The sequence below is a fragment of the Pelecanus crispus genome, chromosome 20, assembly GCF_030463565.1.
Source record: "Pelecanus crispus isolate bPelCri1 chromosome 20, bPelCri1.pri, whole genome shotgun sequence".
Lineage (NCBI taxonomy): Eukaryota > Metazoa > Chordata > Aves > Pelecaniformes > Pelecanidae > Pelecanus > Pelecanus crispus.
Genome location: NC_134662.1, coordinates 5,870,328 through 6,119,826, shown reverse-complemented (window position 1 = coordinate 6,119,826; position 249,499 = coordinate 5,870,328). Strand labels below are relative to the sequence as shown.

Genomic DNA, 249,499 nt, shown 5'->3' with positions numbered 1-249,499 from the left:
AGTCTATAAAGTTGAAAAGGAGTATGTTTAAAATTGACAAAAGAAAATATTGCCGTGTAAAATTCCACCTTTTCACTGTATTTGTTTAGAAAAGGACTTATCAGTCAAGCATTGCCCAGCGCCAGAGGTAGGAACCCTTTGCTAACGGAGCTGAGCTCTCTTCTAGGTTCCAGCCACCTCTAATTGCTCCCTGACCAATAGCGAGCACATGGCTGCAGAACGAGTGTTTATTTTCTTTCTTGCTTATTTATTAAAACAAAAGCACAAGACAGAACGCTTCTACGTGTTGTGAACTCTGCAATTGTTCAAGTTTCCGAGAGGTCACAAGGGTCCCAGATAACATTAGCAGCTAAGTGCTATGTTGTCCTTTTGCGTTATCAACAGGAAACATCTTTACCAGCACAGGAACTACAGCTTTGTAATTGGCCTGGTGCAAGAACATGACAGTATTTTCTCATCCTATCAGGACTCGGATATTTTGGGAGCTGGTATATAAAGCTTGCAGCACACAGTGTCTTTTGGACATTAGGAACAGGTTCATGTCAGAAATCAGTGTGCTTTGCTATTTTAGTAGTTGCTATAGTTGCAGCATGAATGATTTTTCTTGCCCTGCACGGTTCAGGGTGGTATTTCATTACAGTTCATACATATATTTTTATTATTTGAGTGCAGACGGACATATTTAAAGTAATTAACATGGTGATATAAGTCTTGTAAAGAAGCCTTTAGCAAATAAACAACGAATCCATAAATCATATCAATGCAGGCCTTGTTTAGCTTTCGATAAATACTCACAGACTTCTATGGTGCAGGATTGAGCTTCATCCAAGCAAATTTCAGATTCACTAGATGATAAAATGTTATATTTGGGCTCTGAAATAAGAAGTGTTCTGTGTGCTGAATGATCTATGTGTTGAAAGGAACAGCCCTTCTGCCTCATGCAGTTAATGGCAAAAAAGTGCAGTAACATCTATAACTACTATTAGATCAGAGCAAACAGCATTTAAATGGAGCTGTAAAGAGCTGAGCTGGAAGGGGGCCAATATTGCAATTAATATTCTGTACAGAATTACACCACTCGCTGATTATAGCAAACCTCCTTCAGACCATTTGATAAAGCTGGAGTGTTTTTTTCCATAGCTGCTGTCACTGTTTTGATCCAAAGTAACTGTAACTACCGAGAAGGAGAAACGACAACAGCAAAACCCCAGCATGATGATGGCCCAAAATTTGTCCTAAAAAGTGCATCATGAGAAATTCTAATAACTGGGGATTCGTTTTAATCCTTCAGAATAAACAGTGCTACACAACCTTTACTGCACTAATCCATGGCTGCTTTTGTAGAGTTCCCGAAGTCAGATTTTCCAACTTCCACTCTTAGTATAATTTTTCTTAAACATCCCTTGACTTCAGAAATCGGTGTTATTTCTATATAGCAAATTCTTTGGTAGATATAGCAAAGGGATCATTTTGTCATCGATCAGACTGACTTCTACCATAAGGAAAGTCAGGATTTTGTTTTTCTTTGCATTCTGTAACACAAAAGAAAACCCTCCGCAGCTGGCAGGCTCGTTTCAGCACTCGGTTGGTCACGCAGCCTTCACTTGGCACAAAGCAGCATCCCTTGCCGATGCCGGTCCGTGCCGCGCCTGCCCGGGCAGTGCTGTCCCAAAACGTCCTGACATCTCTGGGCAAATCCAGCGCCGTGCTGCGAGAGCCAGGGAGCTGCAGCGCTCAGATGGCTCTGGACTGCCGTGCAAAATTGTGTCCCTAAACTTATCTCTGTGTATTGTGTCAAATACCAAAAATGTCAGGGGCTGATGACCACAGGAGTTATTTCTGCGGGACTGACACAGTGCATAGATGGGGCACTGTAAGAGCCTTTTTTCTCCCTCTTGCTCACTCTTGCAACATGCTGGTGGAGGTGGTGGGAAAGGAGGGAACATTTTGGTCTTCCTGACTTAAGTGTTTGAGTAACCGAGCTCTCCGAGGCAGTAGTGGCAAAGCAGCTTTCTTCTTTCCAAGCAGTATTTTGTGACAGTATAGCCAGAGGGGTTTAGATTAATGAAGTGAAATTTTTTTGTAGCAAACACAAGGTTTTTTTTTTTTTTTTTTTAATTGGGGTAGGAACATGAATTCAGCAGAGAAAAGAAACAGCAGCTGCAATGGCTGGAAGTTAAAGCTAAGCAAAGTCAAGTTAGAAAAGAAGCGTTTGCTTCCAGCGGAGAGCATGTGTGTGTGCGCGTGTGTATTTGCTGCTGGAAGAAATGAGGCGGGGGAGAGCTCAGAGGCTTTTGCACAAAGACAGGGGTATCTCCTCCAAAAGCTGCACCTTCTCCAAAAGCTGCGGCCCCAGAGCTGCTGCTGCAGCAGCTCAGGTCCACGGGCTTGGCGTGGGCTCTGTGCAGCGCATTATGTTAAAGGTGACGCTATAAAGGACCACAGCGGTCCCTCGCCTCCAAAACTTCAGCGTAATCCTTCCTAGAGGTTTTTTCCCCTGCTGAGTTCATCAAAGCTCCTGCCCTCGCAGCAAGCCGCACACCTCCACACTCAGTTTAAATTTCCTGCAGGTGCCATGGGACGTCCCCGACCGAGAGCGGGGCACCACGCGCTGAGTCAACACGCCGCGCGGAGGGAGGCTGGTGCCCGGGTGCCTCCGTGGGCAGCCCGCGGCAGGATTACATCTGCTCTCGGAGAACTTCTCACCCACGTTTCCTGCACGAATCCCGGGTGAGAGTGGCAGTCGTGCAAGGGCACGGGGGAAGCCAGCAGCGTGGGAAGGCATGACGGCGCATGGTAGGTCCCGTCCTGCCTTGCTGGGCAGCTGGTACCAAAAATGTTCTGTTCCCTGCCCTCCAGCCACATACACAGCCCGTTGCTGGAAATGCTGCCTCTTTTTTGGACTGAGTACCAGGTATTTTCCCCTTTCCCTCCTCCAGGACATTGGTTACCCTAGCCTTTGCCATATGGGTTAGAAGCTGTTGGCTTCGTGCTTGCGTGGGGGATGCTGGCCTCACGTCTCCTGGCTTCTGACCATCTCCTCTCCCCATACCCATGGAGTGAGAGAGAATATAAATGTTACAGCTGCTTTTCCCTGCCTCCATAGTGCATTTCTGAAGGGAGGCTCTCAGCGTGCCTTTTTATTGTCCAACGTTTAATTGTGCCCTGCACTGGAGCCCATCAGCCACAGCCTTCAGTTCAGAGCCATTAAAAAGCTCCCTAAGCAGAGGAAAGGTTTCAAGACCGTATCGCGGATACGGGGCCATCTCAGGGCACAGGAGGCATGAGCAGGTGTCGGTCACAACAAATTTCCTCCAAGATCTTATTCCTGGCAGTGTGAGCACTGCTCTCCAAGGCTCCCCAGGTGCTGCCGAAGAGGGTATTTGCACAGCAGGGCACTGCACTGAGCCCGTGTCCTACAAAGCCGAGCTTAAGGGGCTTGGGAGAAACGTGCTGCAGCTTGGGGAACGGGGCTCGACTGAGCTGTGCCGAGTGAGGGCTCATGTTTTGGTGGAGCCTGGCAAAAGCGGTTGCTGTTAGCTGGAGTTACCAGTGCGGTGTCAGTGCTTTCTACGAAGGAAGCGCGAGCACGGCTGCACTTTGCTCACAAGAAGGGTGAGGCATCCTACTTAGATTTAGCAAACCAAACCTTCTGCAGGGCTTTGAGAGGCTGCAAAGCACAAAGTCTGTAGCACCCTCAGGGCAGCGAGGTGTCTGGGGCTATGATTCTTCACCTCTTTTTTTTTTTTGGGTGAGTCCGTCACTGCTTTTATTTTGGTCTACGACAGGGGAAGAACAGTTGTAGCTAATTCCCACGGGTTCACAGAGCATCAGTGAAATAAATTGGCCAAGCTCCTTAGAGAAAGGCAGAGAATTATTGCTATCGGGGTGACTGAAAGTGAAAAGGCTGAAGAAGCCTTTGGCCCACATGGGGAGGAGACCCTCTTCTTGTTTTTCTGATACTCTTGAAAAGAAACAAGCAGCTGCTTTTCATTTTCTGTGTTAAGCAGCACCGTGGCTTCGGCAGGGGTCAGCAATGGGGCTGCTGTCACAGCCCTACGCTGCTGCACGAGGCTGAGCCCGTGTCTGGGGCTATCGGTGGCACCGCTCAGCAAGAGCAGCGAGCCAGGAGCACCCAGGAGCAGGCAGAGGGGCTGGGGCACAGTGGTGGGAAAATGCCCTGAATATTAATTTTTATTTTTAGAAAAAGCCATAAATCCAGCTTGTTTTACAGCTGGATTGCCTCTTTAGCCATTGTTCGAATGAAAGCAATTGGGCACCTATTAATTCCCATGCCCATACTGGGGCGTTGGACCTCTACTTGCATTAACAAAGAGCTAATGCCGAGCACGGTGCAAAGGATAAATGAAGCCTTGCTATTATTCTGTAGAAAAATACACTCTTAGAGTCTTCTGTAAAAATACCTTTGGGCAAAACAGATTATTTTGACTTTGGACAACATCATTCACGAAACGCTACGCCACAAGTTTGGTCTGAAGGAAACCACACACGATTTGACTCTTTTTATCTCGTATCAGCGGCGGAGAGCTCAGTGCGGTTACAGTTCTCCTCATTTCTGAGAAGAGAGGATCATATTTAATCATTGTGTCAGTTGGCACAAACACCGTGTTTGTAGTGAAATGCTAAAAAACAGCACATTTATCTTTCCCTTCATCAAGATTTGTATGATAGAAGCTCTTAACGTTAAAACTCATCAGTAATGAAATATCTGAAGGGCTCAGCTACCCAGCTTGTTTACTGTAACTTATTTTAAAGAATGGTCTGACCTCTCCTGCCTAATATAACAAGTAGAATATCAGTAATCTCCACCCAGGGGCATTCGTTCCTTGGCAGACTTCGCTTTGGCTCTAAGATACTATTCCTGGAGGTTTTGGGTTTTTTTTTTTTGGGGGGGGTGACGACGACTAACTTGCTTCACTGAGCAGCACATTTCAAAATCCAGAGTGCCTATAGGGGTTGCCTCATAGCACGTCCTTACCAGCTGCACAAGTGGGGAAGCCAAGAGTAATTTGGAGGGAGAGAGGGATTTTGAAGCCCGGGGAGAACACTGTGATTCCCCATCTGACCCACACCAGAAGGGCCAGAGAATTTCACCCGCCATTTCCTGCAGCGAGCCCATCACGTCTGCTTGAGCGCTGCAAATCTTGGAGATACGCTATTGCATACAGCGATATTACATCACCCGCTACTTAAACAGCCCTAGTATTGACCTGCCCTGATTCGTATTATTTTATTGGCATTGACTTTTGCTGTGTTACTGAGAAGCCCTAAGCACAGGAGAGCCTCCCCTGCACCACAAAATGAACAAGCGCCAAAAAGTCAGTCCTTGCCCTAGAGAGTTCACTAACTCACTTTTAAATCTAGCTGGGTTTGACTCTCTTTCGCAGGGCCAGCGTCTGCACTGTACCCACCTTGCACAGAAGTGTCAGTGACAGCAAGGGCTGAGAGCTCAGGCAGACAGACAATGCCACTGGAGAGGTGCAATGAGTTCTGTGTGTGCTCAGACTGCAGTTTCAAAGCAGACAGTGAGTGTAAAGAATTGCTTTTCTGCAGGAGAGGCTATTTGAACTCTCAGCTCTCAGAAAACCAACAGGAGGCACCAACGCCAGGGTCTCGCTGCCTGGCGCTCAGGCACTGCAGGGACAGGGGCTGTCACGTCCTTCTCCAGCAGCGTCTCTCCCGGCCACAGCAGCACCCTCCAAATCGGCTCCAAAGGAAAGACGGAGCGTTGCTCGGAGTGACTCTGCTTGACACTCAGCCTCTGCATCAGGTGCTGTACAGCAGTTCACGGTTTGTGGGACCATTGCTTTCGTAGAGGTTTGAGTTTCAGTGGTTTCTAACGACTTGTTCAGTTGATACGAAATTGTGGAGGAGTTGAAAACTCAGCTGTGCTCTTGGCAAAACCCAAGCCAAACAGCCAAGTGAAAAGCCAATATGCAAGGCAGCTCTTAGCCTGCACCGTGTCCCTGAAATGACTCGTTACGCCCCGGAGCTGCCTGTTTTCCTCCTGCCACCTCTATCCCACTGTTGCTCCGGCGCCCGTGACTCCTTGAAGGCGTGTGGCCACATTCTGCAGGATCATACCTCTACAGAAGCATCTGGGATGCAAAATCGAGCTGCTGCCCTGCTGCCACAAGCCCCTTACTTGGGAAGCGCTGCCACGGGCAGCAGCACAGGCAGTGGCAAGGTGGAGAAGGCACGGCGTCAGCAATCGCACCTCGTAGCAACCCTCCCCGCACCACAGCTGATCTAACAGCAGCAGAGAGCTGGGGCTGGCTTACACGCAAAACACGCAGCCGAGCTCGCAATAGCACAGCTCGGGAGAGGTACAGCAGCGGGGCAGCCCTGCGAGCGGCCGCCTCGTGCTGTGTTCTCCACCTTCTGAGGCTGGAGCCTTGGATGGGCTTTTTGGGGCGGTTTAATTGGGGCATGCTTGTTTTGTGCCATTTGCTGCTGAGCTAGTGATGGTTTCTGTTCTATTTATACATGCATGATTTGTATTTATACATACAAAAAAGTTTTTTGTGTTTTCCCCGTCCCGTCCCCCCCCCCCCCCCAATATATATTGAAACATTTAATTCCAAAAACCTGCACTATGGCAAAATGGCTTCTTTTTGCACAGACATCTCTGTCTACAGAGTCAAGAGCCCTTCTGCTATTGTAGTCTTCCTCCAGTGCACCTCTCAGATAAAAGCCTTGGGTTTATATATATGTGTGTGTGTGTGCATGTAAATATAGGTTATATAGAGATATTTTATATATGTTATATATACATAAATAGATATAATTTAATCAGAATGCAATGACTTAACTATGCTTGCTCTAAAAATGAAGTCCCAATAAAAGATGAGCTATTATATTATAAAGCTCTATCAGTCAGGAAACTGGACCTTTGCTAATATTAAAAATTGCAGCACCTCACACTTACTGTCCGTGACAGTATTTTATAGAAAAGCAGAAAGCACAGAGTGGAAAAAAAAAATAATCCCAACCTGAGGCCAGCACAGGCAGCTTCTTCACTCGCTGCTCACAAGGAGGGAAACAACTTTCATTTATTTGGCGGCTGCGAGGGAGCAGGTGTGCAGCGAGCGGCCGACCGAGCTGGAGCTGAGTTTCATGGCTTGACTTTCAGGGAAATGGGACCAGAGACGTGCACATATCTCAGTTTCACTGGCTGGATGGCATTTTATTGTAACCTGGAAGCTTTTCTCTCTCTGGAGGCTTTCCTCTCTCCTGTCTCGGAGCCTCTCAGAAGAAGGGAATTGAATGTCCCGTTAGAGTAAGTGGAGAGCTGATCCTCATATGGTTGATTTAATACTTTGATACTATGTTGATTGAACCCAGATACAGATCCTAAAGACAAAGCCATACATCCTGAAGCATTAAAAATGCCTTATTTCATCTGTCATCCTGTACCGAAGTATTCTGAGCGTCTCAGGAAGGCTTAAGCTTCTTTGGACGTGGCCATTTGGGCTGGATTGCCGAAGAAGCATCTACAAAGATCCAGGATAAATCTACCCCACGGAAAATCATTGCTGTGCTATGGCCCCCAGGCTGGGAACCCAGGAAACGGGCAGCTGAAGCAAATGTTTGTTGAAAGAAAAAAAGAAAAGAAAAACAAAACTTAGGGGGAGGGAGGGGGCTGGCCAAACTCATCTCTTGAAGTTTTTCTGCAGGTGGCTTCAGTTTCAAAGCCACTTGTGTCCTTTACTGCAGAGTATGTGGCTGTCCACAGCCCCTTGAGGTTTACTGATCAACTGTTAAGCTGCTGGCGCTAATAGCAGGGCTTTATACGGATGATTGTGGAGAGAACTGACAGTTCAGAGGCCTGCAAAACAGCCTGGGTGGATTCAATTACAGCTTCAAGATGAGCAAGTAAAGCAACAACAAAGGACAGTAGCTTCAGCCTTTGAACTGCCAGCTTACAGCATGAAGGCAGTGAAAAATAATACTTCGTTAACTTCTTGTTTAGGAAAAAAAAGCAGAACACTTCCTTTAATGACACACTAGCTGACAGTGGTGCTTTTATGACTCCTCCGTAGTCACCGATGAATCACTGGATGGAAGCGCGGGGACAGACTGTTCCTATCTAAAGTTGCCATCCCGGTGGTTCACTGTCACCCGAAACAAGGTGCTTCTCTGCTCTTGCTCTCTCTCACGTCCTCCTCATCGGCAATTCAGCTGCTCCAAGCTCTGGCAGGGCTGGCCAGCCCAAGATCACCTCTGAGAAGCCCAGGGGTTTGAGTGTCACCAGCAGAGCCGTGGACGAAGGCAGCTCCGTCCCCAGACCATGCCCTGGGCTCTCGACACCCTCACCGCCAGCGCTACGGCCGTGTCACTGCCCCCACAGCTCCTGCGTCCCACCACGGCAAGCCAAGGTGTCTCTGGAGCTTATCAGCCTTTTCTTCCGTTGGATTCCCTCCTAACGCAGTTCATATGGTTAGACATTTCCCTTCGCAGGCATCCGTTCTTTCCAGATTCCTTACATTTTAGCTTATATATCCTTGGTTTTGATCTTTTGCATTAAAGAAATGCTTTCATTTGAAGCTTAATAGTGAGGGCTCAGTGCATCTGCCAGAGTTCCTGGCACAGCTAGTGTCCTGTAGGAGCAATTACTTTCCAGTGAGTCTCTAAAATTGCTTATTTACTTTCACTTGTATGCCAAAAATACTTTAAAATCAGGACAGTTTTTTCCAGTTACACAATCACCAGAAATATCTTGAATCCATACACTTCCACTGTGGTTCAATAGTCAATCTGAAAAGAGTCAAAGCAGCTTATAAAGTATGTAAAAAGTGTTCTCTCCCAGAATTAAGGCTTCAGTAGCACAGCTCCATGTGTCCAAGTCAACGAACGCTACAAAGCAAAATCAGTTCCCCCTCTTTTACAACAACACGGGGAAAAGAGACGGCAAACGCGAGGGCAGCCAGTCCCTGCCGCTCTTGAGCAGCTTCCTGAGTGGAATTATTGCAGCCAACCACTTCTAGAAAGTCTTTTCGTGTCTGTTCATGTAGGGTTTATTTACTGCTCTTGGCAAAACAAAACAGTCGATTTCTGACAAGCCGTGAGAGTTAGGATATTTTTCCATTAGAGCTTTTTAATTAATTATAGTGAATTTAGAGCATTAGTGTGGGACAGTAGCTGCTCCTACCCTTTTTTGATTTATCAAAAGCACTGATAAAACCTAGTTTCTGACAATCCTAATTAAGTATCAGATCCTCTCCCCTCCCTGTCTTGAGGGCACAGGTAACAAAATGTGCAACGATCTTCTAAAGATCTCAAAGCACTTTGCAAATTGAGGGCTCCATTTGTTTCCCTTACTCATGCATATTTTAAATTCCCTTTTAAGTTTCAACGGTTTGCATGGGTGTAATTCAGAGCAGACTGGGGCCTTACATATTTTGCATACCAATGAGTTATGTGAGTCCAATTTCTGAAAAAAAGATTATATGAGCATTATGATGCAGTTGAGGAGTAACTGTCTGGGGAAAAAAAAATTACAACAAAACCAGAAGGATTTAGTTTGTAATTTTAAGCGCATGTTCGCAAATGAAAGCAAGCATTGTGTCCATCAACAATGACCAGAACGGAATCAGCCTTTCTCCAAACCTACTGAAGAACCATGGTCTTAATTTGTAGGTTTAAGTTACTGGCACTCTTTTTTTTTAATTTTTTTTATACATATATAAGGCATCTAGACTTTAAATGATATTGCAAAAGTAGAAATAGCATGATAAACCTTCAAAGCTGAAATAAAAAAGAACCTGTGTTTTAACTTAGTGTTGAGTATTTATACAGCCGGCACCATTTAGTCCGGCATGTTTGAATGAGTGCAAGTCTGTGGTTGCAGTTGTGTATAAAAATATTGTAGCCTGCTCCTGCTTTAGGAACTAAACTTCAGTTCCCAATAGCTCCCTCTGTAATTCTCTTTCCAAATAAAAGGAAGAACTATTCCTGGCTCGTAACGGTGTATTTCTGTGGCTTCTTGAACTATAATGAAGGCAGTCTGGAATGTTAAAAATTACATACTCAATGCCAGTTCTTAACCCACGGTAATTTAGGCTTTAAATGTTTTGAAGTTTACATTTTGAGCCTGTTATTGTACAACTTTTTAATTAAAATGTTGCTGTAGTCCAGATCACTAATGCTTCTTGCTCAAAGATCCATTAACATCTATCTTAAAACCACTACTTAGGGAGTTTGATAATTTTGGTATTGAGGGCTAAGGCCATCTGCTTGGAAAATTATTTGGTTTTTATTTGGCTCCTTCTAATTGTAGAAATTCAAAGACATCTTTGATATCCACTGGATTCCAACAACGGAAACATCGGTTCTCTTGCTGTAAATGCTTCAGTGCTTGTCTCTACTGTAGACTAAATCTTGATGCAGATCAAGAAATAACCTGCCAGGCTTGTCACTGATGAATCAGGTCTGGATTTTCCCTGTGCACTGTAGAGACAATATGTACCATTGATGCTCATTATCATCTGTATGTTTTCCCATTGAAATGCTACTAAATAAATCAGAAAAATGTAACAAGCTCACTTGGGGCTTCTAGATGTCATCATAACCCAATAACAGCTATTCTTAGGATTAATAGCACCATGGACTCTTCTTGTTATGATCTGTAGCAGAGCGTCTGTAGACATTTATGCCCTGAAATATGCCTTCACATTTACATCCTATGTACAAAGTGAGACTTGAACCTGACTTTCACGCTCAGCTTAAGTTAAAAATCCTCTCGTGCCATGTGTAGATAGTGGGATTTTAGTCCAGTGTCAGTGAGAAATACAAAACCTGAAAGTTAACATCACAAGGCTGGGGTTCTGGTGGGGTTTGAGGTTTTTTTTTGGGGGTGGGGGAGGTCATCCCTCCTAAAGCCAATGTCGGAGCTGGCCTAGTTTTTGAAGGAGATTCCCTCAAGGATTCCTTAGCAAGGCCCCCAGAACCATATCAACTGGCTATAGGAATAACTCAGCAGGATAGCAATGGCTTTGTGATAATTCTGCATACTGAGGGGGGAGTCAGAGCTTTCCAGCTGAAAAGACCTGTGTGCTTCCTTGTGCCAAATAACTCAGCAATTTAATTACATTCAGCCCAGGTTTAGATTCCTCTTTGGCCTGAGGCACTTGAATACATACCGTGCGCGTGCGTAAACATACACATACGTCCCTACAGGACACTATTTTAGTCCGGAGACATTGGCCAGCCCACAGTGGCCATCTCTTAAGTCCTCCACCTGAAGCAGGTCTGCTTTGTCTGACAACTCATTAAGACCCCCAGGACCTCATAGCAGAAGGACCCCAAAATGTGAGACAAGACACAGACACTGCAGTCCAGGAAAGCAGCTTTCTAACAGCAGGAAGCACCTTGTCCACCCTGAGCCTGTATAATGTACAATTATACAGCTATTATTCTATTTACATTTACTAATTATTGTACAATAATAACAATTTCCAGCGCGGCATCCATGGGATCCTTACGCCACTCCCTCCATGCACTGCCAATGGTCCCTAAGAGCTTCGAGAAACCTCTGGGCGGCTCTAAGCAAGCAAGGAAACAAAGTCCTTTCCCATCGCAAACCCCAAGCCCGCAGCCGCTCAGCCAGAAGGTGCACTGAAAAATGCAGTGGACCTCAGCCTCTGACTGTGCTGCCTGTGGAGGCTTCAGACCTTGAGTTTTATCACCCTACACCTTGATATTATGTACCAGGAGAAGCAAACCCCTCTGACATGGCGATTCGAATGAGGTCTCTTCATCCCAGCCACATGCTTTTAGCCACGGTGCATCTCCTGACGTGACATGGTATTCTGCACCATACCTTATTTTTAGTTATGAATTTTGTTTTTCAGGTGTAAGTAAGATGAGGTGTTATTTCCACATAATCAAGGCAAAAACAGTTTCACTTTCTTTGAAGCTTTTTATCTCCCTACAACTGGATTTGAATCTCTGACTTCATCACCACAACCCCAGAGCCATAACCACAAGGCCACATGGTCCCAGAGCTGTTTTTGGAGGTGGTAGTGATGTGAGTTATTTTAGAAGCTGCTAGCTATAAATTTCAGTTATATTTGAAGGAGGGTAAGTTAGCTTTGAAAGTCCTTGGTGAGTCTGTCCTTCAGCGACTGGTGGGCAATTACTGAGGCCACTGGCGAGAGCTCGAATGGAAGGCTGTCCTGCCGTTTCTACCATAAACCGCCGAGTACAAACAAACAGCAATTGTGAACGACAGTTAAACTAATTGTCCTTGTTGGTATTACTATCCCAAGACGGGTTGTGACGCAGAAAGTCAATCTGCACAAAGTCAGTTTTTCATTACAGTGAGCCCCAAATAGCATCAAAACAAGTCAATTTTAGACCGCTTGACTGCGCATGATAAACGCAACCCAACCACCTTGATTCTTTTTTAAAAAGGCTTCACCCTGACCCTTCAGTTCATGATGCATTTTTTGCACTCTTGGTTTCCTGCCTGAAAATAAACGTGAATCTGCTACTGCACACCACTTTTTCCATAAACTATGTGGGCAAATGCTATGAGCTATGATTGTAACTACAAAACTTACATTTGCAAAATAAGGATCACTTGCCAAAATGATACGCTGAATTTAAAAGAGTTGCTTGCCAAGATTTGTTCAAAGCAGAGTGCCCCTGGCACAGCCAAAGCCCAATTGTTGGGTATGATACGAGATAAAAGCCCCAAGCAAGCAAAGAATGAACAGCAGAATGAGTTGCTAAAAGCTACGAAACGTGGAATTCAACATCTAGAAACTGTTTACATTTTTCTTTTCTCATAAGAGTAATTTTCAACTGCAAAAGTTAACCACATCTGTGTGAAATGTAGATAACTTTGGGAGTAAAATGATTTCAATCAGAATAAGGATCATCTGAGAGATGGTGGTAGTTACTCATTCAAGATCATGCTTGATACACCCAGCTCCCAGTTCAGTATTTCATTGTAACTAACTGGTATAGTAAACCACAGCCGCTTAAGCAGTGCTATTGATACCAATAAAACAGACATAATTTTACTCTCCTCCTCATGATATAGATGACCTTTCCCACTGGAGATGTTCCCACACAATAGCCAAGCTCCAAGGGAAAGGCAGGGGGCAAAAAAGTTGCTATCATACAAAAACAACAGAGATGGTCAACCTAAAAACCAGAATAATTTATTTTTTTTCTTTCTATAAAGCATAACCTATGGCTAACCCCTTCAGAGCGCAACTGAAGAGACTGAAGAGAGTCCTTTAAGAAGGAAAAAGAAAATAGGAGGGAATTCCACGAATGTGTAGAGCTAGAATAGTATTAACTGCAATCGCTTTTAGCTGTCTGAGAACTGGCCATATCATCCCAGGGTGGGATGAATTCTCCATCACGCTCTAAGTACAAACAGAGCCTTACAATTCCTTAGCCTTACCAACCCTCAAGCTGTGGATGACTAGAATTGGGGGCGGGAGAATAAACACGCCTTACTGCCCAGCTAGCAAGAAAACAGGTAGGTCGGGGAAATCCTCCTGCTCCAGTGAACCTGCTCCTGATGACCGTGCGCGTCCCTCCAGTGTCCGAGGTAAATACCAGGACTAGAGAGGCCGGGTAGATGTCATGGATGAGTCTTGTTCATGCGCAGGGCAATAAATAACCCTTAAGGCGACGCTGACCCAGATGAAGATAAGACTACTGGAAATACTCCTAGCAAATCAGAAAAATCACGTAAGTCTAACATTCTGGAGTTATCATCTAGGATTCCAAGTCATTATTACTGACAGACATGAGAAGTCATTTCATGGCCAGATGTCTTAGAATATTGTAAAATGTCAACTCAGAAGAAAATAGGATTCTCAGCATTGAAGGCCACATCTATTCCGATACTTGGAAGCATTTTTGGAAGCAGGAGTCCCTTTGGAATTGCAGTGAAAAGTGCTGCAAGAATAAATAAAATACGAAGGACTAACGTGACGCATAAAACGCATGGGTAAAGGCACCGATAAAGTGCAACTGACCTCTTCTGTTGTCTCTCAGGAAATCAGAAGTCGGTTGTGCCTGTTACAACTATTATTTAATGGTTGAAGAATGGCAGCGTTTAGAGACTTGTGCTCAGCCCTGGACACAGGCCTTTTACTGAAGAACTCACAACAGCCATTTTGTCCTGGTTTCCAGGAAGGAAAGGTTGCTCCTGGAGCCTAAGAAAACTGTCACAAAAAATCTCGAAGGAAAAAGAAAAAAAAAAAAAAAAACCCAACCCAAACAAACAAGGAAAACATTTCACTAGAACCCATCTTTGGAAAAATATAAAAATATTTTTCCATCCACAGAAATAACTATAAATAATGTTTGAACTATTAAAAGGGTGAACGCAGAAAAAGGCTATTTACATAGGAGCATTTTGTGCTGTTTCAGTCTAATTTGTCACCGATGTAGGAGCCTCATACGTTAGCTGGAGGAAATCCAGAGCTTTCAAAGGTTTTCTGTCAGGGCTTGAAAAGTTGCCAGTTTTTTTAATGGAGCCGAGCAGTCTCAGGCCTGTTGTTCTCAGAGATTTTGTGAGCCAGGGCCGCATGTTAGCAGGAAACAGAGCCAAGTGGGCTTCCTGAGCGTCTGAGAGAGGAAACACTGTAATAAGCATGGAGGCTGTGGTTAAAAATAACTCTGGTATATAAAGGCTGCAAAGGATCCCCTTTCGCTCATACACGCCGCTGCCTCTTGGCTGGCTGCTTCGTGCTGATTTCATGTGAATGAGTCGCTTTGCCATCTCATCGGAGCAGGTGGTTTTTAAGCAGAAGACGACAGAAAACGGTCCGCAAAGGAGTCGAGCACAAGCTAGCTCTTATTTTGCATGTTTTCAAGCAAGCAGGACCCCAGGCTTTGTTTCAAGAGCGTCATCAGGCTGTGGCTGTAGCTACGGACACGGTGTTTCGGTATCTAACTTTAGGCTGAAGTAAAAGTTATGTTGAAAAATAACTCGGTTTTCTGTGATATGAAACTTAAAAAAAGGGAACAGGGTGAATCATGCAAGCTCTTGAGCAATAGGAGAAAGGGCCCCCTAAATTGCTGCCACTGGGCCCAGTGTGGCTTGTACCACTTCTGCTACAGAAGCTTTAATCCCACCCTGTGCCCCCCCTCGCCCGGCGTTGGCCAACTGGAGGAGCTAAATGTGGCAACCACCAGCTGAAGGGATTGGCCACCATCAATCAGTGTTTTGCAGTCCCCATGCGCTGGTTTCTCACCAAGCAGACTGCCTGCTTCTCCTCGCTGAATTCATTTTGCGTAGAATTAGACCCATCTCTTTTCTTTCAAAGGCAGTGATTCAAAGGCAGTGATTTTCCTTGCAAATGCGGGATAAAAAACACACTAGTTATTTGGCAAATTAAGGCACCCTTTTCCCTGCTGTAACCTGACGCTAACATCCATACTGAACTCCGTTCTGAGCACTTCTTTGTAGCCCACATTATGCTGTAATTGGCAAAACACATTCTTCCCAGGCTTGTATTTTTATTGCAAACATTTATTTGGCACTTTATGTGGCAAATGAAAAGAAAATTTCACAACTCATTCTACAAAGTTGCATTGTATTAGTCTGCCCCTTGAAAAGCATTTTATTGCTCAAGAATAGCTGTAACCGTTCAGGGGATTTCAACAGCATTATTCTCTTAAACTATAATTGCTGTATATACTATAGCACCAAATATTAATAATTTTGATCGGTATCAACCCTGACAACTGGCACTTAATTCCACCCTAGAGCTTATTGTCAGCAATAAGGCATATCAGCTGAACAATCTGGAGTAAATTTTCAGATGCATGAAAAAAAAAAGCCGAAGTTTTGTTTCTGAATAGAAAGCATTTTCTACAAGACACAAAACACTGTTCCTAAGCTCAGATGTATCCAGGAATTTAAATATATAAATATCCTAAACGGTAGGCATTAATAGCTCAAGAGAAAAAACGGTCACAACAATGGGCATAAGCGGCTGGAAAAAAGTCTGTCCCAAAATATCCCACTGAAGTTTCAAAGCTTAACCATAATGATATAACTAATTGTGATCATGGAAAAAAATATATACCATTCTGAATACCTCAGTGATCTAAGTCTGAAAAGGACTTCACAGTCCAGGAAGACAAATGAGATCAGCTGCTCTATACATACAGCCTGTCATGCAAAGATGCCTGTCTTCCTCTCACTGGCTAATTCACTAAGCTCTGATTCACACTTCCATGTATTCAAGCAGGGAAAGTAATTCCAGGCAGCGAGCAATACCAATTAATAGTGTCACGGTTAATGAAATGCTTGCTCCAGTATTTCCCATTACTCAGCTGCAGGACATATGACTAATAAATAATACAGGTGCAGTACAAAGAAGGTATTTTATAAATGAGAACTAAGCCCCACATGTTCATCGCATCAAACAAGGCTTTCCACCCTACACCCTATATGAACACCTACTTTGTATATTCGGTGAATAAACCTCCACTTATCAGATAAAACCATACCCTATAAAGATGTTCGGCATGTCAGTGGGGGAAGAAACCCCAAAGCCTTCTCACTTCTAAGTAATCCCTGCTTGTGGCTGGTTTTAAGCTTTGTCCAGTCTTCTCTCCCCCTCCCCCAGCTAAGCCGTGAACTTCAAAGTGACAAAAAAATCTGCTAAGGCGGCCATCTGCATCTGCCGTGCTGACTCAGACTGCAACAGATCTCACAAATTAAAAAGAGAGAAAAGTGCATCTGATTAGTTCTTTGAAGTTCCCTCAAACAGAATTTTTTCCTGCATTAATTAAACCCCACATACAGTTCTCACTTCTAAAACCAGTTACCTTCGCATGTCTTACAATATTAGTCATTGTCCCAAGTGGACAGAAGAGATAAGGCATCATTTTACTTTTTCTCCTGTCATCTCCAACCGTTTATGCAAGTTCTCTCCTAAAATGCAGACCAGGAAAGCCATGACTAGTATGAAACCTCACAGTGTAACACCCACTGTATTCCAGAATTAAATTAGTTTCATCTTATTGGGCTTCCGACTTCGTGGAGGCTACTGCATGTTTGTTAATAGTAACAGTCATTTTTCTGAATGAAGCCACACTGGTACTTTCTGACCTATGCTCCTGTTATTCCACACCCCTATTGCCCATTTCTTCACTAGATATTTGATTCTGTAATAAAAAGTATTTGGCAACAACTGAAAACTGCTAGTCATAGTGACTGATACTTTAAGCAGTTTCATGGATACAATTAAACACGCTTGCAGAGTTTTTGAAACTGTGGTATCATTTCACAGTTCTGTAAAAAAAAAAAAAAGATCTCTCAAATGTGTTTTTAATTGACAGCTGAAAGGGACATCTGCAATACAACATCTGTGCATTCAGCACACACATGAATAAAAGCTGGCAGAAACACAACTACATACCTAATCAAAGCTGATAATTAAAAAGCTGGCATAAATTGTTTAGGTTTGAAGAGTCCCCAAATCAAAAATGACAAAAAATCATTTACAGCTGAATGCTATCATTCTTCACACAGCAAATTCAAGCAACAATACATAATTACCTCAATTAAATTCATTAAACAGCTGATTTTTTGCACGATTTCCTGAACCATGAACGTACTTCAATGTTGGGAACGGTATTTTCTTGCCTATTTCTGTTAGAAGTTCTCTTTACAGAATTTGACTTATTTATTGAAATGGAATTGAAGCTTATTTTTCCTTTGTGTCGATGGAAATCTGCCTAGCTAAAGCATGCAGTGGTTGAAAGTATCAACACTTGACTTTTGCTAATCTTCGTGAACTAAGTTAATAAGGCTTTCACCAAAACAAGTTAAGATTGCCACCACAATGAATGGAACTGATAGAACTGTCAATAATTATGCTGAAAAAGCGGAAGTGCTAAAAAATATTTCTGTTCTCTCTTTGGGAAAAAGCCAGATGCTGTATTCAGATCAGACAATAATGATGTTGAAATACTTTCCATTCCAGTAACTAAGGAGGATGTTAAAACAACTGCTGCTCATCTCAACAATATCAAGTTGCCAGGTCTGGGTGACTTACAAGCGAGTGTTTCAAAAGACCCAACTAAGGACATATCCAGATGGTTCATGTTTATCGTCAATCAATTTGAGAACAGTGGGGAAGCCCCAGGTGACTTGAAGAATGTTAATATTATGTCAATATTTTGACAGGGTAAACAGAATGACCCAGATATGCCTGTCGCGTTACATAAACCTGGGCAGAAGACTGGCAAGACATAAAAAAGGATCACAAATAAAGATGGTTTACTTAATGACAATGGTGCTTTAAACAAGGCAGCGGTGCTGATGTAACAGGCAACCCTCTGCAAGGATTTGCCTCGGTGCAGTATGAGTTTCACAATAAGAAACAAGAACATGACAAATCAATATGGTGTGCACACGCAAACTGGTCCAAACACAAGCTGATACATCTTGAAATCTAATTTAAATTTTAATCAAGCAGGTTTATTAGTTCTCGGTCTTGTTTTATCATCACCTACCATTCTATGTTGTTAACAATGACCTGGAAGAAACCAGAAATTGTTACTGATAAAGTCCTAGAGGGCAAAGATCAAGGAAGTGCAACATAATTTGAAGGACATGCCATTGTTAAAGAATTATTATAACTGCCTCGCTGTCCAGGCAGAAACAAACACCACGCGTGGCCACACAGACAAGCGTAAGGCCATACTTCTAGGAACGAAAACCGCAAGCAGCTCTGCTTTGCGGCATAGGCAAGAACGGATTCTTACCTAGGCCAATTGGGTAAAAAAATTGGGGCAGCAGAATTGCTCTGCTGGAGATGGCAAACGTCAGCTGCCTCTTCTCGCGGTACCTTTGCGCGGTCCCTACCCTCCGCCTGTGCAGCCCTGAATAAACTGGCTGCCTCCCAGTTGTTCCGAGCATCTCACGGTGCTTCCCAGCCCCGCACCGTGGCCCACCAGCACTCCTGGCAGCTCCCAGGGCTCTGCTCCACCTTCCAGCCTCTCCTCATGCCCCACGTGTTCTGCTTTCACCGTTGCCATAAATTAAATCCAGTGGAAAAGCCTCGAGTCAGCGCTGAGTGCAGACCGTACGTACACGGCGGCGGTGCCCTCGACTGGGAAGCCGAGGTGCGATGAAAGAGCTGGGGGAGAGGAAGGCTTTGTGAAACTGCTGCTCGTGGGCGAGCTTCGGTGCAATGCCATGACTGAAGAAGCGCACAAGTGCAGTCCTTGGCTGGAGAGGGGTGACTCATATTTGTCTGCTGCTCCAGACTTCCAGTGCTCAAACCTCAAGAAAGATTTTGAAAATATGCACATAGTTCAGAGGAGAATCACAACAAATACTAAAGGAAAATATGTCATACTGGAAAGCTAGTGAGCCCCTTCAACTTCAGCTTATCTAAGAGATGGTTCACCTTTGTCTTCAAGTCCCTGAATGGGAAGCGACTCCAGTTGTGAAAGGTCTGGTCAGAAAAGCTCCTTTATCAAATTCATGATGTTACTTGAATCAAATAAAAGGCCTACAGAATTAAATCACTCTCCCCAAGTTAAGAAATGCCTCTCCAAAAAACCCCGATGTATTTCATTTTATGTGGTTGTTTACATCATTTTATCAACTTCCTTGAGAGCAGCCTCTAAAAAGTACTGCCTCAGAATCTGCAGTTTAAATTAGCAAAACCCCCTGTATAGTCAACAGAACTATGGCAATTTGAGATGCAGGCAGGGAAATCCTATGATAATGCCTGTCTCGTTTAAATACGAAGGGGCTGGTCACAGCGTTACTAGCACGGTGACTTTGAACAGCGGTGCTAAGAGGTTTCATTCTCAGCAAGTTTACCCTGCTATTATTACGTTTGCTCTAGGTGCAGCCCGGACTTTCTGAGAACAAACCCATGAGAAAGAGGCTTTTTGTTTGTTTGTTTGAGTTCTGCAGTGACTCGGAGTGCTCTAGCAGCCAGGTGACGAGGGCATTCTCACCAAGCCATCCAGCTGCCGCGTTTCACCAAGGGCACAGTTCATCTCACTGCCCCGGCTTTGATTCTTCTGTAACATGTGGAATCTCGGCTGCAACCCCTTGAAAAGTTTCCCTTGATGTAAAAGCAACAACAGAGATCAGCAGCAACACCTAGAAAAATCAACTTTGCCGTACAAAAATGGCTGAGCCTGTGTTTGCTTTGGCTGGAAGACAAATCACACATCATTTAGCTCTCCTCTACCCACAGCAGATCAACAAATACTTTCTAATCTCACATTCTTCACATTTATACACCAGTGGCATCACTCCTGATCTATGCTGCCATAAGTGAGATCAGTGCCAGGGTCTTGGGTTTAGATATTTCAAATAAGCGTTGCATGCAGCAAAAAGCCAGAAAATGTCAGCACAACTATCACGGACCAAGTGGAAGGTCACGGCAAAGTTGTACTCAATTTGTGCAGAACTAGTGACTCACAATGTAAATAAATTCTCACATTCGTCTCACCAGGTTTAGTAGAGCTGTAGCTTTTAACTTCGCCACTTTACTTGAAAACAAAAAGAAACTAAAGGCAGCGAATTTATCAATTTGTGCACTTGGCTTTCATTCTCACTACCCACTAAACGCTTCCTTTATGCAAAGAAAAAGCACAGGTGACAGAATCAGTGCAGTGCTATAAACAAACCTTCCAGTGCCTACTGGAAGACGGCATCCGACTGGAGCTCCTCAGTGAAACGTACAGTACAGTTGTATATCCTAGAAACAAAATATTTTGTTATAGCTGTTGCTGAAATCACAAGCACATAAACTGACACAGACATTCGGGGTGTGTTATCAAGGGAACATTCACATTCATTCTGAATTCATCAGAGTACATTTTCTTGGCTGACTCACAGCACCATATATACGTATTGTACGCTTACTAACATTTTATTAGAGGAAAAGAGTTTACATTGAAAGATTACACAAGTGTGACATTACATAGCTATGAGTCATACATCTTTGTGTACTTCGTTACCATGCATTCAGTGTATTGATTCTGCTCCAGTCACAGAAGTTTGGCTGCTCCTCCTGGCCATCCTGTGAACTTTTAGAATAAAAAGTATAGAAAGTTAAACAAGAGACATTCATTATTTTAAAACATATGTAGCTATTGAAAAGCTCATTTACTCACCCTAGCAACCGTGCTTGCCCGAGATGGCTGCGTACAGCCACGAGCCTGGGATGGGCTCTAGCGAACACGCTCAGAATGCTTCCGAGAACCAGAGCCCATCAAGGGCCATCGCTCTTCCCCCTCCTGGGGCACATAGCGCATAAAAGTGAGAGTTGTTCTCCTACACTCTTCTGATCTCCAGCTCACTTAGAAATCCTTTTAGAAGTTACTGCAAAGGAAATACGGAGGAGGTAAGGGGAAAGCATAGCTCTTTCTCTGAACAGGCTCTCAAAGAATCAGTTTGTCCTGTGATAGATCATCCATCATTTTTCCTCCTCTAGGAATTGCCACTTTTGCTCTTTCGCTCTTGGATGCCTGCCAGGCAGCCGTGATCCTCAAAAACAGGAGTGTGGGGCACGTTATCAAAAATCGTTGGAGAATAGCTCCTTCAGCCTGGGCATCTGAGCTAGAGGCCAAGGTAAGGGAAGAAAACAGTCTTCCCTTCTGAAAAATTCAGCCCAGGACCATAAATTGGCTACAACTAGAGGAGATCACAGAAGCTACTTGCATTATTTCTCTCATAATGTCATAGGGAAACGTTGATTTTGGCAATCCTTGTGCCGCAAATGGAAACTCTGCTACAGAGACCTGGACTTCCATTAAATGCACGTCTCCAGCATTTGCCTCGCAGGGCGTCCGTACCAGAGCGGCGTCAAACACCCTTCCGCCAGTACTGAGCTGGGTCCGAGAGCCCCGAGGTGCCCAGGGCCGGCAGCCCCCGTCACCTGCTCACCGGCGCGTTCGCCCACGCGGAGCAGGGCTTCTGCCCGCCTTGCTGCGCCCCTTGCGCCTCCCGCTCCCACCCTCCATTTCTGGGTCCGGTGCCGCCACCCGCCCCAGGGACGAATCTGGGCTGTGAGGGGTCAAACCGCTCATTCGTGGCATCTTCCTCAGTGTCGCCGGGGCAGGGACCCCGCCGTGTCCCCCTCCCACAGCAGGTCCCTGGGGGTCTCTCGGCACACGGTGCCCTCACGTCAGGGAGGGTCCCTCAGCGTCCCCGGGGCAGGGACCCCCCCCATCCCACAGGTCCCTCGGGGTGTCTCTCGGCACACGGTCCCCTCGTGTCAGGGAGGGTCCCTCAGTGTCCCCAGGGCCGGGACCCCTCCGTGTCCCCCTCCCACGGGTCCCTGGGGGTCTCTCGGCACATGGTCCCCTCACGTCAGGGAGGGTCCCTCAGCGTCCCCGGGGCAGGGACCCCCCCCATCCCACGGGTCCCTGGGGGTCTCTGGGCGCACGCTCCCCTCGTGTCAGTGCCCCCGCGGCCCCTCATCCCCCGGCGGCCCCGGGGGAGGCGGAGACCCCTGGGTGTCCCCTCGGCTCACGGGGGTCCCCCGGCGGCCCGGGGGCGGGGCCCCTTCGCTCTGCCCTGGGCGGCCGCCCCCGGGCCCGGCGGCGAGCCCCGCGCTGCGGGAAGGCGGCGAGGGGGCCCGGCGGCCGTGCCGGGCCCGGCCCCGCTCCGCTCCGCCCCGCTCGGGCTGGGGCCGCCGCCGCCGCCGCGTCCTTTTATACCGGGGCTAAATTTAGGCTGCGCCCGAGCCGCTCCCGCCCGCCCCGTCCGGGACGCGTTTCCTCCGCTCCCTGCAATTGGCTTGAGGGCGCCCGCGCCCGCGTTATAAGGTGGGGAGGGCGGCTCGCCGCGCCGCGCCGTCCGCCGTCCCGCCCGGCCGCAGCATGGCGCTGAGCGACACCATCCTGCCCTCCTTCGCCACCTTCGCCAGCCCCTGCCGCGAGAAAGCCCTGCACGAAGTGAGTGGCGGCCCCTCCCGCCGCCGCGCTGAGGCCGGCGCGGCTCGTCGCACGGGTGGGCGGCGGCGGCCGCGTCCCCCCCCCCCCCAGCACCACCTCTAACCTTCTCCCTTTTCTCTCTCCCCCAGAGGTGGAAGTGCGACCAGGAGGCCAAGGCCCCCGCCGGCTCCTGGGGCGGCCTCTCCCCGCGCAAAGAGGATGAAGATCTCAACAACGTGCTGGATTTTATCCTTTCCATGGGCAGCGACGGCTACGGCCAGAGCGCAGCCGGCGGGGACTATCCCCCTGCCCAAGGGGAGAGCGGCGGCTTCTACCAGACAAACCCGTCCCCGGGATGCTACAGTGCCCTGGAGCAGGGCAGCCCCCCGCCCTACAACGCCGGCATGGTGCCGGAGATGATCCGCTCCGAGATGGACTCCAACTACTGCCCTCCTGGCAACGTCCATGGGCGGTTCTTCGTGACGCCCGGCTTCGGGGGCCCGCAGTTCGTTGAGAACATTAAGCCCGAGCCCGACATGGACAATTACGGACCGGTCCTGGGTCTGGTACCCCAGGCTTGCCCGAAGATCAAGCAGGAGGGCAACGCGACCTGCATGATGGCCTACGAGCAGCCCCGGGTGGCCAGCTCCCCCCAGATCCCCGGGGCGGAGACGCCCCCGCTGAGCCCCGACGATCTCATGGTGAACGACTGCCACACGCAGATGATGTGCCCCTCGTCCGTGTCCTTCCAGCAAAGCTACCACCCGGCCTCCGGCTTCCACCACCCGCAGACCCATCTCCAGTACCAGAGCACCTCCCAGTTCGGCCTTTTCGAGGACAGCCTGCCCCTGCAACCCTCCGCTCCCAGAGGCATGCTCACCCCGCCGTCCTCCCCTCTGGAGCTGCTGGACTCCAAACCAAAAAGAGGACGTCGGTCTTGGCCGCGCAAGAGGACGGCCACTCACACGTGCACCTACGCAGGCTGCGGGAAGACCTACACCAAGAGTTCGCACCTGAAGGCCCACCTCCGGACGCACACAGGTAAATACGGCCGGTTGCCTTCATCTGGAGATAACGCTGCTTGCCGGTCGCGATGGCTGCCTCTGTGAAGCGGTTTGTGGCCTGAGCTTTAACCCTGCAGACCCTTAAACTCCAGGAGTGTCCAGGGTTGAGCTATGAGGGGGATCAGGTCTATAATGTCCGAGTGTTTTCCTACGCGTACGGAGGCCAACGCTTTTCCAAGGGCTTCCAACGCCCTCTCTCAAAAGATTTTCAGTGCGGGTGTAGGTTAGTAAAGGAATCGCTAGAGCAGTCTCGTTTGGCTTAAAAAGCGCTTGGATCTTACTCTAGAAGGGCTTGGTAGCAAATAAAAGGATACGCCGAGATAAACTCGGAAGGTTGCCTAGCATGTGATGCTGCCTGTACGTGGGAGTGCCGCGCTGAGTCACGCTCTCTGATTTCTCCAACAGGTGAAAAGCCCTACCACTGCAACTGGGAAGGCTGCGGCTGGAAGTTTGCGCGCTCCGACGAACTCACCCGTCACTATCGCAAGCACACCGGCCACCGGCCCTTCCAGTGCCACCTCTGCGACAGGGCGTTCTCCAGGTCGGACCACCTGGCTTTGCACATGAAACGGCACATGTAGCCCCGCGGACTCTGACCTGCCGACAGCGGACGATATTTAACTGCTCAGGTGCAGAAGCGTTAAAAACTTGTAGCTGGTACTACGTAGGGAGGCACCGCCGCGCTGGCGATGGAAGCTGAGGAGGATTCGACACAAGGAGACTTAGCCAGTCATCTCCTGCAGAGACTTTGACGTGACTGTGTCAGTGAACCTGCCCCACCAGGTCAGGAGACTTGGGGTATTTATGCAGCTTCTGTGAAGGGTAAACTCCGTAAGACTCCATGCAGATTGTATAAAGAAGCTGTAAATATGTTCTTTTCTGATTCTAACTGCCCAGTCCTAAGCTTTACGAGACAATGTTTGTGTGGAAACTGCCTGAAGTTGACCCTAGAAGAGATTAAATGAATGTTACCGTAGCTAACGATGTTATTTTAGATCTCAGTTGAAGGCATGGCTAAGAGAACACTCCTATTGTTAGACTGTTTGTTTCACAGGTGCAATAATATTCGTTTGCCATGATCTACACTAGAAGTACAGGGCTTGATGTCTTGTAAGAAGATAACCTATTTTACTGTAATTTTTTTATATATTGTAAATAATTTTATACAATGAGAAATATTGTATGTGTAAATAGAAGACAAATGGGTATTTTGCCTATTTCTGTTTTTATAAAAACGTAATTTTTCAATGTTTGAAAACATTTCATCTTTTTAATAAAATAAGTTTTTAACTGCTGTGATTTTTATTCTCCTTTGAGATCTCCCTGTTACTTTTTCCCCTGATGGGTGGACCAGCAACCACCTGGTTATGTTTTAAATTATCAATGACTGTAAGAAGACACTTAAAAAAAAAAATCTGAGCTATGGATTTTTTTTAAAATAGATAACAGAGTACGTAATTCATTCTCAGTGGTAAACAAGATACAACATGGTGTTTTATCAAAAAAATCAAATAGGAAAGTAGATCACATTCAAAATATACTTCCTAAAAATGGTTAAGTAAGCAACACTGTAATTTCAGTCTCATTTCTAGTTTATGCTAGACTATTTTAATAGCATCCTTAATGTTTTCCAGATGCAGTTACAGTTTTGCCAGCAGTGTGTGGGTTTTTACTATAAATTTAAACACTGCATTTTTGTAATTACGGAGGCTTATTTTAAGGCATTCTTGTACATAAATTATCCTTGCTCTCAAGAGCTCAGTGCAGAATTCCAATAGAACAGTAGTGGAATTTAAACATAAATTCACAACACAGGTTAAAATACCTTCATAACTCTTTCCCCAAAACTTAAATTCACTTAATAATTTTGAATCCCACCTAGATCTCAGGGAGTTAAGAGAGATACTGACTATTTTGAAGGCAAATAAGTTAGCCAGGAATCTAGATGCTGAAAACTAATTTGAAATAAACTGGATAGTGCAGTAGCTGTAGCGGTGCGTAGCTGCACCCAGTCAGAGGGAGCCCCCAGAAAGCTCCTCCACAGCTGCAAGGGAGAGCCCAGGTCCAAGCAGCGTATGTCTGCAATTACTCGGAAACACTAATGAGGGTCCTCTGTGTTACAGCTACGGTTTAGTGGTGAACCTTGATACTTGTAGAACAAAATCGCTGTTAATTCAGTATGCAGCTTCAGCTTAATATTGAAGCGTTTTTCCTTAACATCTGGATACTTGGACCTTGATTTTAGTCAAGATTGGGACATTTTTCTGACTCTACAAGTTGGAATACACAAGAATGAAATCAACAGGAATACATTTTCAGTAACTACAAATATAGCTATTCTTCTGTGAAAGCAAAGTCTGCAGTTGTTCATGTGGAACAGATGTATTTTGGCCTTCTAATCATTGACATGGAAGAATGAGTTCCACATTTCACTTTTATAGCTCTTTCAAAGTGAAATATTAAGGGAGATTTAACATTTCTTCATTAAAAACAAAACTCATTTATTTGCTAGAAAAAAATTGCACAATCTAATTCCAGAAAGTGAGGATGACTTAAAGATGTTCTAAAATTAGCACATTCATTGTTGCAACAGTTCTAGGTATTTCCTTCTCTTTCCCCACAGCCGAAGATTTTCATATTTCAGCATGTTCTTTCGTGTTTATAACCTTAAGAACACAATTTCTGAAATTCAGTCTTACCCTTACCTTCCCATAGTCACCTGGCTTTCCCTCGCTCTTTCTGAAGAGCTGGAAATGTGGTTTAGGCATTCCCAGGCTTCAGTGATAGAGTGCAATCTTAGACTATGCCCTCTTTGCTAACACAATTAGAAAGCGGCGGAGGTTTGACGCCTCGCCGGAGCGGGTACGGCCGCCCCTCAGCGCTGAGCCCCGCGTCTGGCTCCGGGGGGTCCCCAGGCAGAGCTCTCCAGCAGCGGGGCAGAGCTCGGCAGCATCGCGCCGTGCTTCTCTGGCCCCGCTGGGCCCCAGCCACCTGCGGCGGCCTCCGTCAGAGGCAGGATACAGGGCTGGGTGCCCCTTTGGGTGGGCCACTTGCGCGTCCCCCCGGCCCACGAGGGTGAAAGGTGGCTGCAGGCAGTGAAGCGGCGCAAAGCGTGAGCGCTGCGCAGCGCCTGCATGCAGGGAGAAGCGTCACTGCGTTCACCAGCCCTTAAAATAACCGCTCGTGTGGCTCCTGCAGCACCCGCCGCAGTGGCATGGGTGCTCCTCCTCCCTCCTCCGGCACCTCTGCCTGGGAGCGCCCGAGCTGCGCTGTGCGCCGCTGGACGGGCTGGGGGCGAGGGCGCAGCCTCTGCTACCTCTGCTCCTGCCCGGGTAAGACCCTTGCTATCTGCCGGTCCCGAGCAGCACGCAAATCACCGTCATCTGCCATGTGCGGTTCACGATGCAAAAATGAGCAGGTTGTGTCCTCCGAGCTTTTAGATCTGTTGCACCTCAACTGAAAACAGGGGAAAGCCACCCTCTTGCATATAAATATAAAAAAAAAAACCATATAGAAATATATAAATACAGGCCTCTGAAAACGGAGAGGGACAGGGGGCACAAAACAGTAATTAAAGCTCATGACCAACTTGATTTTAATTGTTTAAGGGAGGGTATATGATAATTTCGGTGTGGTCTTTACAGGAAACTGCAGGTTCTTGAATCTCGAGATAATCTGGTAGCAGAAAGAAAGAGATGCTGATCTCATTCTTCTCACATTCTGAGTAATTGTCATCTCTCTTTTTCTTTTTTTTTTTTTTTTTTTAATTGCCTTAAATTAGTACATCCAAAGATGTGATTCCACCGATCTATCAAGCCTCCCCTGGCCAGCAGGAAATCACTAACGCTCTGCAACGTCTTCTAATAACAGACCATCAGGTCGTCATCTTTTAAGTAATTTTGTTCTAATTAACGCGAAAGACCCAGAATCCCAGCTGCCTCCCGGGAGCATGCAGCGAAGACCTGCTCTTTCGCTCTGCAGCTATCCTGGATTTGATTTTGACACACTAGGGAAAGAAAAAAAAAAAAAAAAAAAAAGAAGTTGTAGTTAAACCTGATAGGAGGAAATGTAGAGTCTGTTGTAAACAAGATTTTCACACGTATTCTTATAAGATACCACAGTGATGGGGTCACTATACTTGCAAGATAGATTGCCAGATTAGATAGAGCACGTTAAGTACAGAAACTAGCAAATCCTGCACAATGCTCCTAGTGAAAGTTTTAGCAAATATTTCTGAAGTCGAGACCATCCAGAGGAGTTACTGTTCAGAGTCAGTTAATTCCACTCTGGGTTTCAGAGCGTTGTGTTTCGCTACTCTGAAAACGGTTTTTCTCTCACCTGCTGACTTCAGAAGAGTCAGTTAAATCGGTACTACATGGGAACTCATCTTCAGAAAACACCGTAACACAGAGGCTGTTGCTGCTGAAACAGCATCAAGACCAGAACGGCGTCCTGCCGCCCCGAGGGGCCCCTGCAGCCGCTCCGTCGCCTTCCAGCTCCCGAGGGACACGCGGCGCCCTGCAAAGCAGCCCGGCGCCCCGCCAGCACCCCGCGAGCAGGCGGGCAGGGCGCTTTCAAATCCATTTTTTTCAACCCTAAAGTACAAGGCTGGACTAGAAACCCTCCGGCTTTTCTGGAAGTTCATTTTAGCCTCGCAGTTTTGCAGATGAGCACAGCTGGGGGAGTTTAAGCTTTAGTTTTGGTCGTAGCTCACCTTGTGCAGGGATGGGGGATTTCAGCCTGAGCGAGTCCCTGGTTACTCGCAGTCATTTACAAACTGCCTGAAAACATTGACTCGCTCTAAACTTTGGTCCTCCGTCCACAAGAAGTGCCAAAAAAAGTTTGTCCATTCTTCAAATTATAGGATTGTGCGGTTCTGTGGTTTTCTGTGGTAGAAGCTCTGTGGTTTCTAAAGCTATTTTGTGCATCTATAACACAGAGTAGCTGTTAGGCTTTTCTTAAATTGAATTTTCAAAGCCAGAATCCCAAGCTCTAGCAATTTCTTTTGCTATATTTAAATAAAACAGCTACAACAAAGTCATGTAGCCATCGCTATGGTAACTAGCAGTGTTGGGGGGGAAACATGAGGAGGAACGTTCAATCCAAACCCCACGTAATTTAACGGGGAGAAAGCTATCCCCCTTGCTAACATCCGAAACGTACTTGGTGGCACCCACAAACCTTAAAATTCCTGCGTGCCCTTGCAGCAGCCGCCCTCGGCGGGTCTGTAACAGGTGGCACCTGCCCAGGGCGCACCCTGCGTGCCCAGAGCTGGGCGGCCAGAGCTGAACTGGCTGGGACCGCAGCAAGCCCCCAGCAAGGCCCCAGCAAGCCCCCAGCAAGCCCCCAGCAAGGCCCCAGCAAGCCCCCAGCAAGGCCCCAGCAAGCCTCCAGCAAGCCCCCAGCAAGCCCCCAGCAAGGCCCCAGCAAGCCCCCAGCAAGGCCCCAGCAAGCCCCCAGCAAGCCCCCAGCAAGGCCCCAGCAAGCCCCCAGCAAGCCCCCAGCAAGCCCCCAGCAAGGCCCCAGCAAGCCCCCAGCAAGGCCCCAGCAAGCCCCCAAAGGCCCCAGCAAGGCCCCAGCAAGCCCCCAGCAAGGCCCCAGCAAGCCCCCAGCAAGCCCCCAGCAAGGCCCCAGCAAGCCCCCAGCAAGCCCCCAGCAAGGCCCCAGCAAGCCCCCAGCAAGGCCCCAGCAAGCCCCCAGCAAGCCCCCAGCAAGGCCCCAGCAAGGCCCCAGCAAGCCCCCAGCAAGGCCCCAGCAAGCCCCCAGCAAGCCCCCAGCAAGGCCCCAGCAAGCCCCCAGCAAGCCCCCAGCAAGGCCCCAGCAAGCCCCCAGCAAGGCCCCAGCAAGCCCCCAGCAAGCCCCCAGCAAGGCCCCAGCAAGCCCCCAGCAAGCCCCCAGCAAGGCCCCAGCAAGGCCCCAGCAAGCCCCCAGCAAGGCCCCAGCAAGCCCCCAGCAAGGCCCCAGCAAGGCCCCAGCAAGCCCCCAGCAAGGCCCCAGCAAGCCCCCAGCAAGGCCCCAGCAAGCCCCCAGCAAGGCCCCAGCAAGGCCCCAGCAAGCCCCCAGCAAGGCCCCAGCAAGGCCCCAGCAAGCCCCCAGCAAGCCCCCAGCAAGGCCCCAGCAAGCCCCCAGCAAGCCCCCAGCAAGGCCCCAGCAAGGCCCCAGCAAGGCCCCAGCAAGCCCCCAGCAAGGCCCCAGCAAGCCCCCAGCAAGGCCCCAGCAAGGCCCCAGCAAGCCCCCAGCAAGGCCCCAGCAAGGCCCCAGCAAGCCCCCAGCAAGGCCCCAGCAAGGCCCCAGCAAGGCCCCAGCAAGCCCCCAGCAAGGCCCCAGCAAGGCCCCAGCAAGGCCCCAGCAAGCCCCCTCTGCCGCGGCTGAAGACCCGGGCGCCGGCACTCCTCCTGCGCCCAGAAGCGCGCTTCCCGCAGACTCGGAGGAGGAACAGATTTACAAGGCAAACACCAGTAACCTAAAGCACGTAGCCAGACACCGTTCACGGGCCCTGGAGGTAACTGGCTCAACGCATGGATTCCCGGAGACTCCTCGGAGCTCCGTAGCGTTTGATCCCAGACAGGCAATTCCCCATCACCCAGGCTGAGATCGGGGACAGCCTCTGCCACGGAACAGCACTCCAAACCTGAAGTGCACAGAGCAGGCAGGGATTTATCCTAAACTTGTTAAGCAGAGAATGTGTTTGATTTAATCTTTTGAGGTCTGACTTTTCAGCCACAGTTATTTGATCTTATAATATTTTATGTAGACACAAAAAATGAGTCACACGCGCTGCTTTATGTAATGAAGATGTATTAACTTTACCAAAACCACCTTTCCAAGCATAAGGAGAGCAGGAACAACAAAGTTTTCATTTACTCTGTAACGCAGTTCGCAGTTACCTGCTTATTCACCTGCTTCAATTAGAATTCCTTTCAGCAAATCAAAAGTATTCCGTCCTTTGTAGTCAGCATAAATTCAGCAACACAGAAATTGCAGATGAACTTACAGGTTTATGATTAGATACGGTATCCCTTTAAATCACTTTTACTTTGGTTTCTTGCACTTCTTGCAGCTCAGAGCATTCCTGGAGTTCTGACCTATCATTATGTCATCAGGAAACATCTGGAATATCACATTGGACATCCCCTGTGACATTTAATATGTTAGGCGAGAAGCTACCGAGCCTCAGGCTTAAACACAAAACACACACACCAAAAAATCTTCAAATCCCAACAACCACTTTTTTTACAGCCCGTGCACGATGACGGGTTTTGATATATTAATGATTTTGTCTCACAAGCACTTGCAAAATAAGGGATACAGGGTGCCTGGGTGCCCTTCCTGCGGGTGCAAGGGAGGGACAGAGCGAGCACAGGGCTTTGCTCTTCTGTACTGTTTCCTTCTGAAAAGCTGTGACTGAGGACAGCATTTATGGGAAGTTAAACAGCAGAAATACGATTGCAGCTGACAAAGAGCGTTATGAGAATTCATCAATAGGGAAGGCTATAGCATTTGTAAGAGATGCTGTATCAGCACTGATAAAAAGTTTTAATTGCAGTCATTACAATAAAAAAATGCTAACCAGACAGGAGGTAAAAGATGGTCAGAATGACTAAATTGATAGTCACGCACAGCAGACGGGAGATTCAGCAATTTTCTGCTGGTAGCACCTCCCTAAGAAAAACATGACTGCAATTTCAGCGGTAGGGATGGCAGCAAGGGCTCCGGGCGCTCCGCCTTCCACAGTGCAAGCTGCTCTTGGCCACGTTTAAGTACAGCCTACGAACGCTACCTTTGCTTTGGAGGTTTAACAGCTGGGCTCGTAGCTTAGAGTGCCTTTACGTTCCGGTTCCAACTTGCAAGCGTTTCTTCCAGCACAGGATGCCTACGCTTTGCTTTTCCTCCCTTCCCAGTGAAGAGCCTCTTGGCCTCTACGCCTCGCCCGGCACAGGGAGTCCTTTGGGATCGGGCACGGGCGGCGGAGATCAGGCGGGTGTTTGGGGAAGCGTTCAGACGAGCATGTTGTCAGGCTCCAGAAACTTGAGTGGGAGCAAAACACAGAGCTGTGGCCCACGTTTCTGTAAGCGAAGAGGAGCATTGCACGGCGGGAGAACGTGGGGAGGAAGTTGTGCCCGTCTGTGACACACTACCGCCAAATCCTGGCTTCAAAATGTCAGCGGACTAAAAATATTGCTGGAGAGCAATTTCAAGAGAAACCTGCCTTGGCAATCTGTTGTTAACCATGCTAATGTGTGCAGAAGCAGAGTAAATAAAACAAACACACGGGAGAATAATGAGTCAAAGTGAATAATGTCAAATAGTACGATAGTGAGGTGTATTTTTCCAGCAAGCAGAAAGGGTTTGTCCCTGGTGATCTCTCTAACCCCTCCCAGTATAAATTGCCTGGATGTTTAGCCTTGCGGCACACAAATTGTTTTGGAAAGGGTGCGGCGTTGGATTTTCTGACTGGTCTGTACAGACCAAACGTGGCCGGGACAAGGAAGAAGGGGAAGGACAGAAGGGAAAACAGTGCGCAGAGGGCACCAGCCAAAAGAAAAAAGATCTCAACGCAGAGAATCAAGCAGTTGTTCAAAGCAGGATTCACAAAGTTGACACGAAAGCTTGTGAAATTGTGGACAAAAAAAAAGTAAAGAAAGATTGCCGAAGTCTCAGTGCTCCAAAAAGTAACTTTTCATTTATTATATTAAACAATAACATTTCTCTTATTAAACAATAAACACAAGATGGGTTAAAATTAAAATACCTTTCAATTTGTTATGATATTTGAAATATAACTACAATGATGTACATATTTGGAGATATTAGTCAAATTTAGGTCAACATTGCAGTTTCCACTTTGTGTTTCCACCTTTTTTAGGTCAGCCTGAAGAACGTCATATTAAAAGGGACACTGGAAGAGCACTCTCTAATTGCCAAAGCAGAAGGAACCGCTGTCACTAGGAGTTTTCCTTTTAAAGTTAAACTTAAAAGGGAAGGCAGAAGCTGGAAAAATGAAAATTCCGTTTTATAACAAATTAGCCTTTATTTATAAAACTTTCAAGTAAAAAGAGCAGTATATCAACTGATAAAACAGGTGTGTCAATGAATAATAGTTAACATATTTACTCTAAAAATAAATCTTCTATGATTCCACCATACTCCAAGCAAAATTCCTTTCTAAGAAAAGATGTCGTGAAGTCTACAGAGAGATGCAATGGTTGACACGCAACAAAAACTTAGCTGTTCCACTGGTGTGGGAAGATGTTGGAACTAGATCGTTATTAGCACAGATCCATTCATTTTAACAGAGCTCCAACTCTAAATGAGGATTAAAGAAAAATTAAATTCCTGAGAGGGAGGAATAAAATGCAGAAGAAGGGAGAAATCAAACTCTTACACGAGGGAAAGCAAATATTCTACTTGGACCAAAATTCCTTGGGCCTCGGTTCTACAGAATAAATACTCTTCTCAATGGAGAAACACTAAAGAAGAAATAGTAACCCCAAAAGGATTATAAGAAGAATCCAAGAAAAGTGCATTATCTTTGAGTGTAAGATGACAAAATAATTTCTACAAAAATTTCTGACAACAGATTTCACAGACAGGAATTTAAAAAAAAAAAAAAAAAAAAAAAAGTTACACAGTCAGACACAGCCTGGAATTTCCTACACTTTGAGAGCACATTACATGAAACAAAATACAGTAAGGGCTGATGATCCTCATAGGGCAGAGATTTCATAAGGAAAAATTTGCCAATATAAAAATATTGTAGAAGTACTACTTTTATGAGCATCTGTTTTTATTGCAGAATGACTGGTATGTTTTACAACAAGACTATTTGAATGTAACTTTAGGGAAACCACTCGAGGCAAATGTGAACATACTGGTCTATAAAGGATAATGTGGGTAATTCAATACCTGTGTCCTACATGCAAAGCCTGCATGCGTAGGTTCAACGTGAATAATTGTCCGTCTTTCCTGTTTTAACTGTTGTGCCTCGGTGCTGTGTGCAATTCACGGTTTTCCATGAGTCATTCCAGCAGTGACGATACTCTGTATAAAACACACATGTGCCACTACAAAAGCCTACTAAACTCTTTGTGATTGCTCAGTGTACCACAGAGTCTAATAATTTATCCGAGTAGAAAGTAGAATCACCTCCATGCTTTCCTCAAAGCCAAGAATGCAATGGATAGTCATTCCTCCTGAAGTAAAAGCTTAGGTGGAAATGGAGGAAAACCAGAGCCGAAACCCAGATGACAATTACGTGCAACCTATAGAGCTGGAATGAAGCAAGAAAAACATGTTTTCCACCTTAGCGTGCGACTCTTTGGGGTGTACGCATGTATGGGAAGAGCTCCTTAAAAATAAATTTTTAAAAAAGGGAAAAAGAGAAAGAGAAGTGAAACTACAAGCAAATGTAGGAGAAAAAGCATTGCCTCAGCCTAGAGAAAAAAGAAAAGATGACATGACCATCACATGCAAGAAGATCAGAAATTGAGCTTACATTTCAAAAAGACACTTTAAAAACTCAAAAGAATGTGAAATCACATCCAGTGCAGATGATACCTAATTTCTGCCAGGTTTCTCTCTCACACTTGGCACAGCTAGCGAACACCATTTTTCATGCCAATGAAAGTAATCTTGAAACATATTTATCAGAAGTAGTCATTTCTCCTTTTTTTTTCTTTCACCAGAACTTTGAAATTCTGAGCCATGTTGTAATCTGCATTTCTGTAAAAATTCCATTTCTGTATCCATCTCTGTTTAGAGAATACATACATACACACAAGCTTTAATATATAGAATATATATGCATATTCTACATATTCATTGTATATACACATTTTATGTACAGCACAAGTAACTATATACTAGACGTAGTATGTGGACATGTATAGTATATACACACACTATTATTATACAATACACTATATATATATATATACACGCACATAGACACAAATAATATGGATCTCATAATGTACATTATATATGCATTGTGTATACTCACATTTTATATATCTTGCATTGTACATATTTTCTCTGCCCAAATAGCGATAGGCCTATTTGTGCTTTAAATTTCACTGTTCTGGAGGAAGAAGATCAATGTCTTGCGATGAAAGTTTTGTCTTAGAAGAACAAGTGCAAGCGTTACACACCGAGTTACAAGCACAAGGGAAGAATGTGGGTAATCTTCCTTTTTATACGGGAAACTGTATTAAATACAGTGGGGAGAAATCACAGCTAAGTTTTCTTCTACTGCAGTGTCTAAAATTTTGACTCAAGAGTGTTTCAGTAAACCTAAGGTTACTAAATCTAATACACTGTGCATAGAGGACATGTTCTGTCCTTGTTCATTTGCTCGATCTTCTGGTATTGTCCAAGCAAATATGAAGAATGAGTCAATAAGGAAACAGGAAAATGAGCAATTAGTTCTAACACTATATGGAATGCTAGATTCATTCACATTTCTGGCTTCTTGCCAAACATCTTGAAAACACCGACTCATTGCCTTAGAAGCATTATAAACGACAGTATTTGAGAGCACTGACAAAGCAGCAGAAACTCTTGTTATGGTACATAACTAGAAAATGAATCAAGCTATTTAGCTCATCCACCCCATCCCACTGGAGTGACATCACCCAAGCAGCAGTCCAGCAGTGGTTTTCCTTTCTGAAATGCCACTATGTATGAATGGGGTTTTGTTGTAGCAGAAGAGACACCACAGACTCGGGCCCAAATGAAAATGAAAAGGAGAATCTTACACATGGATACAATTTGTTTAACTTCACTGAGAATCCTACAGCCATTCAATTCTGAAAATTGCTCTTTCACAGCAAAAGTTTTATCTCATCTTAGCTATAGACAGACCCAAGCTTGCTCTCAGAGACTTGAAGTCCTGTACACCAACAGAAAAGAGAATTTGTTGACATTTTAGTATGTCTGATCATTTAATCTAACATATTTTAGAGGAAAATTACCACAATGGGAAGGGATTTCAAATCAGGTTCTGTAAAATTAGAAACATCTACTGCATTCCAAAGGGGTCATTAAAAGACAGCATTAAAGATCATAATATGGTTGTTTTTCATAATAGAATGCATCTTCTCCCCTTCTGAGGGGAATTAAAGACTCACACTATTTGTAGTACCATTAGCACGGGAGACACACAGCAAACAGGGAATTGTGACTCCTAAAACTGCAGTTTGAGGTACGGGCTTTCAGTTTTGCCATACGTATTGCTGCGTACGTGAACGGACGGATGCGCGTGTGCACGTACGTACACGGACACGCGCTCGCCCACAGACCTACTCACAACAGCCTCAGACAACACATGCCACATCTCAGCTGCATTTCAGAGCTGAAAACTACTAAGAAGATTAAAATGATCCAATCTGATTCTTATCTCTGTGTAAGAAAAGCATCCAGAATAAGGCAATTACAACAGAATGGGGAAAGATTGCTTTCATTCAGTGAACAGGCACTATCTCTGTATTGTGAAAAACAAAGTAAGGAAGCAAGAACATAAAACACATAAATGCACTAATGATGATGAAGGAATACCACATTTTCAAAAAAAAAATGGAGAAAATGTTACAAGATAAGGGCTGCATCAGTAAAAACACAGACCGTTGAGCTTTGTATTCCTACAGAACCAAGGATAGGAAAGCAGATATACATTAAGGGCATTTTAAAAAAATTGTGCTAGATGCCTACTCTGTTTAGACATAGAAGTCCAAGGCAAAGACAGCTGAAGTTTTAGAATTCCTGTAATCAGAAAAGGCATTTTTAGTAAGTAAATAATTCACAGACTTATCATCGGGACTTATTTTATGTATGACACGTAAAACAACATTCTGCGTTATCCTTGCCAGGTGGAAGTATTCAGTTCTACAGGTGGATATGCAATCTGCTCCTACTTGGGCGTACTACTGCAGCCGTATTTTAACCAATCCAGTCTACCAGTACTTCTGTAACTTATGCGTGAACATGTACTTGGCAAATAAGATCTGTTTCAGCTTGGCCTTATTTCAGCTAAATTACGTTTGATCTGCAACCCCATAATATAAGATAGGTGGAATCCAGGAAAGAGAGGCAAAGCCTGTCTCACAGTCAGCTGGGTAACACAAGTAACACAGTCTGCATTCTGCCGGCCGGAGCAAAAGAGGGTAAAATGAGTTGTAGGGATGAACACTGCTCAAGCTTAGTAAGTTTTCCATTGCTTGATTTTACACAAAAGCAGCACTCAAACTTCTATCACAATCCTGCAATCATATTTGCTTATGAAATAAAGCAAGATTTCACCTAATGATTTAATTGCCAAATTATTTGTCCAATTTACTACAACTGAATTAACTCCCTCTTTTACAGCTTCACATACAATTATTAAAACTCCATGCAAACAAATGTTTGAATTAGAAGAACTACTCATTCATAGAGGCTTCAAATTCATAGTATTTTACACAGCTCACTATGTAGTCATCATATATAAATTGCCAGATTCTTTCGTAACAGCCACATCTCCTGGATAAAAAGGGACCACCTAACGATGAATTTATGCTGGAGACTTTGACATAGATGACGCAGATGACAGCCTACCATGAACTATTAAATAAATGTAACAAGTGAAAGCTAATTCTATAAATATTATCTTTTTATGACATTTTCTTTGAAATTCATACTGCAGCCTCAAAAAACCAATGGAATTCAGGTAATAAAAAGCCAGATTCTCAAGCTGCAGTTTACTATATGCAACATTGTCTTCCAGATAAAGAAAATTTGCTTTCAGTATCTTAGGATCATACATTAAGTTTCTTAGAAGCAGTAAATTTTATCTAGAACATATAATACAGCTTATACAGTGTTTCCTGCGTATTATGCACTTGAAAAGCCACACAGAGCCCAGTTTGACGTAACCAGCCAGTCCTGTTTAGACTTGAAGGTGACTAAAATTATTTTCACAACATAAGCCAGGAATTTAGTATTTTTATAAAAGCCATGTTTAAAGGTTTCACTTGGACAGGGTGGAGCCAAAGAGCCTCTATTTAAGAGTTTGGCATATCAGCCTTACTGAGTGCAATAGCCAACTCAAGGTCTTCTTGTTCTTGTCTCCGCAAACGAGCTAGTCTTTCTTGCTCTGCTTTTTCACTCTCACGCTTTGCCCATGCCAGCTGCTGTTCTTCATTTCCAAACTAAAAAATGAAAATGGAAAATAAATTAATAAATTCACCAAAAAAGCTGTTAGAAATTATGTGAAAAATACAATGAATCAGACTTATGAAATATATGAATCAAGTATACCAAGCTGTCTCAGGGTAGTTCTTCTGGATTAAGATAAAAATTCACTCACTGATTTCCTCACTTCATCCTTTAATTTATTTCCTTAATTTCTTCCTCCTCCCACCAGGAAACTAACCCATCTGGGCTGCACGTCCCCGCATCCATGTCTCAGTTGTGCATGAAAAAGGCCAGGGGACTGGAGCCAAACAAGAACTCCACAAACACAAAAAAAGCAAGTTAGTGGTTTGGGAGCATAGCAACCTACATCCATTTTTAAGAATAGTAAATAGCTGGTAAAAACAAGGGTTATTTACTCTTGTGCAACTCCACTGCAAGAGAGTTTTATTGTTGTATTTCCTGCTAAGGGCGAGGGGTTTTAATAATGACTCTGGAGACTGCTGATTTGTGGGAAGCTTCATCACCAAATCAAAAGTTACAAAAAGCACTTCTGTTACTGTTCATAAAATACATGCAGAGTTTTTCCAGTAAGAAATACTGTAAGAGAATCCAATTTACTTCAGCAGAAAACACTAAGAAAATATAACACATTACAACAGTCAGCTTCTAAGCCTGTCTGAGCTTCCCAAAACACGTTTAAGTACACTACAGCAAAACTATCCAAAATTATATTCCAGTATTTACCACTGAAGTATGCAAAAGTTTGCTCGTTTGAACTTTTTGCAGAAAATATTAAAATATTTTATTGAAATCATAACAATTTAAAACTAAAACATAATCCGTTACTGTTTAATTTTAGCATTTGCTGAAGAGGACGATGTTAACAGAAGCGTTCGCACAGCTGCATGCAAATGTTTGCATTATATCCCACTTCTAAAATTTGCTTTGTACTATCTTTTTTTGAACGGTCAGGAAAACATATTATTTGGGGTTTTTTTGGAAAAGAAAACTACATGGAATTTCTAGTTTCAATTTCAGCTGAACGTATACTGCACAAACTGCCCTGTGGTGCACAACACAGTAACTGGGAACGCGGCAGCGCGTGCCACTGCACTGGCCGAGCCGGCTCCACCTTCCCGGCCAGCCTTGCCGTACGGAGCCGAGCATTACCTGCGACCTACGCCTCTGCCTGCAGACTACATGACGGCCCCCACCCCTGCCTTTTCCACTCCGTGTTCTAGCTAGAATTCATTTTTTTTAAAATAAATGCATCTATCTGAATTTCTTTCAAGCCAAGTCCAATTCTCATTTACTCATAATTTAGTTCAATTATGCTGTATCTATGTGCTTCTGGATGCTCACAGTTCCTCATTTTATTTCTCTCAGTGTGATTTTTCAGTTGATTTGATGCAAAAAAGAGGACTACTTTAAAATTGCTTTTCTTCAAACACTACCTCTGCTTTCACTGCTATCAAAATTTAGATGAGGACCTTTGCATTCAGCGTTACTGAAATACAATAAAAGTGCCACACATTTTATGACATTTTACTTTTAAAGTAAAGAAAACCTACTATCATTACTCATTTAAATAATGACAGCTGACAGGTAAGATTTAAAAGCTCACTAAGATTTTAAATAGATGATTTTTTTCAAGATGCGGTAAAGACGGAGTCAAATGGAAGTAGGACTTCTCCACTTATTCCAAGAATTCAAAAAGATCATATAGCTGGGATGCAGAACAGTTACTATTTTCAGAAATACAATAAGCTTTGGTCAAACCCTCTGGGGTGTCTTTTTTTTTTTTTTTTTTTTTAAATGTTGAGAAAACAGTTTTACTTATATAGCTTACATCTTAGGATAAGTCTTCCAAAGCTTATGAGAGTCCCAATTAGGACTTGTTTATTGTACACAAGTTATATTTTTGTGGTTAAAAGTGCTGAGTGGAAAAAAAAAAAAAAAAAAAGGAAAAATAGACAAGTGATTCATTGGAAACAAATCTGGATGTGCCTTATTACAACTGGTTAGCATAAAGTAAAATTTTCAGGAGCATAACTGACCATTAGATAGTGAAATGCACAACAGTTCATTAATGCCACTGATTCTTGCACAGACTGCCTATAAGAAGATATTGTAACTGAACTGCAAGTCATTTAATACAATAACAATTCCTTTGCGTATGTCCAGGTTTCAAGAAGTCTATAAATATGTATCACATATCTGTCACTTCATTAAAAACCTCTCTTTTTTTTTCCCCCCCTTTTTCAGAAGTACAGCTAGACCCAAGGCATAAATGAGGAAAACAGCAGACTGCAGCCAAACTAATCAAACACACAAAAAACTACACTGACTTGTGTTTACTAAATTACCAGCTTATATTAAGAGAAAAATTTTAGTTTAGTTCTAAGTGCTCTGTTTCTTGGAAATTTAAACGCTTTCTGTTGGCAGAAAGATTGCTTTTCTTGTTGTTCTGTAAACTGAAGCTGGAACCTAGAAATACGAGCTACCAGAAGACTTTGTTTTGTTCCAGAGAGTCATATTTAATGCCAGCGGAAAAGTTAAGAATGCAATGAGAATATACTTAAACTCTGGGTGCGTGAATTTGACAGTGTCTCAAAAAAAAAAAGCAAGCCAAATGTTCTAGAGTGCTACTAAAATCTAGTGAAGGTCCTCATACTACTTCTTTGCAATAAATCCAATTAAAAATCACGTTATTCAATTATTCAAACCTACTCGATTCTATGATTCTGTTCTCAGATTCCATGGACTCAAACTGTGTGTCAAAAAACCTTCTGTAAAGTAAAATTGCTTTTAATTTCCATTATGAACAAAGTTTTCCAAACATTAGGCAAAGACAAGCACAATATTCTCGCCGATTACAAGGTAACTAGTACATTTAAGACTTCATACAGAAGGATTGCGAATTATTAAGTGTAGCAACATAATTGTGTTATAGGCAAGCAAAAAAAACCCCAACAAACTGAAAAGAACAGGGATCGAGTCTATTTTCAGTCAAATTCGGTTAACACTTCTTTTTCTTACAGCAGTAGAAAGCAATGCACAAAACTGATTAAAAAATTAATTTCATTTGATCAAGTGCCACTTAACAGTAATTGTAAGTGGCTACTGCTCAAGATCTCATTTTTTCTACTTTTTCCTTATCTTCTAAAGTTAATCTCATCTCCTGAAAACCTGACGGCACAGCAAATTTAACACTGGAGCACCCACTGGGATGGGGGATCAGATTTTGGTTAATCATTTGATACACTCACTCAGTGTAAGCCACACTTTTAACTTAAGAAATGCAGTCTGCAAGGAAGACGACAATAGCTGGGTAACAGTCATTCCATTCCATTATTTGTCTTTCACTGAAGGAAGAAACTGGATGTTGTTCAAGAAATTTCAGATAAAGCAAGTTTTGCGTCTTATTTTTATTAAGAATGTCACCATTTTGTATACAATCACAGAATTTAACTGTGCAAATTCAACAGGCTAGTACTAACTGCAGTAAAGCATACACAGCATCTTGAACTTTGACGTCTTCGGTATCATAGATAAATTAAAGCACTGAGGCCAGCTAAAAGTATGCACAGATGACCTCAACTAACAATATCAAATAGGGAAGTGATACACATTTACTATTAACTAGGGGAAAAAACCATTAAAAACAGGCAACCTGAAAGATTCAGCTTAAAGATCTCCACTTGTTGCACACTGAACTGTGTCCATCAGAGCTCAGTAACAGATTAAGTTGGCAATTTTACTGCATGGCAACGTGACAGAACAAAAACACATGAAAGGAAGAAAAAGCCTGAGGCTGTGGATGGAACAGATTTCTATCTACTCATGGAAACAATAAGAACCACGCTACTACTACATTTACAATGATTTCCAAATCAATAACGTACCTGCCAGCACTAAAAACAAAGCCAGGCTTTGAGAAACCCTGCTATTTTTTAATGAATGGGTACTTGGCTTTGCTTTCAAGCCTTCTGATACTGTCCTTTGGAGTGCAGTTTGGACGTTTCCATATTGGTTCTAGAAAACAATTTTGGTTTCTTTGTCTAACACGGGCTTTTCTACAATATCAGTAATTGGAACAAAATTCAACAGCTAAATTTTCAATCTCTGTCTCGTATATGTATCTTTATGACCACATTCCATCATATACAGCAAACATTGTGACAGGATTGTCAGAACTTTTTTTCACAAACAATTACAAATACTTCATGGAATCTTTCCCTTTAAGGATTTGCTTCTCAGGATATGGTGAAATTGCTATATAAATGTTTTCAACAATTGTTTTTGAATCTTTACATCATTGGCTCCCAAAAATCAGTTTACAAAATAGCCTCCATGCAACAAAAACAATACACAGATTCTGCTACAAAGAATTTGTGAGTAAAGGCACACTGTACTAAAATAATTTAAATGCAAGTAAACCCTTTAAAATTTAGTATGAAACTTCTTTTTTATTGAAATAATGCCTTTTTATTACAGAAATATTAATACAAAAACAATGAGGACAGCATGAAGGTACTAAGAGACAGAAGCCAGTGAACAGTAGGTTTGCAGTTAAAACAAAAACCCAAGAGATTGCTGCAAGCAGAGCAGAAAGTGGTTTGCTCAGAGACAATGAACTTAACTTACAGAGCTGAAGTCTGCAAACCCCAAGGAAGAGTCTTTAGAAGTTTTACTTGAAGAGGAGGGAGCAAATGGATCTTTTCCACTAAATGGGTCCCCAAACCCCTTTTTACTTTGAAACGGGTCACTGCTGTCAGCCCCAAATGGCTGGAATGGATCATGGGGCTTGGGAAAATCTGAAGACCCAAGGTGGCTTACAGGAGTACTTTTACCTGGAAGGTTTAGGAAAAAAACAAAAGGAGAAAAAGAGAAGTTACTTACCATGGACAATGCAAACCCCTTAAATAGGAAACTGTGCTGATACACTTTAGCATCATCCATTCTTGCTGGGGTGGTTTAAAATTTAACCAAATATAATGGCACTCATTTCTCAATGCATATCACCTCAAACAGCTGTTTTATTTAAATTGATTTATTTTCCTACTTATACATACTACAATATTAATACCATCAAGATTTTAAATGATAAAACCCAATATAAAGACACTTGATCAGAAGAATTTGACAAGTATGACTTTAGTGCATTTTCCAGGATTAGAGACAATTTCAAGTTTAAATTTGGGATTATATCAAAGACAAAATGCTTAAAAATATGTATTACTAAAGATAAATAATTAATCATGTTAAATAGAATTAAATAGTAACTTATCTGTGGCTTTACAGAATGCATGCATTCTGGGTTTTTTCCTGGAACTGGTTTATCCTTCTACCACCACACGTACAAGGGAAAAGAGACCGATTAAGAAATCACCTTGTTCTGGGGTGCTTGCTGTGCAACCCACCTTTTTAGGTGACTGCTTGTTCTCATACTGAACCCCAATAACAAATGAAATCACAGGAACTACTGTGTATGCTCATGAATAACGGCTGTATATTTTATTTGCTGCAATTAGAACCTCAATGGTTAATTTTTAATTCCCCTTGCAAAAAGTACTATTTTGTTAGGTCAAATAACTAAACAGATAAATGTAATTTTTTTTTCCTCTTAAAAAGATTGCTCCTGACAGGTACACAATCCAGCCTCCAGGGAAAATACTCCTTGGATGAACAATCCTGATTAAAATGTGTACTTGACAAGTCATAAAGGAAAATCTTGAAACATTTTTGAAAGAAAAAACAACTTCCTGCATAATAACCTGAATTACAGACATTATTTGCATTAATAAAGCTATCTTTTTTGGAAACATCCAATTCTTTGAACTATAATTTAAGAGGAATCTTGTTAATTTATTGACATCAGGATACACATACTAGGGAAGCACAGAGAAACGGAGTCAAACCTCCAAATTTCAGAGTATGTACTTGGCACGTCTAAGACACAGCCTGGGAGCTTTTAAGAAGGTACTTTGGTAGGAGCCGATGATATGAACTGCATATATGAAAAACAGTATTGGCCCAAATCTGTCAAAATCCTCATCTGTCAAAGCAGAGAAATAAAGATCAGCGAACTAGTACTAAATAACTAACCTACCCAGCAGCCTGTCTTCACCTGCCATTAAGTCACAGCTCAGCCCTTCCTATCCCCGGGGCCAGCCAGAAGTCCACCTCCCCTGCGCTGAGCTCGCCGGACGCGCAGCCCTCTGCCCTCAGCGGGCTCCTCGCCGTGCTGCTGGCATCTCCGTACTCCAGGGGCCTGCAGTCCTGGAACTCAGCCAGGCACAGATCTACAGGCGAGCTGGAGGAATCCTGCAGACTCGCGTTTCAGCAGTGCTAACATCGGACTTCGGCCTCAGCTGCAATCCAGTGGCCACTTACAGGCACTGTGCTGCAGGGAAAATGTGAAGCAAGGAAGTCCACAGCTGGACAAGCGGACAGAAGGAGGCACAGCAAACAAGACACATGCAGCAGGAGATACAACTGGGTTTGTTTAGTCTCAAGAGTATCCAAGGGGATCACAGTCCTGCAGGCAAACCTTCCACCAAGAAAAAGGCTAATGGCTTGAGATTTTACCAAGAGAGATCTACATTAGACAAGCTGCAACATTTTTAAAACTTAAGAATACCCAAGACCGCCTAGGGAACTCGTGGCATTCCATCATCATATCCATGAGGTCTGAGAAACGGTTTCTAGAAATCACACTGGTCTAGCTGCCTTGAAGCTGGAAGATAAACAAGATCTCTTGAAGTTTCACTCCAGTACCATTTTTCATGGTTCAGTACGTGCTCCATCCTGGTTAACAGATGTGGCAAGGATACACGGATGCCCATGTGAGCAACCACATGTGGGACTTCAAGCCAGGCAGATCAGACCAGTGATTTGTCCTTCATGGAAGGAAGTGACAAAATATACAGGAAATACCAGCAGCATTTGCTCTCCCCACAAGCATGGACCCTTCTTCACCACAGTTTCAAACTGCCTTTCCTATCAAGAGGCCACATTTTGTTCTCTGAAACGGACTGCTGCATTTACATCCTGCTCATCACCACGGCCTTTAGGAGAGCTCACCTTCAGTCACAGCTACGCGGTGTTAGGGAACTGAGCAAACCTGCTAAGAGATGAGTAACTCGGCATTTGGTATGTAGCTCTCCCGATGAAAGAGCAAATTATTTTAAATTATTTAACTTACTTTCATTTATTTAAAATCACAAAGAGTATTAAAGTGTCTACATTTCTAATTTAAGGTCCAGGCAAAACAAGAGCCCTCTACATTTTTTTCCCCCTCCTCCTTCTATTGCCAGCTAGTAGCAAGCAAATCCCCCTTAGCATCCTTTCCCCTCCATTGCCCCAAACCCATTTTCATTGACAGAGGCAAAAATGACCCATTTTAAGCTGCCCTTTTCTTAGGTTAAATCTGCTGCTGCCAAAACCATTTTGTGGAACTGCCGACTGTTAACACAAATGCGGGTTTGCAGTGTATTTGCTCAGCAAGCCTGTTTGTTCTAGGTGGCCTGTTTAATGTTTTTGCACAAAGCCCCTAGTGGTTTCGGAACATACACAAAGAGCAGCGGGGTTTCTCGTGCTTCATCTTCACAACAGATCATAAAGAATAACTCTGCTGTAGAGGAAATGTCACCGTCAATACTAAGAGTTACTGCTAATAATATAAAAAATTTTCTTTTTACGCCCCAAGTGCCATTTTCTTCAGTTTTTTATATGTTAAAGAATAGAAGAGGGCTGTAATTTTGCTGTTTTGAAGAAAAGGTGGAAGAGGGAAACCCTTATAAGATCCGATTTATTTTTTGCAGAGCAATTTTAAGGGCAGTGCCCATGCTGAATACACCGACCCTGGCACTCACGGCAGAGTCCTCCCCGAGCCCTCTTTCACTACACTTTGTACACTGCTTATAGTTTGTTTTATCCTGCCACACTCAGCAAACATGGTTTTGAGGCCTGGCAGAAGTTTGTTTGGTTCAGTTAGATTTTCAAATTTACTCATTTATTAGCCACAAATTAGTAATAACGACACCAGCATTATCTTTCCGACATCCTTGCTGGCTTACACCAAGTCTGAATCCCCAGTGCAGTAAGTGTATACTTAAGTACACAAAGAGTTTTGTATTCCCGTGTTTAATATGTCAAGAATGTGGGTACAGTACTTCTATAACGTAAAGCAAAAATACCCAAACCATGTTAAAAAGTCACCAACTGAACTGAAGGACCCTGGTAAAATTGTAATATTGCAAAATACACTCTTAGTAGTAACTGAGATTGCATTCATCTTATAGTCACTGGAAAATGTTACATTTTTACAGAACACTGCTCATCGTTTTTGAGGTAGGGCAGTACGAAAGTGCAGGCAAACAGTTGTAACCCTTACTTATTTCATTTTTCTGCTAATAGTTTCAGGGGAAAAAAGTTCAGAAAAAAGCAAAACAGGTCCTATTCTGAAACCACAGCAGTTTCAGCAGTTACCCAAGTGGTGCACCCAAACCACACCGAGGACTCACTTCAGCAAAAAGAGATGATGAACAAAATGGTTTACCACAGCAAATGCTGTTAACTTGTAGTGAACTCCACCCATATGAAGGGTTTATCTAATTTCATACCCCACAGCAAACTTCAGGGTTGAGATCTATAGTTCAAGGCAAATATAATCTCACTGGTAGGATGCAATTACAGAATTTGCCTTACTGAATTACAAGATACTGACAAGGAAACAATGAAGTGAAACATTTACAGTTTTGGCTGTGTTCTATGTTTCAACGATGGTCCTAACTTTCTGCTTAGAAGGGTACCTCACTGAATTATGAGAAGCAGCACGTTTTCATGTGTTTGAAGACTGGATTATGCACGCTCACAGGCAAACAAGGCAGAGCTGAGATGGCACGACTTTAAACTTTCACTAAACAAAGCAGTCGTTTCCAGGAAACTTTCTAAAGTGAAAAATACGCTTTAAGAAGTCAGAGTCGTGCTTCATAGGACAAGTAGTGACAGCGTGAGTTAAGTCCATTCCTGCAATTATATTTGAACATATAATACCAAAACCCAGGGCTCCTACCTCTCACATCTTCCATATGCCAGAGGAAGTGTTACTCTAGAAAACCTCGGAGACTGTGCAGTATGTAAGGTGCCTCCCAGCACATCTTTCTCTTGGCACTTGACCAAATTGATGTATCATTCCTAACTTACTCAGCACGTTTTTCACCACACTGTTAAATTATCCAGCTCTTCCACCGATGCAGAATAAAACTTTCATAAACTGGGAACTTTAGGAACTCGGAGAAAAATTGTTACTAGCTTTCAAAATGTGCTCAAAAGTTAGTCAAATTAAAACCAATTTTCTACAGAATACTCAAAGTTATTTGTCCCCAACAGGGGCTATTTCTGCACCGTATTTCAAACTCAACTGTTTGGTGATAAGAGCTTGTTGCACAAAATCACAGTATATATTCTTAGAAACAGAAGGAAGAATTTTTCCTATGCAAAAAGCTCTCGAAACTGTTTTTGCTTAATATTTGCAAAATTCACACCTTGAAGTAGCCTGTAAATATGAAAACCTTAGCTTCAGAGAAATATTGTGTAAACTAGGAACTTCTTGAAAGGTGAGGTTAGAGAAATCGTTATACATTCAGCCTAACAATCTGTTCTGAAACAGGTTCTGAACAACCTCTTTCAACAATTGGTACTGAAATATCTTTACTGTGAGAGATCAGCATAAACAACAGAATCAAAGCGTGAATGGAATTTTTAGTTTGCGGCTGGGCAGGTGCTCCACCCATGAGTCATTTATCCTACACAACAAGGGATGCCTGTGTTCTAATGCAACTGTCAGGTCTTCTAGAAGGCATGAAAAATAAAAAAAGTTTTCCTGTCAGTCACAAACTTTGAGGCTGAATTTTTCACTCTCGGTTGCAGATGAGGAAAAAAAATAAAGGTAAACAGGCACTGCGCTACTTGTGAATAACCTTGGGTACTCAAGAAGCTCTAAGGAAACAGGTGTGTGGTACCCTCAGAAATAAACATAACACTCCTGCACTCCTGTGATCATGCTATGAACAAAGAACAGAACTCTATACTCTCCTCTAGACCAAATGATTGATCCCCACAACTTGAATATGCCCACGCAAATAAATGCAAGGGAATTATTTTATTTTTTTTCTGATTGCTTAATAGAATTCTTTCTTTTTTTCATAACTCCTGATTACATCTAACGGCTTCTTTCTTCTTAAAACTATCTCACTAAATACACAGAGCAAATTTCTATGCAAATTCATATTTGTACATGGTGCAGGTAAAAAAGAACGGCCACAGAAAAGTGATGTGTTTAAAATACTAAGTATTCATAAGACACAATTTTCTTTCAAGAAATGAAATCAGTTAAGTGCACACAACAAAGCATTCAGGCTTCGGTTTGCATGCTTTTTTAAGCAAGATACTGAACAAACTGCCAAGTCTTAATTTTCCTCTAATTGAGACCCTGAAAACACAGCACAGGCAAACAAACACTGCTCGAACAACATCTATGTGTCCAATTCAAAGAGCAGCAAAGACCTATGCTCTCTCTTCCTGACAACTGTCAATGAGGTCAGTATCAACGGACAGTGCTCCTGTACTGCTTTATAGCTGAAAAATAAGTCTAAAATGGTAAAAAGCAGTCAAACCATAAAATGCCTTAAATTTAGAGAAGTGACACATACGAAAAAGAACTATATTTATCGTTGACATAAAGGAGGAGGAAGCATCAAATACAAAGGAAGACAGCAGCAGAACAGGGCTGTACAAACATCGCCTTTCCGTGAGCTGCTTGCACTGCCCTTCTGATTCATGCAAGCATAGTGGTGGCTCTCAGCATTAAGGATCTGATGATGCACAGTAGTAGTAAGAGGCATCTGAAATGGTTCAAGGGGTGCAGAAGACATCCCGCAGTGTGGAGCTAGCTCAAAAGCTTCTAGTGAGACAATCCTGGTGCAGGTAAGCCTGGAATATGTGTGCATACCCCATCTGGGTACCCACTCACTAAAGGCTCTGAAGCCAAATTGCCTTCAGAATATTTTCTGTCAGTGTACATTCTTAATCATGAGCGCTGAGTAGGCAAATCTATCTTAAATTTACCTTCCAAGGTCCATGCACCACATGAACAGAATGGAAAGCTCTCTATGAGTTGGCTGTTAGTTTTTCTTGCATTTCTAGCTTCTTTGGGGCTGACAACAACCTTCTCCAGCAACCACACTTGTGAGGAAAGGGCAAAGCATCCTCACCCAAAACTAGGGAATTATTTCTGTAGATGATGGATTACAACATGCATCACAGCTATGAGTTTTCAGATTAGTTCAATAAAATATTGAGATCCTGAAGATCTTAATAGATCTTTAATAGATCTTAAAGCCCTGACCCCTTTTCATTTTTTTAAGCCATCAACAGGTTCAGATATCATTTCTCTTTATCTGCCAACTAGCAAGATGAAAGAAGTGGGACTTGATCAGTCAGATTTTGCTTAAGTCAGTAGGGGCCATTTCTTGGTGGGACAGCAAAAAACATCTAGCAGTTTTGCAATTTGTGTTTGGTAAAAATACTGAACCCTAATTCCTTGGCTGGTTAAATTTATTATCAATAACATCACTACTATTATTTGGTAATTTCTAGTCACTTATATTAAATACTCTGCAAACCTCTGTGCTTGCACTGAGGTCTTCTGGGGCTCCACACAAGCCAGGCATCTCTGAGGGATTAGAATCGTACTGCCTAATTCAAGGCAGGCTGGTCAGTCCCCTATTCTGTGTTCTCAAGAATTTTGCCAATATATTGACATTTCAAACCCACTGCCAGTCATAAAAACAATGTGAGAATAGAATCGAAGTCCTCAACTCAAAGACAGAAGTGTTAACCACTAACCTCTAAAATGCCAATTTACAAATTCAGTTGCCATCGTACATCAGAGCTACAAAGAATAAATGGATCAGAAAACAAAGCCAAAGTTCTTTGACAAACTCACTGTGTGCAGGGAATAATAATTTCCCAATATAATTTACTTTAATACCTGTATTTCAAATAGCAGCTACAGAAATCCACTAATTTCTTTCTTAGAAGGGGTGAATTCAATATGCAGTCCTTTGAATTCCAAGTCACATGATATTTTTCTGCTATTTATCTATTGGCATCCCAAATTAAAAACGAATTTTTCAAAATACATTAGCTTTGAAGAAGTTCACTATTAATACAATACCCACTACCTCAGTCACTAGTACACGGTATCTTTAGTATAAATTATGTTTACACAGGCTAAAAAAAGCTATAGTAATAAAAATAATAGGTTTTATTAAATAATCACTGCAAGAAGAAAGCACACTGAAATTGGAAAGTACGTTTTCTTCCTGCATTTTTAGGACTTTTAGATTCTTTCAAGGTTAAAAAGGTCAAAACCACTATAAGCAAGCAATAAAAATTTAGAAGAGGTTGAAGGTTACACACTGGTTAGTGGTGAAGTTTCTTCCACTAATATCACTGGTTAACAGTACTGTTATAACCGCAATGTGGAATGCATGGTGCTGCATTTAAAGGAAGTGGTAAGGGTGGGGCAAAAGCAGTAGGTCCCACGATCAAAGCACTAGAGCATTGAATTTTACTTATAACCCAATCACTGACACCCACACAGCAACTTCCTGTACTTTAAAAAAAAGAAAAAAAAAGAAAAGAAAAAGACAGAAAAAAATCTGTTTCTCTCTTTTTGTAATCAACAACTTTTACCTAGAAACTAGTTAGCGGTGAACTTTGACTGATTTCAATCTGCAGCTCACGGCAGAAAACATAATTGTTAATCTGTGAGAACCTACAAAACCCATTTTAACTGACAGGTTTCAGTGTATCAGCTCTTTCAGACTTTATTTTTAATTACACAAAAGTCCTACAAAACCCAAGAACTAGTGTAAGAAATACAAAGCGACCAGAAGTTCAGTAGTGCTAAACACTACAGGTAACCCTCTGTGACAGAAAATAAAATGTACTTGTAAATTTACAAAACTTAGCTATGTTTTAGGACAGCTTGAGAAAATAATTTGCACTGGAATTTAGATCTCTGTCACAGGGCACCTTTGCTTAAGTATGTCAATATACACTACTATTATTTTTGTTAATATAAGCAACTAATATTGTCTTGTTTTCCATTTATCATAGCCCATTATGCAAAACACAGGCCTGTTTATATCTGGGTAATGTTTTGGTGCTTTTTAACCATTATTCAAGATACAGCAGCAATAAATATAGAAAACCTTCCACTTCCCTCCAAAGAAACCTTCAAGTTCTCCAGTACCACCTGGTGAACATCAAATTTCTTCAGCCAAGTCCCAGGGGAGCTGTACGAAACGTAATGTCCATTAGGAACTTCATGGACTATGAACGCATTCCTGAAGAGAGAGAACATGCACATACTCCCTTGGGGATTTTTATTAGAACAGTCTAGTCAGAAGAGCTAAAGAGCTTTTTCTTAGCTGATCTTCCTTAACCTAAAAAGAGAATCTTGAACCAGGTAGGGGACAGAGATACTGATCTTTCAAATCTTTGCATGTAACAAATACGCTGGAGCTCTGACACACACTGGTAACCAGGCTTGCTGCTTCTGCAACACCTTCTCCTTGTCACTCTCTGGTTTTATTCACTGATGTAGCAGCTTTCCTCCAATTCTCTTCAAAGATTCTGCACTTTAAATAGTTATATTGAAAAAACACAATAGAGCATTTAATCAGAAAAACAGACATATGAAATTTCTCTTGGACCAAGCAAGGATCAGTTTAAGACTCTGTAACATCTAACAGATCTTGAAAGACACTGGTTCAAAAAGGAGTGAGAAGAAAGGAAAATGATTTATGAAGAACAGAACAAGCATAACCCTGAGATTCAGCCTAAGATGCAACTTTCAGGAAATAATCTCATGATTGTCATCCCCCCCTCTTAACCTTAGTTTTCAAGAAGGGAAAGATACGGATCTCAAGGGTGTCTAATCCATGCCACACAGTAAGTGTTTGCCTATCCTTGCCAGATAGCAACAACCACAGACAGCTGTGAACTGAAGTATCTGCTAACACAAGTCAGCAGATCATAGCTCTTCTCAATGCCCAAGCTTCGGAAAAAACAAACCCCAACTAAAACCAAACCAACCAACCAATCTTCATTTTACAAGCAGCCAGCAAACAGGTCAGGATTTGTAAGGCCAGACAGCGATTCCCAACTGCAATCCTGCTACTGCCAAAGCTGGCAGTAGCAGAGAAGTTCCCTTAACCGTGACACGAAGAGCTGTCTCCAGAGCCTTTATGAGAGCAGCTAATCTGAACTACACCTTCCTTTTACAGGTTTTCCAGGTGCACCTGCAGGCCTTTTGATCTGACCTTCACTAAATGGCAAACAGAGGCTATGTCCGAAGTGTTTCCCTGCCCCATGTTCAGTTCCAAGGGTTTGCGCCGCCTTTGCCTTCGTGAAGAAACGAGACTGATGCACAACTCCTCGCTCATCCGGCAACCACAGGCACCGGGCAAGAAGGGAACGGTGGCCCACTTTGGCCACACCCTGATCATCCAGGACCCCCCGCAACACCTTGACGGATTCATCAGATAATGCTTGCATGTCACATAACTCCTAAAAAGCTTTGCATATAAAAAAAGCACTGAATCGGTAACAATCCCTGGTGGATTTTGCTAATTTCTCCTATCAACAACTACTTGGGCAATCGGACAGATTTCAATGCTCTGCAAAAATATTTATTGTGTTTTCTACTTGACTGTAGAGTGTTGAAGACAAGTCAAGCTTTCTGTTAGATCTTCATTGCACCTGTCTAACAAAATGCAAGCCAACCACACAAGTGCTTTTCAATATTAAAAATCCCCCCCAATAGAAAGAACAGTTTTACTAAAACCAGTACAAACTGGGAACAGAAAGGCAAACTACAGATTTGTCTGGTAATAACTAGCATTTATTCATCCTTCAGCAAGATCTTTATCACCTACTTGTTTTTTAATTAAACAGACCAATGAGAAAGGTAAGAAACAACGGAAGTTTCTTGTCTGCTGTTTGTTTTCTGAGCAGCGTTCCCATTTCTAACACATACTTGTATGCCTGTATCTCTTGCTAGAATCGCAGTGTATTACTATATAATTTCTCATGCTTTAAGTAACCACTGAAGATTGCCTTAGTTGTGGAAGGAAGGGAGGAGTATAACTGCATAAAGCACATGAGGCTCATTTGCTTTAAAAAAAACCTGCTTTGTTTCCTCCTTAGTCTATTTTATCATAACAACATTTGCTTTTGGTAGAGCAGTGGAACCTTACAAATATTGTGTCTCCCAAGAAGAGGGGAAGGTACACATTTAAACAAATTTTTTAAAAAACTGATTAAAGGCTCAGTGCACACCTGTAAATTCAAAACAAATCATTAAAGCTAAATGTTCTCCAAAACTCCTCAATATGTATAAAAGAGGGAATGAAGAGACACAAATCCAAAAAACCCCATGTAGGTGAGCCAATCCTGCAGCATGTATTTCTCATCTTTGCTACTACTATTACACCGAATTTGCTAGAAATAATCATGTTTCGAACAAGAAATAGAAAGAAACCACATGAAAGAGATAATATAGGTATATTTAGTATGCGTTTGACTCATTCAACTTTATATAGGCCCTTTAAACACTAAATTATTTTATGCAGACATTTCTTAAAAAGAGAAAGATGGCCATTTACATGCTTTCCTTGAAAACCAAATAAAGAAAGAAAAATAACATCATCCACAATGGCAAATAAGATTATTTATTCATTTGTGTCCTATTAACTGATATTTGTCAACATTACACATTATGGGTTTTTTTTAATCACTATAGGCTCTCTAGTACCTCAACAGTAGAAAATATTTACACAAAGCAAGCATGGAACAGACTGCTTCAAGAACTTTTCCACAATCCTAGAGCATTTCCTGACAAATTCTCATCAATACTCACCTACACAGAACTTCATCATTTGATTTCAGGGTTTTAGTAGCGTACATCATCTCTTGAGCAATAAAATCATAATAATAGAAACAAACTAATGCTGCTGCAATGGCCTGCTTATAAGTCTACTGTATTAAATAATATGTTCCAAACCTTGGATCTATGGGATAGTTAATGACATCTGCAGGATACCCTGGTAATAGAAAGCACTTTTCACATTATCCAAGGAGCTAGTTCTAGCATAACTGGTTTGCAAAACCAGCCAGATCAACAATACCTGTTATAAACAGGATGGGTGCATGGTTCATGCTTCACTTCTAAATGCAACAACAGAAAGGTAGACAATCCACATACTTACACAGGGAGACATTAATAATGGATCTGTTTTCTTTTTATTGTGCTTCCTAACGCTGTCAGTGGATACCTGAGAATACTAGATGTTGACCCACACATTTGGTGCAAAATTATGTTCCTATTCATAAACAGAATCCATCTTTTTTCTTCTTGTTGTTGAGCCAACTGCTAGTATTAACCGAATTATACCACTGTTGTTAAAAGGAGACTTGAAACTAACAGCTCTAAGGGCCTTCAGTTCTTAAAACAGTTTCACTGGTATCTGAATATTTTGAAAACCAACTCTAGGGAAGGCAAACAAGTAGAAGTTGAGTCTCCATTGAAAGAGATCTTATTTTCAATTCAGGAGATTCACACATCTCTAAGAATTTCCATACGTAATGGACTTGAAGCAGGAACAAGCCATATATTCAGAAAGTGTTTCAGATTTAATTAATGCAGCAATGCATGAATACAAGAATGATCACACCTGGACAGATCAGGACAGGTCTATCCATCCCTCTACCCTGTTCCTGTTAGTATCTAGTGGCAGATGCCTCAGGAGGAACATCAAAACAAGGTAAAGATACAGCCATACTTCAGACTACCTTGCACACATTCAGCAACACAGGAGCCAAAGTACTTTGGCTTTTGGTAGACCCTGTTGCCCCTGTTGGATTTCTCTTCTAAGAATTATCCAGTTCTTTTCTAAGCCCATTTAAACTTTTTTGCATCCACCATATTCTCTTGAAAAAAAAAAAAAAAATTCCTAAATTTAGAGTATTGTATAAAAACAAACCTCTTTGTTTATTTTGAAGGTGCTATTTACTAAGCTAATTTGTTGCCTAGTTGGAAAAGACAGAAGTTTTTTTCCCCATTTTCCCCTGCCACAAGTGATTTTACAGATCTGTCATACCACTCCCTAATCATCTGTTTTCCAGTCTGACAAATTCCAGTCTGGTTTACTGACAATTTCTGCCAATTTACTGATAATCTCATACCTTCCTCTTATCTTGAAATATAAGATAATGAGATAGAAGACTGTCAACTTGTCTTTATGTCCAATAATATACAGAAAAGTGGGGGGAACTGACTATTGAAAAAGAAAACCTCCTTACCACTGGGTGGCTTGGGTCGTGGAGGGACATTTTTCTTCGGTGGTAACGCCGGTGTGTCTGATTTGCTTTTGAAAGGGTCATCTGAGAATCCCATCCCTCCAAAAGAGGAGGCGAAAGGGTCTGAAGCTACTGACTACATGAGACAAAAAGAAAAAGAATGTAAGCACATTGTTGAATATCTGTTGTTTCATGAAAGCTACAAGGTAACTCAAGTAAAAGCATTAACTTCAAAAAATGAGGACAGATTTACAGAATTATGTCAGTGGTGTAAGAGGCTAACATCCACTGACAGAGGTGCTAGGACTTCATTAACATTCAAAGGTAGTTATGCTCTTAATCACTTAAGTAGTTCTAGAACTTTTAGTCCTAGCAAAAAGCTGTTGAGAAAAATAGAAGGAAGTAAAACTCTACTTTTTACTATTTGGCAATGAAAGGTCATACTGCAGTCTGGCCTTCACTCTGATAAACAGAGCCATGACAGAAAACTGGAAAAACATGGTAGATTGCAGAATGGATAGCTTTTTTCCCCAAGTTTTTCTTAAGTTATACACAGCTATTTGTCATTTTTGTAAAAGTGCAGGGAAAATTCCATAACCATATCTTCTAATGTTTCCTATATTCAGCTGGCCTTTGTGAAGGACTCTCCTTTTGATTAAAAAAGGCACAAAAAATTATGCCATGCAGGGAAATCTATCATCCTGAAATGAAGAAAGAGGAATTCTGTAGGCAAAGCCAAAGTTCGCAGTCAGACCTTTGCTAAAACTTCTAACTCAAGCCAAACACAGCAAGATTTGTGAAGACTGTTGCCACCTAGTGGAGAGCTAAAACCCCCACTAAAACAGTAAGAAAAGTTAGAAGAAAAATAATACAAGAAGTTTAATTATTCAAAGTGATATGATTATCTATTTTCTTGTTAACATTTACTCTACAGTGTTCAAGTGCTATTGTGAAACTAAGTGTAAGAAGTTGAGCAACTGATGTCAACTGCAAATTCCAAACTCCATCTCAGAAAACTAACAGCAGACTGTGACTGATCCAGATGAGGAGGTAAGGACCTAGTTCTATTTGAAATACCCTATATACTCAACTTATACCAAGAAACCAAGGAAAGAGCAATTCTGTTAAGAGCTATGAAATGTCAGCACACCATGTTTTCCACCTTCCTCTGGTTCCCTGTACTCATGGAGAAGTTTAAGAACAAGCCAGGATGCTACGAGAGATGAAGTATCCAAGCAGCAGACTTCAGGACTTAAAGGCTGGACACTGAGATATATTACTATCTGGAACAACTACCTCTTCTTACAAGTAAAAACTAGAAGTTATTTCTTTTGCTCCTCTGGTATTTGAGAATGTTTGTGAAAAGTTGATTTATCCCTGCTGAATCTACCAGTCTTGGTAAGACTCTGCTGTATCTGAGATGAATGGAAAATGCTTTGCTAAGTAACTGGTGAGGTTGACCGGAAAAAAATTAACGAAAGTGGGTTGTCAGCTGCAAAGTTACAAGCATGTTCTCACGCCCTTAAAAAAAGAAAAAAAAAAAAAGTATCTGTACATAAATTTTTAAAAGGACAGTTGCTTCCCTTGTAACCTTTACCTTTGACATCTGACTGAAGTCTGCAAATCCCTCACTGCTACTGAAAGTGCCACTTCCAAACGGATCCAGTGTTCCAAATGGATCTGAAACAGATACAGGAAAAAAAAGTCAGGTCATTAAAAAACCACTTGCATTTTGACCTGGCATGAGATGTTAAAAGAGAATTCCATAAGAATTAAAAACGGTTTTCTATCAGTTGTTTGCGGGGGGGGGGGGGAAGAAAAAAAGTGAAGTATATAGTGTACACAAAGACTTAATCTTCATAATCCATAATAGGACCACAATGATGTTTGGCAACAGTTCACAAGGCTCTTTATTCTCAACTTTCACATTTGATTCTTCTTTCATAAAGAGATACCTCCTTATTCATCTTCATGAGAAAATTTTTTTCTTCTTACCTGGACCTTTTGAAGAGATACTGGAAGACGTAAAAGGATCACTGCTTTCAAAAGGGTCAGGCTAAATAAGAACAGATATATGTGATTATTGTTCTGCTGTACTGTGTGCTTGTCTTTTTATGCGTATCAAAAGTCTCTCACTTTAAGACAAATTATTTTGTATTTCAGACCACTCTGTTCAGTGGACATATAGTAGGATAAAACTGACTCATTATATGAAATTTGCATTATTAGTGCATTTGGCTATTGATAGCATTGAACAAAACACCAAGTACCTAAAAGCAAAACACATTCAAGTGAAAAGCGTATCGCACTGAAATACAAGCAATATTAGTTACCAGGGCAAAATAAGAAATTATACCCAGAAGCGCCCAGTCTTTAAGCAACAGAGACTGAATATTCCGATCAGGCATTTACATTATTATTAATTCAGAGAGTCTGTGTATCGCTTCTTTTTAAAGAGACGGTGTCTACAGTTGCTCTTCAGTTTGAATTCTGCTGTTATCTAAGTACAAACCTATATTGCAAGACTTGGACGAACCTCCCACTGGCTGATACTGGAATACTGTTCTAACACTTGGCTAGCAATAGTCAATGAATGCCACAAGGGTCAGGGCTTTTAATTAGAAAACAAAACAAAAAATCCATAACCGCCCCCCAAACCAACCACACACATACACGTAAGGACAGCTTAAGAACTGTGACTATATATTTGACAAACGTGTTCTGTGCAGTCCTTCCACCGTGCTGGCTCTATTGTCTGTTGGTGGCTCAGTAATCCTTTAGCCAGATCAGTTCCGTGACTGCACAAATAGAAACATCGATGGAATGGAGGCAATGGTGTGAATGAGTGGGTGCTGGTGGGCTGAAATTCCCAACAGGGGGAGGGGAAAAAAAAAAAAAAAAATCCACCTAACTGCATCCATTATCATGGAACTGGAAAGAACAAACTGCCAATTGCCTTAACAATCCATACTTAATTTTAAGAATAAAATTAATCATGTTTCATCAGTTAGGAGAAAAGTATTTAGTGATACTTCGTTCCTTTTGGCTTTCAGACAATAAGCTTGTCAATAGTAAAGAGATCGATTATGTGTAGATTTAAAAATTACTGACCTTTGAGGGTAAAGTGGGGGGTTTTGTGAATGGATCTGAGGTAAATGGGTCACTCTTCACCTGTTTCTTGAAGAAATCCTCAGGGGCAGAACTACGAAATGGGTCACTTTCCTTAAATGGATCACCTCCAAATGGATCTAGAAGGAGTATTAAAAGGTAAATAGAATGTAGCACCTAGTATGTCCATAATGAACCATTCTATATTTGTCCTCATAGTCACTAATGTAATTTTTCTTATAAAAACACACAATGATTTGGTAAATCTGAAGAACTTCCAAATACCTCTCTAAACAGGGTATTTACTAAGTTTGAACATGTTTATATTAAGGTTATGGACTTCATAAAGAGTTACACGCATGTTATTAACATTGATCCTGAACGCACACCCTGTCAGGTTTTTTAAGTTCCAACTTGCAAACCAAAAATCTGAAGCCAGGGAAACCTTGGAGATCTTTGTATTTGGCTACATACTGTTTATATCACATCTGTCCTGTCATCAAAAGGGCTATTACCTGCTGGTGCAGGTGGTTGTTCTGCAAAAGGATCATGCTGGAATGGGTCACCTATGCAGAACAGAAAAATCATTTGTTTTATCCACTATTTAGCAAGATGATAGAAGTTTGCAAAAATATCATTTACTCAACAATTGGTCTTCAAGGTCTTGGGTAAGCCATTGGTCACTTACTGCCTTTGAAAGGGTCTGCTCCCTTAAATGGATCAGATTTGAAAGGATCTTCTGACTGGAATGGGTCTGTATGCAATTCTTGTGTATTATTGGTAAACACCAAGGCTTTATTCTTAAATGGATCATCCTAAAAATTGAGAGGAGAAACATTACAGCAGCTTACCATGATTAAAATGCTCAGTTACCCACTTAGCAAAAATTCTATGGTATCTTGGTTCCCGTTTAGATCTTAAAAATTAGTTTCTAAAGCACTTTCTGAGTAAGTGGCTTCTAAGTGCAAGTAATTACACAGTAGAAAGAAATGTGTAGCCCGAGGCTACACAGAACATAACAATAAAAGGTTTAACTGTTTATCATATTAATGTATTCAATTCTCAAATATTTAAATAACAAACACAAACCAAACCCCCCAACCATCACGCTATCAAAAAATTCTTCTCCCAGTTATTTTACAGCTCAGCTTCCGGTGAAACAGTTATTTAAAAGGAAAGGATACACAAATCATTTGTGGACTACAAATACAAGAAACTACTACTGAGCAGTCATACTCAAGATGGCTTCTTGTTAACTCATTCGTGAGCTTAAAGCTCAAAGTACTGCTTTCACACTACAAAGCACCACGTGGCAGAAGAGTGTCACCCCAACGTGTTGACGATAGAGAGGTTTGTCAGCAGAGGCCAACCTCTAGCTTTGTCAAGTTAATCCTGCATGAACAAGTAGCAAACTAGAGTTATGAAACCTCTTCAAGGCATTCGTTTGCATTTCATACCCTTGTCTTTTGTCTGGTTTGGGTCTCTCTGGTGAAAGCAGTCCTTGCCACAGCAGCCGTATGTGCTTATGGCACTTGTACAACAGAACTCCGTCGACAATCAAAGCCATTCGACTCCAACGTAAGAAATACCTAGTAACAACTACCCACTTACGCTGCCTCCAACACTAGGAAGATATGGGATTTCTGTCATCCCTTTACAAGATGCAAATGAAGAAGTTTTAATTAATACTTCTCAGAACAGCAGGGAGGGAGGTGGGGAGATGAGGAAGAGGAAGGAAGAATTAAGAAACAGGAAATGGGCACAATGGTTTAAAAAATTTACTACAAACGTATGCTGGAGTTTTCTTCCAGTAAGTGATTCTTAGGTTTTGTAGGTAAGAGAAACATCGGGAAGTTTCCCCTGGAAAGTAGACATAATGTTTATGCAAGCCATGCAAGCACAGAAACTAAGCACTAAAAGTGTTGTAAGACCATGTCTCTCAATGTATTGTTGGTTTTAATCTACACTTTTCTTCTTTTGAGCATTTGTTTTTACAGAGCAAGTGTAAAGCAAGGCATAATGGTAGGATGCCTGCTGAATATTTATTAATACACTATACACGATAAATATTAAACTTCATACTAAACCCATAGTAAATACTGTGCTTACAAGGATTCTGGAAAATAAGCTTCCCTAATGAGGAAGCACCAAGTAGATGTGCAAGTAGAATCAAGCAAGTATGCAACTTCTATATTTAAAGCGAAGAAACAGGCTTAAAAAATGAAAAAAATCTTATGATTTAGAGCATTATTAAATATCCAAATCAACAATAGATACCCAAAAGAAATTGACCAGAAAAATCTTTAAGAACCTGAAGGATCTTATGAATTGGAAAAAATACTGATTAAAAGAAAACATAATAAATGAGATAAGTGATGCTGGAACTGTTTAAGCAGAAGAGAATTATCTATGTATTTTGGGAAGGGAACATGTTTTTTACTGAAATATGTAATAAACACAGCTCACTGCAAAGGAGAAATTTGTATAGCTTCTTTTGGAAATAAGAAATAAATACATGATTAAAGGGAAGTTTACAGCAAAAGAAGATGTCACCTTGGTAAAACGGAGAAGTTGCAAGAAAAAACCAAAACACTTGAATTGGAAATAAAGTCCTACCTACTTCCTGAGACTAAACATGTGACAGGTTACGAATCAAGGGTTAACATGACCTTTTCTTATTGTTTCCATAATTACAGTTTGCTTACGTATCCATACTGTCACTTACACAGGCAAAGAATCCTAGCACAAGATCTAACCTAAAGCTTAAAACTCAGGTTTTCCACCAGCAATTAAAATCTCTGCCCTGCCTTGCACTGGAGAGATCGCTACCTTGCAGGGATCATGGTATCTGCTAACATACCAAAAGCCAACAAAACAAACATCCTAACTATTTCAGATTAGGTGCAAGTCCAAACCTAATTATTGTAAAATACACTAAACAACAGTAATTTTTTTTTACCATAGCTCCATAATTGCTTCTTTCCGTCTGCCCAAGGCCTTCACTTATGTCTGCTAAATTCGTCAGACTACCACCGTGAATCCCATTGAGAGCTTCATTATATTCTTCTATACTTTTATTGACTTCTTGATGACTCTCTTGAAGTTGAGAGAGTTTACTTCTTGCCTAAGCAGTGAAAAATGCTTTAGTATGTTATGCACTCAGTAACACCATCATTCTCGCACTCTCGTTGAACGTGGTTGCCAGAAGGTTGCATTTCCCCCCCCACCAGAGCCGAACTTTTCCTGACTCAAACTGGGAATTAACCTGCTAAGCACCAGTCCAAGAGGCTTATTTCACGAGCCAGTATTTTTTTCTCTTCTGAAAAGCAATCTTTCTAGGTGATGCTCAACGCTTAGCCTTTCAAGAAGCAAAAAAGAAGTTGTACAAACTACAGTGAATACCTGGTTTATTTCTTCCTGTGTTGATTTTAAAGATTTGATTATTGTTTCAAGCTGCACTTTTCCAGCCTGGATACTCTGCTCTAGCTGAGTCTCTTCTTGCTGGAGGCGATTCAGCTCTGCTTTTGCTCTATTAAGGTCATCTTCCTGTGATTTTAAATCTGATTCCTGAGATTGAATCTGCATTTTTAGTGATGAAATCTGAAACAAAATGTTACAAAAATCAGAGTGAAATTTGAAATACATGTAACTTAATAAATTATTAATTTATAATAAATAATAGAAAGTTGTAAAGTAACTTATCAACTGCTAAGGAAGATAACAGGAACTTAATATGAAGAACTGCATGCTGCTTATTATGTTACACAAAATCCTTGATAAAAGCACATAGGACATTCAATAAAACGAAGAAATATTAATATTTAAATGACAGAAATACTACACTAAGGGTAATTAAAAGGTGTTTCTTAGATGGTTACCTTACAGTTTTCAGAACTTGGCTCCTTTTCCATTCAAACATTTATCAATTATTATAAAGTTGATTTTTAACTCTGATAACAGTTAAAATTACACAGTTGCATACAACTCTCCTTATACACTTTCTTACATGACCTTATACACTAAGTTTCGACATTAAGATAGCGTTAGCTACGTTGGCAATTGTAACCCCCTGAAACCCTACTTTTAACTCGGAATACTGATGAGGTTCACAGTGATCAAAATACGCACCACTGCCCACGGACTGTCTCATAGGTCAGGAATAATGCTTCTCAACTACCCTATCAGGTTGAATAGATGTTTCATATATTCACAGAACAGTAACAATTTATGTAGAAAGGGACCCCTGGAGATCATCTGGTTCAAACCCCCATTTATGACCACTATGAAATGTATTTAGGTTAGCAAAATCCTTTCTTGGGCTTCTGTATTTGTAAATTGCTATTTATGGTAAAAATGAATAAACAAAGCAAGCTTATTCATTAAATAAATAGAATTTCCTTCAACAAAAGACACCATGCTCTTGAGCATATCCAGAATTAAGATACACTCACCACCTGTGTTTCTTCCTGGCATTTCTGCCTTACGTCATTCAGCATATCTTTCAGTTTGGCTTTCTGCTGGTCCATTTCATCCAGGCGGTCTTGGGCATCTTGTTTCTGAGCCTCTAGCTCTTGCAAGTTACTTGTCTCCCTATCTAAATCATTTTGCAGTTCCTGAGAAAAATTCCACAGTTTGTAACTTATATTTAGCTGTTCTCCTATAGGAATGATCAACCACAAACAGGCTAGCAAACTCCAAAAGATTTTTCCATGTCATAGAGGCTATTCCCTGCACGCATGTTTTATTTATGCAGGAACTTGTATGAGACATCAGGAAACAAATCAGTGCCCAAAGATGGAAAGAGACTGTGACACAGAGCACATGTAATCAAGCTCCTAATTACCAAAACCAATGCTCTTTGAACAATGATTTCCTAAATTACAGTGTTAGTCAAGCACTAACAAGAAAGACATTTCAAACTCTTACGTATCATCTTGTATTTATATTAACCAGCATCAGAAGAAAACATTTCTGATGGAGAGCAGGAAAATAAAGATCCTTCTGTAAGTTAGAGGAAAAATCCCATGAAAGGAGGAAAGACTTGCCCAGAAGCAACGTAAGGAAAGATAGAAGAAAGAATGCTTAATTCCCCATATGCTATTTTAGATTAAAATGAAAACTGATAATGATAAACAGAGTTTTTACCTGAACTTCATTGGTTTTCTGTCTGATTGATTCTTCCTTTTCCCTAATGTCCTGCTCTAGCGAATATTTTTCTCTGTAAGATAAACAAGCACATGCATTCATGATTAGTTAAATAATACAACACACACATGCACGCATGCAAAAACCAATTAAATATTATTCTGGAAACACCATGCAGCCAAAAATGCCAGCCCATATTCTGATACATTCTTTACAGGAGTAAAGGTGTATACATATGAATTATTCTTCAAAAAATACGATGTGTTCCATAATCAATCTTCTGAAGTCACCCGGTAGAATCCAGGCTGGCTTTACATAATTGGCTAACGGTAGGGTATCAGTGGGAGATTTGCCACCAACTTCAGTGACAAGTAATGATAAACTGACTAAAAGAAAACAAGAGTAATGGACACGTCGGTACTATATACTTAATTGATTCTCCTACTCCAAGATTTTGTTAATAGTCCACAACTATTACCTCTGCAGCTGTGCAATTTCTTGACTAATATCATCCAGTTCCTTCACCCCTGTAAATTCTCCTGATCCAACGGAACTTGAACTATCCTGTTAAGAATTAAATAGTCTATTAAAATGCCAGGTTGTAACAGAAGATCTTCCTTTACAAAGGCTGAGGACAAAGGGGGGACACAATCCTCATTATATGCATTTGCAAAATTCTATGGGAGACATCAAATTATTATGCAACAACCACTGAGCATGCCACACAATTCTGCCTGCGAGACAGGAGAATTTTCTCTATGCCCATTTAACAGATGGGATAGTTGAAATACACAGCAGTTAAAGGACATGCACAATGTCAACGAATAAACTACAGGCAATGGTAGAATTAAAATTCAAAAACTAAAAACCCAGCTCTGCCATAATCAATAGCAAAGCTTGCAGGCAACTTAATGAAATCAGACTGCAATTTCAGTCTTCTTGAGCCCTGCCACAAATTAATGCCATTTTCTGCAATTACACCCAGTTTCCTGCAGTGCAGGTCGTTTCTACAGCCATTCGGGTGTAGATCAGGGAAGATGCAGAGGGGTATCCCTTGAAGTTCTTAAAAAAAGGATCTCATCATTTGGTACAAAATTTGTCATTATTATAAAAAGGATTGCTAGTTCTTTGGAAAAAAATCACTGCAACTGAGCAAAAACTGCAACACTGAACTCACTGCTAGTATGACAAATCAGTAGATGTACCATTTTTAAATAGCATTTTAAAAAGAAGGAAGTACAGTTTGCTTACTTTGCTCACTTTGAGATTGCTGTGATAACCACAGAAAGTTTGGCTTTATTGAATATAAAAAAACTCCAACAACCCAACCAACAAACCACAAACAGATAGCATAGTAAAATGTGACATTTTTTGTGGAAACAATAGGTGAATATCCAGTTTAAATAAGTTAATTAAGTCCTCATTTTTGGATGAGCATTTCTTTTGTTAATATGCCACTAAGTAATCATAGATAACAACAATCCAGACTAATTCTTGAAGCTAGCAAAATCAAAAGCTTCTAATATCACTTTTATATTTTCAGACTAGATACAGTTTTGCTCAGAGACCTCTACTGTATGCTGTACATGATCATAGTAAGGTGTTACCCAATTTGATTATGGAATAAGTTAAAATCAGTTGCCGCATTGTTTAGGATAACACCGTTCATTGTTCCACATGAACCAAAAACTAATCTGCTATGCTCACAGTAACACACAGTTTATTTCATGTTATATTCAGCTAAAACCACAGTAGATTAAAAAAAAGATCCAATGAACTGAAAATAATGGGAAGCTTAAAGCTCTCGCACCAAGACATATTTATTGCCCACAGCTTCAGAGAACTGGTACACGAGTAACTTTAACGTGTCAACCCTGAGCTGCCTGTCAAAGAACTTCTTGACAGACCAATGCATCTCCAATTGTTGAAGGAAGCAGTGTCACTGGGTCAAGAGCCAATACCAGGAACTTCACACTACTGTGACATTATCATCATGCCAAGAGCAAGTGTCACAGAACACAAGAGCAAAGAGACAGGAGAAGGCGTAGAAATAAAAACTTTTAAAGTTACAAGTAGCATATATAAACAAATTTGCATCCTTTTGGACGTTACAATTACTCACACGACGCATTTCTGTTAGTGCTGAGATCTCAGTTCCTACAGGGGTCAAGTAACCTGACAGAGTCTACAGAAAAAGGATATAGGAAAAACCTTAAAAGGACCAGCAACAATTAAAATATATTAGAGGCTCGAAAGCTTTCTGGTTAGGGAAAGTAAAAAAGAGTAAAGGAAAATAATTTATAGAAAAGATTAATGTATTGATATGACAGAAGTATTTATTAACTTAAGTTTCAGAAATACTCTAACGCTATTGAGGAAAGGAACAAAGCAGGGTTCAGTAAAAGATTAGATGCTCCAGTAAAATAGTATTAACAGTGTTGGATATAGGACTATGGACTGTCATGCTACAAGGGATTCATCAACCACCAACTCCCAGAAACTAGGAAGTCATCACTCTCCATTTAGACATTTAAAAAAAAAAAAAAATTTTTACATTTTCATGAGAGGAATTTGGTACTGATCACAGTCAGGGACAGGCTACTAAAGCAGCTCTTAACAGTTGCTTTTAACAGTTCCCTGAAGTTAAAAACCAACCCCTTCTCTATGACAAAGGAGTATTTTTCATGCTAGGCTTTTCTCAGCATTATTATTCCTTTATTTATGGAATATTCTACTGCATTCTTCTTTACTTACTGTCTTGTGTTGTTAAAAATCTATGTATATTTTCAGATGTTAAAGAATTTTGTCAGAGAAGAAAAAAAAAAATCGGCAATTCTTTACCATAATATTACAAGAAAAAAAAAAAAAAGTTACAAAATGAATACTCAAAGCCCATTACTTTCAAAGCACATAAGCTCAGTATTATCTACAAATAATCAATGACTTACCTGTATGGGAGTGTTCCTCTCTGTGGGAGGGATCATATCTGGGGACAACACTTGTGGAGGATCAATCCCTTTACTGACCTTCTGTTGGATGAGATACATTGCTAGTGCAAACTGGTCTTTGCTTAGCTTTCCCATCTGTCTGGTGTCTGCCAAAGCCCTGGTAAAAAATAGATCATATTTGTAAACAAGGAAAGCTTATTTCTCCTCTACCAAGAAGCCTGACATACACATACACATGTAATTTTCTTTTGATTCAGCCTCATCAGAGCTTGTTTATTCTAGTGAGAGAGTCCCATAAACAAAGCAGAATTTTGACATATTTAACTGAATAGAACAGCGTTACTCTAAGAAAATATTTAGAGCACTAGAACTTCAAAGAACAATCACAACCCACAGACTGACCTATACCCCCCTCCCACAAAAACAAAGGGAGTATTTATTTTTTCCTTGTTTTTCCATATAGCCCACATATTGTAGAACAGCAACAGGGCAAGTAAAAGAGGTTGGGGGGCTTGGGGGGCTTTTTTTTTTTAGTGTTAGGATCACAATTCTGGCTGGATAACCGGACTTCCCAGATCAGCAAGTTACAAAAATACACCTACTAGGGAATTCTTACCATATATGTGCTAGGAGATTCTGAGACAGACCTGAATGCATAAAAATGTCCTTTACTTCTTGGCCACTCACAAAACCATCCATGTCTGTGTCTGTTTTTAAGAAAATTTCATCGTATCGCACTTTTTCAGATGTCGGTACTACCCAATTCACAGATGGCTGTAAAACCAAGTTTTATATTTCAAAAGAAGGTAGACAGTCTTTATCAACGCACTGAATATCTATGACATTATTCAGAGTTGGATGTGCTGAACATCTTGCACAATCAAATCTGGTTGGTAAATAGGTAGTTCCCCTTTTCCCATGAATGTTTTTGCTTACTGTTTTTTATCTCAATTACAAATACTGATAAACAGCTATTCTTCAGTTGAAAAACATTCATTCTTTGGAAATAATGGAGCATACTAAGTCCTCAGGCTAATAACACAGGAGCTTTAGAAGGTAGATTAATGATTTCTTTGGTACTAAAGCAGATACATGAATAAAACCTTTCTATGGTTTCACTTTCTACGGAGAGTGAAAATTCCCTGTAAGATTTGCTACCTCATGGTCACACTGACTAAAATTCACCTGTTTTTCTTCTGTTCTTCCAAGTCTTACCATTCTCATTTTATTCCCTCCATCCAAATCACCCACCAACAAACACGTTTTCAGAAAAGTGCTCATATGAGACAGAAATCAAAAAGCAGTTTTATTTTTTCCTGCAGTTTACCAATACCCAAAAAAAAGGAAGAAAGAGGGAAAAAAAAAAAAGGAAGGGGGGGGGAAGGAAGAAAGAGGGGAAAAAAAAGGAAGAAAGAGAGGGGGAAAAAAAAAGGCAGTGGGGAGATTTGTACCTGTGCTTGTTTGATGCTGTGCTTGGGAGATAAACTCCCTGTGCTGTTCAGACTGTTGACACTACCATGAGATGGGGTGGAACGGAGGCTGTCTTTTGGTGGAGGACTTGCAGGGAGAACAGGAACTGCACCAGGAAAGACGGGAGTCTTCTTTCTTTTAGAAGGTGGTATGAGAGAAGGGGGTAATAGTGAAGGAACTGGCTCTTTCTCAAGAGCTCTATAAACCAAATGCATTGCCTGCAAGGGCAAAAAGGTCAGATAACATTAGCAATTAGAAGAAAAAGCAACAAGATTTTCCAGTATCAGTCATTTACATATTAGTAAAACAAAGACAGTAAGATTAGAGATGTAAACCAGAGCAGATCATTTTGAATGTAATTCCAGGAAGTTTAATCTTGATGACCCAGGCAAGAGTCAGTAGATGGATTTGAGAAAGATCATTTAATAGCTCCGTATGAACAATTTAGATTACAACAGTCGACTATAGCAGAGAAAGCTGCAAAGCTCTTGAGAAAAAGCTGAGCAATTTGCTCTAGCAGACACACTGTGAATTGAGAATTTAAAGCAACCTACCACAGCAAATTCATCCTTGTCCAGGTGACCATCTTTATCAATATCACTGAGATCCCAGACCTGCAGCAATTATGATAAAAACAACAATTTAGAGAACAAGTTACGTTTTGTGCTTTTGATGTTAGTTGTCGTCATATTAAGCATGCTCTCAAGACTCCTAATAGACTTTTGTGAAGATCACATTAGTTATATTAGACCTAGCTAGACAGTCTCTGATGAAGCAGACTGGATCAGAGTTTTCTGGCAACGTGAATCCACACTGGCTCTAACAAATTCTGCATGCAACACAGGCAAGTTTTTCATCTTTCGATGTTGCAATTAAGGAGTCAAGCTGACTAAAAACATCCAGAGGTGGCTTTCAGAATTGTCCAGAGGGTGTGGGCTAGCAAATTGTCCAAATTTGTCTCATAAGAAAGTTAAAACATTTTAGAAAAGTCAATCCATTTCTAATTTGCATTCCATTCCTAAATTTCTAGTTGTCACTTTTAGTCAAAAAAGAAAAAAAAAAAGTCCACCCACAGAATTTTCTATAGGAGAGAATTTAAGCATCTGTCAACTTTAGCTCATTATTAGGTCAAGTACAGCCAAAGAAACTAGCAGGAGATTCAGAAGGATACAAAACTTTGTATACTCTAATACTCAGCCATCAGCTAACACTGTTTATATAACTCGGAGACAGTATAGTAGAGTGGGCAGAACGCTAAGACAGAGGCTCAGTCCTCTGAACTCTACTCCCAGCTTTATCACTGGACCCCTGTACGAATTTAAGCTAGTTGATTTATCTCCTCTGCCCATTTTCTCAGTCCTCTATCTTGTCCACAAACTTTTCTGGAACAGGAAAAGGCTTCCTGCATTTCTATGGTGACAATAACAAGATAAAATACAAAGCCTTTCAAGAGTGAGTACTTCACAATATTGAAGTACAGATTTAAAACAAGTCATACTTAGATTTTTCTAGATAACATAAAGAGGCAGTTCTTCCTGAAGAGATGAAAGTATGTAACACAGATACAGCTCTTACATAGAATGTACTCATTCTCAGTCATATCAACACGCAAAACATTAAAGAATACGTATTTTAAATAGAAGTAGAAAAATACTTTAAGGTTTGCTTCTCTTGCAAATATTCAATCGATGCACTAAACTCAGATCTCAGAAGTATTTATAAATATACATAAAAAAAATACTTGACAATTTGACAGCTACAATAAACTAGGATGTTTTAAAGTGTTCTCTTGCATAAAGAGCGGACAGATTTAATGGTATGTCTAATAATTTGTATTTGAAAAAATGACAAAACAGTGGAATATAATGTTATAAAAGCTGTTATGGTTTAGCAGAGGTTTTTCTTGTTTTTAAACAACCAAAATCAAAACCTCCAGCTCTTAAAATGAACACAGAGATAACAAAGCCAATCTACTCTAGGGCCCAAATTACTACTATTATTCTTATTTCTAAGTGGAAGACTTCAGAGCCTACTTAATGTTCTTGCTATATAGCATGCACTTGATGCAAAATCTCAGCCAAAACCTGATCTATGTTGATAAGTTACATTTAAATATTTAACATTGCAACTACAAGAAGCTAAATAGAGACTAGCTAAATCTAAACAGCATACTTACCCTTCCTAGGATATCAAGAGGTAGCTTTGAATTCATCAGTACTGGTTTTACTTTGTCTCCTGAAAGTAAACCATTTACTGGCAAAAGGCTTTCAAAAATACCATCAAACTTTGCTTTTTCTTCCACCTAGTTGGTAAGAAATAGCCTGAATAAGTAAAAAAGTGTGCCTGTGTGAGTGTTGAAAATGAGATCTTGCAAGAAATTAAAACTGGCCAGTAATGTGTTCATTCTAAATTTCCAAGCTTTCTTGCAAGTGGCACCATCCTCTATTTAAACGTAAACCCCACGGAGCTAGATTTAGGAGCTTAATTTCAAAGCTAAGGTTATGATAGCTAAGAGATTTTAATATGCAGCATACAAAGTGTGTTTCTGTAGTGTTCTAAAAGGACAATGCATTCTGATTAAAACACTGCTGACCAGATTTCAAACAAACTTTGACAAACTCTGTAGAACTAAAAACTATTCTTCCCAAATAATTTCCTTCCCACTTCAAAGTACAACATGCAAGTACAAACAAACAAAAAAATCAGCATTAGAAGTTATTTTATTAGATGTCTACCTTTTGGAAAATGTTTGCATTTGAAAATCAACTAAATACAAATATTCCCATGTATGTATCAGAAGTTATTTTTTTTCCACTGATATATACTGTGTGTATCACTGAATACTAATTAGGACATATGAACTCAAGCATTAAATTAATACTTCAGGATGGATTTGGTGAAATGCTTTGCTGTTCTCAGTGGGGTTCCTTTATACAAACATGAAAGTGCCTACTATTAGGATTCTGGAAGAAATCCAGGCAGAAGATTAAAATTCATTGTGTCTTAAAAACATCACACCAGGGGTTGTCAAAGGCGTGTTTAATACTTATTTCAAATATAAAACTACAGCTCAATATTCTCTACTGTGTACAAATCTGTCATCAGAAAGAGAGGACTTTTGAAATGGGAAATATATTTGATACAAAATTCTCTCACTGGGAAAATTACAGACAAGGAAAATATTTACTTTTAAAGAATGGATGGAATGTATTGTCTTTTACACTTACCCTAACAGCCCAGTGAGTCTCAGTTGAAGGTGGTGTGATCAGCAAAGGACTGCTAGTGTCATGCTAAAATTAAAGATTTTTTTATTTATATGTGTATATATACATAAATACACACACTATTCTGTCTCTAATCCATACTAATTCCTTTAAGAGACGGTTATACACGTGAAGCTTAACTACACTGAAGAAAACAAAAAGGCTTGGCATGTACCCAAATAAAAAAAGGTCATACTGATTTATACTCTTACAGTACTTCGATAAGGACATTAGGTGCCCCAACACAGAACTAAGACAAGCTAAAGGACGTTCCACAGCAGCTACTGCAGGCAAAGCTGCGGTCATGACCTTTACTACACGCTCCTGTTGACCTAGCCCAAAAATAATCTTCTTTGTTTTCTTTTATTTTTTCATAAATTTAGAGTTTAGCCACATCAGCTTCCTGAACAAGCTGGCCGTAGTTAAACTCGCATCAGTTTTGCAGTCCAGGAAGGGGCTGGTGCATACTACTCGGGAAGACAGGACTATAGCAGCCATGACTGCAGTTGTCTTAAGGAACAGTCTGACAGCAGCCTGAAGTCTCAGAACCATGACATTTATGAAACGGTCCAGCGTTGCAGCTGAAGCCTTAGTTCTCATATAACACACACATACATTTAGGTATATATTACTTACAAACTTAGGAGGTGGCACAGTCAAGTTCAGACTGCTCAGGTTAACTTCATGGCCATTCTGTGCACATGCTACAAGGCGCAACGCGACATAGAAACCCTAGAAACAACAGTGGTTTCTATTAAAAAACCTAACCAGTCTAAATCACTGTCTCCAATAACCCACTTATGATTTTTACTAACACCGTACATGTGCAACTCGGTAAAGTGTGGAAACAACAGATGTATAGCCCCATCAGTTAACTGCACAGTCACAACTACCCCGCTGCTTTTAAAGATCATTCAGGAAAAACTTTACAATAACATGGAACAAAGAGCAGAAAACTTCAAAGCTAGTTTAAGAAGGACTCTCCCATAATTCAGTAAATTTCAACAATTTTTCTTAAAAATCAGTAACATTTTAAAAAAAAAATAATTCTCCATATCTACAAGTAACTTGGTATTTGATATTCCAAGCCATTTTTAGAAATGCTAGTTATATTTGCTCGTGCAAGAAAGACTTCTAAAGTAAATCTTAAAATCATAGTTTGTATTTGTGAAAACCTCAATGACTGTGTATCCATATATCACACACATTGATTGTTTACCAAACAAAAGAAGGACAGAAAATTAGATCCAAACTTCTTCAGCAGCCTCAGAGTAATATACTTGGATGTGACCAGTGCTAGGAAAAAACCCTCATGTTGTAAATGAAAACTTTAAAAAAAAAAAAAAGCTAAAGATAACTACCATGGATATCAGGGTTTTCCTGAAACAAGGCTAATATGTGGAAGGTAACGTAAGAGGTCTACAGGCACACTTAATTTACCTGTTTATCTAAGTATCCTTTACCCTCCGGGTCAGCCAAATCCCATATCTGTGGAGACAGAAAATAAAAGCCATTGTGATTTTAAAATAAAACTTAACTCAGCTCAACAGTTCATATTGTATGCATTCTTGAACTGTTCGCTGCAGCTTTCAAATTATAACATACAACGTTATTTAATTCTCAAGTTAACAACAAAAATGTTACACAAAAGACAATTTTTCCTTTTAGATTCCTATGAAAGTCCAAACAATACCTCGGAGCTATTACCAATCTGTGGTTAACCTCATGTTCAAAGGATCTCACTTGCATTCCACCAAATTCCTTTTTGCAAACCCCTTCTGCTCAACATTAGCTGCACTTAAGCAAGTGTACAGATAATTACTGCATTAGCTAATTCCTTCAACTTACTTTTCCAAGGATAATATCAGAGAGACCGGATTTTTTAAGAAACAGCGCAGCTTCACTTGCCCCAACTCTCCCTGTATATGTTGGATCTACCTGAAAGATAAAAATTCACATTCAATTGAAGCATGTCTGTCATGAAAGCAGAGATGAGAAATGAAACGCCTCTTGTCTCTAGGTCAAAAGGAGTTATACTCAGCAGAGAGAATTTACAGAAGTTTAGCACTGCAATGGGGAAAGGAAAGAGAGGGAAATCTTGGAGAAGAGGAAATTGCATTTTAATTTTTTTTTTAAAGTAACCTACCTGTTTGTAATAAGTTTCATATAATGGATTCCCAGTAGAAAACTGAAAAACAAGAGAGATGTTATGAAAACAAAGAAAGAACTGCAATCACAGATAGCCCATGTTTAGGGATTAGCAGGGGGGGGAAAAAAAAAAAGTATAGTGCTTTGTGTATTACTTCTATCAAAAATACAAAATGGCATGTTAATTTGCTGTGTTCCAAACTGGATACCTGAAATCTAAGTGTGGGTAACACAGATCCCCCCAAACTCGCAGCCAACAGACTACTGCCACTTCTTACTACTTCTTATTCACCAGTATTCGTACCTACACTCACGCTTTTAATTAACACCACTATATGGTAATAAGGTTTTGTAGAACAGCTTTGAACTATTTGCCAAGGTATTTCAGATCAGTTTGAGAACTACTGATATCAAAGGCAGGGTTTTCAACATAACGCCGACTTGACTACCTCCTGCGCTGCATATATACTTCGGGTATATTTTCAGCAGACAATTATATACACACACAGAGACACAGAGCCTTTGTATCAAAATATGCCAGTGCGTACGCGTTTTCAGCGCTAGGATCTTAAACTGAAATAGAGTTTAAAAAAAAAAAAAAAACCCAAACCAGAACAAACAGTTAATTAACAAATGTCAGAATCCCCTGACAATGGTGTTTGAAGATTTCAACTTGCTGTTATCACTGCATTACACAAAAGCAGCAGACACAAGGTAGGCCCTGCCTTTTCAGAACACTAAACAAGCAGATTCCTCTTCCTCCTTGCTGACATTCCCAGCAAATGGGAACTGAAACGCCAAAAGAGGCGGAAGCCCCAACACCCACCTTCTCACCTGCCTCCCACAATGGCCGCACGAGTTCTAGCCACGTGCAGCTTATACCTCCACACCGTTCTCCAGCCTCAATGCCAAGAGCAAAAACGTTACAACCCAGTCTCAAACCAGTCACCCCTTAGAGCAGTCAAAGGCCTTAAAAAAACCAAGCAACGAAACAACCCAATAAACAGAGCCTAATGACCGAGACGCAGAGATGTCGAAACATCCCAAAGCCTGCCTGGGACAACTGCTCTCCACCTACAGGACACAGGTCAGACATCTGACGAATGAATATTTTGCACTAACTCTGATCACTGGGTGTCACCTCCCAAATGCTACCTTCTTCCTCATCATCCACATGGATTTCCGGATGTTCTGCCTACACTGAGGGGAAGGGAGACAGAAACATGATGACAGAAAAGACTGATGAAAAGCTTGAAATCTTATTTTACACAAAGAGAATGTTCCTGTAAGTTTACAACAAACAGGCCAAATCTTAATTTAAGGAGCTATCCAAAATAACGAAACCCTATTAACCAAAAGCAAGTGAACACCGAGCTCTTTCAAGATCAGTTGTTCTACCTGGCTAGAAAGATCATGCATTTTCAGCAGAGCTTCCTAAACATCTCAAATGTACTTCACTTATATCCATCAACAAAATAAGCCACAGCATTCTCCACCAGCACACTCTAGAAGCTCTTGCTCTTCCAGAAGCTGGACAGGAGTTCAGAAGAAAGCTGCGGCCATAACTCATAAATCTGACTCATCTTTTTGCTGGCTTGTAAATGATCAGCATAGATAAGCACTGTGCTCCTGTCCAAAGCAGGAGACACATCATTTGGAGAAAAGGTGGAAGTAGGAAACTGTTCAACTCTGAATAAAATCTCCTACCAACTACCACCCAACTCTATACCTCTCGTTTACCAGAAGGCTCAGAGAAGCTAGCCAAAGACCAACTACAAGCTCCTCTAACTAATTTGGCAAGTATGCCAGAGCACGCAGGGACTGGATTCATACCAAGATACAGAGCAAGCCGCTCCAGCAGCAGTACTGAATGATCTCATCCCATCACCAGACATTCCTGTCATCCTCATTTGATATTGCCAGCCATGACATACAGCTGACTTACCTGACAGAGGTGGCACGAAGCCAGGGTGATGTGCTTAATGGCTGTGAAGTTTCTTCTACAGCAATATATCCTTCCAAGTGCTGCTGGAAAGCACTTCATCACTCGACTCCCTACTTGCAGAATTTCACAAAGATCAAGCCTCTCTGACCGATTTACCTAAGCGACTGCATCACTGTGATGAAGCAGACCAGACAAAATGGGCTCAAGTGATAAAAATAGCATAGCTGCCTATCTACCCATCACCACACGTGACTACACCGCTATCATTCAAGATGATTCTGCAGTTTGATGACATCTGCTGATGAAGAACCTACACAAGACAGTGTCAATGCTGGCAATCAGAGCAAAACACCTTGAAGAGTTTGCAGTTGATGAGTGGTCAAAGGATATAACCTGTTATATAGCAGTTCGGTTTGACTTACAATTTAACAACCCTCTGGTTTCTATGCCTACTCCATATTCCGCAAAACGTCATCTATGACCAACACTTTACACCGTCTCCCAGACGGACGCTTCGGAACCCTAGTGCCTTTTGTTTGATCTCTAAGTTGATCTCCTGTACAAATTTGCAAGTTCAAGTCTTGAACTTGCACTCCCACAGATCTGGTACGCTGCATCTGTGGTACACAGTACAGGCACATGGATACGTCTCCATGCCCCTTAACACAGGTCTGGGAAAAAGGCAGGAGTAAGGTGCTGCCACCAGAACAATTACTAAGGCCAGTTCCTAGCAGTCCTCTTTCCTGAGGTCATCTCAGGGCCACAAAGAACTCTGGATCAGGTGAATTATTTTCTTTGGTGTTCTCTTGTTTCAGAATTTTCTTTCAGCCACTCTTGTCACATCATACGATGGATGAAAATAGGTACTGTGAAAGGGGAAAAAACGAAGTGTCCCACAAAGACGAGAGCCAAAAGAAGGTTGCTGCTGCCCCAGAAGGGTTACCTTTGCCCTTACTCTACTTGCCCAGTATCCCGAGTTGTCTCAGAAGACCGAGCTACAAAGCGATCTGCGCTGTCCCAATACCGCTAACACAACTCTCCATAACCTCCAGAGGCTGTAGGTTGAGCATGGCTGGCTCAGTGGAAAGACCACTGATAAGGTGATCAAACAGTCAAGAAAATAAAGTTACCAAAGATAAATCAAATCCAGTTTCAGTTGTTTCACTCCAAGAACTGACTTCACATGCTTGCTCTTCAACTGCTTTTATGCATAGCCAGTTGAAACAAAGACAGCTGAAACCTGTTAAGTCGTCTGCATACTGTTAAGACATCTAAATTCTTTCATAACATCATCATAAAAACATAACTTCATAGAACAATAGAACCATAATAAAATTCACTTATGAGAACAAACACGATCAAACACTTTCACACACTTGAATTACCCATATTGTTTATAGCTCCTAATATGCTGATATGAATATTCTTATTTTATATCTTTCCGAGTGAACATGCTTCAACATAATGGCACGTGTAACCTGTCCTATTCCTTTTAATACCATTTCTGGCATTTATTATAACTAGCACGTATCTCTGTAGTAATCATGAAACTGGGGCTGTTAGAAGAGGAAGTTTATTAATTTCCAGGGAAATTCTGTTTACTGCCCTGATTACAGCTAGATTACTCTTGACAGATCAATATAGAAAAAAGTTTTAAAACTAGAATGCTTCCAATGAATTAGTTGAAAAATAATGTCAAAATAACAGATACGTTCATAGAACGTGGCCCTTTTTCCCTCAAGATAATATACTATGTCATACAAAAGAAAATACCTTTAAAGCCAGTCTCTCAAACGTCAGTTAGAATTTAAACACCACAGAGGCAGGATTTCTAGTATAATAAATTTTTGATATATTTTTACCAATAGAATAGAAGTAAGAACTATAGTATAGTATAATATAGTATAGTATACTAGAAGTATAGTATAATAGAACCAAGTACTATAGAAGTTCCACAACAAGAAGTTGTTGTTGTTGTCTTTCAAGTCCAGAGTTTATTTTACATATATATTTTGCACCACATTACTTCACTTGAAAACTTTTGGTAACAGGTTTTTTTTTTTTTTTGGTAACATTCATGTGCATGGATGTTTTCAGATGTTTCTGAACACGTTCATTTAATGAAACAGATGTTAATCGGGACTCCTACTGCTATTCAGAAGCTAAAGGGCAGTGCGCTCTCTCAATAAGACGCACAGCGAATCACGTATTACCCAAGGATCACGTAACTCCATTGAGACATAAATCTTCAGCCTCACAAATGAAAGTCCATTATGGAAAGGAAATCGATATATTTAAGCAATTTGAACTATCAATAGCAGTTGTTCTGAATCCCTGACTGGCCTAGCCACAGCGTCGGAAACAGTTTTAATTTCAAGGCATTAGGGGGTGGTGGGGTGGTGCTGCTGTTCTTTTGGTTTGAAGGAAGTGAACTGCCTATCTTCACTAGAGGATGGGGAAGAATAAACAGTGATCACGCTCTTCAGGTTTAAATTATTTGGGTGAGAAATTAATAAATTAAAAAAACCCAACTTATAAGAGCAACAACAATCTACCCAAGGCTCCCAAGCACTAACCCAGGGCTCCAAGCAGGCTCTCCCCGAGGCGTGCCACCCCGCCGTGCGGGCAGCTCCAGGCTCGGGTCCCCCGCTCCGGGCGGAATCCTCCCGCTCCGGGCGGCAGCGGGCTCCTCGTCCCGCCCGCCGGGGCTCCTCGTCCCGCCCGCCGGGGCCCCGCGCCCGTGGCTGCGCTCCTCACGCACCTCCCAGCCCTCCGCCGCGCTCACGGCTCCCCAGCCGCTACAGGCGGCACTGACCCCGCGGCGCAAAGCGCGGAGCGGGCCGGCGCGACCGCAGCCGGGGTCCCGAGCAGACAGCGAGCCCCGGCCCTCCCGCAGCCCGGCCCCGCAGCTCCGGCCGGGGAAGCGCTGGGCACGCCTGGCCGCTGCCCGGCCCCGGGGCCTCCGTGAGGGGCGGGCGCCCGCGCCCTTTCTGCCCCCAGAGAAGCGGCCGGCGCCTGCCCCGGGGGGCTCAGCCCCGGCCCCGCGGCGGGGCCCAGGCGGGGGCTGCTCGCCCCCCTCGGCCGCGCTCCCCGCCGCGCCCCGCCCCGCTGCCCCCGCGGGCCGAGCCAGCCCCGGCCGCGGGGAGAGGCAGGGCCTATGCCCCAGCGCCGGCCCGGCCCCGGGTGCGCCGCCGGCGGCAGGGGGCCCGCACCGGGGAGGGCCGCTCCCCCGGCCCCGATGGGCGCTCGGCCGCCGGCGCCGCAGGGCCGCGCCGCCCCTCAGCCGCCCCCGCCGCCCCGGCAGGCTCCGGCCGCCGGCGGGCCGGGCCGGTTACCTGCTGGCTGTGGGGGATGAGCGCCGCCATCTTCCTCCCACTGATTCGGGCAGCGGCCGGGGCGGGGGGGGCGGGGCGAGCGGCGGCGGGAGGCCGCCGGCAGCGCCTGGCACGGCGCGGCCCCGCTGGGCCTGGCCTGGGCGGGCGGGGGCCGGGGCCTGCGGGGCCGCGGCCGCCCGGGGGCTCGCCGGGCGGCTCGGGAGAGGCGCTGGAGCCGGGAGGAGAGGGGCTGCGGCTTATCTGTGCCCGGCAGCCGCGCCCCGCCCCGGGGAGCTGGGGCCGCGCCCGCCGCCCCGTCCTGCCGCAGCGCAGCCCCGGCTCCCCGCGGTCTCTGCTCCCGGCCGCGGCTCCCCGGCTGCCTCCAGCGGGGCTGGCCCCGAGCCGCCTCCGTTACGGACAGCGCGGGGCTAGGGAAGCCTGCCGCTGCCCCGGGCAGCATCCCTCCAGCTAACCCGACCGACCTTCAGCTGGGTGACCCGCCTCCAGCTTCCTCCTGGACAAACATCATACTCGGGTTACACTGAACCTTGTCAAAACAGACCACCAAATTAAGCTTCCTCTGCTCTATGATCAAATATTCAGCATCAAGCACGACAAAGTTAAATCCCCGACTGCAACGTGTAAGTACGGAACAGCTGCCTGAATGAAGCTAGATCATTGCGGCCATGTAAAAGCTAAATCAACAGGAATTTGTTAAGGAAAAAAAGGTAGAGGGCAGCTGTTGTTACAGGGTGTTCCAATGGCTTTCGAAGTTCCTCACCCCACAGCGTCATTGGAATTGTTTGGCAGAGGACAGCACTCAAACAGAAACGAAGGAATTTGACCTCCGTCGGGCCAGAAAGGGGCCGCGCCTCCCCTGCCCCATGGCCTTAGCGCACAAAACCCTGCTCAGCCCGTGCCGGGGTCGCCCGCGTAAATGCAGAACCAGCGGCTGTGGAAGTCCGGCTTCAGTTTTTGCTAGATGTATAGCATTAGTTCTTGGGGGGGGAAATGCAGCAGAGTAGAAGGACCTGAGAAGGGATGGAGGAAGTGACTGAACAAGTTACGAGAGTGAGTAACAAGACAGGTCAGACAGAAAAATAAGCACATCATTCATTGTTTCAAATTCCTACCACCACCACCCTATTAGACACACACACACACACACAAAATTTAAAGCCAGCTTCCAGGCACTGTATGCATTCATTTCAGATTTTTGAAGGGGAAAAAATTGTCTGAATACATTGAAATGTCTACGGAGAGCTCTGTGGATAGACAGACAACTGTCACTCAGGTCCCCCAGCGAGACGGAGAGCTAGAACGTTCCATCAGCAAACAAGCCGGGGCAGAGCGGCCTGGAGCAGCCGCGGCAGCTGCACAGCTGCAATAATCCGTGAAACTCTGGCAGGTGCACAATCACTACAGCAGCTTAGCAAAGCTTATCTCCTCCTTAGTTTGAAGTATGTTGTGAAACATGCTTCACGCGTTTGACATGCTGAACGCTTTAATGAAAAACCATAAAAAGCTTATTATACTTCCTCAACAAAAATGGGCATCAATTTACATTTAATATTAAACCATGAAAGCATAAAAGTTCCAAAACCTAGTGCTTTATTACAGGTGGTTTTAATACATTTTAGCAGTGTTAAGATACCTTAATAAAAAACCAAACCAAAACCTTTTCTATAGAGAATTTAACTATGTTATGGTATTTTTATTAAAATTAACTGAAACTGCTCACAAAAATTAATGCTGGATTTTTAAAAAAATCCTGGTTTAATACAACTCCATTGGTGCAGATTTCAACAAGCTGTTAAGAAAATATCAAAATCCTTAAGTGAAAAAATCCTTAAGTGATTTAAGCGAAAAAAAAGTGAACTTCTTTCAAGTAACAGTTAAAACTCTTCTTTCTCGATAGTGTTCCTCACTGCTCTATCCTATCCAGATTCTTTTTTTCTCTCTAGCTTTTTCTTAAACCGTTGCTCCAAGTATTTTTCTTCTGTAACCCATTCTCTCTCCTGCTCTTCCTTGGTCTGCTTTATGTTCATTTCCTTTTCAGGACCCTGGTATTAAGATTTCATTTTTATGCACCAGTAGGTCCTTGATCAGATTAGACAGATTTTCAAAATGTAGTAATAAAGAACCAAACCAGACATGAATTTCATGTTACCTTTGTTTCTCCCCATGTTTCATCTCCAAAGTCTTCTGCATAAACCTCATCATCTGTTATCAAGAAGTTGTCAAAAATTGTGCCAGCTCTCACCTTTGAAGGAAGAGGGGAAAAAACCTGAGGATGCCTCTTTGTTTTCTTAAGAGTTTTCATGTAATTTTTTTTTAATGTTATGTATCATATATTCAATATAGAGTAATCGTGTTAAGAACGCCGTAGATTTTTGCAGAATTGAGAGAGAGGACGATCTCAGAGGCACCCCAGAGGGCAGTTTTCTCCTCATTAATCTTTGGGTAAGTCAGGAGTAACTGAGCTGCTTGAAGCCTCAGCTACGCACCTCAAGTCAGATGGAATAAGTCATACTTTACAATACTTAACACAAATTAGTTTAGGCCCCTCACTTACCTGTGGATGATTTTGATCCAAGTAATAACTACAACAGAAGATCAGTGCGTCTTACAGATTTTTCAATTTTGTACATATATTTAAATAAGAGCAAGTTAAAGACATAGGTCCCTAAGGTCCCAAAGCAATAGACAATATTTATATGCAACGGGTAAACAGGTTGCTCTATACTCAGCGATAGAAAAGTTCTTTATTTTCCAGTAAAGGCATCTCACCTGCCAGATATCTAGTCCAATGACGCCAATATCGTCATAGCTGTAGATACTGAAGTCTGGCGAGTAATTTGGATTGTCAATCTGTGGGTGAGGCCAAACTCCTCTATAATTTGGATTATCAATCTGCCTTGGTTTCCATTCCCCCTAGGATAAACCATATGTTTGGAATACAGTCAAGCCAAGAAAAGTTGCTTAAAGTGTAATCCATAGCTAGGATTACGAAATTATTATACCCTATATAGAGGATTCTTGACCACAGGATAATGCCATTCTCCATTCACAGCGTCATCCCAATCTTCAGGTTTCTCAGCACTAGTGTCCATGATGTGTTCAGGTTCATCCCAATCCTTTAAAGAGAGGAAGATTAAGAAAGCAAAACTAGTGCATAGTTCAACTATATCAAATTCATTCAGCAAGAATGAAAAACCTCCAAAATGCAGAATAAGCAGCGCCAGTTACCTCAGGCTTGATGTCATTTGGATCATCAATTTGGATTCGATCATCCCAGTCAGTGGGTTTCCTTACTGTTGGATCATTAATTTTCCTCGGTGGCAAAAAATCAAAATCATCTTCTAAGTTGCCAGATGCAACCATTTCGTTATCAATTTTTACTTCGTAAGTCTGATCTGGCCTTATAATCAAAGTATATAGATGTGTATATCCATCAACCTGGGTTTTCAAGGAAGCAAGTAAAATTTTTTAAGAACCTTAGACGTAGCTCTTAGGAACTGCCTCGCACCAGAATTATAATACTAATTTCTAATGGATTTTTCATAAGCAGTAGTAAGAAAAAACAATTCCCAAAGTCTCCGAGATGGGGAAAATAATTTTTTTTTTAATATGTTTAAAAATATTTTTTAAATGTGTATTTACCTTGCATCTGATCGGTTTCTTGATTGGATGGGTTTTATTCTTGTAATTTAAAATAACATGGACTTTCTTTGTCTCAGATCCACAAATATCTGGCCCTACAAAGAGATTATATGCTTTGTATCCTTAACTTCTTTGCAAAAGAATACAGACTGTTTACTTTTTCTTTCTAATACTGCTAGACATCTCTCCCATTCCACGTATTTTGATGTATCCCATTCCATCTTTAATGGATGATGTGGCTTCTACTCAAAGTCTCTAAGTCTACCTTAGAACTAGACTGTGTGTAGTTTGGGGTTTAGCTCTGTAACAGAACTAAACCCAGAAAACAAAAATCCAGGCAAAATAAAAATTATCTATGGCACAATCTGAATAACTACATAATTATATTAGATACATAATGACAAATTTCACTTTGACATACAAACGCACAAATTCCACTAAGTCACTGGAAACTACATACAAGTATATAAGGGCAGATCATGGCCTACGGTATGTTGTTTCAGTTAAAGGTCTTAGAAAAAATAAATCCTGTGGAACAACTACTGTTATGCTAAGCTCACTCTAATCATTTTCAGTTATGTCCTTCAGATCAGCTCAGAATGTTTGCATAAGTATGTATTTTGTTAATACATATTTAGAGATTTCTCAAGCGTGGAAGAGCTAACTCCGTACAATCACAACATCCTTATTTTTTTAAGATAGCCTGCCTTTGTTTTTTCTACCATTTCCACACCAAACTTTGAAGAAATGCACCATAGCAGTGACAGTATTTTAGTAATGAAGAAATAACTATAAGCTCACCAAACATGATGTAATAATGCGAATCTCCACTTAGGTTCTTCTGATCCAAGTTTGAGGAAAAAATCTTAACATATCCCCCACCGCAATCTATCTTCTGCTCGTGTTTCACAGTATACTGAATGACCAGAGTCTTCCCTTTGTTAGTAAATGGCTTAAATCGTGAGGAGATAGCATAAAATTTAGAATTTTCAGTAGTCTGTAGACCTGTAAAGATATTAGAATAGTCAAACTTACATTTTTCTCCATTTGCAAAGAAAAAATAGTTCTACTGCCACGCACAGCAAATTCCCTGGAGATGGTTCCCATAGGGTATTTTTAATTAAACCCTTTATACTTTTAATACCTTTATCTTGCACGGGGTCTCCATAAAACTTCCCAGCTGTGAGTTTAAACTTCCCAAGGCCCGGCTTGCTCTCGGAATTCGTCCACCTCTTCTGCCAGCCGGCTGTCCCCCGCGGCCAGCACAGCACAAGAGCGCGGTCGTTACGCGGGGTCGTTAAGCGCGGCTCCCTCCCCACCAGCTCGCAGGCCGCGGCCGTTCCCACCCGCCGCCCCCCTGCCCTCACCCAACCTCCGTCCAGAAACTGCTCCCGGAAATGCACGGCGGGCCGGGCTGCGCCCCGCGCGGCCCCGAGGAGGAGGAGGAGCAGGAGCAGGCTCAGCGCCACGGCGGCCGGGGCTCCCCCTCCGCGCCCGCCCGCCGCCATGGCCGCCGCCGCCCTCACACGCGCCGGCCTCGCGCCTCCGACCGACGCCGTCCCTCAGCCTCGCACCTTCGGGACCCCGCCCTTTCCATGGCGGGTTCTGATTGGCTGCGCTTTCCTCTCTTATTGTGAAGCGGAATCGGATTGGCTTAGCGCCCCCGAGGGAGGAGCGTGGGGCCACGTGCCCTCGCGGCGAAATGCATGCTGGGGCCTGTAGTCGGCGCTCTCGCGGGCCGGCGGCAGTATGCCTTCTTGGGATTGGCTGGTTGCGCCCGGGCTCTGCGCGGAGCCAATGAGGGGGCGGGATGTTGGGGAGTCGCGGTCTCCGGGATACGGCCCGGCGCCGACCGCTCCGGCCCCGGCCTGGAGGAGCCGCCGCCGCCTCGGGGCGCTCCGTCCCGGATGGCCGCGATCGCTCGGACGCAGAGGGCGCCCGCGGGCCGAGGGCAGGTGAGGCGCCAGCGCTCGCCCCGGCCGCCGCCCTGCCTCAGCGCCAGCCGCGCTCGGCCTGTACCCGGGTCAGCCGCGGGCCCGGGGCCGGCGCGGGGAGGGCCCGCACCGGAGAGTGGGAGGAGGTGGCCCCGCACAGGCTGGGACGGGGGCAGGGCCGTGGGGAGCGGGAGTGTCTGGCCGGTGCGGGGAGCGGGGAGCTAAACCGGGCCGCCGGCTCTGAGGGCTCTTTGCATCCTCTGCTCGGCAGGGACGCGGCGATGCTCCCCGCAGGAGAACCATCGCAGCCGGGCGCAGCGTCCTCCCTCGCTCCTGTAGTGACCTCTCTGTGGCTGACACAGAGTTGGAGAAAACTGGAGGAGATCCGTTCTGCCGCAGCAGATTCCTAAAGGTGCGCAACGAGAACGTGCGTGGAAGGCAGTGGTGCCAGGCATCGGGAAGCGCCGTGCAGGCGGGGAGCGGACACGTAGCAAAGAGCGCTCCGGGCTGCGCTTCCCACACACGGTCGAGCTCAGCGCTGAGGAAAGTGGCACAACTAGAAAGCAAAATCATGACTCGAAAAAAGCAGATGGAATTGCAAAACACTGACTTGGGCCAGAAGCCTTTGGATGAAGAGTCCTTCTCGTCTGCTTCCAGTTGTGAACACAGTGCAAGGGGCAAGAAATACCTGAAGAATTATGCTGCTGCCAGTGGAAATACAACCCTCAGTAATGCCGGCTCTAAGGAAGAGGAAAGCACCCAAAGCCCTAAAAAGAATGTTACGGTTCAACAACAGCTTGGTTTGGATAGTGATGAAGAGGAAGTGAGAGAACTGATGGGGAGCTCTTCGGAGTTTTCCAGTGGAAATGAGAATCGGAGGGTTGTTGCAAGTGATTATAAATGGGGTAGAAAGGTAAATACAGAGTTTGCTGAATTATGTATTTTTATTTACACTTTTATTAAATTGTTTTAATTGGTAGGTCACTTTTTATTTAGGTAACACCAGAAACTAAATTTTAATTTTGCATTTGTGGCTTGCTCATGGTATGATTTAACTTCAATTCATGTTTTAAAATTACTGGGTTTTACCTATTACAATTTGTTTTCCTTTTTTAGTGATCTACACATAATAAATGAAGTAACACATAAATCTCTTTTTTATGTTCTTCAAAAGAGTAAGACTCCAGTTTCATCAGGAATGCCTCCTCCATCTCATAAGGAAATTCCACCGACAGAGGCATCTAAAACATCTTCTTTTCATAGCAAAGACTCAGAGAAAAATGGGTTTGGTAGAGTTAATTCACCATCTTCACCAGCCAGCAGAAACCTGTCCGTACGACATAATGCGGGATCTCAATCACTGTCTTCTTCCATGAAAGACAATACTGTGAGGATTACTCTGCCCAGAACAGGCAACACCAAGCAAAGCCAAATATCACTTGAAAGTGACAGAAGTGAAATAAAATCATTAGATGAATTGTTTTCAAAAGCAGCTGATGCAGAAGATTCAACCAGCAGCAGCTCAGATGGTAAGTGTTCTAAAACATTGTCTCAGTAGACTTGGCATGAGTTGTACTAATAATCTACTGCTGAATTTGCTAATAAACATGGGCAAATACTCACTTTGAAGGGATTCAGTAATGTGATTTGACATAAACCAAGGCTTTATCAAAGGAGTTATGTTGAGCTGCTTCTTTTTTCTAGTGTGATATATTTGTGATTTTCTTGGCTTTCGATTTAATGGGTTCAGTTTAATGATGTTTCCCTGGGTGACGTAATTGTGACGTCAAAATGATTACAACATTTCAAATAGTTTTCATACATCAGTGGGACAATGTACTACTGGGTCTGAGTGGGAAGAAGCGTAAACGAGGGGCATTAAGAATCTCTTGAACTTGGGTTAGCAGAGCCACGGACAGGCAAAGGGGGAAACTTCAGAAAGAGTTAACTGCTGCTAAGCTAAAGGTTTAGAGTGATTGACTGCTATTACTTTTTAGTATTACACTTTAAACTAGGCATGTAGTACGGATTTATTTTTCCCCACTTTTCTCGCTTAAGGGAAAGCGTACTGTAATTTTCATGCAAATTCTCATGACGATTTGTCATTCAGTTGCAGACTTCAGACTGAATATCCTGAGCCTTGATGATTTGGCACCAAATATCACCGGCGAGGGAGCAGAATTAAAGCAGAAAGTAAGTAGAAATTCCCTACTAGCACATATTTCCATTCTGCCTTTGTTTGGTGGAGGGTGGATATTCTAAAATAAATACTTCTAGTCTACTCATAGGTGATCTGAGGTGGGCACGTCTCACTAGCTGTAAGGGTTAGATCTGGATTTTACAGTCTACCAAAACCTGACTGAATTCTTTTTTTAGTGTCTGCATTTCCTTACTAAATGTAATGGCACAGCAGTTTGCCAGGTGACACAGAAAAGCGCCATTTTTATTTCCTAATAAAGTAGTAGCTCACTCTCACGATACACAGCAGAACAGATGAAGAATAATGGAGGCATATTCTAGGTTATATGTTGTTGATTATTCTAACATGCAGCCGTTTTGTTTTACAGGGGACAGATGTTCAAATTGCTCAAGAATCAAATAGAAATCCAAAAAAAGATACATTCCCGGTGGACAAGAACCAAGCTTCTCCTAAAATGACAAGTGCAGCAACTGGTGTGAATGATGCTTCTGAAAGGGCTAGTGAAAAAACGGTGACTGAAGTTGAAATCTCTGAGCATTTAAGTGCAGTTTCTGCAGATTTCCCTAGACACAAACAGGATTATCTTGATCATGATGAGAGAACTGTTAATTCAGAATATTCTGAAGACTTTGAAAGGTCTCTGTCTACAACAGACAGAGAATCTGCATCGAAAATGCCAGAGGAACATTCTGAGAGCTGCACGTATTCTGGAAAATGCCCATCTAAAGCATCGTCACCTTTCTTTAGCAGAGAGCGGCGTGACCAGGTACACAGAGTAACTGTCAAAGAAACCGCGGTTCAGACAGCGGATCCTCCATTCACCTATTGCTGGTCAAAGAGTAAGTTCATGAGGTATTGCCCTATTCAGGCAATTTTTACATTTTTATATTCTATATGCTAGCCTAGTTAGCCTTGACAGAGTTCTTTGTTTCAGTACTAGCTTCCCCTAGCTGACATTAAATTAAAACCTTTCTAAAGCCCAACACTTTAATCTGCTATCTGTAGAAAAGATTGGGATTGGACAACAGAATAAGAACTTGGAACTCTTTTGCTAAAAAAAAACCACCAAAAAACCCAACCCAACTGGAACTCTGGATGGACGAGCTAGTGTTAGCGACAGAGCTTGCAATAGCCTGAATAATATTCTCAAATGGAATGCAGCATTTTTATTGTATGTTTACTACTGTAAACAGTACTATTGTGTTGTTACTAAAGTGATCATCCGTTGTAGAGGGTTTTTTTGCAATTGTGTTTATGTCTTGGGAAAGCACTGGGGCCCCATTTACAAAAGACAGACATGACCTTTAAGTGTTTCAGAGGGGTAGCTCCTTTCATACCTCTCTTTACTTAAAGGAAAAAGTGGTAAGCACCACTTCTTGCCACACTCAAGGAGGAGAAAATAGAAACTCAGCTGTGCTTGAAGACAGTAGCTGCCTTCAAGTACACAAGCCTTTATTTTTTCTCTGTCTAGGGTTAGAAAAGATGCCTTCCGCAATGGCACATATTGGAACATAAGAGTAAAGAAACTGTGGAGGTCATAGAACTATTTTAGCATTTTTTTTTTGGCTGACAGAATTCCCTGTTAGGCTCTACAGCGGTTCTACAGCAACTCATGTCCCAAGAGACTGCTGAAGCTAAACTGCTCTGCCCTCCAAACCCAGTAACTCTAATTTATCCTGCATGCAGCAACCACCTCTGCAGCACTTGACCCACCTGTAGGAAACAGCTACATTGATCCAGTACCTATTGCCAGTCACGTCATCAGCATGGATACAGTAGAAGGTACTGAAAAACATATTTCTTACTGTTCTGTTTTACCGTATTTTACACATCTAACCCCTGCTTGGATTGTTTAGCCCATACTGTCTGACTGTAACCTGTCACTAAAGTATATACTCTCCATTTCTTGCAGCCTTGACAGTGTACAGCCCGTCGGTTCTTGTTTTAAACGCCATGCTGAAGCAGCACTTGATGTTGACTCAGCAGTTTGTAGAGAACATTCACCACCTTCACTTGTCCCTTGTGGAGTCATTAGAGAGTGAGAAGTTCCACTACCATACCCTGGAAGAGGCTAAAGAGGTATTTATGATAGACTAGACAGCAGCCTAGCTAGAGTAAGTGTATATTCCTTTCTAGTATTTGCAGCAAACAGATTTTCTTTGCGTGTTATTCATTAATCAGCTAAAGCTCATATTATTATTGAATAAATTACTTCATAGAAGAATACTACTCTAACGCTTGTGCCCGTATTAATAACAAGTCAGGAGTTTATACAGTAAAAAAAGACTGCAGTCTGGCTGAGGCCATAGTTTTGAAAGAAGCAGCTTTCTGCTGTCTTCAAACAAGCAAGGCTCTTCCTAATGCTGCAACAGAAGTATCCCTTTCTGTTGCTAGTATAGAGAAGTGCAGGTATCTTGACATGAAGATTTATTAAATACTAGAACATCTTTATCTACATAAAGGAAATTTGTATATTAACTTTTTTTTGCAGTACATCAAGAATCACAAATCCCCACCTCTAACAATTGAGCAAGCACGTGAAGAAATTCGGAAAGCACAGCAGGAAAAACTGGTTTGACTCTTTGAATTTTAGGTAAAATTTACATTTACAGACCTCAAGCTGGAGCAAGAAACCCTTCCACCTTGGCCAGATAAGTTATAAAGTATGTACTGGAAGGATTTGTACTAACTACTATGTATCTTACTATACGTAACTTACAACTACATCATCACAGTCTGCATGTTTACCACGTAGATCGTGTGATCTGTGATCACAGCTGTGATCATGGTAGAAGTGAAAGCCTGTACTACAGCACCCGAGGAATACGATCGCAGTAGAAACACACCGTATCCTGACTTTAGTGCCATATTTAAATGGTGTTTGTATATAGTTAGCCTTGTCAGGTTACCACAAAACCAAACACACGCCAAGTTAAGAGAAATGCAATACAAGGCAGGCTTATAGCCAATGTACTGCAGTCCATTTACTCTGAAATACGAGCCACTATTTTACTTTTATTAAAAAAAAAGTGTTTATTGGAAGGCAAAACAATAAAATTCACAAGTTGGTAACATACAGGTGGTGTATGCTGATTCACAGACAGTTACAGTTCCACAACTACAGTAGATCTAGAACAAACTGGTATTTCACCATATTAACTGAATGGTTTTAAGAGGGTTTCTGCTATACAAACAAATGACTCTGGAAGAGGTTACCACCACGCAGACCTCTGGAGTGGAAGTGCAGTGTAAGGGCCTCACATCTTTCGCTGGTGGTCTCTGGAAACAGTTACAAAAGGGGTTTTTTTCTCATTTAGATTAAAGGAAGTTTCCGAGAACGTTTCATTGTTAGAAACTTGCAGAGCAGAGAAAATGGATTCTCTTCTATTCAACTAATTAGCTTTTATTAAAGGGTATATACAAAAATATAAAAAGCTTAAAGAATGTCTTCCATTACAAAGCATTGAACATCCCTTAGAGCGCTTGAAAAGCTAGAACAGTTAACCCTCGTGTTCTGACCAGAGTTGTGACTGCAGCAGCTGGTGTGTAGGGGCGTTAAGTTGTGTGGTAGGTTCTAACAAGCTTGCACAGTGCTCATAGGTCACCTGTACTGGAACTAGATGCTTCATTCCCCATTTAGACATTAGGATACACTGCTCAGCATCAGTCTGACTTGATCCCAAGGCAGCACCCCTCCACTTCAAATAGAATTAACCTTTTGAGAGAAATAAACATACATTATGGAACTAGAGAACATATAACCACATCAGATAATGCTGTAATTCCACAGGAATGAGCGAATCGCAATCCTGCACCGGGGATAGCTTGACTGGGGTTTAATTTGAGTATAAAATGGGTAACTAATTAAAAAATTTTGCAAAATAAATGGAAATTCTTAAACTTGCTAGACATGTCATAGTTATGACTGGCCTTTTCTAAACACTAAACGACAAGTGTTGAAGTACATGTCATAGCTTTCCATTTTTCACCATAGTTTTAAAAGTAATTCATTTGTCACTTCCTCCAGACTTTAATCCGGATTTATACAAGTTTAATGTTTTGTAGAAGATGCAAGACATCTTTCTTCAGAGAGTCTTATTCGGGTGGTGGAGGGTCTTGCGTTTCACGCTTCACTGAAACAATAGGGAAAAGAGTTCTTACACATTCTGCAGTTACCTAAGCTGTCTGAAATGTGTCGTGGAATGTGGGCTCTATTAATGAGGAATTTTTCCTTCTGGGCTTTATTTGAACCCATTTTATCACACAGATCTACTGCAGCCAGAGGTAGAAGTGACTTTTCATTTAGCACGCCAATTTTTTTTCCTTTTGGTCATGGGCAAGTGTAGTCGTTCCACGTAACACAGACTCTCTGCAAAAATCCACCATTTGGGTAATTGTCTTCATCTCTTAAGAAGCACCTCCACTTTTTCTGAATCCTTCCTGCACTACGGTGAATTTATTACCAGTTCTGGCTTTGGCAGAACGCAGCGCTAATTGTAGGAAACTGGGAGTTGGGCAGGGCCAAACAGCAAGCGTGGTCTAACTTCATTCCAACCACAACGACCTTCCTGCTCCGGCAGCCACCCCTCCTGCGCATGGCTCCCTCCACCACCTTGGGGATTGCTCCTATTTTTTGAAGGGTAACATTCAGAGACGCAGGCTCTTGGTATTGCAGCCAGGAAGTGGCTTACACAGAACAGGACCATTAATTAATGGTTCAGAAGTCGGAATACAACACAACTCCCAAAAAGGAAAAGGTGCTGGGTTAATCAGAGGATACATCTACTTACCTGGTTTTTTTATTGCACCCATTGCATTAGAAAGAATTAAAGAGTTACTGGTCTTCTGATTTGGGTTTACAGTCTACAGTAAATAGGACAAAATCACTACCAGGTCTGCACAGTTTTAAAAATTGCTTAGAAACATTCACTTACATTCATCTCTGGCCTTCATGCGTGCGATAAACGAGTAGCTTTTATTTCTTCGGTAGTTTTCGTAAGGGTCATCTAATGCAACTCCCACTCCTTTGTATTGATCCCATTTGTCTCGGATGTCCCCTCCTTTAATTGGATCCTGAATTCCTTGTTCCTTGGCTCCCAATCCACCCGATCCACTCCATCCTGCAGAACGGACACAACATCACAATCCTGTAACTACTGTTTTAATTATTAGAATTCTGAAGACAAACGCAGACATTTTGGAAACAACCTGAGAAAGCCTCAATTCGATAGAGCAGGACAGCTATAACAGACTGCCTGAAACAACACATGAACTGTCCCATTTATTTCAGAAGCGTTAATATGCAGAGACTGGGGGAGCTGGCAAACATCAGCACTATCCCTGAAAACTTGAGGGCAAGGGGAAGGACAGCACAAGCCCAATCTGTCCAGTCAGCCCTGCTGATCTGCGCCGCGGGCAGATGGAGTACCTGGGCGAGGAGAGTTCTGTTTGATGCCAAACTCGCCTCCCTGTCTCCCATGTCCTTCCCAGAAAGGCAGCTACCACCACTGCTCCATGTTCTGTATACTTACATCCTGGAATATCCTTACGCTGACCTTGGAATACCAAGGGGTAATTACTTATGAACATACATGCATTAATTAATTGTATCCAAGAGTTCGGTGCCTGATTTTGTTTTCTGGCTTGTGTAAGATTCCAGAACAGCATCTTACCCATTTTCACTAGCATTTGATGGCCTTTATTTTCTTCTCCAAGTCTTGATTCTGGTATAGGAGGCCCAGAACTGGAGCCCAAACCAGCAGAAGAACTAGGGGAATAAAAAGAGCAAATTAAGAACAAGCGATCCTGTTCTGACACAAAGCAAGGTCGTTTATATTCGGTTAAACGTTAACGTCTGATATAATCCCACCCACTCTACTAAGCTATTCTTTTATAAAGCTAGTCGATGACGGGGTTAGAAAGGTGCCAGAAACACCCTAACTGCTTCTCAGTACAAGGGAGATCAAACACTACGGTCTTCCTAACACTGAGGGTACTCGGAGGATTCCTCCTGCTTCCTAGGAAGGCAATACGAGGCCTTCAGAGTTGCACAGTGTGTTGTTATAAGCAGCAGCCACCACAACAGAGTAATACTTACTCTATAAGCACATACACAGCACAGAGAGTTTCTAAATCTGCTTTCCGTCTTCTTTTCTACTATTTGTTGAAATGCTTATTACACCCCCCTTATGAGAAAAGCGCCTTTGTTGGGACTTTTCCGAACAGCCCAGGTAAAAAGAGAAATGGACAAACAAAAGCTTACGGAGGAGTGGGGCTGCGAGACCGGGACCGGCGCCGCCTTCCTGGCGAGTACGATTTCGATCGAGATCGTGACCGCGATCGCGAGCGGCTGTGAGAAGAGCGGGACCTGCTCCGGCTTCTGGAAAGGGAAAGCACACGAGATCAGATCCGCAAGTCACCAGAGCTCCTCATTCAGCCCAGAGGGTTGGGTTTTTTCGTACCCCCCCAGTTCCCAAGACTCAGCCCACTGCACTCTACCTGGACTGAGAGCGCGAATAGGATCGTGATCGAGAGCAAGAGCGAGATCGTGACCTCGAATAGGAGCCAGATGATTTTGAAGATCGCGAATTGGACCGGGAGGATGAGCGACCTCGGCTTTTAGACCGACTGCGAGACCGAGAAGGCCCACTGCACAGATAAAAGCAGAGAAACCCCAGTGAAACTCCTGGGAGAAGCACAAGAAACACAAATACACTTGTGATCAAATTCAAATTACACACAAGCACTTATATCTGCAAACAATCCAGTGAAAGCTTCAGCGTGGCAAAAACTAGCCTCTGCGGATTAGACAGAAATTCCAGCAAGCTGAAACTCAGTTATTCCATCAGCACGTTGCCGAACAGACTTTCCCTCTGCATTCAGCCCAAGGTATTCCCTAGCACCTCCCAAACGAACAGCATGCATCAGGAGGCAGCAGACAGGATCCCTCACCTGTTTCTCTTCTCCTGACCTTTCCTCCGCCTCGCTCTCATTTTAGCTCTGAAGAATTCATACAGTCCGTTCTGCTCCCAGCCTTCACTGCAATAAATCAACCACACATAGAACCGACATCTGTAAAATTCTACTTTGATCAACAGAGACGTTCAGGATTTCCGCTAGATTTTGTAGGGGACAAAGGGCCTGGGCAAAAAGGTCTCGCAAATCTCAGTGTAAGATCAAACAGCGTGTGCAGTTTAAAATACAACAAGAGCACTCATTTCAGCATTAGAAGAACCAAGACACAGGCGAAGGAAGAGAGAGGCACTTCGTGGTTTGAGACAGCTTCTTAGGGCATTTTCCTTACCATATTGTTCGCTATACCTACTCTTACCTGTTTCTAGGCCTGTCATGAGATGGTGGACTATAAAATGCCTCAACCGCAGCCAGTAGTCTCTCACTGGGGGGCATTGGGGGTGGAAGACGTATATCTTTAGGATCTAAAGGTTTATACTCATGATCTTCAAGCTGCCGGAAACAAAACAAATTACATTCGTGTCATGTGTCATGGGGTGGCTACCTGAAGAGATAAATACAGATTTAACTGCGTAGGGACCTCGCATTTCACCATCGGATAAAATGGTCCAGAAATAAGGATTCTGCAGATGACCCAATGCTTTCTTGTGCTATCACTACCATTTTGAGTTCTACGAGAAAAGCCAGCACTACACATGTTGCAGCATTAACTGGATCACCAGGCAGATAAAATGCAGATCTCACCGATCCACCTTTGTGATAAAAGTGGCTGGCTGGAAGCCTGGCAAAAGCTGGTGCATGCTGAGAGTAACACAAAGTTAGAGATGGAAGAGACCTATTTGTTCATCTCAAACACAGAATGCATAAATGCATGTATCCCCAAAGATGCTGACAAAGACACATTTCCCGTTCTCTATCATTCTTTGTTTGTCACATTAGTGTTGCAAAACATCTTTGTAAGGAAGAACTCTGAATACCAAAAACTAGCACGCAGTGGCCACATCAGACCTGCAAAGTCCCTCTGGCCATCAGAAAATGACTGGGGATTTCTATTTTCTAAAAACAAGGGTAAGATTTTCAAGGGTAAATTAGTCTTTCACATATATGAGCTCAACCAGCTTTCACTGGCACACAACACTCAAAAATGTTACCATTTTCACTACCTTCTCCCCCGTTTCTGCCCTTGTGCACCCTACAACAGCTTTGGCTCATGGTTGCTTAATGGAAGGATTTGAAATTATCAATGTCCATGTTAAACTGTCCCTAATTTTGGTCTTTGAATCCTACTCATCAGGGCCCGTTGCAAGCACTTACTTTTACAAGTGGAGCCATCAGTCCAGCAGGAAGATCAAAGTAGGGAACATTTGGCACCAGACTGGGATCATCGTGGTTCATGTGGGGGGGCCCTTGTCGCCGCATGTGAGGAGGCTGCCCATTAAATCCATGTGGGGGAGGCCCGAAATCAGGGTGCTGCGGCCCTCCCCAGGGAGGATGCTCGCTGATTCCAGGATGAGGCAATCTGTGACCAGGATGATGATGAGGAGGTCCAATTTCTGCAGAGCAGGAGGGTTAAAACGTTTTATTTAGCTACAGAGAAAGGAAGGCAATCAGAGATGTGCTTCAATTAGTGCAACTGTCCTAAAAAACAATCTTGGCACCCAGAGCCTTGCAGATCCAGAAAAACAACAGAAGTGAAGAACCAGAGGCTGGCTGCAGGTCCACATTCATGAACACCTTGCAGTGCCTCTCCCTCCCTGGTCACAGCAACCGCTCTCAAAACAACAGGAGACTTTAACCCTAAGCCACTGCTCGCTCTGGGACATGCTGTGGCCAGAAAGTACCACAAGAAAGATACGCTCAGGAGCAAAAGGTTTCAGATGCAGCAGGGCAGCTACTGGTGGGATCTGCTTCTGAAGCCTAAATACACAATCATGGCTTAGCACGGACCTGTAATTAGTTCTGTCTCTATGCCAAATCAACATGTATAAAGAAAGAAATATGGCAGGAATTAACTCACATGAGTAGGTGACAAGAAAATACTTTGTTTAAAGAGGCGTTTCGAGAAGAGGCAGAGATAATATCCTGTTAAAAGAGAAGTGAATGACATCCATCCAATCACTGATGGACGAACCATTTGCCATGAGCGCCAGGATACCCTGCTGAACTCATTGCACTACATAGAGAAAAACCAAGACTGAAAATCAGCATCATCTGCAGCAGGACCAACAGTTTTTCCAGGAAAAGCCATTATAGCCACTGCCCAATCTTCAGCTGGTACTATTTGACACATCTTCATCAGAACTTGAACACAGTCTGCGTTGTCATTGCTTCACTGCTTTCCTAATTTTAGCCATCTGTTTTAGTAGATCCCCTCCTCCAACAGCTTTACATGAAACAACAGATGTTTTGGATCACCACTACCATCCAAAACAGAGCATCTTTTCTGAGCTTAAACCTTAATTCCCCCAGGACAAGAAAAGCTGTTCTCCCTACTCACTACCAGAACTCTTAAAAAAACCCAAAACAAACAAACAACCCAAAGAAAAAGGAAAAGGAAAAGAAAAAAAAAAAAAGGAACAATCTCTGCTGGAGAAGTTAATCACAATCCTAACTATAAAAGTTCCAATTCATTGGTTTTCACTGTTTTTTGGACTTGGGGAATTGCGAATCTTTTAAGCTTGAAATAGCAACTCCTACATAGCAACATAATTGCTCTTTTAAGTGGCATGTCATACAGAACCACAGTGATCTTTAGACTTTACACTGATAAGGCTCATTCCAGAATAATCATAACTTCTGCATGTGAAATAGAAACTACATCGGGGCAGCAGCATACCAGACTTCATGAGGGAGCCTGCAGCCACATCTGAGCCGCAAAGCCCAGGCAAGCGGCACACCGACTACGCTCTCAGAGATCCCTGTGTGCCGGCAAGACAGCAAACCAAACAAGAAAGGAGAACTGGAGGTAAAGATCATTTCACCAGACACTACCATGCCACAAAACATTAAGGCAGATAATTAGAGAGCTTTTCAGTAAAAATAAAGAGAATTAAAAAAGGGCACGGGTGAATGCATGCACAAGAACAAATGCGTCCAGCCTGGCTTCCTCTAACTTCATCTACGGAGGGCACAGCTGAAGAGCCCTCATCTACAGCCTGATGTGCAGGAGATTGAGTTCACAAGCAAATGCTGCTTCTCACCTCTGCACTTACTATTTTTAAAGTGAAAGAGTCATGAGAGGGGTGCCTGTAGAGATGCTGACTTGAGTTTGGATTAAAACTTCTGATTATCTGCATCCGTTAGGGAAGGAAGACTCAAAAAGCAAGGAAGCATCCAACTCTGCATGTATTTCCTACTGAGTTGTTAGCAGTAGCTTCCCAAACCCCCAATCTGAACGTTCCTCAGGAAAATCACAACAGTCCACCAGAATAAGCTGTCACCCCAAAGCACTAAATAATTTTGTAATGGCAATCAGCATCGCAACGTAAGAAAACCTGGCCTGGTACACACTTTACCTTGAGGAAAATCCCCCTGGGGGTAATCAAAACGATGAGGATAAGGAGGCCTTTCAAAGGGATGGCGAGGTGGAAAATCATCCTGCATGAAGCGAGGTGGAAAGCGGTTGAAATTATGCGGATGCGGGGGCTGGTTGAATTGGGGATGTTGCTGATGTGGAGGAAATGGGCCTCTGAAGTGAGGTGGCCGCTGCATTCGAAATGGAGGTTCCCTTTGACCCCCACCCCATGGAGGTTGTTCGTGCTGGTTGTTCCACGGTGCTTCAAACTGGTTGTTCCAAGAAGGATCGGGCTGGTTGTTCCAAGGTGTCTCTCGCTGATTGTTCCAGCCTTGATCTCTCTGTTCGTTCCACATTCCTTCATGGTTGTTATTCCAGGGAGGACAATGAGGTGGTCCCTAGGGGTGGAGAAAAGAAGCCTGGTCATTAGGCTACAAAAATAAAGAATGCAATAAAAACAACCCACCTTTTTAAAGTAAATATAGCCCGTAGGCAACATGCCCAAGTGAAAAGAACTTTCCGAATGCAAGGTCTGAACAACTGCAGCTTCAAAGAAAAGACAGGAAAAGACCAAACTGTTACTGAACTAAACAGCTCTCTACTCAAGACCGTACTTCTTGTTCCGCTTGCTCATATGGAAAGCGTGATGGTTGACAAACTGAAATACAATTTATACTTTGCCTTTAGCTGGGCTCAGAACGAGAAAGCTTGGCATTTGAATCTGGATTTATAACTTTCACAGCTTCTCACCACGCTTCCACAACCGAGATGGTCATTCTGAACCTCCGCCTCCCTCTACACCTTGTTTCAGAACTACGTTTCTTACCTGTTGTTGACCCCACGGTGCAACAGGGTGAGGCTGGTCAAACCACGGTGGTTTATTTGGAGGAATCTGGTCATGAGATCCAGGGCCACGTGGCCCACCAGAGGCAGGATCTTGCACTCCAGACCCTGTCGTGTCATACTCTGTAGAACCAGCTAGAGGCAGCTGAGATTTACCATCATCTGAAACAGATTGGGGACTATTATAAGCATCCAGGTCACATGTCGTTAATAAAACACCAGCACACCTACAACAGGCTCCATCTGAATTTTGTTGGATGTGTAAACATTCTGCAGAAATCGATGACTGGGAGAGAGGATTTCTGATCCGTTTAACATTCATCTCTTTGGTTCTTTTTATACTCCAGCATCAGACCACGCCAGCTGCAAGCCTCCAAACAGTTTCAGGCTTTTGCCTGAACCAAACCAGCATAGCACAGTACCTCACTACTAAAAAAGGAGCAGGGGGAAAAAAAAAAAAAAAATCCCACAGTGTTGCCACCCACTGATTTTCTGCACAGGTCCCCAGAACAGGTTAGTACCTGCTTGTGTAACTGGAGCAGACGGTGGAGCCGAGGCTGGTGCTGCTGTGGGGGCCTGAGGCGGGGGCGTTGATTTCACCTCGTTCTCTAGTGGTGGTATTTGTATTTGTTGCTGCTGCTGCTGTGTTAAACTGTTTACAAACTCTTCATGTTGAGTTTTCAGGTTCTGTATCTGCTGTTGGAAGGCTACTTGTACAGGCTGTACTACTGTTGCATATTCAGTGATCAAATTTGCCTGATAAAATGAGATAAATTATGAAGAACAAGTTATGGCCATACCTAAAGCAGTTATCCTACCTGCTCATTCGGAATCTCCTATATTGCTCTCCACCCCCTCCCAAGAAATGCATGAGAATGCAGGACAACCTGCTGGCAGGAGAACCTAGTCACACTACGAAGCTCTGAAGATTTCCAAAATATTCTCTGCAGGCTAGAATCCAGTGTCTATACAAATGCCTAGCTTTCAAATACAGCTAAAATCAACAGCATTCATTTTTAGCGTTAATAAAATGAATAGTTCCTGCTGCCACAACGATTTTTATGCTTACTGTACCCAACTTAAAGCTACGGTTTCTTTAGCTTCCTTTTTACCAAACATTCGTTTCCATAAAAAGAGAACACACTGCTAAATATGTACATGACTCTAGTGGTTACAAATGCAAATAGACTTTCTGGGATCATATCAGCAGACAGATTATTGAATGTTTGAAATAACAAGGTTATGTTTTACATTATTTTTGTAATCCCTTGTAAACGCCTTTGGGGGGTGGGGATTAATATTTACCTTGCAAAAAAGGAAAACGTTTCCTAAATTTATTTATGTAAATATTTTGGAAACAAGAAAACTGTTACATTTCTTTTGTGGCTAACCTGGTACTGGCCAAGTCCAAGAGCCGGGCTCTGTAACTGCTGAATAATTGACTCATCAAAGTACCCATTTTTCTCCCATAGTTGAAGAAGCTGCATAAATTCAAGAATGAAATGTTTTTAGAAATTATGAACAATAAAGGAAAAACTGAGGCACAGCGTTTTTATGTCTCTAGCTTAGTCAAAAGACCTAGGATTTCAGCACTTGTCTTTGAACCACTGAAGATTCAGATGCATTCATCATTACGATAACTTTTAAATAAAGCCTAGGTACTTTTAAGTTCTACTTTAAATATGAATTCAAGCACATCGTAATAGGCTTTGTGAAGACAATCACACTAGAAGAATCTCAGTGGTCTCTTCGATCCTCATATTTGTGAATTTGCCTAGCGTTAACTTAAAGAAGCAAAGCATGCAGTTAAACCAAAACCAGATACTCACTCTGGCAATTTTCTGTTGCTTATCCTCCTCCACTGCTAGAAAACTGGTGCAATAAATAGGCACAACCACCTTCTGTAAAGCAGCCAGAAGATCTCGTGCTTGCTTCCGCTGGCTTCGAAAAGGAACGGGAAGAGAAGAGTTACTGCCTTTCACTGTAACACTAAGAGCACTGTAATACTCAATTCATCCCAACTTCTGCTACACTAAAAGTAGTGGATTCATCAACTAGAGAGCTCCCTCCTTTACATTTTTACTGTAAAGTCTTGTCTGGAGGAAAAATACAAAAATGGTAAAAGCTGAATTTGATGACTAAAGCACTACATCTTTGTGCCAGCTACGGACATCTTAAGACAGCTGCTAACAATGATGAACACATTAAAAAGCAACTAATCAAACTAACAGCGCATCTAGCGGAGAGAGACTTCACCCAATTAATCAAAACATCAAACCGAAAACCACAATTAAATTCTTACCAGTGATGCAATACATCATTGATTAAGTAGATTAGATGTAACCGAAGCTCAAAGTGAGCTCCTTCTGCCGTTATACGATTTCGCAGGTGCCCAGCCATCAGCTCACAGTGTGCAGGAGATTTTGCATTACTAAACATCCAGTTCTTGCCAGCCTTAGAAAAGCAAATTTAAAATATTTTAAGTTAGTCTAATGTGTTCACATCATATGAACTTCCCAGAACTCTGATATAACTGCAGGAGAGAAGTTTTCAAGTAACAGCTATCATCTTACCTACCACGCAACACAACGATAAAGCCGCTGTTTACAGACAATCTCAAAATTCAAATGATACTTAATCCACACCACCACCAAATACCTGTTCAGATCTGGATCACTTACTGAGATTGCATCTTTCGTACAAGTCTCAATTATTGGCTGCAACAAGTTGTCAAATTCGTTCATATCTAACTGGGTTTCCTCCAAAACTTTCTGCATTTGTTGCTCAATTGCAAGGGCTACTGCTGATGTGACTTGTTCCTGAAAAAAAGAAAAAAATAATAATGAAAAAAGAATTATATGACACCCAATGTTCTTTTGAAGAACTAAACTGCTGTATCCCTGTCCTCTTAACTGTAAGGAGCTGTCTCAAAGACCAAGACCTTTTACAAGCAATTCTATGTGACCACATATAAATCTTTCAGTTGTTTGGTTTTGAGAAGAAAAGACTCTTCTCATTCTTCAGGAAAAGTCCAGTTCATTTCCACCTCTAAAATCTCTCCATCATGGAAAAAAAGTAATTGCAAGAAGCTCCTAAACGCATAGGACATGATCTAGGCATACTGCTTTCTTCCAGGAGCTCTTTAGTTTGGTTCCCAGTAGCTTTAACAGCAAAACGTCGCCTGCAAAAAACAGTGAGTTCAAAGCACGCAGTTCCCTTCCACCCCTAATCAGAATCCACCTTAGAATACCACAAGCTGGAATGTCTTCCAGTTCCCAGCAACCTGCAGCATTAAACAAAGATTAAAGTAGTCACTATTTATTCCGCTCTGCAAACCAACAAGGTTTTTCCTATAGTAAATAAACTGTTTTAATCAAAGATCAATCTTGCTAGCACATCAGATACATCCGTTCTAAGGAGATGACAGCAGTTGCCACAGAACAAAAATAAGCAAAGTAATACTCCCTCTCCTCACCGGCACGCGATGCCGCCACCGCTAGTCAGACAGAAACCTTCCTCTCCCCCTTCACTCCTGATTTTTACAGCCACTGGCAGTCGAGGATAAACCAGTTGAGTGCTTATCTTAAACCAACCTGTCTCATAGCAAGGAGATGCTGCTCCTGCTGCTGCAGGTTCCACTGACTCTGCTGGATAAGTTCCTCCACGGAAGGAGCGCCCTGAGGAGCTGGGATAGGTGCAGCCGGTGGGAGAGACGGTTGCGGCAGCGGCTGGATCTGTGCAGTAGCCTCGATATCTTGACTTTGCTTGCACAACACTATCAGACAAAGTAAACTTTTAAAGTAAGCCTCAAAGAAATCTGCTACCACCAGCCCACATGCGAAAACCGTGCCGGTTCCGAAACAGACCCTCGCTCTTTACCTAACTGCTTAACACAAAATGAAAATCGCGCGGTCGAGGGCGGAGGGCACAGAAGAGGAGTATCGGCAACTCCTTGCGCGCTTCAAGAGGAATGACTCCAACACAAGGCCAGCCCCCGGAGCTGCTGCGCTGGACCACCCTGTTCTTGAGGGCCCTCCAGGTGCTGCGCTCCGCCTCACCGCGCTGCCAGTACCCGCCGGTACCCGCGGTGCAGCCCGGCCTGCCTCCGAACCCACACGCGGCGGGGCGAGAAGGGCCGCGGGCGGGGCTCGGCAGCTGCCTGGAGCTCAGGGGCAGGAGCAGGCTGCGAGCCAGGCCCGGCGGGGCAGAGCGAGGCCAGGAGGGGGAAGAGTGGCTGCGCCGGCCGGGGCCGAGCGGGGACCGGGACGGGGAGCAGAGCCCGCCGCGGCCCTGCGCCGGCCCCCGGCCGCCGACCCCGCACAAGCCGCGGGCCCCACTCACGCTGCTGCTGCTCCAGGGCCAGCTTGTACTTGTAGTAGCCGTAGAAGTCGCCCCCGAAGAGGAAGGAGAATTTGGGGTTCTCCTTCTGCTTCTCCATCGTCATCTTCTCGAACTCGGGCCCGTTCCGCGCCACGAACTGCGCCAGCTTGTCGATGACATTCCGCAGCTCCTGGTCTGTGGGGAGGCAGCGCCGTCAGCCCCCGTCGGCCCAGCCCGGCCCGGCCCCGGTCCCTCCCGCGGCCTCCCCTCCCGCCTTGCCCCCCTCCCGCCCGGGCCGCGCTCACCGTCGGGCGGCAGCGGCATCTCCATGGCTGCGGACAAGGGGCCGGGGCCGGGGCCGCCGCTAGGCCGCACCGGCCGGAAGTGCCGCCAGACGCCAGGCGGCACGCGCAGCCGCGCTTTACGGCCCCGTCGCTATGGAGACGGCGCGCGGCGCCGGGGACGTGCAGCGGTTTCTCCCCCCCCCCCTCCCCTCCGCCGCGCGCAGCGGGCGGGAGCAGGCGCCCTGAGGGGAGCGGCGGGAGCGGGAGCAGGCGCCCTGAGGGGAGCGGCGGGAGGGGGGCGGCCCCGAGCCCGGCCCTGAGCCCGGGGGGTGCCCTGGGGCCAGCTCCGGCCGCGGCAGCGCCTCAGGCCGCTCTGTCGGCGCTGCGGGAGCCATCTCGGCTCGCAGCTCGCCCAGCGCCGTGGGGGTAGCCCGGGCTCGCCCCCGCTCCGCCTGGCCGGCCCCTGAAGGAGAAGCGGCTTCTGGGCCGCAGCCTGCGAGACCTCGTCCTCTCCCGCTCGGCGCCCCCAGCACCTGCAGCAGCGGCCGCAGCGCTCCCGTCCCAGAAGCACCTGGTTCCCTGCTTTTAAACCACCACGTCTGAGCTGCAGTTCAGTTGCCAGAAATTAATAGAGCACGTTAAAAGAAAGCATGTCATTTAACATCTGTTTCATCTTGGGGACAATCCGCAGCGGCACTTAGGCTACATAGACCGTTGGTGTGTAAAAAGGAACATGGATGTGTAGGACACTCAGTACAGAGCAAATTGAACTTAAAATGCGCTTGTTAAGGACAGCAAGCGCAGATGCTATGCAGGGACATTTTAAATAATACTTAAGCACTGTTGCTTTCTAAGTGACTCATTTCTTTATGCAGTTAAAACGACAACGTTCAAATCGTTTCTGGTTCTTGCCTTAACTTCCCTTTTGCACCCGATACTCCGTTATCTTTCAAAATGGGATTAAGAATACACCGCAGTTACATACCTGCTGGATTCAGGAAAACGTTCCTTCAAAAGCAAGGCGCTGACCTGAGCGGCTCCACGCCCCAGCCCAGAGGCACAAGGTGTGGCAGAAATTGCTCAACTCCCTCTGCTTACACGATTCAAAAACCCCACCTGAAGACCATTTGTATGACAACTAGACATCAAAGCTCAAAGCGGGGCCCACATGATTTTGGTGTCTTAAAATTTTAGGAAAACTGAATCCATAACTGGAAGTGATCGTCTGGGAATCATAAGAGGCCAAAAGCAAACCCGAGTATCCTAGCGCTCACCCGGAGCTGTCATCACTATCTTAAGTTTCAGGCATTATATTACACTTTACAGGTTTTCCAGTCACACAGATAACACTCACAGACATCCTCACAAAAAGGCAGAACTTTTTATTCTTAAGAAGACATACCATGAAGACCCCACTATATTATCTACAGAATATAAAAGCTGAGAAAGATGGATGTTTCCATGTATCCAAATAACAAATGAATATCCCCCCCCCCCCCCCCCCAAAAAAAAAAATCAAATACGGACTCTGATGATGATTCTACATGACTCTGCAGTCCTGGAAATTAACATAGATCCCAGAAGACCAGATTAAGTTCAAATCTTAGCTCATACTTAAAAATAAGAAACTTTTCCAGATTCCTGCTGCTGCCTTCCATCCCAACACAAACGTTACTGCTTCGCACATTGGAGCCCACGCAGTCACTGTCCAGGCTGCCGTGTTCCTCAGCACGCCGCGATGGTTTATCCACAAAACGCCCCAAAAGCTACAGTTACTTGACAGCGGGGTCCGCCAACAGCCATCAGAACATCTGATTTATTTTAGACAGGAAAGAGTCCCAGTACCTGGAAGCCACCAGTGTGGTTTCTTCCCGTCATCCCATAAGGGATCCCAGCTTCAGGAGCAGCAGCGACTGGAGGGGCGCATCGCAGGCAGTCGGCTGAGGAACATCCAGAACTTCACAGAATGACAGAGTTGAGACAAGAACAGGAAAACAATACAGAAGTGTTCATTTGCTTAAGTGCCAGATTTCATACAGTAAGGAGTGCGGGGTTTTTTTTGGTAAAACCACCCATATTCACATCAATTTATAGAGTACCAACATAAAAAAACACCAAATAAAAAAGATGGGTGGTGACTGGCACCTGCACATTTGCACCTGCGTATCTACATAATGGAATTGTATCATACACCTGTGATCTCAGGATTAACAAATTTGTTTTACCAGCCTGTACCACCACCACAACGGTATTGCAGAATTAGTTTTAACAGCTTACAACACGGTTCAGAAACAGAAGCCTTAGAAAAACAAAACTTTCCCTTTATTTATATTGCACCTTTTTCACAAATAGCTACATGGCAGAAGTTTCTTCTGCTGCGAAATGCTACATCAGAAAAATGTGGGTTTGAGCACACGTGAGAAAGAAAAGGTCTTGAGCTGACCCCAAATTACCAGCACTATTTTTACAAATTACTGTACACCTTCGAAGCCTAAGTATTGCCTCAATTTTATTTAGCATTCAGGTATTTAAAAAACACAAGCGTTTTACCAGATGATAAAGATGCTCTAATCGCTACTAGGTACTAAAATTGAATCTGCAAGGGAAATATTTTCAAGAGATCTTCAAAGAGCACCAAATACTCTACAGAGCTATCAACAGAAAACCCACATGTAGCGGGGAGAGATTGGTTTCTTTCACACTGGTATTTCTAGAACTATTCAGGACTGTTTTGGGAAGAATTTCCCCATTTTATGATGTATTTACATGTTAGAAATGCACAACGGAGATCAAAACATTCCTAAAGATACCAGCGACTAGTGTCCTAACGCTAGTTGTGGCATCCAAATCATCGTCGTCTCAGTCTGCGTAACCATCCGGTAAGGCATCACGCCCATACAGCAAAACATCACCTGATTTCCCACAAGCGGCCATCGCTCCTGATGTCTGCCGCTCCCGAAGCTTCCTGCAGGGAAAAACCCAAACCACCCCCCTGCACTTTGATTTAATAACAGGGTCATTATACACGATTGTCTAGATATGCCCTTTTTATTCCAGTGTTTCCACACTTTCTACAGACCTATGTACATAGTTAAATACGTCATTAATATACAAACCGTGTTAAAACAAATGTTTTACCTCGTCAAACAAAATCTTGCAGCGGTCCAAGATTAAAATATATATTACAACAGTATCAGAAACTTCCTTTACCTGAATGTGGGCAATATTGCTTAAGGACTTGGATTCAGGTACTCAGCAAAACCACCTCTTGTAACCAATTCACTTAACCGTTTTAATTATATGTTCTACCATACAAAATTATCCCTGTTGACCTCAGACATGAACTAGAAGAGCAGGAACACTGCCAGGCAGTCTCCAGGGAAGAGATTCACTCTCCGGGCCCTAAACGGACGATATCCTCGTTTTGGGTCGGTCCCTTTTTGCTCTGCAAGACAGTAGTTTTGTTTCAGACACGCAGCGAAGCCACGAGCCCAGACCGCAATTTGGGACAAGCTATTTTCAACAGTAAGCCCTCACCTGCTACCATACTCTTGACAGAAAAAGCTGAGCTGAAGGCCTGCCACAGGAAGTGTGCAGTGCAGGCTTTTTCTGAAAACAGCTGCAAAAAAGTTCTGGTTATGTTCTTTAAAAGGAAACCATCTAAACATATTTAATAAAGCCTCTGATCTGCGAGTGGAGTATGCGGAGCTTTATTGCGAGTAACAGTTGAGTTGTGTGAAGGTGGTACAGGGGCAGACGTACCAAGGTGTACGGAGGAACTCACAGTATGCCTGTACACCCCAGGGACCCCCACTGCTCCTTTTTTCTGGCATTCCCCCCGCCCCCGCGAAGTAGGGAAGAATCATCTCCGTTTTCCAAATGGGAAACTGAGGCACAAAGAACAGGATTAAGCATTTGCAGGAGTCTAACAGTTACAGCTAGCTCCCTTGGAAAGCGGTTGGAGAACTTCAGCCCCTCTTAAAAATCTCAGCCTAAATCTCTCATCCTCAAATCAGTCTTTTGCAGAGCCAGACCTAATCCAAATGCAGAGTCCACACGATCCTTTTTACATGTATGTGAAAGCACTTAAATACTGGGATGTGAGCCTTAGAAATACACATTTTGCACTTTCCCATATTAAAAAGAAACAATTATACATAAATTAATACCAGAACAGGCAAAAGACAAGTCATCTGAAAGGATACTTTTCCTCATTATCTTGTTCTTGTTAACCTGGGCTAGGGAATAATTTATTCAGAATTTCTAAACTGAAAAACTTCCAAGCTAGCATGAACAGATTCAACTCCAGTCAAGCCAAGGAAGCTCTGCTCACAACCATCAGCAGCATATTTAGCCCACCTCTGAAGTTTCAGAGGGACCATTTTCTCTTTTGGGCTGTATGGTGGGAGGCAGTCTATGTAACTACCTCCACAGTCAGCCAAAAGAATAAGAGCAGGTTGACTTTGCACTTAAAAATAAATTATTTATTATCCAGCAAGGAGCCAAATCACATCTCACTTCACAGAAATGGTCATTTTTAAAGTAATAAATAAGTGGAGGGAGTGTTCTGTACCGCACCCTAATTTTTGTCACTGGTATCTAATACCTCTCTAGTAAAAACATAATACTTATGCTATCAAAAATCTCACTGTACAACAGCTTTTCTGTTAAGGAAAGAAGGCCCCTAAATTCTTCTTTTGCTGAAGTAGTAACAATAACAATCTGATTCAGCGAAACCCAAATTCAACTGGTTTCATTCCTTTCATGCACAAATGCAGCACCTGAGGCACAACAATCAACTTGCCTGGAATTAAGTACGTTCGTTCATACTAACTGCCTCAGTTCTTCTTAACCATAAGTTATCGATTTACTACTGATTCAAATAATTTTTTTCTTAACAATTTACTATTTGAGCTCGGGGAGTTGCAGGAACAGAGCGGGATACAAAATGCAACCCCTTTCAGAGGAAAGTGGAAGTCAGGCTAAATGCACACAGCAACTCCAACAGCAGTAATTAAGAAAATGAAAAAACAATTAGGGGCTAAAAAGATAGACTTAAGAAACAATTAAGAACAACAATTATTCAAATTAATGCATTCATAATATATGAATCACATAAGAGAGCATAATTTATGCATAAAACTGAGATGAAAACACCTTAAACCTTTCAATTTCTAAAGCAAAAAAAAGAATGTTGTAAGAACAGGTGTGAAGCAAGTAAAAAAAAAAAAAAATCGTATTATTCCAAACACTTTATTGGTGAAGGTGTTTTCTGTATTGCCAAGGAAGAGCAATGTCTGAAGTTACAGGACTACATCATTCAGAAAACAATTACGATCTTGAGCTCCATTTGTTTGTTACCTACAGTGACTGGGACAACAGTGATTTTAGAGAATTCTGTTTCTCTATGCCTGAAGTACGCCCCTCGAAGAGGTCAATCTTTCTACTGTCTACTCTTTCAGAAACACTTCTGGTTTGTCACCAAAGACCGAAGGCATATGCACAAAAGTAATTAATACCCACATGAAGCTTCGTAGTTGCTCGAGGTGAATTCGGGTCTACCTATCTGCAGCTGACACACGTAAGTCAATCCTCCTCAAACAGACAAATCCTGATAAGCAGAAGCACACCTTAGTTTCACTTCTTTCTGAAAGCGTCACCTAAGTATGATCAAAACATATCGGAGAACAAATCAAAGGTGATGTTACCAGCGTGGAAACAAAATACTGGCCAGAATTTAGCTGCCAAAGAGAATAATCAGTTGACAGACTCTGAAAAGGAGCAGGGACAGCAGGTATTTAGTCTCAAGTTTTGTACGTGCGTTTCACCAGAATCTCTGTACAAGAGCTACACTGTGCATTTAGTTCCAGTGTCAGATCTAGCTGTTTCACAATTAAAGGTCTGCTTAGCAGAAGTTGGAGGTCTGTACCGCTTTCACTACACATGCATCTTCCCTTCTGCAAAAACTGTACAATAAAATGGCTTTACATTCATGGATGTACTAAAAGTTTCTGATAATGTTGGGGACACTTTGATATCACAGTCTATACCTGTTTGCCAGGATTCTAGATATCAAAACGATTTAAGTTGTAGGTAGTTGGATAGCTTTGCCGATTATACTGGAAGTGGTCTGCTAAGACATTGGTTCGCCCATACTGATAGTCTCCATGTTGTGCAAATGCCGTAAGTCCGTTCTGAGACTTTTCAGGAGTGTTTCGATGCCGGTCCAAATTCACAAGGTCTCCAGTTGTAACTGGAAGTAGCTGCTTCTTTGCTTCTTGGTTTGCATCGTACTTTGTCTAGGAAAGAAAGATAGAAAGAAAGAAAGAAAGAAAGAAAGAAAGAAAGAATGTTTTTCTTAGATATCACCAAACATGTTCATATACCTAGAACAAAGCACACAGTTTTACAATTACACTACAGTCTATGCCTGTTAGAGTCTTACAATATTAGTGACTCCTAATAAAAACCTCATTCCTCTCATATGCCAAATCACTAAGCTGCTCTTTTGCTCATGAGATTTGAGTGAGTTGCTTCCCAATCTTCATTTTTCAAGAAAACATTAAGATCAAAATTTAAGTTTGTTAGAGACCTAACAGCTGGCCTGACCCAAGCACCCGAGTCCTTCGCTTAGGTGATACGCACACCTCCTCTGCAGTGCTGCTTTATGTCACGCATTCTATATTTTTGTTCTGCTAGCTGTTAACTTCTTGTACAAAAACAAAAGAAATCATTCAAAGCTACCAGACTGTTTCAAGTGAGTTTCCTGAATAAACAAACAAATCGAAACAAACCCTTACCTTGTTATATAGGAAGACCCCTAAGATAGCTGTCATCATTCCAAGGACATTGGTGCTCGTAACGGGATTGCGAAGCATTATTAGGGACACTGTGATGACCATGATTCTTTTTGTGGCATTTGCGACAGAGTAACTTAGGGGGCTGATCAGGTTAAGAATACTGAAGGCAATGACATTCTGGGCAAAATTACAGAATCCGCTGATTATAAGGAGCATCAAGGTCCAGGACCAATGAGACATTGTGCTCTGTTACAAAGACAAACATTACAAGAAAAAAAAAAAAATGATCTCAGGTTTCAGATATGAGACAAAGGAACACAAATACAACTTGAGTCACTTCTTACCTGCCTTTGATAGGAAGAACATCTGCAACTGAACTCTAGGACCCAAGTATGTTACGTTACGCAACTGCCAACTCTGAGCAAACACCTCTGTACACACTTGTAACACGCATTCTGGGTGCGTTTGTTCCTGACTCCAGCTCCTAATCCCCGAGATTTATGCTGTCACACAAGTTACCTCTCCTAACCCTGGCATGAATTCTCACAATAAACACTATGCTTATTTTTTTATATTGTTTTGTGAAAGGATTTGCAGGTATTTCACAACAGTTCCTTCCACGCTGATGAGGAACTACACTGAAACACTTAAGTGCACTTTTCTGGTACGGGTGGTGGTGTGTGTTGGTTGTCGTTTCCCCCCGCCCCTTTTCCTCTTTTCTTTCTTAATAGCGAAGTTTCCCAAATACCACACTTACCAAGTCATTCTCTACTAAGAAGGAAGAAAGATCTACCAAAACCCAGGTTGGGATCATGAAGAACACAGCATGGCACCCAAGTATGTTCAGCAACCGAAGATGATGTATTCGGGAATCTCTTAACACCTGACAAAAAACATCATTAAACAGCCTTTCTTCAGCTACTGCCCACGTTACCAGCGGAGATTCGTAACAGTAACAACTTTAGATGACAGATAAATGATGAAAATAAGTAAATACTGTTATAGTATGGATTTCCTATAAGGATGACCAAAGAAAAACAGATGTCCATTTGAGAAACAACGGTTTCTTGAGTGGTGACTCTTAGTATGAACAAGATAGCAATACATTTAAAACACTCTACAAACCAGGAATCATTTTGTAACTAAATAGATTCAAGACATACATTTTAACTTTGTTTCTAAGATTTCATGGAGTGCCTAGTGTTGACCCTGACTCATTTGCTACAGAGAAAGGATCTGATACAGCAAGATACATTAAAAGCTTTCAAATGAACTATTCAATTTAAGCACTATTGAACTGTCAGCAAAATCCATGCTGAGGAGTAAAGAAAAGGCTCAGGATAAACTCTGAGTTCTGCCCAATTTTCAGTGTAACAACTTCGACAGGTAGAAAGAGCTGTAGAGAACCAGTGTGCAAAATAGCCAACCATTCCTTTGGGCTCCTTTGACTATAAAGTCAACTTTAAAAAAAAAAAAAAATAGCACTGGAAAATACATGCTGTCCTGCTAAAGGATGATACTGCCGACCACTGTTACGAACAGCAAAACTATTACCTTCTTCGAGAAGATGTTCTGAAGTGAAAAACACAGAGTAGCAGCAAGAGCACTGATGAGTCCCCACATGTCAAAGGAAAGTTCTGTGACGGTGGCCAACAGGACACCAGTTATTATGGGGATCAGAGACAAGTACACCTGAAAGAGGAACAGAGAGGAGTAGCTTACATTGTCAAAGAACTTTCATTTCAACTGAGTTTACACGTACCGCTGATTTGGGGAGGAAAGGAGAAGGAAGAATAAAGCACCAGAACCAGGGATCAACTGTTACACTACTGCAGTTGTGGGGGAATTAAGCGACTACAATACACGCTGTCATAACTCCAGTGTATCAGAGGGCATCACCTTGCTCAATGTTTACATGCGTTTTCTTTACATTCACAGTAAAAGGAACTTGTAAAAGCTGCATAAACTAATTTCAATCACAAAATTCACCCAGCTAACCAAAGCCTGAGCCTCCCTGATTCCAGCCAGCAGAGCGCACCGCGAACACCACCAAGAGAAGAAACCTCAGCAAACCTGTCCGCACCTTCGTCGTCTGCTTTTCCTTCATTATGATCCGCGAAAGAAGAACCACCCATATTGGCATCGTCGCTTTTACTAAAAACGGAAAGAAAACGTCAGTGGGGACGCAAAGCTTGGGCCGACTCCGTTAACCATCAGCAGAGGGTGAGCGCTGGGGATGGACGAGGGGCTCGGGTCCAGTCCCACCAAAGCCATCGCCTCAGCCCACGCTGGGTCATCCCTCCTTGACGCCGCGCTGGGCACACGTACAAACGCGGGCTGGTTCGTGGTGCTCTGGGACACCGCGCTGGGCACCTGTAGGAGCACGGGATGCTGTGCCGGGCACCCCCGGGGGCACGGGACGCCGTGCTGGGCACCTGTAGGAGCACGGGACACCGCACCAGGCACCCATCCGAGCACCCAGCGGAGACGGGGACGCCGCGTTAGGCACCCGTACGAGCACGCCCCGGGCTTCGGGTCACTGCAGCCGGGCCCCCGTACGAGCGCAGCCGGCGCCGGGTCACCCCCGCCGGGCCCCCACACGAGCACCCCCCGCTCCCCGCAGGCACCGGCCCTCACCTGTGTGCGCGTAGGAGACCGGGACCCTCCAGAGCGAGACGTGCGCGGAGACGGAGGCGAAGTACTTGCCGAAGGCGAGCGGCAGGATGTAGCGGGGGTAGGCGCGGGGCGGCAGCTGGGCCGGGCCGGCGGGCGGCACCCTCCAGGCGCGGAGCAGCGGCGGCAGGAGCCCGCACAGCCCCAGGATGTGGAAGAGGGAGACGGTGACGGGCCGCGGGAAGCCGCCGAGCAGCAGCTTGTTCACCACGTTCCCGCCGGCGCTCAGCCCGTACCAGGCCAGGCACAGCGCCGACACCCGCACCCCCTCCCGCAGCGCCGGCCCGCGGCCCCCTCGCCCCGCCGCCGCCCCCGCCCCGCCGCCCGCCGCCGCCAGCGGGGCCGCCATGGCTCCCTGCGCCGCCGGGGCACGTCACCGCCGCCGGGGCGCGGCACGTCACGGCCGCCGACGCGTCGCTTCCTGGGGCGGGGCCGGCGCGGGGCCCGCCGCCGCCTCAGCGCCTACGGGTGCCGGCAGGAGCCGCCAAGCCGCGCCCGCGCCTCACTTCCGCCGCGCGTCACTTCCGCCGCGGCCGGCCCGGGCGGGCTGGCGGGGAGGAGCCGCCGCCCCCCCCCCCCGCTCCCAGCTCCGCTCGGTGGGACCGGGAGCCCGCGGGCGGGCTCGGCCGCGCCCCGCCTCCCGCGCCTTCGTAAGAGCAAGGCCCAGAGCCCGCTGTGCCCTCGGCCCGAGCCCGCTGCCGCCGGACGGGGCCCGGGCCCGGGGCAGCCCGACCGGTTACCGTCACGCACCAGCTCCGGGCTGGCTGTACAGCGCGGGACGCTCGGCCACCGACAGCCGCCTCGGGACACCGAAGGGGCGGCCGGCGCGGTGACCGAGCCAAGGTCACGGACCCGGGACGGTTGTGCCCGGCCTTTAAAGGGACCCGGAGGGGAACGGAAGGGGCTGTGGCGGGAGGGGCACGTACCGGGTCTAGAGCCTGCGCCAGCCCCGCAGCCTGCCCAAGGACACTGCTGCGGCACCGGCGTACCTATAGAAACCGCGCGCTTTAGGCAGTGGCGATTCCCAAAAGATTTGCAGCTGAGCCGTGTCCTGTCATCCACTGACAAGAAAGAGAGGGCAGTATATTAATTTAAGATTTTAGGATGAGAAGAATAGATTTTCTAAGGCCTTAGGAGAAACCAGTAGCAGAGAAACTGAGGTCATGCAAAAATGAGAGTACACAGCAGATATGCACACGGTAAACTTCATTTGAACTTGTTTACAAAATTGACAGAAAAAATATCACCTTGTAAACGTATTCACATTTGTTGGAGCTCACAGACTGGTTATACTCGCATGCTGAAATGAAGATTGTCAAGCCTCTTCTCACCCCGGATGACATCCGAGCGAGTCGACCCTTAAGCAGAAACAAACTCGGTACGGAACAAGGTTTAAAGCTTGCGTTGTGAGCGAACCTCTCCAGCGATTTCGTACCACCAGGAACGGGCGGCCCTCGCGCCCGACGCTCCCTCAAGCAAAGCGAGCGTCAGCACGGTCAGTTTGCTCCCGAGAGCTGGATGTCATTTGAAAGCAGCGATGAACTTGGGGCATCACCTCACCGAGTGTGGTCCACAAGGGCCATCGATTGCATCAGAAATGTAAGCGGTGGAGAAAAAGATGGGGTTTATAAAGTGTAATGTAATACTTTGTCATTTCCTGAAATTTGCCCTATATTCAAAGGCCTCAAAAGAGCACGGACCCTGTTCCTAAGTAAGACCATTCAGGGATAGAGGGAGAAGGGGTGGGGGGAGATAAGATGCACAATGTTTTTTCTTACATCAACAAAACCCAAGCATTTTCCAAAATGACCGGCTTTTTAGCCCTCTACCATCAAATCCATCTTTCTGAACTGCCAGACAACAGCGTTCCCCAACTCTGAAACACACTGCTTGACCTCATCAACTGCAGAAGGACAAAACGGAAGTAAACTGAAAATATACTTTGAAATATACTTTGAGACATTTTTTGGTGACCGCTTTTTCTGGTTTCACTCTCAGACCTCAGATTTCAGAAATGGAAGCAAACAGACATCAGTTAAGATTTCCGAGACACCCACACATTTCAATACCAGTCAGATCACAACAGCAGTAGGTTCGAACAAGAATGACTTAAAAATAAACCAAACCTTATCAGTTGTATTCCAGGGAATGGACCAACTTAACGTACACCTGGCGAGGAGCACCCTTTTAAAATCACGTAAGAGCTTGACTCTGCTCTCAAAGGCGGGAGAACCCTTGCCAAGGCTCTTCTCCGTAGAAGCCAGACCCAGCACAAACGGGCTAACAGAGTTAACGTCACTAAACCTAGAAATATTTTTGGTATCGTGTCCCCTCCCCTCTTCCCCCTGGACAGGACTGCAGAAAACAACCAGTCCCAAACGTTAAAGCAATTAGAGTTAATAGAAATCCTTAGCTTTCTATACTGAACCAGGCTGCTTTGGAAAGCGTTTTAACAATTAGGAATAATATATTACCAAGTTACTGAGAGAAAAGATGAACTACGATCTTTTTAGACGTTGAGGTACATTAACAGCAATTGGGTTCTCAGTCTCCAGACCCTGGGTGCAACCAGAGTTAAAAACCAATCCAACCTGCGCGACCGAATACCACCAACGTACTTGGAAGACATCTTGTATATCCCTAACAGCCAGCTGCGTTCGACAGCGTCGGATGGGATTCAGCTTCACCAACTGCTCCGACGGATTCTCAGTGCCGACGATCACTTAGCTGGTCTGAACTGAGCAAACTTTAAAAAAAAACGAGTTGAGTATAAATAATTCACAAACTGTTTTGTGCAAATTTTTTTTATTTCCACATTTATATCACAATGTGTCCACTTAAAGGACCAAATAGCAAAGTTGCTCCCTTCTGCATCCCAAGAACACAGAAGTCTAGGTACTGTACATTCACTAAGGCTCTTTGTTTTTGCAAATTGCGTTTATGATGGATATCCATAAGGCAAACAATATCTAAAGGAATGGTAACAAGTATATTTCCAGCATACAAACAGGCTTCCTTTTTCCCTCTCACAGTACAGTTACAAACTTGTAGCACCCTCATTACATTTAGATTCTAGAAAAGGTGATTTTTCTTTTTTTTTTTTTTTTCCTAGAAGTTTGCAGGAAGGGAAAAGGAGGAAAAATATTTGGCTGGTGGTGGTGGGATCAAAAATATCGTTAAACATCTAGGTTTTGCAGCATTTCTCAGAGACTGGATTTAAACTGAAACCAGACTAAAATATGTGGATGCCTATGGAATGTTGAGCTGAAGCTGGTCTCCCAGCCTGCAGTGCAACACCTGCCGTTTAAAACCCAATCTCCGTACCACATGACTTTAAAAAAAAACGCAATCATGTTCAGAGATGTGATACAAATAAAACTACAGTTTTTGCACATTGTCTCTCGAATATCTCACTGCCAAATAAAAACCCAAATCAAGTCAAATAAATAGATGCATATTTTGTTAAGGTAACTTCCACAATTTTCTCTGTACCTGCCTGTAATAAGATTCCGGCATTCAGAAAGTGCTGGAAATCCTCTTCACTTCTTGGGGACTAACACTTTTTTATAGCTGGCTTGCTATAGAGTTTTGAACTCAATTTATCAACCTTCGTATGCCTTCCTTTGCAATTGTTAGTAAACTGGTAGCAGCATTTCACAAAAGGAGAATTTAAAGGGAAGAGCTGTAAAGAACCAGCTCCCTCACACCCTCTGCTCGTTGGGCCTGTTTGTCCAGGACAGGAGGCTCTCTCCATCTTTAGGTGGCATAGCGTCTGCCGTTTTTGCTAACTGCAGATGTAAAAGCGGTTCTAGCCAAACTGTACTCAGTCTAGGCAGACGTAAGGCAGGATGTTCAATCTACCATCATCCCCGTGTGGATCTAAAGATATGCACTGTGTCCAATCATACCAGTTACCCTGTGTGTCATAACAACCGTTCACGCCTGGCCAGTGATGCTCACGTATTCTGTTGAGGTCATCGCTCGTGACCTCTCTGGTGACCCCAGGCAAGTCTGTAGGTTTGCTGTTAGGAGCTAGAACGTGAGTCTTTCTAGCCTCTTTTCTAGTGCTTTCCTCCTGCTTTAAATATTCAGACATGAAGTAGTGAGCTCCTGGAGTCTGTACTCCCGATGAAGACAGCAAGCTACTCTGTCTGTTTAAATATGTCTGAATGATTTCATTCCTGGATAATTCTTTCCAGTTCGTTTGTTCAAAAGGGCTTTGCAGGTTGGGTTTTTGCTCCTGCTTTTCCGTTTCTGTCCTGTGCTGTTCAGTAAGTGCAGGGATTTCTACCTGCAAAGGATCTTTCTGTGTTAAAGGTTTTATCTGTCCTGTCATGGGATCAAAAGTGAGTTTTCTCTCTTTTAATCTCACAGGTTTCACCCCCCCTTCTGTCACGTGCCCGTCCAAGTTGACTGTATAGTCTCTGGGTCGGTACCTTTTCTTCTTTTTACTATCGGAACCTGAAGCAGCATCATCACTGTCCATTTTTGAAGCGTCCTGTGAAAAGCCCATGTGCGGCGTGAGAGATTCCCCAGGGTGGGAGCCGGTTTTGCAGCTGAGAGACGTGTGCTGAAGCGTCCCTGCTGTGTGCCGGTGCTGGCTTTCAGACGGTACCTGCTGCTCCTGCCAGTGCTGAGATACCTCCGTTACTGATTGCTGAGAGAACTCCAGTCTTTTTGCTGGCATTGGAGGTGTTGATGGTTGCATCAAGGATGGTGGCGGTGATGGCACCTGTGCAGTATCTAAGAACTGAGACCTTTGAGATGGACTAGGCATTGAATCCTTTGGTGAGTACGTAGTATGCTGCCGAGCAAAAGTATCATGCCTGACATTTCTAGGGCTAAACGAGGAACAGCGAGGACTCTTAGGTTGGTGCGGTCCTGTGGTGTCTTCCGATTTATCATGCTGCTGAAGCACTGCAGTCTTTAGCAACGAGGAAGTGCTTGAAGGTTTTACAAGTCCTGGAGAACTGGTGTGAGGTTTTACAGCGTTTACTGGGATCTTACTGTGTTTATCATTTTCACTGAGTTCTGTCCTGCTGCTTTCAGGCCCCGCATGTAGATTTACGTCTACAGGACTAGGAAAATTTTCAGGACTACCTCCAATTCCATTTGTTGGAGGGGGTGAAGAGTTTTGTAATACTTCATGACTAGCTTTGGAGACTTTTGGGGGAGGAGGGCCCTGATGCCCGTCCCTGTGTTCCCCTTTCCTTTTCCGATTTCCCAATTTCTCTGTTTTTGGAGAATTTAGTTTCTGTATATCATTCCTGCTTTTCAATTCGCTGATTGGCTTCGATCCGGCCACAGCAGGAAGTTGCGCTTCTGGTTTGCAGTTGTGAGCACCACCATTTGCTGACCCAGGTGGATTCGGCAACCCTCTTGGCACTGGTTCATTCTGGGTTACGGGTTCTATCAACTTTTGCCAATTCCGCAACAATTTCTTGGCACGTTTGGCAAGTTCCTCATTGGATGTCTTCTTCCTCACCTCATTGATAAGCCTCCCAAGTCTCGTTTCCTATAAAGAAAGAAGAGTTGTTTTACAAACAGCTATTAATGATAGCTAAACAAAATTCTGAAGGTACATTTCTGCTTTGTAATGCTTACCCTAAGAAATACCTAGTTAGAAACCACTAAAGATTTAAGCGTCAAATTAATCGTTTTGGAAAGGGTTAGTCCAGTTGGTCCAGCACTCTGCCACGCGACGTGAAACCTATGGTAGGTTTCAAGTCAGCCTGTCTTTATTCCCTGGCTAGAGCACCAGAGCCATGAGCTGTGAAAAACATCAGAAAGGAATTCTTTAATTGGCAAGAATCTTGAGAATAAAGGTGCAAGCTCAGATTTGAGGGGAAATGCAGCACCCGAGGCAGATAAGGTGCGCATTTATCACAGTGAAAGTATAAGATCTGCAGAAAGAGGCAAGAGAAAAAAATTCCTGAATCTTCGCCTGTTACAGTAATGCATTGACAATAAAAATCTCCATTTCACAAACCTGACTAGCCAGGGTGCGACTTATGTCCTACCTTCTTCCTCCATCTCTCCTCTCCCTTTTCTCCCCAGTATCTTGAAAGGTTATGAAAGACCGATTTAAACAAGCATTCCTAGGGTGTCCCAAAGTGGTTTCATAAGTGGAAGGAAGTGAAGAGTTTGATTGTTCCCAAAGCACATTCGAAAACAAAGAATTGTTCCACAAGTCAGATTACTTAAGAAAAGCACTTCAAAGGAAAACGTAGACCAGACTGAGAGAGAAATATGTGACGTGATGACACATACGTTGAAATACAGCTGGAGTTACAGCTAAGCAATAGTTAAAAGCAAATAACACCAATAATTTCAATATAAAGATTGAATAAAGTTTTATAATTTAGCCATGAAAGCTCCTCTGGGCTCTGTTTCTAAGAGCAGCCAGTGAGGCTGCAGCTGCTGTCCCACCTGACGCTGCAGCTTTTAATACACCTACCTAACCTCACCAACTAGACCAGGCATTGAAACCTGCTTCACTGAATTGAAGACTAATTTTATAGACACAGAGTAACTATATTCCTATTTCTGATTCCTTGGCGCTCGGTCACCAAACACCTAAAAAGGTGGCCAGTACTTCAGCAAGGACGGTGACGTTGCTGAATGCAACAGAATTCATCAGCAGCAAGTAGTGATTAATTTGGTGCCCTACACAAACAGGAACTGCGCCACACAGAATACTGATCCGAATCCAGAAAGAATCGCTGTGTACGCACCGACACGTCAGAAGCGGCGTGAGAGGGACCAAATAATATCTGAATTGTGAATCCTTTGCAAGCAATCTATTGTTTCGAGAAAAGCTCTTATGGAAATTAGACAGGCAGAGAAAGTCCTTTCATACACACAAAATCCAGTAACGTTCAGAGGGTGACATACCTCAAGTGCCTCTTTGGTAATGGGATATTTCTCCAGGCTGGAGATCACTTCCAGCACTGCCACCATGTTATGGATCTGCAACAAGGAAGACAAAGTCAATTCACGTTTCATGTACTGGTCTTAGTTATTAAACGCAATTTAAGACCTTCCACTTTATAATTGCTGGAAGCATTAATCACAAAATTACTATCACACTGTCTGGCTTTAGGGAGCCGATTGTTCAAAGAATAGGGACAAGGACACTTTACTGACCTAGTTGGAAACTGCGGGAGCTGTAACAAACACACTCTTATGCAAAACTAAAGGAAACATTAGCAATAAAACCAGCGTGACTTACTAGCGATGTTCCGAGACCCCTAGCCAAGCTGTTCGTCCTACAGTTACTTGTACAATTAATTAACAGCCTCACTGGGAACGTAAGTGCCAAGCGGACCACGAAGAGCAGCGAGTCAAATCAGAAATCTTGCATTTATTCCTTCAGGCACAGCTTTAGATTTACACAAGTCACCGTTCTACCATTTTCTTCAAAATTCGGACGCTTCCTGGAGCTACACCCCAAGGTGCGAAGCCCAGGTTCCGACTCCTGCGAGGTGGAAGGCAGGGCTGAAGCCGAGGCTGCGCCCGGTAGGTGTCCTCAGACCGGCGCCCGGCCTCCGCAAGCGCTCGAGAATTGTATTTCCCGATACGTAAGATGGTGAGGAGTATCTGCAGACATTCACGTTACATTAACAAAGCGTGTATCAGATTTTCTGACGGGCTTCGCTCGGCATTTCTGCACGCATGAGTAAGCTCCGCACAAAAGCGGTTGCCACAATCTGTAGATCTTAAGCACAACTGTGATTTTAGTAATTTCTGTGAGAAACCCCAGGCTACACAGAGATCTGCATTTCCATTACCTGATGTTAAGAGCACCAAAAACTGGAATTTCTAATTCACCTTTGTAGATAGACTTAAAAGATAAGCAAAGGAAAACTTGAATCACAGTCTCATCTATTGCTTAATTTCATTTGTGACTCAACTGGACGTGAACTGCATCTGAGAAAAATCTTGCAGCAAGAACCTCTGCAGGGATCCCACATTATCCTGAAGTCTTATCAGGAGCATAATCAGGCAGTCCTACCCTCCCTGCCACACACTCCGCTGCAAGACTCTTCGTTTTAAAAAGACCGCAAGTTTGTAAGAATTAGCTTTGTCAAGTCAATTTTACCCTTCTATTAAGATACAACAGGAGAATCAGGAGCTGAAGTCTCTTCCTTTCAGAAAACCCTGTGCACAGACAATGCTTTTTCCATCACAGCAGGACTGCTTAATGTTGGACATACTTGGATAAAGCTGTCGGCAATTAAACACTTTGCCTGATTTTTAGATTTACTTTTATCAAACTTATTTTTAAAGTCTATATAGGCTTTTTACGATTATAACTCTTACAGGTTGTAAAACCAACTTCAGACCAAAGATTAATTAATTTGTCATGGTCTTTTTCTTCACCCAACTACAAGGCCTCTGCAGATATTTAAAGCCCTACCATCTGGTCAGGTCTGGTAAAACTCCACTGAGGCTTTAAAGCGGCAAGAGCACCTATTTTGACATATTTTAGTTCTTACTATTTCACTTCAGTGCACCGACTTCCATGTTTTGATCCTCGTGCTGCCCTCAGCGCCTAGAAAGGATAATTTAGCACCACAGTTTAAGTAATACATAAGACCAGGGTTTTTTTCAGTTTCTAGAACCAGGACACTTAGAATAGCTAATGCTCAATTCTGGGAGTTTCCAGACAAACATTTTTAGACTTGCAAAACGTGATACTCTCCTTCCCAACACATATTTTAGACTACGAATTACCAGGGTGCAAAAAGGCTCTGTGTATTACACACACCAATAATTGGTACAACTATTTTTGCAGTTACTGGTAATCCCCAAATATTCATTATCTAAATGACAAACAGATGGCAAAAAAGGATCATTAGTCTATCAAAAGGTCAAGATGAGGAAAGTGATAGGCTCGTGTATATATACACCTACAGAAAGATGAAATTGGCCAGGGAATTTCCAGTAACAGCTTTGCCACTGTTTCAATATACCCAAATACGTGTATATGGATGCCCCTGGATGCTAAATCACCGACAGGAGACCAGGTCCACAGCAAGACTGACAGGCTGCTACTTCATTCCCTCCTTTTGAGGGACACATGGTGCCAATTAAGACAGTGAAAGCAGCCTTACACCACCGAGCCTGTGCTGATCGCTCAAATTCTGGTAAAACGCAAACCGCCCATTTCAGATTCTTCACACATTTGTAACCAATTGAAAACACGCTGCTGCGCTGAAGCAATTGCTGCAAGGAGCACGAAGGCTCACGCTCAAGATCAGCCACAAGAAGCTCCTCTCATTTTTTCCTTCTTTTTGACCTGCAGGGAAAGCGTGGTTCTTAAAAAAAATAAAAATAAAATGTTCAGGCAGGTTCAACAGCTTCTCCACCCTTCTCCAGCAGTTTTGTGTAGTTTTCTTGGAATGCTTCACCCAAACTGCCATAAAGAGAAGCTTATAATAAAAATAGTTTACCTACTTCAGAGTAACATAGACTATGAGATTTCTTGTGGTATAGTTAAATACTATGATGAAAACAAGATGATCTCCCCAAAACGCCTCAAGTATCATCTATTCAATGTGAAGACACCTATTTTGGTAACAGCAGCACATCAGTATTGCACACCAGTATTTTTACCTTAAACTGTCTGTTACTGGCTTAATAAAATTAGTACATTGTCACATAACTGACAGGAGACTGACGTTACAAAACCTACCAGGACATCATCCTACTTTGAGCAGCACCAGAAATGACAATTTATTAATGCAAGCTGCTATTAAAAATGCTTATTGGCTACACAGCAGATAGGCAAAGTAACATAAAGCAGAGTGGGACAAGGGAGTTCGGTGACCTTGCTCTCTTCAGACACTGGTTAAGAGCAAATTGCATAAGTCAGCATCTCAGGAACTTGCACATCGTTTTAGTTTCTATTTGCCTTTGCCTACTTACACTGCAACCCATTACTACCACCCCAAAACAAGAACTTCCATGAAGCAACCCCAGGACCTTGCATTTAGGAGCTTGCAGAAAACAGCTAAGACTAATTTATACAGCATTTCAAATTATCCCATGCTATCCCCATGTTGTGAAGATTGACTGGCACACAGACTAATTCACTCGGAAGTTTACTAGAGAACATCTGCTTTGAGTCATCTACGATAATCCTTTCCAGCCAACCCTAATGACAGTCACAGAAAACAAATCTTATTTATTCCATGCAAGTCTCCTTAAGTCATTCAGCCATACTCTGGAGCTTACTACTGGTATCTCAGACCTTCTCCAAGTTAAGCACTAAATGTTTTTACTACAGCCTCAGACAAAAACACGGGTTTCTGAACTCTCTGGAAAAGATCAAGCAGCTTAATTTCCTTTTTTAAACTGCCATCTTAATCTTATTTCAGCTTTTATAAATCAAGAACAATTCAGTAGCTAACTTCAGGGTAAGTGTTACGCAGCAGTTTAAAAGGATGGCAAATGTGGTTGGGTTTGGGAAGTTTAACGCGCAGCCGTTCCCTACCACCTCCAATTCTACTGCCTCCCGCCCAGGCAGATTTGAAAGCAGCAGCAAACTCGGCACCCACACGCGAGCTGGTATCACCGCTTCCACGCGCCGGGGTGCGGAAGGGCTAGGACTACCAACCTGCTGGGACGCGTTTTATGTCGGACTAGCACACTCAACTGTCATGCTCTGATTCTCTTCCTTCATCTACAGACCAGTCCAGATACAGAACACAAGATGAGCACCAGTGTGACACCTTTCTTTCTTTCTTTCTTCCACAGGGCTGCCTCGACACGCAGGACAACCCGCATCCCACTCCACTGCTGCCTAAGAAAAAAACGTTACAGAAACATTCAATTGCAGTCATTTGAATAAAGCAATTTGGGTTGGTTGGTTTGGTTTTTTTTTAAATGTTTCACAGGGATGTTTCTAAAGATCTTTGCATGCATGACTCGACCATGATAGATGACAAACCAGATCTGCGTTAGCAAGGACAATGTTGCCGAGACACTTACTTATACAGGCCTGGAATAGGAGAAGCAGTAGGTACTTTCCTTGTAACATAAAAACCTGAGAGCTAGATGCACAATTACAAAAAAAGAAAAAAAAAAAAGGCAGTGAAACTGCTAATACAAATTCCTATCCTACTGGATTCTGGCTAGAACGGCTCTTTTTAATCACTTGCATAAAGTTCACATAACAGCACTGAAAGGCATCTTTTGACACAGTATCCTCATCATCATCCATATGGGTCACATTAGTACCTTTAAAAGTTTCTAAAGGGTACTTAAACCTGGCCTAGTACGTCTGGAGTCCCTCCTCACTGAAACTTTTCTAAAAACAAAGTGTAATGCTATTGACCTCCTGAAATCACGGGTTATAATAATCAATAATCTGACTCCATTACAAGTATTTTGAAACAGACCACACAGATATATCAGAAGACACTGGCTTTGAGAGAATGTATTTGTCATCATACTTCAACTTTATTCCTCAGAATATGCTATAAATACTCAGTATTTTGCTAGTTTCAAAGAAAGCACTTTTGTAACATTTTCCCACCTGTAGCATCAAAGCAATTTTACAGAAGCAAGCAGAGAGGTGGACCCACCGTATAAGACTAAGCAGATCTTTCTGTCTTTCCTACAGATACAAATCCAGATCTCTCTTGCCAAGTTGGCGTTTCCTGTTGGCATTAATACAAGAAATGCAGCATACTTTATGCAGATGTTCACAGGAGGCTTTGTACCATTTTTTATTGGCTTCCCCCTGCCCCTAGGTACAGGGGCATTTTATTGGGTAGTTATAAAAACTGCCATATATCTATGGGCCATGTATACCCTTAGGTAGCGTGGGATAATATTCAAGACAATCCTGGGTTTGAGGTCAATATTGCTGAAATTGCTAGGAAGGCAGAACTGATTCAGAAGGAGGTATGGCAACAGCACCACGAGCAATGTCATCTGCTTGTATTTATTTTCTCTAAAGCAGCGCAGCGATTACCTGCACCTAAGCACCAATTCCTACCCCGGACCAGGGTCTCTGATCAGTATCAGATCTTGCCCCCAAGCACTGCATTTCTATAAAAGCTACTTCATTGCATAATAATCTGAAACAGGGAATAAGAAGTAAGAAGAGAAAAGTTGCTATTCACAGTAGGCTTTATTTAAATGCGGCAATGGAAATACAGTAGTATAGTGTTTATTTAGCACTTCATATAGGAGGTGTAAGGTACCAGACACTAACAATACACATCATGAACCGTAAACTATAACGTCATTTTTTCAAAGGTACAGACCAAACACACAACGTTAGAATTCAGGTTACAACCTGCTGGTATTTAGTTCAGTTCCCTTGCAACTGATCTATTAACAGTTTCCCCTACCCCCAATGTGACATGATGTTGTCTAAAGATAGGGTACACGAGACACTATTCGCAGAAATGACATACCAAAAAGATGACCATGCACTACTTTGTTCATAATTATTGAAAATGTTTGAAAGTCAGTTTGCTAAGTGGAGTTCAAATATCCACCAGTACACAAAAGACATTCTTAAAGGCGGACACAAGTTTTCTAATACTATTTAGTAAAGCAGATCTTTAAACATGAAGGAATCAATTATTTGGGTTGAAAGTCATCCACTGAGAGCATCTTCTATGACAGAGAAATTCATTTGGAGCCCATGCTTTGAAAACTGATCAGAGATTTGTGCTGCAAAACAACAGGTAGAAGAAATGCTCCTTGACTACCAAAACCAGCGAAAAAAGTAGCTAGGCACAGCAAGCACTTACCCTTACCTCTGGATTTAAAATTTCCAGGTCTAATTTGAAGAGTCAAAACAAATTGCATATATTTTATTTGTACTTAAGCTTTATTTAATGGTGAAGTAACATCATCCAGATACCTTCCCATATATACTTTACAAAGCCAGGATCATCAAACAAGAGTAAGGTCAGATTCCAACGAAATACCGCATTGCAAAGCATCAGCAGAGCTGAAATATTTCACTTGGGCGAGACAACAGTTTAGCCCTCCGCTACCTTTCAGCGGTACGTACGCACGTAAGTAAGGTGTAGAGAGGCTAGAACAGCCAAGAGATTAAGAGGAGTTTGCCAGCAGAAAACACAGTTTGCCCCGGCAGTTACTAACAGCCTCGAGACACAAATCCACAGCAGTTGCTAAGTGCCAGCAACACTCTAGCTCTTCTCTACGTGGTCCACTCCAAAGGAGACATCTAACCCTGGCAGAGGCCCTTGACATAGCAGGAAAACACTCCACGCTTTGGCAAGGCAGGGGAAGCCACCCAATGAAAGCAGCACCCATCGTCCTTCAGGTGGTAAAAGGCAGTGAAATACAGATTATGGAGACAAGACGCACACCTGGAACATAACCAGTTCACAGAACAGCAGCGGCACGTTGAGGGAAGTCCTCCTGCTCTACAGGGAGAGGTCTTTAAGGCAAAGAGAAAACAGTCAGCAGGATAACACTTTTCTCCATTCATATTTATCAGCCAATAATTGGAAGACATTCTTGTTACTACAGAGAGGAATAATTGTCTGTCAGCTTCTACATTCACTCAACATTTTGTATAATATCACAAGAATTGTACCTGTAGTGCCTACCCCTCACTTGTACATGAAACACAGAAGACTCACTGCAACGTGACTCCCCCTTCTTTTTCCACCCCCCACCCCAAGCCACCAGACCAAGAAGTTGGGCAAAGCCTTTTTGGGGAACAAATTTATTAGCCTCATGTAAGAAGCCCAGCAGTTGAAGTGAAGGTTAATTACATGAAACACCATTAACCTGGAAAGACACGTGTGGCACAAATGCAAGGTAAGGGAAGAGAGTAAGGAGAAGCGGGTGCTGCCGGCCACAAAGCCAGGCGGTCATTGTCACAGCCGGGCAGAGCAGTCCCAGGGGTATCTGCCATGGCATACTGCAAGCAAGATAATCTTCCTTGTTTCTCACTCAACACCATACTGATAAGGAACGGTATAGGAATCAAATTCAGCTGGAATTGCATGTTCATCTCAAGGCGCCGCAGTTCAAGAACGCATACAAAGAGGAGTTCAGAGGAGAGCAGTGATAAGAGGTTTTGAAAACATGGTTAATAAGAGAAGTTTAAGTATGCAGTTCAAACAGTATTGAAAAAAATAGGGAAGAGACACAGACAGCTTGAAATAAGCCTTCCTATGCATTATTAGCCATAATAAAGAAAATGGTGATCAACTGTTTTCATGCTCACTGGCCTAATTTGCAACACGACAAATACTGATTACACAGTAGGAATAACCGGAGAGCTACCAATGCGCTCAAATAAGCTCTCAAACGGTTTCCATAGCCACTACAGAGGTTTAAGAACAGATCAGACAAGTCTGGAAGGAGTTGTTTTATACAGGTGATGCTGCTTCAGTGAAAGCAATGGCCCACTTAGCTTCATGAAGTCCCTTCCAGCCATGCACCCCTGTGATTCACACCTGGGGAACAGACGCTGAACAGCGAGTTGCAGAAACGCACTGAAACGCTCGTTTCCATCTAGTCCAAACTAGACTCAAAACAGTAATTCTAAATTCTGTCCTCTCAAAGAGGTACATACAGGTATTATATGAAGCGGTTTGTAAAGGACGTACAAAATTTAACCTGTCAAAATTCGCTGGCCCACGCTCCCCTAGCACACAGGGCAGGCTCGCTATCCCACATGCAGTGCCCCGAGCCAGCGTGATCCCCGAAGAAATGCCCAAGGCTGTCCCAGCCTCCGCCGGCGGCTCAGCACCGCTCAGGCTCTGCAGCCACTTCACCATTTCAACCACCTCGTGCTTACGCCTCTACACCCCAACACATTTCTAAAACAGCATGGTCCTGCCAAAACAAAGCCTAACAAAACAAGAATAACCACGGAAGCTACAAGGTTTGACCCAGCCCTATACATCCATTGCCTTCCGGTATAAATCCCACCGATCGCACGGCCAGCTACAAACGTGGTTAACATTTAGTGGAACGACGCAGCATGTCTTACAGAACGAGGCTTGTCAAGCACGGAGCTGCGCAACCAAAGCGTACGAAACAACACAACGTGTCCCCCCCAGGAGCAGCAGTCGCTACAGATTATTTCAGCACAATAAATAACACCCACAGAACACATCGCTAACACACAAGCCCTAAAAACCCAACCACTACGCTGCTCCTAAGGACATCTAACCGCGATACAGTTTTGTTGCATACACGATACCCATTTCTCCTCCTCTTCCACCTGCACAGTAACTTTAACCAGATGGATCTTGGTAGTTCTATGTATTATAAGCCATGAACTGAAGTCCAAAATTACTGCTTAAAAATGTAGAGCCGTAAAATGAGGTTGCTGTGCAATCAGTCACAGGAACAACCGGTCCTACTTCAACAAGAGAGAAACGCAGAGTTTGTAGATTATTCAAGCAGAATAATCAGACAGATTATATAATAATAATGTAAATTCAGGCAGAATATACAGAAAATTCAGCCTTAAAATACACCCCTTTTGATTTGTCATGAGCTTGGTGCTTTCTACGGTAAAGGAGAGGTCCGCTCACGCAGCCGGAAATCTGTACTTTCGACTGCAGTTATCTGGGGACATGAAAAGCCAGCGCAGAGTTAATGCACGACAGGCGGGTGCCGGCAGAGCCGGACGCTCCCAGCGTGGCAGCTCTCCACTTCACCTGGGCTCGCTGTCATTATCTACCCGCGTTACAGTAAGAGCCAAGTCAGACACCGAACGAGATGATGAGAATGACCCTTCAAGGCATCGCCTGGACAGAATCATTCTGCAATCACCTGTTTAATCTTAACGCACTCCAGAGAACTAGTGGAGATTTAAAATTATGCAACACGCATTTAAGGACTTGATGAGAATGGCTTCAAAGGGTCAAGAGCTTTCTGAAGTTCTTAAATATTATGTTACCCATCTCATGGAATATCTACCCAGAGCTGTTAACATGGAGCAGTTTATATCTGCATGTAATACGGAAAAGCCCTACTAACGTCACCAAAATACAGACTTTCCGCTCTTTACTTAAAAAATAAAAACATCTGTCACTGTACTGGTGTACTTTTAAATGCAGCAGGCCAACTTTTTTTCAAAACGCTAGGGAAGCTCCTCAGCCAATTCCTCAAATGATAAAGGAGGCTGAGGTAAGAGCCTGTTGAATACACTGCACTGTGCAATTTCTTAATTCATCACACTGAAGTGCAATATGCTTGTATAGTCGACTGCTCACGAGAATTTAAGCATGGCACATTTGTTCACAAAACCTGAGAAAAATAGTCTTACAAATTGGGAAAGTTTTAAATACCAGCTTTGGAGAGAAGTCACTATAGCCTTTCAACAGCAGTTACTAACACAGAATTTCTGTCAGCACATACCATGGAGAAGTTTTATGGATATGCAAAAAAAATTGAAATCCATTTACCCATCTCCTAGAATTACTGCTCACCAAATTCTAGACAAAACGCTGCTGCCAGTCACCCATTTCCAAGTATCTCCATTCTCTGAAGACCGTGCAGGCCCTCAGGAGAACACAGCGTGTTGGGAAGCGATGACCCCCTGATAATCAGCCGAGAATGCTCGGCCATTCCAATCAGCGGCACAATCATTAGCAGCTACTTAGAAACAAAATGAGTTTTCTACCTTTGGCTGGGGGGGTGATGGGGAGAAAAATCCTCCCCAGAGAACTGCAAGCACACCACCTTCCACCCCAGAGCGTACAAGTTGGAGGGCTGCTTTACTTTAAGACCAGCTCTGCTCCAGAGCATATCGCCCAGTGCGATCACGACAGGACAAAAGAACTCAGTACCCCATCAGCAGTTTATTTATATTTAAACACAGAACACTCAGGAAGCTGAAACCAGGCGCTAGTTATTTCTAATCTAGCAGTAAAAAACTTCATTATTTCCACCTAAGAAAGCCCCACTGATGCTTAAGCCCCTTGGCAGCCTGGTTTAGCCAGTCCAGTGAAGAAAATACTACGCAAAGTCAAACCCCGATAGCTCGTACTTTGATAGACTGAAAGCCTTCCACACACGACAACAGAGACCGAGCTGTCGTGATGCAGTCAGATTCTTCACCAGTGTGCGTAAGCACACAAGCTGCAGGCAGCCCGCCTTTGCAAATGCATTCGAAGCATCACCTCTTGCATCTTCTCTTCCATCTCTATGCTCAACTCTATTCGAGAATCAACTGCAGTTTCTCCAAGGGTAGACCATAATATTGAGGTATAGGTTTTTCTGGAACTTTCAGGATGACAACTTGTATACAAACATAAAAATTCCATGTTCCTTCCCATGCAATTAATTTACGCAGCACGAGCGTTACATACTGACCATGCTACCCAGCTGAAAGAGCTCCGCTTAAGTGACAACTCGAGTTACAGAAACTCAAGAGCTGGTTGTACGTGCGCTGGGAGTTCGTTCGCTGAAGTTATGAATGTGCATCACCACCTTGGGAAAAACCCGGGCTTCAGAAGTTCTCCACTCCTTATAAAAATAAATCCATTTAGACCTGCAGCATAATCATAATACTCTGCGAGCTGATTCTGCATGAAAACAGTATGTGAGAAAGCAGCCCCACAAAAGTGCTGGCTGTCACTCTTAGACAAGACTTCCTCCTCTGCACAATCATCTTCACAGCACAAAGTTTCAAAATACACCCAGTTGAGTACGTTGCTGAACACCACAGACAGACTTGGACGTAGGATTCCTCTCCTCCCCAACTGCTATGTTAGAAAACCACTTTGTTCAGTAAAACAGAACTAATTACTAATTTCCTTCCAGTGATTCCTCAATAGAAATTTCTACCACCGACTGTTTGGACATGCTGAAAATTGTATACTTTGATATTAACAATCACACTTAAGCATGCACCACTGCCCCATGAAAGCCATGCCCCAGAAAACACTGACACGCTGTTAAGTTTAGCAGATTGTACCTCAAATTAAAGCAATTTGCTAGCACTTAAATATTGTTCCAAACACCAAAAGCATGAATTACTTGCAGAAAGAATAATTTAGCTGTTAGAATACTGAATAAACAAACCCACATTTACATTAAACTGAATGCAATGTACTTACCTTTGCCTTAAATATTTCTTTAAAGTCCAAGTGCATAAGTGGGGCCACATCATACCATGTTATACAGACCGAAGAAAGTTCATTTGAATTTATCACCAACCACAAAATGGGCGAGACGAGATAGCAGTAAAGCATTATCAGCCAAAACAGACGTGGTTTTTTTTATAAAAACTATACTGACATTAATTTTAACTCAAAATCTAATATATTAGAGTAACTATGCCTTAAATGAAGTGCTTCTTAATTAACATCAAATTTCCACAGCAGGCAGAATCAATTCCTTCTTTCCCTATCCTGAAACTTTCGTGGTTCCTGAAAAAAGAAAGCTCTACTTGTTCAACTGCAGCAGCTCCTTGAAGAAACTGGAAAAGGCTCTCCCCTCACAGGGTACTGGGAGAAAAAGCTTCAGCTGCTCTGAAACTACTTTGATCGGGAGCCAAAGTTGCCAGGATGACAGCGCTGTTGTGTCATATGGCCATACCAAAAACCCTGAAGAGATGCAACAACCCACACCTTACGCACTCCTAAACTGGGCTCACCCTCACCTTATTGTACAAAACCCTAACGAACGACCCGTTGGAGTTTCTATCCCAGGTCCAGGCTTCTGAAGGACGGGCTAAGCTGAAGGCCTTCCTATTTTCTAAGGCACAGACTGGGTCTCTCCCCACTCGGGAGCTTTTGGCAGCAAATACTTTCCCTCCCACCCATGCCCGTGCCAAGCTGCAGCGCCTCGGCAGCAGGGGCTGATCCAGCTGCACCCCGTGCCCGCCCCACACCAGCTCCAGCCGTTCCGGGACCCCGTGCTCAGCTCCCTGCTTTCTTGGGTTAATTGTGTGCCAACACGCACCGACATGGCTTAACGCAAGGTCGCCGGTGAACACCAGCGGCCGCAGGAACACAGCTGCCCCAAGCCAGAGCAAGTTGGGAAACCGCAGCCTCCAGTTCTTTGCTGTTTGGGACGTTTGCGTTAGCACACCTCTCCTGGAGGGATGCGCATCTTACACATCAGCTGTCTTTTCCACGCTGTGGTTCATGGTGCCTTGTCAGAGATTATTCCTGATGTTCATTCTACCTACAAAAAGTTGTCTCCTCCATTCAGTAAACTGCTTCATGGTTACCTCAAGAAAAATGTGTTAGATTGGTTATTTCCCTTCCAGCGCTTCCTCCCTCCAGCCTCTGAGCGACCAAAGTGTTCATCTCTCACCAAGGATCCATGCTATAGCGTCTGCAGGCAGCTACTTGCTGCAAAGTTTTATCGTTTGGATTTGAAAAGCCTGATCCCCTTCCGTGAAACAACCTGACAAACCGAGGGGTGTCTGGCTGGAGGGTGCTGCTCTCCAACAGCTTGAGCTTGTACCGCTCACGGCTGCCACTACCCCCCCGCCACCTCCCCTTGCCGCACACGCTCCCCCAGCTGCTGCTCTGTGCCAAAGCTACCACCTCCCCGAGCCCGGATGAGCCAGGGCAGGGAAAGAGGCCCTGGACGAGCCCCCTTTCAGGCAGGATTTGGGCAGGTGAGTTCCCAGGGCAGGGGCAGTGCCAGGGAGGGCACAGGAACGTGCGGCTGGAGGTGGGGAAGCGGACAGGGATGACAGCAGCTCTCCCGCCGGGTGCGGCTCCCTTGGCAGCTTCAGCTGGTGCCAGCACGCCAGTTTAAGCCAAGTCAATTTTTGATTATTTGGAGCATGGGCCACACAGCCTTTAGCGTAAGGTGGTTTACTCTTGAGTTGCAAAGCTCACTACTCGGGAGCATCCTCCTGGATGTCCATGAAGAAGTTTCCCAGCCTTTCTCCCAGGAACACGTGCCAAGCCCGTGCATTACTGCATTGCAACGAGCACAGGGTACGGTTCCAGACACCTCTGAACCACACACAAGCGACAGTGACAATAAAACCTCTGCAAATGAAATGTGACCGTAAGGCAGTCACTCTCACCTCAAAACACAGGCACGGTTAACTTCCACGGGCAACGCAGGCCTCTTTCCTAGGAGGTCCCAAGCCAGCCTGCTAAGGCAGCAGGGAAGCACGAGGAAACAAACAGCACTCCGTTTTTCGGCTTCCGTACTTATTTAAACCCTTTAACCCCCAATTGCGCTGCCAAACCTGTGCCAGTACTGTTAGTGATGCACCAGAAGTTTTATCAGGTAATTGAGCAACATCAAAAACTACCTGGAAAAAAAAGATATCTTTTCTTTTTGAAACCCCGATCAATTCCCCACTTTAGTTCACCACATGATCCTGCAAATAGTTGCACTGGCACACATAAAATGGGTGTGTGTAGCAGGAATAAGAAGTGGGTGTTATTTAAATTGTCACTGCTGCCGAAACAAACACTCAAATTACAACTTAAGAGCAAATGACTACTGCCATCATCACTGCAACCTGTGGAGTTTCAAGGAATTAACAATAGAAAGGCAATTTGACAGTCCCCTTGCTTTGAGCCCTCAACCCAAACTCCCTGCTACTTCTGTTTTCCCAGATTTTGTCTTAGCAGCCTCAAACTTTTGTAATGGTCTCACTGCTGCAAGGGGTACCGTACAAGTGAAAAGTTTTTAACACCCCCCACCCCCAACCCGCTCAAAAAGTACTAGTACCGACACCAGTAACAAATTGACCACGACTCTACAGGCAACTCACCGGGCAAGTGCTAACTCGGACAAGTTAAGCTCAGTATCTACGGAAGCATCGCAGGCACTGTTGGAGTGCGCTTCCACTAAGCAGAAAAACCTTGTTTGGACAGAGGTGGACAGGCAAGCTGCAAAGCAAGGCCAAGAAACTAACTATACCACCACCCTCAGAAAGGTGAACTCAAGTGTATCCAGCTGTTTACAATGCAGAGCATCAAAAAAAGCAGTTACTCTCATTTAAGGTTATTGAGAATTATGAAGAAACTGAATACTATGGGACTTAACTGCAACAGGCCCAAATCTTTATCCGGAACCCAGGACTCGCACAGCAACGACACTTCAGGCCCTATGCCTTCGGAAATGCCACAACCACCCGCACGCTTCACCACGCACCTGAAACACAGTGCTCTGCCTTGACGCACAAAATACGGTACTACTTGAAACAAGGCGAGCTACAATAAGGAAATAAACAAAAACGGTGAGAGGTACGACAGGTTCCAGCCTCTTTGCACACTGCAGCTTCCTCAAAACTGATAAGCTTATTAAGGCCTCACAGAAAAGGATAAAGCTAAAGCAAAAGCCTTGCCTAGTCTACTCTCGCCCACATGTAACGCTTCCCTGCGCCCAAAGAAATGTCCAAGACCCTCCCGAAGTGAACCACCGTCTTCCCTCCACTCTACATTTATATTATTACAGCAGTGCCTGGCACCTTCTCGCCTCCTTTTTAAACTCAATTCTAGAAAGCGTATTTATCACCAATGATACAGGCTTTTGTTTCTAGGACTTTGGTAAGGCAATCAATACAGAAAGCAGCCACGGAAGCATCTTTAACTATGCAACTCATGCGTCAACTGGAAGACCACCCCAGGCCAACGCACTGAACATATTACAACACATGGACCAATTTATTTATAATAAGTCAGATCACGGACCTCTCCTGAAGGTCTGAGCAGCAAGGGCAACTGAGATACTGCATGAATGGCAGCCTGATTTACAATCAACTCCAACCACACAGTGAGCGCATTAACAGGCTGCTACTCAAACCAAAGCTAGGTTTGCATCACAGAAAGGTATTAATGGCAAATAATGAAATTATTGTCTAATATTTAAAATCAGGAAAAGATTGTTACATATGGATGTATGGATGAGGAACCATTTCATTGCACAATTAAAAGCACAATTCTAACAGCCAGTTGGAAACGACAGGCTTTCCCACAGAGCAAAAACTAACAGATCTCATTATTCCTGACATCAGGTAATAAATTCCCTGAAGAGTACAGAGCACGACTTAACAAGGCGAAGGTGTTCTGCTTGGTGGAAGAGGCGGTTTCTCCGCACACCGAGCCCAAAGGGAAAAGCGTTCCTTCTACCAGAACCAAGGAGTATCTCCCCTGTAAGACCTCACACAACTGCTACAATAAGGCCTCGGACACTCTCCTCCAGTTACTGTTTCTACACGGTTCTTCAGGAAAAGGATTTTCCTGCAAGAAAGTCGTATTACCTGTCGTTGTGGGTGATACCAGTAAATTCCTGCTTTCCTCCAACACGAGTCTCGGTATGTTCTCGCTAACGCACACGCTTTGGAAGGAAACTGATGTTGATACTTAGTGTTTAAGTCGTGTACCAGAAGTAGTTTGCCCATATGTTTTTTCGAGGGGAAAAGGCTGAATAAATGAAGACATAATACCAGGCATCCCGGGTGGCTTCCAAGATGATGTAATTTTTTTTTAAATAGCTTGTTTCTTATAGGTCTCCTTTGAAATAGAGGTTACCCATGTAAATTCCCAACTAAGTGTGTGAAACTAAGTTATAAATATATTCTGCAGCAATTACTAGAAGAGGTCTCAAGTGCTACATGCATGTGTACAATTAAAACATTGCTCCTGAGTCAGCAGGGCTTGATGGAGCAGTTAAAACAAAGACAAACAATTGGCAGAGAAGATGATTTCTCAAAAAAAAGCATGTAGGTTCTGAAAACTCAGGGAAAAGGTTATTTTGATCACTTCCACTCACCACAGGTAGGGAAACTTATCTCTCTATTTATTTTCTTTTAATTTAAGGCAGGACCTCAGAGGTAACCAAGATCTGTATATACCACAAAGACCCTTACAGCTACACTGGAATGAATATCCACAGTGGAGAAACAGCTCGTATTAGAGAACAGACCAGTGAAGCTTAAATTTCCAGCGCCCCACAGTACAGCACTATAAAGAACCGCATCCTCCTCCTCAACCTCACAAAACTGGACTGGTTTTTGCACACCTGACAATATTAGTGCAGCTTTCACCCTCTCCCCTCTCCAGAAACACGCACATACACACACCGACAATTATATTGAAAAGCCTGAATGAAATCCAGGCCTCAAAGCCTGACTTTCCTTGGTAAACAAGGAAGTCAATCACAATAATGAATGCTGTATGTTTGAATGCAACCACTTCTTTTTGGAGAAGATTCTAAAAGCCAGAAGAAAGTAGTTGGAGTTTTCCATTGAGTACCAGCAAGTGCAGCATCGTAGCTGCATCGACTTCTTCCTACGGGAAAACATCAGAACATTTTCTTACACTTTTACGCAGGTGCCCAAGTGACATTAAATTCAGAACCTGCTTTTAAGCAGGTTCAAAATTTAAGTTTTTCCTCCCTTCGTGAAAATGGCACGACAGGTAGATTTGTCGATTGTTTACCATATATTCTATGTGCTCTGGAGAAAATGAGTCCGAGATCTAAGCCTGCACAACGAACCTCAACTACACCACCTCTGCTCTCCTTCGAAGAAAAGGTTAAAATGGAAGACGGCCCCCTGCCTACAGGCATTGCTAAACAATGGGCTGATTTTTCTGCCACCAATTATTGCCCTGGATAAGTATCAAGTATGTAGAATTATAATTTAACATACATTACTCCTCAGCTTATGGGTCTACTGACCTGCTGGAAGCCGAGCAGAGCTCCTGGCTGATGCTCTAACTTCCCCTCGCAGACAGCTGCCTGGTTACTTCTGGTCCCCCTCATCACAACCGAACTGCAAGCACCTTGGCAGCATAATGTAACATTGACGTGTGGAGAAAGAGAAAAGCATCCATCACGCAATATATCTCCTGGCTGCTTAATTCCACACAGCCACAGTGTTTTAGAAAGTAACACCAGCAGCGGGTAACCAGTGCTGCCAACAGCTGGGATGTTAAAAGAAACCGGAGATCTGTTAGAATTCTATTAAGCCAGGTTGATGCTCGGTCTAATGTAAAGTGAAAAATTTGCAGCCACAAAAAGAGAACTCTGAGCAAACAAAATTCCTGAAGTGTACTAACTGGCATTTCAGCGAGATCCACGTTAAAGTACGGCAAACTCAAACAACTGACATTTAAAAGCCCACAATTACCATTACAATTCATTACTGTTACTCGAACGTGTAATATTGCAGCTCGTGACAAATGCACATCACAGGGGATTACTGAAGAAGCTACAAGGTCAGGGTGATTTTCCTTCGGTTTTCACGTCACGTGCGGGCCACTCCAGAATGCTTCCAGACAGCAATAACTTTATTAGCTACTTTAAGACTTCAATACAGGTCTGTTACAAAAAAAACCCCGCTTGTTCAGACTGAAGCAGGTCTGACAGAAGCAAAATACCATTTCACATCCCCAGCCTGCTGCAGCGGCACACCCGTGCGTGCGCTCGGCCTGACGCACCCGCAGCTGCCCCCACGAACTGCAGATGGCCGAGGCAGACCCACCTTTGCGTCCTGCTGCGCTGACCCTGCGATCTCAGGCTCAAAACCCTGACAGATCGCAGGCTCTGCAGTCCTCTCACGGTAACAAACGCCTAGGCGGAGAACGGCTTTAGCGTGCCAAAAAAACCCTTAAAAGCAGTAAATGATACTTTGGATAACCGCCACTTAAACGCTACGGCCACTCACAGGTAAAACGCACGCCGGCTCCTGCGCTTACGCTACATCCCAGAAGCAGCGGGTAAGCTCATCAGCGCGCTGCGGGAGCGGATAAAAGCGAAGACCGGGGATGCTCGGTGCCGGAGCGGCTCCCGAGCCCCGAGGGCTCCGCCGCGGCCCTCCCGGGGCCCCCCAGGACAGGTGGGCGCCGCGGAAGCTCCCGGCGAGCGGCGGCGGAGCCCGGCCCAGAGCCCCCTGCAGGCCGCGCCCGAGCCGCGGCCTGGCGTCGGGAGGCGGCCGGGCCGCACGCCGCATGGCCGGGCAGCGCCGGCCGGGCCCCGGGGGGTGCCGTGCGGCGGCGGCGGGCGGCGCGGCGGGGGCTGGGGGGGCGGACGCGGCCCCCGGGCAGGAGGGGAGAGGCCTCCGGTGCCAGCGCCGGGGCGGCCCCGCGGTCCCGGCCCGGGGGAGCGGGCGGCGAGGCGCCGCTGGCAGCGGGACCCCGGGCGGGCAGGGCGCCGGGGAGCTCCCCGCTACCGCCCGCAGCGGAGGCTTCCGGTGGCCGGGGAGGAGCCCGGCCGCAGCCGCGGTCCCGGCGGGAGGCCCGGCGGCGGACGCGCGGCCCCGGCGCCCCCTCGGACAGCGGCGGGGGACGGCGGGGCGGCAGCCCCGGGCGGGCGGGCGGGCGGCTGCGCGGGGCCGCGGCGGCGGCGGCCCACGGTCGGCGTCCCCGCGCTGCCGGCACGGGAGCCCCGCGGCCCGGCGGGCCGTACTCACGTTGCTCTGCGGGTCGATGGCCTGCAGCAGCCGGTCCCTGATCTGCTGCGGGGAGGGGGCCGGAGCCGCTGTCATTGCCTGGGCGAAGCGGGGCGGCTGCGGCCGGGGCGGGCGGGCGGCGGGTGCCAGGCCGGGCCGGGGCGGCGGCTCCTCACTCGCCGGCGGCGGCCTCCTCGGGGAGCCGGAGTCGCATGTTCGCTCCCCCGCTGAGGCGGGGGCGGCGGCGCTGGCGGCGGGGCGCGGGGGGGACCGCGACGGCGCGACCGGGCCGGGCCCGACCGTTCCGCTCGGGGCCGAACTCAACTGCGGGCAGGAGCCAGCCCCGCGCAGGGCACCCTGGGACCCGCCCGACGCCGCGACGCACGGCGCGCCCCTGACGCCGCTCCGCACGCACCGGCGGGCAGGCAGCGCGCCTGCGCAGTGCGCCCGGCCGCGGCTGCGCGGGGCGGGGGGGACGCGCGCGGCGGGGCGATGGCGGGGCGAGGGCCGGGAGCGGGGCGAGGGCCGGGAGCGGGGCGGCCGCCGCGGGGCCCGGCCCGCAGGGGAGAGGGGCGAGGGGCGAGCGCGGCGCCCGGCCCAGGGCCGGCCCCCGAGGGCCCTGCCGCCAGCGCTGCCCCCGGCCGCCCGACGGGACCGACCCCCGCGGGGACAGAGCATGGCCGCTCGGGGCGACAGGCCCGAGGCAGCCCCGCCTGCCCCCCCGCAGGCTGGCGGGGAGGTAACGCCGTCCTTTTACTTGTGAGAAGGCCAGACGTGCTCTGGAAAAAATGGCGATGACGAAAAGTTTTTGCCAAGCGCCAGAACTCCGTATTTTTATTATTTTCAGAAGGGGTGAGGCAGCAATTACAAACTTCCAGCTGTTAATCTGGAAAGTACTACTCCTACAAAAACTGAACAGATAGTTCTTCATAAAGACGTATTTACCTTCTCCCTTGTCCTCCTCGATTCAGGAGAAACCACAATTAAAAAGCAAGTCAGGTTTCCAGCAGCTTACAATACAGAAACGGGCTCGGTACGAGAGCAGCTGCACAACAAACCCACAGCAAAACGCGTCCTGCACCACACCGGGTAAGCCATCAGCCCGGCGTTGAAGCTTTCCAAAGTATTAAGGAGGAGCTTAGGAGCTGAATGACAACTTTTATTCTTTTGAACAACTGAAATCTGAAGGCGACAGCACGCTATTAAGCCACATGATCTATATGGAGTGATAAAATCGTCTGTGTTTCTTTACCAGTAGAGCTTGATCATCTTCGATTTCTTGTATTCACCGTATTCCAAGTGTTGCTCAGAAAGCAGAATGTCAGTTCTGCACGCGATCAACCATTTTTCCGAGTAAGAATTAACGCCCCCCCCCCCCCCCGAGTTCAAAACCGAGCCCAAGCGCTGCAGTGCTGAGCCCGGGGCTCTCTAGCGGGTCACGCGCAGACGGCGACGGCCATTTCCACCCCTTCCCTTCACGTTTCAGGGAAGGACTTGGTTTAACAAGTATCAGGGAGAAAATGTTTTCCAAGAACTATATAAAGCACTGGATTTTGTTTGGATGCCATGACAAGCCACACTTGAAGAATCCTTTTTCTGTGTTCATTTACAGCAAAGCGTCTTTCCTCAAACTATCCTTCCCCAAAAGAAAGCATAAAAACTTCAGGTAATGCAAAAGACATGACATGAGAAAATTGCTGCAAGTGCCCAACTCCCCGACCCCATCCAGATAAAATTCAAGGTATTCGCTAAAACCTGAGCCTCAGAATCATTTAAATGATTATTATTAAATGATTTAAACAATTCTTTCCTTCTCAACAGTCAGCTAAAGAAACTGAAGCTGAGGGAGCTCAAATAATAGTTTAGTTTGATTTAAAAGACACCCAGCACTGCACACTCTCTTAAATTATCCCAGTGATGCTGAGGAAAAGTTGCCGGTCAAAGCAGCTAACTTAACATAAATAAAAACAACACAAGATGACAGACACAATTACAAGACCAGTTAAAATTTCTCAAAATGCACCAATACTGAATTGATTTTTCCTGTAACAGAATGAACACGGCATCAAATACGTATATTTTACTCTTTAATAGAACAACTTCATTCAACCAAACCCAAGATTATTCCAAAATTACTCCTTAGGATTGGCTTACAGAATTATTGTTGCTGTTTTTCCTATTCAAAATCCCTTACATATTGCTTAGAAAAAAAAAAAAATCTCATCTTTGAAATTTTAATTTAAAAAGCGTTTTGTTGCAAAAACAGCGGGAAGATGAGAATCCAATTTTTCTTAATCATCCGTTTCTATTTGCCCAACAAAACTTAATGGAATAGCGAGGAGTTACACCAATACTTTGCTCTTTATAAAAATGAGAATCAAGACGCGCGACTTCCAGGTAACCTAGACGATGGTGACACTAGCAGACACATCGGGAGCCAGGAGCGACTAACGGTGCAGAGTTTTAAGACTCTGGTCTTCAGTCATGCTGCAATGCTACCCTGCACCGCACTCTAAGCCTAGCAAAACAATTTCAAGTTCTCTTTACTTCAGTAAAGTTGAAATGATTTGACTTTGAAGATTTTGGTTCAGGGGCCTAAAGGCTCAATGCCCCCGGCAGCAAGCGAACCAGCATGCACCGGATTATTACACGACTGGCTGAAGACGATGAACGCGCCCCATCCCTTGAGCGCGTTAGGAGCTTGTACCGAAGAACAGGCCGCAATCCCAGGGCTGTATTTTGAAAGCATTATAATATTTTACTTTACAGAAAAGTTATGTTTCCAGCCAAAAGTCTCTTCCAAGTTAACGGGCATGTTTGTGGATGACTTTCAAGATCCAAATAACCTAGTGGACGCAACAGAAAAAAAGGTTGATGAGAACCGGGTGCAACTGCTAACAGTCAGGCCGATGCCATTCCAACGCAGAATGCTAGTGCGCATCTGGAGATGGATTTTGCTCCCCCATACATCAGACCATATAGCTATGTAAGTGAAAGGAAAACAGCCTGCTAGCCTGCCTATCAGAACTAAAACCTGCTTCTAGAGGCTTATTCTCAAGGCTGATTCCATTCTATTACTTGGTTTTTTCCCCCCTGCTAAAATGAAAAACATCCCAAAAGTTAAACTGAAATGCTGACCCAAGTGATGTTTTATCTAAGTAACCCACACCAAAGAATGCTGGATCTAAGGCTAAAGGACTCGCATGCTGGCAGAGACGGTTTTCATGCACTACAGGTGCCCACATTAGCAAAGAACTGTGAGGTCAACCAAGGTCTCTCTGAAGATTGAAAGTGAAGTGAAATGAAAAGGAATTATGGAACAACAGAGTGGGAGAGAAAGAGATCTGAAAAGAAGTATACGTGCAAGAAAAATCCCAACAGATATGACTGCCTATAAACAAATGACAAGATGCTGCACAGCGTTACTTACACAATCATGCAGAACATCATGAAGACATTCCACAAGGCAATGAAGATTCGAAAATATCTGAGACTCAGCAAAAACTCTCTGATATTATCACCTAAAAATCAGGAGAAGAAACCTCTGACGTAAAAAATACCTAATACACTGACAAGTCACATTTTCAACACTGCCTGAAAAACATAAGTAACTCTGATGCAGAAAAAACCCAAAAAGGTCAGAGAACAAAAAAATGAAAGTGTCAGGTTTTAGGTAAATGATCCATGCTACGTTCAGTGCATCCCTACTAAGGGCACATGGGAAAATAAACAATAAATGATAAGAGGGGTCACGCTATGAAAAAGGGAAGGCCAGCCCTTGGTTGTAGTTCCCAGCCCTCCTGCCGCCTTGGAGCAGCGAGCGGAGACAGAAAGGAGCGGTGTGGGCGCATACAGCTAAAATGGGAATCGGGCTGGAAGCAGGGCGTTACCTCTGTAGCACAGGCACCTACATTCAAAAATGCCGAAAAAAGCGCACATTTTTGTATTTCTTCTCAAATCACCAATTTGGGCTAAACAGTTGGGTTTGTCATGCCTGTACGTAAACATAACGGAGCCAAGTTTTAGGTTGTAATTTGGTAAACCAGTTGTTCCAAGCACAGAGTCATTCCCATCCACACAGAATGGGGTTAAACTTGTCCTTTGGTGCCTTGAAAACGCTTTCACCACGGATTTCCTTTGGAAAACGCCCGTCCCTGTGCTCGGGGAGCTCTGAGCAGAGGCCGCCCGGGGCAGCGGCGCGGCCCGGCCCCCTCCCAGGCTCCCGGGTCCCCATCGTTACCGGTCGTGGGCTCCCTGGACTCCTCGCCGAAGCCCTCCGTGCCTCTCTTCCTCCTGCGGGACAGCGAGGGGGGCGGCATCAGCGAGGGCGAGACCCCCCCCACCCGCCGCCTCCCTCCCTCCCTCCCTCCCTCCCTCCCCGCCCGCTCACAGCCTGAAGTTGAGCACGGCGCCGGCGTTCATCAGCAGCGTCCTACGGGAGAGACAGAGAAGGCGCGTCAGGCACGGCCGCCCCGGGCCGCCCCCGCCCCCGGGCCGCCCCCGGCCCCAGGCCCCAGGCCCCCGGCCCCGCTACCCGCAGAGCAGCAGATCCCCGATCATGGCGGTGGCGGAAGCGGAAAGGGCGGGCGCTGCGCGGCGCCTGCGCCCTGGGGGCGGCGGCGGGGCCGGGGGGAGAAGGGGCGGGGGGGCTGCGGGTCCCGGCACCGTCCGGCCGCGGCGGCGGGAGGGGGAAGCGCGGGGGCCTGGGCTGGGCTGGGCTGGGCTGCGCCGCTCACGCCTCCCGCCTCCCGCCGCCGCCACAGCCGCCTCCGACGCGAGGCCGCGCCCCGGGACGTCCCTCCGGAGGCGGGGCCGGGGCCGGGGCCGGGGCCGGGGCCGGGGCCGGGGCCGGGGCGGAGGGCGGGCGGCGCTGCCCGCTGCCGCGGCGCCATGGAGCTGGCGGAGGCCCTGCAGCTCGGGGAGCTGGCGGCCGCCTTCGCCGCCCTGCCCGTCTTCCCGCTCTTCGACGCGGCCTACTTCATCGTCTCCGTCCTCTACCTCAAGTACGAGCCCGGTGAGTGCGGCCCGCTGGGGCGGGGGCCCCGCCAGTCAGGGCGGGACCCGGGCCGTGAGGGCGGTGAGTGGCACGGGGCGTGTCGGGGGAAGCGCGGCGAGGCTCCCGCCGCGGTTTCTCAGGCACAAACCCGGCATTTTTGTGCGTGAACCGGTAACGCCGCCCGCCCCGCAGCTGCCCGCTGTCGCCGTGCGCAGCCGCGGGGCTCCGAGCCTGGCTTTGTTCAGGGGCTCTGGCACACGCGTCTGTGGCGAGGAGCGGCTGCGAGCTGCCTGGCCGAAACGGACCTGGGGGTGCTGGTCGACAGCGGCTGGACATGAGCCAGCAGTGTGCCCAGGTGGCTAAGGTGGCCAAGAGCATCCTGGCTTGTGTCAGGAGCAGTGTGGCCAGCAGGAGCAGGGAGGTGATTGTGCCCCTGTGCTCGGCGCTGGTGAGGCCGCACCTGGAATGCTGTGCCCAGTTTTGGGCCCCTCAGCACAAGGAGGACATTGGGGTGCTGGAGCGTGTCCAGGGAAGGGCAGCGGAGCTGGGGAAGGGTGTGGAGCACAGGGCTGGCGGGGAGCGGCTGAGGGAGCTGGGGGTGTTCAGCCTGGAGAAGAGGAGGCTGAGGGGAGACCTGATCGCTCTCTACAACTGCCTGACAGGAGGGTGTAGTGGGGTGGGTGTTGGGCTCTTCTCCCACGTAGTTAGCGATAGGACGAGAGGAAATGGGCTCAAGCTGCGCCAGGGGAGGTTCAGGTTGGAAATTAGGAAAAATTTCTTTACAGAAAGGGTGGTCAAGCATTGGAACAGGCTGCCCAGAGAGGTGGTGGAGTCCCCATCCCTGGAAGCGTTCAAAAACCGGGCAGAGGTGGCACTTGGGGACATGGTTCAGTCTGGCCTACCCTTGATTGGCTTAGAGTGGACTTGGTAGTGTAGGTTAATGGTTGGACTGGATGATCTTAAAGGGCTTTTCCAACCTAAATGATTCTATGACTCTATAAATACAAAGCAGAAAAGAAACCCCGAGAACTAGCCACTCTGATTTTGAAAATTAATCTCGCATTTTATTTAAGATTGGATTCCAACCACATTGAAGTATTTAAGTTCAGTCGCTTCTTTGCTGCTATCCCAGGACTCAGCGTTACATTTCTGTCCAGTTGCTTGGCTTTTCTATTTTTGTGACAATACTCTCCTCCTATTTATATACAAAAAGGCTGTAAGTAAAACCTTGGTTTTTCCCCACCTTCCAGACCATGCTGTAACCTGTTCTCAGGCACCCTAACTGACCTTGCTTTGTTTGTTCTCCTGGGCTTATCTTGTAAAGATCGATATATCTTCATCTTAGCTTTCACTTTCTGCGCTGTTGCAGTCTGACCGTGCCTTGGTATCTTCCAAATGCCACCTTCTCTGCGTATTTTTGATAGTGTGCGCACTCTTCATGCCCCGTTTTGAACAGTTTCAGTGTAACTGCCCGATGACTGAGGAGAAAACCCCCCCACCCCCCATGCTTTGGTATGGTTTTTAAATCCTCCGGTTGTGCGATCTCTGTGCTGTACAATCTACATACTGTTCTATTTAAACTCCATGTAAACAGAAGTGCTGGGTTTTCAAGGCCTGATCACTTACAGCTGTCTTGCAGCATTAAGTCCTGCACGGTTAACAGGCAACCCTTATGAAAATAGCTTTTAAAAATATGTAAGCCCAGTAATCCACTTGGACTGGATAAGGCTGGGGTGTACTTTTCACTAGATTCCTATGCTGCTTCATCGCACAGCTCCAGTGCTGAAGATCAGTGTCTGGACAGCATGGCTCCATGGAGCCAAAGAAAAACAGGCGATACTAAATTTAAGCCTTAAGCTAAACTTCAGGTTCCTATAGAAGCAGCTTCATGTCACGGCTGTTGCAGCTATCTCGCTTCTACTGTGTTTCCACCTGGTTCAAATGTCTTTTGAGGATGGGGGAGTATGAGCGGTCATAGTTTCAGCATATGCTGATTCACTTACTGCTCTTTACGGTAGGCCACTGTTGGTAAGGTTGACGTAACATTTTAGCATTCTCTCTTTCGACTGCCTGTTACTGGCCTACTGAACAGAGTTTGGTATCTGAAACGCTGCACAAAGAACTCCGGAGCAGTTTAAGGGGATGAAACAATCTTACAGAATTGATGTTCTTGAGAGACTTCCTTGAAGAAGTACAGAGGTGGATGAAAAGGCTAGAGGAATGAAAAAAAGGCAATAGAAGGTTGTGGGTGGAGACCATAATGTATTACCAAATAGTAACACTGTGTTAATATCTAGCTGTATTTTCAAAGGGCATTTCCAAACTAGTACAGGAGCAGGGAAGAATCCTCAAATCCTCTTCTTTCAAATAAAGATTAAGAATTACTGTTCTATTTTTACAGGTTATCTTATGAATGAAAGAGCTGAACAGATTGTTCATGAATTCTAGAGGGCACCTAGGTTGAAGCAATGGAGAGAATGGTACTAGTATGCATTTTATTTTTAGACTGTAAAAAGACATTGATTTCAAGGGAAAAATTGTTCTTTCTGATTGCAGTAAGTAGCAGCAAATACAGGAGATGAACTTCTAATGACTCAGTTCATTTGAAACCTTATGGGGGGCCTGCAAGCTGTGATCACACATAGCATTTCTTGACAATACCTGGTACTTGTTCGGGTTTCACAGAATATACATTTTTGTACTTTGTTTTACAAGCACTTTTCTTTGACTTATTTTGTTGGAGAACATGCACTGCAATCCTCTTTCTTAGAGGGTCTTGAAGCTTCTGCTTATTTGCTGAATCCATCTTCTCATTTAGAATTTGTTTCACAGGAGCCGTGGAGATGTCTCGTAAGAGCCCTTTTGCCTCCTGGCTTTGCGCTATGCTGCACTGCTTTGGAAGTTACATACTTGCTGATCTGCTACTTGGAGAACCACCTATTGCTTACTTCAGTAATAACTCCAGTGTCATCCTGGCCACAGCAGTCTGGTGAGTCCTTCGCACTTCACCTAATTTATTAAGCATGAGACACCGCTGACTGTGTACAAAACCACCCGGTGTGAAGGGAGGTATTCTGTTTGTGTGACACGCGTGTGTTATCTTGCTTGGATTAACTGGAGAAAGAAGAGGTGGGGTGAGGTAGTCTTTGAGTCTTTTGTATTCCTAGATCTAGTTGCCAGTTGCTCTGACCAGTTGTCTAATGCTTTGATTACACGGGCTGGGTCCAGTCCAATCGCCGGGCATTTCTATTCATAGCTGCTGCAGCTGAACTGCGACCAAACCGCAAAAGCAGCCTGCGCTGTGCTGATACCACATAGAGGAGTGGCATGCGCTGAAGATTTGGGGGCATTTTCTTCATAGTGTTAGTGAAATGTGTGCAAATTAACCACGGTTACTCCGAGTTTAATTTCCTTGGTGCGTATGGGGCGTATGAGCTTCTGCGTGACAGAACCAGCATTTCCTTCTCCCCGACATAATTCAGGCTAACACCGCAGTACTCTTAATCCTCGCTGTACATCCCAGATCAGGACAAACAAATGGGTCCTTAAATTCTTTGTGGTTTTGTTCCAGGTATTTGATATTCTTCTGTCCCATGAACCTCTTCTACAAGTGCGTTAGCTTTCTGCCTGTGAAGCTCATCTTTGTGGCAATGAAGGAGGTGGTCAGAGTTCGCAAAATTGCAGCTGGGGTCCACCATGCTCATCACCGTTACCACCACGGGTGGTTCATTATGATGGCTACTGGATGGGTCAAAGGTGAGACACGAGATGCTCTTAACACAGCGGGGAGGCACCCAGCCCTGTGGGGAGGGACGGGAGGATCTGTGAGGGAAGCTTAAGGTGACCACATCACGGAGCACTGACCAGCAGGCTGGCTAGCGGATGTGGTCAGCTGGCTTCAGTCAATCAAGTTCCCCAGAACACGCGTATTTATTCGTACTCGCAGAACAGTTGTCAGTTGAGTCATCATCTAACTTTAATGGAGGCATGAAGAACTGGAGTGACTATGAAATATGGGTGTAGAATTCAGGAATTCTTCTTTCTCCTGTGTTCTACTGTCTCTGGCCTCGCCCGTATCTTTTCAGGGGGGTTCTATCGGTGTTGAAACAGCCCAGTCGGTTTTCCTTTAGCTTTTGTTTGGAGCAAGCATTTGAGCATCAGTAAATGGAGCAGGCAAATGCCCTTTCCCTGCATCAGGACACGCTTTATAGAAGGTCTAGAAAGCATTTGCCCTGCTCTGTTGTTTTAGGCTAACTTCCTTTAAATTTGGGAAGAATGTCATGAACCTTTTGTTCCCCTTAGGTTATCCTTATCCCTTGGGGATCTAGAAAAGACAGCAGAGCTCTCTTTTGGGGTGGCGGTTCTGTTCACGTTTACTCTTTCACAGGTTCTGGTGTTGCCTTGATGTCTAACTTCGAGCAACTGCTGCGTGGGATCTGGAAGCCAGAAACAAACGAAATTCTTCGTATGTCCTTGTAAGTAGGTAGCCTGTAAATTCTCTGTCAGACCAAAAACGGAATGTAAAGAACCATTCGGGACTGCATGCAAACGATGCAAACCTCCTGGAAAACTTCTTTATTTCTCTTCTAGCCCTACAAAGGCTAGTCTGTATGGCACAATCCTCTTCACTCTGCAACAAACTCGCTGGCTCCCTATCTCTGAAGCCAACCTCATCTTCTTTTTCACCATGTTCATGATAATTTGCAAGGTAAGTTTACAGCAGGTTTGCTGCTAACAAATCTGCAGTACCAGAGAAAGGGTACAGACTTAAGCTAGGGGTGTTCACCTTCCTAAGCCACTACTGAAGGCATTGGCTGTACATACCAGGGAGGAGCTGCTCGGGAGATTATAGGCTAAATTCTCCATCATATAGGCAATATGGTAGAAGATCCTTGTGATACAGCCTTGAGCCATGTAGCAATAGGGACATTTATCTGGGGTAAGTGGAATGCTCCTTACTAGTTCGTATTTTGTAGCTGGTGTTTGTGATCTTTAACTATTCACTGTTGCACGGCAGGTTTTCATGACGGCCACTCACTCTCACGCCTCACCTTTTGCTCCGGTGGAAAGCTTCATCTGCCCAGTTTTCTTTGGCTATGTTTCCAGTGGACACAGTAGTCATCATCACAATCAGCATGGGGCCTCCCATGAGGTTTCCCATCCTCCGCCGCCTCCTGCAAAGTCAAAAGAGGAGCTAAATGAAGGCACAAGGAAACGGAAAGCAAAAAAAGCTGAATAAAAAAGCAACCACGCAGTAAACAGGCCAAGCAAATTCTTCCAGAGCTGAGTCTCAAAGCCACCTGTGACCTCCTTTATCCTCCAGTCCTCCTCTCTGACTGCAGAGGAGAGGTGGAAGCCAAGACACTGCCAGGCGGGTCCCTGAATTTCATTTGTGTTCTCTGTGCTGCTGCTTGCTTCTTGGTCTCTGTCTCTACTCTGATAATATTTTCAGGGATTTGTAGATTCGTGCCAGGATGATAAGTGGGTGCCAGTTCCCAAGCTCTCAGCAATTACAATGCAGCATTTTCAATTGATGTAAAATCTTTCACTGTGTTCATTTATGAATGGAGGTAATGGTTTGTGCTCCTGCAGCTCCTAAGTTCCTTTGAGTTTTCATTGACCTTTTTGATGTGTACCAAAATGACAAAATGTTTAGACACCATCAATGTGGAAATTAGATTTCATACTCAAGGAAATTAAATGGTCTCATATGAGCCTGATCTAATTTCTCCTAGCTCCCACGTCTGCCATATTTCCAATTAATGTGACATTTTATATGCAGTAAGGATGTCGACTCTGGTGTCTAGCTGAACTCCATTTCTCTCACCTAAGTTCCCTCTGATTCTTAATGGATAGAACACTGTCACTTTCTTAACTAAGTCTGTGTTTGCAAGAGCTTTGAAGCTGTGAAATGCTCCAAGTGCTACGTATCGGTACTGTTATTATTCTAAACTGTTGTGTAGCGTTGCTGCACGTTGTTGATAATAGTGTGTCCCACCTCAAACCTGATCATATTTAACTAGGGAAGAAGCATGGTTCTGGTTTGTTTGTAATCCTGGGGGATACAAAAAGGCTGTGTGAGTGTAAATAAGTATTTATTACTATTTATTTATAATTGCCAGGGCACCTAATTCATAGACCTGAAACTGGCTTTTTTAAAATGTTGCGTCTTTATAGAGAGAATTGGATACTTCCACGCATGGTCCTAAGCCCACAGCTACGTGCTGCTTTGTGCTCGAAGCAGTGATTTTGGTGTGCTAAAGGACAGCCTGAACACTCTCACTGGATGCAGGAAGGAACATTTCCTATATTCTTAAATTAAGATGTAGAGGCTGAAGAAGTGGATTTCACACCAGCTGATTAAAACTACTTTAAAGGACTGTTAAAGCACACCAGCTGAAGATATCGATTATCCTTTGTAGGTCCCTGTCAGCCAAACTACTGGTCTGTGAAAGCAGCTTGTGCCCAATGAGTGAAGAAGAATATGAAATGCCTTGCATGGCTCAGGGAGGAGTCTGTCCGTCCGTTCATGTTCTGCTTAGTGAATACTGGCTTTTAGACTAGTTTTAAGCTGTTCTTATAACTGATTTTGTTCTTAAAAGTGTCATTGTAAGCATTGCACCCAAAAGACCAGAACTCGTTCTGAGGTTTTTTTTAATCGCCAAGGGCTGGGATCACCGTGGTGAAAACGGCACGCATGGGGAGGTAGCACTGGGCTTTCAGTTAGGCAGCATTTTGCCATCCCTAGCAATAAGATGTTTGCTGCTGTCATCTTGCAACTGGGAATATAAATAGGAGGATTTAAGAAAAGCATGGGGTTTTTTTTGGTGTCCCTGTTCAAAACTGAGACTGATGGTTAATTAAAAAAAATTTTCTTGTATGCAACCAGATGAAAGCCAGTACAAAAGGGCAAATGATTTGTGGGCTTGGGTTTTGACAGTGCCTTAATTTTGTGAGTTTCCCTCCCTTTCAGTAGAAAACAGGAATTCTACCTGACAACTCAACTGTCTGGTTTTGCAGATGCTGGTCTACTGAAACACAATGTATCACTAGCATGCACAAGACTATAAATGTTTTATGAGATGTCTGATTCAAGGGGAATTTTGTTTTATAAAAGCAGTCAACAAATAAAAATTGTGAAGTGACTCTGATTGTCCACCGGCAGTTGAGGAAATACGTGTGTTTCTTTTACTCTCGCCAGCCTCGGCAGCCACAGGCTCCTTGATCTACTTAAAGTCTCCTTGGCCCGATGACAAAATGATTCTGACTGAAGAGAGAGATCAAACTTTGGTATGTCCTACAAGTGTGCCTGAGCACGTTATAAACAGAAATAACGTGGTAAAAGGTGCATTGCTTTTGTTGTATTTGGAGTGTTGTCGTCCAAGCAGACCTTGAGATTTCTGGAAGGGAAGTAAGGAAACTAACTTCCTTTGGTGTTCATACCAGTTGAATCTGCCTTTCTTTTTGTCACTGTAAGAGGAAGGAGGACATTCACCTGGGACAGGTAAATATAAACATGCACATACACCCACACACACAATTCTAGCAAGTTTATGTGGAGTTTCAGTATTGCTATTTAAAAGTGAAAAAAATCAAAATGCTTTGAATGAGTGTGAATATTTATTTAGCATGGTACTGTTAGCTGCTGCTTTCTACATGCCAGAGACGTTGCTCTTCAAAGTCTTTTGGACTGACTCAAATCACAGCTGCTAACAAAGAACAGAGAGGAGAAATAATCCAAGAGATGTTAAAATTAAAGCTCTGTACACCTTCAAAGTACCTTATCTGGAATGGGATTAGTATTGAGAAGACAACTGCCATAAAGAAGAGTCACAAGTTTCATTTAGTGAAGCCTTTCACAGTGAGAGAGATTGAACCTTTCTTAGAATTTCCATGGCTCAGTGCTGGTAGTCTTTGGTACAATTCCAGACAAGTGTACTTCATCCCAAGAAGCAAAGACGGATCCTTCAAAAAGCAGTGTATTTTAAGCATTCCTGCAGGGACACAGGGTTCTACAGGGATGCTCCTACACTTCTGAAGCCCTAATTTACCTGTAGATACACTTCTTCCTTAAGACTCTGCTCCAACCAGAATGAAAATGGTAGCTGGGCATTGGAGTAACTTGCTTCCATGGCACAGATGGGAGCAATGAGGAAAACACAACGCAGTCGATCTGCCTGCCTTACTAAATGAGGACCTGCAAAGGGCTATTTATTTTCTGAAGGGTTTCACTTGTCTCCCCCCAGATCTAACTCTTTTAAAATGTTTATTAATACTCCTTAATTTATCAAAGCAGTTGAGAATACAAGTTGCACTGGAGTGTGGGATTTGAAGTCTCTGTATGACCCAGCTGATGGAAAAGAGGGTCAGTGCAAGCCTTATGCATATTAAAAAAAACCTCCAGAAAAAAGCACTAGAATGGTTAAACCACATGAAACATTCTCCTCTCCCATGACATCCATTTCAGTGTTACGAACAAATTTTGCTCAGGACCTGGACGGAACAATAAACAAGAGCAGGCTGATGAGAGTAGGTGTTTCAAGTGCTTTGAAAAACCCCACGATGTCTCCAGAGTCCCATGCCGTGCTGGCTGTGCAGAACATTCCCGGCTCCAAACTCCGCTGCAGCACGGGGTAGGAGAGAAGCATGCCAGGGCTTAGACTTCCATGGGACAGACGTCATTCCCTCCAAAGATGTTCTGATCTGATAACTCCTGATACTAACTCTAGTGAGATGTAGCTAAATTTAGCAATAGGTTTAATCCTCAAAGAGGCCCTGGTTGCCTGATGGAAAAAGCAAAGTGTTTCCGTTGCTGCTCTCAGCATTTCTTGTTGATTGACAGGTTTCCCTTCTCTGTTACAGAGAGCGAGCCAAACCCAGTGTCTGCAGCTTTTTCATCGTTGCAGATCAGCTTCACAGATAGGGAAAGCTCTACAGCCCTTACTGTGTTTGTAGAAAAAAAAAAAAAAGGTAATTTTACAGAAAACATTGATAATTCTATACAGCAAATGAACTGAAGTTAAAAAAAAAAAAAAAGGGAGAACAAAGGAAAGAATGTCTATACTGAAGAGCTTATGTGAGAAAGGGCAAAGCCAATACAACAGAGCACCAACCTAGAGCAACCGGTGTTCTTGTTTTCTCCTTTTCCTTTCATTATTAATGACAGCATGTACATTCTTCCACGTTTTGTCCAAAGAGTAACCAAATTATATCATCCAGCTAAGCGGAAAGAGCCAGAAGATAAAGGTGGATGCCACCTGGGCCCTCTCCTGAGCAGAAGTCGTTCCTTTTAACACTTGCCAGGTGATTAGCTGCCACATGCCTGCTGCTTCTTCCTGCAGCCTATTTCACGGCTGTACGGTGCTTTACAGGTCAGTGCTGAGAGTGTTGGTCCGAATAGCACACAGGAGACATAGAAGCATTAAAAATTACAGCTCTATGCATTTCACAGTAGCACCTCTTTATTTGGGCCCTTAGCTAGAACTGTCTGCTTTACGGTTCTTGTGCTATTCTTTAAAGAACCTAACTGGCTACTGTGAGACCCAAGACTGATGATTACATGGAAGGTAAGGCTGGTATGGCATGCATTTCCTACAGCCTTAGATACCCAGCTTTTTGCTGCAGCAAGGCTTTTTCTCTCAAGATATTTTAGTTCTTTGCTGAAATAATGAGAAATCAGAATATACATCTATGAAAGATTTACTGCCCATCCACAGTAAGGGAAGGCCAATTAAAGGGGTTTGGATTTCATCAGACACCAACAGTGCGGTTCTTACTTGGTAAACACCCACAAAATTACCTCCCGGCTAAGAATTTAATCCTGCTCTCATGTGGTCTGTAAAGGCAGCAGTCTGTGAGCAAGCTGTTGGGGGATGATGGCTCATGGAACAGACAGACGGTGAGAAAACAAGTTCCCTATCATGCCAGAGCCTACGCTGCCATCGTGACTCACAGTTGCTACTCACTTCAGCTCTGTGATGACATTTCTGACACAAAGGAGATGTTGATAGTGCTAAGATCAACGTTCATGAATATCTTCGAGTCTGGTCTCTCTTTTACACTTGTGCATTTGCATCTTTTCACACATTATCCCTAGAAAAAGTACCATTTCTAATATTTTCTATCATGACTCTTATCTGTTTTCTTTATGTTCCAAAAGAGAATTTGGGGAGGAAGTTTTTCAGAGAGCTCATGAATGTAACCTTTTAGGAAGAATCACTGCGAGACAGTGATTTCTTCTTAGCTTTAGGGTACAGGTAGGCTATAGATGCGGAATGCAGGAAAACAGGTCTGTTATGTTTAGAGGCTTGAACATTTTTATAGCCTGAGGAAATCCAGAATGTGCCTGGAAAAGATTTGGTTGGCTGGTTGATTTTGTTTGGTTTTGATCTGCAAATTACAGAAAGCTCACCAGAAACCGTAACACACACGCTGCATTCCTGCAGAAAGCAAGCTGCTGCTTTTCCAATTATCCCAGCCCCTGATGCTTCTCAGTCGAGCTGGCAGATCTTGACTTTCCAAAAAAAGATCTGCTAGTTGGGGACTTCTGGTCCCACTGCAACCAACTGCTTGAATCAGTGAGTGAGCTAATTTTCTTTGATTCGTTAGTGTCAAGAATCAGTAATAGTGACAGGTAAATGCAGTGTGAGATGCATATAGCACGTCACAGATTGCAGTGCCTTGAAGAACAGTCTAAAAATCCATGACTTCAGAGTCCTAATGTTGGCTTAAATTAGATTTAGACTAATGTAGGCTAAACCCTAATGCAGGCTCTCTGCAATGTTTGTCTCTTAAGGTAAGACGCTTCATCTCCCTGCCTGTTTGATTTATGATAGATTAGGATGTCAGTTAATCTCTTCTTATTTGGCTAGATGACTGTGGAGATTAACCAAGTATTGTCTGCAAAAGGAACCCATAAACACAGATTACTAATTTTTCTTTAATTATTCCTCTGTATGCCAGAGGGATACAGGGGGAGTACAGACAAGGATAGACACCAACCTCTTAAATCTCATTTCATGAGAGAAACAGAAAAACCACAGCAGCTACTCTGGCTGATACTGGTTTTCTCTGACATGCTCAGTTCAGTTTCTTGGAAAAGGCAGAGCACCACAGAAATTATAGACTGTGGTCTCCTTTGAGAAAATGGGGAAGCAGAAACTGGTTCTGAGTGAGCGAATCTGCTTGCCTGGTATAGCACCATCTCTGTTTCCACAGGATGCTGAGAAAGCAGCATTTCTTATGGGAAAAGCTATAATGAACAAATACAGAAACCCATATTGAAACAAACTGAAATACCAACATGCTGTGGATACTGGAACACAGACCAGCATGGAAGAAAGACACTGAAAAGCGTGCTCTGTGAGCGTGAGGTGGATATACCCATTCCGGTAGGGCCTCTGCCGAGACAGCTGCACCGGTTACCTTCTCTCCCCGTGCATTCCAAGGGCATTTGGACAAAGATGTTACTGCTCCACTTGTTCTCTGTTGACAGCTGCAGTTTCCTGCCTTTGAGCTTGTAAATTATTGAAGTTTTCTTTCTACCTTTTCCCACATGCTGCTCTTTTGGGGATGGTACTCCAATCCAAACGCAGCTATAAAGCAGTAAATATTTATCGTGCACAGTTTAAACGCCTTTTAGTAAATTCACTCTTGCACAGCTTGACAGAAGGCAAATAGCATCAGGGCAAAGGCATACTCCCTGGGTATCAAGAAACCTACTTTAAATGGCTGAGAGTGCCCGAACCATAAATGATACTAGTACCGGTAGGCTTACCTGACGCTAAAATACACAGGTGAGTATTTCTAAAATAGTCACGGGTAGCAAACAAAGGGACCTCAGGTGTACAGCACCTGATAGGGAGCACATTTAGTGCCTTAGAAAGAGACCCTGGGGATCCTACCCAAGTGACAAACACCGGTTGCTATAGAGATATCTGTCCTCTTCAAATACAGAAGGATCGCTCCAGGATGCAGTGAAGTTTCACAGCATCTCAGTGCAGACAGTCAACCATCTCCTACTGTCCCTGTCAAAGTAGCTGAAATTTTCCCAGGCTTTCCTTAAAAGAAGGAGAAAGCCAGCTTTCTGGAGAGAGGCACTACTGACTGCTGTTCATTGCCATTAGCCATCTCCTCTCTAACGAGCAGTCTCTGCTGAAGAGCACTCAGGGAGTCCAGATAGCAGCATGAGCTTCAGCCCAGATACAGGCCAGGATCTTCTCTGTGGGAAGATGGTTCCTCTTCCTTTCCAGCCTGGTCTGAATCTTCATCAGCTCAGTATTTTCAGGTAAATAAGCTGAAAAGTCCTGAAGCTGCTGAATGCATCAGGCGCTCACTCTGCTAGAGCCTGCAAAGCGTTACAATGTGGTGAGACTGCTGTGCTTAGCAGAGAAGCTGTAAGCTTGCAGCTTCATTTGAAAGTGAAGTGGTCTGTAATCTGCTGCATTTTATATACAGCTTTATTCTGTTCCACCCAATTTGCACTTAGAACACATCAGAGATGGCAGAATTCTGCATTTGTTCCAGAACTAGTGGCGTTCGCAGTGAAGCCAAATTCAGCCTAGGCACTACTGTGCAATAGCAGCTCAGTGCAGCGCAATGCCTGCCTGCACACAACCAGCAAAGCTCGCAGGCTCTCTCGAAACCCTGGGCAACGCACATTTGATTCCCATCCACCGCTCTAACAGCAAGAAATATTTGCTAAGAACTTCTCTTCTTGGACGATACCCAAATATTTCCCGCTTCCTCTGCCTACTGGGGCACAGTTGCCAGACTGAGCTCCTGAAGTGGTAACTGGCAGTGGGTAGCAATGACTCAGATTTTCAGGAATTACAAAACTCAGTTTCCCCTTCTTCTGAAAATCATTCACACTGTCTCCATTTTTAAATAGAAAACAGGCTTAGATGGGCTCTCAATTCCACAAAAAGTGCCTTCCAAAGAACAAAAATCCTGCAGCATCTCCTCCAGTAGGAGATAACGTGGTGAATATGCTGCTTGGACAGTGAGGTGTTTCCAGCCTAAGCAGATAGGTCAGCATTTACAGGAACGGTTACAGCTGCAGTTTCTGGAAGGAATGTCTGAGAACTGCAGACAGTCTGAAATTAGTGGGCATATAAGGACACAGCTAGTGTTAAGATTTTACCTACAACACCTGTCCAAGTTGTGGCAGACCTCATGTATTTTCAGGAACAGTTTTAGGATGAAGGATGTGACGTGACTGGATTGTCACCAAAAGACAGGGTTATAAGTTAAACCCACTCTCTCACTGTAAAGTTTGGAATTCATGTGGGCGGAGTGTAAAATGATACAAGGATTTCCCGTAACTACTGCAACCCTGCTGAGAGCTAATGAATTATTCCAGGGGTATTACGCTGAGAGTGCTCGCTCCCTGTTGGAGAGCAGTGCAGGCATGATAATTCCTAACCTAAGGGAGCCCTTTTCTCATCTGATGCTGGCACAGACTTCATTAGCGATCACTTTTCACTTAGAACAGTCCCAAGGAAAGCTGCAGATACAGCCATTCCCTGTCCTAATTTTAGCATTCCCTCTTGTACTACTTTATCACACAATCATGTAGTGACATGAACGTTTACATAATTTCAGGGAGAGAATATTCCAGTTTTGAAGAAAGTATAATCTCATATGCTAAAACATATGTAAGGAGAAAAATGTCCTTTATATTCCCTGCATCTTTTAATTTTGCAGGTGTGAAAAGTATCCAGGAATATAAGACCTGTGTATCAGTGAACAGGAGAGGGTGCATACACGTGGGCGCTGGGAGTGAGCACTCATGCTTGTGTTTGTGTGCATATATGTGCTTACCTTTTCTCCTACTTGCTTTGTCTTTTTAATTTATCTTAAATTTACCTCATTTGTTGTTTTATTTAATTCAGTGAATATGTCACTTAAAAGGTGTCACAAAGATTTTTCTAGAAAGTGGTAATCTCTCTTGTAAAAAGCACAGCAGGGGAAGCAGCCATAAAAATTTCACAGACTTGACTCTGTATGAAAAGATTCCCTGTGGGTAGAATTGCCTTTTATTGTGGCTATTTATCACTGCCGAGATGGCCAACAGTGTGGCTGAGTGCTCTTAAAATACGATGGAGGATTTGCCGCAGCAAGATATAAGAAATATATTTTTCTGGATCGATGCTGCTGTATTATATTCTGTAACTATGTAATCCAAAATGTCCAGATCCAGAGTTTTCATATTAGCAAATAAAAACACAGCATGACAAGCCAGTATAGAACCTTGAAAATGCACTCACGTTGGTAATGTAGTAACGTGCGCGCAAGCCTGCAAATATCTGGAAACCACGGTTTTACAAGACTTAACCATAATGTCATCTATATGAAACTAAATACCCATTAGATCACAGCAACACAAACTGCATTTTTGCTGTAAGGTCTAACATGACACATAGACAAAGTAAAAACCCAGCTCCAAATTCCTAACTTCTGGTGTGCTGCACAAATCCTTCCATACAGACATGGCTACAGAAAGAGAGACCCTCCACAAAACAGCTGCTCCGCAACCTTAAAGCAAAAATTGCAAGCCATGACCCCAAACACCTCGAAGTACACACACTGGCATACAGTAAAGACTCTGGGAACCCTCAGCGCAAGAATAACAAATACCTGAAACAACTCTGTGAGCAGTTCACTGCTGTCACTAATCCCCAGGTTTTAGAGAATCTTCGATACCAAGGACAGATCAGTGAGGAGCCAGGGCAACTTCTGCAGGAGCTGGGCCACCACACAGCTCTGTGCCTGAAGAACTGCAGATTTTTCTGTGGGAGACAGAATTTATTGGATAACATTTTTCACTGTACTAGGCAGAACAATGATAAAACCCACACAGCCCTCATCCTTTGTGGGCCACCAGGCTGTGGAAAAACAGCTGTGACACGCAAACTATCTGAGCGGGTGCAAGCTGTTTCAAGGCAAGACACCGTAGTCGTGCTTCGTTTGCTGGGGACATCCCAGCTCAGTTCTGCCATTCACAGCCTGCTGAGGGACATTCGTCTCCAAGCGTGTTTAGCATTTGATTCGCCACCACCTCCAACCCAGAGCAAACAGGCTTGCAGCGATTTAGCCTTGTTCCTCAGTGAACTCCTCCCCGCTGTCTCCCATTGCGGCACACAGACCCTGGTGGTGTTCCTTGACTCTGTGGAGAGATTACTTCCTGCTGATGGTGCTCACAGATTTCACTGGCACCCTACAGACTGCCCTCCAAATGTCCACATCATCGTTTCCATTTCCACAGCAGAGCCTGATACTCTGAAAGCTCTCCGACACACTGTGCCTGAAGCTGAAGCAGACTTTGAAGTAGGACCCTTAACCTGTCAGGAAGGTGAGGAGATGCTAGAGATGCTCTTAGCATCAGGCAGACGACGGCTAAGCCCAGCCCAACGGGCCTATTTCTGTCAGGGCTTGCCTAGAGGTGGGCAAGCCCTGCTCTTCAAGCTGGCCTTCCATGAGGCCAGAAAATGGGCACCTTACACTGCACCTGCAGAACGAGCGAGTGCCAGCACAACCCAGGACACCATGCACCGTCTGTATGAGAGACTGGAAAAGTCACGCTAGGAAACGCATCCTAGTTCCACTGCTAGTGGCTGTTAATACTGTTAATACTTCTAACCCCTCCTCCCCCAAAAAAGCATTTTTTTATCTCAGTCTTTTCAAGATAACTGTGCATTCTCAGGGATGATGTTCTCTGCTCTAATAGTATTTCTTTCTGCAGGGAATATGAACTGGATCAGCTGTAAAATAATGGCCTCTGGAGTGGAGAGTGTTGTTGATGACTTTGCCATGTGTGCTGAATGCATCAGCTGTCCAGAACTACACCTTGCGCAGGACACACGTCTCCTTTCGAAGCCTGCAGTCAGCAGCACGCACAGCCCTGAAGGTAACAGCTATGTCAGAGTGACAGAGTGTGACGCAAATGTTGACCAGAAGAAAGAATTGGAATTTTCCTTTCCAAGTAGAAGTACTTTTCTGAGGAATTACAACCGGTGACAAAATTCTCTGTCCCGGGATCCATCAAAAGACTCATAAATGCCTTGTCCTGGTAGGGCCTCTGTATGGGAAGCTGAGGTTTCTTTTTTGCCAACAGACATTTTCTCTATTTGATTAGAGCAGTTTACCACAACCAAAGCGCCTGTTGCCCCACGTCTAGTAGAAGCACCTCTTAGCTATCTGGATTCCCTTGCAAGCTTTAAAGCTAACTAGAGGACAGAGTACACAGTGCTGCTAGTGCTGCTCTGTCTTCTCCTCAGAATACCCACTCCTCCCTCAGGGGAAAAATCCTGCCACGCCGTTACATTTGCCCATGTTTTACACTGTAGCCGTCCTTATATTATTCAAGTGCCTGGCCAGATAAGGCCAGCTCAGTTCATTACATATAGTACATCACATAAAATACAACTATTGTAGCTCTCTCAGGCCCAACACAGCCATGTTCTAAAACGCTTTTTTGTCTCTCTCCTCTTAGAAGCGAGTATAATATACACAGAAGTGTTGGCCAGGCTTCTTTTTTTCATGCCTTCCCACCCAGAGGTCATCGGGAAGCTGTCCTGGCAGTGTCTAAGCTGGTGCAGCGTCTGTCCCTGTCCTGTCCTCGTCCCCCTGTGCGGATTTCTCCAGCCGCCTGGCAGGCCCCTACACGCAACGCTCGCCGGATTCCTCAAAGGTAGGATTAGTCCTGGGGACAGATACAGCCCAAGAATAGATCTAATCATCCATCTGTTATGAATGAGATCCAAGAAACATAATAAACAAACAGAGCAAGAAGGAGAGAACATCTATTTCTGTAGAAATAGTTTTGCCTGTGAGCTTGCACAAAGGCAGGATGAAGGTCCATTGGCCTTTGTGCTCAGTCATGCACCAGTCCCATTCGCAACTGCCTCAACAAATGAGGATAAAGTGGGTCATTTTGTCGTCAGGACAACAAAAGCACACACTGACCTAGATAACGTCTGAGGGAACCTAATCGTGCTCTTGGCACAGACTACGGGGTTCAGACAGTACAGGGGCATTCCAGTTGGGGAAACACAGCATATTAGCAACCTCAAAATGACTCTTTCCTGTCTGCGGTACCAAGAACAGCCCTTCCTCTTTCTGTCTCGTGGCAGGTGTCACAGTGATGGCACTCAGTTCTGATTACCGGCTGCTGGTGGCAGGTTCCCAGGATGGCTCAATGCTTGTCTGCAATATGGAAGTTTTTGAGATGCTGCACATCCTTCCTGGGCGTGAGCAGGAGCCAGATGGAACACACAACATCTGGAGCACCATCTCTTGCCAAAGAAAGAGGTAAACAGCCGGTACAGTCCAAAAGGTGCAGGATCTAATTAGGCATCTTTCAGAGCAAAGGAAGCAAGCGGGCTGAATGGCTCCAGGTGCTTCAAACATTTGTTTTAGAGTAAGAAGGCAATGTTTTGCCTTCTAGTAATTAGGATGTTATCCTTTGACTTTATGTTTTGTTTCAGGCTTGGAGAGCTTATTTCACAAATAAATCAGCCAATCATGAGCCCCATCTGAGGGAAGACATTCACGTGCAGTTGGAGTAAGAACAGTCCTGCTGATTTCCTTCTTTCACAGGTGAAGTGTGTGACACACTGGGCACCTCTGCCCGAGTGAGATGCCTAGAAATAGCTGAGCAAAACCAGCTCCTTTTCACAGGGCTTGTATCTGGAACAGTCCTCGTCTTTCCACAGAACTCCAGGCAGGACGTAGCATGCATCCCACCTCCAGAGTCACAGAAACCAGTCAACGACATGGCAATCAACAAGCAGGAAAAGCAGCTTGCCACAGCATGGGTGATTTAGTCCCTGTGCTGGATATTATCCCTGCAGATCCATGCCCAGCGATCGACAGGTCCGCCTACACCTTTAAAACTCAGATCCCCGGCTCTCTGATTTCCAGAGCGGCTGTCCTTGCAGATTAGAGTGCTCTGTGGCATGACTAGTGGGGACTTACTCCTTTACGACTGCCCTGGGGCCCGAGTGTTTCCTTTGGAAGGTCACAGAAGGCAGCTCTCCTGCTTGGACAGCAGTCACGGAGAGCAGCGGGTACTCAGTGGATCTGAAGATGCCCCGCAGTGCCTCTGGGACTTGGAGTTCTATCAGCAGGAACATGAGATGCGCAATTATAAGGTACTACAGTGGTAAGACTGTCAATAGTTGATTACTGCCCTGAGCTGTCAGGGAAGATCCAACTGACAGGATTCCCAGCTCTCCAGAATACCCAAACCCTGAACGTAGCTGTTCAGGCTGACAGGCAGCTGTTCTCAGCATCTCGGTCTGACTTTAAAGCATCCTTACATCCTAGATACGCTATCGAGGTGTCGATGCTGTCTGAGTGAGTGCTGTTAACACCACTCTGACACTAAACGTAAGTCATAGGAGTTATTTATCTACAGCTTATTACTGCTCATTTAGCTGGTGTACGCTAGGTGACACAAATTGGTGAAGAGAATGAGACTTCACAAGTTAACAACAGCAACAGAAGGGGTAAATTGGGCCAGCCGAGGAGAATCCAGTGCGGGGGAGGAAATGCTGGTGGAGGCTGGATCAATGCCATTACTCTTTCACCTGACAAGACACCACGGCCACATCTGAGCTACTCCTTTCCATAGGGGGAATAACAGGCTCTTGTACAGACGCGCTAGGCTCTTTCCTGCACAGCTATAGAGTGCTTCACAAGCTAGGGGCTCTGTGATACCTCCCATCCTCCTTCCAGGATCACTCTTGTGAAAGTCTTTATTTATTACCTCTATTCTTAAGCATTGAATAACCACCAAATACTCCAAGACATCTTCACTTCAACCTGTATTTACCAGCATAACAATCTAACCCTAACCATCCATTCCTGAAAGGCATTTGCTGTGCTTGCTTCTCAAAAGATGATAAATACTCGTACACTGGGGCTCCGGATCAGGCCATTACAGTCCGGGATGCTGCAAGTGGGGAGTCACTGTGAAATGCTAGTGACCACGAGCAAGTCTGTACTCCTTCCTCTATTAAACAGGCTTGGAGCACCCTTCACGTTGTAGGAAGGGAAGCATGCCGCACAGCAACAGTTTGTGCAAGTATCAGAAGAGGCTAGAATACCAACTCCAGAGGCAGCGTGTTAGCATTGTGGCTGGAAGCTGCAATTCCAAGACTACAGTTGGAGTATTCCAGCACATAGCAGAGAAAAATATTCTGGGTTCAAATATCAGCAGCAAGTTTAAGGGCAAAGCAAGAAAGGTTTCTGCAAGTTCCTGTTATGCAAATCATCCATAATGCTCTAAGGAGAAACAAGCAGCACAGCATGGCTTATTTTCTCCCCTCTCCTCCTTGCTCTTCACATGACCCAGTTCTACTGAGTTCAAATTGTCTGGTGACAAGGGACCATTTGAGGGAAGCGGCATATTTTAAGTCCAGTCCTACTACACAGTAAATGCTTTATTCTGAGCTTGGTTTCCGCAGGTGCCTCGCTGGCTGTGTGGTGCGTACACACAGCTGCTAACAGAATTGTACCAACCGCAGATGGATTTGTTGCAATAACAAAAGCTGGATATATAATTCCTGAGAAGTTTCACTGTCCTAAGACCACCCCTCCTCGGTATAACCCACTCCAGAACACTGTGGCAATGTGGACGGTAAAATCCAGAAAGACAGACAGGGGAAACTCAAGCAAGCAACAATACAACCAAGGAAATTCTTCTGGGAGCCGGATTCATACCAGCAAGCTCTCTCAAATCTGTTCAGTGGTGTAAAAAGCAAAGATAAGTAGGATAAACCAGCATAAACGCCCAGGATTGAGCTTGAGGGTTTCTCTTTCTATGGTTTTGCTTTAGTCTCAGAATTACAATATTAAACATTGCTGAAAATGCCCTCGCTGCAGTTATGGGGAGTCTACCGATACCTCGGCACAACGCTACTGCTGCTGCGTACCATAGTAATGACCACTTCAGAAAGGGAAATAAGAGGAAAAAACCCAGAACAACCCCAAACCCCTAACCCCAAACCCACCCTGTATCCATCTGCACCGGAGCAGGCACCAGCGCTCGCTGCGGGCCGCCGAGCGCAGCCCAGCCGGGGCTCAGGAGAAGCCGCCGGCGGGGGCTGGGCCCCGCCCTTCCCGTGAGGGCACAGCGGCACCGGGGGGTTGGGCCGCCGCTGCCCCTCAGGGGCTCGGCTCCAGCACCGGCACCCCCAGCCCCCGGCGCCCCCCAGCCCCGGCACCCCCCAGCCCCCGGCGCCCCCCAGCACCCCCAGCCCCCCGGCACCCCTCAGCCCCGGCACCCCTCAGCCCCGGGCACCCCCCAGCCCCGGGCACCCCCCAGCCCGCTGCCCGCCGCCCGCCCGCAGCGCGCTCACCCCGCGGCGAGCCGCCCCCCCCTGCGGGCCGCCCGCCGCCGCTCCCGCCGTGGCGGTTGAAGGGCCGGAAGCAGCGCGCGCTCCCGGGCGGCGCCGACGGCGGCCGCGAAGGCTCCGCTCCGGGCCGGGCCGGGCCCTGGCGCGCGGGCGGGCGGGCCGGCGGCGCCGTGCGCGCTGACGCAGGCGCTCCCGCACGCGCTGACGGGGGGGGGGCGCGCGCTCTGCTGCCCGACTCCCAACATGGCGGCGGGGGGCGGCGGCGGCCGGGGGGGCAGCGCCCCGCGTTGGGGCGGCGGCGGCCGAGCCGCGGCGCAGGAGAAGCTGCCGGTGCATGTGAGTGCGGCGACCGCCCCGGCGGCCCCCCCCCCCGCCGGGAGCGCCGTGATTTCCCCCTTCCCCACCCCCCCCGCCCCCCGCGAAGGGCCGCTCCCCGCCGTCCCCCCCCCCCCCCCCCGGTCCGGGACGGCCCTGCCCGCCCCGCCGTGACCGGCCCCGCCCCGGCCGCGCCGCCGAACCCGCCCCCGGCGACTGTCCCCCCCTCCCCCCCCCGCCGGTACCGTGGGGTGTCCCGGGGCCTTCTGCCCCCGGTGCCGTGGGGCATCCCCGCCCTCCTCCCCCGGTACCGTGGGGTCCCCTGCGGCCTTCGCCCCCCTCCTCCGGTACCGTGAGCCCCTCCCTCGGGCCTGTGCCCCCCTCCCCTATATCGTGCCCCCCCTCCCCAGCCCGGCTGTTCTCCGCCAGTACGGCTGTCACGCTCCCCGGGGACCTGTTCCCCTCTCCCCGGTATCGTGCCCCCCTCCGTGCCCCGCCATCCTCCTCCAGCACCGTGAGGCCCGCCTTCCCCAGCACGGTGCTGCCCCACCGGGCCGGTCTTCCTCAGGGCCTCCTCACCTGGCAGCGTGTGCCCCTCCCCGGGCTGCTCCCCCTCCCCGGTGCTGTGGGGCTCCCCCCGGGGCCCGTGCCCACCTCCCTCAGTGCCCGTCCTGGGACCGCGGGGTGCCCCAGGGCCTGCTCCCCCTTTCTGGGCCTCACCCGTGTTCTCACTCCGCAGGTGGAGGATGCGCTTTCCTACCTGGACCAGGTGAAGATCCGCTTTGGCAGCGACCCCGCCACCTACAACGGCTTCCTGGAGATCATGAAAGAGTTCAAGAGCCAGAGGTAAAGCCCAGGCCCTGCGCCCCAGGGCTGCTCCGGGGAGCTCCTCAGCCTTGGCGGGGGTCTCTCGGCCTTGGCGGGGGTCTCGGCCTTGGTGGGGGTCTCTCAGCCTTGGCGGGGGTCTCGGCCTTGGCGGGGGTCTCTCAGCCTTGGCGGGGGTCTCTCAGCCTTGGCAGGGGTCTCTCAGCCTTCACATCATCTTTCCACCTCTGCAGACACGCAGGCCACCCTGCTGGCCTGTCCCCCAGTAGTGCAGTCACTAGGCGTCGGAGGTGGAGGGTCTCTGTCCATCCCATCATTTTCCAGAGATGAAATCCACAGGAAAAGGCAAATCTGTTTTTACTTCCCCCTCTGAAATGCAGATCTGGAAAATAAGTGAAGAAGCTTGAGTGCAGAGCCTCTCTGTGACCTGTCAGCCCTAGAGGTGATGGCTGTCTTGCCCGTTTGGGGTAACCTGCACACTCGTAGGTAACACTCCCAGTTTGAGGCTGCAGTGGATGGCGGTCATTCCCTCTGCTTGGGCTCATTGCTCGGTCTGAGGTTCCCAAAGTTGCTTGTTAAAAAATTGCATCTCTAAGAAGCCAGATGCTTCACATACCTCTGGCGTTTGCTAGGTTTAATTTGTATTTCTCATTTGGACACAAGTAACGAGCTCTTCTCAATTTCAGCATTGACACACCTGGAGTAATCCGACGTGTTTCACAGCTTTTCCACGAGCATCCTGACCTCATTGTAGGATTCAATGCTTTCCTCCCTCTGGGCTATAGGATAGAAATTCCAAAGAATGGGAAGTTAAGTATACAGTCACCTTTGAATAGTCAGGTAGGTTATAAGGCTCATATTCTCTAAATAACTTGTGTTGCATGTGTCGCTATACACATCTCTTGCATAGTTTAGGCTATGGGGATTTACGTGTATTGCATATTGCTGAAGTTTTTACGTGGTTTTCAAAGTCTATGATAATGGGTATAATGTAAATTCAAATACGTATTCTCACAGTTGTTAGTTTAGCTTACACAAGGCTGATAGTCCTCCATGAAGTGCCACTTCAAATACTTCAGTCAGATTTGAAAACTGAAACTGTAATTGGCTTGACATGTTTGTATAGATTCTCATCAATACGTGGTGTGTGTCGTGACAAATTTCAAAAAGAGATCCCGGAAGAATCGCATTTCCAGTCTTCCACTGAGAAACTGGGAAATGTGTTTAGGCAATAGGCAAAAAAATGCATGTTAGGTGTTGCCATGCAGTTGCTAGCATCCTGCAATGAAAGACATCTGCTGTAATACAGATGGAAACGTGTTGGCCTCCGCTTCTTTTTTGTTGTTGTGTGGTTGTTTTGCTATTACCTGAATTCTACTGATAAACCTGTAGTTTAACTCTGCTTAGTAGCAGTAAATACCTTTTAGATCTCAGTTCCCTTAGATCTCTCTGTTGCTTAGAAATTTAGCATCTTTAAGAGCCTTACGTTTTAGTATGTTTCTTAAAACTGGCAGTTCCTCTGAAATAAAACAGTGATAACAGAAACTGCGTTGCTTGTTGTTTGGTGCACCCTCTCAAGTGCAGTGGATAACGCAGTGACAGTCAAAAGCCGTAACGAGTCAGACGGTTCATAAGCCAGATAGGACTTAGGGGATTTTTTTTTTTAACTGATGGTGTTAATAAACTAGGTAGGGAAATTTATTGGCTAATTAAATCTTTTTTCTTTCTTGTTCATGGGGTAATCTTTTTTAGCTAAACAGCTTGGAAATCCCGGTGCTAGATTGTTGTTGAACTTGCCCGTATGCTGCTGTACAAGTCACTGTCTTGTGTGTCTTATGCCACTAGGTGCCCTCAGAGCCGGTTCCCAGCGCTCTCCCTGGCAGCGGGCTGTTGCTGCATTACTCCCAGGAGAATTCGCACAATCACAGTGACTGCTCCGAGGAGTTCAGGCAACAGCTTCCGTACAAAGAAGACAAATCCCAAATTCCTTTGGAGTCTGATTCTGTAGAGTTCAATAATGCTATCAGCTATGTGAATAAGATCAAAACACGTTTTCTTGACCATCCAGAAATTTACAGATCCTTTTTAGAAATCCTTCATACTTACCAGGTAAAAAGTCTTCCATGCAAGCGATTGTGGGTGTGCCTGTAGCTGGTTGAGGAGTAGTTGTCAAATGAGATGTCTGCCTACTGAACAGGCTTATACGGCTCCCCAAGCGCTAGCCTTTGTCCAACAATTGCCTCAGATATTCACACGAAAAGACAAAAGTCTGAAAATTGTAGAACTTCCCAGGGTCTGAGGTGTGAAGGGGTTGTATCTGCATCTGTCTTTACTAACTAAAATGTCACTAAATCAAGTGATATTCTGTGTGAAAGGATGCACTGGAAGAACCTTGGGCTATCTGATAGTTATATTTGTGTAGCATAAGGTTTTTGGCTGAGTTGATGAGTTTTCTTGCATAGCAAGGTATGGCTTTGACTCTATCATCTGTGCGTGTCTTTTCAGAAAGAACAGCTGAACACTAAAGGCCGACCCTTTCGAGGCATGTCAGAGGAAGAAGTGTTTACTGAAGTAGCAAACCTGTTCAGGGGACAGGAGGATCTGCTTTCTGAGTTTGGACAGTTCCTCCCGGAGGCTAAAAGGTCTTTGGTATGTGTACGCTTAGAACACGGCAGAATATTAAATACTCTGTGTTTGTATGTAGAATACATGAAGAAGCTTTAGGAATGCCAAACACTATGGGAAAACATACAGCCATTAGACGAATTTTGCTTCTCTTCGTTGCTTGGAATTTTGCAGAACAAGTGACTTAACTACATGTTCTCTGTTCTGTTCAGATTTATAGGGTTCTTTATTTGGGCCAACCAAGAGGAGAACATTGAAATCATTATTTATTTACTTCAGTTCACAGGAAATGGACCATGTGAAGTGAACAGTGTCCAAAAAACGGAGCATGAGAAGAATCTGGAACACAGCAAAAAGCGATCCAGACCACTGCTGTTGCGTCCTGTTTCTGGCCCAGCAAAGGTATCTTTCAGCGAGTAAAAACTTAGAATAACCTGATACTACTCGTTGCGTTTAGATAATTGCTTAAAGTTGTAATGAGTAGCGTCTTTGAGGTATGTAGGTGTTAGGTATGAGAAACAGAATTTCAAAGTTATTTTTCAAATAATTACTGTAGAGAAAGGGAATTTTTAAAGTATGCTTAAACGTATGTGGTAACATGATGAATACTAAATATCAAGATCTTCTGTACTAAGTATTGGCCCTGGAAAGGGACAATTTATTGCTTCTACAAAGAAATCTTTCTTTGGAATCCTTTCTCGAGTGATCTTTTTTGACGTCGTTTCTTGTTCTTAGCTGGGAGTCATTTGCGAGGGGTTGCCGTGGAGGACCTGACACAGCAGTAATAGATCACTATTTGGGAAATACTGAGTTTCAGCCTTTGCAGAGAGCTGTTACATGTCAGCAAAGCGGAGTTTGGTGGCATTTGAGTCACAACATTTTAAGGATAACTGTGTTCTTTTAACAGAAGAAAATGAAACTGCGAGGTACCAAAGATCTGTCAGTAGCGACAGTGGGAAAATACGGAACACTGCAAGAGTTTTCCTTCTTTGACAAGGTCAGTATTTGGCCTCTTCTCACATTCTGTGGACTTATTTTCAACCACTTATGTGGTTATTAATTGGTTGGTTTTCTATACATACTATGTGTCAGCACTTAGCAATTGCCTGACTTTTCAAGTGGTAGACAAAGACAGACCAAGAAAAGAGAAAATAGGTGGGTTTGGAAGATGAATAGAAACTGATAATTAACCTTTTTCCGAATGCTTGTCTCTTACAGACATGTTTTTCTCTATTTTTCAGTGATGTCTCCTCATGGTACCATCTGTAGTTACTAGATTATTGTTTGAAACTGGGAGTTTTTGTGCATATTCTGTTTTTATGTTGCAATGTAGACAGAGGTTTGTCATTGTACCCATGGTTCAGACTACTTAGAATATGAACTAAATAAAAGTAGTGGTCAAGTGATCTGACCATTTCTCTCCAAACTGTGTTTTAGGTGCGTAGGGTGCTGAAGAGTCAGGAAGTCTATGAAAATTTTCTCCGTTGCATTGCTCTCTTCAACCAGGAGTTGGTCTCTGGCTCCGAGTTGCTCCAGCTAGTTACACCATTTTTAGGGTAAGTTACTGACTACCTTCTCTGCTGTGCCGTACTTGTTAGGTGTTATTCTGTTACTTTTTGGTAGACATTGTGAACTTTGTTACTGAAGTTTTGGATTTAACTTCAGAAATATCTCCTAGGTAGCGTGCAAGAAATTGAAGGCTAATCCAAAAAGAGGAGTGATAAAATCTGAATCTTTTAACATATCTACACAGCTCTTTGGGGAGGATATTTTCCTCTGTCTGTGCATCCAGTTGAAAGCCTCACAAGCAGCAGACTGCCTGATGTTATACTAAATCACTGGGGGCAGAGAGTCTCATGAATTCTGGAGGGTGGTCTCTGTTCACACTCCTGTTCTCATCTCTCAAAATACAATACAGGTGTAACCAGGAAATCTCATAACAGAGCTGTGAAAGGATAAATAGTTCTAGCTCTGATGAGAGCCTCTCATGCTGTTTGGCTTCCAACAGAAGAGGGAGAGTCAGATGGCAAGGATCAGTGACTCCTCAGTCAGTTAAGGGGAGTATTGTGAAGTCGGGAAGGGAAATTCTTTTCCTGCCTCAAAAAAAAAGTGAAAAAAACCCTGTAAAGTAATTCAGAGAGAATGATAACAGAGGTAAAAAGTGTATGAAAGATTTCTCACTGCAGTGCTAAGTTTGTTTAGATTTTCTCCCTCACTTCTATGACACACATTAGCCACCCTAAAACTGTCAGAGTGAAATAACAAAACACACTTACTTGTGTTTTTGAAGGAAATTCCCAGAACTCTTTGCACAGTTCAAGTCCTTTCTTGGTGTGAAAGAGCTTTCATTTGCTTCTCCACTGAGCGACCGATCTGGGGATGGAATGAGTCGGGAAATTGATTATGCTTCCTGCAAACGCATAGGATCAAGTTACCGGGCTCTCCCAAAAACCTATCAGCAGCCAAAGTGCAGTGGAAGAACAGCCATTTGCAAGGAGGTACTTTGGGATCAACCTGTTCAGTCCCTGAACACACATTGCACTTACATAGCTTGAAGTGGGGTAGGTAGTGCTACAGCTTCTGCGTGTGGATTCCCCCCTTTAATGCTGATTAGCCAGCTTTAACGTCACATCAGTTATTCATGCAGTTCATTGAAATAGGAGTATCCATGTGCATTTTACTAATTTTATCTAAACCCATCTCAAATCACATCTTTCACTGTAATGTCTTTTGAGTCTGTGTGCATACACAAATGTATTCCCAGAGACAGAAAAAAATATTAAATAGCCTGAAATTAATTTTCCGGCAGTGGACCAATATGGCTTTCAGAAACAGTTTTTCTCCTGAAAGAGCACTGTGAGCCGGTGTCTTAGGCATTGTTCTGACTGAAAACAGATACCTGCAGCATAGGTGCTCCCACCTCTCGCTGTTGTTGGCAACTCTGTCTCCTTTACTTACAGTTGGTGATTACTGCAGAGTGATCTCTGTTGTTTGTGAGATGACGGTGAAGGTGCTGTCAAGCTTTCTGAGCAGGGCCCTGGCACAGTTCCACACAGACCTCTAATATTCTGAGGAGCAGTCATGACAGTGACTTGTGAACTAGCTCTGGAACTTCCAATAGAAACGCAGGGAAGAACTGTGCAAAAATAAAACAGAGAAGTGTCAGACCCCATGAGAACAGCTCTGGGCTCATAAGGTTCTGTTCAACGTCACGTCTTTGCACTGTTGCAGGTGTTAAACGATACCTGGGTTTCATTTCCATCCTGGTCTGAAGACTCCACTTTTGTCAGCTCCAAGAAGACTCCTTATGAGGAGCAGTTGCACCGCTGTGAAGATGAGCGGTTTGAGGTACCTCTGCTACTGAGTTTCCTTTCTGCCTGTCTGCCACCTCAGAAAGCAGAACAACTAGCTATGAGGATTTTGACTGAATTAATTGGTGGCCATTTACTGAAAGTTCTATTAGTGTTCATTGTTTTGAGCTAGAGTTTGGTGGTTTCCACTTGCTTGGAGTCTAATAGTCCTTTCCAGGCATGAGTCCAGTTCTCAAAAGCATGTTGCCTTTGGGAGAACTGGCGGAGGTATATTTTCCAGTGAGAAACCTTGCTGGTGCTTCTTAGCTCCACCCAGTGGGGCTGGAATGCATGCCACAAACCTGGCGCCGCTGGTCTCCATTTTCCTGCTACGCCTGTTCTTACACCATGTCTTTTGTGAACTCTTAACAGTTGGATGTTGTCTTGGAGACCAATTTAGCCACGATACGTGTGCTGGAGAGTGTGCAGAAAAAACTGTCACGACTGACTCAAGAGGATCAGGAGAAATTTCGACTGGATGATTGCTTGGGAGGAACATCAGAAGTGATCCAGCGCAGGGCCATCTATCGCATCTACGGTGATAAAGCACCAGAGATCATTGAAAGTCTTAAGAAAAACCCAGTTACTGCAGTTCCTGTTGTTCTTAAGAGGTAATTCCCATTCTCCTGTGTTCACCTGGGTTCTTTTAGAAACTGATACAGAATTTTTAAAGCATTTTTAAACAACTGTTTTCTGTAGGTAGGTGTTGTTTCAAAGGGTAACTCGTCTTCAGTGGTGGTGCTTTTTTAAAATTTATTTATTGCTTCCAGGAATACTGAAAAGTGTTTGGTGCATCACGGTTGGCTACACTAAAAATGCTTTGTGTGTATTTCTGTGGTTATCTTTTTGAACTGAAGTAGATTATACATTTATGCAGATTGAAAGCAAAAGAGGAGGAATGGCGGGAGGCCCAGCAGGGCTTCAACAAAATTTGGCGGGAGCAGTATGAGAAAGCCTACCTGAAGTCCCTTGACCACCAGGCCGTCAACTTCAAACAAAATGACACCAAAGCTTTGCGCTCCAAGAGCTTGCTGAATGAAATTGAGAGTGTCTATGATGAGGTGCGTATGCTAGTAAATAATCCATCCTGTATGTCCTGCATTTACAGTATCATCTAGATGTTTATGTAGCACCTGGGACCTTGCTGAAGTGGTAGTGCTCTGAAGAGTTCTCAGTCAAAAATGACTGTCCCAAGCATAGCGTTAATACTGGCTTATTTCTTCTGGCAGGAATGGCTCTTGAGCATGGATTGGAAGGATCTTTATCTATTTGTCTCTTGATTACAGCATCAGGAGCAGCATTCAGAGGGGAGAAGTTCGTCCACAAACGAGCCTCATCTTATCTTTATCTATGAAGATAAGCAGATTTTGGAAGATGCAGCGTCTCTTATCAGCTATTATGTAAAAAGGCAGCCTACTATCCAGAAGGAGGATCAAGCAACCATCCGGCAGATAGTGCATCACTTCATACCTGAGCTGTTTTTCTCTCAGCCCCCTGAGCACAGTATTTCTGAAGAATCAACAGATGAGGACAGAGAAAACCATCAGGGGCAGAACCTGGATACCCCTGAGCTACGGAAAAAACACGTGCCTGGGCCTCCAAGCAGTCCTTTGGAGGCAAAAGCAACCTTCTGCGATGTTACAGCTGCTGAGCCCCACAACACTCTGGATGATGTTTACAGTCTATTCTTTGTCAATAATAATTGGTATTTCTTCCTCCGCCTTCACCAGACTCTGTGCTCAAGGCTCCTAAAGATTTATCGTCAAGCTCAGAAGCAGCTTCTAGAATATCGGACTGAAAAAGAGAGAGAGAAACTCCTTTGTGAGGGAAGAAAAGAAAAAACCAATGATCCGGCCATGGAACTAAGACTGAAGCAACCAAGTAAGAATAACCTGGGACATGGTCCGTTCTTAATGCTCTGGCTACTAGTGCTTGATTGTATGTATCTGAGTAACTGAGACCAGCAGGCAAGTCTGTAAGGAATGTAGAGGTGCAAACCTCCAATATATTTGTGATTTGTGGATACAGCTAATTTAACAGGCTCGCGACTTCGTAATTTATCTTCTGAGGGCTCTTGTGTAGTTCATAGAGACTTCATGCAAACCCACTGTTGCCAGATGTTCTCAAGTGTCTCATTTTGATTTAAAATGTAAATGGCTCCACAACGAAGCAGTTAACCACACAAGGCAGTCATGGAAGTGCAGGAGATAAAACTGTTACAGTCTGTCAGCACTCCTTGCAGAGACCTGTCTGTCTGTAAGCACGTTCTCGATACTGAATGTGAGGGTTCTGGAGCAGTGCTGTCCCTTGTATCTCCTGACTTCGCTCTGCCTGTTACATGCATTAAGTGACTGCACTTTTTCCCTACCCAGGTGAGGTGGAACTGGAGGAGTACTACCCCGCGTTCCTGGATATGGTGAGGAGTCTGCTGGATGGGAATATCGACCCAACGCAGTACGAGGACACTCTGAGGGAGATGTTCACTATCCATGCCTATATTGGCTTTACTATGGACAAACTGGTGCAGAATATTGTCCGCCAGGTAACTGATTTGATGGCTGTGCTGTGTGTTTGTGGGGCCGCCCATCTCCCTTCTATAGACTGATAGGCTTCCCACAGTACCCTGTAATGCAAGGACTCAATAATCTTAAAGCAAATTCATAGAAAAGTTATATATGTAGGGGAAACACTCTAACAGAAGTTCAGTGAGATAGTTGAGCTTCAGTACAGGGACCACCGTAGGAGATTTACTCTTTCTGGCCTTTTCAAACATTTTTGGAGTTCCAGTCTTTTCAAAATTCTGTCATTCCCAAAATACATCTAAGGCCAAAAAAAACCCCCAGGTCCAGTCCTTCTTACTCAAATCTGTCTTCTAATTGTAGTTTTCTTACAGTTAAGGCACATCAGCCCCTCACTCTTCTCTGTTCCTTTTATTGCAAAGTAATGAAAAAGTGAAATGTGTGAAGTCTCTGGAGTTAAAACTTTGCTGCTTCATCTGGGGTGTGATGCCGTGCTGAGTTTTGTGCTCCTTTCATAACACGTTAGAGTTAAGTCTTGGCCCAGACTTGCTGACTGAATTCCCTCTTTTTTAATGGAAGCTTCACCATCTAGTGAGCGATGACATCTGCTTGAAGGTTGTTGAGCTCTACTTGAACGAAAGGAAGCGAGGTGCTGCTGGAGGTAACTTATCCTCTAGGTGTGTCCGGGCAGCAAAGGAGACCAGCTATCAGTGGAAGGCTGAGCGTTGCATGGCGGATGAGAACTGTTTCAAGGTAAGAACTTGCTGCCAGGCAACTTGATAAAGCGACTGGGGCACTTTAGGTGGGAGAAATGGGTTTGGAAGCTCCAAGGGCACAATGGTGAGAGAGCACAGTATGGAGAGAAGGTACCAAAACCAGAGCGCAGACAGTGAAGTGGCACTCTCCTAGCTCGCATTTGTTGTCCAAACGACCTGTTGTGAATATACAGCATTTTATTGTGAACCCATGTGGCCAATATCTCGTGCCTGTAACTTTATTACAGGTCATGTTTCTCCAGCGGAAAGGACAGGTGATCATGACCATTGAGCTTCTGGATACGGAAGAAACCCAGACAGAAGATCCTGTGGAGGTCCAGGTGATATCACAGTGACCATGGAGTCTGCTGTACCACAGACAAAGCAGATGTCCAAGAATGCTTTCCCGCTTTCTTGTTCCAAACTGTGAGACTTTGCCAGGAGGAGAAGTTTACCTGGGAGGTGGGGAAATTACATGTGGGGCTGTGGTCATTGACAGAAATGGGTATGTTAGCAAAGCAGTTTCAACATAAATCAGCTTGGGGTTGAGTGAGGTACCAGCAGCTTCTTAAAAAGCAGCTTGGAAATAAACTAGTTCTTTGCAGTGGTGTTCATCTTGATGAGAACAACACTGACTTGAAATTGGTCTCTCTTGTGTAGCACCTGGCTAACTACATGGAGCAGTATGTTGGGGTAGAAGGAGCTCCAAACAACCAGAATGATGGCTTCTTACTGAAACCGGTCTTTCTGCAAAGGTGAGCGCGCTCCCTCTCCTGAGTCACACCTGCAGCAGCTGGTACTGCTTCCTCTCTGCATGTGTGGCAGTGATTTTAGGTGATGTGCCGTACAAGCAACTCCAGGGAAATGCAGTCATCCTTGAGGTCCAAAGGGGCTGCTGTAGTCCAGTGCACTGCGTAAGAATGCTGAAGAAAAAATGTATGACCACTGCATTGAGGTTTGTTCATGAAACTGTGTTTAGAAAGGAGTGGGACTGTCTAAGCAGTCCTTTCGGGGAGGAGTTTGAGGTCTGATTTGTTCCCATTTCAGTAAATATTTGTCAGAGTGTATGGAGGAAGATCCTGGAGAAAGTCTGAAAACTAAATGTGGAAATACAAATTTCATACTTGTGCTGTCAGCTCTGCTAGCTTAAGAGAATGGATAACCAAGTGTGACACATGCTTCGTAACCCTTGTTTTGTTCTAGAAACCTAAAAAAGTTTCGCAAGTGGCAATGTAAGCAAGTGAGAGCTCTGCGTAGCGAAGTGAAGAGCTCCTGGAAGAGGCTGATTGGGGTGGAAAGTGCCTGCAACGTGGACTGCCGGTTCAAGCTCAACACCCACAAAATGATGTTCATCATGAACTCGGAGGATTACATGTACAGGCGGGGAGCGCTCTGCCGAGCCAAGCAGGTGCATCTCCTATTACTCTCTCTGCAGCTCAGGCAGTAGCAGAGGTTGAGGATGTGAGCCAAAAGACAGGTACCGATAAGAAGTCTTGTGGCTGAATTCCTGCAAACTACACCCAGAAGTTACTGCTCTGTGTTGGATGAAACATGGAGGAGAGCTGGTAAATGCTCTGTCCTTTGGTTTAGTTTAGCAGCCTTTACTTTACCATGCAAATTTTAAGGGGGAGTGGCAAACATTAAGAAATAGAGCTCTTTAAATGCAGGTATGCGGTTTCCTGTTTTACTGTTTGTGTTGTGTTGTAAAGCATGCACGTCTCAGACACACTCAGAGGCGAAAGTCTTGGCTTCTCCCCCAGAAACCTCTCGGTGATCTTTACCATCCTGCTTTCAGGTCCAGCCAATGGTGCTGCTAAAGCATCACCAGCAGTTTGAAGAGTGGCACAATAGGTGGCTAGAAGAGAACGTGACCATGGAGGCAGTTGACGTAGTTCAAGACTGGCTAATGGGAGACGAAGATGAGGAGATGGTGCCCTGCAAAACCACCTGTGAGACGGTGAATGTCCACGGGGGTCCCAGTGAACAGATACAGAGTTCAGTACAGTCGCCGTCCAGCTTCACCATGAGCAGAGCCTTGTTCCTGGGACCAAGACAAGTAGGAGCGTTGCTGGTGAAACACATTTACTCTGAGAATAGTGGTGGGAATGCAATGTATGTATTAATGATATTTATCCAAACAGCATTTTACTTTGGATTATGATGTATTTTCCATATGGCATAGAGTTGTCTCCTTGCAGTGTAATCCTCCAGCCATCACAAAGAGACTTTTAAAAGCTTTATGGGAAGAGGGCTCTTGGCATTGCCACACACTTAGTAGTTTCCTAGCTTTAGGCCACTGCTGACCAGCCAGTACTGGAAGGCTGAGCGAGGGGGTCAGGCTCTGGGTGAACTACCGCTAGTGGCTTTGTTGGAGAGACGGAGCTGGGCTGGTGTTTGAGCAGATGCTGGCAGCTGCTTCCACTTCGAAGGGTTTAACGTTCCCTATCTTCCTGAATTTATTCCGTCTTGGAGCCTGCAGAACTCTTCGGTGTAACCTCCGAGTGCCCGCGGGGCTGAGAGCACCTGGCCCAGGTCGCTAGCCCCGCTGTGGGCTGCTTCGTTATCTGTGTATACTAACGAGGCAACGAATGCAGTGTTTGTTACTGGTGCTCTGGTGAGAAAAATGCCAAAACTCGGAGAAGGGTGAACGGCGTACTAAACGCTCTAACTCTCGCTCATCAGACTAAGTATTTTGGAGCACGAACTAAGGGGAAGAAACTTTCTGAGCTGCAGCGCTAGGCAAGAGAGCGTTTTGCGGCGCAAGACGGCCGAGGCCCATCAGCTCCCCCCGCAGATGTGCACCAGATCCCATGTCGCTTTGTGAACGTACGACCTGCTGCAGACTCTGCCTTCTCAGATCTGGAGCTGCTTGGAGCGTGCGCGTGGGGAGGAATATCCATTGCGAGGTCTGGCCTAGTTTTTTGGTTTTTAGGTTGGTTTTTTTTTTTTTTTTTGGTATTTTGCATGTTGATTGGCAGCCTCTGGAGACTGCGTTCTCAGGCGCTTCACTTTCCTTGTGCATGCCCGGACTCCGTGGTTCTGCTGGGTTGTACCACTTAAATAACAGCGGTAGATGGAGCTCTTGCAGCACAGTGTTTGTCCCAGATCCTTCGCTGTTTCTGCTGGGTCAGCACAGATGCTGTATTTGCAGTGACACACGGAAATCTGCAATGGGCAGTGTTAGATCCAGCCGCAACCATCGTAGACAAGCTTTTCCACTGAACCGTCTGTACTTCTATCTATCTAAGCTTTTCTGCAATGAAACCTACAAAAACCCTACCCCGAACCATGCAGAACACTACGTCAATTGTCTGACTTAATCTATTGAAAAATCAAGAAAATGTAGTTGTGTCTGTCCTGCAGCCCTGCTGTGACTTCACTCTTGTTTTTCAGGGGCCAAGGGCAAGCACACTGTCCATGGAGTGTGTTACAAACATAATGTCTTGAGGCAGGTCCAGCCTCCTTTCAGCTCTGCTTCCAACTTTTTCCTGGCTTTTGGGGGAATAACCCCCCCACCCCAATATTTTCTGTGGCTTTGACTTTTAGGTTATAATTTCTGCCAGACCTAAGAGGCAGCCCGTAGGATTTGTCCTGGGTTATTTCCACTGTACAACATTTGGTTTTGCAATTGTCTCACTTGACAGTAGAAAAATTGGCCTTTGGGGTACGTTTAATAGAAAACTGTACTGACTCTTTGTCTTTTTTGAAAAATAATCTGTAGGAGGGAAGGAGGGAGGCCAGTCTCTGGCATTCATGGCCACTTGCACAACCACTGCCAGCAGAGGACTTTTCATCAAGAACTCATGTTCTCGTTGTCTGGGTCTCTGTTAAATTTTGGTTACTGAAATGATCTGGAGGTTCTTCCCCTGCTCTTGTTGCAGTGACCACGTAGCTCCTCGCGGGCTGGGTGGAGGAGCGGGGGGACAAGCCCCGTGCAAAGCACAGTATCCCCTTTTTGCTTCCAGACAGCTCAACAAAGTACACCTCAGTCCTGTTCACCTCTCTGCTGTCTTCCAGTGGAGATGACAACTGTGCCAAATTTTATGGTTTTATGATACAGAAAAATGTTTACTAGAAAATAGGTTGTAACTCGTGGCTTAAAATGCATTTGATTCCACGCGTACCAGGGTGTAGGAGGGTAACGCACCTGTGCACCGTCCTGCTCCATCTCCCCATTTTTAAGTGTACTTCAGGTATTTTTAAGCATCCTTATTTTGTAAACCTTAATTTATAATCTGAACGGATTAGGTAAGACTTTCGCCCTTTACAGTGCTATTGTCTCAAAAATGATGGTAGCAAACAATGTGAATGGAGTAAGCAGGCAGTGCAGGTTTGAGAGTGGCTTGCTAATGTCCGAGAGCTTAAGCTCGACCGCTGTGTATCTGCTAGCGCGACCTTGATTCAAGAGTTTGTTCTTCCATTTTTTTTTGAAGGATCTTTGCTTTTGGGCTTGTAATTGCTTTGCCAGCTCTTTGAATGTAGGTTTTTTTTATATTTATTTGCACATTCAAGTAAAATAAAATATTGATTTTAAAAGTCTGCAGCTCTGACTGTTTTACATTTGTTTTAAATTAATTTAAACTTTCTGACGATCCCCAGAATTGATTGTCTTGCACCTGAAATTGAATTTTAACTGGTAGAAAAATGCAGTTGAAAAGTTGGATGAACTTCCCTTCAAGCGGTTGCAAGACAGGCTGCGGGATGTAACGCTGTAGATGTGGGCCAGCAGGCAGCAAAGCCTTAACCGTATCCCCACGGAGAAGCCAGTGCACAGTAAGCGTACGTAAGCAAGGGCACCAGCTAACATAAAAGGGAAATAAGTTTCCTGCAAGTAGCGTGCAACAGGAGAGCCCACGCAGGAAGACGGCGCCTGCAGCTCCGCACCTCCGTGCCTGCTGCCAAGACCCGTCTTGCGGCGAAGGCCCGCGGCCGGGCGAGAGCGCGGGAGGCCATGGGGTGGCACAGTTGCTCCACGCAGAGACAGGTTTCAAAAGAAAACATCATGTCATGGCAGCACAGCGTATCTTTTTGCAGATTGGTTTATTTCTAGCAGCACCTTTGCCACGAGAGGTGTGGCGCAAAAATACGGTCCAGGCCTGGCCCCCGAGTACTCGCACGCTAGATACAACAGACATTCAAGAAAAGTGACTGATTCCAGTTCGGAAATCTATAAGCACATCTGCTACAGGTTAAGACAATACAACTGCAACCATGAAAATAACCCTCCACCCGCCTTTCCCTCACCCTCCCCAAATTCCTGGGTAATAACATGCTTAACTGTGTTCCCTGCGAGCTCCGCACAACAAATGAACGTGTAGATTTTGCAAATTAAGCTGTAGTGATGTGACCCAGATCTGATAGGAGTTTCCTTTACATCATTTTCAACACTTCCGTTGCCATAACAAAAGGCAACTCTGCTTTCTTTGCAGCGTATTACTCGCTCACAGGGAAACAAACTGTTGTTCTCCTAATAACAATCCTCGGATGCCTAAATTGCGTGGAATAATTTGGTTAAAATGATGGTACTGGTGTCTCAAGAGGACACAGTCCACTTTATACAAGTCTTCTCGCAGAGATCTTGGACTTCTCACAAAGAGGACGTTCCCCGTGCTCGAGGGGAGGGACAGCCAGATCTGACATCGCCCAAGAGCTGTTGGAGATCTCAGCGAGTGGCCAGCTTTGGCAACGACAAAGACAGACAGCTCAAAAATATCTTTCAGGTTCGCAGGATGGAATAAGAATTAATGGCTTCCTAAATTAAATTAAGAATTAATTTTAAATTTTCCTTTAAAAAAAATCTAATTCATAGAATCATAGAATCATAGAATCATCTAGGTTGGAAAAGACCTTTAAGATCATCTAATGACAAACTGACTGCTAATTAATGAAATTAAGAATTAAAACCTGAATTCAGTATCTAATATTTCAGGATGTGGTTTTTTCATATGTTTCCGTGTCACGGTGCTGCACAGAGTGAAAGACAGGCCTGCGAACCAGTGAGAGGAAGTCTGGAAGTATGTGTGTAAACGTGAGTTGAGTTTTTCTTCATGATTTAGCCATTCCTCTGGATTAGAACTAAGTAACTCGACCTTAATGAAACCAGAGGTACGCTCTACCTTCCACGCATCAAAATTAAAGACTAAATTAAAGTCTAGCAATTCTGAACCATACCTGTGCTAAAGGATGAATTCAAAAAGCATCATCTGAGACCCGGTGCTGAAAAGGGATGATGCTGTCTGTATCAGGCAAGGCAGCCCCTACCCCAGTGCCATTATCTTGCTGAGAAAGGACCAGAAGAAGTTATTCCAGAACATCCAGCGAGTTGTAGCAATGCTAGTAAACTTCAGATATTTCTGAAACATGGCCTCATGCAGACTTCCTACACTCTGAAGTAAAAACCGCAAGCGAGCGGAAGAGTAGTTCTGAAAAAAAAAAGCGCCTCTCTGCAAAAGTGTTACACCAGCATAAGGCTGACAAGCGGCGAGGAGAGCGCGAGCACAAAAGGTGAGGCATAACCAAGGGAAAAGATCGGGTGGGATCCCAGTGGAACAGGAGAAGTGTGGAACAAGCAGAGGAGAAGCGAAGCAGGGAGATTCCCTGGAGCTGTGGAGAGTCTCAGGGTGAAGGTAAGAGACCTGGCGAAGTGAGAGGAAGGGGAGCTGGCGGGATGGCGAAGTCAGGAAAGGTGCCCACGGCACGAAGTCGTCTTGTACGTGCCAGAGCCTGCAGAGACAAATCTGGGGTGGGGGGATCCTGGTTCAAAGGACCACCGTTTCTATTTCAGTAGTCGGTGGAAGTTTTCTGTGCCTCGTGGATCTGAGAAGGCTCAGATGCTTGCACACCCGGCGGCTGGGAAAGGCAGGGCCAGCATCGCATTCATGGAAAATGTGAGATTGTGCTGACACTGGTGGAAACGCTGCTGGCGCTAAGGCAGAGCTGCTGCCTCCACGGCCAGCTGCCTCCCGTGCCTGCATCGCAAGCGCGAGCTCAGCCTGGGGCAGGTATTAGCTGCGCCAACAGCTCGGTCTTCACACCTGCTGCCTTGCAGCTGAAGAACTCTCTGGAGCTGCTGGAACAGAGCAGAAATAGCAAGCCCCATTATCTGCCTACCAAAGCTTGCTCTTCCAAGCCTTGAAGATGTATGGGACAGGCCAGGTGGTGTTTGTACCCTCCCTCTGAGCTTTACAATCCCGAGCCTGTTTTCCAGCATTACATCTTTTGGGTTCAGAGCCATGGAATAAAAGAGCGCCTTCTCCCAGGAGATGATCTATTGCACAATGAATTACTTTAAAACCAAATTGTTACCCCACAGGGCAGGGATCACACAACTTAAAGAGATGTTAACAAGCCGTGACAAACCTCTGGCATTAGAATTTTAAAGCAAGCTGTTCTGCATCTAAAGCAGTCACTAAAGATCACACAGCATCTGAAAAATGAAGGATACAGCAACGAGTAACCTCTCTCTGCTCCACTCCAGAGACCTGGCCATGGGAAGCAGGGCTACGATTTGCACACTATCTGAACCTGATTATGTCTAATTTTTTGCATACAGAGCATGGAAAGGATCCTGGCTGAGGCATGGAAAATATGTGGCCACATGAGTCATTCTGTAATGGTTCATAAATCCTGAGAGAATCACAAAAGCAAAACATCTAACATTGCATCTTCCCTGTCCCTGCCAGTGGAACTCCACCTCTCGACACGCTCGGCACAAGGATGTGGGAATATGGTGAAAGCAAAGGAAATAGGATCATTTTCTCCTTGGAATAGAAGAATCTCATCAAACAGCAGCCAGGCTCAGATTTGCAACCTTCACAGAAGAGGCCATTCATAAGCCGAGGAGAAAGAAACGAGCTGCTACTCAGGTTGCCAAACCAAATTTACAGTTCCTACTGCCCGGACTCCAGCTTCTGTCTTTACTCCCTTGCAGAGCCAGGCAGGGGACTGGAGAGCAAAAGCCTAAAAACCAGCAGCCTCTGAAGCTGTGGCCTCCTGCCTACCCACCTGATGACCACCGGGAAGCGGCCACGCTGGGCGATGGGAGAGGATCTAGAACTTTCCCAGCAATGCTGTGCAAGGCAGAGCGTGGAAGGGACGTACGCTCTCAGGGAGTTAGAGAAGGGGGCACCAAGCAGCACAGGATCTTAAAGGTTCAGGTAACATCTGCCCGTCCCTCTTAAGACATTACGCGAGTCGTCTTGCCCACACAACAGCAGGCGTGTGGCAGCAGCATGCCGCTGCTCCGAGCTATTAGCTGAGAGCTCAGCCCTCTCGGGGGTTCACTGGGTGGAGACTGCACATCTCTGGAAAAACACGGCTCTTCTTGGGCAAGAGTGACTGAAATTCACCATTATCTACCCAACAGCAGAGCCTTCCTGTGCACCCTTGCCAGGCCCCCTTCCTGCTCGGATGGAGCTGCTCTCCCTGTTCCTGGTGGGTTATCAGCGGAAGCACAGTGTCTCCTTCAAGCCGTGAGACCTTGCCACTTGCGTTCGTGCGTTATGGCGCGCCAGGCTCCTGCCAGTGCCGATTCTTTCAAATGCAAATAGCTCCGACCCACAGGACTTTCGATATGAAGAAGGAAGGTGCAGGAGCTCTGTGCCCTGGTTAGCCAGGGAGCAGGAGGAGAAATAAAGAAAGGAGAACTCTGAAAGGCCCGGCCTGACCTGAGGACTGCAAGGCAGACGCTAAAAACCCTCAAGTGCCGCGAGATGAGGCTGCAAGGGCCCTGCGGAATCCCTGGGAGCTGGGGAGGCTTCTCTGGATCTGCAGCTCTCCTGCACTTCATTTGTGTTTCTGTGAGGGGGTGATATCTCCTCAGTTCGCGCTACCATAAAGCGTTTTGAATCAGGATGTGGGGAAAGACCTCGAATCTCACACGGAGCCACTTGGATCTCTCTTAGGTGGAAGGATGCTTGCCAGAGGAGGTCAGAAGTTCAGTTTACGCTCTAAACCAAATTCAAACTGCATCAAATCTGACCACACTTGTTATTTCCAGGAATATTCTGGAGCAGGAAGGAGGCCCAAATGAGTCACTTGAGCCATTGTCTAGCTGTGACGACGAAGCATGGCCCGGATACACTGTGGGGATACCCGTGCCCCTCCCAGGCCTGCGTCTGACGCTGGAGCCGAGTCTCTGCTTGGGCCACACGTACCCGTGCACGTCGTGACAGCCCCCCACGAGCCTCATCCTTTGCGGAATAAGCCTGGTGCTTCCGAAAGTTAAGGGCTAACAGAAGGAAACGCGTAAGCAGGGTCACTAACGCTGCCTCTCCCACACAGCTGAGCACAGCAGCGCAGCACTGCATCCCGCACCGGAATGGAGACCCTCGGGAGCGGGCGGCTGTCACGCCGGCTCGTGCTGTGCTGCGCCTTCTGGGGACTCTGCCTGGCCTCTTCGGACTACGACGGTGAGTGCGTGCCTTTGGGTGAAAAATTGCTGCTTCTTAAAGTACTGGATACTTGGTACCTTTGTAAGATCCCTGAAAACTCGTTTTTTAAAGCTATCGCGTGGGAGCGCGCTCTGATTGAGCTGCGTGCGTGCTCTAGTTGAAGCTGGAGGTGACAGGTGGTGATAGGGAAGAGAAAGAAATAGGTGGTGATAGGGAAGAGAAAGAAACTGGGGTGGAAGAAACTGGAAAGAAAAGTTAGAGCAGTAAAACAGAGAGCACTTGAAACCAAAACCTTTAGCTAAAAGTTAGACTCCCACAGCCATGACTTCACCTTGGGGTGGCCCCAGATCTTAGGATTCTTTTAAAAGCTGGGTGGAGGAATTGCTCTCTGGTTTCCCAGGCCTGCTGGTAGTTGTACAACACAGCAATCATCTGTGAGCTGTGGGAAACCACACGACGGAGGAATCGTGTCCATTTTCAGTAAGGTTGCTGATGGTTACTCCTGCACACCTCGTTATGTTAGCCAGCTTTTTGTGCCCATCACACAACAGTATGTTACAGAACGCTCCCACTTCTAGGCACCCCAACATAAAATGCAAAAGTGTAACCTTTGGGGTAAGCGCCATGTATGCAGCCTGCTCTGCAAAGTACCAGGGTAACTGCGCAAACAGCAAGTAACAGACTGCGTTTATCTGACAGATTACTCTCAGAACAGCACCAGCGAGCAGGTAAGGACGCCAGAGATCACACCAGTACCCCGAGCCATCCCCGGGGAAAAGGTAACCATAAACAACGTCACGTACCTGCGGATACACAACGCCACAGGCTCGCAGCTGGGCAGCGCGGTCACGGTGCTGCTCATCCCCTGCCTCTACGCCCTCGTCTTCCTGGTGGGGCTGCCTTCGAACGGGCTGGCCCTGTGGGTCCTGGCCACCAGGGCCGAGAAGCTGACCTCCACTGTCTTTCTGATGAACTTGGCTGCCGCAGACCTGCTGCTCGTATCGGTGCTGCCCTTCAAGATTTTCTACTATTTCCTGGGGAACAGTTGGCCCTTTGGGGAAGGCCTGTGCCGGCTCACCACAGCTTTCTTCTACGGGAACATGTACTGCTCAGTGCTGCTGCTCACATGCATCAGCGTTGATCGCTATCTGGCCGTGGTGCATCCTTTCTTTTCACGTTCTTTCCGCACCCCCACCTTTGCTGCCTGCATCTGCAGTGCCGTCTGGCTCTGGGCTGCCGTCCTCACCCTGCCCCTGACTCTGCACCAGCAGTCCTATCCCCTGTACGGAGGAGACATCACTCTTTGCCACGATGTTCTCCCCAGCAACGAGAATGAAGAGTATTACTTCTACTGCTTCGTCTGCCTGATCACCTGTGCTTTCCTCGCTCCTCTGGTGGTGATGCTGTTCAGCTACTGCTCAGTATTGCGAGCTCTCCTGGGCAGTGGGAAGCAGTATTCCTACTCTATGAAGCTCACAGCTCTTGTGCTGTTCACACTTGTGGCCTTCTACACACCCAGCAACGTCCTCCTCCTTGTTCATTACTCTGGCTGCAAGTCCAAGCTGTGCGACAACCTGTATATCAGCTACATGGTGAGCCTGGCCATCAGTACCTTTAACAGCTGCACTGATCCCTTTGTCTACTACTACGTTTCTGAAGACTTCCGGGATAAGGTGAGAAGGAGACTCTTCAGTCACAGAAAACGAAACACCACATCCCTGAAAACCTCCAAGGAAACGCTCCCTCAAAAAAGTTCCAAAGATTCACTGGTGTAAGCCGCCTCCACCCCAGCTCCCGGCTCCCAAGGCACTCACAATATACATTGGGGATGAGATGAAGACAACACTAGGATCCCACAAGTTTCATCCAGAGCAGCAAGCAGTACTTCCCAGCAGACAAGTCCTTTCTCCTGTCTGCATAGCTAAAACTGAATAAACCTGGACCACAGGATTCCTTGAGAGGCGTGGAGTCCAGATGCGATGTGGAGTGCTGAACATGTATAGATCTGTTACTGGGACAATGCATGCAACTTCTCATCTGGTCACATATTGCCAGGGATGCTCTTGCCAATATACCCAGGTCTGCTTTTCCTAATGCATCTTGGCAGACCGATTGCTATCTGTGTTCTATTTCTTTTTCTGCTACTGACTTGCTTGCTGTCCTTGAATGCATATTCTCTTCACCCAAAACTGAAAAAGTACAGGCACTTGCAAAACCAAATTTCTCAACATTTCAAAAGTACTAGGAGGTACCTTTGTGAAAGGTACTCGCCTGAGCTAAAATATTCTGTCAAGAGAATGGCTTTTCTAGCAAATACGTTCTTGGCTTGATTAGTAAGCAACACCGTAGTAATATCAGCCCACTGTTGGTAACAAGTGTAAAAATCCCATTTACTAATACCTATTTTTGCAAATGACCATAATTATGCATCCATAATTTTGGGGGGGTCAAAGATTGTATTAACGGATTTTTTTAAAAAATATTATGTCTCTTGAAGGGAAATATTAAAGAAGGAATTGATAAAACCCTCGCTCTAGAACGCCACACTTCTGTTGTGTAATGCCCCACACAATCAAGAGCTGTCTCTTATGACACCGGTGACTAAGTTTGTTGCTTATTGGAACCTGTTGCCAATATGACAAAATACAGCCAGCTCATCTCTCAGACACAACCAGGTCATATCCCAGTAAGCAACAAGGTAGAAAATGAGCAATAAACATCCTTAGAGTTCCTGAATTCTGTAGTTTTACTGGTACAGACATGACTTTCATCCTCACCATAACCTACGATCAAACAAACTTACAGCCTACAATATGAAGAAGAAGAGGCAGACAAGATTGTCTTAAAATCAGTTTTTAATAAAATATTTATCAGGATCTAAACCAAACCCTTTTCTGGACTCAGACTTGCTAAGATTTGTGTGAACAAACCAAAAATGGTCACAGAACTGTTTGCATGTACATGTATATGTGGGGGAGAAATGCAGGTGAAAAACTAGAGCCTAGCTCCTCTGGGTGCAGTACTGCACGTGCAGAGGATGTGCCAGCTACTGAACACAGGAGACCTGGTGTAGCCAGGGCTATTGCCACTCAGGAATAGCAAGTACAAAAAAAAAAAAAGAACCAACAAACAAAAAAACACCCAAAAAACCAAACCAACAAACCCCAAACTGAGCTGAGGTTTTCTAAATAGATGATCTATTCACAATAATGAAAACCAGGTTATTGTGCATTAAATGTCAATAGTTGACGTCAGCAAAGCAAGTGCTGTTGTTTCAATGATGTTCTTCAAGCAAGCTGAACATTCTTCTGGTATTTGTTTTCTACTGAGGCTGATTAAGAAGAAGGGAAAGAGGCAAGACCAAAACACTTGGACAAGAAAGAACAGGGGAACTATTGCTTTAAAATAAATACCATGGTAATGATTACTCTGCATAATGTACACTTACAAATATATAAATATTAATTTCATTGAAAGGATTGCAAGCAAAAATCACTGATAACTAGCACTGCTGCAGCTATTCAGCAACCTAACTTGATGTAAGTAGGAATCTCTGTGTCTTACAAACCCACTGGCACTTTTCTCCTTTTGCAATGAGGGACCATCAGAGAAAGGAGAAGCACCTCTCTGACAGAGGGAGGCAAATGTCTCTAAGCCAGAAACAGTTCAAAGCCCAAAGCAGCAGCAGGGCTGCTGTCCTTGCTGGCTTTCCACCACTGAGTTGGTCTCTTCCTTGGTGAGAAACATCAATCCCTTCTCTCCAAACTATGATGGCAGGTCTTCACAAAGCTGGAGCCTGCATTTTCAGTGCTGAGATGTCCTTCTGTTCTCAGGGACGTGAGCGTGACTGATAAGCTTCAGAGTCAGAACGGGGCCAAAGCCTTTGAATAACATCGAGTCTGATAAGGCTGTGCTGTGTCCAGTGGTTCTCATGGACCTAGTCCTAAAGAGTTTATATATTCCAAGTAGGATTTTGAAGAACAGAGGAAAAATAATGTAGGAAAATGTTTTCCTAGATAAGAATTAATGATGATTACAAGAAACATGAACAATAAATCTGGGACAGGGGAAAGCCATGGACAGAGGGACCATCAGTTGGGGTGGAGAAGACAGTGGAGACCTGCTCCTTTACTCCTGTGATAGGGGAGAAAAGGCAACTACAGCTGACTTGACTTGATTAGACTTGATTAGTCTAGAGTGGGCTTGGTAGTGTAGGTTAATGGTTGGACTGGATGATCTTAGAGGTCTTTTCCAACCTAGATGATTCTATGATTCTATGATTCTGAGTAATTGCAGGTTCCTATATTCAATTCCTTAAATAAAATGACTTTTTTTAACTACAGAAATGAGCTAGTTTGGTGTGGCAAGACTGGGGGGAGGCGGAGGCTGCCAAGAGCAGATGGACTAGTGATCTCCCTGAAAGTGCCAAAGCTGTGAAGAAGCACACAAGGTGAAGTCAAGCTCCAGGATTCAGAAACCCTGGCACGTTACCTCACTCACACTGTCCTGTTCCAACTGTCTCTATTTAAGGACTCTAAGGCTGCTCTGCCTTTGCCTTCTGAGGGTCCAGGTCTCTCTGGCTTTTCTCCTAGTTGTAAAACAGAAGCAAGACTCCTCTGCCTCAAACAGGTGAGTGCACCCCACAGAACAAGGCCACGATTGATGGGCTGGCACCACCACGAGGAATTATTTAGCTGGCAGCAATGGGGAGATGTCTGCGTCTTGAATTAGTACATTACGTGTACCAGAGCCTGAGGAAAGGGAAGAAAGTCAGGTTTAATACTTGGCTGAAATGCCCTAACTTCATCTCCTTGTCCCCAGTGGTGATGCTGTCTGACTGCCCAAGGATCTGTGAGAGGACCACGCAATATAAAATGACTTCAAATATCTATCCAAAAGCATACAATGGACAAGAAAAGGAAACTAAAGCCAGAAAGGGACAGAGGACAGGAGGCTGAAGAACCCGGAACAGGCCCCATCTTCTGTGGGAAGCCAGTCACACAGACATTATCAGGGTGACTAAATGTCTCATTCTCCCAGACTCAAAGCACTAAACAGCTGAGGCTGGAACCAGCAAACAGCAGGATTTGTATTATGCAGCTTTGATATTTAGAAAAGAAAAAAACCAAAACAAAACACAAACCTCTTGGTGCAGCTCACACTAGGTCTGTTATTTACCCAGGGGATAAATATTGACTCAGTCCTGTGTGTGTACACAATAGCCAGCGTCTGCCATGCCAGTTGCTTACAGGAGATGGAATTTAGTTTAAAGGCATTTATTTACCTGCCAGACAGGAATGCAGCCGCAAGTGCTTCTGCTGTGCTGTGCGGACACAGTGAGGACACGGTCTGTTCATGCACACTGAAGAGACGTGGCAAAAACCTCTGCTGAGAAGCAGTGGGTACATAGGGGCAGCGGCCACGTCAAGATCCTGTGAGGAGAGCTCAGAGCAGCCATGAAGGAAGGCTTGGAAACTTGCCAGCAAAGCAGTTCCGAAATTTCTGGGAACTTCAAGACCCAGACCTTCATCATGTCAACTACATTCTGCAAATAGCTGGCCCCAGACAAAAAGGACTGGAAACTACATATGCCCAACTTCTGGGATACCTCCTGTTTTGTCCCCATGTGGACATTTTTCTGGAATAAATTGCTTTTATTCTGGAATGGAATGTCTATACTGGGATATATTCTTGTCATGGTTCCTGTGTAAACAAGCCCTAAAAATGAATGGAGCTGGGCTTTTTCCTGTTTCCATTCACCAATAAACACCCTCAAAAGGAGTTTCCACCCCACTCTGGGTCCTGGTAACAATAGAAGTGGGAAGATAAAATATTAACACTATTTTGCAACAGGCAATTGCATGTAACTCCTCCAAAGAGAACAATGCTGCTCCAGGCAGGAAGGGAAACCAAAAAATCTTGGCTCCTGCACTTTTGGAAACACAAAGCTTTTGTTTTTAGTTTTACCACATTGCTTGGGGCAGGTCAGTCTAAGGGAGTCCAGCCTCTGTGACACCAGTGGTTTGTACTGGCCAGCAGACCCAGGGCCTATGCATAGATTACCATATCCAGGACAACCGCCGTACGGGGATCCTAGCGGAAGCAGAATAACAGCGACTGGTGAAGTCAGGCAAGCATTTAAAAGGACTGCGCCTTGGGTCAGCTTTATCCTCATGCCAGGCGGACAAGGAGGAAAGGGGCCGAGAAGGCTGCAAGCAGCCCTTAGCAGCACATAGTGCAACATTAAGAGGGCTCACCCACCCAGTCCTTGTCACTGCTATGGCTGGCAAACGCCCCACCTGAAGCCTGCAGCCACACGGTGGACAGTCAAGCCTTTCAGCCCTGACACTGGATTTCAGTTTTCTCTTGTAAAATGTACCTCCCAACAACTCTCCTGAACACGGAGCCACGAGGGAAGCTTTTCTCTTGTGGGACATTGCTGTGGGTACAATAGACTTATGGGCTGGGAAAGATGATTAGCCTCTTGCTATGTCATAATTAGCAAAACACACTGATTTTTATTATTATTATAATTTGAGAGAAAACTTCTCAGCCATCTTTCCTCAAACAGCAGTTCAGCTAAGCACAAGGCCTGGACTTAGCTTCTAAAGGTAGCTAGGAAATGGCATTTGCAGTATCCTGATAGTAGAGAAAACACATTGAAACGGTCTACAGGTTTGAATTCCAGCCCCTATTTTTCTCACCTAGAGGACACAGTATATTGGTCTCCCATCCTTGGAAGTAATCCAAAGAAGATGCACAAAAGGCAAGAAAATTGACAGAAAAATAACGCTGAGTGTCCCCCCTAGCGCTCCAGATCCCCCCCATGGGGCAGCAAAGCCTACAGTTCTGAGTGCATCAGGAAGTAGTCATCGTTCGGTTTCTGTTCTGCAGCAGGTCGTCTGAGGGAACAAACTCATACAGGAGTTGATTCTGAGCCTCTTCTCTTTATTTAAATTATATATTTCTGTTGAAAAGAGAACATAATGAAGAAAAGTCACTTCCCCATTACACATCTTTGTGAAACATCTCTGGGGCTGGGCTTTAAAGGTCACTTTTTATTCTGCTAGGGACGGAGACATTCAGGTCACAAAGACTTTTATATGCTGCCGTAGCAGGATCTTGTTCCTGGTGATTCCTTGCTAAAAAGGTTAGCAAGTCAGTTGTAAGAATGCCCCTTTTGAAGAATTGAATACATTTGACCCAACACATGAGTTAGTACATTATATGTTGACTGTCAAACGAGATTTATGATCCCGCGCTCTCCGGCTCACCATTCTACTGTGGTTACTACTTCCTGAATCTTGTCCACTTCTTTTAACATGCTTGCTGTTGTCAGTTCTGCCACATTCTCAAAAACATCCGCTTCTGACACATAGGGGTCTGGGTCATATTCATAGGAGTAGTATGACAGATCTGTCTGTAGCGGAGGGCCTTCCTCTGCTGGAAAGGAAACCACAGAGTCTCAGGTTGTGCTTTAGCCAAAGAAACTGCATTTCAGCACCATATATTGCATCATAGAGAAGGAGAATGAAATAAAAGGAAAGGAATGTTAATCAGGGAGGCAAATCAGGGGCCAAATGAGTGCCTTATGTGAGTAAAGGAGGCTACACATGTCAATGGACGTACAGGTGCATGCTTAGATTCACATGCAAGGAGAAAAGCTGCTGTAAATCAGAATTTTCAATTTCCCAGTATAAGACCTGGGCACTGGAAAAAATGAAAGAAATCAAAAAGGGGGAAGAAAAAAAAAAAAAAAAAAGAGGGCCATGTACTTGGAAAAATCTCAAAGTTTCATTTTAAAGTATCTAATCTTAGGCATTAACTGAGGTGCTTAAGTTAGGAACCAGTTCACACCAAGTCCTCTATACAGTAAGATAAGAGATATCTTTGGGAACACCAGATGTCACAGATGAGTTACTCTGCACCCTGAAAACACATCTCTCTCCTTTGACTAGGTCCAAGCGAAGTACCTCAGTTAAGGAGAGACCAATCCATATGAAGACGTGTAACGTGTGCATTCTTTTAAGCACCATTTTCTAAAAGTCAGTTACAAAGCTAAAGGGCAGACTGCGTTAGAGCAGTTTACTTGGCGCATGTCATGAAAAAGATCAGTCTAAGCAGCTAGATTTCTTTTCAGCCCAACCAGAATGAAGATTTTGGCACAACAGGCCAGGAGCTTACATCAAAGCCCTTCGCTTCTCCCTCAGCCTGAAATAGCAGTAGCTGAGATACATCTGCTTCAGCAGAGTCACATACCACGGAGAAACCTCCATCATTTAAGAGAGGAACACACACATCACAGGCAGAAACAGATATTTATCCTCCTTGCATTCACTCCAGTCTCTACTGAGACATTGGCAGGCCACTCACAGTACATATACCACTCAAAACAGGCTGTGCCGCGCTCTGGTGGGTAATTGCTCACTGTCCAGAGGGTAAGACTGCAAGATAAAACTTCTAGGAATATCAATAGGTCCCCATTTTCTAAACTGTTCCTCGAGCCAGCTCAGCTGTCCATCTTTCCTGTTTGCTTTCCGTACGCACTGCTCTAATCCAAACCAAAGCAGTCACTGAAACATAGTTGTTGTAAGGAGGAAAAGTCCCCCTTCTCCCTCCCTTCAAAATTGGCTTTATTTAAGGAGAACACTCGTCAAGGACTTTGAAAATGTTTGTTCTCTAGAAATAAAATATCTGAAGGCTCTTCCCTGTTGCCTCCCACATCCTCCCAGCAACAGGCTCAGCCCTAGGCAAGGGAACGCTTGCCTGAAAGCGGAGTCAATCTCTGTGATCACTTCTTCTTGGCCTTCTCCATGTGAGAACCTGCCAGATCATGAGCTCGTTCTATGAATGGATGATTGCTGTCCACCAGGGACAGAATTAACATCACAGACCTCACTCTTCCCAGGAATGCAGCTTTGGAGTCAAAGCAAAGATGAAAGGCCGACATTTCCTGTTGCACACAAACCACTCCCCCATCTCCAAATGTTTGTGCCTCAGCCAATGTTTGCCGAACACCGATGGGGTGAAAGGAAAAATGGCCCGTTGCCAGTTCAATCAGTCCTAAAAGAACAGCGGTCCTGTGAATAATGCGCCTGCCAGGGAGTGTTGCGAGAGGACTCCACCTGGAAGCAGAGCTCACGCTGATGTTCCTGTTCGGAGCTAGTGATGGGTGACAGCATTTAATTTTTTTTAAAAAATAATACCACCACCACCACCAAATAAAAGTATCATACTTCCACCTAGAATTTTCTTCCAGCTATCGGCCTTTCTAACTGCTGAAGCAGAACTGTACAAATAACGTGGCTCCAGCTGTGGGGAGAAGGCTGGGGGTCAGACAGCGTGAAGCTGGGTGGGCTGCGGGCTCAGACCAGCAGGGTGCAACACCGCAGCAGCACTGATACCACCGAGTACTGCTGCGCCACTCTTTCATACTGCTTTTCCATCAAATACATGCAGAATCACAACATTACCGTGATACCAACACACTGTCTTCCAACATCAGTGGCTATACATTTAGCACTTTTGGCAGACTAGGCAATTTCAGAAGAGCGTTAATGATCTTTGGAAGCAATCAAAGCACCACCTCATCAGAGAGATGGTATCAGAGCTACTGAGGATCCCCGAGGCTCTGAAATCCACCCACATTTTTGTAGCCTAGTGCGACAATGATGTTAGAAAAGCCACAGACAGAGGCACTCGAGATACTGATACTCCAGTTAGCAACCAAAATCCTGCTCCAGGAGCTTTCAGTCCAAACAAGTATGACTGAAGCAGGCTGTGAAAACATACTAGCAGAGCTTCAATGCTTAGAGGCAGACGTGGGTCCATGCTACTCATCAAAAACCTGATCCATCCCTCTGAGTCTCAGTAATTCACCTGTGAGAAAGAACAGCTGAGGAAGGGGATTCAGACATGAGTTGTTTCAGTTGAGTCCTGTCACCCTGCACACTTCCCTCTCAATCAAGAGAATATTTCTAAAGATGCACAGAGGATCTACCCATCTGTACAAAAAAAGGCCACAGGTTTAAGAGGAAACCTCAGCCATTCTGCCTCACTTGCTGCAACATCTGCTGCAGATTTTTGAAAGGCATTTTAAAATGCTTTGACAATACCTAGGTGCTGCAAGAAGCGCTGCAGCCTGATTTTTCAGGACCGTCTATATACAATTGCTTACCTTGAACAGTGTAACTCAAAAGCTGTTGCTTATTCTAGCAAGCTCACTGGTGTATATGGAACTACACTGCAAGTCTGTGTTTGCCAGAGTGAGCCCAAACACATTATGAAGTTCCCCACTGTTTGCTGGAAGGAAGCTGGCTCTCATTGTTTCCATTGCTGGGGTAACATAGACAAGAGCTAACAATGAAAGCATCAATCAAACCACGATGAGCCTGCACAAGTCATATGGCAAATACAGAAGGATTTCAGACAATATAAATACCACGAGGTTCTCCAAGAAAATGGTTTTCCCTGAAGATTAACACACTGAGGCAGTTTCACCAACCTGCCCTAAGCTTGATTTGTCTCCTGGAGTTTTGCATCCTTTTAGGAAATCGCAGATTTAGCCATGGCTCATCAAAACTTTCACTAGAAACCCAGAGCACCTGAGCAGACTTAAACCAATCACATGCTTCAATGCTAACAAACCAGTGAGCCCAAATGAAACCCGGGTATAAGGAGGGACTCATTCATTTGTTAAACTTTGATTCGTGTACTGTGTGGTTGACCTGAGAGGAGCCCAGAGGATTAATGAAAATCACATGCTGGGCGCTTTTCCTGATGCAGGATTTAGTCAGTTTTATTTCTGAATGCTCACTCTGCCATGGCTGTTCAGACAGCTCAGTTCAGAAGAGGTATCTGCCTTCCAGGAGACTCTCAACTTGAATGCTTACAGATCCTAGAACAAAGCCAACTCTAAATGCTTGTGCTTTGACAAACATATCCTTATGGCAAACGGGTTTGTTAATCTAACATCTGTATAAAAATGCCACACAAAAAAACCCCAACCCAGGATTTCCACTTTTGCTCTCACTGACAGCATACTGAGCCAACATTGCTTTTGTTTGCTGAGAACAGAAACCAGAGGGTTATTTTTCTCAGACAGATACTTTAATGCAGATTATTTCAGAAACACTGTTCTGAAAATTTTTGAATTGTGGACTACCGTCAAGTTCCACAGTTTTTTTCCCAGGTAACTATTTTTACTATAAAATTTTTATTAGAAAATAATGTAATTGCAGTTCCATTTTGTAGACCAGCAGCAAAACAGTTAGTATGGCCTTGCATACCAGCAGTGCCCTACAGGGCAGTTTGGGAATGCTGCTTTAAAGGGTTCAGATTGCAAACAGAGTTTCCATGCTGAGTACGCAGCATTTGCACAGAATAAAAAGCAACAAGCATTCATCTCAGTTACTCTAACAGACAGCAATCTTATACGTATACTCACACTAAGTCCAGAAACAAAGGGAGGGAAAACAGGAGAGATATTTAACACTGTAAGATCGAATGACCTATAGAAACAGTCATAATGGAATATTCACCATGCTTTTATACCTTAATAAGACAACTGGCCATCAACTTCTGTAGAGCAGAGGAAGGGCAAAGAACAGGATGGTCTCTCGCATGTCGGACACATGCTAGTCTGAACTCTGGTGCACAAGAAGGACATGAGAAGGCATAGAGTCTTCTCTTGAAGAATTAACTTGTTTTACCGATTTGTTAGGAGAGTTAGAGGCCAGGGGAAAATTAATGAGTGGAAAGCAGCCAGGAAAAATCTAGTCCAGTTTATTTACTAGAAACAGCATGAAACAAACTATTCTATTGACCCTCCACTGCTTCTTGGTGAGATTTATTGTGAGCCATGAGCAAGTTCGACATGAGTCTTGGAAAAAAGTGTATGAATATAAGCACTAAATAAAATGAGCAGCCAAATTCCTGGCTACTCCATCTACTGACCTTAACATTTTTGCTCACTAAGGCCCTTTATTCCAAACAGCAGCTCTGAGGGAATCAAGACTGCCAGCTGAATTTTTGCACAGAACTGCTAGAGACAAAGTTAATCCACCCGGATTCTAGTTCTTGCAATGGTTTGGTCTGTTGTCATGTCCTGTTCAGTTGTTTGTTGAAACACATTACATCAGCCTGGTTTTAAATGTGATCTTTCCAGCTTAATATTGAAGAAAAGATCACAAGAGTGTGTGTTGTTCAAACATACCAAGGCTGAGAAAAGAGGAGAGTCACTTGCCCACTCCTATGAACAATTACCTAAATCTTACCTGTGCACTGAATAGAGCAGATGTCACGCAAGATTTCCTGAAAGGAAAAGGACTAGAAGACCTAGTCTATTGTCAAACAGTTATCATCCTAAGTTTCCTTGACCTCTGCATTTTTTCTGATTTCTGAATGTTCTGTCTTTTAGAAAAGATGAAGAAATTCAGCATCTTTACTTAAATGTGCTTAAGAGCCATATACACTTTTATACAGCGATGGGATAAGCTTTAAACTTGCTAAAGAAAAAGGCCTTGGATAAATGCAAAGGTGTGATACTACCTGCTGGAGTTTGTTGAACACTGGGTTGCTCAGCTGTGTGGGAGTGCGTCTCCCTTTCTTCTGGCAAATTCTTGGCTGTAAATAAAAAGAAAAATAAATGCATTGGTTATACAATTTGTTAATGAATCTCTAGAAAACGTTTGCATTTCCAGAGGTGGCATACTCAGCTGACTGAGCTACTACATGGCACATGTTGAAAACCCATGCAGAATCTCTAAAAAATGTTGCATTTCATGGATGTCATTTTTATCTAGGATTATTCACTTCAGATAAAAAAGTATCACTAATTTTCTCTGAAGTTCATTCTGATTGGTAAAACATGTATTCATGGGAACAGAAAACCAGTTATTCTGAGCTACGCAGGAAGGCAACTGCTCTTGTAACTTAATCCCCTGTAGTATGAAGTAGCAAAATAATACATATGAGGTTTTGAATTCTCCTCTTTTTCCTACCACACGTACAGAATTATCGTTTGCTTAGACGAGGATTTGTAGCATCCTGCAACTAGATCATAACAGAAAAGGGAATTGAATGAAACCTACAGGCAGAACATTGAGACATGGGCATCTGTTCTATCCTTGTATTATTCCTGCACGATGCTACTTCCATCTGGCAATGGTTCGGGTAAATCTGTCCATCTGATCCACATACAGGCTCCCCGTCATAGCCACAGTCTCGCGAACACATGCATTGCTCAAAATACTCATCCTCCAAGCAGCCAAAAATGTTATTGCATGGTCCAGAGTGAACAAAGCCTGGAAAGTAAACAAAGGCATCCAAAGCAATATTTTTGCATAGCATGGGGAAGGGAAGACGGAGTGGCAATTTTCTATTTCTCTGATGTAAGTTTCTGTGTTGAATTCCCTAAGACTTCTGATAGGAATTTACAAACTTGGTAGAATAAAAAAGCTCTGGGAGTAAAGCTGTCTTTCTGAAAGAACCGTACTGCAGCAGATTCCAGATACAGGATAAAGCAACTATTTTGTATGACATAGACCACAGAAAGGAATGTATAGTTTCTGGGGAAAGTTATTCCTTTCACTGATGCATGAAATTTTTCAGTCTTCCTACAGTTAATTGTGGAACTCTATTGCAAGCTGTTTTAGAGAAAGAAAACCAAATTGCATTTTAAAGAGTTTTCACCTTTATGTTTATTAATACATCTCACCTTGTGCAGGTTCTTCCAGAATTATACATTATATCTTGCCTCTGAAGCAAGTAATAGTCACTTTGGTGACTGAAGAGCAGACTACATTGGTCTGTTTGGCTGTCATACATTTAATACCGCTATCCCACAAACCTTTTTAAAACTTCCACTAACACAGATAGTGAAATAGAGCATTTTTCTAAATATAATTTTGAGTTCTGAACTCCTGGAAAGTATGTCTGTGGGCTCCAATCTGCTTGGCTTTGGTGCAACTTACCAACCCACTGGCTAGCTGAGCTTTCCACCTCATTGCACGTTGGCCCATCACAGAGCTCCCGAGCCAGGGGACTGTTTTCACTCACGTTGTAGAAACGAGTTGCTTCAAAAGCTGCAGGCCAGCAAGAAGAAGAAATCACAACTGAGCCTTATGCCTAGAGCTCTAGGCCGAATTTTAATGCTGGCAAAAATCAAAGGAAAACGGGCACATACCTGGCTCATAGTAATCATAAACTTTGATAGGCACAGGAGCTGTTTTCCCAACTATATGCTCTCTGAAAGCTTGAAACTTCACACAGGTCATGCACTGGCTAGGAATCTGTATGAAATTACGTAAAAGACTCATTGTAACAAAAACTGCACTTTAAATGAAGAGAAAGGCAAATAAACATAGCATGTGCCCCTAATGAAACACGCTGTGCAAGACACTTGGGGAGAACAAAGACACCTGTTATATTAGGTATAGAGACAAAGATGATGAATAAAAGCCGAACAGGATTAATTAAAATATGTGATACTTTGCTGGCCTTTAAAGCACATACTTGCCATACAACAGTGTCAGAAAGTCAAACCTGAAACTCAAGCTGTATTCTCTGTCTTCCCTAGCACCACTCCTGCCATCAGCCAGCTTGCTAATGCAACTAGCTAGCAATTCACGGCTGAGGACCAAGCCAGGAGAGATCCCAGCTTCCACTCTCAGGTACGTGCTGAGACATCTGAATTAGACTGCATTTTCACTCTGTCCTTTCAGCAACGCTAGTTGTAGCTGAAGGTGAGATTATTTTGAGGCAAAAACTAAGTCATATCTGCCGAGAAATTCTATATGGGCTGAAGCTAATCACCTGCCTCTATTATGCTTTGGTTTCCAACCAAAACCGTAACACCCACCTGCTCAGAAGAGGCTCAAGCAACTGGCCAGTTAAAGCTGCACGGTAAAACTCATCTGTGAGGATCCATCAACATCAATACAATGTCTATGCCTGATCCACTTGTCATTTGCCTTTCATTGAAAAGCAACATAATTGTAAGAAACAAAGCCGTTACCTCATCAAAATAAAAAAGGACTTTTCTTCCATCCACTTCATATCTTTTTAATCCAATTTGCTTGTTCATCAGTAACTGGAGGGGGGGGGGAAATCAACAGGTTTAGTTTCATCTCATTTTATAGAAAATAGTTTGAAATTAGAGAAGAAAGATTTTAGACTGCTTAGAAAACTGATCAGACACTAAACCCCAGGGATTTCTTCTGCTGGAAAAGGATGTTTCAGTAAGAGCGAGGGGAAATGCAGAGAGGATTGCAGTTGCTGTCATACAACTGAGGAAAAAGCCATCTGTGTTCTTTTCTGTGACCTGATAAGGAATGTTTGCAAGGTGCACAACGCTGAGCGTTCTTCCTGGTCCCTGGTGCATTTATCTCCCTCAGACTACGCCTGACATGTCATCCATAATCTAATTGAATAGCTCCCAGATTGTTTTCAGTACTAAAGCTCAAGCAAGACCTCAGAGACCCCAAAACACTTGATTAAGTGTGTTATTTACACTCCTTCAGACCGCCAGGGAATTATGCTGCTGGATCGCACCAAGTATTAAAGGTCCCCTTCTCCCACCAGCTGAAAAATCCAAAACATTCTTCTGCCAGGAAAATTGATCCTTACATTTGAAAAGAGCAGCCATTTGAAAGAGCCCTAGGCATCCTCCCTTTTGACGAATGGGGTCAGGCCAGGCCTCTGCCACTCATCTTCTCTCCTTGAGGCCCAGGGATTTGGAATTTGCATTGTACCAGTCAGGCCCACAGACTACCTCTTCTTCTGCCTTTTATTTCTTAGGACAATCTGCATGTCTAAGGAGTATCAGAACACAGTCTAAGAGTACTTCCCACATCTGGGGTGCTACTGCCCCTAATCTACCCCAGCCTTGTAAAAATGCTCTAGCTCATCTCATGCTGACTGCAGGTCAGTACATATATCGTGATCACGGTCTTCAGAGGAAAGTGCAAGAGCCCTCGTTTACGGAATTACTGCACCACCTCAAAGAATCTAGTAACTCTCTCCCTGGTACAGAATGCTAATGAGTAACCACCAAAATATAAATGCTATCATCTGATATAATTCTATAAAGTTTTATTTTAAACTTTCCAAGAGAGTTACTCCTATGATTTTCCATATTTGGAATACTAGCATCTCAATATTATAACGATTGTCATGCTGTATGTACTTGATCAGTCGATCAATCATTACTGTTTTGACAAATGGTATTCAGAACACATCTATCATGGAAATCACTTAATCCAGAAGCCGGGAAGGATGATGGTCTGTGGAAATGGACTCTGGTGTTTTAATCCCAGTTTGGGGAGCGGAATAAGGGCCAGAGCAGATACCTTAATTCTATTCTCTAAACTGTTCTGTTACTTCAAGCTCTCTCTCAGAAAATCCCTTTTGTGACATAGGGATAATATTTCCTTGGCTTTTTCTTTTTTCTTTTTTTTTTTTTTTTTTTTTTTTAAAACGTTCCTAAGTTATTTTGAGATCTTAGAATGAAAACTCTGTGGAAAGGAGAACAAAGCATTATTATTATTATGTATTAGAAAGAATGACATGAAGCAGAAAGCATTTCTACTGAAATTTGCCCAAACCTGCTACCAACAGCTTTAACTGTGAATTTTTTCAGCATAGTGCTTCTAGTTGTAAAACTCTGCACACAGCTTCCTGCTATTACTGTAACAAGCAAAGGAACATGTGTTTAAGTCCCACACAATATGGAAAGGGCCAATTTAATTTGTCCTTATAATTTTAGGGGCCTGATGGTGGCTGTTATTACTCAGCAGTAGATGGCTGCAGACAGTCCTTTTATGAGGGCTTGGAGAGGCTGGCGCCACCAGGAAATGCTCAGCTCAGCTAAAGTTGCATTTTTCTGGTGAAGCTTGATATATACCAGCCTGTGGTGACCTCCTGACCTTGTCGACACCCAACATTATTAGAAGGATTTGTGGCTGCACAGCCAGGGGGGCTGCCCTCAACGTGCAACAGAGCAGTCATTAACCATCACTGCCCTGGAGCTGCACATGGGCCCGCTCTGCGCACACTGCTCCCTTGTGAGGGCAAACAACAAACAAGGAAATCTGATTTACAGCCCTGCCCCTCCTCGCCAGGAGGAGAGGGAAATGGCTAGGGTAACAAGAAAATGCAGCAGTGGGAATGACAGGGCTCTGCTGAAGGTGGTGTCCAAAATACAAGAGAAAACTAGTACCAGGTCTTCAGTGCAAGAACTTCACTTTTGTCAGCGTCGTTTGGATACACATTTGATAGCCATGAATAAATCACAGGGGTTGTATCTGCATCTTCACTGCCTACCTATATATATGCTTGAGCTTTGTCCCTACATTTCATTTTTACAGATGCAAAGGGCTTCTGCAATAAGAAAGATGGAATTCAGCTCTTCAAAGGGAACGTTCCCCCTTGAAGATGCAATATCCTTCCCAATTTAGCAAAATCTACTACTACCCATAGGAAGTAATTCTGTACTGGTTATGGAAATGGACTGCCCAGTGCTGAATCCCCAGCACAGAATCCTCTCTCCAAATCAAGGCACAAATTACAGAGTCTTTTGCCCAAAGGACTTTCAAAACGGTGGGTTCTGAACCAGCTCTTTTGTATCTGACAAGCACTGAAGGAGCAGGCACCGCATGAAGTACCTGGCATCCTTCTGAGATTTGCAAGGACTTAGATCAGATCAGCCCTGTCCTGCAGGAGCTCAGCCTTCCCAGTCATGGAAGAGAATCAGCTCCCTTTCCCACTAAGACAGGGGGAGAAAGGAAAACAAATCACCTGCCATTCTATGCCCAGAGACCCTATCAGGTAGGGCTACACGGTGACTCTTGCTTCTCTACCCGTAGAGGCAGGAACATGAGATCCAGACAGGTGGGAAGATGCCACAAGGGAAAGCACAACCACCTCACCTGCTTAGTGCTAGAGAAAGCCCAACATGCTGGAGAGCTCACCCAGCACCAAGAAAGTAACTCTTGGGCAGCAGCAGGGCAGCTTGCTCGTCCCCTCTGACTGCTTCCAGCCAGGCCAGGTTCAGGGATACGACAGAACGGCGAAGGCTAGGAAGCTGACACATGATGCTTCCCAGACATTGATGCATCTGACAAGCAGCACGGGAAATCTCCCTCTTTCTCTGCTCTAGTTTCCACATGCCCAGTGCTTGTTTCCAATTTAGGAGTGCTGACCAGCACCCGCACCTGGCCAAGGAACCAGCAGTGCTGCGGCACCAGCAAGATGGCACCGACTGTGACAGAAGGAACTCTGAAGTCATAAGAAACCAAACCTCGGAGGCAGGCTAGTGTCACAGAGCACAAGGGTTACAGCAACACACCAGAAGATGAGAGAATAAGAGGTACTGCCAACAGAAGTGTTCCAAAACATTATACAGCTAGTTCATTGGGGAATCAGAATCAGAGTTTCCTTGCAGAGTGTGTATCCTAATGGTAATCATATATTCACAATTGTCTTTGGTGTTTCCTCTACTTAGAATGTGTACAACATGCCCCGAACACGGGTTAGTGTAAACCATCAGCACAGCACAGGAGCAGATTGCTGTGTGTAGCAGCATTTTAGTAGTAACTAAATACAAAATAAGCATGTTTGCTTTACAGGTCTTTATCTGGGACACCTGTCTGGCCCAGCCGTGTAAACAAGCCTCATACCAGAGCACAGCTACCTTGGCAAAAAGGAAAAAAAAATCAGGGACTGAAATGACAGAACCCATGCGGTCCCTTGTAACACATGAGCTTATGGGACCTTCTCAGGACTCTCAGCCTAGAAACTCTTAACTCCATCCCCTGCTGAAACCGGTAAAGGAGGTAGTCACCGATGGGAGCTCCTATTTCTGTAGTTTCTTCTTAGCTCATTTCAGGAAAAATAAGAAGTACAGGGATTTGTTAATTAACCCAACAAACTTTCTGTTTTTCCGTAATGAAACGCCCTTTGCACTCTTTGTTTCAACTCTTTCCATCCCTTTACTCCTGCTTTTCCTCTGCTGATAAAACATTCCATGGGTTTAATACCACAAAGATATCCTGTTGTTCTCCTCCTGTCCCATTTCGAGTTCTCAGCCTAAGCCAGAAGTTTCCAGACGTATTTTTTCTGCCATTATTTACATGAATTACTGTGAAAAAGAACTTTGAAAGCAGTGCAAATGACTGTCACTCTAGCACCTTCAGCAGGAGGAGATAAAATAGTAACCAAACCCACTACAGGCCCCCTCACCTAATTTTCCTCCTTTCTCTTACCACAGGGATACTGGAGACCTCCTACTGGTGGTCTTGCCTCATCTGAATAGCCATATTCAGTTTGTTGCACCATTTGTTGCATGTGAGAGAGAATATCACACTCAAAGGTCAACAGGCAAATAAAAATTGATACATTTTACATGCATGCATTTGAAAACAGAATTCTCAACATGCAGCTAGTGAACAGATATAAAATAACTTTGATAATTCTCTTTACAGGAATAATTTCGTATCCGATCAACATGCGTCTCTGTACAAAAGTATTCCAGCACAGCTCCCTAATACTAAAAGGATGCAATTCTCTTCTCAGGGACTACTACACAAGTTTCTCTGGCTTCAATGACAGCCCAGGAGACTATCTGACAGCAGATTTTGACGTGGATTGAAAGCCCCTGAAGAGGAACATATTGGTCTCATTTTCTCCAGGAAAATGCAATGCTGTTTATATTATAAATTAGCCAAATCAAGTGAAATCCTAGAGAAGACAAAGCAATGTGCACTGTTCCTTGAATTAGGATGTCAAATTAAACTGCCTGGTCTTCACTATGACTCTACTTTTAAATTCTTTCCCCAAATCCCTCCCCCACCCAGTATAATGATGATAAAGTTATTAACAGAAGAGATCTTTTGGAAGCAAAATACTTTTTAGCTCTTTACCAGTTCTCAAGGATGCAAGGATTTTACACCTCTTTAGTTACATAGTCCTTAAAACCTCTTACTTGCAGCATAAAAACCAGTGAATACACTGTAATGCTTCCACAAAACATAAAGCAAAGCTGAAGATTACAGTTCATCTCCCCTAGAGGGCTGGCTGGGTAAGAGGCACATTCTGTCCACCTCAGTTTGGCTTGCAATAAACATGATGTTCTCCCAGAAGGAAAAAAAAAAAAAGGCAAAAAATTCCAAGACACAGAGCCTCCAAAGAAATGGAATCCAGATGTTGGAGATAACACAGCCCACTAAGAAGCCATAAACAGCTCCTGTTAGAGCACATTTTCACTTCAGCATTTCCAAATGGGTCTCATTTAATTACTGCGCACTGTGCTCAGTAATAAACCTTCATTTGGCCATGTTCGGTAAATTTGTTAATCTTGCTCAGAACATCTGTTTACTCACTTCAGATAAATATTTTTTGACAAGTGAAATCTCCTGCCCTCCCCCCCAGTTTTAATTGCATCTTTTTGGACAGTGCTCTAACATCCAACGGCATTTGCTTCCTATTGCTCCCCAAAGGGAATCCCTGCCCATTACAGAGCCAGGTCCTAGCCCGAGATCATGCCTTGCACTCTCATGACAGCATCTTACCTGCTCTAGGCTCTCAATATCTGCACGAAACCCTGAGAACAATGGCACTTCCAAGACAGCCATGTTAGAAGATCCAGAGTGCAGCCATCTTCCCATGAGAACAAAAAGAGAGAAAGAATGAAAACAAACTCAGGATCCAAGACAACAAATGGTACATGGACAACTCAGGATGGAGAACAACTGAAACAAACTTCAGAGGAAAAAAAATTAAAAGGATCTACTCTTCTTTGAAGGACTTGTTGAAAGCCACAGTCTACTTGGCTTTACAAAATCCTCTTCTCTGCTTCTACTCAACAAAAATTAAGCACAACTCACAGAGAGCAGAAGTGTAGGAGATGTCCAGGCAAATGGAGGCAGAAAAGCAGAAGGAAGGATATAGTCTCCTGTGGGGCTGCTTGCCTCATTTCTCAATTAATCACTGAGCAAATGCACTTGGTAAAAGGGAATAACCCCTTGGAGTAGAAGAAACTTCTGTTCTTTCCTAAGCAGAGGGCTGTAAATAGATTGTGGTGTAAGAGGAATGTTACTTCCCAATACCAGGCAGAGTCATTCAACCCTGGGGTTTCATAAACGGCCATTTCCCTCCAGCATCTAATTGACACCAAGAAAAGTGTCTTTGCTAATGAGTCAGCAACCTCACTCTCTAGTTACTACTGTTAAAGAATTCACTGCCTATATTGTCCTCTATAATATCAATGAAGACTCCAAAAAACCACTGAAATGCAGAGTTGTTTGCTGGAGTGTGCATTAAAAAAAAACCAAAACAAAACAAAACACACCACCACAGGAAGGGGTGGAGAGAAAGTTTATTTGGGCCACTGCAGAAGATTTCAATTTCTTGCTGCCTGGCAGAAGAGTCGACATCATAACAAAGCAGCTCCTGCTATGTCCAGAACAATGCTCCTTTTCTCTGCATTCACATATAGTCAGCTCTAAACTATCCCTCCTTAGCAGCTTACCTGTTTGCTGTTTAGTTGCACCACAAAGACAGTGAGCTGGGACCCAGGAGGGCTTATTAGCTCATGCCCAGCACTGAGAAAACACAGTATGCAGCTTCCAGCATCAAATTTGCCAGATCTGAACTGGCTCCTGCAGGGCTACTCGGAGGCCTCTATATGGAGACCTCCGCAGCGAGGGTGGGTGTGCGAGCTTGCTGAAGCTCTGCACAGAGCCAGCCTGGATGCAATGCCACACCCAAGCTCGTACGCCCACAGTAGCATGAGATGGTCTGTGCACAGATCCAGCTGGCTCTGTGTAAGACAGCTCAGGGATGACAGTCTCCCAGAGACATTAAGCCTTGCTAATCCTGATCTAACTCCATGCACCAGACTCCTTAAAAAATCCTGTAGTATCCCTTTACCTACATTTTTCCCCACTCTCTTATATCAGTCCTTTATTTCCCATACTGTTTTCTCCCTAACTCCTCAAAAGTGCCCCAAGGATTTCACTGAGCATGACATTTAAAACGATTACATTCTGAAGAACACCCTAGCTCAAGATACTTCAATTGTCACCCTTAGATGCACTCCTCTATTCGCATTGCCTAAATAAGATTATGAAGGAGTTAAGAGAGCATCGTTACAGGAAGAAGGGGCGGAAAGGGAAGATTTAATTTGCTTTTGTTTTCTTTCCAAGCAATCAATCTCCTTGGACTGGGCTTCCTCTCAAATTTCTGTCTTTGCTCCAGCAATTCCCAGGGCAGAAGTTTCAGGAATAACAACAGAAAGGTTGTGTTGATGCAGGGCAGCCTCCTTAGTTACAGGCATCTTCAAGGGACTGACAAGACTTTATAAGCCTACCTCCCCAAGACAAGCTGCAGCGCTGAGGCAGGGGGAGAAGAGCTTGAGAAAGCAATATTGTGTTATGTACAGCCAGACTGACCCTAGCAAACTTTTGGATGAGGAGTTTGAGTTGCTCATCACTGGCTGTTGTTACTGGAGGGAGGAAGAATTCAACTAGGCCGAAAAATGCCTGGCCCAGGATTTCACAGGCTTGTGGCAATCAGAGGCATCTGCCAACAACATGGCCATGTGAGCAAGAGGCAAGCGTGCCGACAGAGATAACAAGCTCTCATCTTTGCCTGGAGTCACTGCAACTGTTTTCAGGACTGCAGCCACTGTACCACATTGCCTCTGCAGGAAGGAAGGAGACAGAAACTGATAGGGGAGCAAAAGTTTTCCATTTCCATGAATTGCATCTGAGCTGTTCACCCTTCTGCTGTTTCAGTTCAGTGAAGCTGTACCCCATCACCTGCCATGCTCCTGGTCACAGATATGCAAATAGTTACAGTGCGCTTGGGAATGGTTTCTTCTGTTATACAGCAGGATGCTGTAAGCCCTCCTTATTTACTTTGGTTGTGGCTCTCCCTCTCTTGGGCCAACTTTCCAACAATGTCCTTAAAAACCAAAACATTTTGTAAGAGATCAGCAACTCCTGATAACTGCAGCAGTACTGATGTGTTTAAGCAAAACATCTAAGTGGACTGAATACAGGTCAGAAACTATTCTTGCTGCTGTCTGCCTGCAGGCAAGTTGTTTTCTCTTAAGTTTCCCAATCTGTAAAATGAGACGGAACGGCTAATGTCTTTGCAAAGTGCTTTGAGAGCTAGGAATGAAACTTCTGGAGGATGGATCATGCCATCTTTAAAAGTTATTTTAGATTTCTTGAGGCAGAATAAGGAGATAAGCAATGAGCTTTAGAGAGCTTATAAACAAGTATCTGCATATATTGTGCCTTTACTATAGATTCGAAAATCAGATCATGGCAACAAGCATCTGCTGTTACGTTTTTGGTATCCAAAACTGAAGAATAAGCAACTCAAACATTAAAGTCAAGTCAATAATATTTATGAAACTGTCAACACGTTTAAGATATGAGTTAACCAGTTGAAATTATCTAGCCTGTCAGGCTTTTAAGGAAAGCCTGTTACTGAAGACCTAGAAAATAATCCAGAACTTTTTATTTTCCACCTGATACAAGCAAATGACATTCAATTTGTCCTCTTCAGGTTTTGGAGAGGCAATAATGAAACTTAATAATAAAAACCCAAGGTGTTGCCCTCTTTGTAAATTTTGTTCTTGTTTCTCTACCTTTGACATACACTCAGCACTAAAATTATTAATGCCAGCAGACAATGCTTGTGAATGTCCATGCAATAACTCTGTCCTACAACCCACAATTATGGTTGAAATTCTGCATTTTGCATGCAAGGTGTTCTATCTTACACTGTTTGAGATATAGACGGTGCAGCAAGAAAGAATTTTCTCAGCAAGAAAGAATTTTTCCTGTATCAATGAATGTATCAGTGCAGCTGTGCTGATCAGCAAACTAGATGGTCTCTGAGAAACAGGCAGGACATTATGCAGACTGGCATTTCCTACCGAGTGCACGTCTCCAGTATGACTTTGTATTCCTGGTGGTCCTGATCTGAAGCTGGGTCATCATCATCCACCAGTGCCCTCTCCCTGTGCAAGGCTTCAGAGCGATTCTCATCTGGAGAGACAGACCGCAGGAGATTTGGAGCTTGAAGATACTGCTCTGACTTTGGCTCCTTCAGGTTAACCAGGAGCTGGAAAGCTGGTTTGGCAATAGGATCAGGTACATTGTAAGTGACATCAATCTGCAGCAGAAAGGGGAGGGGGGGAACGAAACAAAACAAATCAGGGCAGTTTGTTAGACCCCAACATTTCATAGCATCTACAAACGTTCCCCAAAGACTAGCATAAACACCAGATCTCTTCACAAAGAGGAAGCAGCAGGCACAGAGACAAGAGGCTTTGCAACACAGTTATATATATAGGTAAAGCTATACCAGAGCACAGTCACCCTAGTACAATCACATTTACTTCTATGAATTAAAGCAACACCATGCTATATTATTACTATGAGAGGAATTCAAAGTGTAATAGCAAACTGGGATTAAGGAAGCGGCAAATAGGCTGAGTTTAGAGATCACCTGCTCACATACTTTCTCCAGTCCCATGGCAACTTTACCTGCATCAGACAGCAGCCTTCACCTTTAGCACTCACAAACAGCCCCGTTGGAATACTGGGGATCTGGGGAGAATCCACAGTTAAGACACAGACAAGACATGGCACTGAGAATGGAAATGAATATCGATTTTAACTTTATTCTGTACAAAAGATCTTTCCAGTTACAAAGGAAACTGCAGAAGTGAGTATGGCTTACTCTTTTCAGCCACCTGCATTTAACAGTGGTAGAAACAAGCAGCAGCACAAAATAAGCATCGGGCATTACTTATGGCAAAAAATGCCTTTGAGTGCTGCCTCCTTCACATCAGAACCCAGCCATAAAACCCCAGAAAGTCCCAAGATCTCCGTGTTTAACTTGTGCTTTTACCATTACTGAACTTATCCGAGTTGTCATTCAGAACCCAGCTTATGTGGATCGCTTTAAAAATTTGGCTACATAAACACAAAACCACCTACCACTGCAGTCTGGAGGACTTTTTTATTCATCTTGTTAAGCTCAAATGTCTCCTGGTAGTCTAGATTAGTAGAAGCCAAGGAAATGGTAAGGTTGACTCCTCCAACATAAGAAAGGATAGCATATTCAGCCAGAGCCTGCAGGGCTACACACGTGTCCTAGGGATCAGAAGAGGAAGAGATCAGAAGAGAAAGAGATCAGAATAGTGAAGAATACAGGAGCATAGTAAACTTATAAACAAGCACTGTACTGTACGGTCATCAGCTTCTGGTAGCAGAATCTTCCTTATTAATTTGGATAGCAGAAGAAATATCAGGTTTTGTTCACTTTTGCTGTCAAAGGCATCTGTAAGGACAAAGTCTAGGTTCCTTTCAGATTATCAGTCCGAGAAGGAAGCAGTAAAGAGCACTGGAAAGTTTTTCTTCTTACCAGGACACAGACCATTTCTGTCTAGACTCTAGACAGAAACTCTGCATTGACCACTCCTGAATCAATTGATTTCTACAATTCATTATGCACGCATTGAAGCTACCTTTTTCGGAGGCAGCCCACCTGAGTAGATGAGAATCCTCCAAGTGCGTTCCTTTGCTGTGAAAGCCATTTTACTACTGGGAGTGCAGAGGCCACGTCTCCTAGGAGTGTGTACGTCAAAAGGGCGTAAGATGTCATTTCCACTTCTGCTGAAACAACTGAAGGGGGGGAAGGGGATAAAATAAAAAAAAAAAATCAAAATACCATCTAGAAGTGAGAATCTGGGCAGGTCTAGAGATAGTTCTATGAATATTCATTAACTGAAAAATAAAATAAAAAAATTAAGAGTCTGTAGAAGTAAACACAGGAAGAGAAAATGAAGTTAAAAGACGTCTGCGCCCAAGATGCATCATGTGCCAAAGATATCTCTGCTTCCAACATAAGTTCTTTCCTTCACACAATAGACAACCTTCTTTCTACTTGATTGTAGCCCATAAGTAACATCTCTCCCACTCCAGTTCTACTTTGCTGCTGCCCGTTCTGTATTCCTGTCCTAGACATTTTCATACAATATCCAGTTAGATCCCTCCTGAACACTGGTGCACCTGCATCATATTAGAAGAGCCAACGGCTTTAAGTGACTTGAAAATTATAGCATCATTCACTGTTGTTGTGGCTTTGATAGTTAAAGTCTATGAAATCAGCTGAAATGCAAGTGACTGCCAATAAAAGCTGGGTATACAATCCCCAGGTCCATTTGAAAATAGAGCTAAACAGCTCTAAAATTAAATGTATTTGACTTCTCTCAGATATCCATTTCAAATGATTCCTCCCTGATGGAATCCCATATGGCTCTCACTCTTCTGCATCACTCACTGTCTTTATAGAACTGGAGTGAAAGATGGTGAGATAGCTGGGGCTGAAGAGACAGTCCTGTCTTGACCACATCTAGCTCTGTCTCTCGTTTGCTCTTAACCAGCTCTTTCAGCATAACGTTACCTGCCTTTTATGAGCTCTCATTTCATCTGGACCCTGCCCTGACTGCCATTTTCAGAATACCTTGTATTATACAAACAATTCACTAGAATACACGCAGTCAGCAGCCTGCTGTTGCAGCCCATTCCCTTATCTCCGTCTTTGCAATACAAGTACCTGATTGAGAGAGACCATCGTTAAATCCCATGAAGGTATCTTCATCAGTAACAAGAGTTCCCGTCAAGCTCCAGTGTGTAAAGCCATCTAGAAAAATAGGACAGTGGAATATGTATGTTATTACAGCAGGACTGCAGCTAAGCCTCTGTACATGGGAAGAATCAAATTCTACTTCTGCCTTGACTCAAAGAACAGATTTGTGCCCTGAACTGCACTGTCCCTCCTTTTAGACAAGCATCCTCTGGGCAAGAGGCTCCCTTTGCAATTACAAAGATGGCTCAACATGACAAATTAGGCAATTCTTGGACTTTGGATTAAAATACACCCTCAGCAAACGTGACGTGTTACAAGGCAAACTCTGCCATATTGACAGGAAAGTCACTGCTGAGCCTCTGGTACGCTTGCCTTCCTGCAGCATCAGCTGCATGAGCGGAACTAAGGCACTCAGCCCTCTCTACAGAGAATTAGGAAAACCCTTGCCTTACAAAGTCAAATTGTGCCGTGAGAAGGACCTCATCTCACAGGCTCTATCCTCTCCAGTACCTTGAATATACCATTCAAGTAGCAAGGGCTGTTTGCTTGTTCCTCTAAGATTGCCAGTTCAGGGACTTGCCAGATTGGACCCGGGAGCACAGTACCTTGTGTAATAGCCATGCTGTTCATTTTGCGCAGCGCCACAGCAGCAGAGGGACTATGTAGCAGTGTCAGGGCATATGCAATCAAGGCAGTAGTGTAGGGGTCTTCTGCTGAATACAAGTTGGACTCTAAGAAGTGTTTTGCTTTGTCAACAGCTGTTCTTTCTTCCTACATTTAGGGGAAAGAGCCCAGACATATTACAGCCTCTATATCTCAGAAGTTAGAATCACTTTATTTCTCATTACTTTGTGTCCATTAAAAAAAAAAGAAAAAAGGAAAGATGCAGTTTCCTCTCTGCAGAATGACACTAATGCTTTCCTTTCCCTACGAAAAGCTGTGCATCGCAAATTCAAAAAAAAGCAAATAGCATAGCAAGAATGATCTAGACTAACAGAGACACATTTATTCCCCCCTAAAGCTGAAGAAATTTCATGCCCCTGCAAGGCAGCAGATGAACAGAGCAGAAGCGAGCTCTCTACTGTATGTTTGATTGCGTTCCTGACACTCTGGAGCGTCTAGCAGATGCCAGAGGATAATAAAGGCCAAGGTTCCCAGGGGTCCCTGCAGCCAACAAACATGTTTTATTAACTCCCTCAATGACCTCACCATGTAGGAACGTGGCTCTGATAATTTATAGAAACAATTTAATTGGACTTGATGTAATTTGGTTTCCTTTGATTTCCTTGTGGCACTAACCTTCCCCTTCCTCATTTCCTAGCTAAGATCATTAGTAACACTTGCAAATCTCCTCTAGGAAAACCATTAGATCCACATAAACTGCACTTCCAGCAAATAAAAATGCTATGGCTGTCTTGACACACAGCAGCCCGGGGAGAGCATCTCATCACTTCTTGGCGAGGGGGGACACACGACACTGCTGACAGGGAGGCAGAAAGTTACTCTATGAGCACCTGAGGATTTCCTAAATTTTTTAAAATTTTTAGTAAGATTGAAGACCTTCGACTCCAACAAGAACCGGGGGTTAGGGGCTATCTGTTGGCAATGGCAGCATGGTCTCACTCTTCAGCCTCTGCAGGGATGCCATTAGAAGTGCCAAGATTATCACAGTGTTTCTGAATAGATACTGCTGCTTGCACTGGCTGTTTCAAAGTCTCCAGAAACTCACTGGGTTTTGCCTGAATGGGCAATCCTTCTGCCCGAGTACAGGTCACCAAGACATGCTGCAATATCCACTACACCTCCTGTTTTAATCTTCCAGTTCTACCTGCACAGTCCTGCTCGCCCACCACCACTCTTTCCCCTGAAGAGCAAGTGAAGAACTGTATCCATGACTTGCTCAGCGCATCTGCAAGTGGACATTTTCCCAGTCCCAGTTAGTGGGAATGTTTAATTACGTTATCTGAGCATCTCCATTCTAGTGAAACCGCACACAGGCAAAATACAACAGAGGAGAGTTTTAAGAAGGAATCTCTAAAACGCCAGTTGTACTAGAAGCAATGGGGTTTTTTCCTACTTCAAAAATTATACAGTGTAATTGCACGTTCCTGTGTAGCTATTCTTTTTTTCTGTAGTGTTCTTGCTCTGTCTCATTACAAAGAAGAGAAACATTTTTCTCCAGAGTCCTCAATCCAGCACATTACAGGAGTGCAGCTCTCCAAAGATACTGTAATCTAACAGCAGTAGCATTTTGGCCACTGTAGCAAAGGCAGACCGCAAAAGTTTTCTGGATCCCTGAAGCCTGTGCGGCCCTAGATAAACTCCTGTTAGCACTAAGCTAGCTAGTTAAAGGGGTTTTTTGAGTACATATAGGCAAGCCACCAGTATCTGCATAGGCTGCAATCACACCTTGAAGTTACAAAGCGGAAAACACTTTTGGCAGCCGTTTCTGGGAGAGGTTGGGGGATAGGGTTGCAGGGAGTTTGCTCTGGTAGAATAAACCTTGAGCTGATGGCTGAAAGATGGGAGATCATCTTGAATAACTTCAGAATAGATTCCTTACTTTAGAATAATCTCAAGGCTTTCAAACAGCCTCCATTACCTGAATGCTATTATTCTGGTAAGCACAGAACCTTTGAAAGCGAACAGCAGTGAAATCAAGTTTAAAAAAAAAATAGAGATAATTCTTAGAATATGTAGAACGCGAGAGCTATTTTAACTAAGTTTTTATTACCTCCGAAGTTACACCTGTTTCCAGAAGAGATGCAACCACATAAGCTGTCAGGGAGATCTTACCGTGGATTCCACCCTGGAGGGCAACAAACACAAACCACTGGATGAAAACTAGAGGAAAAGACACTGGATAAAGACACTCTTGAAGCAAGACAAATAATATGTTATAAGAGCAGCTGTGGCATCACAGAACTTCTTTTCCTTTGCACATAAGGAGTACAAAATTTAGGAACCAGCCCCACATTGTAGCCTCCTTCCCTAGCAATAGCCTGAGAATACACTCAATGCACATAACTCCATACCCCGAGACATGATTCTGAGATGTTTTGCAAGACTTGACATCTTGCTTTCCATTCTCATGGGACAGCACACAGATACGTTCCAATAGACTTTTTTACTGAAATTCCCCTGGTTCTTCCTGTACTATTCTAGCCTGTCAAGTGCAATATTCATATTAGGCATAAGGAACCTGCAGCAGTGTATGCTTTGATAATAACTTTAAAAACGCACCTATTGCATGATTTTGAGTCTGTATAGTTTTTACCTGAATGTCCTTATTTAGAATCCTGCCCATAGCAGGAAAAGAACCATCTTCTTTCTGATGCTGGATGATCCAGTCTTTGGCAGCTGTTAGTTCTTTCGGGTCAATGAAAATAAACCCACGAGACTGTGCAAAGGACTTGAGGACAAAAGCTGTTAGCCTGTAAATACGAATTTATCATCTTTACTGAGAAAACAAATTCAGAATAATGTATCAGTAAAGGGAAAACAACGTTCTTAGAAAGCATAAGTTTTAAAAATCTTGTTGGGAAAACAGTACTTATTGTTAAAAAAATTAATGGTACATAAAAGCACCTGAACACTGTCCAATCTTCTGGATAAGAGCAGGATTAAGGGTCAACAAATTAAATTGAAAAGTATAACTGGAAGATACATTTGTCTTAGCTATGACACACTCTGAAATTCAGTTCCCTTTTATAGGTGCTCATCTGCTACCCAAATTATTAAAGATTTTAAATTAAGAATCAGTATCCTTACAAATATGGAATTATTTGTAAAGAAAAAAAAAAAGAGAGGAGTAAGTTTTCCAATTTTGTTACTGTCTCAACTAAAAAGAAAAAAAGAAATCCAGACCCATTGCTGAAGTTTGAGGCTGTGTTAGACTTTATACAGAATTAAGACTTAAGAAAGGAACAGAAGTGTTTTTGGAATTCTAAACCTCTGACATGCAACAAGTGCGAACTCTGGCCAGCTTTGGGAGATTGAATCATTCATTTTACAAGCCTCTGAGGAATGGGAGGGTAGAAAGCATGCTGCCTGGCAGGGGATTTTTCAAGTGTTAAGTAATTCTGTGTCACCATATTTTACATCTAGGGACTGGGAGATGCCAGATCTGAGATAAAAGTTTACTATCTTAGAAACAGTGAGGCAGCAGCATCATAGAAGTGGTACTTTCCCTCACATGCGTTCATGAAGAAAAATCAGTTTAAAGCAAAATACAGAGCAGATGGAGAAGTCAAATGACAGCACAAGCAAATGAATGAAGACAAGAATCTACTACATCTGAGACATTATAGTGAACTAACACGCTAATGTGATGTAACGTACAACCTTAAAGGCCATGGTTTCCTAGGGGGAACATTAGTGAGATGAGCTGATTTCTCAGTTTCATAATTTCTGGTTCTCATATTGTTTGACTTTGAAAGGTCCTGCACGTCAATTCTCAGGGCACAAATCCATACCATTCCATTTACACCCCCATGAGCGGATATAAAATAAAGCACTTGGGAGAAAAACTTCTTTGGGGTTTTTTTGGGTTGGTTTTGGTGTTTGGTTTTTTTTCTACTCTGGTGGAAGCCTCTGCCACTTCTAGAGACAGCAAGTTTCTCTGTACGTGCTTCAGGTGAAGCTCCATTCCCTAGTGGAACTAAGTACTCAAATACCCCATACGTTGCTACTCTGATTCCAGAAGACCAAATATGATCCTTATCTATAGCTTCTGTGCCTAAAACGTGGACATATTAGTAGATGTGACTATCTTAACTGCCCCTGAGTCTCGAAACAACTATAATACACCTACTAGAGTAGTATGAACGCTCAGCAGCACTGAAACAGTAAGCCTATAGTCATTGAGTATTATTTCTATTCTCCACTGTGTGCGATACCATGATGGAGGCTGGAAAATTACTCTTCTTTCCTTGCCAATTGTGTATTTTTCCTGTTTAGCAAACACTGAATTTTCTAACTCCGTTTTAAATAGCAACTCACCACATACTCCCCGAGGAATCCCTCTCGCCAAAAGCACTGTATGAACCATCTTGTCTCTTGTAGGTCAGCTGGCGCTGGTAGCCTGGAAGTCACAAAAGAACTGGGGGAGTCCAAAATCCTCACACAGAGAAAAACAAGTATGTAAAGTGAATGAAGACTCAGACCATCTGGCACTAGTGTAAGGGATTCTGCTGCCCGAGGCAACCTCTTATTTTGCTGTGAGCAATAGAGCCAGCTCTGTGTACGTACGCTGTAGCTTATTCAGAAGTCCATTCAGGCTAACATCTGTAAGACTACAACTCCTGCATTTTGGCCAGTAAAAATGCTAAAAATTTGATACCCTGCTGAAAAGATGCAGTATTGAAAGAAAGATTTTTGCTGAAGCATACAGCCATTCTCCTTCCATTTTACTGAAAGCATCATACAGATGACGTTTTTTTTTCCTTTAAGGATACACCTGAATTCAGACTTTTCTCCAAAGCTGTTGCTTGGGACAACTTAATGTAACATGACAATAACAGCTGTGATCGTAATGTATACGAACACTTCCTAGCTACCAGGGCTGTCTTATGAGGCTTGTTTTAGACAACAATTATTAACAAGTTGAATACTGAAGATAAGAACTCTCCGCCAGGATGTCTTCAGAGATTGAAAATAAAGATAGTCAAAATGCTCTTCCTATTAGGAAAAGAATTTGCTTCTCAAAGCTGTTTGTCTTACAACCATGAACTGCCCATCCTCATAAAGCACTCGAAGCCTCTATAATGAGGAATACAGAATACACGCTTTGATAAAGCTCTTAAATGCCCGTTGGGATCAAACCTTTCAGAATGGGTATTTCTGATAGGGAGACATGTCAAACCTGCAAGAAGACCGTGTCAAAAGACATTTAGTGCCTGCTTAATTCTCCAATACACGAATAGACGTTTTATTCCACACTGCATGATATTTTTAAGGGAATGGATTACTTTTTCATCTCCAGAGGCGAAGTTTCTTTGTTGACCTCTTCAGATACAGGCAGCTCCGCAATCCCCGAGCAGGGCCTGCCCATGACTCCTACACTTCTTCCTGTTGCTCTACAGCCTTCGGATGCATGTAGGGAATGCAGATAGAATGGTTTGAAAAATGGGAGGAACAAAGCCCTAGAGATTAATGATGCTCTTGTAGTAAAAACATCTTTGTGTGGGGGTTGTGGGATATATACAAGTACGTGGAAGAAAGCATAAGTAACAGTATTATTTTTTTTCCTCCTCCAAACAATGGGTGTTACATTAAATTAGATTGCTGTTCTTCTACATAGGCCTCAGATACAATTTACTACTGAGCACTTCCTCCTTAAATTGTTCCTAAGAGTTCATCTCCAGTGTGTTAAATGGAGAAATTAAGTACTCTTATTTTTATATCAGTCTTATAACTTTCTCTGTTCTTTTATCCGAATGTTCATTTTGAGTTGACTTATGCTTCATTGCTCTTACATTTATTCTTTGCTTGCTAGGTTGATAATGGCACAGGTTTATGTCTTGCTTGCTCTTCTGAAATCTTCTGTTTTCTAAACGCTCCTCTAGACGCTTGGACTCACTGGAGAGGTTCACCTTTCTAGTTTTCACCTGCTCACCTGCTTTTGTAGAACTGCATTGTGGGAAAGTAGAAAAATTACTGACTAGTTTAGCTCAGGCCACTTCTAAAGATTAGGGAATACACGGGAATTGTTGGGTATCAGCACTTTCTATGACGGATGACTAAGCGATGAAAAGTTTTCTGGCTTGGTAAGTCACAAAAGCCTTCTAGTGAGCAAACAGACTTTCCCATCTAAACCTTATACCTGGCAGGGCTCCAATAAACACAGAAAAGTTTAAAACTCTTGAGGATTTCTTCTATAAGGGTTAATTAGCAGGCAGAGTTTGGAGCCAAAAACCTGGAAGGTTTGCAGATTCATAAAAAGAAACTAAAGCAAATGACATTGCGAAGGAAACACTGACCAGGACTATTAAAAAATTCCCTTTATCTTACTGCTATCAGCAAGCACGAAAAAATTACAAGTGAAACAACTGTAGCAAGGCAAAGGAAGCAGCACTGGGCTTTTGCTGCTGAATACAAGAAATACATTACATATTACATTTTATATTTATATTTTCAGATGAGAACCACCTAATCCTGTCACCTCTGATTTCATGACATGACTATTGTCTGACTCATACACAAGACAGCTTTGTCCCTTTGGGTCATTCTTGTTTTTAACGACCTCTGATTTCTTACTTGTCCTGAGAATTGTATTTAGTTATAAACTATTTTGCACGTGGCTCTTCCCAAACAAATGCTGAGAAAAACAGTGCATAAAAAGATAGATTACTTTGAGTTGTTTAGTGAGATAGGACAGGACACTGAAAGGACAGATAAAAGCCTTTGTTATATGGCTCTAGGTTAAATACTTTGGATACTAACTTTTGATTTTGGGCATACTGTTACTAAGAAAATACTGTTAAAAAAGAGAAAGTTCAGAGAAGAGCCATGTAGTGACTAAATGACTGGAAAGACAATTTATGAATAAGGCAAAAAGCCCCTAAATACACAGATTTTTACTAAATTTAATTTTCCTTGACTTTGAGATGTTTAAACATAGAAATAAGCTGCCTAAGGGGGAAAAAAAATATAAATCAGTAAGCATGTAAACTAGGAGTTATTGAAAGGAAACACAGGCTACATATCAAGGGAAAACACATCTTGCCATCAAAATCTGTTAACCTGTGAGATTATCCTACAAGAAGTGATGAATCCTCATCGCTTGGGATATTCTTGATTAGAAAGTACAATGTGATATGAGTAAAACTCTCTTCTAACTCACAAGCCTTTTCTCCTTCTATAAATTTTAAGTGTAATGAGTTACCTTGAACAAGGTAATCAGTAGCTTCACTCTCCACCTCGTGACTGAGCTGTTTGGTTTTCTGCAGATATTTCAGGACAAAAACATTAGGAGCAAAATGGATCATGTTCTGCTCCCCACATCCAAATGGTAATCGCAAAAGATTGTCCAAGTTGTTCAATGTAGGTCCCATCACATCTCCTGTTTGAAAACGAGGCAGTATGTTCTGTATCAAGAAATTACACTTTACTTCCTTTTGATGTCTTGTGATTAAAACCCACCTGACTACACTAATTTCGATTAGCTACACATAGTCAGCTTAAATAAACTGTATCATAAGCTGGAAGCCCTTCAAATGTTAAGTCTTAGCCCTTCAAGCTTTTGCTGAAATAAAGAAATTTCCCATTTCAGAGTTTGACTATCCATGATTCCCCAATTTCAACTACTAGTTTAGAACACAGCACGATTTGTGATTATGATTATTATTAAATGAATACTATGAATTCTAACAGACAGTGCCTCTACAAAGCCCTCAGATAACAACTTTAAGTCACTGTCAACTCAAACACGGTTCAAACAACTGACCACAAAAAAAAAAAAAGTTATTTGCCCCAGAATTAAGCAGCATATACTTTTGTAACTGCCTATGACTAGCTTATCTGGTCTGTATTACTCAAACACTGATCAGAAGCAAGTAACAGCTGGAGCATCTCTTCATATTCGATAACTGGTACCTAGTGATATCTCCTCATAATTGATACCTATGATTGAAGCCGTAGCTCTTTCTGATCCTGGAATTATGTTGTGGGGAACTCCAAGAGTAAATGCTTCATTGTGATTTTCATCAGTCTCTTCTTTTCTCCAAATTTTAAACTCTCCCATTGACCCCCAGCCTGTGGAAAAGCCAATGTACTTCACCTCAAGCTGTTTGGGGACTGTCCACTCCACAATAATGGACTCGTTTAGCACCTGAGTACCATGGCCAACCTGAAAGGAACAAAAAACCATGCAGTTCCAAGAACCCACACATACGAACTCAGTCTGCCATGTGTCCTTGGACCCAGTAACTTACGTGTGCATGAGAGAACATTGCAGATGGACCTTTCTCTTTCCCACCCACAAAACAATCCAAGGAAGTTTAATGAGAATTCCACAGGCTTGACCTCCAAGGCTCTCAGCCCACTTAGCACTAAAAACATCGAAGACTGAGGTCCTGACAACATAATGTGGCAAGCAGCTATGTTCTGATTAAAACAGCCTGATCAAGACTTAATGTAGAAGAAGCAACAGGAATGAAGCTTTCGCCTTCTGCAACAAGTCTAACGAAAATCTGCCATATGTGTGCTCAAACTCTATTTAAGAAAGCAAGAGACTTCCAGACCGTTACATGGATAAATTCACTACCTGGATAATTCCATTTTTCCAGCTGATCCAGAAGCTGCGGAATTCATCCCAGGAGAGGATACCAGCTGTGTCCCTGCTGACCACTGGCTCACCCATTTTGCTTATGGAAATCCAAGTTTTAGTATTTTGCTGTCCACCAATAACAATCTCAGTCATCTCTGCCATGTCATGCGGGCCAGAGGACAAGGCCAGGTGAGCATCATTATGTGCTTTCACAGCAATGTCAAAGTGTGTCATCTGGGCAGGTTTCTGCATGTATTGGTACTCATATTTGTTAGGTGTAGAAATGTGTATTTTCTCTAGTCAGAAAAATAATGGAATGTTGTAAGAATTAGCGCTTAGCTCACATACTTCAAAAATAACCCATAGCTAACTACCAGAACTTAAACAAACAGACCTTTCCTAAGTACATGTTCTTTTTTCCAGCTTCTCTTAAACAAACTATGAAAGTATACTGATATTTCTTCCCATGTTCTATTTATACCCCCTTCCAATACAGAAGATCCTTCAATTCAAACTGTTCAGCTGGATTTCTTATGAAGTCTGTAAGTGATTTTTCAGTTCTAATATAGTGGTCAAAAGCATCTCTGTCTAGCTACTGGAGCCAACTTTGAGCTATCCAAATCTCAGGCAGAAAGGACATACTGATTCCAGAACTGAATCTTAAAACATCAGCTGAAAAATATACTACAGTCACAGTTACTGTCCACAGTGCTGAATACTTAAACTGTTTCATAAAGTAAAGGAATTTAATTGCCATTTCCAGAAATCACTTGGGCAGTTACAGCAAATTCATAATTAGCCAGCCAGGTAAGAAAGACTCTTTATTCAAAAGTTCCTCCTACACACCATAACTCATCAATCATAGAGAAATGGAAACGAAGATTTTTTTTTTTTTATTTTCCATGAGATGAAGCCACATGTTTCTATTTATAACTAAATCAAACAAACTTAATATCTCATTCAAATCATGAACTTACCATTTGGGCAGAAGAACACACTATAGGTGTATTCTCTGGACAGTCCTTCTGGCTATATAAAGACAGAAATCCATACATAAAAATACAGTGGTTGGATTAGCAACAGATGAACAGAGCAAGCTTATCCAATAAAATTTCTGTCCCTTTTCCTTCTGAACAGTACTGAAGATTCACCAGCATGAACTCAGAACCAAACGGGCCCTTTCTGTACATGTACAACAAAAATGGATTATTTCCAATCATGTAGACATACAATAGGTCAACCTGAAGATTCTTATAAACCTATTCATGTTTGATTAACTACCTAAAAACTTCCATGATTTGCCCAAGCATTTATAATTTTTTTTCTGAATTATTAAAAATTAGTATTTTCTTACCTCAATAATAACACTACTGCGAACATAATCCACTCCCACTGGGGTCCTTTTGTCCATATAATTGTCTTCTGAGTGCTTGCCATTCTTTAAGGTCTGCATCCCATCCTGACAGCAATTAGTTCCACCATAAGCAAAAGCTTTTGCTAAGAAACAGAAGGGAAAAGAAGCAGAGCTTTTGAGACAGGAAGATCTTCAGGAGTTCAAGTGAAGATCTAAACTAATTAGATACACTTGATTAACAATACATCAAGTGTTTTGTAATTACAGCTCTATTATCTTTATTCCATATTTGAACGGTCACATCTAAAACTGGACAATATTTCAACAGTCACGGGGCAACAGAGAAACTCTTTCCTAGTTTCCAGTGTTGCACAATTTTTATTGTGATTATTTGCTTGAAAGATGTACAGGATTTATTGTTATCCTCTTATTTAAAAATTTCCACTGATCTCTTCGGGGAGATGTAACAGGTCCAAACCTTACATGACCATATATCACACAACAGGAAAACTGATGACTAGGGAACCTCTTGAAGTTTATTCATACAGACTCTTCAGTTCATTACAGCTATAGAATCTGTTTCTGAGAAACAAATGAGGTTGAAAAGCTAAGTTGGCAGAAAGTGGAATGAATGATTCCACTTTGGGGTACTAGGGAAATAAGAATTTTCCTCTGAAAGAGGAATAAAAAGAAACACTTGTAAAACTCCTTCAAGCAGCAAGCTATTTTTATTTCTATACTACCAGTGATGTTGCTCAGTCCAAGCTCATTGAAGGACAAAACGACAGAGGTGGGTTTAGCTTCCCCAGGGGCAACGCACTTCTTTCTTGTCAGATGGTGTTTCCCAGGATGCCCAACAAACTTTATGCCTTTTGGAACAGAAATCTTCACGTGGACCTGTGAAAGTTTTTGAATGCCATTTATTGCAAATTTCAGCTGCAAAACCAACTGACACATGTGAAGAATCCAAACCCCACAAAATGCTTAATAAAATCATAGTATGCATAGATTATTCATTCTTCAAACCCTCTGGTAATATATTTGGCTGACAGCATTATTTTCAGCTCAGCAATTCTACAAGTAGTTCAGAATGATATTGCTGGAGCTAGACAGATAATGAGTTTGAGAAGAAAATATCTAGGGAGACAGGATTTCTCGAAGAAAAACATTCTTTCAATACAAACTACTTTCAGCAGCTTCCTGATTATGAAGGAAATTCTTCTCTGTGGTTCAGCATAAGCTTCCTAATTGTCTTCCCTATATTTTTCAATATTTGTAATTCTGAAGCGTTGCAAGACGCTTCAGACTACTACAGTTGTTTCAAGCTAAAAGTAAATAAAGCAATGACATTTATTCATATTGAAAAGCAGTATTTTTATTGTTTTCAAAGCATTTATGCTGAGCTTATCACTACATTATCTCTCTACCTTACCTACCGTAACTTGTACATCACTTAGGAAATTCTGATGATAAAGCAGAGTTTAGTAACTTAGCAACAGGAATAAAGAGGGCTGTTACCTCTACACAGACAGCTAAGTAATTGTAGACAGTCAATGGGATTTTGGTCTGCTCTCCCCGGATGACGTGGTATGGCAAGGTGAAATCAATGAAGAAAGGTTTAAATGTTTTCAGTTCGGTTTGACTGGCAATGCCCAACCCCTTCTGTTCAGACAGACCCACGGCTTCAGTTATCCATGTAGTGATGGAGTCTGGCACTTCCACGTGCAGCTGTGCTTCTCCCGATATATCACTACCAAAGAGAACAGGGAATAACATAGGTTGATCAGATTAATGAAATGCTTTGGAATGAAGCTAAAGCACACAGAGCCAAACATTTTGGGGAATTCCCTCCAAATCCAAACTTGCAGCTTTTATTGTCTGCTTTGAACAACAGCTTATAAAAGGCTCAATGTTTTCTATCAGGTTTCTTTGAGACCTATGCACATTTATAAGAAGCAGAACAGCAAGTAGTTGCTTCTGCAAAACAGTCTAACATACAAATTCTTACTGGATTAAAAGCTTTACAGGCATTTGCAGCCTCATTGTAGAGTCACTTTCTTAGAAGCAAATGTCTGCACTAAGTCAAAAAAAAAGAAAAGAAAGAATCCTAGGCTGAGGTCCTGGATAAAAACAGTTCAGCAATAATTTATTTAACAGCTAGTGAAATAAAAGTAATTTTTGTTGGAACCCACTCTCCTTGTATACATTGCTACATTGCAGACTCTGCTTGAACATAAGGGCAAATGAGAAATTTTCCAGACACCAAGTTCAGCAACTGCTTGTCCAGGGGAGCGTATTTTGATTCAGAAACATTTTGGTTGGTTGGCTTTTGGAATGCCTGACTCAGAAAATCTCCAAAAACATCATTTTCTTCCAATAAGGACTGAAACTAATTATCAAAAATCAAATTTCTATTCTGAGTATTTAGCTTTACTGTGCATACCACCACCGGATATCATAAACCCGGTATCCTCTTCCATGCTCTATAATAATAGAAATTCAATTTTGTTCTGCAGACTTTGCTATTTCCCTCCTGCAAAGAAGCTTTGGCCTTGCCTGGAACAGAAAACATTTCCTCTAAAGCAAGAACAAAAGCTATTTCATGGCTCAACTGGCAGGATGATTGGTACAGTTATGAGTACACCCTAAGGTTGTTTTCTCTCAAGTTCTTATTTATTCCCCAGAGCTTGATACACATGCTGCTAGCTCTGTAATCTTTTGAGAGCAATGTGCATCTTAGTTGGCATGAAAAACGAGAAAGCAAGATCTTCAGAATAAGCTCTGCGAGACTACAGCATAACATACTGTCTTTCAACACTGCAATGCTGCCTGATTTGCACCCAGGACAAACTGAAGAATTGCGCTTTCACTGCTTTTCAACTGAAGGTTATTCACATTTTAGGCACCAATGAAGTATCTTTACTTTCATTGTCTAAACCAACTGTTTGTAATTTTTAATGAGCCTAAGCTATTGTAACTGTCAGTAACTAAGCAGCATATCATGTACTGGTCTGGGTATTTATAGTACAGTAGGAAAAGGATTAAAGCAAACAGTTGCATGGAAAACTAGAGATCACTATGCCTTTGACTAGGCGTGTTGGGTTCGGGCAGTCTCCAAGCTCTCCGGCCAATGAATGTGGTTCCCCAGCTCAAACTACAGAGCGGAGAGCCTGGGAAATGCACCTGGCTTGACAGCACCAAGTTATTTGTTAACTTCCTTTAAGCACACTAGTTTCTTAATATTTAGGTCTTCATCCTGACTGGAGTTAGGTAGCTGTTACCTGCAATAAACTTCAGCCCTGAAGAGTAAGCAGAAGGGTGTCCTAGCTCCAGAACTGGCAGCATTCCAGTCTGTTTAACCGGACAATTTGTTGCAGCTGATGTTCTTTCCACTGGGATTTCAGCCCATAACCAGCATTAACATTATTTTCACACATGAGGGCACTTACTCTTCTGGGCAGGGGGCCAAAGTACACACACATTTCCAGCCATTAGACCCTCCAGCCAGGCTCTAGGAATTTTTAGAATTGGTTTGGGAAGTTGACATTAGGCTTTTGTTTCTTTTTTGAGGATTGTATATTATAATTATAAATGGTAGAAGAAAAAAAAAAAATTCTTCCTGTTCAAGAGAGTGGAAATCAAGGAATGCTCAACTCAGTTGTTTCTAATGAAATCAAGTGGAGAAAATGCAATCCGCAACTTTTTATTCCACACTCTCCCGCTTATAATTAACTGCCCCAGCTTGCTGAGGCCCCAGTGGACACTTCTGGAATTCTTTGTGTATTTCTACAAAGCATATCTCATGCTCAATTGAAGAGATTTGAATACACTTGCTGCAAGTTCCTGTCAAATTTAATTTATAATCATTTATTGAGAATGAAGTTTACTTGCAAACCTGGAAAAGCCTTTCAATAATTGCTTCAAATTATCCTAGATGTGCTGTTTCTGGGAGAGATTAGTTATCTGTTTATTTGGTTTTTTAGTTCCAGTTGTACCAGGTGGCAACCATGATTTATTGGGCAGTAAATTAAGGTTTGGGGGAGATGCTCTTGCATCAGATGAAAGAGAAAGAAGGGCTCTGTGCAATTTGAAAAGCGATCAATATAGAGCACTCACCAGTGCATGGTTAGGCTATACCGACATTTACAGAAGCAGCTACTCTGCCTCCATCTCCTCATACATATTACTCTGGGATCATTTTCCCACTAAAGCATACGCAGCAATTGATGCTAGAATAGGGGTGGAAAGGAAGAAAAACACTAGCACTTGTTGAAGCTGAGATTTCTGGATTACCCTAGGGTCCAAACACAAATCCAGACCAAGCTCATCCCCCAGTGTGAAGGGGAACTGGCACTTCCGCGGGGCGGGTCTTGCCTCTTGACTGTGAACTCTAGCGAGATTTCGCACTACCCTTTGCTCTCTTAAATGGTACACAGAATTCTGGTTCATATGAAGATTTTTAGCATAGAGCTAGAAGTGCATTATCGCTTTATATCTTACAATCCCTTTTTATTGCAAAAGCAGTCTGACTGGCATTTATTGTGAGGCAAGCTTATGCAACTTCCTCACAGAAGCTAACCTATATCCTCACTTGCTCTTCAATAACTTGTTCATGCACCCTTTCCATAAGTGAGTAAAACCTAGGAATGTGTTGAGTCAAACCATTGCTCCTTTTCTTCCCTGAAGATACTCCTCTGCTTGTGACACCACGGTGCATTACGCATGGGTTGCAATGTCATCACAACTGACAGATTCGACCTGAAGTGAGTGAATACACTTCAAGACCAGATGAGATGTTGTTACAAAGAAAGATTATTGATTAAACCAGTAATGAAGAAAAGCAACGGCAAATATCAGAGAATGCAAATGTAACTCCAGTAGGTTTTAAAGAGCTTTGTTTTCTGCAGTTGAAGAGGATACAACCCTCTGGGTATAATTAAGGGAATTCCCAGTCAATACCTGACATTGAGGCAGTGCCAAATCCATGTTTCGGGAAAGAAGGTTCTTTTTCTCTTCTCTGCTCTGCTAGAAGAAGAAATAAGTCCTCACATGACCAACCAAAACTCTAGCTAGTATAGAATCATAAAAAAGTGAATGGGTGTTATCATTCAGAACACAAATTACACAGTCTTTCCAAATGATCCCATTGTGCACACACATCAACCAGTCTGGAGACATAAATAAAAATCTAAAAAAAAATAGTATAAATGAGATAATATTATTCATACTAGTTTTTAAGATTATCTAAAAAAAATAAAGGCTTTATGATCCAAATTCTTTCACCAAATGAAATCAAAGGGAGCATATAGAGCATGTGACTTCCCACGATATCATATGGCCTTACTAATAGCAGTTACTACGATCACTACTTCATATTCCCCTCCATTTCTTCTCTTGGAATTATCCTGATCTCTAATTTTGTTCCATTTTTCTACGCCTGTGAGGCTTCAGTATCTGTTTCTCAACTAACCTCCAAAACTTACTCTGCTAAGAGAGGCCACCAGGTGGTTCGGAATACAAAGGGAAGGCACATCCTCCATTTGCAGTGTTAGTCATAGTACTTCATGCCTTTTCTTCCTGCAGTCCCTCACTGTATTTATTTTGACCACCAGCTGAATGGTCAAAATAATGAGTGACTCGGCAAAACAAGGGCTAGCTTGCAAATATTGAGGAGCAGCATCTAATTCACAGAAAACTGAGATACGCAAAGAGTTTCAAATGATCCTTTTGAAGAATATTACTTTGCATTTTTCCAGAATTAATTTAAATTTAGCAAAGTAGCATCAGTTATAATTTTAGTTAGGTCTATCAAGACAACAGAAGAGAGTTTCCCTACCACCACCTTGTCTAAACCAAGCAATCTCCTGGGGGCATGGAGGTGGGAAACAGCTGAGAATACAGAAAAAAAAAAAAATAGCTAAGTGCATTAGAGACAATATGCATGACAACAAAAATGTTACCTCGGTGCTATTTTAGAATGCATTGTAGCCACCAACGTCCCAGTATGCGGCTGAAAAGCTGGGACAGCCTCATCCGTGTACATGCCTCCATTCTGTCTGTGGTTTAAGCTAACTATATCAGTCATTACAACCAAGCCAGTTTCCTAGACAATAAAAATGAAGACCACAAAACAAAAACCAGCAAGGAAAAAAAAAAAAGAAGAATTAAACATGTACCAATAAAAATTTTCCTGAATAGAATCCCCCAACCCTATTCCAACATTTATGGGGTAAATTTCAATTGAAACTTGAGGACTTTTTAAAACTTTATATAAAAATAACTGTTAATGTGAAAATATACAGGCACTTTATAGGCAAAGGTTTTACGAGAAAGCTCTTGTTTGCTTGGAAAATGCATTTAAACCAGTATATAGCATTACTGGGCATGTGTAACCGTGAAGCAACTACAGGTGAAGAATTATTACACATATTTTTCCCCTAGAATATTACATTACAGCTTTTTACCCTTCCTAAAAGTTTCCAGTGTGTTCTGCTGCAGTTAGCAGGCAGCTCTCACATCAGCCATCACCAATTCTGCACTACCAGGAATGCCAAGCAAAATGGAAACTGTCCACACAGCTTCACAGTAAAAATACAGAATTCATAAGAAAGCCGTCTGCCAGCTCTGCCCCCTAAATGCACTTATTCATAAGAGAGAGCAGTTCCCAGACACCAAAGGGAGCATGAGCTTTGTTCTCTTTATATACACATCCAATTATTACAAATCAGGTATACAGCAACGCACACATACCAGCTATTAACATATGTATCTTTTCCTGAGAGTTTACGCCTCTCAATAAGGAAAAAAGCATCAGAACAAAAACCCCAACAGATCACAGGGAGAGAAGCAGCAGTGACTTCTGCAGCAGTGGATAGTAGTGAGGATTTACAGAGTTTATGATTAAGAGATTGAGGCATTGGGGGAATACGTGGAAGCCTATGGGGTTTGAGACAACACAACAGACCAATTTAAAATTGCAGAAAGGACAAAGAACGAAGAGACAGAGGATCAGGGTAACCTGATCAAGGATACAAAGAAAACATTACTGATCTTTCACACAGATGGCCACAGAAGCTGGCAGAACTGGGGCAGGAAAAAAGTTTAAAGGATTTCCAAAGGATGGTCTAAGAGGGAAAAGGCTGTAAGGAAGGACTCATGTTCCACCTTCCTTCCCTGTCAACGTAACTGCAGAAGAGATCTGCACACTCACCCATGCCTGGAGGAACCTTCTGGTTCCCTGTCTGATTCTCCAGAGCATCACCCAACAGGATATCTGGCCCTCTCATCAAGATTGGCCAAAATCAAAGCACGTTTCTCCAATATCTTTGCTGGAACAGCGTACTCTCTGTTCTCAGAAATTACTTTTCAGCCTACCCCCTGGAGAAACAACTCTGATGTGAAAAAAATAACGGCCCATGGAGCTAAAAATTGTCCTGCAAACATGAAAGTATGAAAGAGACTCCATAGAGAAGTGAGGCTGATTCTTCCTACTGTAAACGCGAAGCGAGCATCCTTGGTGATGTCCCAGTGCCAGGGAAAGACAGAAGATCTACGGCGTCTACGTGAGGACATGCCTGGCCACCAGAAGTGCCCTTCTTCCTTCGGAGCTCCAAAAGCATCAGATACATCATATTCTGCAAGCTCTTGAAAAACCTGCAGTGAAAGGGAAGAGACTGCTGTCCTTGGGTATAAAGGCGACTTACTAAAGGTAAAGTGCAGACAGCAGTATGAAGAAAAAGACACCAGTGCCTTAAGCTTCCTTTTACCTGACTGGCTGTCAGCTGAAAGCCTGTCTTCAGCAAGTAGACACTCTTGTCCACAGTGGCAATGCAGACACAGCTTGATTTTGCAGCTCTGACCTTGATGTTCACAACATCACCAGGTCTGGTCTCATTTGCCGAGAGAGCTACTGCAACCTAGGAATTTAACATTAAATCCCGTTATCTCGAGTCAGCAGCAGTCAGACAAAACTACGAAGAGTAACAAGATGCCACCCCACCCTCTCCGCTAGCTACACTACCAGTACCTGATTTTCAAAGGAGGACTTCACAGTGAACTGCAGGCTGTCTGTAACCCCTTCTCCATTCTCCCTGACATAATACACCAGAAGACGGCCCAAGGGAGCCATGTTGTGAACTACTGAGAACCGGAGGAACGTCATGCAGACTTCAACCTCTGCTGCAGGGATACTGGTAGGCACTAAAAAATAAATTGTAAAAAGGACAGCGTTATTTATCAAAATCATTCTCTTCCTGCCCCATCCAATTACTGCGAGGCACAGAACTCTCCACCCAGGACTTGCATCCTTCCCTTGTTCCTGTTGCACACGTTCTTCTTGAAGTCAGAACTTTCCCCTTCCTTTTTCTTTTCCTTGTGTAAGCTGACGGGCAATTAGCACTCATAACATAATGGAGAAGGTGGATAGAGAATGACTACCCAGTGTTTTTCCCAACGTAAAATCAAGGAAATATACAATAAGTTATCAAGCCATTTAAAATAAACAAGAGAGGGTATCTACTGCTGCAGAATGCTGCTGAGACAAAACAGTATGAGTGGGTTTGAAAAAGGATTATGCAGTTTATAGAGCATTGTTTCACTAGCAGCAGTTAAATAGAATCATAGAATGGTTTGGGTTGGAAGGGACCTTTAAGGATCACCTAGTTCCAACGCCCTTGCTGCGAGCAGGGGACACCTTTCACTACAGCAGGTTGCTCGAAGCCCCATCCGGCCTGACTTGAACACTTCCAACGATGGAGCAACCGCAATGTCTCTGGGCAACCTGTAAATACAACAGCTCAGAACCAACCTTCAGTGCAGAAAGTTATTACCAATTCTTAAGCCATTGATTACTAGAAGCTTGGTGGGTACATCTAGGGAAATTCCTTTTACTTTTTCCCTAACTGTCTGAAACTGGCTGCTATTGCAGACATGTTACTAGGATAGACAGACTTTTCCTTTGGCAGCTGTTGTATGCATCTTCCCAAGCATACCATTCTTTATCCCACTGTTCCCTGAATTCACCAGATTTGTATCTTTCTGTTATTCCCTGTACAAATTAGGAGGCCACACGTCATCTCCCTTCCCCATGCTAACTGCATGCTCTCCTTTAGCCTGATCCATGCTATCAGTCCATCTAACGGCCTCTTCCTAGTTTAAGCTCAACCAGCTTAGTAAACTGCCCCAGCCCCATCAAACGCTTCCCTACCACTCAGCTGATCCCAAGCCAAGCATATTAAGAAAGACCAGAGTTTTCTTAACAGAGAAAGACTACAGAAAGACTGGAGAAAACTCTTGCAGAAATTTATCTTTTTTCTATATGACTATGTGTGCAATGGATGTCACTATTTTTCTTGCACAAAATTATTCTATGCCCTTTAAGGAGCATCAAATTCAAAAAAGAGGATATTTAGGTTTGCGGAAAGGTTGTTTTTCCCTGAAAATAGGGGCAGGGTTGCATTTCTGATGCTAGCTACCTGTTCCTGGGAAGCGTGTGATATCAATGTTCTTCTCAAAGGGAAAGGTGGCTCTTTTGCTCCTCTGCTGGGTGATGTTACTGGGCTGCAGTCCTGAAAGGACAATGTTGCCTCGCGATGCCACTTCATAATGTAGAGTGAAGTTGCAAGGACATGTGGACTTCACTGCAATCCAAGCCTCCTCTCCTACCTGCACCCAGAGACAGAAAAGCAAAAGATCTGGTCTGTTACAATGCACGCTTTTTATTTATAAAGCACAGAAATCTATTTGGGTTTCAGCCCACAGGAGATGTGACCCCTCTCCTAAGAAACGTATGCATTGAAAAGTATACTACTATAGCACTGTTTTCATGGACTTTCTTCACAATAGAGGGGCCTGTGTTCAGCTCTTCACTCCCTGCAAATCTACAGGAGAATGGGCTGGGGGGTTGTATGCATTAATGAAAACAATGAAGGAATCTCTGGAATCCTGAAAGTTAAGCCTTTTGGCACAGAGCAGCTGTCAGAATTGGTTGAATTTTAGACACCCCTTCAGTAGTCCAGCCCAAAAAAGAAAGAGATGGGTGGGGGGTGGGAAGAGATGTGCGTTTGATAGTCTTTACAGTTTAATTGAGATTATACATGGTGATTACCTTCATATGGCAAATACTAACTCAAACATAACCAATGTGGCATGAAATTACTGGGAATAGATCTGAGGGAAAATGCTTTCAAATTACACAAGCCTTGATATTAATTTGCAAGTCTGGCACTCAAGGCGCTGTCAAACACACAAATAAACGAGAAGAGAGCTTCTTTTTTCTGGGTAAACTCACCTGATACCTGCACTAGGCTTCAGAGCAGCACACTGACTTGCTGCACTTTTTGTGCACTCCTATACCCAGAGGTACTCACTAAGCACTGAACCCCCTGGAGACAAAATCCCCCAAATGCCGCCAAACCCAACAGAACAGACATCGGTGCTCAGTCATGGGATTAGGACTGGGTCGTGTCTGGCTGAGCAATAAGCCTTCTGCTGAGCAGCCGACTTTCCTAGGAACACAAACTTCTTGCTTCTGGGATATGAGGAACAGCTAACACTTGTATTAAGTAGGATTTCTTCAGCAACTTCTACTCCTGATCCTCCTGCCATTTAAAGCATAGCAATGCCCAGCTAAGACTGAATAGCAATGTTAAATCCCAATGAAATCTTTTGAAAAACCTCTTTCTTCAGCACTTACAGTGTTATCTTTCCAGAATGTACATACGGTACAAACCAAAATGGCAAGTACTTGAATACAAGGAGCTGTTAATGGTTAAATACAGTGAAAATGCCACAGAGTCCAAGAAGTGCCTCGTGACATTAAATATTTGAAGTATTAAGAATTCCCCAGTGCAAATGATGAAACAATTCATTAAAAAATGAATGTAGCTAATTGGAACACCCAGTAAGAGCTGGCAAAGCAGGGAAACAGTTCCCACATCAGCTGGTCATCCAACTCCTAGCTTTCCCACAGAAGAATTAGTTCTAATCAGGTTATAATAAGAACAATGTGTTCAGATTAGCAGTGTATAATCCCCTTTCCATACCTCAGGAAACTTGTAAAAGATTAATTAGCCATTAAGCTACTATGAAATGCAATGATAAAAAAAAAAATGCTTTTATTTGGATACAAAGAGTCTGAAACCAACCTGATAGATCTGCTGATAATGGAAATCCAAGTGTGTATATTGCCCCCCCCCTTTTTTTTTTCCCCACAAAGCAATATGCAGACCCTCAGAGCATCTCTCAGTAAAACAATATGCAACAGAAACAATTGCTAAATCAAATCTTTCCTTCAGAAGCGAGATCATGACAACTTCTATATGGAAGGACTACATGTTTAAAGAGGCTCCAACAAAAACTACAAAAGAAAACAAGATTACTGTGTTCACAGTTTGATAACTGAAGACTAAACAGATCAAGCTAAGATTTCAACTGGAAATTCTAGTGAGACTACATAGCCCTAATTTGGATCCTTAGTAATTAAGCTACTCCTACTAACTTCACTTCCAGTCGTTCAGCATTTGTTGACCTGAACAAAAGCATGTCATTTTCACAAAACAAATCATATGTGAATGTTACTGGAGGTGCACAGAACATACATTCAAACATGAAAAACTTAAATGTTGTCAGTGCTTATATCCACCCTCTCTCCCTTGTCCCCACAACACAAAGGAGAATGAGATGCTGCACAAAGCATCAAAGGCACTTTGCTTAGAAGCATGTGCAGCCCACATTGAACAATTATTTGGTGGCTGAAGTGCAGCTACTTCAACTTTTGCAGTGGAAACAATAAACAGTCCACAGTCCCAGAAACAGAAATGGCTAGAAATATTTAATTAGCATGAGTACTTAAGCCAAGAAATGCAGTTGCTGCCATGATGGAATATGAAGCCAACGTACCTGGAAAGGTTTATCTGGTGCCTGGAGCTGGATGTGACACTTGCTGGGTGAGTACCAGCTACTGATGGACAAGTAGTTTGGCAGATATTGATCCCCAGACGGTTTCCCATCAATCGCTGTCACTTTGGTCTTAACAAAAGTTACATCTGAATGTTATGCATGCATAGAAAGCCTGATTTGTACTCTCTTCTTACCCTTTATCCCCATCTCCCATTATACTTTCCAGCTGTTCATCTCTTGTCACCGTTACATAGCAACAGCACTCTCCAAATACTGGACCCTTACTACTATGGTAAGCTGTATTTGGAGAAGCATCTTTTCATGATGGTTATCAACATCAATTCTACTGGCAGCGAGAAACAAAGCAAGTGTTTGCTGCATTTAAATCAAGAAGCTGAAGCTAAAAGGGACTGATTTCCTGTTTGTAGCACTGATTTATAAAGTGCAGGTTTGACAAGATTAGTTACATTAAAGCCCGCTAATCCTATAAAGAGCTTTCACCCACCTCCAGCCAGACATATTGGGCAGCTGTAGGAATGGAAGGGATTTCAAACTCCACCAGGCCATTTCTTGATACCAGTTCACTTGTATAAACATTGTCCTTTGGTGTGAGTTCAGCTTTAATTCGGATAGTGACTCTGTCAGCTGGACTTCCATCAGGGTAAGTGACTTCTACCTACAAAGTGTTTCATTTATGGAACAACAAGTTTTACACTATAGGCAATTCCAGTCAATGACAGAAACAGCAGGTGGGAAAAACACACCAGAACATGGTGTAACATCCTGAGATCAAGTTAGTATAATCTTACACCAGTCACACATCAGCGTCTCTACTTTTAATCTCACCTTTCCTTTGTAAGGCAGTCCAGGTTTGAACTGTTTTCTGGTATCCTTGGAGTACTTGATATCAATCAGCTGTTTCTGCACAGGTGTCGAGTCATCAAATGTAACCTGCTTGCTCCCATCAGAGGTGATCACTGTGGCCCAGATATTGACTGTGCCTCGAAAATGTTCCGGAACATCAGCTGGCATCATGTCTTTCACACACACATCAAAAACAGCAGAGCCATCAATCTACAAAGTGTGTTGGGAGACGGAATCATAAGTCTTCATTCACATTCAAAAAGCCCCTAGAAGCCAAATCTAAAGCGTAGGCTCTTGATAGGAGTTTGCAGCAGCATTTTTAAAGGATGTGGAGTGGAGGAAATTCATTAGGGAGTGGGTAAAGGAAGGAGGAAAGAAAGCAAGTTTCATTTTCCTCCCTTATCCATAGTCCGGACTAGCTCTGTCACAGTCCTCATTCTCATGTTCTCCGTCAGCCCCGTAAGATCTAAAACCAGATTAATACTATGCCAACAAATTCTCATTCCCCCAAATCACAAACATACCACGTAAAAATATTACATATTATCGCATTTATGCATTTATTTTCTGATCTCCCATTAGTAACATAAAATAGAGCTGTGGTATTCACTTCAAAGAGTACAGATCGGGCATTTTATCGCAGCTGACTCAATGGTCTCCCTCACCTGGGTGGTCTTGAGGACAGGGTGTCCCACTTCGTGCCTGTAGTACCCCACGCCATTTATAGTCATATTGACAATTAACTTTCCTGTCACTGGTTTTCCAAATGTATATCTGAAATAGAAAGGAGATTATTAATAACTTCCAGCTGTTTTCTGCTTTCTTGATTATATCAAGGCTAGTACCATGTGACCTGCACATTGAGAAAACAGGAAAAAATACCACAGACCGTTTTCCAGCTTGTTATTGTTAACATGTTTTATGAAGGCTCTTACATAGGAAAGCTGATGATGACCAGAAATCGTCTGTAAAGTCTGCAGCAGATGAGATCCAAGCTCCAGTGACTGCAGCATCCTGTGGCTGTACCACAATCCATGGTAATGAAACTTTATGTGGGACATGTTCCTACCTGGCATGGACAGTTCCTTTTTCGCACAGTGAAAGGTCACGAATGTAGCGAGGGGGGTCAATCAGCAACTCAAACTTTGGTAATACTACAATGAAAAGAAATAAAACAGAATCTTTTCAAGTAGATCTTATTGTCCAGATTGCAGCAAAAGCATACACCGTTCTGACAAGACCACTGCTTACGGTCAGACAAGGGCAGTGTAGCTAACATGAGGCAGGACAGCATGCAGCAGAGCATGAATCAACAGAAGTAGCAAACCAAGACCATCTTGGCAAGGTGACCTTAGCAACACACCCTTAGATTTTTACTTCTTTTCAGAGGGACCTGTGTTCCAGGATTTGAGCCCAAGCTTTTGCTCTTAGATACATGCTAAAGAGGACAACTCGCTACTGACTCCTCCACAATATGTCGGGAACAGAGCTGAGATATTAGCAGTTGTCAGTGTCTATAAATGCTTGTGTGATCAGATCAGATGCCATAAATGGTGTGCTGGGTGTAACGATGCCTACCTTTCATCAAACAGAGGGACTCTGAGACTGAAAAGGGGGGTAGAAAAAAAGAATTCAGTATTCCAAATAGGGCTCCGGGAAAGGAAGGAAAGCACAGACAGAATGAAAGCATCTTAAAGAGTTTTCCAAAGCAAAATTAAGTCTTTGTTACATTAATAGATTGTGCAACATGACACTCCGTTTCAGGCCCTTTATGAAATGTGGAGGACATGAACAAATGGCTTGGTTAAGTTGTAAGTCTCTATATCCCTGAAGTACATAGTCTCTAAAGAATTTTTCCTCATGACATTTTAAATGCTTTATTTCTCAGGTGTTTCATCTCAAGTAAAAACATTTCACAATGTTTTGTTCTTCCAAATGCGCTTGGGTTACAGTCAAAGCTAATTTGGATACAACTCACCATATTTCTGAACTTCAAAGGATTTGTTGTATGTGTGCCCCTGCATTTCAGCAAAGATGAGCCATTCACCAAACACTGGCTGATCAGACAAAGGAAAACTCATATTTACAACACCTGAAAAAGGAAACAGCATACTGTGAACTCTGTGTCACTCATCGGCCCTTGTCAGGACTTACTGAACACCACTGAGTATAAGCAGAAGCAAAGGCAAACAACAGTACACTGAGAAAAAAAAAAAAATCCAAAACTTACCACAACAAAATGGCTTCAAATTGCTCCACTCTATCATACGAGACCCCCGAGGATCCTGCATAGTGGTTTAGGAATGAGAAACATCACCGTGAAAATGAATATCACTAATACATTTAACTCAGTTTGCAACAAAGAACTTCATTTTGTAACACATACACTTCACTAACACCTCAAACGTAACTAACATCTGTCGAAAATTTTCTGAATGTACTTTACCGGGGGGTATTTGCTTTCTAGAATTCAGTACTCAGTTAGGGACACTGCTTCTACAGCCAATGCACACAAGCAAGCACTGTCAAGTGGCAGATCTTCCACCTATCTCAAGACACCTATTTTGGATGGGATGAACTGGCTTCTGAAGATGCTTTCTTTCTATTCACAGAGGGAGCTGTACAACTAGCAAGACAATTTTTAGATGACAAAGTCAGATGAAATTAATCTCGCTGTTTTCGTCAGCATTAAATCTGTGACTGAATGCAAACAAGAGAAGAGGGTGAATTCTTCTGCTTGCTGACAGCTAAAGAAAACACATGGTTAAAAAAAAAAAAAAAGACTAGACACAGAAGGAACCTCTCATTCACCTCATAAGGAAGAAGACAGGAGCACCCTTTCCTTGCCATGAATTTCTATTGTCCACTATCATAATGTTTGGGTGCAGAGATGAGATTGGCCCTGCTATATCAGCCCAGCCAGATGAAGGATAGGAGTGTGTCTGCATTGAAAAGAAGGGAGAAATTGAGTGGGACTGTTACATTTATAAACCCCAGTGAAACTAGCCAATTCTTCTCAGGCTGAAAAATGGGAATGGATGTCTGAAACTGAAGTAGAAAACAAGTATATTTGTTGGTGATAACAAGAAAAAAGCAAGACACAAAGATCAGTTAAAGACACAGGAGTAGAGAGAATGGCACAGGTTACAGTTGGGAATGGCCGTAATGGACTTGAAGAGGTACAGACGTGTGACTTGTTCCTCTTAAGGCTACAAGAATCTTGTGCCAGGATACATGCTAGATGATTGGCAGACAGATACTCACCACCACATAAGCTTCAATCTGAAAGGAAAAAAAAAAAAAAAAAGAATAAAAGGCTTTATGAAACAAAGCTACTTTTCTGTTTCTTGTGATGAACTGCTGAGTCGACATAAGCAAGGTATGACGCACAAAGTGACAAAGTTTAAACATCTCTTCTTTGGTAAGAGTAGCCTGAGAAACATACATTCATTCACACATCTAACTGCAAAAGTGATACTTTGTGCATTACTTAAATAGAGTGTAAGTCTCTGAAAAATTCTTCTAACTGCTTTGGCGTAGTTACACTCTACTTGCTAGCACTACAAAAGTGTGTGTTCTCCTTCAACAGTAATGTGACCAAATTAAAAAAAAAAAAAAAAAATTGTAAATAACAACAAGCAATCACAAGATATGCCTGAATAGATTAAGATATCCAATTATATTTCTGCATAAATGTACATTAGAATAAAACACAGGTTGCCAAGTATTCCATCATATTTTACAGTGTGAAAGAAAACAGTTTCCTTTACCCTGTCATTGACTGGTCTCAAGTCAGAAGTCACCATAAAGAGGTTTATCAACACTAAAAAAGGAAAAGAGGAAATTTATTAGTCATCACAGCTGACACTGAACAGAGTATCTCATCCTAGCATCCGCCCTCGAAAAAAAGTTTTGCTTGAAAGCAGCCCTAGCATCTAGCAAGTCCTCCAAGGTCACTTTACCTTTCTGCTTGGGTTTATAGACAGGTTTATCAGTCTGGATGAACACTGATGATCCCTTGCTATCAATGGTTACTGTGGTATAGTTATGAAAAATGTAGCCTTCCTCTGCTAGATGCCGGTTGCCCCAGACTTTTAGATGTGCTTGTCCACGAAGTCCTGAAGGCACCTAGAAAACAGACCGTGAGGTGAGGAAGACACAGAAAAGCCTTTGAGCTTTCTGGGGAATATAATTGACACTGAAGTGAGCAAAGAGCAGCCACCTGCTGCATTTCAGTGTAACTATGTGTTAGTAATAAAAAGAAAATGAAGAACATACTAGATCTTTTACAGTGTATAAACTTCAAAGGAAGCAAAGTCATACTAAAAACACAGCAGGAAATTCTATTCTTTCTTTATCACTCAAGCAAAGTGATATTTGATCTACATGTGCAGCTTTCACTAAAGAAGGTGTGTTACATGGGGAAATCAACCGTGCTATGGAAGACACTGCTCTACCAATAGAGGGGGGGAAAAAACCCACCAAAAATACCAAAACCAAAACATACGTGTTTGCACATTTTCAACCAGTTGCTCAGAGAAATAAAAGACTTTAAAATGATATTAGATTAAAAATTACAAAGTAAAAAATCTGATGATACAGAAGTATTATGATAATAGGTCATAATTTGAGACTGAAAAAAATGAAATAAAACAGAAATCAACAATGACACTGCAGGTTTTACTTAACAGTAAGCTAGTGTTTGGATAAAGAAATCTATAGCATTTGGTATAAACTGCTGACGTTTCCTATTACATAGGTCTATATTATACCTTCTTGAAATGAAAGGTACAGATACTTACCTATTTGTATATTAGCCCAGTAAAGGGGAGGAAGTATCAAAGCCTTTCTAGAACCCAGTTCCCAGACACAGTTTAACTACGGGCAGGACAAAGCAGTATCAACATCAGCCATATAGTAATTACAGAGAAGGCAAAGAAAACTCTGGGGTATGCCACCAAGGCAGAGGAGATCCAATCAGTCATGACAGACCATCACCAAGCTAGTTAGACTTCCATAAACCAAAGGCTTTAATTTACTTATAGGCCAACGATAATGTAGATGATGCAGTAGTGCAGTGAAAGCATCTATGCTGTGCTACAGGAATGCAACAGAACTGTTCCCAAATACCTGGATCCACTGCAAAGAAAACAGACCATTTTTCTTATGGCACTGCACAGAAAAGACTCATTCAGACACGACCGGCCTCGGTCAAGAGCTAGCGATGCAATATGGAGGTTTTTTTCCCCAGGGTCATATGCTACAGTGATTAACCTAGCATACTATCCAGAGCCTACAGCTCTGCATGGTACTAGCTACTGCTATTCCAGAAGCACATCACAATTTAATATTTGTATGATTTGTTCCACCCACCCCCCTACCTCCCATCAGAGGTTACAACTCCAAAGCAAGTCCCGACTAAGTTAAGAGATCTAACACTTTTAAGACTTGTTCTTCAGTCCGGCTCCATTTTGCCTCCATTTGAAGTAATAATCTTCCACCGCAAATTACTAAACATAATGCACCTCTGCCAGTTCCAAATGTTTTGATGGTGCTTAATCAACAGCAAGACTGAAAACTCATATCGCTTTGAAATTACACTTTTCAAAGCTCTAGGAAGAGGGATGGAGGCAAAGGTCCTGCACTAGCATGGAAGCACAGCCAAATTATTTCACAGAAACCATGAAAACAGCTTCATTTTTCTCTATATAGTATCACTTAGTCCTACATACAGCATAAACTAAATTACTTCTTTCAATGAACAGTGAACTCCGAACTGGTAGCATTTAGCTCACTCCTTGGCATGAGGAAGGATAACTGATACAAAGTGCAAAGCAGGGGAGATCTTTCAGAGGATGTCTTTCTGCTGTAAGAATGACTACCTTTCCCTGCACCCCAGATCTCCAGTATCCTAGGGATCCAAATATAGCCAGACGTTGCTTTAAAAAGTGTGACTTACTAAGGTAAGCATATGTCATTTCTTTTTAATGGCTAGTGGAACCCTCTGCCAGAATTGCATTTAAGTTCATCATCATTTCACTCCACTACAAATCCTCTTTGGAAATAAAAAGTTGGTTTAGATCCCTCCACCTCTTTAGCATGGGTAAGCTTCATTTTATGGACTATGCTGATGGCAAAAACATTACTAATGTCAAAGGCTAAAATGTAGACGAATCTGGTGAAAGCCTATGTTTTTTGAATAACATAGTAGTACCAGAATAACTAGCAGAGACACAATGTTCCATCATCTGCCGTTTCTATGGATTTCTGTGATCTGTCCAATGCTCTGCGTCACTTAGGTAGCAATATGTACCGTCATTCTTCCAAAATAATCACAACATAGAGCTTTATGTTGAGCAATGAGCCACAGATTCAGCCATGATTTTCTGCAGTCGTGTAAGGGCCTGACAGATGAGCTGTGAGGGATTAAGCTTTGTTCTTTTCGCTCTCCGCTCTTCCTCTTGCAAATGTTGCTTCCTTCTTAGTGTGTACACCAGAATGTGACCTGTATTTGTGCCACACCTGCTCAGAGAGCAACGCCTGATGTGGTTGAAGGCAAGTCCCTCATGTTTTCACCAAAAAAATCTTAAAATAATTGACACTCACCTTCAGTTTAATTGTTCCTTTATCTAAAATGAGAGAGAGAGAGACAATTATTCTTCTCAAGCTAAGGTACTAACGTTTTAGACATTTGCAGTTGAGTGAAAGGAGACGCCATGTCATAGAGCTGCTAACTGCAATACCCCTTCATTATGATTTCACCTGAAGTCACTTCCGTGCATTGTGTAAAACAATCTGCAGGGTGAACAAGTCGGACCTAGTAGAGTTCTCAAAAATAAACTTGGTCCACATTTATTTACACTTTTTGCCCAAGGTAAACTGCAAAGTGCTCTATGATTAGAGAGTACCACCAAGGCTGAGGTTTCAGCACAGGGCATCCTATGCTTACAGAAGTATTTTGCTGTAAAAAGAACCTGGCCTCTTTTGGGACTTGAATAATTCTCAAAACAAACACTCACAGAATCTATTTTGATTGCTGGATACAGCCATACCTAAGATTTCTCCTCAGCATATGTTGCCCACATGTGTAAGCATCACTCCCTTTGAATTACTTAGCAATTGTCAGCCAATTTCAAAGACGACAAGGGGAGGATAAAACCAGAGACAATCTGTTCCAAGAAAGGAAATGTCTTTTATATAACTCCCAGTTTTTACACAGAGAAGGGTTAAAACGTGATGGTTAAAGAGCCTGATTGCCTGAGCCTTGTCTACATTACAGCTTACACCACTACTAGCAGTGGTAGAACAGCACTACTGGACTTCATTTTCACTAATGTAAATTCATTTGGTATATTGGACGTAATCAAAACACTTCTTGTCTTTACACACACGACAGAGAGGTATCTGTCTTGTATTTTAAAGACTTACCCATCTGCACAAATATTACCACCTCTCTCAGCAGTACTCAGTCCTGAAGATGGGGAGACTGCATTTCCAGCACTCATTTTAAAGTAAGGGTAGAAAATGATGATGTTATTGTAGATTTTACATTTTTCTTTAAAGCCAACTTATTTTATTCCTTATACAGCTCCCCAGTATCAAACGTGCAGGTTTCAAAAGGAAAGATATTCACTATAGAACTCTTGAATATCAATTATCCAGGGTCTCTGCATGTCTTAGTGCTCCAGAATGATCGGCTTTGGATGTTTGAGATCACATACATCAAAACCACATTAGCACAATCAATCAACTGAGAATGTTTAGCAGTAGTCAATGAATTAAGTATTAGTTTGGTTCCAGTTCCGTTATCACCTAAAGCAATTCTCTAAGAGATACTGATGTGCTCCCACAGCACCTCAACTTACAAACTTGTTCTCAAGTTCAGAATAACAGAACTTACCCAGAACTGTTCCATGGCCTCGTGACACAGTCTCTCCTTTCACTACTAACTGAATCTGGACTGTTGTCTCCTTGACAGAGTTAAAGATGGTTACACTTATAGCTTCCTCAACACCAGGTCGGAAAACAGAAGGTGCTGCAATCAAATAGCCCCTGAGGAGCAAAATTGGAAGTGGATGGTCAAGAACAGCAACAAGAGCATGATCTTTATTTGTAAGGCACTTTATGTATAACAAAAGGAAAAGAACAGACTACTCTGTAACACATTTGCCCCCGTAGGGTCACATTTGTCTACGCCTATATCTAATATGTATAAAATGAACACACAAGGCACGTAGAAATGAACAGAGCCTAAGTGACTTATAAATCCTTAGTATTTGAATAAAGACAGTAATATTGATGTTTACTGCATATATATTATATATAAAAATGTATTTATATATTACATATAAACAAACTAAATATACAACTAGCCAATCATAAAAAGTCTGAAGTTCATGAAAGAATAAGGAGGTACCTGAACCTCCAGTAGAGTTTTATAGATAATGCTTTGTTTTGAAATAATTTAGACACTTCTGATGCTTTTTGCCTCAATTATTTTTCATGGCTCTGCTTTTATAGTTCAACTTGATATATTAAAAAAAAAAAAAAAAGAAGTGACTCTCAGTGCTGATATTCAGCACTTCCTAAATGTCAGACTCACATACATGTAACATGTCTAAACTTCTAATTTATATAGAAGCAGCCCAGAAACTGCAGTTACAAGATTGGGCTCAAATTCTCAGTTCTGCTACCACTCTTTTCTTCAAACAATTATATCCTGCAAGTTTAAAAACCCCAGCAAAAAGGAATTATTTTAGCAGGCACACACAGGGTTTTAAAGCCACCCTAGGCGACCTCCCATATATACTACAATCCTTGTGTTTCTGAATGGAATCTGTACCATTCCTCTGTGCTGAATGGCACCGTGCCACAAACTTGTCAACTAAAAGCATTACAGAGCTCTTTGATGCATTGGGCTGTAAGCAACACATTTATAGTCTCTTCATGACACACCTTTCTGGGGTTTTTTTCTACCCGAAAGGATTTTTTAAAATGAGGCAATTCCTCATATGACTCCTTAAGCTCAATTTCTCAGCCCATGCCTTTCTACAGTTCCATGAGCCAGGTTGCTTTAGTTCATGATTAATTATCACTTTGGGATGAGGATGATGGTGTTTTACAGCCCCCAAGTCATCTTTTATCAAATTCCAACCCCATGTTTCTCTCTCAGCAGGCCTCATTGCCATGGAGATCCCATTACCCCCAAAGGAAGTTCAGATCTCTGTGGCATCTGAGTTAAATTGCACGGGGTACTTGCAGATTTAAAACCTTATGGTTGCCAGGTTTGAAAATTCATCAGAACAATAATAAATAACAATAAAAAGTTACTACTTAGCCTGCAAATTCTTGGTAAGAAAGACATAGCTGATGTAGTTGCAGAGGGAGAAAGAGTACCATCTGCATCCAGCATGAAATGATTAGATTCAAACTGTCACATAAGCCCAGCACCGCAGTGCCATATGTGAAGCACATGTATTCACATTGTTCTGAACTGCTGCAACTCTTTCTGAAAGCATCAGTCCATTGATACGGCTATTTAAATCACTTAGTAAGTGGCATCTGAGTATGAAACATTTAATTTGGCCATTAAACAGTTAACCTGACAGTGACTGGACAGATCCTTTGAGCACATTTGACTAACAGCTTTGTCAGGTTACACCAAAACTTGGCAGGACGTGAAATATTTTCTAGTAAGCAAGTGAAAATAAGTTCTCCGCGGCACTCTTAATGCAGCTACTCACGATGCTGACGGGCTACAACGCGCTAGGGATAAAGAACAAAGCAAACCTTAATCAAAGTTAACCTGAACGCACTGGAACGAGCTGTGCGTTCAATTTCCAAAAGCCAGAGAACTTTCCCCGCAGTGAAACGTTTCTCCCCGGCTGATTTTCCCCACAAGAATGCTCCACATGCTCTTCGGGAGCAACCAACATTACCTTCAACCATCCCAAGCACAACAGCAGCCCCTGCGCAACACCCTGGATTCCTTAAATAATTGTTTGCAGATAAAAGCTTGCAGCCGCTCGCTGGAGGAGCCAGAGGCAGGTATTTCTAAGGAGTTTTGGGGTTTTTCTTTTCCCCTCCCCTTTCCCTGTGCTATGCGCTGCTGCACCGGCGAGTGCAGCCGTGCTGCTCGGTGCCCGACCCCGGCCCCCGGCGCGGAGCTGCGCCGGCTTTGCCAAGGGGCTGCTGCAGCCAGCCCGGAGCCCCCCGCAGCGCCGAGGGCTTGGCGCCCCCCCGCCCCCCTTCACGGGCAGGCTGCCCGCGGGGTCCCCCGCCTCCCCCCGTACTTACTGCCGCTCGCGGGGCTGCGCCGCGCTCAGGCTGCAGAGGGTCAGCAGGACCCCCCAGCCGCGGCCGGGCTCCGTGCGGGGCATGGTGCGGCGGAGCCCCAGCCCGCGGCGGAGCCCCAGCCCGCGGCGCTGCCCCAGCCCGCGGCTCTCGGCGGGCAGCAGGAGCCTTTTGTTCCCGGCGAGCGCAGCCCCAGCGCCCCCGCCGCCCCGCCGCCGGGCTCTCGGCTCCCCGGTGCCTCTGGCCGCCGCCCCCGCCGCGTCCCCGCCCCCGGGCCGCCCCCTCCCGGCCCCGGTGCCCGCTCGGCCCCGGCCCCGGCTCTTTGTCTGCGGCTCCCCGCCCGCTCCCGACAGCGTGCACCGGGGGCGGGGGCCGGGCCCCGCACCCCCCGCCTGCGGCCGGCCCCCGCCCGCTCCCAGGTGCGCTGCCCGCCCTCGCCCCCCTCCCCGCAGCCCTGACAGCCGGGCCGGGCCGGCCTGGCCTTCCCCCGAGGGCGGCGGTGGCACCGGCTCCGCTCCGGCCCGGCCCCGGGCGGCACCTGCCCGCGCTGCCTGCCTGCCCCGAGCCCCGAAGGCGCCGGGGCGGCTCCCGCAGATGGGAGCGGCAAGGGGGCGGCCAGGGCCGAGGTTCCCACAGCTCCCACCAGCCTGGAGCGGGCGCAGCCCCCCCTGCGTGCTCGGGTCCCGTCAGCTCAGCCTGGGCGCTCCCCGAGCGCTGCCGAAGAACGGCCTGCCAGCCCAAAATCCAGCGGGCCCTAATCTCCCCATCTCCGTCCCGGGCCCTAATCTCCCCATCTCCATCCATCCCGGGGCCCTAATCTCCCCACCTCCATCCCGGGGCCCTAATCTCCCCACCTCCATCCCGGGGCCCTAATCTCCCCACCTCCATCCCGGGGCCCTAATCTCCCCACCTCCATCCATCCCGGGCCCTAATCTCCCCACCTCCATCCATCCCGGGCCCTAATCTCCCCACCTCCATCCATCCCGGGCCCTAATCTCCCCACCTCCATCCATCCCGGGGCCCTAATCTCCCCACCTCCATCCATCCCGGGGCCCTAATCTCCCCACCTCCATCCCGGGGCCCTAATCTCCCCACCTCCATCCCCGGCCCTAATCTCCCCACCTCCGTCCCGGGGCCCTAATCTCCCCATCTCCGTCCCGGGGCCCTAATCTCCCCATCTCCGTCCCGGGGCCCTAATCTCCCCATCTCCGTCCCGGGCCCTAATCTCCCCACCTCCATCCCGGGGCCCTAATCTCCCCATCTCCATCCCGGGGCCCTAATCTCCCCATCTCCATCCCGGGGCCCTAATCTCCCCACCTCCATCCATCCCGGGGCCCTAATCTCCCCATCTCCATCCCCGGCCCTAATCTCCCCATCTCCATCCCGGGGCCCTAATCTCCCCATCTCCGTCCCGGGGCCCTAATCTCCCCATCTCCGTCCCGGGGCCCTAATCTCCCCATCTCCATCCCGGGCCCTAATCTCCCCATCTCCATCCCGGGCCCTAATCTCCCCATCTCCATCCCGGGGCCCTAATCTCCCCATCTCCATCCCTCTGTCCTGGCCCGCGGTTACGGGGGCTGGAGACAGGAGGGGGAGCTCTCACTAAACCAGCCTGCAGAAAGAGGGTGCAGCGCAAGAGCAGAGCTTACACAAATCCGGGAAAAGCATATCCAAAGCAACAGGAGAGATTCAAGGTGACAGAATAAATGCCATGTCCCACAGCGATGGATTAAACGCTGCATACAGATACCAAGGAATGATTTCTCTGATCCTTGCTGGAGACAACCCAGGCAAGCCAGACTCCCAGATGTGCTTCACCAGAGCTGAACTCTCCCCCCAGGAATAAACGAAAACCCTCAACGTAGGTAGTTTGAATTGGATTTTTTCTCCCAACACTACACACGTGGCTTACAGTAAACCACTAGGCAAACAAATTATAAAATACTATTTTCTTCTTTCTAGGTTAGCTCCATTATTTCAACCTCAGTTCCATTTCTTCTAAAAATCACTGATATGGAGCCCAGCATTTTATTTAGCAAAAATGCAGATTTGATCTAGAAGTCAACTCGATAGTGTACCAAAGGCCCTTTTGTCTAGCTTAGGACAAGAAAAACAGCAAATCAGTTGCTAAAGCTGCTAAACTTTAAATTATTTTTCTCCCTCTTAAAATTATTTCAATCACCATATATTTTAGCAGTATCATTATTAGCTAACACATTTTCTGCAAGTCAGTCCATTCCCTAAAAACAGAAAGTCATCAAAAGGAGGTTTCCCCGACTACTTCAGCAATAGGACTTCAGAGGCTGATCAGTCCATAGCCAGGAGAGCAACAAAACGGTGCCTAAATTTTTATCTTGTTTGAAACTTACACTAATTTTAAAATTACTTCCCTTAAAAAGAAAAAAAATCATTAGCTCGGTAGCTTTTTGATAAGTTCAGATTATCTTCAATAATGGCAATAATGGATAACACTGCTAGAAGTGGCTACATTTTCCTACTTGGGCCTATCTTATGCTAGCATTGTCTTATTTTTATGGAGAGGCATAAGAGGTGTAAAAGAAGAGGGAACAGATTTTGTAAAAAAAAAAAAAAAAAAAAAAAAAAAAAAAAGAAAGAAGAAAAGCTAGGCTAGGGCTTTAAAAAGTATGCCTCACCTGACGATTCTTTATACCAGACAATTTACCAGTCTCGGATCACAAGGACTATGTATTTTGCAAGGCTCATTAAAGGTTTTAGGACTGGACACAACAGTTAAAATCATAGCCAAGCAAGTTTAGAAGGTTTTAAAGAAATTAGCTATTTAAAACACTCATTACATCAACAATCCTTTACTAATGTTTGTCTACAGATCCTGTTTTAAGACTTGCCCTAGTTGTCAAGATCAGGGCGGAGAATTGAAGGAGTTTTATTCAAGACAGTAAGAACATCGGAATTGTGCTCTCACTACTGAACAAGAAGTTTTTAAAGATTGTTCACCACCTTGGGAAAGGTTATTTTTATTCATTTTTAATGGGATTTTTCTAGCTATAGCTCATCTGTGGGAGGAGTTGCAGAATGTCTTGGAGCAGCTTTCAGCTTTTAAAATTATGTAAGCTGAATCCATTTTGCTTGCTGCTGCGCTATTTAAGCACAACTGCTCCTCTCTTGCTCACTTCATTGCTCATGTATCTTCACATGACAAAACAACGCTACGAGAGCTACCAGGGGACTCTTTTGTTTGCCCAAAATTGAAGACACGTGGAAGAAAGCATGAAGTCAAAAAGAGGCCCTCCTAACACATCTTTTCTCTCCATCTTTAAAGTATATCAAGATTTTTCCTCTGATCTCCCATTCCTCAGAAATGTGTAATTGTACTCAACTGGTACTATTCTTGCACTAAGAGTTGTATTAGCTACGTACTAGCTTGTCCTGGCTATGACGGTCAAGTACATAAGTGAGGCAGTATCTCTAAGAAAAAGTAATGTGTTTTGTTAGATTATGTTAATTAGTTTAAGACATGAACACTCTCCACAAACCTTGCACCAGTATTCTTTGGGGTGATGTCAGTTCAACTGACATTACACTGGTTTTACATGGAATTAAATATAATGCTGGCCATTCAGATTTTTTAAGAGCTGTATTTTTCTACAAATGTTTCGCTAGAACATTAGTTTTATCTTTCTCCATGCTAAATGCAACTACGGCACAGCTGAGATCAACATTCACTTGCACCAACTCCATCAAACCTAGGTTGCACTTCAAACAGTTTATGATACTCTTAATAAAATAACTGTTTCATAACACAGCTTGGTCTTTGAAGCTTAACTAGAAATGGAAATAGCTGGACTGTCTACATTTAAAAGAGTGGATTCTTCCTTACTGCTGCATTCTCCTTCAGTTTATTCAAACTCATTCAAACTCTAGAACCACAGAGATTGTTTCCCAAGCAAACCCCCTAGGCTTTATGAGAAGCAACTTACTAGAAAGTACATTAAAGTGGGAATTTTTCTTTTTTTTTTTTCAATTGAGACAAACCAAAACATGCAAAGATAAAGCAAAATCTGGTAATTCCAAATTCTTTTTCAGCTTCATCATTTTCTCAGATACATCCACAGAACTCTGTATGCCTCAATATTCTCCTGTCTGCAAAGTAGCAACACTAACGTTAGCCTCCCTCCTAAGGGTAACACTTAATAGCACGTTGGAGTCCTTTGATTAAAGACAATAAAGAGGCAAAATAAAAATGAAGCACCTCTGCTGTTCCCATGGTATAGCAGCCTGTAACTGATGTACAATACCTCACTAATCAAAACAATGATTTGGCTAATAGTCCTGCAGGGATCAGGTATGTTTTGCATGAAACAGCATCGTGCTTTCAAAAAAGTAATTCTCTCTATACTTAATCCATACCTCTATAGAGCAAACCTACAAATGGTTCCTTACAGACTCACACCTGAGATCTATGGGCTACATACTAAAAAACCCACAAAGCGCCACTAAACATCCATTCCATAGTCATCCACATTTTATCTTTGAAAAAGCTCTGGGTACGGACTTCAGAGAAGCAACATGATTCAGCAATGAATCGATGAATGCAGCAGAGTACACTTCTAAAATGGAGCTACATCATCTTCAGCATAATACTGTAATATTTTGAACACAAACCAGTGTACTTCTGCATTTCAGAAACCACAGCTAGAAATTATCATTATGTGGAGTATAGCCCTTTTAAATCATTGTTAACATTTTTTAAAGGAGAGATTTCTTCCAAATTGAAGATTTTCTATTTGATAGTTACTGACTACAAGAAATATCAGGCAATTACAGTTTCTAAAGACTGCAAACCATCTTCTAATTATGAAAGTATGTGCAATCCTGTAAATGAGGCTAGAATCAGCTTGGTCTGAAAAAAAAGGCAGCTTTAGATATCATTTCAAACTATTTAGTTACTGAAATGGAATTTTCTGTGCCTGCCAAAATGAATCCTATTCAGTGTGATGCAACAGGTGTTGGAATTCCAGCAGCCGCCTGCAACCCACATCTGGTAATAGTTAGGAGTTTAAAGGAAGTTCTGTAAGAACTGCTTATGTATAAAAACTATTCATCAGTCAAATCTATGGGCCATATTCACCCACCGCTTGCACTGTGCATAGTTGGGATTTTTATTTTGCTTACAAAAAACGTAATTCTGCTCCTCATGAAATTTTAGGAATCTCAGGCAGTTGTCCAGGTTGAAAGTGTGCAGGGGATTGGCATGGCTACACCAGTGTGTCAGAAAGGTGAAGGAGGGACTGCAGTTTATAGAAGAAGGTGTGAAAACATCTATATTGGTTCTGACTAGATCTAATTTATATCCTGACTGCTTGTACATCCTCCTCATCATTACTCTGCAGAACAAAGAATTCCCTCCCCGGCCATGTCCCATCTAGCTAGTAAATAAACTATGTGCAACGTTAAAATTATCAGACAGGTACTTGCCAAACAAACAATAGAGTTAACACTAAGCTCTAAATAATACTAATTCTTGAGTACTGCTGCTCTCAGCTGTGCCTCCTTTTGCTTCCCCCCCTCCTCATTTACAAAATTCACATCAATAAGACTACTCACAAGAATCAAGTGGTAGGACCACACCCTTAATAATTAGCCCTTAACTGCCTCAGCATGAGTGTTATCATGCTAACCAGACCTAAAGACACCGGAGGTAATACTCACTTACATAAAGATTTTGAGAATACATGCGTAAATTGCGCACATAAGAAAAGATGCTGCAGTAAAAGCAAGGCTATTAATTACTTAGTTTTGTAATAAGTCCTGTACGCACTAGATTTCAGTAGATGGGTGGGGGGGTAAAAAAAAAAAAAAAAAAAGCAACACACAAGTCATCAGCTTTAGGGAAGCCAGAATAATTTGTCCCCCTCTCCCAATGGAAAAACATTTGCGTCAGTCATTACATACCACCAGACAAGAATAAGGTCTTAGTTAATTTTTACAACATTATATTCATGGTAAAAAACCCACACCCATTTCTTTAACTCCCAGTTTTGTTCTCCTTTTGTGTTTCTGTGACAGCCTCCTTTCTGTTAGCCAAACATAGATATCTAATGTAGAAACTGGTAACTGCAAAACAAGTGTCCTACTGGCTTTGCCATACTACTGCAAGCTTACCAGCAATGAGGATAACATCTTTTTACAGAAACTACAAACATCAGTCCAGGTACAGAGTGGTAGAAACAAAACTGATCCTGCCTCCTGGGAATACAAGCATCTCTAGAACAAAATTACAAGGAAAGGTTAATTAAAAGAGCACATTCAAAAAAAGAATATAATCTGAGTAGCATATAACAACAGAATAATTGAGACTATAGTTACTAAATAGTTCTGTCAAAAATGCCTACTAATCATCTACAGAACAGGAGAGGCTAATCTTTCAGTAGCATAACATTTTAATTCCTGACAAAATGACTGAAATAGTACTAAGAAATCATTAATATGTACAGATGCTGATTTAGAACAGGAATAGAACACTGCGCTTAATCAGAAGTGGCTGTCATTAAAACATTTACT

The 249,499-nt window shown here is 43.8% G+C and overlaps 13 protein-coding genes across 27 annotated transcripts; 6 read left to right on the top strand and 7 right to left on the bottom strand.

Annotated features, from left to right (window-relative positions):
- The first annotated feature begins 22,854 nt into the window (after positions 1 to 22,854).
- KLF2 (KLF transcription factor 2) lies at positions 22,855 to 25,211 on the top strand. The gene is made up of 3 exons (XM_075723740.1): positions 22,855 to 22,938; positions 23,067 to 23,958; positions 24,387 to 25,211. The coding sequence occupies exons 1-3, from the start codon at positions 22,864 to 22,866 to the stop codon at positions 24,560 to 24,562; spliced, it is 1,143 nt and encodes a 380-aa protein (XP_075579855.1). The 5' UTR covers positions 22,855 to 22,863; the 3' UTR covers positions 24,563 to 25,211.
- Positions 25,212 to 34,608: 9,397 nt separating this feature from the next.
- EPS15L1 (epidermal growth factor receptor pathway substrate 15 like 1) lies at positions 34,609 to 79,001 on the bottom strand. 8 transcript variants are annotated; one of them, XM_075723801.1, is made up of 25 exons: positions 78,949 to 79,001; positions 73,667 to 73,708; positions 73,369 to 73,458; positions 72,961 to 73,008; positions 72,157 to 72,252; positions 71,485 to 71,547; positions 70,434 to 70,559; positions 68,812 to 68,871; positions 68,239 to 68,475; positions 67,404 to 67,561; positions 66,788 to 66,944; positions 64,318 to 64,403; positions 63,840 to 63,912; positions 63,146 to 63,307; positions 62,097 to 62,294; positions 61,654 to 61,818; positions 59,383 to 59,509; positions 59,210 to 59,260; positions 58,698 to 58,834; positions 57,582 to 57,642; positions 57,184 to 57,266; positions 55,590 to 55,722; positions 42,798 to 43,003; positions 38,044 to 38,164; positions 34,609 to 34,732 (listed from the first exon to the last, which is right to left on the bottom strand). In XM_075723801.1, the coding sequence occupies exons 1-25, from the start codon at positions 78,976 to 78,978 to the stop codon at positions 34,638 to 34,640; spliced, it is 2,805 nt and encodes a 934-aa protein (XP_075579916.1). In that variant the 5' UTR covers positions 78,979 to 79,001; the 3' UTR covers positions 34,609 to 34,637. The 8 variants fall into 8 exon arrangements, with proteins under 8 accessions (XP_075579916.1, XP_075579917.1, XP_075579919.1 ...); XM_075723802.1 differs by having other exon boundaries at positions 58,758 to 58,834; XM_075723803.1 differs by lacking the exon at positions 34,609 to 34,732 and adding an exon at positions 55,196 to 55,217 and having other exon boundaries at positions 36,859 to 38,164; positions 42,798 to 43,047; positions 59,386 to 59,509.
- Positions 79,002 to 80,814: 1,813 nt separating this feature from the next.
- CALR3 (calreticulin 3) lies at positions 80,815 to 84,098 on the bottom strand. Its single transcript, XM_075723864.1, is given in 9 exon segments — positions 80,815 to 80,990; positions 81,098 to 81,190; positions 81,718 to 81,861; positions 81,951 to 82,064; positions 82,177 to 82,386; positions 82,591 to 82,685; positions 83,392 to 83,595; positions 83,735 to 83,836; positions 83,963 to 84,098. Coding segments are annotated over 9 exon segments (1,266 nt in total). The 3' UTR covers positions 80,815 to 80,822.
- Positions 84,099 to 84,497: 399 nt separating this feature from the next.
- Positions 84,498 to 89,304, top strand: C20H19orf44 (chromosome 20 C19orf44 homolog). The gene is made up of 8 exons (XM_075723887.1): positions 84,498 to 84,545; positions 84,796 to 85,437; positions 85,699 to 86,053; positions 86,641 to 86,717; positions 87,092 to 87,563; positions 88,411 to 88,506; positions 88,637 to 88,803; positions 89,216 to 89,304. The coding sequence occupies exons 1-8, from the start codon at positions 84,498 to 84,500 to the stop codon at positions 89,300 to 89,302; spliced, it is 1,944 nt and encodes a 647-aa protein (XP_075580002.1). The 3' UTR covers positions 89,303 to 89,304.
- A 1,095-nt stretch (positions 89,305 to 90,399) lies between these two features.
- On the bottom strand, positions 90,400 to 102,704 carry CHERP (calcium homeostasis endoplasmic reticulum protein). 3 transcript variants are annotated; one of them, XM_075723884.1, is made up of 18 exons: positions 102,679 to 102,704; positions 102,395 to 102,568; positions 101,647 to 101,828; positions 100,735 to 100,872; positions 100,356 to 100,507; positions 99,883 to 99,994; positions 99,445 to 99,534; positions 98,575 to 98,809; positions 98,037 to 98,215; positions 97,212 to 97,608; positions 95,011 to 95,249; positions 94,055 to 94,188; positions 93,676 to 93,762; positions 93,223 to 93,372; positions 92,987 to 93,103; positions 92,397 to 92,491; positions 91,659 to 91,844; positions 90,400 to 90,439 (listed from the first exon to the last, which is right to left on the bottom strand). In XM_075723884.1, exons 1-18 carry the CDS (start codon positions 102,701 to 102,703, stop codon positions 90,435 to 90,437), a joined length of 2,697 nt encoding a protein of 898 aa, XP_075579999.1. In that variant the 5' UTR covers position 102,704; the 3' UTR covers positions 90,400 to 90,434. The 3 variants fall into 3 exon arrangements, with proteins under 3 accessions (XP_075579999.1, XP_075579998.1, XP_075580000.1); XM_075723883.1 differs by lacking the exon at positions 90,400 to 90,439 and adding an exon at positions 90,812 to 90,857; XM_075723885.1 differs by lacking the exon at positions 90,400 to 90,439 and adding an exon at positions 92,153 to 92,279 and having other exon boundaries at positions 91,750 to 91,844.
- Positions 102,705 to 107,891: 5,187 nt separating this feature from the next.
- On the bottom strand, positions 107,892 to 112,479 carry SLC35E1 (solute carrier family 35 member E1). 3 transcript variants are annotated; one of them, XM_075723648.1, is made up of 7 exons: positions 112,095 to 112,479; positions 111,541 to 111,611; positions 111,012 to 111,149; positions 110,215 to 110,340; positions 109,458 to 109,703; positions 108,708 to 108,956; positions 107,892 to 108,317 (listed from the first exon to the last, which is right to left on the bottom strand). In XM_075723648.1, exons 1-6 carry the CDS (start codon positions 112,477 to 112,479, stop codon positions 108,723 to 108,725), a joined length of 1,200 nt encoding a protein of 399 aa, XP_075579763.1. In that variant the 3' UTR covers positions 107,892 to 108,317; positions 108,708 to 108,722. The 3 variants fall into 3 exon arrangements, with proteins under 3 accessions (XP_075579763.1, XP_075579764.1, XP_075579762.1); XM_075723649.1 differs by having other exon boundaries at positions 107,892 to 108,268; XM_075723647.1 differs by having other exon boundaries at positions 107,892 to 108,956.
- Positions 112,480 to 114,900: 2,421 nt separating this feature from the next.
- Positions 114,901 to 137,568, bottom strand: MED26 (mediator complex subunit 26). 3 transcript variants are annotated; one of them, XM_075723643.1, is made up of 3 exons: positions 137,494 to 137,568; positions 119,025 to 119,099; positions 114,901 to 117,645 (listed from the first exon to the last, which is right to left on the bottom strand). In XM_075723643.1, exons 1-3 carry the CDS (start codon positions 137,566 to 137,568, stop codon positions 115,954 to 115,956), a joined length of 1,842 nt encoding a protein of 613 aa, XP_075579758.1. In that variant the 3' UTR covers positions 114,901 to 115,953. The 3 variants fall into 3 exon arrangements, with proteins under 3 accessions (XP_075579758.1, XP_075579759.1, XP_075579760.1); XM_075723644.1 differs by lacking the exon at positions 137,494 to 137,568 and adding an exon at positions 130,214 to 130,334; XM_075723645.1 differs by lacking the exon at positions 137,494 to 137,568 and adding an exon at positions 129,468 to 129,558.
- Positions 137,569 to 138,858: 1,290 nt separating this feature from the next.
- On the bottom strand, positions 138,859 to 142,032 carry SMIM7 (small integral membrane protein 7). The gene is made up of 5 exons (XM_075723585.1): positions 142,007 to 142,032; positions 141,863 to 141,904; positions 141,713 to 141,765; positions 140,903 to 140,993; positions 138,859 to 140,318 (listed from the first exon to the last, which is right to left on the bottom strand). Exons 1-5 carry the CDS (start codon positions 142,030 to 142,032, stop codon positions 140,303 to 140,305), a joined length of 228 nt encoding a protein of 75 aa, XP_075579700.1. The 3' UTR covers positions 138,859 to 140,302.
- Positions 142,033 to 142,362: 330 nt separating this feature from the next.
- TMEM38A (transmembrane protein 38A) lies at positions 142,363 to 149,632 on the top strand. 2 transcript variants are annotated; one of them, XM_075723634.1, is made up of 7 exons: positions 142,448 to 142,486; positions 144,870 to 144,948; positions 145,301 to 145,457; positions 146,040 to 146,224; positions 146,856 to 146,943; positions 147,059 to 147,176; positions 147,486 to 149,632. In XM_075723634.1, the coding sequence occupies exons 3-7, from the start codon at positions 145,312 to 145,314 to the stop codon at positions 147,705 to 147,707; spliced, it is 759 nt and encodes a 252-aa protein (XP_075579749.1). In that variant the 5' UTR covers positions 142,448 to 142,486; positions 144,870 to 144,948; positions 145,301 to 145,311; the 3' UTR covers positions 147,708 to 149,632. The 2 variants fall into 2 exon arrangements, with proteins under 2 accessions (XP_075579748.1, XP_075579749.1); XM_075723633.1 differs by lacking the exon at positions 144,870 to 144,948 and having other exon boundaries at positions 142,363 to 142,486.
- Positions 149,633 to 151,030: 1,398 nt separating this feature from the next.
- Positions 151,031 to 162,227, top strand: NWD1 (NACHT and WD repeat domain containing 1). Its single transcript, XM_075723862.1, is given in 11 exon segments — positions 151,031 to 151,101; positions 152,312 to 152,366; positions 156,956 to 157,910; positions 158,211 to 158,375; positions 158,961 to 159,158; positions 159,601 to 159,717; positions 160,067 to 160,282; positions 160,285 to 160,408; positions 160,410 to 160,609; positions 161,307 to 161,429; positions 161,938 to 162,227. Coding segments are annotated over 11 exon segments (2,514 nt in total).
- An 829-nt stretch (positions 162,228 to 163,056) lies between these two features.
- Positions 163,057 to 175,294, top strand: SIN3B (SIN3 transcription regulator family member B). Its single transcript, XM_075723580.1, is given in 20 exon segments — positions 163,057 to 163,164; positions 163,883 to 163,989; positions 164,655 to 164,808; positions 165,814 to 166,077; positions 166,474 to 166,617; positions 166,873 to 166,995; positions 167,501 to 167,590; positions 168,031 to 168,149; positions 168,884 to 169,091; positions 169,825 to 169,941; positions 170,316 to 170,554; positions 170,821 to 171,004; positions 171,230 to 171,824; positions 172,316 to 172,485; positions 173,042 to 173,215; positions 173,466 to 173,558; positions 173,878 to 173,972; positions 174,421 to 174,625; positions 175,013 to 175,186; positions 175,188 to 175,294. Coding segments are annotated over 20 exon segments (3,405 nt in total). The 5' UTR covers positions 163,057 to 163,071; the 3' UTR covers positions 175,245 to 175,294.
- A 7,242-nt stretch (positions 175,295 to 182,536) lies between these two features.
- F2RL3 (F2R like thrombin or trypsin receptor 3) lies at positions 182,537 to 184,621 on the top strand. The gene is made up of 2 exons (XM_009492474.2): positions 182,537 to 182,627; positions 183,309 to 184,621. The coding sequence occupies exons 1-2, from the start codon at positions 182,537 to 182,539 to the stop codon at positions 184,382 to 184,384; spliced, it is 1,167 nt and encodes a 388-aa protein (XP_009490749.1). The 3' UTR covers positions 184,385 to 184,621.
- Positions 184,622 to 187,760: 3,139 nt separating this feature from the next.
- Positions 187,761 to 249,149, bottom strand: CPAMD8 (C3 and PZP like alpha-2-macroglobulin domain containing 8). Its single transcript, XM_075723464.1, has 44 exons — positions 249,101 to 249,149; positions 240,564 to 240,715; positions 239,270 to 239,292; positions 236,626 to 236,791; positions 236,434 to 236,486; positions 235,928 to 235,945; positions 234,894 to 234,948; positions 234,642 to 234,755; positions 233,733 to 233,817; positions 233,329 to 233,437; positions 232,646 to 232,873; positions 232,305 to 232,475; positions 231,800 to 231,928; positions 229,375 to 229,564; positions 227,928 to 228,100; positions 227,668 to 227,817; positions 227,393 to 227,554; positions 225,862 to 226,004; positions 224,861 to 224,923; positions 221,420 to 221,651; positions 220,645 to 220,798; positions 219,902 to 220,044; positions 219,525 to 219,576; positions 218,545 to 218,843; positions 217,902 to 218,127; positions 217,165 to 217,341; positions 214,281 to 214,362; positions 212,557 to 212,713; positions 212,014 to 212,088; positions 209,885 to 210,050; positions 209,247 to 209,333; positions 208,176 to 208,312; positions 207,626 to 207,781; positions 207,170 to 207,232; positions 206,557 to 206,795; positions 203,177 to 203,264; positions 197,626 to 197,700; positions 196,795 to 196,900; positions 196,583 to 196,693; positions 195,701 to 195,913; positions 195,159 to 195,233; positions 189,884 to 190,052; positions 189,314 to 189,576; positions 187,761 to 188,041 (listed from the first exon to the last, which is right to left on the bottom strand). Coding segments are annotated over exons 1-43 (5,508 nt in total). The 5' UTR covers positions 249,142 to 249,149; the 3' UTR covers positions 187,761 to 188,041; positions 189,314 to 189,575.
- Between the last annotated feature and the right edge of the window lie 350 nt (positions 249,150 to 249,499).

Bases quoted from the DNA above. Each gene is read 5' to 3' on its own strand.
- SMIM7 (XM_075723585.1), bottom strand. From the start codon at position 142,032: ATGATCGGGGATCTGCTGCTCTGCGG. The intron at 141,766-141,862 runs GTGAGCGGGCGG...GCTGTCCCGCAG, and splicing joins GCCGTGCTCAACTTCAGGCT to GAGGAAGAGAGGCACGGAGG. The intron at 140,994-141,712 runs GTAACGATGGGG...CCTGATTTTTAG, and splicing joins GTCCAGGGAGCCCACGACCG to GTGATAATATCAGAGAGTTT.
- SLC35E1 (XM_075723647.1), bottom strand. From the start codon at position 112,479: ATGGCGGCCCCGCTGGCGGCGGCGGGCGGCGGGGCGGGGGCGGCGGCG. The intron at 111,612-112,094 runs GTGAGGGCCGGT...TTCCGTTTTTAG, and splicing joins GGTCTCCTACGCGCACACAG to TAAAAGCGACGATGCCAATA. The intron at 108,957-109,457 runs GTAAGGGTTTGT...TTTCTTTCCTAG, and splicing joins GGGTCTTCCTATATAACAAG to ACAAAGTACGATGCAAACCA.
- KLF2 (XM_075723740.1), top strand. From the start codon at position 22,864: ATGGCGCTGAGCGACACCATCCTGCCCTCCTTCGCCACCTTCGCCAGC. The intron at 22,939-23,066 runs GTGAGTGGCGGC...TCTCTCCCCCAG, and splicing joins GCGAGAAAGCCCTGCACGAA to AGGTGGAAGTGCGACCAGGA. The intron at 23,959-24,386 runs GTAAATACGGCC...TTTCTCCAACAG, and splicing joins CCACCTCCGGACGCACACAG to GTGAAAAGCCCTACCACTGC.
- F2RL3 (XM_009492474.2), top strand. From the start codon at position 182,537: ATGGAGACCCTCGGGAGCGGGCGGCTGTCACGCCGGCTCGTGCTGTGC. The intron at 182,628-183,308 runs GTGAGTGCGTGC...TTTATCTGACAG, and splicing joins GGCCTCTTCGGACTACGACG to ATTACTCTCAGAACAGCACC.
- CHERP (XM_075723883.1), bottom strand. From the start codon at position 102,703: ATGGAGATGCCGCTGCCGCCCGACG. The intron at 92,492-92,986 runs GTAAGCTTTTGT...TTATTCCCCTAG, and splicing joins TCTCGCAGCCCCACTCCTCC to TTCTTCTGCTGGTTTGGGCT. The intron at 90,858-91,658 runs GTAAGTGAATGT...CTATTGTTTCAG, and splicing joins CATGAAGGCCAGAGATGAAT to TGAAGCGTGAAACGCAAGAC.
- CPAMD8 (XM_075723464.1), bottom strand. From the start codon at position 249,141: ATGTTTGTAGTTTCTGTAAAAAGATGTTATCCTCATTGCTG. The intron at 236,792-239,269 runs GTGAGTGTCAAT...TCTGTTTTCTAG, and splicing joins AAGGAACAATTAAACTGAAG to GTGCCTTCAGGACTTCGTGG. The intron at 196,694-196,794 runs GTATGTGCCCGT...GCTGGCCTGCAG, and splicing joins TTATGATTACTATGAGCCAG to CTTTTGAAGCAACTCGTTTC.
- C20H19orf44 (XM_075723887.1), top strand. From the start codon at position 84,498: ATGGCCGCGATCGCTCGGACGCAGAGGGCGCCCGCGGGCCGAGGGCAG. The intron at 86,054-86,640 runs GTAAGTGTTCTA...ATTCAGTTGCAG, and splicing joins AACCAGCAGCAGCTCAGATG to ACTTCAGACTGAATATCCTG. The intron at 88,804-89,215 runs GTATTTATGATA...TTTTTTTTGCAG, and splicing joins CCCTGGAAGAGGCTAAAGAG to TACATCAAGAATCACAAATC.
- TMEM38A (XM_075723633.1), top strand. From the start codon at position 142,363: ATGGAGCTGGCGGAGGCCCTGCAGCTCGGGGAGCTGGCGGCCGCCTTC. The intron at 146,225-146,855 runs GTGAGACACGAG...ACTCTTTCACAG, and splicing joins GGCTACTGGATGGGTCAAAG to GTTCTGGTGTTGCCTTGATG. The intron at 147,177-147,485 runs GTAAGTTTACAG...GTTGCACGGCAG, and splicing joins TGTTCATGATAATTTGCAAG to GTTTTCATGACGGCCACTCA.
- EPS15L1 (XM_075723801.1), bottom strand. From the start codon at position 78,978: ATGGCGGCGCTCATCCCCCACAGCCAGCAG. The intron at 67,562-68,238 runs GTACAAATCTCC...TTGGTTTTACAG, and splicing joins ACAGCATCAAACAAGCACAG to CCATCTGTGAATTGGGTAGT. The intron at 64,404-66,787 runs GTAAGTCATTGA...AATTCTTAACAG, and splicing joins AGAGGAACACTCCCATACAG to GATAGTTCAAGTTCCGTTGG.
- MED26 (XM_075723643.1), bottom strand. From the start codon at position 137,568: ATGACAGCGGCTCCGGCCCCCTCCCCGCAGCAGATCAGGGACCGGCTG. The intron at 119,100-137,493 runs GTGAGTACGGCC...TCCTTGTTGCAG, and splicing joins CCATCGACCCGCAGAGCAAC to ATCCATAACATGGTGGCAGT. The intron at 117,646-119,024 runs GTATGTCACCCT...CTTTCTTTATAG, and splicing joins TTACCAAAGAGGCACTTGAG to GAAACGAGACTTGGGAGGCT.